This window comes from Melospiza georgiana, chromosome 2 (genome assembly GCF_028018845.1).
Source record: "Melospiza georgiana isolate bMelGeo1 chromosome 2, bMelGeo1.pri, whole genome shotgun sequence".
In the NCBI taxonomy this organism is placed as follows: domain Eukaryota; kingdom Metazoa; phylum Chordata; class Aves; order Passeriformes; family Passerellidae; genus Melospiza; species Melospiza georgiana.
Genome location: NC_080431.1, coordinates 114,557,131 through 114,844,865, shown reverse-complemented (window position 1 = coordinate 114,844,865; position 287,735 = coordinate 114,557,131). Strand labels below are relative to the sequence as shown.

The following is a 287,735-nucleotide window of genomic DNA, read 5'->3' as shown; positions in this document are numbered from 1 at the left end:
ACCTTGTCAGATAAAGTCAACTGTTCCAAAACAAACTTACACATAGTTATCAATATTTATAAAATATTTCTTCCAGTAGTTATGAAAAACAAACAAACTGAAAATGAAACCTCTTCAATCTTTTAAAGCAATCTCTTCCTGTGTTTTTCATAATCCCTTTCATAATGGCAGCAAGGCCTCCATTATGGAAATTTGTTTATTCCCTTCTGCTCCCTCCCAGCTCTGTGTTGTATGTATTTGTAGGCTGTGATTAGAGCTGAGCTTTCATTAAACTAAAGAAACCATTTCCTCCTTGGCTGCGTGTCCTGAGCCTTGGACCCTTCTCACAGCCCCTTGCACTGTGCCATTGTTCCATTTTGAATAAAACACCACCCAAAAACTTGGCAGCACTTCCCCAGAGACCCAACCAGTGCTGAGCATGACTGGAGGAGTCCAGGATGGTTTCTCATATCTGGCAGACTCTGCTGTTGTTTATGCAATCCAAAAGGTGATGACCTTTATTGCAATATTGTGACATTGTAGACCCATGTTAAGCTTGTTAATCACTGCAATCTCACAATTTCTTCATGCATAGTGAGCTGGAATTCCAAAGGGTAACAACACACATGTAGGAAGGCAGCAACCTGTGCAAACTGGCCCAGAAGGATGTTTGTCCTGTCTGCCCAGGAGCAAGGAGGGCAGGGAAAGATGTCCATCTTCCAGAACTGCTCTGGGCAACTCTCGTGTGTATTCTTGCCTCAGGTCTGCCACAGGGTGTGTTTGTGGTGCACTGCCAGGCTGAACAGAGAGTGAGGGAGATGTGAGAAACATTTAGGTGAGTTGCAGGAGAGCATAGGAGGAATATTTGTGGAAGATTGCCAGTTGTTGATAAACAGTGGTCTTTTGGACTATACTCTTCCTTGATCAAATTCTGATAAACTTCTCCTCAAATTTCATTATTTCCAACAAACGTCCTGCTTTGACCAAGGGGATCTGGTTTGAGAGGTCAGGTTTACCTTAAGGAAAATAAACTGTATAACCCTATGCCCAGTCCATGGAGAGGCCAGGAGCTTGAGGAAGTATCATCCAGGCAGTTTTACAGCAGCAGCTATTGTGGGAAGCTGAGAACAGCTGCTCATTGCTGACATTTTAATCTAACCTGCCCTGCCTTTTTCAAAAGAAAAATCTCTTAATGAATCTTTCTGTCATCCATTGAACAGTTATTTACTCCTTGAACAGTCTGAGTAATCCCCAAATTTGGAGGAGTACCTGGGAGCTATTTTTTTGAGAAGGATAGCACAGTAGGAAGCACAATCACTATGAAATTGGAGCTTATCTTCACTTTTTTCTGAGACACACAGTCCTTTTTATGAGGGAGAGGCCTGACTTCTTAAAGAATAAATATAGCAAAGGCTGTTAAAAATAAACCACTGCTCAGAAATTGTGTATTCACCTTTAGATTAGCAGCTTTCTGGAAGGGAAGGAGAATTGTTTTCTGGCCTTTGTTTTGCTTGTGGCAACTTTTTTAGGGTATAGAGATATAGAATCCCCCATACTTTGAAAAATGTTAGGGCTGGATACTGAGTCACACACATCCTGTGCATGCAGGTTCTACTCCTTAATCCTTAATTAAAAACCATCAAGAGAGGCTTCAAATATTCCTCTGGGGAAAGCATAAAATTTGCTAGGAACTGGATTTTGTTGGACATTTCAGAATATTAGGAAGAAAGTAGCAATCCTGCATAGAGCTGGTATCTTTGCTTACAAGGTCAAAGTGGTGCAATGAGCACTAATGCTGAGCAAAGGATGAAAACCAGAGAAAAGGGGGAAAAAATCTGTATTCCAGCAATTGTCCTCTAAGCTAGAGGAGCGGGAACGTACCTGATGCAGATAATTCATTCCTCTGGCCCTCCATGGAGATGCAGTGATCTCTGCAATTCAAAAAAATTATGTATTGAAGTGCTGAAGCAGCAGTTGTAAGGCCAGCCTAGAATAAGCTCTAAGTTTTTTAATGCAAGTGACAACTGAAGAGAGAACAGTATGTTCTGTCATTTTCCAACAGATTACTTATGATGAGGAAAATACTCTTTCACATTTTTAAGAAATAATCACACTATTTCAAGAGTCAATTCAAAGCTATCCATGAAGAAGAACAAGAGGCATCAGGTGCCATTTCTTGTTGTGAGCTGTGATTGGAGCTGTGATGGTCAATAATGACAAATGGCCAGAGGAAGATGAAATTCCCAAACACATTACCAAGACTCTCAGCAGAGTCTTGATGTATTGTAGCACTTTCCAGCCAACGCATACATCTTCTTTTACTCTTTGGCAGCTCTCTGAAGGGTTTTTTTTCTTTTGGGTCAATAACACAATTGCAGTCACTTCAGAACCCAGCTGCAAGGGTGGTGCTCTGTCAGGGCACCCACAGCTTGGGCCAGTGTGCCACCTCCAGGCACTGCTGCCTGTGGGGCTGTCACAGGTGGCATCGGTGGCTCCACAAGGCTTTCTGAACACTCAGGGAAGGGAAGCTGTCACACAGGTGGGAGTTTGTGCCAGTCTTGGCTTCCCAGTGGGATGTGGGCAACTGTGGGTGGGTCATGGCATGGCACAGGGGAGCATGGTTTGTCCACCCCACTCTACCACCATAACTCCTAAACCACATCACCCAGTGTCAGATCCAGATGTCTCTAAAACACCTGCAGGAATGGTAACTCCACCACTTCCCTGCGCAACCTATTCCAATGTTTGAGCACCCTAAAACTGTGAAAAAATCTGTCTCATCTCTGCCTCAGCTTAAGGCCACTTCTTCTAGTCCTCTCACTGTAGGCCTGGGGAGGAGACTGGCCCCCACCTGACTACAGTCTCTTTTCAGGTAGAAAATGGTCCTTTAATGTGTCCAGTTCTGGGCTCCTCAGGACAGGAGCTTCTGGAGCAGTTCCAGTAGAGGGCAATGAGGACGAGTGGGGGAGTGGAGCATCTCTCTTATGAGGAAAGGCTGAGGCCTGCTCAGGTTTGAGAAGAAACCACTGAGAGGGACTTCATTAATGGATATAAATATCTAAATGGGGGCTGTCAAAGCATGGACCAGGCTCTGCTTGGTGGTGCCCAGCAAGGGGACAGGAGGTGACGGGCAGAAACTAATGGTCAGAAGTTCCACCTGAGCATGAGGAAGAACTTCACTGGGCAGTGACTGGGCAGACAAAGTATGGAAGGCTATCATGTTCACTGGACATACTCCAGAGCCATACGGTAACAACCCTGTGCCAGTGCTCCGGGCTGGCCCTGCCTGAGCAGGAAGCCGGACCTGGTGACCCAGCGCGGTCCCTTCCAGCCTGCCCCATCCCGCGCCGCCCGCAGTGCCGGGGCGCGGCGCTCGCCGCTCCCGCCGTGTCCGAGCCCGGGGCGGATCGGGCCGGGCCCGGCGCTCGGTGCCGTTGGCTCGGCCGGGCGGGGCGGCCGCGGGGAGCGTGACCGCGTGACGCCGGTGGGTGTGCAGGGAGCCGTGTTCCCTCCACAGCCCCGGGCAGCGGGCGCGCCGGCAGGCGGCCATTGGGAGCCGGCCGGCGCCCGCCTCCGTGCGGCGGGGGGTGTGTGACAGGCGGGCAGGGCGAGCGCGTCACGCCGTCCGCGCTCCGCCCCCCGCTCCTGCTCCCGGCGCCGCCAGCTCGGCCCGGCGCGGGCAGGCGCGCGCGGCGCAGCCATGGAGCCGGAGTGCCGGGTGCTTTCCATCCAGAGCCACGTCGTCCGCGGCTACGTGGGCAACAAGGCAGCCACCTTCCCCCTGCAGGTGAGCGGGCGCGGACCTGCTCCTCCTCCTCTCCCTCGTCCTCTCCCTCCGCCGCTGTTCCCTGCGGGCGGGCGGTGTGACGGCAGCGCTGCCCGGCGAGCTCCGGTGCCCAAGCGGCTCCTGCCAAGCCGGGGTAAGGGAAGGGCACGGCGGGGAGATGCCCGCACGGGCACCCTCCTCGCCCGCTCCGCTGCCGGCGGCAGTGCCCGTCCCGGGGCTCCGCGCACCCCGCGGCCGCTGCGGCTGCGCCTCCCGCCGGCTCCGCGCCGCTCCCGTTAACGCAGCTCCTCCGGGGGCTGTGGCACGGCGGGCTGTGCCCGGGGAGGCGAGCCGGGGGTGCTGCCCATGGGTTTGCTCGCTGCCTGCGGGCTGAGGGAAGCTCCGCTGCCGCCAGCAGGGGCAGCCAGCCGGGGCTGCTGCTCTTAAGGCAGGGCGATCGCCGTGTCCCGTGTCGGGGACCCGGGGCAGCGGTGTCCTTGTGCTGGCACCCAGCTAAACCCCGCCGGCCCTCAGGGGCAGAGACTGGAAGATCCCCCAGCCCGGATGGTCTGGGGAGGGTGTAGTGGGGAGTAGGGGCCACTTAATGCGTGTGGCGGGCAGGGCCAGAGGAGCTGCCTGACATGGCCCAGGGCTGGAGGTGTAATTGGATCTTGGCCTTCGTGCCTGTCATGTGCTGCCTTCGGAGTTGTTTGCTTGGATCTCGCCGGTGCTGGGAAAACATCGGGCGGACCTTTGCACATCGCACTGTTGGCTCCTGTGGAGGGTCTGTGTCCTACAGGGTGGATTTGGGCCTGCCCATCGGGAGATCTTTGTGCCTTTAAACAGGAATGTCGGTGTGGAGCTCTCTAAGAGCCTCGTTACCAGTGCACACTGTGTGTGACATTGGTTATCTTGGTGTGTGCTTACAAATGGTGTAGCTCATTTGACTAGACAGGAGAGATGATGTACTCTGATAAATGATGCAAGTGAGATCAGGTCTGCAACAAGCCACTGGCACACCCCCAAAGCACCATCCAGTTATAATGTAACCAAGTCTCTTAAAAATTAATGTGTGGTGAAGGGTGATGTACGTATGTAATCCGAGTATTGTGGAAAAATACGAGTATGTAGAGCTCCAGGCCAAAAATGTGATCATGAACTGCAGGTCACCTGTCGTTCCTTTCCTAGCAAAATGATCTCGAAATTGTGCTTCTCCCTTCAATTTCTGTGTACCAGAAGAGAACACAGCAGTACTTATTCCAGAAACCTCCAGTCTCTTAAGCTGTTCTCTCTCTTCATTCTAATTCTCTGTCAAAGGTTTTCTCTACTTTTCTGTAGCTTAACCTTTCTGTGGCAAGTGAGCTGTGTAACTTGGCAAATGGGTTCCTGGAGAGTGTTTTTAGTTCCTTGGCTATGATGGCATAACATACTGCTGGATTTAAAAAACCCCTGTTGTTGGTGTAGCTGGGTTTTGTTCAGGAGGCTGTTGCACTCGCACTCTGTAGTATTTCTCAGTGAATAGTGTAACAAGAAGTTTCTGGAGTGGGAGGAAAAGAAATTTACTTGGGGAGCAGCCAAACTCCTGCCACTGCTGGCTGCACTTGCAAATCCTATGTAGGCAGCCCTTAGTGAAGTTGTGCTCGTTGGAAAGTTACCTAAAGCCTGGTTTTGCTAGAACATCAGATGGGGCAAGGTGCCCCAAAGTGTAACTTTGCTTTTCTTTATGAAGAGAATCACAAACCTGAGTTTTTCTCTTGTATTGTTTTTATATAGCCATGAAAATAACCTGTATCTGTTCTTGAGGATGGGTGCAAGTCTGGCATGCTTTTATTTCCTATTCTCTTTTTTTTACTTTAGTTTTCTGAACCAGTTAAGTGAGGCTCCCTTTGGAGCTCATCTGTATTGAGTTAGCAAGGCAGGGTGTATGTAGATATGTGTGCCTGTGTGCTTGTGAGGTTGAAATCCTGACACAACAGTTCAGGAATCCACATTTGGACAGCAGCATCCAAATAGAAAACCTGGCATGGTTTCACCTGCTCTTTGCAGGCTTATCCAAAAAACATCACTCATGTTTGCATGACCTGATCTTTGGTGGAAATCTGTGACATTACTATCAATAGCAATCTGCACAGAAGAGAATTTTTAAGGTCTTTTTTCAATCAGTTGGTTGCATTGTTTCAGGCTGCCACTAGAGTAAAAGCTTAAGTATTTAAAATGTAGGTAGGACTTGCTCTGTGGAGTGTGTTGTAAATGCTTTCTATAAGGCAAACACAGCAAAACAGAGTTAGACCATATATTAGAGCAGTTATAATAATGGGAATAATAGAGCTAAGTGAGAAATATTAGAACTTTTTACATCATTTCAGGTTAAAATAAATTTAAGTTATTAGACAGTCTAGATTAACATAGAGGAAATGTGCACCTGGATTTGCCAGAGAGTGAACTGCCCTCAGCTTTGAATTCTGCCTTGTCAAGGGTTTAAATAGTTTCTACTTGCATGATCTTACTATCTCTTTCAAATGTTCTGAAAGTAGTTCTGAATTATTGTTAGAATAGTCATAAGTTGTTCCATAGCTGTGTATTCTGAGCTTTCAGTATCAGGAAGTGATACTAAAAGCTCAGAATTGGTTCAAGATGGTTCAGGACTGTCCAGCATTTAAGACAGTAAGAGCAGTAGAGTGTACATTAACTTGGGGAGTTGCCACTGGGAGTCAGATAAGGTATTTCAAAACACAAAAAAAAGTTTCTAAATGTTTCCAATGTTTACCAAGATTTGTCATAGTTTTTCTTCTTATCACCATGGCATTCAGTTTCACTTTTATCGTATGCGGTTTTGTTTTCCTTAGAGACAACCTCTTAGCTGTTAATTTTGAATATAATTTTATCTTGCCCTTCCTGCCCCACCTTTTAGGTAGGCAGAATGTGGCAATAAGTAAGGGGAGCAGAACTACAAGTGGAGAGTTACAGTCCTCCTCAAACCACAGGGGATCCAGAAGGACAAGGTGATTTCTCATCCTGACCAACAGGAAAACTTTGGTTGGCAGAGGAATTTAGGATTCATGTACTGCACCCATCATAAAACCAGCTTTTGGGAATCAGTGTGTCAGTCTGTGTGCTCAGTTCTTGGGGCCTCCATGAGCTTCCAGGAAAGAATTTTGAAAGTGTAAGGAAGGGGCATGAGAAAATCCCAGCCAGTCTTACCTGGGCACTGGACATTTGGTTGCCACTGGAATAGTTCATACCCCTGTCTGCAAACCAGAAAATGTTGATGTCTGCTTATGTCTCAGTAGCAGTGATGGTTTGGGGTGGTTTTGTTTGTTTGTTTTGTCTGCCTAACACTCACAGAATTTGAGAAAATCATGCCTCTGTTTTGGGTATTTAATTCCTGGCTTCCTTTTCTATCTGCTTACCTTGAAGAGAGAGCTAAAAGTTGAAACAAGCCCCATTAATTGTTTGTATCTGGAGAATGAAATTGTCCATCCTAAACTGTAGAAACATAAACAGTTTCTGCAATACAGGATTAAATAGCCTTTTGAAATCTATTCAATTATTTTGTTTTCCTTTTAACTTTTTTCCTCCTGCTAAATGGAGATAGTTGTCCAGGTATTAAAAAGGACTGATGGTTCTCTGACCAGTTCTCAGTAATTCTCCTCTGTAAGTAAGTCTACATTTTTAGCTCCTTCTTAATTGTAGAAAAGATGGGAAAACAACTTTGGTCAGCACAGGTGGTAATTTCTTTGATATTTATGGATAGTCTTGAACTATCTTGTCCAGTATGTGCTGAGACCAAAACCAGTATCAGTAATCTTTGCTAACTATCTACATGGCAAAAAAGTTAAAGACTTTTTTTCTTTATTTTGTTAAAAAGTATAGTCAAATGACTTAAGGATTGTGTAGAAAGATAAGTGCCTCTCTTATTTAAGATGACTCACTTTCTTTTTCAAGCCCTGCTATTGTGTTAATAGTATGAGTCAGAAGAAGGATGAATCAATCAAAAGTCTTTACAGAGTAACAATAAGAAATGTTCTTGCTGGGTAGCCCTTATCTTTGTTACAGATCAAAGGCTGAAAAACCCAAACCTTAAACAAAAAATAAATACAAAGATGAAAGAATGAATCTGGTCTTTGTGATACCCAAAGATTGTCCTAAATTGCATATCTAAAACAACAATTATTGCTCTAGAACCATACTTCAAATGAAGCTTGTGGAAGCATGCTTCTTTTCTGCCTGACTTTGTTCTTTTAATAAAGGTAGATAAGGGGTGAATGAATTAAAAATAAAACAACCCAAGACATAAAAAAATTGACAACCTCTCTGGGAAGGCTTGTTCAAAACTATGTAAAGAGCATTTGCTTCTTATGTGGATGCCAGCACAAGTAGCTGCAAAATTCAGGTGAATACCTTGCACAAGGTGAGGCCCTGAAAAAGACTTGTAATCCAAAAAGTCCAGAGAAGGTGGCTTCCCCAACCTGGCAGTGTGGATTTCTGGGGAAAGACTTTGCCAGACCTTTCCAGAAGTGCTTTTCCACAGGAACCCAGCTCCAGATGCACTTGAGAGAACTTTGAACCTGTCAGAAGATTGTAGGAGATGGACTTTCCACCTGCATGGTAAACTGGGAGGGAAGGTGAGTGGGACAGGACTGGGAAGTGATAAAGTGTCACATTCATATTTTCTGAAAAATCCCTTCACCCGGGATTTTTCTCCTGGGAAGCTGAGAAGCCTCAGAGAAAAAGGAAAACAATAATTATCTGATTTGCTTCTCCTGTGTTTTGCTGCTTTGGAATGTGGTTGGACATTTTTTACCCACAGGTGATTGTTTCATTGGGTTTCTGTGAATTATTTTGACTTATTGGCCAATCAGGGTAAAGCTGTGTCAGGACTCTGGAGAGAGTCATGAGTTTTCATTATTATCTTTTTAGCCTTCTGTAAGTATCCTTTTTGTATTGTTTAGTATAGTTTAGTATAGTATTCTTCAATATAGTATAATAAAGTAATAAATTAGCCTTCTGAGAACATGGAGTCAGATTCATCATTCCTTCCTGCCATGGGGCCCCCTGCAAATACAATAGATAAGAAAGTAGATTATTACTCAAAAGATAACAACAAAAGCCAACAAGAAGGAGTGTCTGTGTCACTTTCAGCTCTTAACATTGCTTTGAGATAGACAAAACTGAGGCTGCTGGGGTCTCACTTTTACCTAACAATAGGAGTTTATGTTTGTGCACAGCTCTAAACAAAGAGACCTCAATTTTCTCTTTGAACTCCAAATGGAATCTTTTCAGCTACTAATGCAAAATAATCAGCTTGAAAAATTAGAGTAATTTCAACCTGCCCAAAAGAAGTGCAGCTGTGGCTGCAGATGTGCTGTGGACTCTGAAGGGCTGGGCAGAGCCTCTGATGAGCAGAGAGTGGGACTGGCTGAACCATCCTCATCCAGGGTCAGCTCTGTGTGGTTGTGGGGCTTCTGACTGTTCCTGCCAGCCACTGAGTGGTGGCAGCTTGTTAAATAAGCCTTTGTCATGAAAATACAGCCATGAAAATACAGACATGCTGAGGGATGTCCACACAGGCTGATTGTATAACCCAGCTGTAAAGCTGCAAACAGCATTTTAAGATATGCTTCAAGTTAATATGCAGTGTGTGTATGGGGCCAGTTGGCCAGTTACATTTTAAATTTTTCAAAAAGATGGTGGTAAATATCTACAGTGATTGATGATTCTGATAATTTGCTGGCTTTTTTCATAGTAAATTGTGGAAGTTTGAGCCATGCAGATGCATATGCTGGTGTTTGACACAATAGTTACACTGGAGTGTGTGTTGTGATGTGTAGCTAACCAACAGTTTCTGACAGAAATGTAAATCTTTTCATCTGTCTCAACACAGCAAAGGGAGAAGATGAAGGAGGATCCCATTTGGTGCCTACAAGTACATACAAATATTTGACTTGAGAGGAAGCAAAAATTCTTTACCCTGATTCACCCACTGTCTTTGGGGAAAAAATTGAGCTGTCAAGAAATTGCAAATCTTATTAAAAGACTGGAAAACCTTGCCTAGAGGTGGATTTGCACTGTTTGTGCGGGGAGTATAATGTACTCAGAGACTCAGTAGCTACTTGCTGAAGGCATTTTTATATTAGGAACAGCCTTATTTTCTGTCTTTAGGTCTTAGAGGTTTGTTTTTTTAAAATTTTTTGAGTATTTGATGTCTTATTTCTGCTCCAAATTAAATCGCCAGATGAGAGAATATTTTTTTGTGCATAAACAAACAGGGACAGATAACAGAGGGAGAGTGATCAGGTTTCTGGGGAAAGATAAAAAGTTTCAAGTTAAAGTTAATTTCATGTTAAAATGTATGGAAATGTGTTAAAAACAAAAGTATAGTTTGAAATAATAAGATGAATAATAATATATATATGCAAAAGGTACACTTGTTAAAACAGGAAATATATGCAAAAGGTACACTTGATAAAAACAGGAAATATATGCAAAAGGTACACTTGATAAAAACAGGAGACATACGAAGTTACTGACAGCTCTCTAAAATACTCTTTTAAGTAAATAGTTGTCTTTTACTGTTCACTTTTTCTATTTATATCCAAAAAATGATGGTCACTTTTCCTTGAAAAGCAAATTTAGTCATTTTAGATAAGGGATACAGCATTATCCATGGCTGACTGAGCACATACCAGGCAGGTATTTTTAGCTTTTTTAGGCTGAATGGATGCAATGGAAGTTCCACTTCAGTTGCTCGTGTTGGATGGAAAACAGGCTGGAGCTGGTGAGGCAAGGTTAATGTGAGGAGCTGGACATTAGTCTTGGGACATAAAATGTCCATTCTTCTGAAATTACTGTATGCACTAGAGTGTTCAGCTGCACAGTAATATGTACAGAGAAGAAAAAACATATATATATGATGAGCCTAATGTTTGAAAGATGCCAGGAAGGTCTGTGCTGATGGATAATATGAGCCCCAGGAGAAGCCAGACTGGTTCATCATCTTGTGGCTTGGCAGCAGTGGGGTGACTTATCATAGCTAAAAAAATATTGCTGTGCTGAACTACCTGAAATTTTTCAAGCCTTTGTTCAGGACTCGTATTTGTTCATGTTAATTCATCCGTGACACCTCCCAGCTCCATTCCCTTAGCATCTGGAGCAATTATCCACAGAGCAGGAGGGAGAACTGAGGTACCAAAACCTCTTCTGTGCTTCATTTAAAAACAAAACAAACTTCTCTTCACCCTCTGTCATCCTTTGTAAATTCTAAGCATATGGAGTAGTTTGGGCTGAGTAGAAGTCCTTGCATGGTGATTTAATTTTGCTGTCTTGGGAATGCAAATCACCTCTTCCCAGCTGCATGTGTGGGATTGAGGAGGTGCTGGAGCACACACTGGAAAATGGAAAGTCTCTCCCCTGTGGCAAAACAAACTGGAGGGTTGTTTTCTGATCTGTGGGTGCAGTCACTCCCAAAACCAGCAGTAAATGCTTTTTCTGACCTGCAGAACTCTCCCAGTCTGGCCACAGCTCTTGCCCTTCTCTCTGCTGTGGGGTCCACTCACGTTTTAGCTCTTAGAAGAGGATCTGTGTGGAAATCTCCAGCAGGGATGGCACAGCTATCAATGACATTTATAAACAGAAGGGAGGAATCCATGGCAGTCTGCAAGAACAGTGTTCATTGGAAACATCCAAAGTTGGTCTGTCCCATAATATCAGAATACAGCAACATTTTTTCTCTTACTTCATTTAGCAGATTGCTAGCCAATAAGGCCAAGAGTGTTATCTTTCATACTTCCCTTATTTTTAACACTAAGTAGCTTAGGTGTTTTTTTTCCTAAATTTTACCACGTTTCTTCATACATGGCAATTTTGTCTCCATCTTCTCTGAGGGGAAAGAAAAAGAAAATGAGTTACAGCAGAAAAAAAATGTCAAAATTTAGTACTATTTTGCAGAATTGTTCACTGGTGGTTATGGTCATGTATTTAGTAAAGTCTCGCCTAAATCTAGAAAAAAAAATATTTTACCAATCTGTGTACCTTACAAACCTATTTTATTACTTTTTTTTTGGATGGTGAGTACTACTGCTCATGGTTACACTGAAAGAAAAGTCTTTTTCCATCCATCTTCACTGTGGTTACTCTCATTTTTCTGGCAGGATACAGCCCCTGGGTGTATGTCACATGGGTGAGTATCACACTACCTGTGAGAAACCATCAACACAACTCTGAGCATTTAACAAAAATGAAAACATAAGTTTTTTTTTAAAAAACCCAGCTCACTGTAGTTAATGGAAGTAGCATTGTGCCTCTGCCTATTCATACAACAACCAAACAAACCCATGGCAAGCAGTGTTTAAATTTGAGAAGTTTTATATTGTCACCTGCCCTCTAGGGTACTGAAATCTGCTGGTTTCAGTAGAGGAGCCAGACTGAGAAATGCTGCCAGCTGCTCCTTCCACCTGCACTATTTTGTGTCCACTTCAGTGCTCCAAGGAAAGTCATTTTGTCAGGCCATGTGGTAAACTGCTCTGAGAAGCCACCCAGGTTATAAATGACTTGGCAAAAGTGGAAAAGGAGAAAGTGAGGGTTTATTTTGTGAGCCAGTTCCTAAACACAGCCCCACAGAAAAGCTCTTTTGGCACAGCTGAGGTGCCAGGGCAGGAGCAAGCCCCGGGCCCTGCACCTGCTGTCTGCTGAAGGAAACATTTTCTAGAATGCTCTTCTCTAAGACTTCTGCTTGTTTTGAAGGAAGTGGTGAGACACCCACTCTCTACCAGCTTCATTCTTCCTGTTTGTGGCCTTGACCTGATCTTCAGATAATGTGGCACCTCCTTCAGTGAGCTGTTTCCTGTTCTGTTTCTTCAAGTATCTCTTACCATGCAATTTAATGTCTAAACCTTTGGTAGGAGAGTGGGATCCATTCATAGTCTACCTAAGGAGTCCACATAAAGAATGTGCTGGATAAAACAAATCTCCCTTGTAGGATCACTCCACCTCAGATGTACAAAGTGTGCTTGCCCACCCCTTGCTAATGGACTGGTGGTTAGAGACCTGGCTAGCCAATATACGAAAAACAGGACTAAAAATAAAGTGAAAAATCAGAGGAAAAGAATGTGCTGTGGGATCCTCCTCCACCATTTCATTCACAGAACTAAAAGAGATAATTCCCACGCCTGTTGAACCTATTGCTGCTGTCTGTGTCTGCCTCTCCTTATCAGTGTTTGCAAACCTCCTCGTGTAGCACTGCAGGATTCCAGCTGGCAGGAGTTTGCAGTGACAGTATGGTGTTTTTGTCAAATTACATCCAAGTGTAGTAGGAAGCAGCATGAAGATGATGAATCTGAAATCTGCAGTGAACCTACTTCTCCATCTGAAATCAGCATCTGAAGTCATTGCTTGACAGTAAAGAATGGGTTTCTTGGGTGGAAGGCAGGCAGAGACCCCCCCCAGCACCACTTTGTTCTGCTATTTTTATGTTTGTCCTTTAGTGGGAAGAATGAAGGGGAAAACAGCAGCATAAACAAGTTGTTTTCTTGTCTTTCATTGGCCTTAACCTTTCTAAATGGGTGTCTTGCAGATCTATCACTTAATACCACTCCACATGGCAGCAATGGCCTCATGCCCATGGAAAGGTCAACAGAGCAGCTCTACCACAAATCTTTTGACCCTGCAGTCATCTCAATCCCAAACTAGAGCTGCTGTGATGCAGGGATAGTGCTGAGGAGAGTGTGTGTCTTGCAGGCACAAGAGGCTGTTTGTCTGAGTAGCCTATGGAAATGGTCATGATGTAGAACAAGGAATTTCTTAGTGCTGAATAAAATGGCTGAGGGGAATTTTGATAAAGGGATTTATTTTATCTGAGTATCTTGCATTGAACAGTTAGTAGTGCATGCTAATCAATCTGTCCAGGTGCAAAGAAAAATTAATGACATTGTGGTATTTGCTCTGAAGTGTTCCTGTGGCTCCAAGACTTCTTTGGAAACGCATCTTCAAGGCATTACTGGATAATCTTGAATTTGGCCTAATTGTCATTCAGATTGCACTTGCATTACAAGCCTTTTCAGAAAAATCAAGAAATTATTTGAGAACAGATTCACTGCAGTCTCAGGCTGTTCTAGTCTTTTCTGTTCAGTTGGTCATGATATTACAGCTAGATCAGCCCATCAGCAAATTCTCAGTGAGCACCAATTTTGCCAGAGTACTGTGACAAAAATTGTAGTCTGCTCTGGCAGAAGAGAGGATTTGTTTTCTGCTCCAGTCTTTACAATATCCTCAGTGCTGAAGTCAGCTTATAAATCCTGAAAATGGGTATGCAGTTGATCAAAGGTAAAAAAGGGGTGTCACTGCAGAAACAAGCCCTGTTCCAGTGCCCAGCCACTCTCTGGGAGAAGAACCTTTTCCTATATCCAACCTAAACCACAATTTCAGGCCATTCCCTTGGGTTCTGTCACTGTCCCCACAGAGCAGAGATCAGTGCCTGCCCCTCACTGAGGTTTCCCTTCAGTCTCCCCCAGGCTGAACAACCTCATTCCCTTCAGGTGCCCCTCACAAGGCTTCCCCTCCAGACCCTTCACCATCCTCATAGCCCTCCTTTGGATGCTCTCTAATAGCTTAATATCCTTCTTCCATTATGGTGCATTTTTCTCAAGGTCATCTGGTATATATTTTTACTGTCTGTTTTGTAATTGTCTATTTCTAACCTCAGAATTTGGTCTGTTCATAAATCACCAATAATATGTCCAGCATCCCTGTCCCCAGTTTATTTGCTCTAGTATTTTATACACAATATCCCAAATATCCTAATGATTTTTCTTTGCAATGCCTTGTCAAATACTGCACAAAAATACCACTATATTATAAGTACAGAATTCTCTTCAGATACTTGGTGTGCCTTATTAAAAGCTCAGAGAAAAAAGAGATTGGGTTAGTCAATAGCAGTTTCAGTTCAGTTTATCAGCCCACGCCAGCAATTATTCCTGTTCACTAATTGTCAGGACATGCCTTTTCTTTTTCCCAAGTTCCTATTTCTCAAACTGAATTAGGGTTTTTACTTTTCTGCAGCCAGTACAATGTATTTTTTTTTTGGTTCAGCAGCAAATGGAAGGAGATGCAATTAAGGGAAAGAGCTGGCACATAGCGAGAGGCACAAGCTGCAACTGGGAAATTTTTCTTTTTCTCCCACTCCAAATCAGTTTGATTACAGAAATTCAGCCTTTAAAAACATGTTTCTATGCCATCTCCAGAGGAATAGAGTGCAGCAATGGTGTTCACTGGAGCTGCAGTGATGGCTGTGTGGGATGAAGTTCCAAACTGTAGGATATTAATGCAAACAGCTTGTGATACAATGGATACATAGAGCAATTCATGGCCTGACACAGAGGCTTTCCTATTGCAAAGTATTGCCATTATTTGGCAAAAAACACCCCAAACCTCAATTCCCTTGTTTGACAGGGCAATAAACAGTGGTAATAAAGTTCATTCTGTTAATGCCTTCCAATTAATATTGGGTTTAATATATATAAAGAAGTTGGAAGGAATAGAATGGATTTGGTTTATGTGATACAGTATTTTTTTTTACACAAATTACTGGCTAATTCAGTTTGTGAACTGTACACATTCTCTACTAAAAATCAGCAATTTGGAGCCTTATCACAAGATTTCTTGAAAATTCCTAATAAATTGTGTCTAGTTAAGTCTTGGTAACCCCCATGGTTTATGTACATCTTTGTGCTATAAAAATTTGTCCTTTGACTGATGCCACAGTTGGGATAAACCCCACAGGCTGTTAATAAAACAATTGGGGTGGGGGCAAATATTTGTGTTTTGTGTATTTGTATATATTTGAGATGTGGGATTTGCCCTTAAATATTCCCTTGTTTTTTTAAATGCTGCTGTGTGCTTTAAATGATAAAAAATCAAACTACTTCCCAATGCTTGGAAGGTTTGGCTTTGAAGCTGAGGACATTTTTTTTTCTTTCTGTAGAGCTCCATGGCTTGTCATATGCAGCCATTAATTTTTGACAATTAGAGGCAACTTCACAGTGTGGTGATTAGAGGGCTGGATCATCTCTCTTACAAGGACAGGCTGAGGGAGCTGGGTGGTTTTGGTTCATCTGATAATGTGTGTTATACTTCCTCTTTTTTATACTTTTTTTAGTGTTTATCCTACTGTGGTCTAACTCATCAGTCTGTTACCGTTTGTTGGCACAAAGGGTGGGACATGCCTGGCTTGGATGTTTCATCATTTGAATATTAATTAGAAGAAGAATCCATAAAAGTTTTACTTGCAAAGTAAAAATTTTGCAAAGTTTTTTTTTTTTTCCCCATAAAAGTTTTACTTGCAAAGTAAAAAGTTTGCAAAGTTTTGCAAAGTTAACTTTGCAAAAATTTTGCTAATTTATTTTTTTTTCCCATAAAAGTTTTACTTGCAAAAAAAGTATCCTGCTGCAAAGCAGAGGAGTTGAGATGCAAAGAATTTAAGTGTTATAATTTAAGGAATTTTAGTGTTATAATTTAAGGAATTTAGGTGTTATAATACAAGGCTGCATATATTTTGGGGGCAACTGGGTGCATGAAAGTCAAATCTTCCTTTCAGCAGTGGAGTCTCAAAAGTTCTCTTCTCCTGATTAGCAGAACCTTGTTCCTTCTTACCTTTTAACCATTTTTCTGTGCCCTTTTCCTGTCAAACTGTGTTTCTCTTAGAGATAAACTCATCTTTTAGAGTTGGGAGATTTTAACCTGTGGCACATTTGTAGCTCAGGTAATAAAAAACCCAAGATGCCTTGTGTTCACAATAAAAGAATTTGCATGAATGACTGGCTGAGCTTGATTTACAACTTCAGCTACTGACACTTTCCTACATTTGTGGTTTTCAGACTGTTTTGTTTGGGGACTCGTATGAGAAAATTGGTTTGGGTGTGTTCTGGTATGGTAGAGCTAATGTTTTCTAAAATTAAGAACTTTGAAGGACCTGAAGATTTTGGGTGAAGGTCTTGCCTTCATTCCATGAAATGTAGATAGCAAACTGTGACCATGTATCAGGAACATAAATGCTGTGGAAGAAACGTGTGCAGGTCTACACAGGGTGGTTTTAAACAAACTTTGGCTTTTCTTACGCTGTTTTGTTTTTTTTTCCCTCTGCCTTTTCCTCATTCCAGATTTTTCCTCTAACTTGAGCTGCATTACTGCTTCATGGTTTTAATTTCAAACCTGAAAATGAAACACCACTGGAGGCACAAAGCAAGTGCCCTAAGAGGGCAATATATACCAGTCATGTTGCAGAGCAGAGAGGTGGTTTTAATTGAATTTCATTCTTGCAGAACTAGGTCATTGTTCTCTAAGGTTGTTTAAATTAAGTACAAACTAAAGCATTCTAGTTAAATTGGTCCACTGGTCATTTAACAGCAAAGGATGTATTATTTTTACTGTCAAAGCTGGCATAGTTAATAGTGTAAACTTAGAGTACCCCTGGGCTTTATCCTTAGAGCCAGAACTTTATGTTGGGGAGCTGGTGGTGGAATTTTGTGTGATTTTACACATGGAGCTCTACAGTGGATAAAACTGAGGTTTTTGTAGGTAATTGTGTCACTGATGGGGAGTGGTCCCTGGAAGGGACCTCAGGGGTCTCTGGCTCAAAGCTTGGGCAGGCCTAAGTTCAGCCCAGGCTGCTCAGGGGTTTATCCCCCTTGGGTCTTGGAAACCTCCAATGACAGCAACTCCCAGAGCATCTCAGCCCCCTCTAAGCTCCCTTTCTCTGAATATGTACATATAATCCATTGGAAATTGGGAATTTTTTTTTTTTTTTTTTTTTTGTTTTTTCTAATGTTTAGTACCCTGGAAACCACTAAAACTTATTTCAGTTCAGATGTTCCTGTAATTCAAGTGACAGTTTTTCTCACACACTTAAGAGATACAAGATATTTCTCTCTTAAAAAAAAATAATACTTTTTTCCTCCCCAAACTGCATATAAACAATGAAAAAAAGGAGAATTTCCTGATTATTACAAAGTGTGACATTGGAAATATGCCTTTTCCCCCTGCAGGAGCATAGTAAAGCTGCAAAACAAATTTAAACAGAAGCAGTTCAGTAACAGCTTTTCACATTTCTCAGAGTAAATAAAATTATTAAATGAGAAGTTATATTAATATTTACTCTGAGGCAGAGCTAATCTTTGAAGTTAACAGTTTTCTGACTCAAGTGGTGTTAATAATCAGATCCCAAATAGGATTAGGAGGTAGAAGTGAGTACCTTTATTTGTCTCCAGGCCGTTGGTACATAATGTAGATTACACAGATATAAACATAAAGGTTGGCAGTCATTAAAACTGAATTTCAGATGTTGCATTTGCTTCAAAATCTTCCTGCTCATTTCTCTGTTGTTACACTCACAATTTTCCATACTGTGAAATGGTTTTCTTCCTCTTTTTCAGCCTCCCTTTTGCATAACATCTGAAGCTCTCCTCTGGACTGTATGTTTGTAATACTTGATTTCTAACAGTCTTAGGCAATGGTTTGTCATGGTGATGAAGTAACACATTTTAGTGTTTATGTGGTTGGAATGTTTCCTGGAAGGAATGGGAAGAGAAACTGTAAATTTTAAACAAAGCTGAGATTAGGGCAGTGGCAGAGTCCAAAGGGTTGCATGATTAGAGTGAACCAAAGCTGAGATCCAGCTGTTTATGGAATTTACCCAATTCAAGACATTTTCTGTCTGTCTGGGCCTTTAGGTTGCTCCACTACTGAAACAACTGGTATCTCTTGGAAAATTTTAAACCTGAAGGAAACCCATTTCTTGGCTTTTTATTTTGAGCATAATGGCTGGATATAAGTTCAGACTACTTCTGTGCTTTTAGGAAAACTAGGCTGTCTATCCTATTTTCCAAAAGAGCCAACACCTTTAGAGGTTGTGCATGTATTTTGAAGTCTCTTCCTTTCTTGTGTGTTGATTTTCCCCTTGAATATTTGCTATTTTTATTTGGGTAGTTCTCTAGACCACAGCCCTGCCCTGGTCCCAGTTTCTCTTTGCAAGGCAGAGAGAGCACCTGGGGGAAGAACTGGATGAGGTTTTTTTCCTTCCCCTCAGTTACCTGTGATGAAGAACTCAGCTGAATTTGATGTCATGCATAATGTGCTTTGTGCTGATTGTTTCTTCTCATGGGTTCTGCTCTGCTGTGTGTACTTAGATTTAGTCTTGCAAATATTTTTCTGAAATGGGTCACTCAGATCTGCCAGCCAGACCTTCCAAGCACAGAACTCCTCCAGTTTTAATGTTTTGTGATTTAATTTTAGAAGTATAACACTCTGCCTCTTTTGTTTGTAGATATTTGAAAAATACATTGAATTTGCCCATTTTCCTTTAAGATTTCAATTGCAAATATCACTGTATGATGTGATCCAAGCAAGTATGGTTTGGGTCTTAGGAAGCACAACATTTGACACATGCTTAAACTGCAGGCTGAGAGATTTAGGATGGACTCATCCATCTTTTTTCCTTGGAAAAACACTTATCATCCTTACCCACACTGGCTCTGGGTTTGGATTTGCCCAAGGTTTCCTGTTCTGTGAACAAATGATACTTACACAGGGTGACAGCAGAGCGTGGAAATTCAGAATTGTCCTCTCCTGGAGAGCTTTGGGAGAGCAGATCATGCAGGTCAGGGCAAGTGTGTGATCAAATAGGATCACACTTGTTCTGCCACAGGCAAACTCCAAGTGGGGTGAGTCCTTCAGTTTATTTACACACAGGTACCAGGAACAGGTGTGTGTGTACACAAGCAAGAAATTTTATATATTGAGTTTAGTTCTGTTTTGAATTTTTACTTTCTGGTGGTTATCTGAAGAAAAGGTTGCTTCTTACTGGTTTATTACAGTATGAAAATTATTATATCCTACTGAGTATATATTTTCAGGTCATAGTTGCTACTTCTGTGTGCAAATATGATAGATTGACTCTTTTAAGTATGATTTGTCTCATTCAATTAATTTGCTCTGATCTCAGTTTTCAAGGGTCTGTACATACAAAAATAATGTATTTCTAATTAGTTAACTTTCACTTAATATTTATTTAACCTCTGGTTTGAGCAGAAATTTTTAATTAATTAAAAAAACTCTCAAAACCAGTGCTTTTAGTTAGGTTTGCACAAGGAATTAAAAGTGTGAGTATGTATTAAAAAGGATTAACAAGATATTTTTGGAACAAAATTCCCTTTGTAAGCAAGGAAAGTGTTCATCATTCAGAGCATCAGAAACTGTCTCTGATGTCCTTCAGGTGTGAAGGATGACAGTCACTAACACTGGTTTTTAATTATTCGTTGGAAACAACAAATAAAAGAAATTAAATAACAATTAAAAGGGAGGAAACAGCACTTCCTTATCCACTAGAAACTATCAAGTTGTTAAAATGAATTATGCAAACCAAAATAAAGACACAGTTTTTTCTCTATTCCTCGAAGAGGCGATTGCTGTGAAAAGCTGCTTTTATCACCTCAGTCCTGTTTTCAGGTTGTCTTCTCATGACTAAACTCTGCAGGACTTTTAAATGCAGTTTGCCTTGAAAACAAACAACTTGGCTTAAAATGGCTTCAGCATTCTTTTTGATTATTCTACTGCTAATGCTAAGCCTAGGCCTTAGCAAGCACCTTTATAAAAGGAAATGATTTGGAATAACTGTGAGTTATTTTAAGAGTTGAATCAGGATTCAGAATTAGATGTGTTAGATTTCAATCATACATGTCTATTAAAAACAAAACTTTGGAGGAAACTGGAAACTGTGACAGAGTGGACTAATACCAGTAAGTGACTTTCATTGGAGACTTTGAAAGGTTTTTTTTTAGCCTGTTTTGGACTGATGAGAAAAGGGAGAATATCAAGGTCCCTTGCAGAATTTGAGCTGTCTGTGGCTTTTCATCCACTCTCCAAAGCATTTTATTTAATGTTTTACCAAGTGTACAGCCACGCTAACCTGGCACCTGGCTATCTCCAAGAGACGTGGCCTCCTTGTACTTTTCCATCTTTTGGTTGAAGCAGATTAACTGGCCAAAACAAACCAAAAATCCCTAATCCTGTGGAAAACCTGGCTGGGAAATCAGATGATAACTGGTGCTGGGGAGGACACAAAAGAAGGGCTGCTCGTTTTGGTGGCCATCATCTGGGACATCTGAGTGTTGTAGAACTGCCCTGCCTGCAGCAGCTGTGCCTGCTCTCCATCCCTAAAGCACTGAGTGAAAACCTGATTAGTCAGTAAATCGCTGCAAGGGTGCTCTGTAGTCTTAGGGTTTAAGTAGTTGGAGAGATGTGATCTGAATACTGCAGAGAAAATGAATTAATTCACAGTTATTGCCAAGATACTTTAGGAAGTAACATCCTAGGTCTGTTCATTACAGGGAGGGGAGTTGATTATGGGATGATAATCTGGCTAGAGGCCATGTTTCCTTTTATTTGTTTGAAGAGCATGTGCAGACATCAAGGTTAAGGTCATAACAGTGTTGTCATGTTCCTGGGACTTTAAAATAAAATCCACCAAGGTTAAATAAGAACCTGGGGGAGCATAGATGCTGAGCTTAATTTGAACTTGGTCACGTTGAGGTAATCCACCATTCTGTGCACCACTAATCCAAAATTACTTTGCTTTCTGGTGAGGAAGGAACAGAAACCTTTATTAACTATTGAAATAAGAGATTTTTTTCTAAGAAGACCTGTGTGGATGTGAGCTGTGAGACAACAGAAGAGTAGAAAGGAACAACTTGTCACAGCACGGAGCTTCATCTTGTAGCCAGGTATTGGAATGAAGGTCTATCCCAGGGAAGGTACAGGCACAGGGAAAGCCTGATGTCTGGCACCAGGCACCCAAAAGGGTTTTAATCTGTGAGAAGGAGTTGCCTTCACGACAGAAAGGGGAGAGGAGTGAGTCTGCCTGGAAAACGTGACTGGAAAAGCTTTGTTTGCTCACTCCCCCCTCGCAGCAAATTGCCTGAAAGAGGATCATGCACAGTGGTGCATCATTGCTGTTATCTCCAGTGTGACTCACTGAGCCATACATAGCAGCACTTCTTTTGAGGAGATTTCTTACTCAGAGCAAGCTGGATGAGGAAACAAAGACTCGGCTGTCAGACTGTTAATGTGACTTTTGCATTAGAATTCCTTGCGTGACACATAAAAATGTCTAAAAATGGCTTGACTAGCAGTGCCTGTGTTAAACAGGTATTGTCAGGTTAAAAATCCTCATTAGTTTTCTACTAATTGGATGCTCTTATTTACATGTTATTTATATATTTTTGGGTGACAAGAATATCTGTTGATTGCACTAGGAAATTATTGGTTATTTCAGTATTTGGATTGCTGGTAATGCAATGTAGCAGGTGGCTTTCAGAGCATGCTTTAGGCTTTTTTTTATTCTGTGTTTGTTTCTCCCTTGTGTTGCCTAATCATACCACAAATTAATTCTCTGTGACTTCTTTCTATTCTCTTTTAGCTTTAAAGGAACTGGTTGTGACATCCAAGTATGGCTTGTAGTATTGATCCCTTTTAAGATCCCTCTCTCCTCCTTTTAGAAAAATTGGTTTTCTGGAATGCCAACAGCATCATCCCTCCATATTGTGCATTAATTTAGTACCTTGTACTTCTTTTCTTGCCAAGAAATATCAGCCAAGGCTTTCTTCAAGGTTTCAGTGCTTGCTGCTGGAGCAGCCTCTCTGGCCTTATCCCCAGATGAACTCCAGCCTGAGCATCCTGAGCTGTGTTTTTCTGGTGCTGCTGCCAGTGGCATTTTTGATCCCTGTTTGTTGCTGTAGTAGAGCAGTGTGCTCTTTGTTTATGTTGCATATTTGTTGACTCAGCTCCCAAGATTTTTAAGTATGCATGGGACAGCAAGGAGTTCTCTTTTTTTGTGATGTGGGTAATGTATTAACAAAGTTGTGTTGGTAAAAGAAATATTCCTGTGTTCTGTTACAGGTTTTGGGATTTGAAGTTGACACGGTGAACTCTGTCCAGTTTTCAAACCACACAGGTAAAATTTTACAGATTTACTCCAGTGTCCCTAAACTCACTCAGCATGGGGCTCACCTCATCCCACGGCAGTGGAGAGGACATTGGTCTTATGTAAAGATATAAACTCTTTGGGAGCCACAAACCAGTTAAAGAGGATATTGGTTTTGTGTTTTCACTCATATTTTCATGATAGAGGATGGAAATGTAATTTTCATGTTTTCATTCAAGTCTCTCAGAAGTCTCTCTGAATATGGGAGTAGGATGGATGTGGTAATGTCCATTTCTGCCCTTCAGAGTGTGAATTTCTTTTGTTAGGCAGTGATCTAATTAAGTCAGATAGTGAAATAATACAAATACAGGCATCTACACAGCCAGGCATGGGAACAAATGAGTCTTCAAAATGGTTTTCTATGAATTATGGCTCTATGAAAGTCACAGTCACATTATCAAATCAAACACAGAAAACACATTATCAGAAAAACACAGAGGTAGATGCAATGTTTCCTCACTGTGTGCCCATTCAGGTACTATCAAGTATCCCAAAATCTCATTTTGGTGGGAAGAAAGGCCTTAATACCTTTTGGTGTATTTTTAATTGAGCTCTAAGCCTGAATGCAATGCACTCACCTAATATGTTCAGACTTCCTAATACTCACAGTTGTAGAGGACTTGATTTTTTAAAAGAAACCTGAAATGTATGTTTATTTTAGCAATACCTTTCACCCATAAAGGAGCTCCAAGTGACTTGCTATTTTTGGATTACTGGAGACTCATGTCTTGGTGGTGGCAAGTTTGAGAGGAGAGCTACTCTAGATAGAGAAAATCTATAGGTGTCTTCAGAAAATAATATGGGAGCAAATTCTGGCTTTAACATCTTGGAAAAGAGCAGAAGTTTTTTCTGACAAAGAAAAAAGAAGGCAAAAGTTGAGGTACTTTTTTAGTATCTCTACAGGTGCAGCTCTGTTAATAAACTACTGATTTTGAAACAGAGATCAGACTGTCCATGCAGCTTTCAAAAGGTTCTAAGATGACTATCATGGAGGGAATTTAGTGCCACCTTGGGTAGAAAAAATTAATGTTTCAAAGCTGGCTTTAAAGCTACCTCTGCTTGTTGAGGAAGGGTAATAACAAAAAAAAAAAAAAAACAAAAAAACCAAAAAAGGTAATAATTAAACAAGGGAATGGGGCCTTTCCTGGCTTAGACAAAAATCTGCTTATTTTGCTTGTACCCTTTGGCACAGTACAAAGGTTCTCTTGTGTTTTTCAAATATACTTAGGTGTGACTTCTGTTTATTTAAAAAAATTATTTAGTTTTGAAGTTTGGGATTTTCTGTTAATTTCAATAGCTGGATAAAACTGTTGTAATCTTAAACAAAATTAAGCAATTTTTTCATGTCAGATTATTCAGTGCTTGAAATGCATGAGCACATGTTGTTTGTTGGCTTTCTGTTTCAAGATTAAATCAGCTTTATAGGGCACTGCAAGAGCTTAATAGAAGTTTTATAGACCATAAAGTGAATGTGTCTCAAGATGGGAAAATTACATTATCAGTAGGATGACCAGGTTCTTAAAACAAAAAAGAAGATTTTAAATTTGTTTTTAATGATATCACAGCCAAGGAGAGGTTTCCAGTGTTTCATTCAAGGTTTGGCAGACAGTGGAAGGAACATTAAATTTGTGGTTCCTCCTCCCACATGAAGACTGAAATGAGCATCCCAAACCCAAAACCCAAAAAATATCTCAAATATCACAAGTCTTTAAAATACTGGAACTACTCCTGATGTTTAGGAGTCTTTGTTTTGGTTTGGTTTGGTTTAGTTTTTTTTTCATTGTTTTGTTTTGGTTTTGTTTTGTGGGGGTTTTTTTGTTTTCTTTTTGTTTGGTTGTTGGGTTTTTTTTTTTGGAGGGGTGGTTCTGGTTTTTTGTTTGTTTGTTTTTTACTGAATCTGTTAAAAAGTCCCAAAGTTTGCCACACAACGTCATGGTTTTGGGAAGCAGAGCTTGTGTCTGGCACTGTCCTGCAATACACAGGCATTGTGTGCTGGATGAATGGGTGAAGGTAACTTGGTTTTCCTATAAAAATGAAATTGTACAAGAACCATTTCTGTCATCATCATCAAAGCTGGAGGACAAATTCCTCCTTCAAAATCTAGCTGTAAGCTTTAGTTTCTGGAAGAATGCCAGAGGAGCACAGGTGGAAGAATGTGTGGGGTTTGGACTAGTATCCTTTCTTTCCTTCTTCCCCTGCTTTAAAATTTGGAATTAGCAGCAAATAAAATGCAGAGGGAATTTATGACTAACAGCCTTTGGTGAATCATTATTGCTCTTTTTTTGCCCTGTCTACAAATTAGTAAGATACCACAGGCCTCTTTCTGCTGACTCCTGCTCAGAAATTGCAGCTTTCTTTAGTCTCTGATAATCCTGAAATTTGGAAAATGGGCTTTGAATCAGTGGCCCTGAGAGAAGAGTTTGTCATGTTGCTTCGTGAGGAACTGCAGTGATTAGGGTGACTCACACTTGAGTGGCATCATGCTGCACATACAAATAAAAGAAGCTGTCATGCAGCCTATTAAGATTGTTCTCTTTATGCTATATTAATAAACCCTTTGCAGAAGCATCACCTCATATGATGTGCAAAAATAAAAACCTGGATTTATTTTTAATTGTATAATTGATATTTTTTGGGGTATCTTTTTAATTCTTCAGTGATTTCCAGTTCTGTTTCTCATTGGTAGGTAAATTTTAAGCAATAATGTGCTTACTCTGCCATCCAAATCCTACCTTTGAAACATCTCTGGAACTAACAGCCTGGGGTTTTTTTTGTTACTTTTCCTTTTACTCTTGAGCACGTTTGACTTCCATTTAGTGGGTGTGCAGTAGGTGGCTGGGTTGGCTGGTAGGTCTAAGACATGAGAAATTACAATTATATCTTGATGTGATTGTGCACAGTCTGCCCACCCAGGTGATTCATTCACCCCTGTGTGTGCAGGGCAGAGAGAAAAGATCCCCACTTGTGCCTGACACTGATAACATTTTACTCCCACTCTGTGACCAGCTATAAAAAATCCACTGGGGAATTTGGTACCTCATTTCTGCTTTTGTTGAAGGCCTCCTGGTGGCTGCAGATGAGTCATGTGCTCAGAGCAGGTTGTCTGCTGGAGTGTGCAATGTGAATTTTGTGACACAGCTGGGCCCAGATTCCCTGTCCATCTTAAACACTACAACTTTCTTCCTTTTTCCCATGTGAAATTCTTTGTTACTGGAGTCACTTGGAATAGTTTTGCAGGGAGCACCACAGGAAGAACTCAAACCTCAGAACAGAATGTTCTGGGTTGAAAAACAAAGGAATCTTACATGCTTTGCTATACTAAAATGGTAGCTTGTTTTTCTCTTGCTGTGTTGGTCAGTTGGGTTTTTTTTTTTCCCTTCTGATATGCCTGGTAATTTAATTTTCTTTCTTCCTTGTTTTTGAAAGTAATTAAGATGATTATAAACACACTCCAAAGGGAAAAAAAAACAGAGGAAGGCAAGTATGTAAATTCATCTTGGGGGAAGTTTTAGCTGCCTCTCTTGGTGGTGGTTTTTGCTACTTTATTTATTTTTCATACCAATGTCCAATGAACCAGGACATTTCCTTGGAAACTGATGAATATGTTCATCATTATAGTGACATGAGGTATCTTACTTGTTTGTCATTGCCTTATCTGCTAAAAGCAAATAGATAGGATGTAATTGCAATAAAAGATAATAACCCAGGCAGAAGGGGTGTAAGGTTATTGAGGTGTTTATGTTCATTTGTGTGTTTAAAATTATTACAGACGTGGGAGACGAATGCAGTCTGAGCCAAGTGGGGTTTTGAAGAGCTGTGTCATGATCTGCAGTGTTCTCTCTGCTCTCTCAGACCAGCAATGAGGGGAATTGTTGGGTGGTTTTGTACCCAAAACAAGGAAGGCTCAGCTTTCTTCCTTTCTGCCTTTCCCCTTTCAAGATAGTCCCTCTTTCTGGGACCCCATCCTCCAGTTCATGAAAACCTTTTTGAACATGAGTAACTGGCTTTTTCTTCAGTCTTTCTGCTTTTTGGTGTTACATTCTGCCAGGAAAGTAGGATAAATGCAGGGACATGAGATTTGCCCCTTCTGTTTGTCACATTACATGAAATTACCCTGGGGAAAGGACGTAGGGGTGTTCTCATCTTGCTGCCAGTTTTGATTTAGTTTGGTGAACATAATTCAGTTCCTAGTGACATCACAGTTCTCTGCAGCTCCAGTGAAGTCATTCCCTTTTATTTTTAATGTCTCAATAGCTGGGGCTTCCCTGAGAGCTTCCCTAGGGCTTTGTTTTTAACTCTGGCTGTTGTGTAGTTAGACTTCAGGTTGTATTACACATTGCCAGATAATTAAAAAGATCCTCAAGTTACCTGTGGAAGTCATTGCTGCAGAGCTCAGACAATGTCCCTGCCCCATGTGGGTAACACCAACTCCAGAGATGAGCTGGGCTGCTGCCTGAATTTGAGTTTTTGTGTTTATTTCTCTCCCTCAGTGGAGGATCAGTGTAACATGAGCCTTGTGCACTGACCATTTAAGACAGCTTGACATGGGAAGGTGAACTTTTGGTTAAGTAGGGAATTTACAGGGTCTTTGTAGAAATGGCTCCTGAAAGTATCCAGGTTGCCTGGGCCATCTGTCATAGTTATTCTTATGGCCATGTGTAAGATAAATATCAGCATTTTTTGCCTTGATTCTGGGTGAAAAGTGCCCCCAGTTTCCTTGGTGGCCCAAATGGAAGAATTCTGTTGTTGTAAATGTGGGCAACCTGATGAGGGGAGAGAATGATGCATCTGACTCCATGTTCTCAGAAAGCTAATTTATTACTTTATTATACTATATTATATTAATACTATACTATACTAAAGAATACAGAAAAAATACTGAATGCTAAAAAGATAATAATGAAAACTCGTGACTCTTTTGAGAGTCCTGACACAGCTTGGCCCCAATTGGCCAAAGAGTCAAAACAACTCACACCAAAATCCAATCAGGCAATCACCTGTGGGTAAATAATCTCCAAACACATTCCACCTGAGCACAACACAGGAGAAGCAAATGAGATAAGAATTGTTTTCCTTTTTTTCTGAAGCCTCTTGCTGCCTTTCAGCTTCCCAGGAGAAAAAACCCTGGGCATGTTCAGAGAATGTGAATGCCACACTCTGTTGTGTCCCTTTACTGGATTTTCAGTGCTACAGAGGCTGGGGGAGAGGAGAGGACAGATTATTTCTGTGTGATGCTGCAGATGTGACACAACAAATACCTGCATTTGTGTTAAATAAACCAAACACTGGATTTACATGCGCTCAGGTGTTCTTCAGAACAGAAATCCCTTACTTTGTCCCTTTCTTCACAGGGACTTTGTGAGCAGCGTTTTCCTGGGTGGCTGATGTGAGTCAGGCCCCCAGCCAGCTGGCAGCGAGTTGTGTTTTAGAGGCTTGGCCTTTGTGAGCTGAGGAGAGCAAAATGATCCATCTGCTCACCATACCGTGGGCCTGTTTGCACTCACAAGAAGGAAATCTGAAAAATGTGCTTATCCCAGCCTCTAGACACCTTTTGGCAGTCACTCTAATAAGTCACTTTGGAGTGATAATCAAAGCCAACAGTTTTCATCACAGAATTTTTTAACCACAAGAGCAGAAGTGAAAACAAACAAAATACCATTGTCTTTACACAGGGGAGGTATGGGAGAGGATACCTCACTTAACCTTTCACTCTTCCTAATTCCAGTTAATAAAAAGATAAGCCTTTTGACAAAATATGAATTTTTGGAGATTGAAAGAGTTAAAATGTGGATGTCTCATCCAATATCCTAGGTAGCCCCATTCTTACATACAGAGGAGTAATTGGTGCACGTAGATGGGCAGGCTTTGCTGACAAGGTGCAAGGTGCATTTACATTTTTCAACAAATGTTTAGATTCTGTTAAGGGAGATACTTTTTATTTTCCTTTGAATTGGCTGCCATGCACCTTGGTCCACTGTTTGCTGAAATCAGCTGAGTTTATCCCAAGTAACTTCCACCTTCCATCTGCTTCTCTCAGCTGAGCATATTTGCTTGCAATTCTTAGAGATCATTCAAGGATATATGGAGTATATGGACATTATTTATCTGTTTGTAGTGCCTTTCTGCTACTCATTTCCTCCTCCAGGATCCTCAGCACTGAAGCTGTGCTATTTTTGGAAGAAAGTCTGTCAGGTGGCCCTGTACATTTAAAGACCACCCATGGCAGTGCTCTGCTGTGGTCACTCTGTGGCACACAGGTCCCAGTGGATGCTTTATCTGATGGGTGCAGGCCTCTGTCCAGACAGATCTATAAGTCTATTAAGATTGTCATCTAACTGTCAATATTTCCTTTTTTTTAATATATAGTATAAGATAACAAAAATAGATTATGCTGACACCCTCCTCCAGTGAAATCTAAAACATGTGTTTCTCCTCCTCCACACAGGAAAGGGATAACTTGCAGAAGCTCTATGGGAAACCTTGCAGGAGCTTGTGTGTGCTCAGCTTGATTTGCTGTTAAACAGACACTCTCAGACTGCAGTGTAGTCACTCCAGCTCCTTTGGGAGGCAGAGGTGCTAAAGAGAAGTTGAGCACACATCCTGTTCTGCTGACAGCAGCTTTCACTCAGCACCAGCATTTCACAGGAGGGGAGGTGAAAATCCTTCCTGTGCTGATACTGGATGTGGTCCCTCCATGTGTGTCATCTGTGTGATGTGAAGCAGAAGATCCATCTCTTGAGAGCTGCCCTGGTGTTTTCTTTGCAGGCTATGCCCACTGGAAGGGTCAGGTGCTGAATTCAGATGAGCTGCATGAACTCTACGAAGGGCTGAAGCTGAACAAGGTCAACCGCTACGATTATGTGCTCACAGGTAAGGAGAGCTGGTTCCCTGCAGCTCCCAGCAGGTGTAAACAGGGCTAAAGAAATTGAAAACACATATCCCTCCTTGTTGCAAGCCAAGCAATTAAAATTTCAGCTGTATATTATAATCTGAACTGGCTCAGTGCTGTTCACCTGGGAGGTTGTAACTGGGCAGGTAAATTGATCCCCTGGTATCATTTACAGACTTGTACAGGCCAGGCATGTACAGGCTCACTTCATATTTTGGGAGTGCCTCTTTTGGAACAAGGCATCAGGAATGTCAGAGTATTGTTTTTAAATTTATTAGGAAGACATGAGTTTAACCCTTTCTCCTAAGTCTGCAGTGCTAGCACTCTGTGGTACTGCAGTGTGATTTTATAAACATTTCTCTTGATTTTTTTTCTATCCTTGATTTTTTTTTTTATTTGATATTTAAGGCTTAGTGCTTTGGACAGTGAGCAAAGTATGAGTAGAATTGGGTCTTTGCTTTGACTGTCATATATCTTGATTTTTTGCTCTTGTTACTGTGTGACCGTGTTCACAGGGATCTTATGTTGAGGAAAGAGACGAGGATCTGACTCCATGTTTCAGAAGGCTGATTTATTATTTTATTATATATATTACATTAAAACTATACTAAAAGAATAGAAGAAAAGGTTTCATCAGAAGGCTAGCTAAGCTAAGAATAGAATCTGAAAGAACGATAACGAAGGTTTGTGGCTCGGGCCCTGTGTCCGAGCTAGATCACTGTTATTGGCCATTAATTAGAAACAACCAACATGAGACCAATCACAGATGCACCTGTTGCATTCCACAGCAGCAGATAATCAATGTTTACATTTTGTTTCTGAGGCCTCTCAGCTTCTCAGGAGGAAAAATCCTAAGGAAAGGATTTTTCATGAAAAGATGTCTGTGACAGTTACTGTGTAGGTCATCTGAGTGAATACAGTTCTGCAGTGTTTTCCTGTGCTTGCACAAAGTGTTTATAAATACAGGCAAGGATAACTTCTTGTAGAATACTTCATAGAAAGGAGAGATTCCACAAGAAGTTTTTAATAAAAATTTCTTCTCACCCAGTTCCTGCTTCTCAAAAGTAGGTTACTGATCAGATTTCACCTCAGTAAGAGCTGTGCATCTGGTTTGCATAGCAGTATCAATTTCTTACAGCAGTGAACAGGGACTTTTTAAAGGTAAGCAGAAATACATCACCAGATTTGATTGATTTCAGGGCTTCCACATGTAGGAAAACAGGGAAAACTGTAAATTTTAAGTGCATGGGTTACAACTCCAAATCAGTCATTCTGGGTGTGGCATGTCCAAAGAGTTACTGTCAGGGGTTTTTTGAGGAATATCTCCAAAATAAGGGAGACTGAATAGCAAATAGATTGAACTAAGGTTAAGAAATTAAATTTTGTATTAATGGGCTGTTTGCTATTGAGAAATAGATAAGCACCCTTTCTTTCCTGGAAGGAACTCACACAGAAAATATTTCCAGGAAAAGCACATTGTATTGTAGGAATTTTCAGGAGATGTAAGTGTGCAAAATATATAAATAATATTTGAGTATTCTTTTAGCAGAAATGTTCCTTTTTTATTTCACTTCCAACTCTTGGAAAAGACCTCTACTCCTTTCTTATCACTGGCAAAATGGATTTAAGAGATTAAAAATGGTAGAAGGAAAATAGAAATCTTCAGCAAAAAGGAATTTGGGAGAAAAAGGGATTCTTTATTAATAAAAGTCTTGTAAAATAGGATTTTTTGTGTGTTGTTCAAGTTTGTTTTAAAATCTCTTTTGCTGCAGCCATTTTCAGTATGAACAAAAAGAAAGCATAAGTAGAAAGAGCAGTAATTTCCGAACATCTAATAACACGTTTTGTGTTTTAGTCTTCAGCTGCACTGTGGCTGAAATTAAAACCCATTTTTTTTTCCATTCATGACCAAAAGTCAGATTTTTCTCTTCAAACAGACATTCACTATAGTGTACAACTACTTTGTATCTCAAACAAGCTGGATATGATTATTTAAACACTGAAATATGATTATTTAAACACTGAAAAGCAATTTATCAGCAGGTGGGGTTTGACTGTTAATTGTTTGATGATTATAGATATCTCAGCTGAGATTAAAATTATTATCTTTAGGCCAATTATACAAAGTAACACTCCATGGACTTTTTGTGACTGTTAGCTATTTGTAGATCTTCTTGTATTTGTTTCATTTACAGTAAGACACTCAAGGGAAGAGATAAATTTCAGTTCAGTGTAACTGTTTTAAACACCTCTGTCAGTGATGTACAGTATTATTTTCAGTATTATTATTTACTCAGTATTATTATTATTATTCAACTCAGTATTATTTTCCAGCCAGTCTGCCATGACAGGTCATTTTTAAAAATATCTTTGCTTGACTCTTTTGACTGATTGTCAGCATTTCATGGATAAAATCCAGAATTTTGGCAAAGAATCTTTTCCAATTCTCTGCAGCACCCAAGAATTGATCAATTTTTCAAGTTAAAAAAAAAATCTCCAAAATCTACTTTTTTAATGTAGTTTAAAATATTTTATTAGAATGGACATTTCCAAGGACATTGAAAGATGCTGCCCTGCTAAAAATAATAGTATTAAATCAGAGAATCACAAAATATGCTGAGCTGGAAGGGACCCACAAATATTGAGTCCAGCTTATGGCCCCTGCACAGCACTGTTACCAAGAAATGAAATACAATAAATTAAAATCAAATAGATAACTCATAAATGTTGTTAGTAAAGTTAATACATAAATATATCAATTAAGGAACATCTATAACATTTAAAAACTAGTGATTAAATAAGAATATTTTGGTGCTAGCATTGTGATTGTAGCCTTGAAATACAGTAAAACTTATTTCCAGCTTATTTCACTGCTAAGCCTGAAAAATAGGAACTTTATTGGTGTTTTGGAGATTGCTCTAAAATTATCAAGGTTAAATCTCTATTGCATTAATGTGTTGGACTCTATCAGCAGGAACACTATTAATAATAAAAATTTGCCTCAAGACAGAATATGAGAAAAGTATATGGAATTTTAAAAAATTTCTGGTTACTGCATGAAAAATAATACTGATCAAAATATTGGTTTTATTAAAAGGAATGTTGTTTCCTTCTAGCTTGACCTTTGTTCATATATGTTCAAGCATTGTGAAGTTATGTGAGCCTTTCCTGTACAACATTCTCAGTAAATAGATTTTTAAGGTTATACTTGTAGTTGTGCAAGCACTGTCTGAATTTGTATTCCAACCTTTTATTCCTGAGTCAACTACTGAAATAAATGCCTTTGTTCTAAAAATGCATTTATCCAAAGAATAGAAGTATGCAGCATTCCTATCCAAAACTAAAAACAGCAAAAGTGTTCAAGAAATTGGACTTCAAAAGTGTCTTTTCTTTTCTTTTCCTGAAAGGGTATACAAGAGACACATCATTTCTGGCAATGGTGGTGGATATTGTCCAGGAGTTGAAGCAACAGAATTCCAACCTCGTGTATGGTAAGGATGTGCATTATAATCCTTCCTACTCCCTCACTGAGTATGCTCATCATTTTCACATTTTAGGATGGGTGGAAACACTGTTCTGATGTTACACAACACTTCTGATCTGTCTGGAGCCAGCTGGGCCTCCCGTGATGTTTCATTTCAGCTTTAGGTGGTCAGGATGTTGGGTTTTATCTCTCTATTTGCTGCCTTTGAGTGTGGTTCTTGCATCATGCCATCCAAAGGAGAGTGTGCCTTGAGGACTGGTTGTCTGTATCCAGGAAAAAGTAAAATTCCCATCCAGCTGGTGCTGATACAGAGGCTGTTCAGAGTTCAGAACAGCCACAGTTCAGCACAGAACACAGTTCAGAGGCTGTGTGGGCTGGCAGATGAAGCCTCTCCTTGGTTCCCAAGTCAGCCAGAGCAGGACAGGCTCTCCCATGTCACCCTGCCATGGTTCCTTGTCACATCCCAGAAATGTCCTGATTTGCCTCATGAGTTTCATGATTTACCTTGAACTCCAGGGCTTTTTTAGCTCTGCTCCTTTTAATATTCCCTAGGACTGTCCAGGGAGCAGGAGGCTCCAGCAGCTGTTGTCACTAAAATGTCACATCAGGCTTCAACCTGGGAGAAAAGATTTCTTCCCTTCCCTTCCTTCCTTTCCTGAGTGTTTCAGGAATAACCAGCATAGGCTTGAATTTCAGCTGATAGGACAAAGTCAGTGAGGATTTAGTGGGATAAAAAGCTGGGAGTGATGGTTTGAGCTGTCATCTTCAGGCTCTGTAAACAGCATGGCCAGGAAACATCTAGAATGATTGGCAGGGTTTGCAGGGTGTTGTACTGAGCTGTGGTACCCGATTTAAAATTAACAAAGCATAGGTCTTAATTAGCAAAATATAGCAGAGAAATCTCGTCTGGGTTTTGTTGCTTTTTAGCCTTTATTTACACTATTGGATTGTCAAATTCTTCATAGCCTTGTGTGAAAGCTAAAGAGTCTTTTGGAATATGAACAGAAAGAGACATCTCACTGTGCAGAGCAGGAAGGAAGTGGTCAGGTGGTGAGAGCACAACAAGGCTTCTAAGATCCTGTATGCTTAATAAATAGATTCTAACATAAAGAAAATATTATTAAAATGTGAAACAAATTGCCCTCTTTTTACTCATAGAAACTTCCTGAAATACTGGCATTGATTTGATACCTTTGGATTTGTGCTTCTTTTTGAACTTGCTTAAAGATCTGTTAATACAATGAACAATGTTCCTTTTTGAAGCGCAGTGCCAGGCTGTTTCCATCCTCACTGAGGACTCTTGGAGTGTGTTGTTAGTACTGCTGGTGATCCAGAACCTGTGCCAAACATGTGTTAAATATCATTACACCAAGTACTTTGGCATGAATTCTTGTTTCATTATAATAGTTTCTTTATTTAATACACACAGAGCATTTTGGTGTGTACATTTGGAATATATTTTTTCACACTAAAGTAAAAACAGGACTCTTTCCAGAGGTGTTATCTTCTCCCATGTTTCTCCCCTTCATACTACCATTCCAGACAACTTTTTAAGACACATGACCTACTCTTTCAAAATAGGCAGCCACCAGATACAAATTTCAGTGTGCTACAAGAGCTGTGAGAGTGTGTAAGCTTTGAGGTGCTCAATGCTGTTTTGTAGCCATCACTGTTACCTAAAATTTCTCCCTCCCACCAGGGTCTTCATAACTGTACCCTATTTCTAAACCTAAATTTTTTTTTCCAGTGTGTGATCCAGTGATGGGTGACAAGTGGAATGGAGAAGGCTCTATGGTGAGTAGTACTCTTCTGCTTGGATTCTCTGTGTAGTGAATGTTTGTGATATAAAGATGTATAAAGATTTATTCTTTTTAAACAACAACAACAAAAAAAAGGTGCTTTGGATCCCAGCATCAAGTAAGTTAGTACTTAAATTTCTTGGTTTTGAATGAGATTGGTATCTGGAAAGAATGACAGCTGCCCAGCCCTGGGATTGTTTCTGGCTCTCTCCTGAGAAAACAGACCTTGTCCACAGGAAAATATCCCCCATCCCTGGAGTTCTCTCTGGAGTTCTCTCATCACCTCTCCAGAGCTGTGTTCTGGCTGGTAGCCTGGCTGCCATTGTCAGTCATCCTGGGAATGGACACAGCCCTGGAACCTAAATGAAGATTATTTATTTCATGTGGGATCTGACAGCTGTTGGGCTCTGAGCTGGGATCAGTGACAGAAAGATCCTGTGTGCCAGTACCAGGCTGCACACTGACAAAAAAAAACATTCATTTTTAATCAAAAATTTTTGAACAAAACAGTTTGGTTTGGAGGTAAGGACATGAGTGAGCTGGGACACTGTTTCCTAATGCTGCTGAGTTACCTTGGTGAGAGAGAACTTCAAAGTTCCTCACCCAGGCATCATTTCCTTTTAATGCTGCCAGTTTAGGTCCATCTGCTTAAAAATGGTGCTTCCCATCCCCTCCAGGGAAGAAAGGGCTGATGGTGACAGTGTCCCCAGCTGGAGGATGCTGTGCCACTGTAATTGCAGAGCTTGGAGCTGTCAGGTCCCTCGGTGGCAGCTGGAGTGGTGGGTGAGGGAAGGAGAGCTGCAGTCCCACATCTCAGACACTCTGAGAACTTCTGACATTCTTTTTTTTGGTCCCCAGTATGTGCCCAAGGATCTCCTGCCAGTCTACAGGGACAAAGTTGTACCTGTTGCAGACATAATCACTCCTAACCAGTTTGAAGCTGAGTAAGTGCTTATTTCCTTTTCTAGCCCAATAAACTTGTGGAAAAAAGCAGGGAACATTGATACCCCTTAATTTTATTTGTCTCAATATAGTGCCTTATGTATGTATGTGTTGGGTTTTGAGTTTTAGCTGTTAGCTTTAAGTGGTGTTTTTCAGATAACCTCAATTGCTGAATGTTGAAAACAATAAAAAACCCAGGAGTTATGTGAGGAAAAGATTATTCTTGTTTTCTTCAGTGTCTCATTTTCATGATTATTTCTTATTATCACCAGAGGCGTGTTTCTTGGACAGGTTAAAAAATACCTTCCCCATCCTTGCTCATTAGCATGAACATTTTAATTATGTGCCAGAATATCAGAACTGAAATAGTTTGGTTCCAATTCCCTCCCCCCCACAAAAAAAAATATATTCAGAATTACACCATGGCAGCATCTCAGGACAGCTAAGAATTTAAATGTCTCCTCGTGTCCTGTCTACACAGCTGTGACTCTTTGGTCAGGAGATAAACTCTGGTGGTGCAGCACAGGCTGTGCCCTAAAGGGGAGGTAGCAGCTACATGGCAGAGGGAGAGAAAACACGTGTGAGGGGATTTTTGTGATGCAGGGATCTCTGGAGGAGACAGGGTGGGACTGGTGTGAGTGCACTGTGTGTCTGTGCACGTACAACACTGAGGTCTGCTCCAGCAGACCGTGGAGCTACAGATGGGTTTGGCCTGTTTGGTGCAGTCCCAGCTCTCCTCCTCTGAAAGGGCAAACAAAAAATCACTGCCTGGAGAATTCCTGCCGTTTTAACATTTCTGCTTCATTTTCAGGTTGCTCACAGGCAGGAAGATTTACACAGAAAAAGATGCACTGGAGGTGAGTGGGCAAATGGTGGGTGGGGTGTGTGACATCTCTGCATTCCTGCCTGCAGTGCTGCACTTTGCCTTCAACCTTGGAGTCACTTTGGCCTCTGTCCTTGCCATGTGTTTATCATTAAAGCTTGTACACTTCAGGCACAAAATATTTCCTGCTTCAGTGTCAGAATTCCAAAGAAACTTCCCAAAGGAGCTCCAGAGAAAGGGATTACAGTGGTAGTGAGTACATCTCTCTGAACTTGCTTTCTGCAGTGAAGGAGGAGTGGCAGCAGCACACACAGCAAAAAAAAACCAAAAAAACCAAAAAAAACCCAAAAAAAAAAAAACTATAATAATATATAGTGTATGTAATATATATAATTATCTACAAGGATAGATAATATATATAATAATAATATATATTATAATAATTATATATTATTGTATCTAATTATATATATAATATATATATATTTTATATATATATATAAATATTATATATAATGATCCACTCTGTTGGTTATATCATATCATATCATATCATATCATATCATATCATATCATATCATATCATATATCATATAATATCATATCATATCATTATCCACAGAGTGCATTATTATATATAATAATCCACTCTGTGGGTATTACTTGGTTGAGGTGAAAACCCCAGGGGACCCCAGGCATTAGGAACCTGTTTGGGGCTCTGCAGCCCACATTCAGCAATGCTGGGTGTGATAACAGCTTTTCCTCACCCTCCCAGATAAATCCACAGCATTGACAGCTGCTGTCATTGCCATACAGAGCTGATAGATGGCTTGCAAATATATTGCATGGAGGTGTAATGATTTGCCCTTTCACACAAAGTGAAGAAAATAAAAACCTGTAGGGCTTGGTGGTGAAGGACAAAATAGAAATCCAGTTTTATTGATGTCTTGAGAAAGGCTGAGCTCTTTGTTTTGTTGGCCACTCAAGTGCTTTCATAATGGGCTGATGTAATTCCCTCCAGTTTGGTTTTGAACTTCAAAAGAACACAAAATCTCTAAACAGGCAGCAGCTGCAGTGGCACCCTGGAGAGTATCTGGGGATCTCTCAGCCCAAATGTTTGTTGTTTTTTTGCTGTAGCAACGTCAAACACCACAGGTTGGTCACCATCCCTTCACAGCAGGAAGCAGCTACAGAGATCTCATATCTGAATTTCCTCTGCCCCCATTTCTGCATTACCCCACTGTGCTGGGTGAGGATGATGAGCTGTGCTTCATGCCAGTAGCAGCAACCTCAACTCAGGTCTTTTCTCATCTCACCAGTGGAACCAGTCTTGAGAAGAACATAATTAGCTGGGCAGCCATTAGTTTTAAATTTGCATATTTCAGCTGCAAACCTGAGTTGCTTGTGCTAAACAGTTTTGCCAATTAGTCTTCTGACTGATTAATGCCATAGCTCTGATTTGTGATGGGCTTTAAAAAAAATCTCTCCCAAAGAGGTGGAATTATACTTAGAAATGGAAACATTTTTAAAGAAGTTGTTTGCAGGATATTATACTTTAATCTGTCTCTATTTCCAGCTGCATGTCATATATGGGTCTGAGTAATCATTCATGCTGGAATTTGTCCCTTTTAAAGGTGGCAGGAATTCTGGCATTGATTTCCATGATTTCATGCTTGCTTTCCTTTCCCTAACAAGACCTGTGATGGCAGTAGTGTCTTCTGACATAAAATTAAGCAAGATGTAATATTAATGTGGAAAGGACTAAGTCCTACAGCTAGAGACAGTGGAGATTAGGGTCCTGGTGAATTGTGACTGAGGAATGAAATTTAGTTTAATATTCCTGCACAGACTGATTGTGTCAGTGTGTGCTGGTGGATTTACTGCTTCTACAAAACCCCACTGATGTCTGTGCAAAGATGTCTGACAGCTGAAGAAACTTGGAGGCTTAGACAAGAAAAAAAAGCAATAAAGTATTAAAAAATAGCAGAAATAAATCCTTATCATCCAGCTGCTCATGAGTCATAGCTAGCCTGAGAGGGTTTGTAGTTAAACTCTTCTGGGAGAATTAATATTTTATCCATGTTTTATACTGAACTCATTATTGAAGTCATTCTTTTTTCTGTGAAATCAAAATCACTTCTGTCTGTAACAACCAATTGTGATGTCAGGAGTAGAGTATTAACGAGTTTAATGAGGAACAGACAGAGTGGAAATACATCTGCAAAGGTATATAATTTACAGCTGTAGTTTTGGGGTTGAAACAGAATGAGAAAAGAAGATTGAGATAGACACACTTCTGCCTCTGATTTAGGTTTTTTAATTTTTGGTAACTTTAAAACTAGTAGCTAATTAAGATTTCATTACCTGGTGTTGCTGGCTTTCTAGAAAATGCTTCAAGATGCCAGATGAGTTGCAAGTGTCTGTATATTTATTCTCTTATTCTTTTGATAGTATGTTCTGAAAACATGATGCAGGCAAAAATTCTGATCCCAGCTGAAACAGAGTATTTTTCCAGAGGAGCATCCAAAGATAACACAAACAGAAATGCTTGTATATTTTAACAAGTGTGTACATTTAAATGTGGCTGTTTTGATTCCCCTAGTTCAAAGTAATGCCCCTAATTCAAGTGGATTATTTGAATAGAGACTGGTGTTTTTTCTCTTTACAAAAGATGCCAAAATAAGGTGTTTGTTAAAAATCCTCAGTACTATGAATGAAAGTTTAATCCACACATACTGCAGTCACTGATTGCTGCCTTTTTGCACACGGACAGGTAATGGATATGCTCCATGCCATGGGACCAGAGACTGTGGTGATCACAAGCTCAGATCTACAGGCACCTCTGGGAAATGACTACCTGATTGCTCTGGGAAGCCACCAAAAAAGTAAGTGAAGAGCTCCTTCCTTACCTCTGCTCTCTTCTAACCTGTCTGTGCTTGAAGAAGAAATTCCATCAGGCCCATCTGCATGGAAGGAGCACAGATTCCTAAGTGAGCCCCTTGTCCTGCAGTAATAAATATCAGGAGTGGTGAGGCTAGGGCTGCTCCATGAGAAAGGACAGGAGCTGAGTGTGATCATAGTCCCTGGCAGGACTCTGTCCCCATCCATGGGACCTGAATAAGATCAGCAGGACAGGGGGGTGGTGGCAGACAGGTCCCAGTGACAGTCCAGAGTCAGGGAGGCAAGGCAGGTCTGAGATGAATCTGGAAAATTCAGTAAGTATCTCAGGGCAGCAGGGCTATAGACAGGAATATCTGCACCAGGCCTGAGCTCCATGCAGCTCCTGGGCAGAGGAGGAGGAGAATGTCCTAGGCAAGGTTTTTTGGGACTCTTACAGCCCCTGGTACTGACCCTGGTAGTAAGGATGTAAAACAGGAACTTGGCATATTTGAATGCTTTCCTGAAAAGTCACTTTCTCCTTCCTGTTAGCAGATTGTTCCTCCCTTGATAGGTTATAAAATACCCTCCTTGATAGGTTATAAAATACCTTCCTGCTTCTTCTCTGTGTCCCCTTTTGTGCTGTCACCAGGATTCAGTGTGTTCACACAATGTTTCCACCTGATGCTTACAGTTATGAAGGATGAAAAATGAAGGTGGTAACTCCCTCCTCCCTCTCAAATAAAGTATATACAGTATAGAAGTTGTAAATGCTGTCCCAAGCTGGCCAAATTTTGGAAGGCTTTTCCTTTTAAAAGATCTGGTACAAAGTTTACAATACTCCTTTATGTTCCAAACATTCAAATCTGATGACGATTTTAAAAAAAAAATCTTTTTAAATTCTAGTGATTGCTGTTGTATTAGTGGCTGGGTCTGTCACTTAATTGTGGATCTGTGTTGTAGCTAAAGCAGATGGTACCAGGATAACACAGAGAATTCGAGTGGAGTCTCCCAAAGTGGATGCTGTCTTTGTGGGAACAGGAGACCTGTTTGCTGCTATGCTTCTGGCATGGACACACAAGCACCCAAACAATTTGAAGGTGGGGAAGAAGTTACTCATCTCTCTGCAACTTTGGACCTTGTTTCTCTTGAGTTTTTTTAAAAAATTCTGATCTGTGACATTATTTAAATATTGTCTTCTGTTTTGTCTTTTTTTTTTTTCTCACCTCAGAGGAAAAGCCACAGAATTTCCCTTTGGCCAAAAGGGACACTAAACTGTCATATTTCAGTTAGATTGATTTTTTAATTTTTCCAAATAAAATGTTGTTCTTTTTAGAGAGACAGACTGCATCCATGTTTACAATTACATTTTTTATCCTCACTTCATAATAAGCAGTGAAAATAATTTCTCAAATCCATCTTTCTTTCCCTTAAGGACACAGAGTCCTTGATACAAGTATGATTTCTAATACCTGTTTAGGGAGAATTACGTAAAAAAAAAAAATTATCCCAAACTCTGCATTGCATAGTTGTCACTATGTTTGCTTTGTCAGTCATGTTTTCCTCCTAATAGCAGTGTTTCTGAACTAGTATTAGTTATTATTTAGTAATATTAATGTAGGTAGCTGAAGTTTTACTAAACACTGAATATGTTGTTGCAGGTGGCATGTGAAAAGACTGTGTCAGCCATGCAGCACGTTCTGCAAAGGACCATTAAGAGTGCAAAAGGTAAATTAAATTCATCCAGATTTCATTCCTGTGTTGTCTGGATTGGAATCAGAAGAAATATTCAAGGAGCTTTCTGGGTTTCCTGACTAAAGGCATCCCCTCACTGCAGAAGCAGGCAGAGATTTACAGAATGAGAGCTTGGTAGTTTTGTGTGCATGTTCCTGCTGTGTCCTCCAGGGCTATTTTTGACCAGAGCTGACTGCAGATGTCACTGTTTAGCTTGTGCTGGGTGGCAGTCGTGCTGACTGTGCCTGACTCAGCTCTGCAAACCTGGCACAACTCGAGATGTTTGCTGAGTTTGGTGTGCCAAAGAGCTCCTGCTTCAGTGTAGCTCACCCACTGTCCCTATGAGTGTGTGTTTAGCACTGAGAGGGGTTTATCAACTAATAATAGTTTCTTTGCTGTGTTGGCCCATGTAAGGAGTGATTTTTTTTCAGCTTCTCTCCCCTTGGAGTTCCCATCTTTCAATTCTTAAGGAAATCTGTGGGTTCTCTGAGCGTGTCTGTGTGACTTCCTAATTAACAGCAGAGCTGTGTTTCTTTCCTGGAGAGAGGTGTGGAACAGTGGTGATAAGAAATCACAGTGCTGACTTGGATTTTCCACATTGGAAGCTTTTAACATGGAGCAGTAAGGGAAAATGGGAAAGGGAGGCAGGTAGAGAAAATCGTGGGGTAACAGAACAATGTAACTTTGTAATGTAATACTGCTGTTTTTAATGACATTCTGATGTCATCTTTTTAGTGCAAGCTGGAGAAGGAAACAAACCAAACTCAGCCCAGCTGGAACTGAGAATGGTCCAAAGCAAAAAGGACATAGAAAACCCAGAGATCATAGTGAAAGCCACCGTGTTATAAAGGCTCCACGTCTCCAATAACGCACAATGTATCGATGTCCTCATTTCTTTCCTGTAAATTGTAATATTTGCCTTAGATCTGTGACAGAAACCTGACTTTCATGAAATAGTGCCCAGCATAGGCAGATATCCACTCTCAAACATATGTGCTGGCCTTGCTCAGTTTTAAATCCAGAACAGTTAGTGTGCATTGAAGCATATTCCCAGGTATCCCAATGTCTGTCAGATTCACTTAGTCTGTCTGATTACCCAGGGCAAAAGAGCAATGTTCCTGCCTTGCCAAAGACTGTAGATGTGAATTTGCTAATGGAATGCTTGACTGACTGGAAAATGTATTTCAAGATGGCATCTAGTGCCAATGGAGCTGGCTCCATGCTCCCTTTTCCTGGAGGTACCTGGTTACCTACCCTGGTATTCAGTATCTCAGCTGCTATGAAACTAAGCAGGGTTAAAGCTACACACACAGTTCTGCTCGTGTGTAGGAGGACTTTGAAGATGTTTGGCATGTTCAGTACTCTGAAGTGACCTTGAGGTGTCATTCATGTTGCTGATCTCTGCTCCTGTTTCTTGTCCATGAACAGCTGCACAGTTTCAGTTGTCACAGGTCCTGGCTGCTTATTTCTCATGTCCATGGGTGCCCACATGATTTTCCTCCAAAAGCTGCTCCAGAAGCATCTTCATCAACAAGATCATGCCTTGATTCAGTACCACTGGTTAGAAGGGTGGCCTCTGAGGCCAGGTTTGATTTTAACTAAGGGCAAAAGAGAAAGCAGCTCTTACCCTGGAGTTGGCTGCCTTGGTTTATTCATTGTGGGTGGATGTACTTAAAAACTACATGAGCACTTCCCTTAACATTAGTGAGCACTGCTGGCAGCCTCAGCAATGAAGCAATGTGGCAAAAGTAGTATTTTTGGTTTAGTAAATCTGGTCAGTTACAAGTGTTTACCAAATGCCGTGAAACAGAAAAATTAACTTGTTCATAAAGTCTCTGCAAGCAACACCAATTAGAGATTACAGAAATACATTATTATTTTTTATTAATAATGCACAATTCTGCTTGATAAGGCATCAGAATGGGATTTTAAATCATTTCAGTGTCCTGTGGATCATAGCCACATCCCAAAGCAGCAGGGCAGCTCTGCTGACAGGTATTGGACACTTGCACTTGTGTAGGATTTCTGTATGGGATCCATGTTCTTGCTTGTCCCAAGATAAAGTCTAGTGTGGTGTTAAATCCAGATCAAGCTGAGGAGCTTGTCTTGTCTCAGACTACATAAGGGGATGGAAATTGAATTTCTGATTGATTTCCTCTCCTGCATTTGGCATCGAAAGTGAAAAAAAAAAATTATGTTACTTGAGAATTTAAGGAAAAAAAATCAGCAGGAATTTATCTACAAAATGAGACTCTACTGCCAGTTTCTAGTAACCACTGTAATGAAATAACTTTCTAGCAATAACTTTGGTGTTGTGCACCGTTGCTGAAATCAGCAGTCAATAGCAGAGATATGAGCTCATGGCTGCTCCCCAACCTGTAAAAAGCTGTGACCTCCCTTGACAGTGTGTGCAAGTGTCTGATGGGAAGCAGTGGAGAGGGAATCAGGCTCTTCCCAGTGGTGCCCAAGGAAGTGATAAATAGACAGGAGCACAAACTGAAATACAGGAAAATCCATTTAAACATTAGGAAAATGTGAAGGTGGTCGAACACTGGCACAGGTTGCCCAGAGAGGTTGTGGAGTCTCTGTTCTTGGAGATGCTCAGATGCTGACTGAACTTGGCCCTGCTTGCTCAGAGGTTGGAGCAGATCTCCACAGGTCCCTTCCCATCTCAGCCATTCCATGATTCTCTGAGCACATTGAACAACCTTTCTTTGCAGCTCTACAGTTCTAAATTTTGTCCTCCCTGCAACACAAACTTCCAGATGGGCTAGAAAATATTCATAATAATATTTCCTCCCTTTTAAGGTAAGCTGCTGTTTGCTTGGGCAGCTGTGCCAGGAGTACAATTACCTTTTTTGAGATACTTGCTTTCAGCAAAGATTTTAAATACTGTAGCTGGTGATGTTTCAGCAGTTGAACATGAAAAGGATTTTAACTGTTTCTAACATTGATTAACCAAGTGCTGCATGCCATATTCCAAACATAACTGTGAGTTTATTAATCTTTTAAAATTTAATTTAAAATTTCATGTGGAAGTGTATAATCCCTGCTATCCTCTTAGGAAGGAGAGATCAACATCCTGAACTTCCTTGCCTGTACAGACAATGGTCAATGCCCTTTTAGTGAGGCAGCACAATTTTATTTTGCCATTAGAATAAATAGACTTCACAAAGGACTGAGAGCAAGGCAAGGGCTGTTTTCTCTGAAATAAAGAAGCTTGGAATTTGGGAAGCTTGGAGCTACCTTGCAAAGAAGATTTTAATTATAAACCACGATGAGCTGTGATCTTGACATGAGATACAAAGTGATATGTTTGTTGGAGCAGTTTACACCTGTCAGGTGTAATCTTTTCTCATTTCATAGAGAATGGATCTGTTCAGTAATTCACACCTTCCTCAGAATCTGTGACATACCCATGTTAAAAAAAAAAAAAAAGAATATTCATACTAATGTGCTCAATTTGCAGAAGTTCTGTTTCACAGTAGCTGGATCCTGTAGCAATGGGCTGCTGCTTCCTCTGCTTGAGTCCCTGAGGGTTGCTCATGTGATACCTGTTCTAAACTCCCACTGACCTGCTCTAAATTAGGTCAGGTTTATATCTTCAGTGAAGAATTGGGCTTAACATCTCTTGCCAGGAACAAACATCAGAAATGATCTGTAAATATATTCTGTAGCTAATGTTTTGTAGCCACAGCAGGCTAACAGGTAGTTTTGAATGTCAAGGTACACATTTTTATTTGTTTAGAGTTACACAAAGCTCATGTGCAGAACAAAATTCAAAGACTCAGCACAGTCCTGTGTAATATTCCATTCCCTCCTCTCCTGCATATTATACCTGTATCTTTCCCTGAGTTCCTGCTGTCTGTCTCATGGAGCTGTCTCAGTGCTAGACAGTGCCCACTGTTCATTTAGGGGCTTGAAGGAGACTGACCAGCATTGTCTGATTCACTTGCAAACCTCTAGTTAAAGATAAAAGGTTAATCTCAACTAGCCTAGGTCCTGATTGATGGCAGGAGAACAAGCACTTTAACCCAGAGAGGGAGTCTGTAATGATGGATAATCTTCCCTGGCCATCCTGGGAGCATGGAAGGTGTGACCCTGCTGGGCACTGGTGGCTTCAGTGCCACCTGTGTGAGCTCAGAGGCACAGGAGGCTTTTCCTGGCAGCACATGGAGCTGTGGGAGAGGAGAATGCTTTGTGTTTGTGTCCACTCAACTGCCCTCACATTCTTTCTCCCTTCTGGAGTGAATTTGTGTCAGGTCCCCTCTTCCTGGAGTGATTTGCAGTGCCTGTGGCCACTGCTCAAGTCCACCCACTCGTTTTTGGAGCCACCTGTGCAGGAGAGACCAAAAGTTGTTTACAAAACATGAACTCTGGGCCTGGATTAGTCTCTACATGCTGAGAATTGAGATGTGCATAATGACATTGTGCTAAAATCAGTGCTACTCACACTCAATAGAAACACTTCAGAAACCTGCAGTATGAATTGTTGATGTCTGTGGGCTGATTTTTATCTCAGATGGGGAGAAATCCATAATCCATGTGTTACACAAAAGAATTGGAGGACCAAGGTTTCCAGCTACTCATACTGCCTTTTGAGTATCTTAACTGTGTCTTGATTGGATGGTGTTAATTTGTTGTCTGAGACTGTTATGGTGATTGTATTGATTAATTTTATTTTAAAATATGTGGCAAGGAAGATTGTAATAAAAGCATCTACCTTTATTATACTGTGCACACACAAATTGTTTAGATCCTATTTTTAAATATGTTAATCATTTCAGAATTAAACAGCACAAGAATGGTTTGATAGTCTTGCTGAATAAAGTGGATGTAATTAAATGTTTCCTTAGTTATGTCCTAGGGTAGAGAAAGGGTAGTTAATGGAAGAGAGCACATTTGTGCCCTTTAATCATCTTACTGTAAGATGTGGATGTGGAAGTAACATCCTCATTGTCTTAATTTATTTTCCTAAGAGGTTTCATGGGAAGAAAATCTCTGGCATTCTGCAGCACTCCCTTGCATTCCTCTTACTTGTGTGTGTAGGACCTCGTTGTGTTGTGCTCTTTTTTCCTGCAGACAAGGTGAGAAGAGGGGCTTGGAGTAAGAACCATAACTCATTTTGAGATCTCGTCCTTGTGCAGCATTTAACTGCACTCCACTCACTGAATTTTCACCTTCACTGTGTAGAGTAGAGCACACAGGGCTGTAGAGTGGGAAACAAATGTTCCTCCTGTGGGAACAGGAGCTTCTGCCAGCACTCAGCAGTGTCCCTGCCAGCCTGGTGGTTTGCAGGAGGAGCAGAGCAGGGATCCAGGTTAAGGAGAGCAGGAGGTGCTGTGTCATTCCATTTGTGTCCTGCAGAGGTTTGGTTTCTATTTATACTGGAGAAAAAAAAAAACACCTCTTCCAAGTAAAGGTTCTTGTCCAGGTGAAGAATGCTTTTAAAAGCTGAGACATGTTACAAATTTTAGTCACTCTGGTACAAATTCTGGTCATTCTGGTACTAAAATATTTCTTCATAAAGAGAGACACATCCCTTTTACATCCCCTTGCTGCTTTACTGGCTTATTGGCTGTAGTCATTGTAAATGCCAGGATTAGATGCCCAGAGAGCTGTTCTTCCTGCAAGCACATGTTCTCCATGTTCCTGGTAAGTGAGAGCCTGCTGAGCAGCTCTGCAGCTTTCTGCACCACCTCCATGGGAGACATTTGTCAGCCATGGAAACTGAGCTTCAACATGTTCCATCACCGCCCAAAAATAGCTCTTTGAAAGAAGTGGAAACTCTTGAAGGTCCGTTATTGTCAATAAATGAGTTTATTACAAACCAGTGAGTTTGTCCATGCGTGCAGGAGCAGATTTCAGGTACATCCCCCAAGGTTCAGTCACCCAGTGCAGGAGTGTGCCCTGAGCAAGGGCTGCTGCTGTCAGGGCTCTGCTCAGGAGAGACCCAGCCAGCCCTCAGCATTCCCCAGAAGGGAGGAATGTGGTGTGGCATCCAACAGCCAGGGAAAGCTCCCATCTGCTTCACCAGGAACCCAGTGCCAGGTGACAGCCCCAGTGCCGCCAGTTTGGTGCTTTTGCTGCTTTTGAGGCAGGTGGGATGCTCCTAAATGTGCACCCATTCCTGATCAGTGCCTCCACAAATAATGGTAATAAATCCCAGTGAATAAGGCAGCACATTATTCAGAGAGAGAGAAAACCAGCAATATGAGAAGGCTGTGCCATATGTTACCACTGAAATCACACTTACCTATTGCCCTCGTGGTTGCATTGCTGTTTAGAAAAAAAAAAAAAATCTGTGTGTAGAAGAGTGTAATTTATGTACTCTGTGTGTGTGTGTGTGTATGTTGAAGCTTTATTTGCAATGTGGTAGGGGTGGGAAGCAGAATTTGGGGGGCTGGCTGAGTAGGCCTTCAGGATGTGAGCAGAAGGTCTTAAAGAATTATATTTTTATAGATTGTGCTGAAGCTTTGGGTCCCAGCCACACATAGCCTTTTCTTCCAGAGAAGTAAAATGGTTTGGAAAGAGAGTCAGGTGGCTGTAATATAGTAGGGATAGTACAACCCCACCAGCCCTGGACAAACTGAATAACTTAATAAAAGATGCCTTTTTAAGTCATATTTTTTTAGTGCTGAATTGTTAAACAAAGAAATATTTATGAGCAAACTTTCTATGTAATTAAAATTTGTGTGGTGCTTTGTACTGACTAGGTGGACCTGTTATCTGTTTACACATCTTAAATTATTGTCCTTGAGGTGTGTGTAGTAATTCAACAACTTCTGTGCCAGAAAAACAATGAATTTCTGTGTATTAGCAAATGATTTAATTTCTGATGAAACTGTAGGCTTTCTAGTGTTTGTGTATTTTTCTGGTTGGCCATTACAAGTTGTATCCTTCCTGCAGTAAGGCTTCTACCTTGTAGAGAGAGGCAATAGGGTGGTAGATAACCATTGTTCAAAAAGAAAACCCTAAATATTGCTACCTTATCCACTTTAAAATCGGGTAAGCTTTGTGACATAAGCCTGGAATTTTGCACTGGAAAGAAGTTTCAAGTACAACTAAGTTAGATTAAAAATTGGGGATGGGTTTGTTTATTTAATTAAATAAAACAGGGAGGTCTTAAAAGTGCTTAATAGCAACGTGGACAAGCCAAGAGATGGGAAAAAGATGGAGAAAAATTGTTTTTTCCATTGTATGGAGCTGACCAAGCTAATTCACAGCTTGTGCTAAACCTGTGCACAGACTGCTGAACAGACAAAGATTTTTTCCCTTGTAGTTTGTCAGCTGTAATAGCATGAAGAATTTCAGTTGTTTGTGCCGAATTCAAATTCATAAATACCTTTCAGGAGAGCTGAGTTGCTGATAAAATCCCATTCAGTCAAAAGGCAAAGCTGCTCACAGGGTTCAGACCAGAGCAGGGTGTTTTCATCTTGCTGAGCATAGTGAGTCTTTGTTTGTTATGGCTGGGAGACCAGGGCTAAAGCACAACAGTCCAGGTTCATTTTTTTGGTTGAACTTCAGGGTGTTTGTAAAAACCACAAGGGTCTGCATCATAAAGGAGTTTTTGGAGCATTGTCCTGTGATAAATGTCATTACCTACCAGAGCAGTTGGTGATTTGGAAAAACTGAGCATCACTTATGTCCCTTTTAATTTAACATGGCAGCAGCCTCACCACTCTCACCACTGCAAAAATAGAGGAGAATTTATCCTGAGTTGTTCTCCCGAGAGTTCCCAATTTCTGGATGTGTTAAAAAAGAAGCACTTCTGCTTTGCTAAGTTAGCAGTGGAAATGTCACTGGAATGAATAATTGATGCTGAGGAGGGAGGCAGTGGCAGGGAACAGCAGTGCTGGGGGTTTGTTGTGCCTGCCTTTCCTCCCCTGGGGATCTGTGGGTGCAGCATCCCCGTGGTGGTGGCACAGGGGCTGTTTTGCCTGCATCCTCCTCTGGGGGGATGTGGAGGAGTTGCTCTGAGCTGAGGGTGGTGTGGAGCTGCTGGGTTTGTGGGGCAGGGCTGTCCCAAGGCTGTGGTTCAGCACGGCTCTTGTGCACCCCAAAGCTCCTGGTGTGCAGCCCCCAGCTCTCTGGCCGTGGCGTAATTCCCTTAAATTTCTCCTGCAGGCCATGGAGAACCAAGAGACTGTGGCAGTGCATTATCCAGATGATTCAGGCTTGGCTTTTGTGCTTTTGGAAAGAAAGGTAGAGAATTATCAGCTGCTGTGGTAGATCTAACTTGTCCATCTCAGCTACACCACAAAACTGTGCCCAAGCCTTCCTCTCCCATCATCTCTGCTGTCTCTGATTTACCTGTCCCCATAACAAGGGACATGAAGGAGCTAAAATCAATGGGAATTCATGCAGTCAAAACTCCTGAAGTTTGAATCTTTAGTTCCCTTAATCCCTCCTGCTGGGAACAGATGAGTGCCCATGCTAGAGAGGGTCTGGGACAATGCAGCTGCTCTAAAGGAGGGAGACTGGAGTTGCCTCTCCCTGGCAGTGAGGTGCTGGCTGAGCACTAATTGCAGAGCTGCATGGTTAATGGTAAAGAAAAGAAATCTTTGTGAGCAAAGCACTTAAAGGAAGAGCTAGAGATGCAGTAATCAGAGTTTGGTGTTCTCAATCCATCCCATCTCCTGTGTAGCAAAAATATTATAGTACGGAAAAAATTGGTGTGGCTGTTCTTAATGATCTGTGTGGTGCTTGTGCCTATCAGAGCAGGAAATAGCACTGAATAAATCAGTGCTCTAAATAGGGAATGTAATGGGGAGATCCAGGTGGAGAAAATGTCCAGTTTGTTTTTATAGCACTTGCATGGTGTCAGAGTTGTCCAGGTCTGGCTCTTTTCCTTCCCACCCCCTTTAAGCAAGGAAAAAATTACATCAATAAATCTATAAATAAATAAGGACAGTTACCTGAGAATTTATGTGGCATTAGCATTAACTTTCATTGACAGATTGATAAGAATTTCCACCCCAGAGGTCTGTAGTTCACGGGGCCTTTCAGAGGTGTGATGGAGCCTGTCACAGCTGGCTTGGAGCACAGTCCTTGGGACACAGCTGTGACAGATGGCATTGGGATGCCACCTGCAGCCTCTCCTGCCCTGCATTTGGTACAGCACCTGTGTTCACATGCCTGACAGGTGCTGGGTGTGAATTCATGCCTTGGCAGGGAGGAAACTTGGCTTGCTGCTGGAGCTGCAGTGATGGGAGGAATCCCTGGAGAATTCAGCACCATCCAGTGATCCTGGATTTGCTGTCAGTGGTTGTTGGTGCAATGAGTCCCCTTTCAGTGATGTTTTCTTGCTGGGAGGTGAGGATTGGCAGCCCATATTCTGCTTTAACATGCTTTTATCTGGCTGAATGTGGAAAACTAAAGATTGTTAAAAATGGAGGGGAGGGGTAGCTATGAATTTGCCTAGGACTATGTGAGTAGAGAATATGAGATTTGTCTCTAATTCAGAAATAATTCAGTATTGACCAAATGAGTGCCATGTCTCCAATGGGCAGTAGCACTGGAAGAGGCCAATATTTAGGGTTTTTGCCCAAAGCACATTTAGCCCTGCTCTACTGTTTAGTGAAAACACCCAGTGCAGATGCCACCAGAGCCTCATCTCATGGAGTAACGCTGTAATAAAGAATGTGGTTTTCTTGTGCAAGTCTTGACCTCTTCTTATGAAAATAACACACAACTCAGTATTTTCATGGTGTATAAGTGAAATGTAACCTTTTTTTTCAATAAAATACATTTCCTTTCCTAAACATGGGTCTCTGGTTTTTTCCCTTGGTGATGTTTCTCTTTCAACTCTAATGGAGCTTTGGCTTTTTGTGCCTTCTGAAGCCTGACCTTGCATGATTTCTTTTTCCTCCTGAGCTCCATGAGGAGTTGCCTGTTCCTTCTGCTTGACTCAAACCACAGTGGAATAATCTGCTCCAGTGGTTCTAAAAGAGGTTCCTAAAGTCTGACCTACACTTGTGGGCTCCCTGAACCCTCAGAAGCAGATTCTGAGTGTACTCCATTAAAACACCTCTCTGCACAGCCTAAAATTTGCTCTCCTGCAGTCCAGGGTAGCAACTCTGCTGTCTTTTTTTCTCATTACACTGAATATTTTTCTCATTACACTCAACATTTTATACTCTGTCATTTCATGATTGCTGTGGCCATGGCAGCCACAAACTGCTATATCCCCCAAAAGTCCTGTGGTAGCCACAAAGAGCAAGCCTAGAAGGGCATCTTTGCCATTTGTCTCACTGAGTGTCTGTGATAAGAAGTTATCTCCCACAAAAGTCAGGAATTTCCAAGATCCGCTTATCTTGGGAGAATGACATTCCCAGGTGGTGTCTGGGAAATTGAAATCTTCCACAGGAATGAAGGTCCAGAAGCCTCTCCTAAGTGTCTATAGAACAGCTGATTGATGCTGGGCCATCAGTAATGAACACCCACTGCAAATTTCCTGTCTCTTTCATCCCCTCCAATCCCCCTGCAAGGCTCTGAACCACATCATCACAAACTGCAACCTCATCACGCCATCACAAACTGCACCCTCATCACGTCATCACAAACTGCAACCTCATCACGTCATCACAAACTGCAACCTCATCACGTCATCACAAACTGCACCCTCATCACATCATCACAAACTGCAACCTCATCACGTCATCACAAACTGCAGCCTCATCACGCCATCACAAACTGCAACCTCATCACGTCATCACAAACTGCACCCTCATCACGTCATCACAAACTGCACCCTCATCACGTCATCACAAACTGCAACCTCATCACGTCATCACAAACTGCAACCTCATCACGCCATCACAAACTGCACCCTCATCACGTCATCACAAACTGCAACCTCATCACGTCATCACAAACTGCAACCTCATCACTACCTGTCCCTGACACCTCTCCTGAGCCTGTACCCTCCATCCCTGCACTCCCAACATGTCTCTCCAAAACCAGATATCAGAGCTCTGGGAGCTGCCCAGTGCTTCCACTTCACCTGTTTGTTTCTCCTATTTCTCATACAAACATCAGCTGGGGAGGGGTTTGAAAATATTTGAATATTTTAGGGGAAAGTGCTGAAGCTGCTCCCTCCCTCAGCCCTGTGAGAATGAGCACTTCAGGCACTCAAAGAGCCACTTTTGTCAGAGGTGTTGGCAAGAAGCAAGTATTTATATATTAAATATTATTAAATATTTGATATGTTGGCAGGAAGCAAGTTTTAACGTGAATTTATGTGAGTGCAACTTTAATTATTAGAGTTCAGTGGCAAAGGTCACTCCATTACTTAGGCCATGGATGAAGCACACGTAAGAAAATCAGATTAGAGGCAATTTAGGATGATTTACACAGAGACCAGAGATGCAGAAGGGTAAGGGGGTGGAGGATATGGGTACAAAAAGATAAGGGTGCAGAGGGGGTTAGCAACTCTTAATCATCAACTAATTTAACACTTAAAAAGTGACTCAATAGGATTAGCTACAATTATAACAGTGACTAAATTATAGATGCATGATAACAATGAAATCACAATCAATTCACATGGGTGCACACAGGCAAAGAGATGCAAACATCAGGTTTTATATAGAGATTTGTACAGAGCTCCATCCATCCGTGTGGATGCTCTGGGCTCCATCCAGTCTGGAAGTGTCCAAGGCCAGGCTGGATGAGGCTCTGAGCAGCCTGGTCTGGTGAAAGATGTCCCTGTCCATGGCAGGGGGTTGGAACTGGGTGATATTTGAGATCCCTTCCAACCCAGACCATTCTGGGATTATATGCTATCTATCTATCTATCTATCTATCTATCTATCTATCTATCTATCTATCTATCTATCTATCTATCTATCTATCTAATCTCTCTATTTATCTACATACCCCAGGGGCTTTGTGAAAAAAAAAAAATTAGTGTCTCCTGAAAAAAAGGGGGTCACTGAGGCAGCCAGGTCTTTCCCTGGGTCAGCTGGGAGAGCTGAGGATCAGGAACTGGGTGAGAAACACTGCTCTTGCTGTCCCCTTGGGACAGGTTTGGATGCTGCTGTGGTGGTGCAGAGAACACCACAGAGAGCAGGGAGTACAAAATGTAAGGAGGAACAGACCCAGGAGGTGGGTGTGACTCGGGGGAGAATTTCTGGCTATAACTCAGCCCCTGAGCAGGGAGTTCACCTGCTACAGAAAGGCCCATTGTGCCTCTGAGCTCTGCATGCCCTGTTGGTGCCCCAGGAGTGCTGAAGGACGGAAGGGGCTGGGTGCTCCCATCCTTTCCCAGCCATGGACTGTGGCTGCCCAAATCCCAGCCCTCCCCATGCAGCAGGCTGCTTACCCCCTGCTGGACTTCTTTTCACCCCTGATTTCCTTTGATAAATAAGTTTAATTGCAAACACAACAGAAGATCATTACAGGCCACATAACCAGGAGGAATTTATTGAAATAACAAAAGCTACTACCACCTCCCCATCCCATTGCCCCCCCCAAAGACTAGCCTGAATAATAAGCATAAAGTATGAACAGAAGGGTAATACAGGAGGTTGGCAGCCTTTTGATTCGAGCTGAATTATGAGTCAGGTCCCACAAATGGCTTCAGGAGGGCTGGAAAGCCACAGCATTATTCATAATGCTCATTAGCTGCCTGCTAGGACAAAGGCAATTAAATCTGCTGTCAGCAATGCCTCAGCTGCAGGAAAACCAGGCAGGGATTTAACATCTCCCTTCAGTGGTACCAGCATCCAGCATTTCACACCTGGGTCCTGGCTGGTGCTGCAGCATCAACACATTCAGGTTCCTTCTTCATTCTGAGGTTTTTGGGCTGTGCTGGTGACCAACAAGGCTATTGGAGTGCAAAACCCAACTCCATTAATGCTAGCAAAGCTTGAGCTTTGTGTTTAATATTTAAATGACAGCTTGCTAAATCACTACTACAAAAAAACCCCAGGTGCCCTTATCAGTGAGAGCAAACACACCCAAATAATCCAAGGCACACTTATAGAGGCCATCTGTGTTATTCCCTAGATCTGAATAGTTCTTTAGTACTCTTGAGGCTTTTTTACTCCCTTGACACGATTCAGGTTCTTGCAGCAGACAGTGAAGCAGCACTGGCTGCAACAGAGGTGCCTTGGATGGGTCAGGGGGGCAGGGACAGGGACAGATGAAATTTTCAGGTGTGTGGTGAAATTTCCACCTGCTGCTGGTTAAATACACATGGTTCAAAGCAGCTCCTTCAGCTGCTAAGGAGACCCACAGTGAGCTGTTTCAGGGAGCTGATCCTGCTGGAAACCACAGCCAGCCAAAAATGGGATTGCTTTTCACCTGGATCAGTTTCCTGAGCCACCAGGCTGCCAGGAATAGAGCAGGGGCAAAGGGCTGGAAGGAGGGCACAGATATTTAAGAAATTTCTTGGGGCCTTGTAAAGAGAGTGAGATCCTCACTCCATACAGACAGATCAATGAGATACAGGAGTGGGTTGTCCCTGCCTTTCTCTCAGGACCAGGGACTTGGGGATTTTGGACGATTCTGGAGGAGGGAGGTGCCTTGTCCCCCAGCCCTGCCTTTGGGGAATATTCTGAGGGAGTCTGGTGGAGCTGATTTACCCCACCACACTCCGCAGGGATTGTTTTATTCCTGCAGAGAGGGGAAGGCATGAAGGAACAATGGTGAACAGCTGGGAAATGGGGCAGCTGCTGATTTATGAGATCTGCAGGAAATGTTTGACTTCACCTTTGCCATGCTGAGGGGCTCTGATGGTCAAACCTGGGCAAGGCACCTGGCAGGGGAATGGATTCCCTGTTCTGTCCCAGTGCTCCAGGGAGAGGGAGCTGCTCCCTCTCTGTTCCCCCTCCCCAGGACCCCAGGAACCCCCAAAAACCCAGGCTGCTCTTCCTCCTCTGAGGTGGGAGATGCTCCTCACTGCCTGAGATGGAGGGTTGTGGATAAACCCAAGAGGTGCCTACTTGGAAACCCAGAATTGTGGAAGGCGAATGGGAAAAACCTTTTGAAACAAGGGCACGGTGCACTGGAAATGAGCAGGAAAACATCCACAATGTTAATTGGACAAAAATATAAAAAGAAGAATATAAGGTAGTTTTAAATGGAAAGAAAAATCTGAATTTTGTTTCTGAATGTTAAAAATAAAATTCTCTTTATTGTGGTGTATTTAATGTAGACAATTTATTTTAAAATTTTATTATAAATTTAAAAATATTTATTTATATTATTTATTTACATTAATTATATATCACTAATAAAATAATGATTTATTAATAATTACTTATAATTATTTATATCATCATTTATAGTAATATTATCAATTATTATAATGCTTATAATTTCTTATTTGATATTAAAATTTATTATTTATAATATAATAATGGAATTTATTATTTAATATTAAAATATATTATTGATTTTAAAATAAAATTTATTTATTTTAAATGAATAAAATAAATTTTATTTATTATTTCTTTTTAGAAAAAAGCAGGGGAGTTATTGTTTTTTTCTGGTCTATCATGGTAGTGCTGCACTCCCTCCAGGCACCCCAGCTGGGCAACTCTTCCAAAGCAAAGCAGGACAGTGGAGTTTTTTCCCTCCTTGCTAAAAATGGTCATCCCCAGGCCAACCCCACCTAGCCCTTCTCCCTCACAAAGTCTCTCACAAACATTTGGACTGAAACTGGTGAATTTTCCCCTCAGAAGTGAATGACTCATCCCACTGTAACACAAAATTGCCTCAACTGAGTGATGAAATTGCCCCAGACTAAACAAAATTAATCTAAAAATGGCCAATTGTCACTATAATAAAGATCACAGAATAATGAGGTTGGAAGAGACCTCTAAAATCATCGAGTCCAACCTATGCCCTAACACCTCAACCAGATTACACCACCAAGTGCCATGCCCAGTATTTTTTTGAACACATCCAGAGGTAGTGATTCTACCACCTCCCTGGGAAGGGCATTCCAGCACTTTATTATTTTTTCAGTTAATTTTTTTTTTCCGAATATCCAACCTATACCTTCCCTGACATAGCTGGAGACTGTCCTCTAATGCAGAAACACAGGACAAATCAGAATAAAGCAAAAGGCTCCCTTGAGTCTCTATCAGATCTGACCTTGCTGGGCAAAGCCTGCACAAAGCTTCAGCCCCCACGGGAGACCCCAGCTCCTGCAGTGCCAGGCTGGGGATGCTCATCTCTCCCCAGGGTGTGGGCAGTCAAGAATTTCAGGCTGTGCTCCAGCAGTTCTTGGGGCTCATTCTAAAGTGCTGATTTTGAGGACACAGGACAGTCCTGGGTGCTGTCCTGGGCGCAGGAGCTGCAGTACACAATGAGAGCTCAGGGGAGGAAGAGAGGAGTTGGCTCTTGGAAAGCTCTTTTATCCTTTTTGCATCCCCAAGTGATGTAGTGAGAGTCCTATGTATTGGATAGGAGCTGCATGCTAGAAAACCAGCTAGAAGGTATGGACTTTAAGAATATCATAACAATGTATGGGACTCGAGAAATATGCAATACAATAAGATAACAATAATAATTGGTGACCCCGACGTGATAGAGACACGCAGCCTGAAGAGCTGTGATAGAAGATAGGACGGCTGAGAGCTGTGGCAGCCTGGGAGCTGGGACAGATATGTAGAAGAAAGAAGCAAGAGCTTTGAATCAAGAAGCTGTGTGTATTGTACATTGTAGTAAAACATGTATTGTAAAGGAAATGAATATATTGTATATCTATATTGTATTTGAATAGAAAAAAGGGGGGAAATGTAGTGAGAGTCCTATGTATTGGATAGGTGGGTCCTGTTGCTCTGGATGAGCTACAGCTGCGGGGTCCTTGGTTGGGCAGCAGCTGTAGCTCATGAAGGCAACTGGGATAAAAGGGGGTGGGTTGAGAGCCCAGGAGGAGCTGCATGCTAGAAAACCAGCTAGAAGGTATGGACTTTAAGAATATCATAACAATGTATGGGACTCAAGAAATATGCAATACAATACGATAACAACAATAAAGTGACATTTTAAATTAGCTGCTACACAGCCCGGGGGGCTTGCAAAAGGCCAAGGAAAGGCTGAGAGAAGATCTGCAAAGTGGCTCCCATTCTAAAATTAGGAGCATTGCATCCCTCAACCCAAGGCATTACCTCATGATCTCAGTGATTATAAATTTATTTTGGTCTTGATCTGTTATTAAATGACTAGGGGTTTTTTCATCATTTTTTCTGGAAGGCTCTTACCCCACCTCAGAAGGGAAGTCTTTCATAAGCCCTGGGGAGGGAAGGTGGAGCAGCCAAAAATCCTCCCAATTTACATCATCTTGCCAGTGCCTGTGTGAGCACTTGGGAGTTTCTCACAGATCCTTGTTGTTTTTCTCATCATGAAATCACCCAAACCTCAGGTTTGCTGAAACTAACCCTGATAAGCTTCAACAAACAAAGCCAGAGGGAGTTGAAGATTGGATATCAGGGTTCTTAAATTTATGGCCTTTCAAGAATGTAAGTAACCAGAGTAACCAGAAGATAGAGAGGAGATAAAGGCCTGGAAATGTAGAAACTCCCTGTTTCAGAGGAAGATGATGAAAGGATTAAAGAATGTGGGCCAGATTATCTTGAAGAGCAAGAGATCAGGACACTTCTTGGAGCTCTCCAACCCTCAGGGTTTCCATACTCTGAGGATGGCCATCAAAAGCTGACAAAGCCTGGGATGAAATTCCTCATTCCTCAAAGCTCCACCCTCACCCACTGAGAAATACCAAGACATTTGAAATATTTAACTGAATTCAAGGGGATTTTTAACAGGAATACCTTTATATAATCTATAATTATATAATTATATATATATATATATATAATTATATATCCATAAATATATACTTATATATATATATATACTTATATATATAAGTATATATATATACTTATATATATAATTATATATCCATAAATATATATAAGTATAAAAATATATATAAATATATTATATATAAATATATATAATTATATTATATTATTATACTTTATATAAAGGTATTCCTGTTAAAAATCCCCTTGAGTATAATATATATATATAATATATATATTATATATTATTATATATATATATACTCAAGGGGATTTTAAACAGGAATTATTATATATTAGAATATATAATAGAATTTATTATATATAATATTATATATAATATAATATATAATAAAATATATATTATACACATAATATTATATTATCTATTATGTATATAATATATAACATGATCCTTCATACATATATTACTCTTTATTTTTTTCTTTGTGTGTGTGGATGTCTTAATTGATTGAAATCCCTATAGCAAGTATAGTACAAGCATTGGGATCTCAGATCTATAATTAAATCACTGTTGTGACTGTATTAAATCCTATTGATTCACTCCATAAATGTTTAGTCAATGATTAAGTGCTGCTAAATAAAGTTTTTTAGATAAAACTATTGATGAAGTCTGAGACTAAGGTTGGACCTAGCTCACGTAAACTTTATCAGGGGTTTAGAGGGTAAAGGAGGTTCCTCTCTGATTAATAGGAGGGTTGCCTTTGACATTTTGCATCTCCAGACTCTGTGTAAATCATTCTAAGTCAATTTTAACTCAATTTTCCTTTGTGTGTTTCATCAGTGCAGTAATAGAGTGACCCTTGCCATCAGATTTTGTTCAAGTCCCACTTTTACAAATTTATATTGAACCTACTTCTGCCAAATACCTTTGATGGTGAAACTTTGAGCAACCTGAAACCGCAAATGCATAACAAGTCAGCAGAGTGGGCAGGATGGGAAGTGATATCCCTGATTCCTTACAAAAGCATGTAAGGAATCCAAGTCCTGAGCCCTCAGGAGAGTGCACTTGTGATGGCTGGAAAACTGTGCAAGAACACCTAAAGGTGGCCGGGGATCACATACAGGAGGAAAATGTAAAATGTTGGTAAAATGTTAGGCTGCCACCCAACAGCTGCTTGGCAGTTCTTGAAGAATGATAATAGAAGGGACCAGGACCTAAAGGAAGAAATAGAAGGCAGGAAAGCAGCTGAGTTATCACTGTCTTTGAAAACTGGGCAGGACAAAACTGGGAGAAAAGGACAAAAAAATGAAAAGTTGGAAGGAAAGTTTGAGATGATGAATATGCATGGTCCTGATCCCCAGACACTGCAGAGATTAGAGAAATAACACCCCCTGAAGAATAGATGGAAACATAGAGGGGCACCCTGACAATAACATGAATATGAAGCCAAACTCAGTATAAAACCAGGAGAAACTACAGGACTTTGGGGTGGAGAGGGAGAATCAGAGCCCAAACCCCACCCCATCCAATCTGATAACAAGCAGGGTGACATCCTGGGCTGGTGGAACAGATAAACTGGAGAGGGGAACACATTAAATCCTTGAGTGAGCTCCCACAGCTGGTGCAAAGGCTGCCTGAAGGCAGGCTGTGCATGATATTCCCTCCTGATATTCCCATTTCAGCAAATGTGGATCGTGACATGCTAGAGGCAATAATTAACAGCCCCTGCTGTGCTCAAACCTTAACTCAGGGGCCTGTGCTTGCTTCTTTCTCATCCTTTGTGGGATTATTTGGCAGCAAAAAAATTCCAATCCATTGTTCAGCACAGCCTTTCCCTCATTCCTGAAATTCCCTGGGTTTGTTACCTTCTCCAGTAACAGCCCCCAATGATATTATAACATCCCAGAGGCTCCCAAGAAAAGGAAAAAGGGAAAAGAATTGCAAGTCATGTTCCCTGAGCTTTGCTTTTATCTGTCAATAGAGAGCAGCATTAATGCAGTTCTTTGTCCTTGTAATGTTGATGTAGCCTGAATTTAAATCTGAATTTTTATATCCCTGCTCTCCCATGGCCACCCTCCAGCTTTACCAGGCAAGTGTGTGTATTTGGGGGCAGGGATGTAAAACCCTGATGCCAAGCAGGTGCCCTGATGTGTTCTGCAGCTTCTCCAGCCTCAGAGGGGTCCCTGACTTCTCTCTCTGTGCAATCACCTTTGCCTGCTGAGGATGCATTTGTTGTCAGGCACTGGTAATTCCTATGAGGAGCATTGAGATCTTGCTCTCCTTGAGTCACCACCACCCAATTTACTGTAATTCTTTAATACATTCCTGAAATTTCTTATTTGACATTCTCCACATACTCCTCTCTGTGTCCCAGCACTCATCACTTCTAATTCAGTGACATTTATTTGCCTTCCCTCCTTTCCCTGCTTTGGGGAAAACACAGTGAAAACAGTGAGAAGTAAAGGCTTTGTGAGATGCTATATTTTTTTTCCCCCATTGTCATTTTGAGTTAAAAAATAGCCCCAGGGCAAAGAAATGGCTATTTCTAATTTAGTGGTAATTTGCTAAGGAAAAAAAAATAGTAATTGGTGTTGTTAAATGTTAAATTTGTTATCTGTTTAATTACTGTTAGCTGGGTTTCTTGAGGACCTCATTATCTAAACATCTGGTTTTAGAGATGCAATTCTTAAGGTCTCAGATGCTTCCTGCAATTATCTAGCTATGACTGAAACTCATTAGCATATCCCAATAATCAGAGCAAGGCAAGTCAATTCCTTCTGTTCTGCAGAGCCTGAATGATTAATGTGTTATCTGGGTAAAGGACCACAGGGTGGGAGCACTCCCTGCCTGCCATGGGACACACATTGCTGTTGGCTCCTTCCCTAACACAATGCTGGGCTGCAGCTCAGGCAGGCTCCCAGCACCTATCCTGCAGTGTAAGATTAGCACTTTTATCAAATCTGCAAAAATCCAGGCATTTTAATCACCTTTCCCTCAGATCTCCAACGTGCCTGATGGGTGAGCTTCATTTCTGGAGTCTGCACCAACTCACCCCATCACTGCATGCCTGGAGAGGATGGGGCAGTGTTGGCTACACTGGGGAATGAAAGGTCACTTTTAGCTCCTGCTTCTCCATCATTTCACCTGGCTCTCTTGCAAGAAAAAGGCCCTTTGTCAGCCACTGAGACAGAGCAGAAATTCTCCAGAGTAGAAATCTATTTTGATTTAAGTGAAATGTACATCTTTTGAGTCTGGGGTTAGAAAATATAGCTATTTAACCTGACTGCAAAAGCCTAAATCAGAGAAACTGCTTCAGTGAAAGACAGAGATAAAGAAGAGAAAAACAGAAAGTGATAAAGAAAGACAAAGAGACTGCTGTGAGAGCAAGTCAACCTAACCTAAAAATTCTTTCTGATAAAGAAGAACTAGTGGCAAATGTTAGGTGAAATTCGTCAAAATGAATATGTATGAACCTATTGTGAAATTATATATATATGTATTTGAGAAGAAGATAAAAAAGAACCTAAAGTGTGATGGTAGTCACAGGGGTCTTTGGATAAGGGAACAGACAAGGATCTGACTCCATATTTCAGAAGGCTTGATTTATTATTTTATGGTATACATTACATTAAAACTGTACTAAAAAGAATAGAAGAAAAGGTTTCATCTCAGAAGGCTAGCTAAGCTAAGAATAGAAAAGAATGAAAACAAAGGTCTGTGGCTCAGATAGAGAGAGAGAGCCAGCTCTGCTGCAACTGGCCACTAATTCCAAACATCCACATGAGACCAATCCCAGATGCACCTGTTGCATTCCACAGCAGCAGATAATCAATGTTTACATTTTGTTTCTGAGGCCTCTCAGCTTCTCAGAAGGAAAAAATCCTAAAGAAAGGATTTTTCTTAAAATATGTCTGCAACACTTAAAGTTCCCAGAAGTATGCATGTCTTCTAAAAAGAGCAATCTCCACACGCATCCAATGCTGTAATAACCATCCCAGCTTTACAACTTCCACAAAGTTGTGGAGTTTTCAGTTATCTCTGCATACACCACATCCCTTGACACACTGGCCTTTCTCAGCCACATCCCCTGCAGGGTCAGGTTACCATTTCAAGGCTTTTCTTTTGCATTGCTGCGAGCCCAAACCAGCTCTGGGAGGCTCCTGGCACCCTGAGTGTTGCTGACAGGCTTTGAAGCAAGAAATCCTTGGTAGCCTGAGCAGCCACAGCCCAGCTGTCAGCGCTGGCTCACCTTCTGCTGGGGAGACTGTTTGTGTGCTGCTCTCCCTGCTTCATCTTCACAAGTGGAGCTGCTAATTACCTCCTGCCACTTGTTATCCTGAAATCCTGACACCTTCCTCACCTGTCTCTTGGAAGTATAGTTTTGGGGGGTATACTGAGAGACCATTTTGACATCCCAGGGACAATTTGACCCTAAATTAATTAAAAGTACTTTCAACTCTACCCCCATTTTAGCAGATTTCTGATGTACTTTAACGACCTACACCCTCTGATGGTAATTTCCCCTAAGATTTAATTTACTGGAGGAACTTCCTTCAGAATGTTAATATGGACAGAAGAGGAGAGAACAGCTTTTCATCTGTTCATTAGCAGCAGCAGTCAGTGTGGCAGGTAGCACAGGCCACTGCTCTGCCTCTTGATGCTTGTGCTCATTAACAGGGAGAGCTTGGACTTTTAGTATTCAGTGTTGTTATGAGCTGGATGGCTTCCTGACTTGGAATTCAAGCCCTGTTATCCAGGGTTAACTGGCCCAACTGGGTCTGGTCCTCTTGATGGGCTTAGTTAAGGGAAACATTGAGGATTCTAACCTCAACATTGTGCAGAACTGTTTTTAACTGTTTTTTGGAGGTAGGGATGTGTAAGTGTATGTATATTAAGATGTGAAAAGGGGTTGTGTCACAGACACATTTTATGAAAAATCCTTTCCTCAGGATTTTTCCTCCTGAGAAGCTGGGAGGCCTCAGCAACAAAATGCAAACATTGATTATCTGCTGCTGTGGAATGCAACAGGTGCATCTGTGATTGGCCCGTGTTGGATGTTTTTAATCAATGGCCAATCACAGTCAGCTGGCTTGGACAGAGAGCCAAGCCACAAACCTTTGTTATCATTCTTTCTTTTTCTATTCTTAGCTAGCCCTCTGATTAAATCCTTTCTTCTATTCTTTTAGTATAGTTTTAATATAATATATATAATAAAATAATAAATCAGCCTTCTGAAACATGGAGTCAGATCCTCATCTCTTCCCTCATCCTAAGACCCCTGTGAACACCGTCACAGGGTTGAACAAGCTTTAGTGACCCAAGGAACAGAATTCCTGAAAGGGCAGGAATGCCAGCCAGAGGATATTTAACAGGAAAATTTGATGATTTCTCCATCAAAGCAGAACTTTGTGTGGATTTGTTAACAAACTGGTATGAAAGTCATCTGATGCTGGTCTGCCTCTCTTCTCACACCTAGAATAGTATGAGAACCTCATTTGATCAAAAGGGACAGAAGATGGAAAAAACCTGGAGTGTTGGATATGCAGGAGCCTAACAGCAGTCTGCTTTCCTCAGTGATGAAAGCCCAAGCCCTTCCCAAGATATCAGGCAGAGGAATATGCAGAGGCAATGATACACCCACACCCAGGAGGGTTTCTTCAACCAGGATGGTGACTACCACTGATTCAGGGTTCAGCTGGGGGAAAGGCTGCTTTTTACCAAAAAATTATCTTTTCCAACCAAGGATTGCCTCCTCCCCTGCAAGTCTGCAGGAGGTTTTTTTTTTTTCAAGGTGCTCTAAACTCTTGCTGTGAGAGCACAGACCGGGCACCGAGTGCCTGAGGGGGAACAAAGGGAATCCAGTGTCACTGGAGATTTTCTTACCTTGTAAGAAATTAGCTGGACTTAAATACTCAATGAAGCTGCCATGAAATCTGAAGCATTTATCACAAGAGCTCATTTTTTTTTTTTTTTGTACCCCAGGCACTTTGAAATGAAAAGATTAAAGTAAAAGGTTTTGTTACATAAAATGAAGAGCGCTTTCATAACTGGGTTTGAGGTACAGCAGCTTTGGAAGATACATGGTGGATTTCTCTTTTCTTTTTGGCCTAGTAAGAACCCTTGATGACCCAGACTGGCTCCATGGAGAGGGGATGTCCCACCCTGCTCCTGCTGGCATCCCTGGGAGCAGCTGTCCCCACCACAGGGTGACCTGCAGCTCGTCTGCAAGCACAGACCAGCTGTGACTCCAGCTGATCCAAAACCATCCTTCTTTTTATATCCCCTGCTTCCACACTCTTGACAGAGGCCTGCCAGCCACCAGAGCTGTATTTACCTGCCAGAAACCCCCTGTCCCTGCCAAGCTGCCCACAATGAGCTTTGGAGGCTGAGCCTGCCAGCGGTGCCTTGGGCACAGCCGCAGAGGCGGCGCTGCAAAAACCTGGCAGCTTTTACACAGGACAGCCTGGGCAGCTTCCAAATGCCTCTTTCTGTGACGTCTAGTATGCTTAATAACAGGTCTTCTCATTAATTTTTTCCTGATTTTATTTTTTTTTCTTTATAAGCCCAGCCTGTGTGGTTTCTCTCAGAGCAAACCACAAAGATGCAGGAACCCACGGATGGCTGCTCACCAGGAAATGCAAAGGCTTGACCAAAACTGCTCCTGCCTGTCGCAGACATCTTTTATGAAAAATCCTTTCCTTAGGATTTTTCCTCCTGAGAAGCTAAGAGGCCTCAGGAACAAAATGTAAACAATGATTATCTGCTGCTGTGGAATGCAACAGGTGCATCTGTGATTGGTCTCATGTGGTTGCTTCTAATGAATGGCCAATCACAGTGAGCTGGCTCGGACAGAGAGTCCAAGACAGAGCCTTTGTTATCATTCTTTCCTATTCTATTCTTAGCTAGCCTTCTGATGAAATCCTTTCTTCTACTCTTTTAGTATAGTTTTAATGTAATATATATCATAAAATAATAAATCAGCATTCTGAAACATGGAGTCAGATCCTCATCTCTTCCCTCAACCTGAGACCCCTGTGAACACCATCACATCTGCCTCTGCCCTCATCCCCTCCCCATCCCACCCTTCTCCCCTTCTGTGCCCCCGTGGCTGCCAAAGCTGCAAAGCTCAAGGCTGTGCCCAGATATGCTCTGAATAACTCCCAAGGACTGGCATTTCCAGAAACTTCCCCAGGAGCCTCCACTCCATTTCACCTGGGTGTGATTAGCCAACATCTTTGTGTGTTCTGGAGTAAAAGAGGCAATTCCCTTCCCTCCCAGGCCAGACTTTGAACACCTGAGGGGTTTTACATCTCTACTTGCCCAGGCTAGACACCTAGGAGAGGTTTTGTCTCTCCTCATCAATCCCTGCCTACTCCTCTGACCTTTCTTTGCTTATTTCTGCATTTTCACACATTCTGCCTTCCCAATGGCGTGGTGCCTCTGGAGAAGGAGCTGTCACCATCAGGCCATTCACAGGGGACAGCTCCCTCCTCTTTTCCCAGGGAATGCCCCTGCAGAGCATCTCCAGGGGATGTCAATGAGCAGAGTTCATTGCAGTTCAAGCCCCAGCCTCAGACACAACGGGCTTTGTTCATCGCTTTGCCAGATGGCATTAACCTGATGCACTGGTATTCCTTCTTTTTTTCCTTTTGTTTTTAATTCCCCCCCCCCACCTTCTGGGTCCCTAAAAGCATCTGTCTTAAGACAGAGGTGCTTTTAGCTTGCTAAAGGCTGGCTGGATTTTTTTTTTTTCCTACCTGGAAATGAAATATTGGTGCTATTATAATCTGGTGTGGAAATCTGCCATTGGATTCAGTGGGGCCAGAATGTTGAGCTGTATTTTAATATGGTTGAGGTATTTTAATGTACAAAATGATTTTTCTTTTGGAGGAGAGCTAGCTAAGTAAAACAAAACAAATCATGTTCTTTACAAAGTGAACTGGTCTTGTGTGCATGTGTGGTGCATATTGGATGGAGAGCTCATCTTTCAAATGTAGAGTAACTACAAGCTGGTTTTATATATTTTATATACTATTCTTATAAATTCACCTTCAACTCTCCTGAGGGATAACCAGAACAAAAGGTAACTGTTATCTTAAGATTAAAAATGTGTATCTCAGGAGAGGTTTTTGCAATACATTTAAAAGAAGAAAAAAAAGAACGGCAAAACAAAATGTAAAATCTAATTATAATTTCAGAACTATTTCTTAATTTCTCATTCAATAGCAGCACTTTCTTGTTTTCTGAAGGAGAGGATTTGATCAGGAAACTCTGCATGAGTGTCTGTGGCCACAACTGCACAAAACTGACTTGTGTTAATGGATGCTTGTCTGAACAATGAAAGATGAAAACTGACTGATCAGGTACAGGAATCTTTGTATAATGAACTGAGAAAATTCTACCAATTACCAGAATGAGCTATTTTCTGATAATCCTTTCCATTACTAAAATATTTAGCAAGGTGAATGAAAGCCATTTGCATTTGAAGTGACTTCCAGAAAATTCCTGTGCTGCTGTTTGGAAAAAACCCATGAAAGTTCCCTAATTGCCAAAAGCAAACCCAGGGCTGAGTCCCTGGAGCAAACAGCCGGCTCCAGCAGCTATCAGCAAACAAAGCCTGAGAAAATAACCTGTTTGCCAGACTTTCTCTGAGATTCTTGTCTTTTATCTCAGGTAGGAAGTCAAGGAACACATGAGCAGAGGCAGTGAGTCGCCCTTATTGACACTGGTGGTTCTCATCCATCCTTTGGGGTACTCATTGGTCTTGCACTGAGGGAAGGGCTACACAAGCACTGCTCTACAATTTTCCAGAGCTATTCCTCTGACATCTTTCCCCAGCACTGAAATCAATGGAGTAGCTGCAGATAAATCTGCCTGAAGAAATTTAAAAGGCCGGGAGGAGGGCTGAACAACAGATTTGAATCAGCTATTTTTTGCCATTAAACCCCGAGGTGAAGGAAGCAATCATTTGGTATCCTGTGTTTGCTTGCTGTGCTCCTTGGTGGGCAGCATGCAGGAGGAACAAGGATGTTTTCTCATCAGCACAGAGCTCAGCAAGTGTTGAACCAAGCTTTTATTAAAATAGCTGCAGGTTATTTCCCACACAGATCCTTTCTCCAGGCTTGGACCTGTGACCATGTTCACAGGGGTCCGAGGATGAAGGAAGAGACGAGGATCTGACTCCATGTTTCAGAAGGCTTGAGTTATTATTTTATGATATATATTATATTAAAACTATACTAAGAGAATAGAAGAAAGGATTTCATCACAAGGTTAGCTAAGAATAGAAAAAGAAAGAATGATGACAAAGGCCTGTGGCTTGGACTTTCTGTCCGAGACAGCTGGGCTGTGGTTGGCCATTGATTATAAATAACCAACATGAGCCAATCACAGATGCACCTGTTGCATTCCACAGCAGCAGATAATCATTGTTTACATTTTGTTCCTGAGGCCTCCCAGCTTCTCAGGAGGAAAAATCCTAAGGAAAGGATTTTTCATAAAAGATGTCTGTGACATGGACCCACACTGGGTTTCTACAAACGGATGAATTATTCCCTCTGTGCCATGGGTGTGCACAGGGAGTCAGGTCATGCATGCCTTTTACTCAGGGAAGCAGGATTTGTCCTGTTCCCTGGGAAATGATGTCTTATGGTAAGAACAATGTTTTTCTTATGGCTGTGCTGGTTTGGGCCGGGGGAGGAGTTGATTTTCTCTGCAGTGGGGCTGTGTTTTGGGTTTGGGCAGGGTAGAGTTGATTTTCTCTGGTGTGGGGCTGTGTTTTGGGGTTGGGCTGGGGTAGGGTTGATTTTCTCTGGTGTGGGGCTGTGTTTTGGGGTTGGGCTGGGGTAGGGTTGATTTTCTCTGCAGTGGGGCTGTGTTTTGGGTTTGGGTTGGGTAGGGTTGATTTTCTCTGCAGTGGGGCTGTGTTTTGGGTTTGGGCTGGGGGCAGCAGTGACAGCACAGGGCTGTTTCAGCTCTTGCTGAGCAGCTCTCACACAGAGCCAAGGCCTTTTCTGCCCCTCAGCCCAGCAAGGAGAGGGGAGGGGACACAGCCACGTCCCCAGGGATGTCCCACACCATGTGGGGCCATGCTCAGCATGGAGAACTGGGGAGAAGGAGATGCTTGGAGTGGTTAATTTGCCTTCCCAATCACTGTTAGTTATCACTCCACTGTGATAGAGCCTTGAACTCCAGCCTGACATGGCAAGTGGGGAATTAATTTTGCGCTTTGCTTTGCCTTCCTGAGCAGCTTTTCTTGTTGGATGTCTTTATCTCAACCCAGCTCAACCCAGGAGTTTTTCCTCTGCTACCCTACTGGTGGATTGTTTTTTTTTTTTTTTGTTTGTTTGTTTTGTTTGGTTTTTTTTGCTAAATTCAGGATTAAATGTGCAAGAAGGTATTTCTTATTTTCTTATTATGTTTATTAGTTCTCCTCTATATTACAGTCTCACAAACTGTGAGTTCTACAGCACTTTGCTAACAAACTACAAAATGGAGATGTATTTCTCTCTCTACAAGGCCTTTTAAAGATAAGTGGTTTAACTAATAAATGACACTTAAATAATTTTTACTTTTAACTTAATAACAAACTACTCATGGCTCACAATGCAGACTTTTTAATCTAATTACACAATATTACTTAAACCCATGGGGAAGAGGGTGAAGAAGAAGAACTCGTTTCTGTCTTAAAACTTCTATTTTGCTTTATATATATTACTATATTCTAAAACTTTAAACTCTAAGTTTTCTACCACATTATTACACACTTCTATTCAAACTACACACTCATAATCCCAGTTCTATCATTCAATTTTGGAAGTTTTCTCCATGGCCTCAGGTCAAATGAAGTTTTCTCTTGAGGGTCAGTTCCTGTCAGCACAGAAAGTCTAAAATTCCCAGTAACCAGGGTTCCAACACATCTCATCCCAGGGGAATGAGCAGGTGGCTGTTTTGGGGCTGCAACAAACTCCACAATTCCTCCTCAATGTCACTTTTGTCCCTGGTAAGACACAAAGAAAACACCCTTGACACTAAATCCCAGCAGCAGGAGTGCCTGGCACTCACTGCTGCCCCTACAGTGTAGCTCACACTCTATTTTAAATTACTGAATACTGACTGCAACACTTGTAAATAGGGAGAAAAACATGAAAGTACCATCTTTTTTGTCCTTACAGTGCCTAGTGGTTTTTTGTCCTAATGGTACCCACCTTCAGGTCCTCTGTTTCCTATCCAAATTTTGAGGCATTTAAGCAGGGTTCCCACCATGACCAACCTGACACGTGTGTTCCTAAAGAGCAACCTCCTTGTCTGCATTTCCCTCTTCTCCCTCAGGGAGTGGAGACTGGTAAATTCAAAATCATTGTGTTTTCTTTCTTTTCCTTCTGCCCTCTTTTCTACCACCTGATGTAGCACAGGGGGCCTGGGGCAGGGACCAGCCAGAATTCAATCCCCATCCCCTGCTGTTAATACCTTTTGTCGTGGTTTGAACAGATAGGTGTTTTCTTAAGGAAGGCAGGAGTCTCCCCTGAAATGGAAAATGTAAACCCCTTCCCTCCAAATTATTATGCTTGTGAAATTAAAAGGCTCTAAGGCAAAGATGTGGGAGCAGGAATAACAGTTCTTTATTAGGGAAGAAAATAAAAATAAAATAAAAATCCAGTGATACAAACCAACACTGCCAGAGTCAGGCCATGCCCTGTCCCCTGTGTGCCAGGGCGGTGTCCCAGCCCCATCCCAGGGGGGCTCAGCCCTCCTGCAGTGCCAGCTGTGGCTCTGCTGCAGCAGAGATCCTGCACAAGGGGGGAGTTTTCCTCTGCAGTTCCAGGGCTGCTGCAGATGGGCCTGGGCTCCCTCTGGCCATGCAGGGCAGCAGAAAGCTGCTCCTCTGGCAATGCAGGGGGCAAAGGCTGCTGTGCTGTGCCAGGCTCAGATTGGATCCAGGCAGGAATGCTTGGCTCCTCCCCTGGGCGGAGCATCTCCCCATGGGATGCTGGGATTGGCTCAGCCCTGCAGGGACACTCAGTGGCCATGGACAGCAGAGATCTCCTGGAGGGAGGGTTGGCTGTGGGAGAGAGAAAGGAAACACTGCGCCAGGAACAGCAGAGAACTGCCCCAGCTCTGACAGATGGTGACAGAACACACACCCCCATTTCCAACCTGAGACACCTTGCCTTTGTGACAAGGCATTTGTAACAAGAGGGAAAGGAAAGGAATTTATCCTGTTGGTGAAAATAAGGGAACAAGAGAAATAAGGACAGCACAGGACTGGAGCTTTGACTGTCCTGGCTTCTGGGCATGTGGGAATGTTCTTTCAGAGGAAACCTGTTTCTGAAAGGGGGAAACTGTACAGGTGTGTGGGAGTAACTATCTCCAGAAGCCATATTCATTTCATCTAATAAACCTTTTCTTTTTCAGAAATTTTGGGAGGGAGGGGCAGGAGGAGGAGGTGTGTTCTGTGTGCTGATAGGATGGTTTTCAATATCTGCACTGTATGATTTTTCATAGGTGAGGACAGCATTATGGTCATGGCATGCAAGCCAGCCATCGAGAAAGATTCCTGCTGCAGATGTTGGATGGGTGTGTTTGCATTCCTTGCAGGATCACAATTCCTCCAGTCAGAGCTAGAGAATGTCAGTGACATATTGTTAAAAATCACTTGTGCTCTAGTAAAAAGTATTTTCTTGGCTCTTCATCCTTCTGGGACATTCTCCACCCTTCATTTTGTTTCTTATTTTTTCCCTAGCTTGATTAGTTTACCAATTTTCTGTTAAAAAAAAAAAGAGCAAAAGAAGTTGAAAGCAAAAGCTGTTAGCTTCAGTTAACTGGGCAATAAAATTGTTTCTCCCTACTCTTTAGCAAGGTTCAATACAATATTCAAAGAATTGAGTGAGGAGGGCATTGAGTAAGGTATGTGGAGGTGATGGGTAAATGTTTTCTCACTTCTTTTTCTTTTTAAGTACTAAAATGCTCCTGGAATACAAACATTCCAAAGGGATGTCTCAGGAAATGACCTTGGAAAATTTGAGATGGGCACAGGTACATTCAATAGTGAATGAAAATTCATAATCTTATTTGTGCTCTTTCTTGGGAATTGAGATGGGAAGGCATCTGTAGGAATGGCTGGGATACAGATAACACTGGTAACCAAATTTTGTTTAACCAAATTAATGCAGGCAGGGAATAAGAAGGCATTGGATTTCAAAATTTTATAGTTAAAATCATCACATCCTTGCATATGTTTTGTATCCCCTGAGTCACTCCAATTTTTCAAACACACTATTAAATTAAAAATCCTCCAAATCTGTGCAAAGTCTGCTTCAGTCTGGGGATAACATCCAGGACTATTTGGCTACAGGATTCTCCATCTGCAAAAAGAAGAAAAATGTTTTTCCAAAGTGAATAGCACACAAAATGCTGAATGAAGTGAGCATAAGAGGCTCTCTCAAATTAACAATTATTTGGTGAAAGGAGTCAGATTTTTCTGGGCTGCAGTGAGCTGGAATGCTAAAAAAGCCTGTTGCCAAATATTACATCTGGAGAACTGCTGCTGAGTATTTTGTGGTGATCTTTACTGAGGCTCCATGGCCAGATGCCTCCTGCTGTGAAGACTGGGATGCTGCCCCAAAAACTGACTATAAAAAGATGAATTCCAATGCTCACAGTCAGGTTTTGGGGTGCTCTGAGCACTGAAAGTAGGAGAAAAACAGCAGTTGTCCTCATAGTCAAGATACAGCTGTGTTTTATCCTCCAAGACGTGCTGGACATGGTACTGCTGAGCACCTGGTTTGCACAGGTCTGCACACTGGGGGTGTTTGTGTGCACTTTTCCTGTCACAGACACATTTTATGTAAAATCCTTTCCTTAGGATTTTTCCTCCTGAGAAGCTGAGAGGCCTCAAGAACAGAATGTAAACAATGGTTATCTGCTGCTGTGGAAAGCAAAAAGTAGATCTGTAATTAGTCTCATAGAGTTGTCTCTAATTAATGGCCAATCACAGTCAGCTGGCTCAGACTCTCTGAGACACAAGCTTTTGTTATTCATTCTTTCTTTTTCTATTCTTAGCTAGCCTTCAGATGAAATCTTTTCTTCTATTCTTTTAGCATAGTTTTAATATAATATATATCATAAAATAATAAATCAGCCTTCTGAAACATGGAGTCAGATCCTTGTCTCTTCCCTCATCCTCATACCCCTGTGAACAGTCACATTTTTCCACTCTAGAAAATATTAACATTGCAAAAAAAAAAAATAGTGAATATACCCTAAATCACAGAGCCTACAGCCAAGCTCATTGCCTTTGAGACAGAGATCAGTTCTATGGATGAAAAGTCAGCAGCAGCAAGTTGTGTTTCTCTTTGGGAAGTGTTACTGCCCCTCATCAGGATCTGCTGCTTTTCTCTGAGGAGCAAGATGATAAAATGAAGCTGTCCCCAGGCTTTTAGTCACAAAGCTCTTTCAGTTGTGTCTCAAAGCCTGGGATATGGATAAGAGAGAATTCCTGCCTTTCTCAGAGCTCTCCTTAGTTTTATTTTAACAATGAAGCTTCGAGCACTGCCCGAGCAGCTGCCCTGGCCCCATGCACCATCCCAGGGCTGTGCAAGGGAGTGAGGAGGGAAAAGGGGAGAAAAAGGAGATTTCTGGAGCAGCTGCCTTGGCCTGGCTCCCCATCAGCTGCTCCTGGCAGCCTTGAGATGGGCTCAGCCATGGAGAGCAAGAACTGGAGAGCAGAGTCTGAGCCAAAGCCAAGGGGACAGGTCTCACTGCAGGCTTGGGACAAAGCATCCTTTATCTCAGGAAAGCCTTGGGCTGAAAGATGCCCCCCACTAAGGGGGCAGGCAGAGCAAAGGCTGCAGGATTGTGTGTTCTGTGTTCTGGCCAGCTGCCCCTCTCAGCTCTGCTGAGACTCAGAGGCTGTGGCAGAGCTGCTCTAATTGGTGCACTCTGGAAAATGGAGAGGCTATAAATAGCCAGAGCTTGAAGTGGAGGGCATGTCAGAGTTGGGGTTTCTTTTTCAGTGCTACTTGTGATGCACAGAATACTAATTAGTCTGGGAAAACAATATTATTTGGTCGGAGAGTTCAATAATTGCAGTGCACTGCCTTACTTTCCTCTACCTCCATCTAAAAATCTCTTTCTCCCCCTTTTCCCTGATTTCCTAACTTGTTGGTGTGGATCAGCTGTCTGTTCCAGATGGAGGAAATATCTATTTTAATTGCCTCAGGTTTGTTTTCTGTGCCCCAAATGGGTCCCTCCCTTGCCTCTTCCTTTGTTGGTGACTCTCACTTGGGGTGATTTCAATGGTTTATGCTTCCCTCACAACCACAGGTGTGATGCAAAGCTGTGAGGCTTAAATATATTTTTACATTTTGGTGTGTATTTTTATTTAATCACGTATTTTTATTTAATTTTCTGATTTTATTTCCTCAAAGGGTTGTAACATTTTTTCCAGGCTTTTATCATTCATTTCAGTGAAGTGAAGGTTTGACTTCTCTCTTTCCCTTTTTGTTACTCACAGGATTTTTTTGTGTTCATGGTGCCTCCCAACTCTCATTGATGGGCTCTCAAAAGTACATGATAAAAGTCATGAGGTGCCTCAGACACATCCCTTGGTGGCCCCAGAACTGCTTTGTCTTCTCCTTCCTTTTCCTCTGCCAGCACATTCATCCTGCCACCCACCAATCCCAGTTAATCTTTTCACTCCTGTATCAGAGTAATACAGTGAAAGGGCAAGGAAAAATCAATGAGAAAGTCTTCACAAGCCATCAGTAAATCAGATGAGAGTCTCAGCAAGGCAGTGAGTAAAGCATTTAACAGACTGCAGGAGCTCTTTCTCCTGAATTAAAAACTAATGAGAAATAATAACTGGAAGACTCTAAATTATCTGTACTTACGTCTGGCCATAAAAATGAAGATGTGAAAGAGTCTCTTTACAAGGCACTTGGGAGGATGATGGCTTGGGGAGGGAAATTAAAAATCTTCCTACAATTAAACAACTCCTCAGCACCAGAGCTGATCCAAGCCCCTCTCTGGGGCTGAAATTTCACCAGAGGAGAGAGGTGGTGAAATTTCAGGCTCTAAAGTCTGGAGCAAGCCCTGCTTGTTGTGGTCTCCAGGAGGTCCCTCAGCAGATTTGTTCAGTGCTGGCAATGTCCCTCCACACCCAAAGCCATGGCTGGGCTGTGGTCAGACACATCCATGAGAGCTCTGAACTGGAATCCTCCCAAAGAGTGGATTTTCCTCATGGAGCTATTTCTGTTTTAGGATGGGTGGGATGAGACAAGGTCAGATCCTTTATTTCTCCCCCTTCTTCCCTCTTTCTCCCCTGTGTTTTTTTACTCTATAAAAGTCAGTAATTTCAGAGCTGTGGAGGTCACACAAGGGTCTGGACCTGAAGGAGAAATCATTTCATTACTGGAGTGTGGCTATGATATTTTCTGAAAAATCTTTTCTTTAAGATTTTTTCTCCTGAGAAGCTGAGAAGCCTCAGGAACAAAATGTAAACAATGATTATCTGCTGCTGTGGAATGCAACAAGTAGATCTGTAATTAGTCTCATGTGGTTGCTTCTAATGAATGGCCAATCACAGTCAGCTGGCACAGACTCTTGATCTGAGACAAGCCTTTGTTATCATTCTTTTTTTTTTCTATTCTTAGCTAGCCTTCTGATGAAATCCTTTCTTTTATTCTTTTAGTATAGTTTTAATATAATATATATCATAAAATAATAAATCAGTCTTCTGAAACATGGAGTCAGATCCTCATCTCTTCCCTCATCCTCAGACCCCTGTGAACACGGTCACATTGGAGGGTGAAAAAAAGTGTTAAGGTGCAAGTTCAGCTCCTCTGTGTCCATAAAAAAACTGCTTTATTGCCAACTTCTGAGATTTTAAATGAAATTTTATGAGTCATGATACTTGCTGGTAGACATTACCTAATCTCAGTAGTTTATAAACTCACATCCCTTCATGTGTTTTTTTCCCCCATTACTCTACTCACAGTAAGGAACCATGCCCAGAAAACACACACAAATGTGTTCTGCAAAGTCTCTTTAGCCAAAAATGGACTGGACAATGAGCAGATAACTGGACTTCAGGGATGATTTTCAGATTGTTGAAGACTGCAATGCAAGTTGTTTTCCATTACCATCTGTATGGCAGATTACCTTTGTCAAGTGGGCAGTTTACTTTATCTCTCTCTCTGAGTGACCACATTCACTCCTCCCTCGGGAGGGGACATTGCTGATAACAGCTATTGAATGTCACTGCATGGCTGATAAGAACTACAGCATCCCATTGGGAGATGTGAGCCCAGAGGGAGGAGCCAAGCATTCCTACCCGGATATAATCCAGAGGTTTTGAGACACCAGCACGGCTTCTCCACTGGATTCCCCACAGGAACAGCAGCTGCCTCTTCTCCCACTGGATCCTCAGAGGAAGAATACATCCTTCTCTACAGGATCCCCTTGCTCCAACAGAGCCACCCCTGACACTGCAGGAGGGCTGAGCCACAATTCCAATGGGACTGCCACCAACACCCTGACCCACAGGGTGTCAGGCTGGGTTCTGACTCTGTCAGTGTTGTTCTAGTGTACTGCATTGTTTTTTTATCCTTTTGGGTTTTTTTCCATTCCCTATTAAAGAACTGTTATTTTCCTGCTCCCATATTTTTGCCTGAGAGCCCCTTAATTTAAAATTTATAGCAATTTGGAGGGGTGGGGAGGGTTTACATTCTCCATTTCAGGGGAGGCTCCTGCCTTCCTTAGCAGACTCCTTAGCAAGACACAGATGTATTTGGTGGCCTCCTCTCATCCTGTGTGTGACCATGGGGCACGTTGTGCTCTCAGCTGGGTGAGCTGTGACCACAGCAGGGCCAGCTCTGAGCTGCTGCTGCTCCTCCTGAGCACAACAACCACATCATTCGTGTGGTTCAACCACCCTGAGCTCTTGCTGAGTTTCTCAGGGCCCTCTGCATCCCAGGCTGAGCTTGGTCAAGGCCAGCTGAGGAGCTGCATGATTTACAGGGCGTTACGTGCTGCAGTGTGCTGACCCGTAAAAAACGCCTCAATTCTTCACAGTTTGCAAACTTGGCTGGGGGAGGAGAAGGGGGAGGCTGTCATTATGATCTGGTGTTTATTCAGCCCCCATTGTGGTGGGCTCTGGGTCAGGGGGAGGGTCACTGCTGTGGTGGTGACGGGAAGGTGAATAATTGGTGGGGATGGCATGAGCAGGCTGACACGCGGGCAGGAGGCGACAGATGGTGCACAAAGCAAGTTCCTGCTGCTGGAGAGAGAGTAATCTGTTAGAATCTGTGGGGTTTGCTGTCTAAGGGTAAATAATGTGTTTTTACCTTGGGGCAATGAGATCTGGCAGGATTGCAAGTGCTGTGTGACCATGTCTCTGGTGTTAAGAGGGGTTCCTTGGCCGTTTAATCCTTTTTATTTTTCAGTGACCCAACTCCAAAGAGGTTTTCTGACTGAGCAAGCACTCTGACTCCTGTTTAGCATGATGACCTGTCAAACCATCAGCTCTGCAGCTCTGCTCATGTCCCTGTCGTGCATCTGCCAGCTTTCCAAGGCTCTGTTGCTGGGAGCACAGACCTCAGGGGTGCAGCTCTACTTTGTGAGCAGGTTTTCATCAGCAGCCCATTTTAGGGATAAATCATGAGCTGCATCCTTGCTTTGCTTGGTTTGCTTCTTGACATGACTGATTTTGATTAGTTCTGTGCTACTTAATTAATAAGTAACTTAATTAATAATTAACTTAATTAATAAGTAACAGCACAAAAGTGTAACAGCTCACAGTGCAGGAGCCAGGCACTGGCAGAATGCTCACCAGCTTTTTTTAGATAGTCATGACCAAACATCCTGTAACTCTCTTGATCTTTCCTGACCATATACAATGCTCATTAACATCCTTATTTGCAAAAAAAAAAAAAAAAAAAAAAAAAAAAACCTAAAAAACCAGAAAACCAGCAGCAACTGAAAAAGATGGGGCTGAAGCTGATTAATTTAATGAGGGCCACAGCAAGGAGGAATTGCGAATTTAAAAAACCCAAATATTGATTATCAAAGCCAAGTACAAATAAATGCCAGCTTTTCTATAAAGCTGGGAGTACAAAATTTAAATGGCTAGAGGCTCAAAATTAAAAAGGATGGACTTTTAAATTAAGTTATTGATGCAATGGACATACCAGAAACTTAGAAAACAAGCTGAGCCATGGGCTAGCAGAGTTGTAGCCTGAAACTGATAAAGAAATTGCAGATTATGTTGTGCTACTCTGTGTTTAAAAAAGGCTTGGCGTCAAACCAGGTAAATAAGTCATCTGTGGCACACAGGTAACGAAGGATCCCTGTGGTCTGAAGTTCTGTGCCTAAGAGGGAGGACAGAGGGATCTCTCAGCCCCCTGCCCAGGCTGGTGACCTTGGCTGAGAAATGGCAAGGGCAATGAGAAAGGGGGAAATGGCAGAAAACAAAGGAGATTGGAGGTCTCAGCGGTGCCCTGCAGAGTCGGTGAAGGTTATGAGAAAGGATGAGGCAGAGATTATATTGGCAGATGCCATAAGAAAAGTGCTTTTTGCAGCACCTGAACAGGGAACACAGCTGAGATGAAGCAGAGCCTGGTTCTGAATGAGCCATGAGCAGAGAATTGCTGTGGGCAAGTGTCAGCCAAACATCTGAGCAGGGTGACCACAGCGCACTCAAAATGCAGGACGCCCATAGGAAACAAAAAAATCCCACAAAGACCCCAGTGCAGAGCTTCAGAAATGACAAAAATGTGGAAATAAGAAAACATTTTAAGAGATCAACAGCACAGTTAAAAAAAGGTAAATTGCATGCAGGTGCCATAGACACACTTACTGATATTGGGAGTTCAGAGTAGGGATGTACTTTGTGTTCAAAAAATACTTTCAAAGTTAGAAGCAAAGTGAAAGAAACCACAGGAAAAGAGTTACTTTACAAAATAGAGGGGAAGGTACAAATGACTAAAATAGAAGAGAATACACGTTCTGAGAAAGGAAATAAAAGCATAAAAAAGGAATGGGGAATGAAAAGGTTCTTGCTAGCAGCACATTAAATGCATTTAAGTAATAATAAGAAAATTTTCAAACATGTCAGAAACAGAAGGTCACAGTCAGAAACTCAGTATAGCTGGTGAATGATCAAAGTGTGAAAGGAAGGCAGAGCAATAGCAGGAATGCCAAATGGGTTATTTGTCCTGGTGTTTGTTCCCATTTAGGAGGTCAGTGGAGTTGCCACACTGAAAACTTTAATTGGGCAAGTCTGATGAAAGGTCTCAAACTGAAATGACATTAAAAGCCTTTTTAAAACAAACCTCTAAAACAGATAACAACAGATCAACAGGACCAGATGGCACTCATGCAGGAGCTTCAGAGCAGCTCTGATATGAAATTGCCAAACTATTAACTGTGGTGAATAACCTACTGCTGAAATTGGCTTTGCTTAAATTAGCCTCAAGGTCAGAGGAAGGGGGACACGTGATGCCCACTCCTGAAAAGGTCTCTGGAAGAACCCAAACAACTTCATAGACATAACCTTGATTTTCATTTTAGAGAAGAATTTTTTTTTTAATTTGTGAGAAGAATTATGAAAATGAAAATTAGTGGGCATATGGAGAAATACAAAATAATGGAGAAGAGTCAGCACAGCTTGGAAACCACAGCTCATAAATCTGTTGTTAAGGGAGTTTTTGAAAATCAGCATGCACGGAGATGAGGTTGATGCAGTAAACTTTGTGTACTTGGACACCTCAAAGCTTCTGGTGAAGTCCCTTCCTTAAATAAACTTAATAAAGTTTTCATTAGGGTGAAGGTTGTCTTGTGGACTAGCAACCAGTTAAAAGACAAGAAACTGAGGGCAGGAACTGGACAATGTCACCACTCAGGGTCACTCAGGGATGTGTGGTGGCCACATGGCAGCTCCATGCACTCAGAAGTGACCTGAAAAAATATTGGAGGTGACAAAACTTGCCCAAAACTTTCAGTGACTTGGAGTAACCAAAAGGAAGACTAATTGTAAAGAGTTACAGAAAGATTTCAGGGTGCTGAATAGCTTGAGAACAGAATAAAGGATGGCAGTGTGATCAAGTGAAGAGGAGTAGACTTAATTTAGTGCACGTAACTCTATGTGCACAGTGGTGGGCCCTGAAGAATTGCCACTGAAGGAAACCATCTTGGTGCTCAAGAAAGTCTCAGCTAACCCCACAGCAGCTGTCAAAAAGGTAAATGGATAATTAAAAAGCAGCAGGAAAGAAATGAGGGAGTGAAGTGGGATGTTTTGCCATTCTGCAGACCCACAATGTGCCATCACTGAAAGGTTCACGTTGGGCTGCTCATGGCTCTGCAGGAAAGATGTCAGGAGAGCCAGAAAAATCAGAGAAAAAAGGGGCAGAGCTGGGGGGAGCTTTGAAGCAATTGCTGTATGAATAGAAATGAAAGAGCCAGAGTTCAGTGTGACAGAGCCAGCTGGAGAGAGGAGGTGTCACACACAGGGGACGTGGAATCAAACACAGAGATGTGATAAGGAGCCATCCCCTGCCCTGCCTGCTCCTGGCAGCTGAGTCACTCAGAGCTGCTGCCCCTTCCCAGGGCTGTGGGGGCTCTGTCAGCCCTGTGCCCTGAGCAAGGGGAGCAGCCACTCCTGTCCCTGCACTCAGAGCATCCCACCCTCACACATTTACACCATCTTTCCCAGCAGCACTCAAAGGTCACTTATTTTTCTCCCTCTCTTCTCTTTTTGTTTCCTCTTCTTGCAATTCAGTGGTGCTTTAACTGGGGCTGTTGAGTTGTGAGCAGCACTGTGACCACCACTGTGACCGTGTTCACAGGGGTACTTGGATGAGGGAAGAATTGAGGATCTGGCTCCATGTTTCAGAAGGCTGATTTATTATTTTATGATATATGTGAAATTAAAACTATACTGAAAGAATAGAAGAAAGGATTTCATCAGAAGGCTAGCTAAGAATAGAATAGGAAAGAATGATTACAAAGGTTTGTGGCTTGGACTCTCTGTCTGAGCCAGCTGACTGTGATTGGCCATTAATTAAAAACAACCGCATGAGACCAATCACAGATGCACCTGTTGCATTCCACAGCAGCAGATAATCAATGTTTACATTTTGTTCCTGAGGCCTCCCAGCTTCTCAGGAGGAAAAATCCTAAGGAAAGGATTTTCATAAAAGATGTCTGCGACATCTCTGCAAGAGTCCAAAGACTTTGCAGAATTGTTTTCCCATTGCTTCACATTTTACTTTATTTTTTTCAGCAGTTTGAGACAGCTCTGGAGGATAAATAGCTGTCAGAACAGGGGTCACCACCATTCCCTGAGAGCATTTACAGCATGAGGCTTGATGGTTTGCACTCACGTTGGCAAATGTGATAACACAGCTTTTTTCCTTCCCAGAGGGGAGGAAAGCAGTGCCTGAGTTTTGCTTTCACTGGATCAGGCTGATCCTGCTGGGTCTCAGGGCTCCTGCCTGGTGTTCCTCTCACTGGTGTCACCCAGCTCAGCAGGATCTAGAAATGTTTCTGCTGTTCCATAATATGCAGCAATACCATACATGATTTGCCTCTGCTCTGTTTTTTGGGGTTTTTTAAAATCTAAATGATAGGACTAGTCCCTCTGCCCCATGCAAAAAAATGCTCATTTTCTAGGCTTTAATTAATTCCTGATGCATTTTAAAGACAAAATTATCTGTAATGGAGAAAACACTCAGAGGTTATGTAATGAGTCTCTCCTAATTTTCCTTTACCTGAAAAAAAAAAATGAAACCCTTATCTTCTCTACAGAGAATATAATTTTGCAAAATAGAGTGACTTTTCTGAGGTGCCAGTTTAACTGATCACAGAGGAAATCCAGCTGGTAGAAGGGGAAGTTTTCTGTAATGGTGATGAGAGCTGGAGCAGCCCAGGACTCATTTTCTTCAGAGAATTGTGTGTGGCTTGCACAGATTCATTCTGAGAAATATTGTGATGGTCTCAATGTTCAAACTGTGAAATGGCCAAATTGTGTAAATCAGTGGTTTCAGACCAGGTCACTGGTGGGTGATAAAAGGTTCTGAGATTGAATGGGTTTGGTTTACTTAAAGTAGAGTAAAGCATGCACACAACAATGTCTTTTAGTAAATGGAAAAAAACAGTGGGGAAAAGAGAAATAGGCACATTTTAGTTTTGCTAGAAATGAAACATCCTGTCCAGGTGCTTGTTTGGTTTTTTGTTGTTTGGTTGGGTTTTTTCTTCCCAGAAAGTGAAGAAGACTCTTAATTAAAAAATATTGAGCAACACCTGTGTGAGTCTCCAGTGAGAGAAAACTGATTTGGTTTGCAAATTAATGTGGAATATTCTGTTGCTCTGTGCAGCACATGGAGAGGAGGGAGGCAGAGCATGTTTGTGTTTGGGTTTTTCATGTCACTGACCCTCTGCCATACAGATTTTCCTGCAGACCACCTGTGATATCTGCAATAGCAAAGCCACCAACACTGCTTGGCAGTTAAAAAAAAAAAAAAAAAAAAAAAAAAAAAAAAAAAAAAAGAAGAAACAAAAATCAACCCCTCAGACACAGAAGATGTCTCTTATTGTATCAGCAAGCCCACATTGTGTCTCTGATATTTTGAACAAGCAACTTCCACTTGTGTGGGTTTGCTAACACATGGTGTAAAACAGTTGCAAGAAAGAAAATATCTGCTATTATTCCAGAAATGTGAGTGCTGAAAGGATGATTCTCTCTTTTGTGGTTCAGAGGAGTTTTCACCTTCTAAAAATTGTTGGAGAAGCACAAAGATTTTTTTTTCCCCTTGCATACAATGTGAATATTATGTGGGGGGAAAAGATCTCAGTTTAACCAGAAGCATAAGAGCTACCAGAGATGATTGCCTGGTCCAGAGTGATAATATGGATGATGAGGACTCAGTAACTTTGTTGTGCAGCTGAACTATTCCATAACTTACACAGGTTCAGATAAAAGGAGGTAGAAGTGCCTTCAGTTTGCTGAGGCATTATTGGCCAAGTTGAGCCCTGGCTATACCCTGGTTTAATAATATTTATCAACCTTTTTTTCTGAAGTGATGTATTATCACACATACATAGAAATATTTGAATGAAATACAGAAGTTGCCATTTTTTCAGGAATGTCTATCATTGCTGTGATAGAAATCCTCCTCTTCTTCTGAGCAGAGACAGGAATTTTCAAGGCCAGAACTTGTTCCTACAAAGCCCCTGGCAAGTAAAGCCATAAACCGTTTCTTGCTGACTACTGTGAACCAGAAATTTGCACTTACACAACCTTTCCCTCAACCAGGCTGCTCACATTTCTGCAAGCTCATGCTGCTTGCAGACCAAACAGCAGCTGAATTATTTGTCTCATCTTACCAAAGGGGTGGCAGATGAGTGGTAAAATCACAAAGCAAATCTGGGAAAATCTACACAATCACAAAGCAAATCTGGGGAAAAGGTGGGATCAAATCAGGAGGCTTTTCCCCCTGCTCCCAGTATTTTAATTTTAATTTTAATTTTAATTTTAATTTTAATTTTAATTTTAATTTTAATTTTAATTTTAATGAAGCTGGAGTGCAGATGTAGAGCTTAACATCCCCCAGCAGGCACACAAGGATTTGAACAGGTGATTTTTTGCCTGGACTTGGGCTCATCTCCTCACTGTTGTACTCATCTGGGCAGCAAGAGGAACCCTCAGCTTAAGTTTACAGGTAGGGCAGGAAACTGCAAGGTCCCAAATTAGTCATGAAAGTCTTCAAGAAGACAGGGAGGGATGGGGAGATGCCATAGCTCCAGCAAAAGCAGGAGAAAGATGGTAAATTCTGGATCATCCAAGGGGCAGGAGGGAAGAGAAAGAAAACCATGAAGAACCCACTCTGGTGAGCAGCAGGGCACAGCACAGTGGATTTTTACTTTAGTTTTGAGCTCTGGTAAATACCTTTGCCCTGCTCCAGCTGTGCCATGGCTCTACTTTAACTCCTTCATTGTAAAAACCCTTTCATGCCTTGCATTAAGATATGGAGGGATGCCCAGCAAGGTGGAAGTTGTGTCTCCAAAGGCTCTGAATTTCCTCTTCCTGAAGAACAGAGAAAAACCACTGAATTTATGATTACACTGTGCCCATTAAGTGGAGAAAAATGACTGATAACCAAATAAATGGGATTCATGTCTTATAGGAACGGAATATTGGAAATTACATTGAGCATTAGTAACAGATCAAAACAGAGAAGGCACTGAACGTAAGAAGGGACTCTGCAGTTTTGAAGGCAATAAGAGAAGCTTTCAGAGGGGTTTGACAAGTCACAGCCTGATGCTTCAGTCATCCTGATGGAATTCTGGCTTCTTGCTGCTCCATTTTTTGCTGCTGTCACCAGATGAAGGCAGGAATGGGAAATGCTTAGGAGCAAAGGATCAGTCAGGAGAAAAAGGATCAGTTACCCCATTTCTGTGACACTTCCCCAGCACAAGGGTCTGTCTGTAGCTGGGATCAGAGGGGAGAAGCAGAAACAAGGAACACAGCTCACCCATTCCAGTAAAGCAGCAGGAGGAGGAGGAAAAGAGGACTTGGAAGATGAGGGACATGCATTTGGAAAACCACCAACTGCTAAACCTTTTCCACCTGCTCAGTTACTTCAGATAAAGATAAGCGCTAATGAAAAAAATGAGCTGGTAAGTGCAATCCTTTCAGGAGCACATAAAACTATGAGTGAGGGGGCTGAGCTGTGAGCAGATGAGTTCTCATAGCTATGAACCTTTTATTTGTCTCCACACTTTCAGGTGCAGGAAACCAGAGCAACAGAGCCCAGAGTGATGTCTGAGAGAAATGAGAGACACAGGCAGCTCCTCTTCATTGATGATGGCCAGTTGGGTCTGAATGGGCCTTTAATACCTTTTAGCAGCCAGAAATTATGGCCAGCAAATTTTTGCCTCAGAATTTTGCTCATTTCATCCTTCATGACTGTTAGCAAAACCTGCTGTGCTTTGTCTGTGCTTCCCTCTTTTGGGACTCTTAGAGGTATCTGTAATCTTGTTGCCCTCCTCCTGTGGGATCTTCTGTTGAGGAACCATCCCAGCTGTGCCTTTATCTGAGCACAGACCTCTGCTCTTGGCATAAACATCTTCATTAATGTATCACAGCTATCTGGCTGACCTTGGGTACTGGCAGAGCCTGCTCTTTTAACCCTTGTTTTGCTGGGATTTTTTTCCTGGTGATTTCAGAAACACATGTCCATTCATGTTTGATTCCAACCAGACTTATTCCTGTTACCAATCTCCACGTAGGAACAACTTCTCCTTGGTGGCAGACATGCTGTTTACACTTGGTTTCCCTACCACTTCCCAGCAGATATTTTAAGATGTCCCTGGGCTTCTTGTATTTTGTGTGGAGTTTTTGGGTTTGGGTTTTATGTTGGTTCATTGGTTGAATTTTTCCCCTGGTCAAGGATTATCACCTCAGTTTTGAGCAGTGATTGCAGTGGCCCCTACCCTAAATTCAGGGCCTGTCAGACAAATTACTTCCTAGAAGTGGTGCTGCTTTAAGCATTACTGCCATGAGCTCTGATGCTCCCATGCCTACCCCCATTTTGCCTTTTTTTCCCCTGCAGTCAGATCAGCTTCCAGTTTCTGTCTCTCACGAGGCTGTGAGGACACTTGAGTCAGCCCTGCCTGAGGGGCTGCTACAAAAGGACAGACATCACACCCAGGGCAGCTTGTGCAGCCACGGCCTCAGAGGTCTGCCAGGTTTTTGGTGTGGTTATTGGAGCTTTATAGCAAAGAGGAGAACAAGAGAGGCAAAAAATATCCAGAGAGATTGGCTGCATGATGTCCCACAGCCCTGGGCCTTGGTGCTGCCCAGCTGTACCACCATGACAGCAAAACCCTGCTGCTTTCTCCACAGGTCTCCCAAAAACCATGAGGTCACACTTGTCTGCCAGTTTCCCCCTCAAAACCGAACAGTTTTGCCCAAATTTGAGAGGTGAGTTGAAGACATAGAGGTGTGACAGTGTTCACAGGGGTCTGAAGATGAGTGAAGAGACAAGGATCTGACTCCATGTTTCAGAAGGCTTGATTCATTATTTTATGATATGAATTATATTAAAACTATACTAAAAGAATAGAAGAAAGGATTTCATCAGAAGGTTAGCTAAGAATAGAATAGCAAAGAATGATAACAAAAGTTTGTGGCTCAGACTCTCTGTCCGAGCCAGCTGGGCTGTGATTGGCCATTAATTAGAAACATCCAACACAGCCCAATCACAGATGCACCTGTTGCATTCCACAGCAGCAGATAATCAATGTTTACATTTTGTTCCTGAGGCCTCCCAGCTTCTCAGGAGGAAAAATCCTAAGGAAAGGATTTTTTATAAAAGATGTCTGTGACATAGAGGTAGTGAAATTCCCATGTGTCTTTCCCAGGGAAAGACTGCAGCCTGTGCTGGCAGCCCCGGGGTCTGTTTGACATTGGGAGGGTCAGTCTGTGGTCAGATGTCCCAAAAATCAGCACAGCTGTGGCCACAACAGAAACTGCCCCTGATTTGGTACATGGGAGGAGGTTGGAGGCAGGATGAGCACATCCCTGGGATGCTGTGATGAGGAGATTGTGAGGGATGCTGGAGAAATCAGAGAAAATGTATTCACCTTTTCAGGAGATAAAGGAAGGTAGAAGGGGATGCTGTGTGAAGAGTAGAGAGAAAAGATGTATGATTCAAGGCCATAGAAAACTGACCTTCCCCAGCTCAGCTTCTCTCAGAGCAGGGTTTATTTTCCTTTTTCAGCTGCAGCCACACAGCCTGTGCCTCACTGAGGATGGTGACTCAGAAACACATTAAAATGGAAGTGTTTGGTCTCTAACATCACCAAGGTTTGCCCTCATGTGTGGAGCACCTTATCCTCAGTGGCCACACCAGGTGCCAATATTCAACTCTGAGCACTGATTGGTTTGACCACAAACTCCCAAAAAACTCACTTCCTTTTCAAACTAGGACACTCCACCCTTCACCTCTGAGAACACACATTTCTGAAATTATTATCTAAGTTACCTTAAACATACTTCTATTCAACACAATAACTCACTAAACTTCTATCTCTAGATTTTCACTATCAATCTACTTTAACTTAATACATGCTTTGCTCTTATTCTTCATTGATCTATCTCACAGTATTATTTTATCACTTGCCTAAAATTCACTTTCCGGTCAGGGAACCAAAAATGTCATGGTTTGATGCTGATGCAATGCCAATGCTCTCATGAAAATATATTCTTCTTAATGTCTGCTGTGAGATGTGACTAGAAATAGAGCAAAGCAGGCTCTAACTCAGGAATACAGGGAAAAGACTTTATTAACTTACAATATGTAAAAGAAACACACACAGAGAACTCAAAATGAAAACATTCTAAAAACATTCTTCCTCCCCCCACCAAATTTCTAGCACAACACAGTGAGACAAAACTTTGGATTCTCAATTGAGTCACTACTCTTCAGATAACCAACTCTCAGTTCGTCACCACTTATCAGATAATTCTCAGTTCATTAGAGAAGCTTGTCCTGCTTGCAGTAGGATGGCAGGTTTGGAGCTAGAAACAAGTTCCTGCATTCTCAACTTTCTGAGGACACTTTTCTACCTTAGGAAAAAGAGACTGACTTGTCAGGGCTTGTCAGGACAGGTTGGGTATAGAACTACCACTAACACACCTTCACAAGAAGGGAGTGATGAGATTGTGGTGTCTGTTGAAGTGCACAAATTATCTTAAGGGGAGCAGCCTTGGAGCCTTCCAAGAAAGCTGGAGAGGGATTTTCACAAGGGCATGGAGTAATAGGACAAAGTGGGGATGACCTTAAGATGAAAGAGGGAAGTTTAGATCAGGTATTAGGAAGAAATTCTTTGCTGTGAGGGTGGTGAGGCCCTGGCACAGAGTGCCCAGAGAGGGTCTGGACAGGTCATTTTTGCAAAGATTGTGAGTGTCACTGTGGGTTGTCACCCAGCCTCCACTCAAACATTTCCACTGTTGATAGTTGTTTTCTTCAATGATTCACTATTAGCAGCATAAATTAGCGCTGCAGTTTGGAGATGAGTGACCTGCTGAGAGTTAGAGTCAAATTTTCTGCAGTTTAAAGTTACTTGCTGCCAACAGGATGCACAGAGAGACATTTTACAAATATATAGAGCATGATACATTGCCTGTACAGATTAACTGGTCTCCAGGTATCAAAAATATTTACATTTCTTATTGGCACTCTTGTGTTTTTACGACATCCTGCTCAATCTTTATAGCCTCACAGCAATTACTGTCACTGCTGTAGAGTTGAGGCTAATGAAATTCTTGTGGTGGCCTTCAACACATAAAACTCACCACAAAATTAAGCTGGACATTTATGGATTTATGCCATCAGGGCTGTAAATAAGCAGAAATTGGAATGTGTGTGTGTATTTTGCCCAAATAGGTGAGTTAACTCATTAGAAAAAAAGGGGAAAAAAAGCAGTTAACCACTCAAAGAAATTAATGCAAAATTATTTCAATGCAAAACAGGCAAAGTGTAGAAATATAATCTTAGTAATTATACCTGCAGTCCTTGCAGTTCAGGATGGGTTTCTAGTTTGTTACTCAAATTTGGGAGTATCTGCCACCAGAAAGTCACCATCAGAGGTGAGCAAAATACCAGCATATATCATCCTGATATCCATAATTTTGCAGTTTGATAACTTTGGTGCCCTCTGGAGTCCTCTGATTCCAGCAGTCCTTCAGTATCCCGGGCACGAGGATGTGTTACACCCTGTTGGAGTTTTCTGTTTCTAGTCCCAGTGCAAGATCTTCTTTTTGGATTAACAAAGTCCTGCATGGTTTTTACTCTCAATCTATTACAAAACCTCATTGTCAACACAGCAGTGTGACAGGAGGGGGAGGCTCATTTCCTGGGCATCAGAGATAAGACACCAGATGCACTTGTGGGAAGAGTCCAATGTTTTTAGAAGCAGGTCCATCTGCAGCCTAAACAAAACTGAGACTTGTGACCTTCAGGCATAAAACCAAAAGTCAAGCCAAGGTTTGTTTGGGTTTGGGTTGAGTAGTATCTCTGGAAAAGAGGAGACACCCACAATATCCAACCATTGGATTGCTTTCCCTTCACTCAGTCCCACAGAGGCAGTGGAGAATCATTATTGACTTCTGTAAAGGCTATGGTTGTACCTGGAAAATTTACCCAAATTATGAGGTCTCTGCAGTAGATAGTAATACTAAATAAAAATAAATGCCCTCTGCCCTTTTTAGCTTTTGTATTTCAAAGCTACTTTGCAAAGGAGGAAAATAATTTGCAGCTATAGCAAAACTAAAGAAAAAAAATCCCTCAACAGTGAAATTGTTCAGATATAATTTTCCTTTCCTCTTGTGACTGCATTTGAAAAGCAAAGCAGGGAAATTCTCTGAAGAGCCTTGAATAAAAGCCAGTTTTAAAGCAGAATCCTCCATATGGATCTACTGAGTTGTAGGCAGTGAAACCCATATTACCCTCAGCAGAAATGTCAGAGTAACCCCTTCAGAGCTATTTAGCCCTCCCAATTCCTCCATCTGCCAAGACTATGAGTGAGCCATAACCTTATGCCAGGCATGTTAAACTCTAATGTGTGACTCTGCAACACAACAACAGGCTTACATGAATATTATGAAATTATTATTTACATGGCAGTAATTCCCAGGTACTCCAGTCGAGAGCAGAGCCCCCATAGTGCTGCTCAATTGTAGACTGAAGTTCAATTGAGGCCCTGGAGAGCAGCTTTCTAAAGCTAAAAAGGGAGTCCCTGCTGCTGTACAGAAGGAAGTTTAATTGCCTTCTGCTTGGGTGTGCTGCATTGTCCCTGCTGAGGGCACAGCCCAGAGGAGCAGGGGTGAATCCAAGGGCTTGGGCTGCTTCTGGCCACCAGCCACGTGCATTTCCCCATCCTTTTTAACATTCCACAGCAATCTCATCTCACATCACCCCCATTCCTCTGTGTCCTCCCTCCTGGGGGTTCGGGTTGACTTTTAAAGGTCCCTTCCCACCCAAGCTGCTCTGTGATCCTGCAGCTGCCCCTCGTGGGTTCAAGGGCTGCCCTCTCTTTAGCCACCAGCTCCCAAATGCAGGATCTCCCACCAAGGCCTCCTCCAAACAGGTCTCTGTGCCTTGCCCACAGTGGGAACCCTCTCCAGCCAATCCCTTTCCCACCAGAGCTCCTTCCAGTGGGATTTTCTGCCAGCTGGGGCAGAGGTTCCCAAATCCCTGAGAAAGAATGGCTCATACCTGTGGAAACCCAGGGCACTGGGAATATTTCTCTGTCTGCTCTGGGATGCCCTGACACCCAGGGCAGCACTGACTCTGACCCTCATCCATGGAGAAAGTTTCCCAGACTTCAAGATAGACTGGAATCCACAAAAGTGTGAAATATATTACAGAGAGCAGTGTAGGTGTTATCACTTGGTGAGAAATTGAGGTTTTGGGGTTTTTAGTGTGTTGTGGATGGAAGCAAGATGGAGGGCACAGGGTGTTGTCCTGGGTTTCTTCTTCATGCTGCTTCTTCCTTCTTCTCCATGGGTATGGGTGGCATTTTGTAATTGGGCAGAAAAGTCCCCATTGCAGCTCTTTGGGATCAGTTATTGGGGTAAAAGGGAAAATAATCCAGGTGTCAATTCTTCATTGGATAGTTCAGTCTTAAAAGACCTTGTACCAAGAAGTTGTTGGCCATTTTGTGCCTTCTAATGAAAAGCTGCAGAACTCACAGCAGTGAGACTGTTTTACTGATAAGAAACAATAAAAACTTGAGTCTGAACAAGAATTACTGTCTCAAGTGCCTTCAATCCAAACAAAAAAACCCAATGACTAATACTCCTACACATACCCTAACAGCAGCATGCTCTAGAGACATCCCAGAGACAGGGATGGTGCCTGGGGCAGGATTTGGGGCAGTGAGCAGGGAGGAACTTGCCCTCATCAGCAGGGATTGCTGCAAATCACCTGTTAATTGTGCTGAATGAAAAGCAAATACCATGAAGGTGTTGCCCAACAGGCTCTCATCCTGGGAATCTCAGCATTTTTAATTGAGACAGAAAAAGGGGAGTTTGACTTCACTTTCCCCCAACCCCTCACATTCCAGAGAGCTGAGATGACGAGCAGTGACCCCACTGTTTAAAGGACAACTTAAAGCTCCAGGGTTCAGCAGTCAAGAGCTGCTTAGAAGCACCGCAGAGCTTGGTTTTCATTCATGTGAGCTTTGCAAATGGAGCTGGTAGAGATGTCTTATTCCCTCCTCTCTCCTTGGTTGTTGATGTATAATGCTGTGAGCTGACTGGTTTGATGCAATTCTGGGAGATGAGGAGAAAAGATATGTTAGAAAATATCCCAAAATATACAGCAGAGTGTACTAGGGTAGAAAATGAGCTGCAGCCTGATACAATGTTCCTTCTCAAAATCTGACTGTGATCACATTTTTGTCTGAATTTGTGAAAAGTGCATAATTTTTGTCTTCCTAGGTGACACAGCAGCAGTTTCACTACTGTCTCAGCAACGCTGCAAAATCCTAGCTATGCTTTTGGCGCTGCTGCTGCTGCTTGCTGTGGCTCACACAAGAGCTCTTCCACCACTGTTCTTCACAATCAAAGTCAAAAATAATTCTCTCTAAAGAGAAAAAGATGTCACATAGGAAGAGATTTAATTAAGCAATGGGGATTTATTTTGTTTTGTTTCATCTTTTTTTTTTTCCTTTTTTTTTTTTTTTTTTTTTTTTTTTTACTGTAGAGATTTGCTTGGAGAAACATCTTTTGTACACAATTTTCCTGGGGGCAAATTACTGCATCTAATTTGATTTTAAACCTTGCTCCACAATCAATAACACCTCAAATCTCATGAAAAGTGACTTTAACTTGAGATTTCAGATCAGTTTGCCTAATATTCAGATGTGAAATCCTTCTCCCCCTCAGAAAACCCCAAATAAAAGCAGTTTGCTTTTGATCTAAACCATGTTAAGAAAAAGGTTATTTATGTTTGTTAGAAGTGACCAAACTCTGCTGCTGTTCTGAAAAGCTGCAAAAATAAGGTGTGGAAATAACCCAAGGAATTCTCTCTGTGTCTTGGTAGTCTACTTTTATATGTGGACATATAATTCATATTATCCCAATGATAATATGAATTATCATTGTCACTCATATTTGCCAAACCCTTGGGCTCCAGACTCTGGAGCAAAGTTCTTCTATCCTGCCTTGGGTAGAGAGGGAGAATAGGAGCAGAAATGATCTTTTATTGGATCTCTGTCCTGATTTTTTTAATAATTGAGGCAGATCCCAGAGAGGTTCCCACTGTGAGTGGGCAGTGCCATTGCTCCATCTCAGTGTGACTGCATCGTCCACAGGAGTCCAAAGTTGTGTTGACTTATACCAGGACTGGATTAAATTCCTTCCTCTGAAACTTCTCTTTTTCTAAACCACCAGATGTGGAGCTTTTAGAATTCTCTTCACTCTTTGTCCAATTTCATCAGAATTCTCGTAGCACTCACATTATGGTCTGTTTAGCCCAGACTGTCAATTCATGACTGGTGGAAATCTGGAAGCAATTCTTGCTTCGTGTAAAGTGCCAGGCTTAAATCCAAGATTTGATGGATGTGACAGTTAATTTCAACTGCAGATATTTCCCTTTGTCATGTGAATCATTTCAGTTTCTTTCTGTTTAGATGTACTTGAGAAAAATCTCTCCAGAACATTGCCATTTTACTGGTGCTGCTCTGCAGAGCTCTGGGTCTTTTTCTCACACACATTTGTGATTTCAAAGTGAGGATTCCATGAGGATGCCATGGTAAGGGACTAACAATGTTTCAACAAGCAGTTCCCACCCAAATTGACTCCTTTAACTTTGTGATACACCCTGCTAAGCACCTTGAAAAGATGAGTTTGCACAAAAGAGAGATTTGAAGATCATAAATAACATGGAGTTTTGATTGCGTAGGGTAATCATCTCTACAACACAATCCATCTTCCAAAAAATCTTGTTAAAACCACTTATTTTGGGGGAATACCCACTTAAAAAACCCCAACAAAGCAACAAAGAAACATACCTTTGTGGTTTTAAAGTTTATCAGAAGTAGGAAATCCACTATTCCATTGCTACAGCTTCCTGATGGATTCAAGAAATGGGAATTCAGCATTAGCACAGCTTGATAATAGTTACCCATCCTCACATTTCAGACTTTGCATGTCATTTTTAGTTTGAGTTTGTAGCTTCATCTAGACAATTGAACTTTTTTATTTGGAAGGTGGAGGAGCCTTCTCTAATCACATTTCTGCTCCCCTGTAGGTAGATATTTACAGCCTATCATACAATTATCACTCTCCTTATTAAGCTAAACAGGCTGAGTTACTTAAGAAATCCCAAATCTCATTTATTACCCCAGTCATCAAGAGCTGATTTATAGAAAATGAGACATTCTTCCTGTCATGTCCTTGGTGCCTTGATTAAATTTCTCTTCAGACATGAATTTATGCTAGCCCAGTGCCTGTTTGCCATTAGCTGGTACCATGTTGCCCTCCTGAACAATTCAGTCAGGTTTATTTCCTGTGGGGACAGATTTTCCTTCAGCTGCAGTGAAACCTCTCTGCACAGGTTTCTGTCTGCATGCAAGTTGGAGCACCAACACTGAATTCTTCACTTGCTGGGTGTGCATGGCTTCCAGAGCTTGTGGCTGTCTGCACTCCCGCTCCTGATTCAGAAATTATTTGTAATATATAAAATATAATATATATTATAAAATATAATATATATAATATATTATAATACATCATATAATATATATTATAAGATATATATTATTTATAATAATAATAATAATTATATATCTTATATACTTACTATTATTATAATTATTGTAATCTATATTATATTATATTATATTATATTATATTATATTATATTACATTACATTATATTATATGTATTATATATTTGTATTACATATTACATATAATATTATATATTATATATTATATATTATATATTATATATTATATATTATATATTATATATTATATATTATATATTATATATTATATATTATATATTATATATTATATATTATATATTATATATTATATATTATATATTATATATTATATATTATATATTACAATGGATATAATTTTATTATTTTCATGAAATTATTCTTGTTATTTTTATTAAATTATTTTTATTCAGTGCCTCTAAACTGGTCAAAAGCAATTTTTGTAAATGCCACGTGAGACTGCTGTTGGTGTGCACCAGTGCAGATTGGGAGGCTGTATGGAACATTTACCCCATGAGGCTCAGCCCCAGGAGAGGGAGAGCAGGACTTCTGTGGTCCCTGTGTTTGTCTTGGGAAGGAAATTGGTTTCCTTTTTCACAGAGTGAGCTTTGCAACACCAATCACCTCTCTTGGGTGCTCAGATTGCTGTTTTGAAAGGAGTTGTGACTGCCTCAAGGTTTCCCTTGAGCAATCAACAGTTTTATCCCATTCCACCCTCCCTCTTTTTGATCAAATGTATCATCAGTTTTTATTTCCTTCCTAATAATGACTTCTGTGCAGAATTCCCCAGCATGTGGGCCTCTGGTCCCCCCCACCACACAAAACACCACCTTGTCCCCTTGGCTGCCAAGGCCACCTCCCTGCCCTCCTCTCTTTGTGATTCATTCCTCTGCACCTTGAATTTGGGAGGGCATTGGTGCTTAGAAAGGATCCTCTGCCCTTCCATGTAATGGAGATTTTATCTTGATTTTAACTAGTGGGTGAATTTAGGGAAATGGCAACAAAACTGCAATATAATGTGTAGACTTACTGTATGAAATTGTAAATATGTTAATATTTATTGTAAAATTGTAAATATTTTTTGCATATTTTCTGATATGTGATAGGATATAACCCTACCATGCAAAGTGCTTAATGCAGGCAAAATGGAGGAGAAAGAAAGGGGGAAGGGGGAAAATTTTCTGTGGAGAGTTGTCCTGGAGAGCTACTTGAGCTGCCTCCTGCACAGCCTGTGCTGTGTCATGGCAAGGCAGAGATTGGAGCTGCCACTGCCCGACACAGCTGCACAAACACAGCCAAATCAGAGCCCTGATTGCATCAGTCTCACTTAATTCCATTTCTTGATTTAGGGGAAGAGGAAGCAGCATGAACATGACATTCCCTTCCTCTCTCTGACAAGGCAATTACACTGAACTAAGCTTTCCTAAGACCTGTCTTAATCATTTTCTGGCTGTATTGCTGGGGTTTAGTTGTTTTGTTTTGGTTTTTTTCCCTGGACAGTAGCTGCCCTCAAACCCTTCACTTAATAAATTCAGACTCCTTTGAACAGCAGATTTTGCAACAGCAGCTGTAAAATTTAATGCTGCAAAGGCAATAGTTAAGTGTGTCTATCTGTTATGATCATAAATACTTATGATCTTGAGACAGTGAGGATAAAAAACCTTTCATTCAAGATTGCAGGAATTTTTCTCTTAGCTTGGTGACAGATAAAGGAAAAAAAAAAAGCATAACTTAATGGAAAGTTAGAAGCATAACTTAAGGAAAAGCATAACATAAAAGCGTAACTTAAGGAAAACTCCTCTGTTCTGGGTGATCTGATGGTGATGGCCAGAAGCTCCTGACACAGGTGCAGCACTTGATCGTCCAACATTGCTGCTGAACCTTTGAAAACCTATTAAAAACCCAAACCCAAGGCACCATGCTGCACCTCCTAATCACAGTCAATGCCAAGGAGCAAGTTGGAGTAAAAAACAGCTAAAGGAAGGTAAAGGAAGGTTAAAAACCCACCCTTCCATGCAGACATCCATGGTTAGAGTGTCTGTATCGCCCCTTCCCAATAAACAAGGGCTGTCTGTATGGGCTGGAGACAGGGCCCAGGCTGTGGGGCACTGCTGGGTGGCCAATCCAGCTGCCAGCAGCTGGAGATGAAGGGCAGGGTGGGTTCAGCACACTGAACATCCTTGAGTGGATGCCTTGGGAAGGCTGACCCAGAGCAGAGACTGGACAGAGATAAAGAATAAAGCAGGGATTTATTAAAAGGCCTCCATGGATCCACCTTGGACAGCACAACCCAAAATGGCCACAAAATGCACAACTGGTCATGGGATCTCTCACTTTTATAAGTTCTGCTCCATTTGCATATTGTCCCATTCCAGCTTTAGCCCATGCAGTCCCATCCTGCTTGTTTTTCTCTCTTCATTCCACTGTTGTTTATGTTCTTGGGCCTGAGATTTGGATCAGTTGTCCTTGGTTCCCAGCTAAAAAAGGAATTGTTTTGTCTCCCTGCTCTGTGCACAGAGCTCACCATCCCCTGATATGAAGCCCAGACCCACACACTAAAGCTGCACAGAATCTGAAACATATAAAAGCTAAACCTGAGGCATCACAGGGAATTTTAGGATTGCCTTTCCATTCAACCAGTGAGGCTGCCCCACCAGGGAGATGTGGGAGGATTTACTCAGAAGTCACTCAAAAGGCACAGGAGGCATTTTTTCAGGCACAGACGCCTCACTGTGCTTTACAATCAAATAATTAACACCCACCAAAACCTAGAAAGATTGTTTACCTTCCTCCAACCAGGTTCAGAGGTAGGTAAATAAACATTGAGATGCTGGTGTGCATCAGTCACTGATTTAAAGACTGCCACCACAGCAGAACCCTGGAGTCCTGAGCAATTAAAACCAAGGAAAAATTACAGAAAGCAGAGTAGATTTATTTTTAAAGTCTCCAAGGAGCAACAGAAAACATTCCTTTTGTTAAATATGTCTTAAATTTCAAGCAAGGCAAATAAGCCATACTTACAACAGCCTACCTTGGGATCTTTTTGCCTTCTTCTTTCTCCCTCTTGGCATAATTTGAGCTGATTTCATGCTTTCTAATGAGCTGTCTCCCAGTTGGAAATGGCAACTTTTATGGTTTTTTCCCAAAACCCCATGTTCAGACCGTCTTATGAAACACTCTAATCATCAGTACTTGTTCTGTAAGCTGTGGTGGATGGGATATATTGTAAGGAAGCAATATCTTGTTGATTGGAAGAAAAGAAAAATCAAGATATTAATTTCTGCTCTCTTCCTTTCTCATACTTTCAGTTAGTCCTGTGACTGGAAAGCTGGTCTGCACACCCAGGCAATAAATGCATGCTGATCTATGACATAAGGATTTGTTGTTGTTGTTGTTTCAGGTTCCAAACCAGAAGGAATTGCTTCTCCTTTGTGTTTTGTTGTCACTTAAATACATATTTTTTCTCTCTTGAACAGTAACTGGGCAGCTGAGAGTCAGGCAAAATGCACCTGCATATTTTCAGGGCTCTGTGTGTGTCTGTATCCTATCTTTACATTTCAACAGCAAGAGTTTTAAAAGCTCTGCTGTGGGGAATATTCCCTTTTCAAGTTCTGTGTGAGGAAAAAAAAAAGCCTTTCTTATAGGCAAAAGCTTTTCATGGATTGGGAATTGTAGTACCCGAGAATTCTAATTTTGAATCCATAATCACTTCCATCATCAGTTAAGTGGTTGGATATTCACTGATTTATACACTCAATCTTAAGCTTTTTAGTTTTTTTGGCCCTTCATCCTTTTGCTATTTTCATTTGGAGAAGTTGGTTATTATTGCATTAAAGCCATTAAAACAGGTTGCTTTGCAATCATATATAATTTTAGACAGTCAGACATTTTTCTTGTAAACAAGGTCTGTGTTTGTACTTACTAAATTAATTACCTGCTCTAACATACATTTATCCAAATGCTTAATTTTTGCATTCCTAATGTGCTGAGTGATATAATGACAGTAAAAAAAAGAAATTGATTTTGATATGAATTCATGCCAAGCACTTTTGATAAAGAATGAAACTGAAAAATATGTGGGAAGTCAATATTTCACATCTGTGATTTATTTGCCTAGAACCTTCTCTGGTACCTGTCTGCATTTAAATTATTAGACAAACAAATGATTACTCACTCTCTTCCTCTAACTTAAAAGCTTCAGAAAGTATTTTTCAGATATTCTGATTGCTCAAGTAATTGAACTTCTTAATATTGTTGGAATTTTCCGAGACTTTATTCAGCTACTGGGTAAGAAAATCTTTCAACTGCACTTATTATAGAACTGAACAGCTGCTGATTGAAATATTTTCCAGATTTTAATATTTTCTAGATTTTAATATTTTCCACTTTTTTTACCTGTTTCATGTTGTGATGACATGGAATTCTGTTGAGATGACAATACAACTGCAGTAAAGCCAGAGCACACTGCTTCTTTCACTCTTTAAAGGTCACGCAGCCAAGCGAGACAAGTTTGGAAATATCAGCTCTTGTATCACTGAAGGCAGCAAATTCTAGAGATGCTTTTTGGAGACATCTATATTTTTAGGCTTGTTTTAGATATAACCACCTTCTCATTGTAGCAGTCTATCAGTCAGTAATTAATGTATTTATGGCAACCTCCTCCCATCAGTGGCAAACGTATTTGGTGCAAAAATACTTGAGCTTCACACAATTACAGTTAGAAGATAAAGTTGCAATACAAGTACCAATATTAATTGCTTAAATGCACCACAAACAAATGGAATATTACTCTTGATGAATGACTACACTGCAAGACACTACTATGGCACAAGATGTAGAATTCCAGCAATGTTGATGATTTTCTTCTCCAAGCTTTATTTCAAAATAAACAGTGCGCACACTCACAGCTGTCTCCAGATTCTCACTTCCAAGCACCCATTCCAGGCACATGGTGACTGCTGTGGGGCAGGAGGTGTCAGGAGTTAATTCCTGTCCCCTGGCTCTCCCTGCACCCACATTTGGCACAGGAAAGAATCTTTCAGTGCCCAGAGTCACTGCACTTTGCACTGGGATGTGGGAATGCCACAGTTCCCATTGGGAACTGTCCTGATATCCAAACCTGCAAGAGCCTGTCAGCAGCAGGGCTCCTGAGGATCTGCTGACTGCAGAAACACCTACGAACTGTCTCTCATCCCAAAAGCCACTCATCAGGGTACTTGTATTATTGTTGTTATTATTATTGTTGTCAGGGAGTCTTGCCCAAGACTGTGTTTCAGAAAAACAAGAAGAAAGCAGCAGCAGTTTCCCAACATTCCAGTGCAGCACAGCACTGCTGGATCCAAGTCTTCTGTGCCTTTAGTGAGGCTTGATTTGGTCCCTAATCCTGGAGAATGTATGAAGCAGCACATCTGTGTGTCTCCTGTGCTGATTTCACGAGCTCAGTTTCCTCTCAGTGGTTTCTGGTGAGGTTCCATGTCTGGGACAGCGGTCTTTGCCATGCAGCTTCTCACTATGTCACAGACATGTTTTATGAAAAATCCTTTCCTTAGGATTTTTCCTCCTGAGAAGCTGAGAGGCCTCAGGAACAAAATGTAAACAATGATTATCTGCTGCTGTGGAATGCAACAGGTGCATCTGTGATTGGTCTCATGTGGTTGTTTCTAATTAATGGCCAATCACAGTCAGCTGGCTCAGACTCTCTGTCCCAGACACAAACCTTTGTTATCATTCTTTCTTTTTCTCTTCTCAGTTAGCCTTCTGATGAAATCCTTTCTTCTATTCTTTTAGTTTAGTTTTAACATAATATATATCATAAAATAATAAATCAGCCTTCTGAAACATGGAGTCAGATCCTCGTCTCTTCCCTCAACCTAAGACCCCTGTGAATACCACCACATCACCAGAATCTTCTCCATTCTCAAGGGATAATTTGATGAATCCTGGATTGTAAATAGGGCTATTCAACAAAGGTCTTTGTTCTCAGACCATGTGTCTTGCAGGAGAGGAATTTCCTTTCCTTCTTGCAGTGCCTCTGTTGGTATCTCCTGGCAGACATCAAATGCCATGTGAAATCCACCACTTCCCTTCTGGAGTGCTAATGCGCTTCTGGAAGGTCTGCACAAATCCACTCATGCTTTTGATTTGATTCAGTTTGTGCTGCACAGAGATTTCCTGGGATGGTTTCAGCTGGCCTGCTGTTCTCTCCTGCCTGTCCTTTCCCCCACAGTGATTCACAGGGTGTTACTAGAGGAGTCAGCTCTTTGCCATGATGCTGCTCTGCTCAAAATCTACTGCCTTTGTGTTGCTTTGTGTTTGCTTGCTTTGAGCTCTGAAATGTCAGCTATGTTTTTACCAACAGATTTATCCATAGCAATCATTTTCCAAACAAGGTACCTGAAAGTAATTTTTTTTTCCTGTCTTAACAAGGATGTTTGGTAGTTCCTCAAATTCATTATCTCATTTAAAATTGTAAGTTTCTTCCATAAATCCTCTAAATACTGACTTATATATATATGATTTCACAGAGGCATAAGTCTCATTGTGAAGTCAGTCACAGTTCTTGCACTTGGATTAATGGATATCCTATTTCTGACCAGAAAATGTTTGCATTAAGGGGCATATTCTAATCCAGACTCCAGACTTACAGTCTCACTCTTAGTTTGCTATCACAACCTCTTCATTCTCAGTGTATACATGGGAGAAAGTACAATCACAGCAGGCTTTTACAGCCCTAATCTTTCACAGGAAACTTGGGAAGCACCAATTGTTCATTCCCCTTCCAGCAGATTCCTTTACTTGGGCATTTAATCACTGTGCATTACATTTACCAGCACTTGAATAATCCCTGGCTCTTTCAAATATGGTTGCTGTGGGGTTTTTGGTTTGTTTTTAGTTTTATTCCATTTGAGAGGACACTGTCTGCTCCATGTGACGATGCACTTGGATGTGCCTCGGACTCCCTATCAGTAATTGCTGCTTTTCTGTGTGACACAAATACATCCAAACATTTCTTCCCAACTGTAGATTGCTGAAGCACTGCTGATGACACCAAATCTGCCATTCCCAGCTCTGGCAAGTCCAGGCTGCAACATGATGGTGGAACTGGCATTTCTCCAAACCTGCATTTTGTGAATGTAGATATTGAAGCAGCAACACATCAGCCACGGGATTTCTAAGGCTGTGTGAATTACAAATGCCTTACATGCTCTTGAAGGGAGAGATGTCCACTGGCTCCTTTCTCTTCTCCTCTTAGCCTCAGAAATGTGACAATGACACTGAAATCTGCAATAAGATATGTAGAAAAATACACCATTCTACAAAACAGAGCACGAGTAACAGATGTACAGACCAAACAGACAGCGTGACATTCAATTTTCATTTCATTGTGTGGGGAAAATTAGTCATGCATAGACATTAACATGTAGAGAAAGCCATACAAATAAGCCTGACTAAGAGAAATGTTGCTACAACCTGGTTTTGTGGACACTTGTGGTAACTAGTTGTAATAATTTAATGTAATAACTAATAAGCCCTCACCTGAGCTTGGGGGCTTATACCTGTACCTACAACATGAACTGATGGCAGAAATAGGAGCTGGCTTTCCTCTTGGGTGTTTTGTCACAATGCCAGTCTGACTCCAGAAGCATCATCAAACCACACCTGAGAAAACAAGGAGTCAGGCCCATAAATCAGGGATTGTAAACAATGATGGCAGATAATATTAGACAATCATCTCTGGCCTCATTCATTCATTAATAAATCAGCAGAGATTTATGGTGCAGACTGCAGCACCACTAAATCTTTGCCCTTTTAAAACCATGTTTATTGAGTTTTAGGCTGGCAAAGCAATCGATTACTCCAGAAAAGCATTTTGAAGTAAATCAAAACCATGATGGGAAAGCACATCCCCTTCCATGTAACAGCAGCTTACTGAACTGCAAATGCTTCCAAAAACTGGAAAAAAAGCAACGTCTTTCTCACAGGGGTAAGCAATCAATATATATTATTATATAATATAATATATATCTATTTCATCTATATTAGGGATCTGGCATGATGCAGTCTTTTATCTTTTTGTGGTTTACATGTTTGTACATAACAGGGCAGCCTGCCAGCAGCTCTGGCCAAAAGAGAGGAGACAGCTTAGCTGTGAGTGAGGAGGATTTTATTGGAGCAGTGCATGGAATAGGTGAGCTGGTTTGTCAGCACTCAGCTGTAAATCTGGAGGCTCTGCAATGCTGACCAGCACCACAAACACAGCAAAGCCAGCAGGGTGGGAGTGCCTGTAGAGAGCAAGGTGCTGTGGCTGGCAGAGAACCCCCCCTGACGCATTCCCAAAGCTGAGGGACCTAATTTGCACTCACATTCTGGCCCAGGTCCACCATTCTGGCAGTGAGAAGGGAAATCAATTGACTAAGCTTCCAGAATGACTTTAGAGACTCAGTGTCAAATCAATTTCCTGTGTCTGGGGTAAACACCAGGAAATTCAGAATTAAGAATCCCCAGCGAACTTTCCTCTGTTTCCACATGTGTTTAGTGGGGTTTTCATTACCTCATCCTACTTCTCTGTATAGATGTTTTCTATAGATGAACTCTTTTTTTACTCTGTGATCTGAGGACTGTGCACAGCTCAGAAGGTGGGTGATGGAAAAGGGCACTAAAACTCAGGATCAAACCTACATGCATGCAAGCAAGAAAACCAGTTCATTAAAGGAAACCACGTAAAGAGTCACTCAAGGCTGACCCCAAGGCTTTCTGTTGGTAAATGAAAACCTTCATGGGCGCATTTCAAGACTCCTTCATTTGATCTGGTTATGGAGCTCCTGGATCAGATAAATGAGCGCTGGGCTGAGTGATCTCCAGGGTCCCTTCCAGACCCAGGCTTCTGCAGCCACACAACCCAGCATGTGCTGGATTCATTTCCCCCAAAGTGCAGCTGTTGTCACTCCCTGGGCTGGAGTGTTATCAGTGGGAAACAGGCCTGGCTGGGACACTGAGCCCTGCTCAGGCTCCTGAGGCTGAAAATAAACTGCTGAGAGAGGGGTTGAATAAATACAGCTAAGAGGGGTTAAACCAAAATAGTGTTTTTCCAGTATTTCCTCAGATTCAGTTATGTATAGGATTGTGATTCTGCTTCCTTTGTACAGAAAAGCTCCTACTACCATTAATGAGTACTTTTTTTTCCTTAAAAAGCTGTACAAAATACAGCCCCTAGACTACAGGCCAAACTGTGCAATTTCAGTATAAATCAAGAGTGCTCCAAGTGCTGTGTGAGAAGAACAGAACTAAAATTCACCTCAGGGCATCCAAAGACAGCAAATGAAATTTTGAGAGAAAGTGTAGGGATTGTAGTTACAGCAAAATGTGTATTGTGTGTTTGTATTGTGCAAGGTTTTGTTCTTCCCTGAGCAGCATGACCTATTTCCCAGCATCATGTGATTTTTGTATTGGAAGACTCTTCTGTAAAGAAGTAGAATTAATTTTCCAGTGGAAAAGAGACAATACTGATTTTCCTTAGTTCTGCCCAATGAAACAGTTTAACATTACATTAATTTTTATTTAACTTTCTAAACTTCATCACCCTTTAAAAAGATGCAGACAAGTAAAGCACATGCACGTACTTATCTGTTGCTGGCAATATATATTTTCATTAAGATTTCATTCAAAGAAATGTACAAGGCATCAGGAAAATCCAAATTAAACCACACTAGGATTTAATAAGATTTCAAGTCCATTTCCAACCACAACAGCAGCTAAGCACTTAGGCTTTAAAGTGCACAAAAGGAATTTAAGCTGCCTTCCACACCTCCCACCTCACGGAGGGGCCTCAGTTTCCTGCTTAAATTCTGCTTAGTTGCCTGAAGTTTTCTAAACTCTGCACATGGAGATGAAAATCTAGGGATGTCACCTCTGGCTAAAATCATCTGGCATTCCTAAAACAGGAATTCCTGTGTTCCAGTCTCATAAGCAACTCTATCAGACTTTCTGAGTTCATTCCCAATTGAGCTAACACCAAATCTGAGAGGACAGAGGGAGAGAAAAAAAAACAAGCATATATATAACAGAGACATCTGGAAGGGAGCTGTTTATACAAACTCAACAGCTTTTGAAAAGCTGGGCCCTTGAAGTGTGCACAGGCACTCCAAATCAGCAGTCCCTTCTGAAATGCCCTCTATATCTGTATTTTTAGCTTGCAGCTTCTTTATTTCTAGTCATTCCTTCTACCATACTGGAAGCCTTTGTAATTATGGTGAGAGGATTTTTTTAATGCTTGTGTAACTCAAAAATGGCCAAATGAAACCTGACTACACTTTTCCAAAGGGGGGAAAAAAAAAAGTTTTATGCATTAAGAATTTCAGCTCTAACAGCAGTGAGTTTTCAAGCAACTGGTAGAGAGCTGTGCTCATCTACAGGTTTCTGTTCATTTGTGATTAACAACAGCACAAGCCTGCCAGGAACACAGCAAAACATGAGATTTTGCAGCAATGAGTAGAAAACAATGCTGAACATTTGGCAAGCTATTCAGCTAGGTTGGATTTAAAGCATTAACCACTTCAGGAGATGAATTCTGGCTTTCTCCATCTTTTGTATCATGTGCACATTCATGCATTGTGTCAGCACGTGCTTTTTCTTGAGACCTCCAAGTAATTAGAGCTTAAACTTAGGACAGGATGTGTCAACACTGGAAAATGAGGGTTGTTGCTGTTGTGCTTCACACACGTGGCCAAAGCTGTGCATCTGTGCTTGTGGGCACCCCTGAATTTTTAAGAATAGATGAGCCCCAGTCCAGTGTCAGCTTTAAGTCTCCCTAAACCCTCAGCAGCTTGTGCAGGACCTGCTGTACCAATATTCAAATAGTTGCTCGGATTCTGCTCACTCCAGGTGGGAACTGGGGCTTCTCTGCACTTGACTGGAAATGAGGAGCTGCCTTTGCCACCAGGGTGTTGAACATGCCTTAGACACAGCTCAGGACTGAAAAGTAATATGAAAACCTTCTCCAGTGATTTCTATCCAGTGGTTTGAGAAGCCAGAATGAGATCTGGGGAGGGAGGGAGGGAGGGGCTCTAGCAGGTGAAATGGGTGCTAAGAGAGGTGGAGAGAAAATCTGCTTCTGATGATATTCACACTTTCAGAAAAACTGACAGGTGGAGATCAGTGCAGGAGACTTTCTTTCCAGAATACCCTGCAGACTTGTTGGGGTTCTCTGAAATAGCTGCTTCACTCATGCTCTTAACACATCAAAGCAGTTAAAATCTACTTAAGGGGATTTTGCTCAATTGAAAAGGTTGGTAGTGCTTTATTTGAAATCTTGCTTCATGCACACAGCAAACTCCTCTGTGGAAGAGTTTATTTTAATCCTGGAGATGATAATGGATGAATATCAGGACAGCTGCTCTCAGTTTCACCCCAGAGGTAATGGCCAGAACTTCAGAGAGCTCTCTTAAGTGCTGAGAAAGAGAAGATGCCATTTGCCAGGAGACGTCAGAACACAGCAGAGCAGGAATATGAGCAACTCATTTCTTGGCAAACTTTGTAAGTGCTACCTTTGGGCATTTTTAAAAAGCTGTTAAAGCTCTTTCTGTGTTCACCATTTTTATTTCTAAACTTTAAAAGTACTTCCTTTTTTTTTTTTTTTATCCTTTTTATGCTAAAATATCCTGTGAATGCATCATCCTTTCAGGTTTTAGTTTTGATCATTTGATTTTTATGGGCACAACACTCTCACTGGACACAATAAGCACTGCAAAGTAGGACTGCCGGTATGTAATAATATTGGGAATTTTTACCTTGCTGTAGTTAAAATTTGAGTAGACCAGAAACAGGTCAGGCAAGCTTAATTGTCATCGTGTTGGTGATACAATCTGAGTATTTTATACAATTTTTCTGACTGAAGAATTACATCATGCTCCCTTTCTGCACTCAAACTGCCACGAGCTACTTCTATGAGATCATTTCTCTGAATGAGCTACTTCTTATCTGGAAAAGGATTTGTGAGGTACACTAAAATTCACACAGAGGAAAAAAAAAAGTGAAGCTCCACTCTATGAGCATGCTTCTCCAAACACAAAAGTTGCAGAAAAAAATGGAGCTGAAAAAAATCTTTGTGGAGAATGAAGACAAAGAGGACGCTCAGCACTTCAGAGAGGAATTGTCTCCATTCCATGGCAGGACTGAGATGCACCTGTGATGTTCTCCAGGAAGCCAGGGAGGCTGCTGGAACTCATGGCAGCCTCCTGCAAAGCCACATCAGCACAGGAGATCAGCCAGAGGGGCTGTGGTTGGCCGGGGCAGCGTGGGCTGAGCAGCGTTACATGAGAACGAGCGGAGCTGCCAGGAGGAGGGAAGGACACAGAGGGAAGGAAAAGCAGCACCCGCCTGACCCCAGGGCAGGAATCTCTGCCTCCTACTGCAGCTGGGAACCGGCGGAGAGTTCTGGGATGGCAGTAAGGGCACAGCAATAAAGGGATTTAATGGCACTTCAGGTAAACACAGAACATAAATATTTAGATATTCCTTGTGTGTACTTTTCTAAAGTAGGTCGAGTTATGATGTTCTGAATGTCATATATCACAGGCAAAAGAGGGAGAACATTTGGAACCTAAACCACAGTTAAGTGCACTCTTTTTTTAAATATAGGTCTGCCATAGCTGCTGAGGGTAACATTTGCTTTATTGTGAAGATTCAGAGAACACTGTGACACTCTTTTCATGTTACTGCCTAATGTTAATCTCCTCAAAATTTGTATTCTGGAAGTATCTTTCTTCAAGATCTCATGTGTTTATTACCTCTGAAAAAGCTTTAAGAGCTGCAAGCACTCACCATCTTGGAGATTGTACCTAATTATTTAATGGAATCAGTAAGGTGTTTGAAGGGTAACACTAGAAACTGGTATTTAAATATGTTGCTCTGATTCAACTGTCTTTTTTCTTTTCTTCTCTTTTGTTCCTTTCTTATTTTCTTTTCCTCCCCCCCTTTGTTTTTTTTTAAGGAAAGGTTTTGGCTTCCAAGCTTTGACACTTGCCATGCTGCATCCAAGAAAGCAGAGAAAGACCTCTCTATCTCAACTCATTATTGCCCATAAAAACCTATTCATGCTGAAATTCTCTAGCCAGGACAGAACCTACTCGTAATCCCGTCACACCCTGAGGAAAGCAAGCATGAGTCCAAACAAAACCATCATCTTTTAACACTTACTCTGCAAAACGGAACGAACCTGTACAGCCTTTGATGTGTTCCGACCTGCTCCTTTATGTTTATGTGTAGGAACAAAAAGACACCGTCAGTCTGTTGGTGTCACATTTGCACCAATCAAACAGCCCAGGTGAGATCCCGCTCCTTCCATGGAGCGCTTCCAGCACGCAGGGCACGGATTTACACCGCGTGGAGCATCCGCAACCGAGCCCGCATCCCTCCATCCTTCCGCCCCGGGACTGTGCCATTTATTGACACCGCTCCGTGCCCGTTCCCTGCCTCACCGAGACTTTCCGTCACGATCCCCCATTGCTCCATCCCCGCCTTTCCCCACACACATCCCCCGCGCTCCGGAGCTTCGCCCACCGCAGCCGGGTTCCGCCCGCTCCCTCCCATCCCCGCGGGGCGGCTGCGGCGGGGCCGGGCCCTCGGGCACCTCCCTCCCTCCCTCCTCCGTGCCCGCATCCCTCCCTCCCTCCCTCCGTGCGTGCCGCGGGATGCGCTGCCGGCCGGCCGGGCGGGCGCACACGGCGGGACCAGAGCCATGTCTCCGGTGAGCGGCACGGGCGGGCGGTGGGGCTCGGGGGAGCCGCTGCTCTCCCGTCCCCGGGGCTGGGTGATCCCCCCGGGGCTGGGTGCTCTCTCCGGGGCTGGGTGATCTCCCCGGGGCTGGGTGCTCTCCCCGGGGCTGGGTGCTCTCCCCACGGCAGAGCGGGGCGATGGGCGCGCTGCGGGCTCGGGGGGCGGCTCCTCCGCATAGCATCGCGTCCCGCCGCGTTGCGGGCAGCGCCGAGCCCCGGCCGGGCGCTGCGGGGCGGAGCCGCGCCGGGCGGGAGGAGCGGCGGCCGCGGCGGCTGCTGCCGCCCCCGCTATCTGACCCGACCTTCCCCCTCTCCTCCTCCTCCTCCTCCTCCTCCGCCCCCCGGCTCTCCTGCCCCCAGCGGCCCGGGAGGAACTGAACCATCGCCGCACAGGAAGTAGCGGCTGCGGGGAGCGGCGGCGGCAGCAGCGACAGCCGGGGCTGCCGCACTCAATGAGCGACGCTCCCGCAGCCGCCCGCCCCGCTCGCCCCTTCCCCGCCTCCCGAGGGCAGCGGCGCCCAGCCAGCCCGCCGCCGCCGGGGGTTGGAGGCTGAAGCGGGCAGAGGCAGCTCCGGCTCTTCCCGAGGAAGAGGAGGAGGAGGAGGAGGAGGCGGCGGCGGGGACTGCAGGTTGGTGCCGCTCCGCCGGCGAGGCGCGGGTAGCGGGATGCGGGGGGAGCGAGGCGGGCGCGGAGCCTGGGGCAGCATCCCCGCACGCCGGGGCTCGGCCGGGAGCCCCTTCGGAAAGGCCCCGGCGCGCCGCCCCCGCTGCGGCGGCTCGGGAGGAGCCGAGCGGGCCCGGCCCGGCTCGGTCCGGCGGTGCCGGTGCCGCCGGCGGGGGCTGCGCTTTGTGCGCCGGCGGGCGGCACCCGGGGCCGTGCGGGGAAGGGCACAATGGTCCCGGCTGGAACGCATCCTGCCCATCCCGGGGAGATGGACGCCGTCCCGGGAGGCGCAGGCTGGCCGGGAGCAGGGCGGCTGGGATCCCCGCCGAGTGCGAGGGATGGATGGATGGATGGATGGATGGATGGATGGATGGATGGATGGATGGATGGATGGATGGAGCAAAAAGTGGGGGAGCGGTTGAAAACAAAAAGAAAGAAAGAAAGAAGGGAAGCCCGTTTCGGAAGAGCCGGGCTGTGCCTGGGTGCACGGCTTGCGGGTGCAAAATGGAGAAGAGCAAACCCTATTGATCTGAGAGAGGCAACCAAATGGGATGCTGTTGTGCCTGGATTCTGTTCAGAGGATGCTGATGGATAAATTAAGGTGTTAGCCTAACGTGTAGGCATCTAAATAAATAAGCACGCTCATTATCCCCTTAGAGCTTTTATACACTGTATACTTAGTGCTTTTATACACTTTTATACTTATATATGCTTTTATACTTAGGGCTTTCAACATTATATTGTGTTGAGACGGTTACCTGCTTAACGCCACACTTGTATGTTCTTCCCCTCCAACATTTTTTCCTCTTTTAGTCTTCATATTTCCTCATTGATCGGGCAGAGAGCCTGTGTGGTATGAGAAAAGAAAGTGTCAGTGTTTCCAAGAATCTTGCTGCTTATTCAAAGCAGCATAATATAATCTCATTAGCTCATCGTGTTATCTCACTCGTTAATTTCAAGGCCAAAATAAACTTGATGGCCTTTCCCCCTGTCCTGCTCGGAGGGAAACAGGCTGGAGTCCAGGATGGCATGTTTGCTGTCAGGGAATTGCTGATGTGCCAAGCGTGTTTGGGAGCAGAGTGGTGAAGCTCTCCTCTTGACTTGGCACTGCTTCTCTTGTGATGACGCTCTGCACTTGAGACTCTGCTGGAACCACAGGTCATTTAGGTGAAGTTCAGCAGAATCTCAGATGTATGTGGGGTTTTTTTTTCCAAGTTTGATTCTACAAGCAGTAGAACTTGTATGTATAGTTTCCATTAATTTTCTTGTAAGACTGCAGCTGTGTAGGAGATGGAGAAGTTATATGGAGTTTTAGTTGAGCACTGGGCTGTTACAGGACTGCTTGTGCTGCAAACAGTTCTGACCCTTGGATTTCAAATGTAAATGTTCTAGTATTTCCTGTAACTTTCACAGGAGCCTTGGCTTTTGGTTCCCTTCTGTGTACCCCAGTCTTCTTTCCCTTTCACATCTATTGTTACTGAGACTATGCTCATTACTTTCAGTATGGTTTTCAGCCTTTTCTAAGAGCAGCTTTATGTACTCTTAAGAAAGTCTCATTATCTCTTCCTTGCCTGATTCCCACCTTCACCTCTCCACCCTTATACACACAGTTAATTGGAGAAAGCAGGACAGAGAGCAGTTGGTCTCCAAATATAGCTGGAATTCAACAAGCACAGGAAAAACACCTGACCAGATTGTCCCCGCTGAGCATGATAAAAATGGCAGGACCACTTATCAAAACTTTGTAGTGCAGTTTAACAATGCATTGCAGATAGCTCTGCTGAGAGTGCTCGAGTTGTGCCTGACAAGGGCTGAAATCAGAATGGGCTTTAGTTGAGGTAATGTTAGACAGAAAAAAAGAATGAGATTTCCTCTTCCCCTTGTGGTTTATCTCTGAAGAGGTGCATTGAGAAACTGGACAAAATTCCACTTACAATTACAGGGAGCTCTGCTAGCACAAAGTGTATGTTCTTTTCCCAGCCAGAGCTAGAGCTTTCTGCTTTGTGTTAATCTTCTTACAAACTGAAATTATTGCATAGTCTTGTGTGCTGGCTTCATTTTTTTTTTCCCTTCTGCCTCTCCTAGCAGAAAGATGCATTGTTTTCAAATCCTAAATGGTGTTTTGTTTACTCACAAAACTGTTGCAGAATAATTGGATTTGATGCTTACATTTTGTGGGGAACCAGTGTGAATAAAGTATTGCTGTTAACTGTAATGAGTTCACCTGTTCTAAATTTATGATAGCCATAAATTTTGGGATGCTGCTTCTACACTGCAAATTAAAAAAAAAAAAGGTTGTGTTCAGTCTTGCTGCTTTGGCTTATGAGAACATAATTCTTAGTAAGAATGGCCAGGGTGCTGATGAAGAAACTTAATTATCATTTGCAGTGGTTAAAAATGTCCTGTTCTTTCACTGGGTTTTTTAGTGTTCATGGTTGGTTAGTGCATGTGTAGCTTGGTTATAGTTGATTCCTGAACAAAGACCAGGTGTCTTGGCAATTGGTACCCAGAGGTCTGGGAGATAAAGAACAAAAGAAATGACAAAACCCAAAGAGAACCTAGGACTTGATTGTTTCTCAGACTGTTCTACCCTCTGGTGCAGAGACATCAGTAATAACTACTCTCTGTCTACACTTGCATTCCACATTAGGGCCAGGGAGCTTTTGCTTGTGGGCAGCTCTTAACAAGTAATTGATAACATTTTTTTATTACCAAAATGAAAAGGAAGGGAATAGCGAGATATTTCAAGGCGTTATCCAAATTTCTTCTCTACCCGTGATATTAACCAAGATAAAATAAGAAAAAGGAGCACTAATCCCCAGGCCTGTGCTGCATGCTTGATGAAGATACTCTTAAATGTGTTGCATGAAAATCAGTTTGCCATCTGATGCAGGATCCTGGTAGGACTCCAGGCGTGAGTCAGCACCTAAGTTAGGGACTGATTGTCACTAGGACAGGCACCTGTGGGAAAAATCAAGATAATCTAGGAAGTGTTTAATTTGCTGGTGTACCAAACTTGGTTTATTAATTGCAGAGGTCCAAATTTCAAATGGTTGCAAAGGAAGTGAACCCTTGCTTATGTATTTTTTTGATGCCTCCAAAGTCAGTTTATATTTATGATTTATCTGTAGCACTTCCTTGTGCCTGTGAGTCTGGACACATATAGGAGTATGCAAGACATGAGAGGGATGAGAAGATGAGCATTTAGACGTGTGACACGCAAGTCATAGCAAAGATGAAAGAAATATTTGTCTTTTTTGTAAAGACCAATCTACAAGTGCTGCCTTTGGACCCAGTCCTTTGCAGCAGTTCTGCCTTCTGCTGTGCATGTATTTGCAGCTGTCTGACCAGCATAACTGTGCTGGATAGGACATTTGTCTTGGGAAGCAGGAGACTTGGGTTTTGTTCTTGTTACAAGGTCTTGTTCTTATTCAGTGTTACAAGAAAGAACTGAGAGCCTATGGGGCTGTTTTTTGCAGGTAAGCCCAAGTAAACCCCAAATAGTTTTAGGAGTTCAGTGCATTGACCAAAGAAGTGCTGGGTGGCAATTATGATGAAGCTTTCCTGGCCTTTTCCCTGGAAGATATTGAAGTAATTCCCAGTTTAGGACACCTGAGGATACTGATGGACAGAGGAGACAATCAGAGTGACCTTTCTGTTTTGTGATGGGGTCAGTGTTGTCTTGCACGTTGAACTTTCCAAAGTTGATCTTTACGAGACAATCCCAGGGAAAGCAGGACTTGGTAGTACATCTCCTTGCTGTTGGTAAAACAGCCCAGTTGCTCCTGTTGCTTTTTTCTGTCTCTTTTTTTTTTTTTAATTTAATTTTTTTTCTTTACCCCCAACCCTTTGTGGCTGTTCTGAGGCATGTTACTTTAGGGACAAGCATGTAATTTTTGGGCTTGTTCCTCCCCTGGGAATTGGGGAACTTGGGACCTAGGCTGTGTGAGGCTTTCTACTGCAATGCTGCATTTTCTGTGCGCCCATGGGTGTCAGTTCCTCTGTAGAGAGCCAGCGTGAAATCAAGATTTCTGTTCCCTCTTGGATGGGGAATGAAAGCTGGTGGGCTGACTAGCCTTAATACTGTCATTTCTCTTGCATTAGTATCAATAATGTGGTGTTTGCTTTCCAAACAAAAAGATGTGGTTTGTGTCCCAAAGAGTTGTAAGACCATTTGAAGCCTGGTGTAGTGGAAATCTGAAGTTTTCCCTGCCAAAACGGGCTGTGCCCTGGGTTGCAACCTTGTTGTTGCCTAATTGTGTGATAACTGCTGGAGTTTCAGACTGCTCAGGGAAGAAGAAAAAAAAAAAAAAAAAAAGAAAAAAGCTTATCCTTGAAGTAGATGTTGATTTCCCTGCATTTTATGAGAAGGAAAAGGTGTATAGCTTGCTTATACATTTGGACTGAAATGATCAAAGTTTTCCATACCAATGAGGTGGATCCAAGTGTGTTGCAGAATGTTTAGAATCCAACAGCTCCTGTGCATTCAGGGAAAAAAAAAAAGAAAAAAAACCTATTTAAACTGCTACAATGTTCTGTATCAATGCTAAGAGCTACTTAATGGTCAGGGGTAAGCCGTGTGGACACATTGGACTCTGTGTAGCAACTCTTCTCCATGCCGACTTTCTCATTTGCTGTAAATGAAATGAGTTTTCAGTGGCATTTTTAGTTCTTTTTCTTCTCCTCTTGTTGTTCTTGTGTGTTAGCATTGCTTAGGTAATTATAGTGTGCTCACTAGAAGCCCTGACAGCCTAAACTGAGTTCTTTGTAAAAAACGCGGCGTTTCCCTTAATTAACAGAGACTAGAAACAGCACCTGAATCTATTAATTAAATAGTCAAAGTTGATCTCTATTTAGGATATATTAACAAGCAAAACAAAATACATTTCTGACTAAAATGTTGCCCAGAGTAATTGAGCTACTGTGAGGTGCTTTTTTTCTTTTGGTGAAGAAAAATAATCTGTTGGTGCTGCAACTGTCGCACATGCACAGTCATGCAAAATTCATGTGAGATAGTTCCCAGTTCTATGCTACTGAGAACAATAGCCACTATTTCTTCTTCAAAGCTCTTCAGAGATGTTAAATAATCCTTGTGACAACCCTATGAAGTGAGTATTGTAGTAATTCTGTATGGATGGCAAAACAATTAATGGGCATTGTCTCCAGCTGCACTCAGATAGTGGAATTTGCAGCATGCCCTGCTGCTGGAACTCCTGGCTGTGGGAGCAAAGGGTGGGTGAGCCCATCCTGCTGCCTCTTCTTCTGCCTGTATCTGTGCTGATGGAAACACTCTGCAGATGCTGGGGTCATCAGCATGAAGGTGTGTAGGTCAGGGTGGAGCGTGCATGTCCTGATAAAGGATGGATTGAGCTCATTCTGAATTATTCTGACCGTGTCACTGGCATCAGTTCTTGGGGCAGAGGCGTGTGGAGCTGTTGGCTGTGCTGTGATCTGGGATGTCCATCTGGATGTGAGAGTTGGGTTGCTCAGACTGGCTCCAGGGCACCAGTTCCTTCATTTATGGGATGAGATTCTGGCCAGAACTTCCCACTGGGCCTTGCCGGCCTGGGCTTGCTCAGTGTGGCTTGAGGGTGGTCTCCTGATTTCCTCTGATCTGAAAAGGGTGCGGATCCCACTGTTCCCTCTGCTGCATGAGCACCAGCTGTGTCTGCCAGCTGGAGGAGGTCTGGATGACCAGTGTGAAAAATGTGTATTTTATGATTGGCTTTTCGCAAATATTAAAATGAATATTATGTGTGTTATGTTAGAAAGTTATGCTGTATTAATTTTCTTAAGTAGTGTGTTAAATATAGTTTATTTATAGTTTCTATAGAGTTTATTATAGTTAATATAGTTTTAACCTTATGTTATAAGAAACTATGCAATGTAAGATACCTTTTTTAAAGAAAGGACTCACAGCAGATAGCAGCCACAGGACACCTGAATCTTTCAGAGAAAGAGAATTTATTGCTTCATTATCAGAGGAAACGAACTTCTTCCCGCCTCACTCAGCCCTGAAGACACTGTCAGGATTCAGAGGAAGAAGCTGACACTGACCAGACAGAATCCTGTGTTTGAATGGAATTTATGCATCATGTATGAGGTGTATGAATATGCAACAGGCTATTGCTTTTAAGGCTTAATCCTCTGTTAACGTGGGTCCTTTTTTGGGCTTATTTTGCCCAGAAAGAGGCACCCGGACATCCATAACTCTTTGTTTCTGTTGTCTCATATTGTCCTAATCCAAATTGTCCAAATTATTATTACTCTAATTATATTCCTATTTTTAAAACCATTTTAAAATTAAACTTTTAAAATTTTAAAAACGAGTAATTGGCGTTTTTCACATCAGGACATCAGTTCCTGTTGGGTCAGCCCAGTGTCACAGCTTTCCTGGGCAGCCTGGCTGTGGCTGCTGACATCCTTGTGTCTCCTCTTCTCCTCCACCAGCTCTGCCTGCTGCCCTTCCAGGAGTTTTAAATGCCACAGCAGATGGCTTGGGGAGGCAGTGTCTGTAATTACTGCTGCAAGATTCCCCAAGCTTGACTCTGCACAAAGAACGCTTTTTTCCCCCCTGGAGATTCAAAGTTGTCGGTGCTTCAAATGCAGATTTGGTCTTTTCAGGGGAACACGATGGAGGAAATGTGTGATTTACAGTGCTGGTTCAAAAGCAGCCTGTCTTTCCTCTTGACATAATTCATATCATGCTTTAGTGTTAGCAGTTTTCAGTTTTCTCTTGCTAGGTCAGCTCTCATGTTCCTGGTAGTGATATGGCTGCACTGCTTATGGACCCAAGTTTTGATAACAGCTGACATATTGCTAAATAACACAACCATAATCACTTTATTTGGTAGTAGGTAACCCTCCAGCAGGTTTCAGTGTGGATGTTGTTCTCCCATCTGAGCAGGGATGTGCAGCTCCAGGTTTGACACATTTGTAATGCCTAGTGCAAGGGCTCATCTCCCAGCTGTGATTGACTGACCCAAGGTTATGCTGCACAGAGTCGTCTTTTCTGTGCGTTCCTTGCTCCAAATACCTTTCTGAATACCTTGATCTCCTTTCCAGTGTGTCTGAGCTGAATTTTCTCCTCTTGCATCCCTCTGATGCTGATGGCCCTTGGGTTGTTAACTGTGTAGCTAGTCAGGTTTGAATTATAAGAGGCCTGAAGCAAAAGGGAAAGAAAGATTTTCATTTCCTGAGGTCAGTGAGGAGGCTGTGACCCAAATCACCCCCTGAGCAATGTTTTTCCTTCTGGTGGTCACAGCAGAGGTGGTGCCTCTGGTTCCCCAGACAGCTTCCTGTGTTTACTCATAGTACAGAGGGCTGGAGCCCCTCTTTTTGTAGGGAGCACAGGAGTCTCCTCTCTATTTGAGTTTGGTTTTTTTTAAACTTGCTTTGTTTGTAAAATACATTTACCTAAATGTATAAGTAGCAATGGGACTTTGGGCCAGATTGCAGATTGTTACTGATCTCAGTTTTCAGTGAAAGATCATCACTGGGATCATGGGGTTGAGGGGCCTTTTGTGTTTTGAGGTTTTTATCTTGGCCACCCCATGGCAAGGGGACAGGGCCATGCCTTTTTGCAGTCTCTGCTCACAACTAACTCTTCTGGAACTTGTAAATGGTTTTCACATTGAATTTGCCTCTGGTATTGCTCTTACTTGTGGAGAGGACAACTACTTGCAAACAGATGTATATCATGTTTACCTAGCACTGTAGCAAGGATGTTGTTTATATAATCTTTTAGGAATTGAGATGGCTTAATCTGAAATAGTATGTACTTTAAAACTCAGTTTGGTTTTTATTGTCTCAAGTTGAGTTGTTTCTGTCAGTGGAAGCTGAACTGGCTGGCCCAACACTCCAGCTGCATTTTCCCCAGCGTCTTCTGTGTTGGTACAAGACCCATTGCTGCCAAACACTGCTGATTCCTTTTAAGCTTTCCTGCCCAAATATTCATTAGAAAGCACTCAGTGAGCCCTCTGCCTGCTCTGCAAGGATGAGTTTGCATTCACTGCCCAACATCAGTGGTGCCTTAAGCTGAGCTTAGAGGCAGCAGCAGTGAGGTGCCTTGGCTGCAGATCCCTGGATGCTGGGCAGCAGCAGGGTCACAGTGTGCTTGCCCTGGTGCTCTGCTCTGCCCTGGCCATCAGGGGCTGGCTGCTGCCGGGGATGTGTCCTGAGGTGGGCTGGACCTTGGCTCTGACCTGCTACAGACATGCTTGTTTGCTCATCCCTCAGAAAAGGCATTCAGCCTCACCTTTAAAAACTGGGTAAAAATGGCATTGCTTCGGCTTGTCTGCTGCAGCTGCAGCTGCGAATTGAGGACCATAACTTATGGTAAAGGTTTGTGGAGCATGGAGTCTAAGAATGAAGACAAGTCCATTAAAAATGTATGTTTATGGTGTTAGATGTGTACTGCTGCTGGCAAGCTCTCCTGGGTGCAGCTCTGCCTATACCAAAACCCTCTTGATGGTGCTTCTGTTTTTTTTTTTTTAACTTTGAAGCTTTTGCCAACAATCCAATAAGGACAAATTTCATTTTTGTCTGTGTGCTATATTTTTTTTCTGGGGTATTCCAGTGCACTGCTGCAGTGGTGTGTTGGCTTTTCAGGAGTAATACCATGCTGGAGAGCAAGAGCTGACCCAAGTGGTGGTGATGAGTCCAGGGGCACTCACAGCATCACCTCAGTTACACTTCACAGTAAAAACCAGGTAGACACTGTTCATCTTTGAGGTAACAGGATTGCAGTATGCAACCCACTATGAGCCTTACTTCATTTAGGTAATGAGCATTTACCTCTCTCTTCTGCAAAAGCAAGTGGTATAATCCTTTCTTACCTTTCTTTTGTCTTGCCCCTGTTTGTATTTCACATTTTTTTAATGTCCTAAACCTTAAACAAGTGACCACGTTCACAGGGGTCTCAGGTTGAGGGAAGAGATGAGGATCTGACTCCATCTTTCAGAAGGCTGATTTATTATTTTATGGTATATATTACATTAAAACGATACTAAAAGAATAGAAGAAAGGATTTCCTCAGAAGGCTAGCTAAGAATAGAAAAAGAAGGAATGATAACAAAAGCTTGTGGTTTGGGCTCTCTGTCCAAGCCATCTGGACTGTGATTGGCCATTAATTAGAAACAACCACATGAGCCCAATCACAGATGCACCTGTTGCATTCCACAGCAGCAGATAACCATTGTTTACATTTTATTCTTGAGGCCTCTCAGCTTCTCAGGAGGAAAAATCCTAAGGAAAGGATTTTTCATAAAAGATGTCTGCGACATAAACTCTTTTTTTTTTTTTTTTGTGGTGATCTCAATGTTTGTTGGTAGATCTTATCTGGAGGTTGAACCTTTGCTTTTCCTTCAAGGCACTGAAGGGTGCAAAGGCTGTACTTTACATCCATCTACACTAACTGTTCCAGTTCTAAACCTGTCCTGATGTCTCCCAAAGGAAGCTATGAACTGCTGGGAAGGGTTATCTGTGGGTAACTTGGCTTGCTGGGCCTGAGAGAGGAGGAGGATGTGGTTTTGTACGAGGGAAGCCAGCAGAAGCCTTACTGCACTTGGCATTGCATGTGAAACTAGCACCGCTTGCTCTTCACACCATTGCTGCTGTGAAGGAAGGCACATCCTTTGAGAACATGATTGGGTTCAGAATGGCAGTGAAGACTTCCTTCTCAGTGAAACAACATCCAAAAGAATGTGGTTTCACATTGGTTTAACGGGCATTTCCTCTGTTGATTTATTTTAATAAAATTTTGCCTAGATGGCTTTTTTAATTGAATGTTTAAGCAAGCTGAAAGCAGGCATTTTACTGTCTCTCTTTAATTTGTGCTGATACATGGTTTAGCATAATTATTTTTTAATGCCCTTTTTTAAAGTGTAGTGCCCTCATTCTCCTGACCCTCTTCATTCAAGAAGAAGTGGATTTAATTTGGAGAGAAATGTCTGTGGTATGGCTGCCCTGTGGCAGGGAGGTATGTGGGAGGGGTGGGCTTGGTAAAAAAAAACAAAAAAACTGGCTTTTAATGAGATGGGTTCAGGCCAAAAAGCATTAAGAATGATCTGAGGCATACTGTGGTGTTTGTAAGCTGCCCTTCTGAACCTCATGAATTTAGTTCTAAATGTGAACCTTGCAGCATTGCACACATGCCTTGGTTTTACTGGGTGACCTGAAATAACCAACTTAGAGTTTTTCTCCTTTTTTTCCCCCTCCCATTCCTCTCACAGGCCTGTCCTTTCTTGTTGGCCAGCATTAACTGTCCTGGATCCCTAAAGAGGAGACAGAGCCATGTTCCTCTCCTTTGAGGTTTCTGCCTGATCCAGTGTGTGGAGTGCTGGAGCTCTCCAGGGCAGGAGGATTTTGTCACTGAGCAGATAAAATTGGCTCCCTCCTGCCTCTGGTTGGCTCCTTGCTCTTCCCCAGTGCAGCAGGAATATCAACACTGGAAGGAAAAGGTTGGCACCATCATTTATAGTGGTATTGCTATTTAGTCTGGAATGTAGGAGTCTGCTGGTACTCCTGAACCCTCTCTTTGAATGAAGTTAATCATAACAGCCTCAATTTTTGGTGATACCATTGCCTACATTCATTTGTGCCTCTGTATTTACTCTGGAGGCTTTTTTAAAACACTGTTCATTGATACAGCAAGGTTGGCAAAACTTCTGAAGGGGAAGAAAGCTCTACGCTGTCTTGTGTTCCTACCAAATACCTGTTTTGATAATAACCAAAAATGTAGAGCTTCCACTTAGCAGTTTGAAGCTTGAATGTGGGTAAAGATGCCCAAGAACCCCAAACCCTTCCTTCCCCTCTGACTCCAAACGAAAAAAACCAAGCACCCCATATGAGGGTACACACACACACACACACACACTTGAAAAATGGTTCTCCTTGGCATGAGCTGGACTGTGGCATGCAGCTGAAGGCACTTTTTCCTATGGACCAAGCTGCAAGAAAAACTGAGTGGGAAAAGAAAATCACAGAGATGTCTAGGAAACATCAATAAAGGGGATTAAGATGGTTATTCATAGAGAACACCTGAGAGCCTGCTGCAGGAGCAGAAGGAAGTGAACTGCTGTCTGTGCCTGCTGTAGAGAGGACAAGTTAGGGATTTAAGATGCAGAATGGAGAGCTGCAAAACTTTGGAGGAAGCTTTCTGTTGCCAAGCAGGAGTTGTAAAATTGATGTTGCCGGAAGGAACTCAAAAAGAAAAGATCCTGGGGAAGATGCTGGGGAAGAGTTGGGGTTTGGTGTTTCTGGGTACTGGAGTGCCTGGTCCCTCATGGGAAATGAGATGTGGCAAGGGGCAGGGGAAATCCAAAGAATGTGAGCTCTGGCCTTCCCTGCTCTTCCCTTATGTTGCTGTGCAAAAAGTAAAATAAGGCTGGGAGGGAGTGGGGGGCAAGGAACTAGTAGTCATGATGAAGAGAAGTGAAAGGTGATGGAGAAGCTTTGCTGGCAAAGGTTGGGGACAGCTGGGTTAGGTGACTTATGGAAATCTCCTTTAGCTGCACACTCTGAAATTTTATATTGGGAGAGACTTGTGTTCCAACCCTGCTCCACTCTGGGAGCCTCACGTGCTGTGAATTCCAGCACAGGGCAGCACTGATCTGACTGCCAGATCCAATGACCCTGGGAAGGGTATTGGTATTTTTAATTTGCTTTCAAGTGCTCCTTTCAGATAGGGGCTGGTTCTTATCTTCCTCTCTGAGAAGGTGAAGCAGTTCACTTGCAATCCATGGAGAACGCAGAGCAAAGCCTTGAAGGTGGTGACCTTAGAGATTAGCCTCAAAACAGATGCACCAGGAAGATCATGGTGCCTTCAGCTTGCTGATTTTTTCAGCCTTTGGGCTCTCAGTGAGTTTCTGTGGCTCAGTGAATTCCTGATGACCAGCCAAAGGAGAGTTGTAACTACCAGGAATGCATGGAGGGCACTGAACAAAAGCTGAAAGGCTGGGGAAGCGCCTGCAGAATTTAAATGCAGGTGCTGGTTCTCTCTACAGCACAGTCCTGCTTGCCTTTTTGGTATTGCAGCCATTGCACAAAGCTGATGGGTGCTGGAGGAGTTTTGCAGAGCCACAAGCACTGAATTAAAATCTGAGTCGAGTTCCTGGCTCCGTGCACCAGCGAACGCTTCGCTAGCAAGCATCTGAGATGAAGTACCAGAAAATTTATGGACTGTGATGGTCTGTCACTCTGTGTGAGCAGAAATGAAATACCATCCAGCTTCCTGAATTGATTTCTTTGGTGTGTGGTGAGCCTAAAATTATTTGGCAGGACATATGGTCTCAGTGTGTTGGTAAAACACGGGCGAACTGGGAGGCTCTGTGCAAGGAAGTGCAAGTGGAGCATCTTGTCCTTGGAGTTCTCTTCCCAGCAATGACCTGTCACAGCCATCTTTTATGAAAAATCCTTTCCTTTGGATTTTTCCTCCTGAGAAGCTGAGAGGCCTCAGGAACAAAATGTAAACAATGATTATCTGCTGCTGTGGAATGCAACAGGTGCATCTGTGATTGGTCTCATGTGGTTGTTTCTAATTAATGGCCAATCACAGTGAGCTAGCTTGGACAGAGAGCCCAAACCAGAAACCTTTGTTATCATTCCTTCTTTTTCTTAGCTGGCCTTCTGAGGAAATCCTTTCTTATATATATATATATATATATATATATATATATATATATATATATATATATATATATATATATATATATATATATATATATATATATATATATATATAATCTATTAAATATGTAAATAATAATATATAATAAATATATAAATAGTATCTATAAATAATTAATCCGCCTTCTGAAACATGGAGTCAGATCCTCGTCTCTTCCCTCATCCTAAAACCCCTGGAAACACCGTCACAATGACCAGCATGTCACCTTGGCAGTGCTGAGCCCTCATCACCTGTGAATTAATAAAGCATCAAAAATGTGTGTATTTCTAATGTAATTCTAATGTAAATGAGGCACAACTTGGCTCCTGAGCACAAGGAAATTCAGTTTTCCTGTTGCTGACTATGGGGCCTGTGCCTACAGAGAGCAGGAAGAACTGAGATAAACTGAGCCTACATTTAACAACTCAGTAGCTGTTGGGGGAATCTGTAATTTGCTGGTTTTCAAAACACCAGATGCTCTTCTGAGAGGGGAGCTCTCCTGTGTTTCTACCCTAATTCCAGGTCAACATTAAGATGGGGTTCTGTCCACTGGAAGCATTTTGGATGTTATTGTGAGGTAAATGGACCCTCCACTTTGGAAGTCTGTCTTTTGCAGATAATGTAGTGTTTGGAGTTCACAAATCTGGTGGAATTACACCTATGAGAGAGGGTATGAGCAGCAGAAAGCCAGTTACCTGCACTCCACAGGTTTGCTCTGGATAGCCAGTGACTCCTCATTAGCTGTGTGCTTCTAAACCTGCAAATAGTTGTTACAGAAATTAAAATCCCCACTACACCGGTACAGGTCCTCTCTGCAGGGGTGTCTGGCTGGTAACAATAATATTTAACAAGTTCCAACAGCATCAAGAAGATACAATCTGATTACAAAGTGGGTTTTTTCCCTGCACTGAGCTTTTTTGCTTGAGATTTTAACTTGCATGTCTTCTAGAGAGGGGTAGATCTTCTCAGACAGGTGAAATTGTGCATCTCCAGCTTATCTTGGTATAATTTTCCCTTGTTCACCTCCTCCTCCTTCTCTTCCTTGCTTCATCCCACTTATTGTGGGTTTTGTCAGGGCCCTTTTTTAGGCACTTAGAGTCAGTTGCCAAATTACAGTAACAAGCAGGTAAGTTTAATGCTGCACAGCATGACAGATGCAGTATTTGTCCTAGCAATGCTTCCTCTTTGTGGGCTTCGTTTTTGTCCTTCCAGTATACTCAGATCAGGTTTTCTTTCCTGTACCTCTGGTAATTTTTTGGTAAAAGTTGTGTATGGAGGAAAGAAGAGGAGCATGAAATGGCCTTTATTCCTGGTTTTTCTTGGGTTTTACATTTATGTTGCCATGGGGTGGGGGCTGCTGTTCTCTGCCAAGTCCATCTACATTCAGGGCAGCCTGAATGTAGCAGGTCCACATTTGGGCAGCCACTGCTGTGTTTCCAGCTGTGAACTAAAGGGTAGTCTGGGTTGGAGGAGAGGAATGTGCCAGGGAGATGCTGTGGGGCCTGTGCAGCATCATCTGTTCAACCTGCTGCTTTCTGGGACTCCTGTTGCCTGTCTTGTCCTAAAATCCTGTGGCACATGTCTCCTGGCCTTGCCTCCTCGGGATCTGTCGCATCTTGAATGTGCTGTTTGTCAAATTCTTTATTTTCTCCCCTAGGAACTCATGGAGTTCTTTCTGCTGCTTCTTCCCCCTGTGTCCTACCAGGGCTCTTGGTACTGCTTTGTCAGAAGCCAAGAAGCTTTTACAGCCATTTAAGAGCTGCTGCCTATTTTTTAGGATGCATTATCTCTTCCTTTTTTTTTGGGAGTCCTAGTTTTCTGCCTCGGGTCTGGATGCAGTCCTAATTTATGTAGAAATCCTATCTTGAAATTTGTTCAGTTGTTAACTTATCACAGGCAGCTTTGCAGTTCCTGTGATGGAAGTGAGAGTTTCTGCATGTGGAGGGGGCTGTGCTAACCACTAAAGATTTTGGTTATGTTGGCCAGTTCCTGACTGCTTCTTTTTTAGTTCTTTAATGAGAGGTTATTTTAGGAGGAAGAATGTAATCGGGTCAAAAATCAAATTTCAGTCAGGGCTGATTCATTTTGTATGGGGCATGTTTTGGTTGCTGGGCACTGCTCACAATAGAAATCAGAAGAATTGGAGTGTTCAAACTAATTTTTACTTGGTCTTTCCCATTGGCAGGGATGGCTTTCCTGACATGGCTTCATTTAGACTTCAGAACACTAATTTCTGGTTTGTATTAAATGTACTTTTGACTAACAGAAATGTGTTGGGGAAACTAATAAAGCCCAAAGGGCAACAAAACCATTTCCTCTTGGCATAGTGTTTTTTCTGTAGATCAGACATGGACATGTTTTGTTTTGACCTGTTTCATTGCTAGCATGAACTTGAAATTTCAAGATCTTGCCACTGAGCAGAGTAAACTTATAAAGCATTCAAGTGAATTAAGGCAGAGTGTTTGGAGTTACAAGATGTCACCTTTGTTCACCATGTCATGGTGGTTCCCATTAGCCATCATTGTTGCCTTGGAGAGCAGGATGCCTCTGTGAGGTTAGAAAACACTTTCCAAAAGCATGAAGTGTGCATATCAGGTAGTTAATATCTGTAATGTCTGATATCTGAAACCTGCAGGGGATTTGAGTTTATAATGTATGCTTTTTCATATTGGAGCTTGATTGGTTTTTTTTTAAAGAGAAACTGCCATGATCTCTCACAAAGTAATAGAGGGAAATAGTGTTATAAATCCTTGATGTGTTGTGAAAGCCTAGACCTTTCCTGTTGCTACCTTCTATTTTCCTCCTGTGCAGATCAGGTTTTTATTATGTGCTCTTTCTCTCATGGTCACTACTCTTAAAAGTTTATTCAGACAGACTGATACCAGGCAAAATATTAAAAATATTTACACTGAGACAGCAGCTTTTTTCCTGCACACTGAAATCATGTGTCCATTCACCAAATGAACTGTCTGGAAAGGAACAGGATGGAGGGCCCAGGCTGGTTTAATCTGTTATCTCTGCTTTAATTAATGTTGTAGAGGCTTGTGGCACAGCTTGTCTAGCTGAGCATCTCCCTTTAGGTAGTTTGGGGTATTTCTCCTGGCCTGGAGCCACCTCTCTCAAAGGGCACTGGTTTCCCAATGGTCTAGTGTGGCATCTGCCAGTCCTGCGTGGATGTTGTGGGTGTGTGTTGGAAACATCTAAAAACGTCTCTTGGTGCTATGTTTAGAAACCCAGATCTCTTCCATAAATGTTGGTTAGAGGTTCAAGGAGTAACTTTTCTCTGCCCTTTAACCTGGAATCCTTTTCCTCCAACCTCAGCCATCTTTTCATCTCCCTGCCTCCCTGTGTGTGTTCAAAGCTAAATGCTTTAAGTTCCAATATGCAAATACACCCATAGGTCAGAGCATGGATTCAGTTTGAGATTATTTGACTATCTTGAAGATGTGATTTCATGGCTGTAAGACTCTAAAACCACTCTGAAATTAAAGTCTTTGAGTAATCTATAATAAAGGAACATTGCAAAATGCAGGTGCATAGCAGTAAGATTGCTCTGCCTTGAAAGATAGATACTTATGGAACTGCAAGCACTGTAAGCCTTAGTATTTTCATTATTGTTGTGATCAAGTTTTTTATTATGTATTAAACAGTTTATAGGCAGCTGAGCAATGCCTATAAAGTGCTGGTTACTGTTTCTGACTTACTGTTTCTTCCCCTCTTTCTGGCCCCTAGTGTTATCCCCATTTCAGTGAAATATAATTTCTCTGCTATGATCAAGGCAGAAGGAATAAGGTAGTGATTGGTATGGTGAGATTTTTTTTCTCTCCCTACTTTTCCATTGTCTTTTAACACAGTACTTCCAAACTAAACACTGTGTGACAGCTTTGTGGTAGCTCTGATGGTCTGAAGAAACAAAATAAAACAACTCCACTGATTAACAGCTTCAGAAAAATATTTGCCCTGTGAAGAGAGAAGTCATTCCCTAGCAAAAATTACTTGCACCTCTGTGCTTTCCAATCTGCTGTTATCCAGAGGATATCATTGATAAATATTTTAATCCTTTTGATTTTAAGATTCCTACGTGTCCTGAATGAAGTTGCTTTTTTATTTTTAATTTTATCACCATTCCTAAAGAGTGGTTTGGACTTACAAAAGGGGCAAACTGTTGCGAACTGCCTTAGAGCAAAAAATGTGACAACCATCCTGAGCTGTGGAAAGCAAGATGAGTGTCTATAGTGGGAGAAATTGGGGTAAGGTTCCAGGAGTCTCTGAATGTTGTTGTTCTTGTTGTCTGAACACCTTTCAGATATTAAGGTGCTGCAGGTTACTTGGTCGCTAAGACTCTGGTTTTGTTATGGCTCCTCTTATATAGGTCTATATGGATTCAGTTGTTCTGTATTTTGAGTATTTCCTATTTTTGAATACCCTGCTGGGAGGCAAGGCATAGAGTGGAAGGGGAGAAGTTGCAAGGTGGGCAGTTTACATATATATTCCTTTTCTTTCAGTTTTTTTCTATGTCCAAGAGAAAGACAGGAGCAGAGTTGGCTGGTTTTAAGAATCAATTGCTAAGCAGAGCTTTAAACCTAGAAATTAGTAACTAGAAATGTTCCCTGCAGATCAGTAAATCATGCCCACCTCTCTAGTGACCAGCATTTAAAATGATGCTTCATCCAGGTTATTGCACTGCTGAAAGTAAACATTTCTTCCTTTGAAGTGCATCAAATGCTCACTGCAGTAGTGGTTAATCTGCCTGATTTCAGAAGGCATTTTGCTTATTTTTACCTAATTTTCTTTGTCTAAAATTCAGCCACTACTTTGAATATGGCTCAAAATATATTCTGTTTGCCAGTATGTACATTGAAAAAGAGTCTCACAACAGTGTGTTGTAGAATTGTAATGGGTAAGTAATACTGTAGTTGGTGCTCTCTAAATATTTCAAATGATGTCTGAGGGTTGTAATGAAATGCTGCTCTGTGGTGTGACAAATCACTGGCAGCAGGGCTGGTAGAGCTTGCAGGGGGTGGATTTAGCTTGGGAAGGAGGTGACAGCTGAGCCTGCAGTGCTGTGGTCAGGGCTGGGCAGTGGGGCAGGACACGGGGTTGAAAAGCCAATTCTGGCCCTTGGCAAAATGCACTCCTGAGGAAACATAACCCTTCCTTGTGACCATAAAAAAAAAACCTGTCAGAGGTCCAGAGGGCAGCTGTGTGTTTGCTTTACCTGTGCCCTTTGGCCTGGCTGTGTGCCTTTTCCAAGGGGTATTTATATTTTAAGCAACATGAGATTGCAGCTGGGCCCGTGAAGGACGTGAGGGGTGGTTTACACGTGCTCAGAACTCACTGGCTGTTCCTCCCTGAGCCATCCCAGCAGTGCCTCCCTCATCCCCTGCCCTGCAGCTGGACACATCTGGAGGCAGCAGGGTGTGCAGGCAGCCATACCTTGTGCTGGGGATACTGTGGGGCAATCCCTTGGTGAGAGATCCCTGGATTCAGGAGAGGGCATGAAGGTGGAGCTGGCCATCCCTCTGGGGCACTGAGGTGTTGGTGGGGCCAGGGAAGCTGCTCCTCTGGCTGTGCCTGAGTTCCTGCTGTGGTTCCTCTCTCCTGGAGCAGCTTTCCCTGCATTAGGTAAGCCAGGGCTGGTTCCTGTGGGTCTCTCCCACAGCAGCACTGTGGTGGGAAGAATGGGCTAACCTCATTTCTCAGCTTGCTGGAAGTGGTTTGGGATTTGATATTTCAAGGTGATGATTGGGCTGGAGGGCAAAGGGAAGTTGGGAACTCGTTAAAGAAAAGGTGCAATCACAGAATCATAGAATGTCCAGGGGCTGGAAGGGATCTTGAAGATGGTCTTGTTCCAGGTTGCTCCAAGCCCCATCCCACCTGGCTTTGAACACTTCCAGGGCATCCACAACCCCCCTGCTCCAGTGTCTGACCACCCTCACAGTAATGAATTTCTGCCTCATATCTGACCTAAATTTCTCCTCTTTCAGTTTGTACTGGTTACTCCTTGTCCTGTCACTGCAATTCCCCTACATGTCACCTCTGGAGTGTGTATGAGATCTTAATCTATTTACCACTGAATGTGCTGTACTTGGGATGCTCTGTCAGCATGGAATTCTACTTTCCATGTGCCAGTAAATATTTTAACCTTTAGTTATTAATGCTGTTTTATGGATTCCATATTCCTGAAACAGCAATTACTTTTTAAATTTCTCATCCACTTAGGAAACGTTGTCTTTATTCATGTATTTCTCTGAAGATAATAAGGAGACCTCTTTTGCTTCCTCTATGGAAATAAATGAATGTGATGGATGCAGAGAAGCATCTCAGTTCTTTTTAATTTCTTTGTGTAGGAAGTGGCTCTACTGTTCCATTTTAGAGTCTTCTGGCACCTGAAAAATGAGAATCAGGGAAAGGTTAACCCTGTGCTTAGGCTGACAAGGAGGTGTGAAAAGAGGCTACTGATATGTAGATGCAGTTGAGTCTTTTGGTGGAGCTTGAAGGCAGTCAGTCTTACTGCAGGACCCAGATCTGTCAAATTTGAATGACAAGGCAAAAATCTGATTTTTTATGATTTGACTGTTCATTTATCTTTTTTTTTTTTTCCATTTCCTTTCTTTGTGTTTAGAAATTTTATACAGAGAAAGGGGAAAAAATCAACTTGCTTATTTGGGTAGTGTCAGTTTCCTATGGTCAAATGTTGTGATTTCTTTTTTTTCCCCTTTGATTTTAAAACTTTAAAATCCATGCTGTGAAATGAATCTGGAAAGCAGCAGGTGGATTAAAAAGGAGTACACTTCAACACAAATAATGGAGCTCCCAGGAGCAGAGAGACTGGAAGCACAGGGAGAGAGGCACAGGCAAGAAGGAATAAATCTCTTTGACTGTGCTGCCGAATGCTCAGAAGTCTTTCTGCATGTGGTGTGAGTAAATTGCCAGCTGTCTCTAGTGCTCAGGAATAATTATTCCCTTCTCCTTGAGTCATTCTGGAGTAATTCAAGTCTATCTGTACATGAGCAGAGCTTTTTTGTGCTTCTTCTGATGCCTCCAGAGTGAGCAGTGCTTGGCACCACTCTGTGCAGTGTGAGGCTCTCTGAGCTGATCCAGGGCAGCATTGCACCAGCTGCAAAGAGACTCTGTAGGATTGATAGAAGGAAAACATGGTTTTGTTTTATATCTCTGCTTATTGCAGGGGGTTTTGTCTCTTGTTTTGGTGGGTTTTTTTTTGAGGGGGGGGGGGTTTGTTTGTTTGTTTGTTTTTTGTGGGTTTTTGTTTGTTTTTTTATTATTATTTTTTGGTTTTGTTTTCCTCAGTGGGTGAAACATATACATGGAAGCAAAAGAGGATGTAGTAAAGCTGCCTGCTTTTACTTCCCTAAGACTTTGAGCAGACTTATTTTCCCTAAGTTAGTTTTTGCCTATTTTTTTTTTGTGTGCATATGATGCTGTGTGCATTTTCTGCCTAAGACAGAGTATATTGATATTGTATATTAATATTAAATATCACTTTCTTACCTGAAAACAAGAAATGGTACATATACATATTATGGATGAATCTTAATTTATTCATGGAACTAAAGAAAGCAAACTGTATCTGAAATCTACCATATTCAGATTGCACTTGACATGAATGGTGTCCTGCAGAGCTGAGTTAGAGAACAAGAAGCAGGGGCTTAAAAGGTATCAGAGTATTTATAGTCAATTAGTTTATACCAGCTGCTGTAAGCTTTTATGCAGTGTTTATCCACTTGGAAGTTTCTGGTTGTGTGTTTTGCTGGGCGTGATTTTTAGAGCAAAGATAGAAATAAACTTGGATCTGGTGAGGGAATTGATCCCTCTGTCCAGCCCCCTTTGGAAGCTGCCATCCCGAGCCTGGCAGAGGTGAGAGGAGCCTGCTGTGCTGCCCTAAATAAACTTTCTTGCTGTGTTCAGGGAGGCTGATTGGTTTCATTGATAGAGCTGTAAACGAGACAAACCAGCCTGCTTTGAAGCCTCTGTGCCTAATGAATCAGCCAGGATGTTTTGATCTGTCCTGTGCAGTTTTCCACCTGAGCAAATGTTGACTATAAAGACCTGAACCTACACCACTACGTGGCAAACCCTTTAAATTTGGTTGTTGCCACTGGATCCTGTGGCTGTTGCTTAAAGAAGGCAGCAGAAAGAGCCTGGCAGGGCAGTCCCTTGCTTTTGTGTCCCTGCTCCTGGTGTCCCCTTTCTCTCTGCATAGATCACAATGCCTGCACACATCTGATCCCCCCCAGAGCTGCTGTCCAGGTAAAGTTTCGCTGCTTTCCCTTGTCGTGGAGCTTAAAAAAAGTAAATGAACGACAGCTGTGTTGATCAGGGCAGCATGGAGAGGAATAAAGTGAGTTTAAAGAGCATCTGCTCCCATATTTTGCTTGGAACAGGGGATTTGTCACCCAGAAGAGTCAGGGTGAATATGTAGCATTTTTCTGGCTTATTGCCATGTGGGATTGTGAACTGACAGCTCAGCTCAATGCTGGTCACTGTGTTGCATGGCCAGCTGCACCCAGGCTCCCTGTCTCTGGTACAGGAAATTTTGTGCTTGGCAAAGCCATCCTTGAAATACTCAGTGATCTGAGAGAAAAAGCAAATAAAGTTGTCATTTTTTTTCCTCACGGCCCCTGCTTGCCCTGCTCCAGCCCCAGAACTGTTTCCTGCACAGAATTGTTTTCTCTTTTTCCATTTATTTTCTTCCACACGTCTTCTACTAAAAGAAATCCACTTACTGCATATGTACTTTTACTTTATCTTTTTAGACTGCTTTTACTCTTTCTTCCTCATTATCAATATGGTTTCTTTGTTTCCTTCTGTATCTTTTTCTGTACTTTCTCTTACTTTCTTTTCCTTCCCCTTTTTCATTCCCTGATCCCTTTGCAGAGCCACCCCTTGGCTTCTCAAGTCACAAGCCAAAATTAGAGGGTGTAGGAATTATCCCAGGTATGAACCCATGTCTCATAAATCTGTGTGCAAACTGTAATTTCTCTCCAAGGAAAGCTTCCAAACTTAATTAAAAAAAAATATTGGTACATAGACTATCCTGGCCCTCGGGAATTTGTTCCAGGGGATGCTGGTCTTTGCTGAAGTATGTGGCTTGTGACTTTGTTTTTTAGTTTCATCCAGTATCTTTGTTCACTCACATTGCTTCTCCTGCCTCTCTGATGGAGTTTTCTTTATCTGCTCTTCCTTCCCTTGCTCAAGAACTGCCCCAAAACCTCATGTGCATGTTTTCCTCTTTGTCATTTCTTCAGGACCTATTTTTTATGCCTTTTGGGTAGAGATACTGACTGGTTTAAAAGCCATTGAGTGAATACTGGAAGACTGTTAGATGGTTCTACTCTTCAGGCTGACTTTAGAGGAAGCAGTCTCAAGTCCTGAGTCTCACCAGGCTCAGGAATTTGCTGTGTATGCAGAGCCCTCCCTGAGTTTTCAGTGGCTCAGCATTTGGAATTTTAAAAAAATCTGCTGCTTTGCTTTTCCAGGTTCCTGTCAAGGCTTTTTTGGGGGAAAAGTGGAAAAAAAACTCATGAAAAAACCAGCAGGACTCCTTCACTGGGCTCTGTATTTTTACAGTCCTGATAGGCAGTGTCACAGTTGTATTTGTATTACAACAGTAAGGCCCTGTTTGCTTTAAGCCCTGTGTTTTGCAGAACTGGAAATAAGTCCTTGAGGCTGTTGGTTTTTCAGTTCATGAAGGTGGTGCTGGAAGATACTTGAGGAGAACAAGTGGTTTTTTTACCACCCTTCAGTCTGACAGTCAGACCAAGGCTTTTCTGTGGAAAACTGGAGCTTGCCTTGGAAAGGTCAAGTATGTGTTCAAGTAGCAGTGTGCAGGAACAGAAAACCCTTTCAGAGCAGGTGTCCAGAGATGCAACAGAAGTTATCTGCTGGTCTCTTATTATACCTGTCACCAGAGAAATCTGGTGAACGAGTCTCCAGTTTCCAGCAGGAGAAATAAGTTACAGTGAACAATAAGAGGCCCATGGGGAGTGCCCAAGGCATCGTCTTTCACACAGACTGAAAGCTCTTTTCTTCTGTGCAGGAAAAGAACAAATAAGGAAAACGTTAGTCTGCTACTGATGGGACACATGTGAAGCATTAGGAAAAATTAAAAGGTCGAGTTACTTTCAGTTCTCTGAAGTTAGATCCTTAATCTCTGTGCTGACAGAATTGAGAGAAGGTTTTTTTTTACTTCCAAGAAAAAGGAGAGGACCAGTCAGTCTGGCACAGGAATATAAACCCACTTCTGTTCCTCAGAGTATAAAAATTGCTTGGTGGAACAGATTGAGTTGTGTGAAGATCCCTTGGAGCACATGTACATTTGCAGTTGTAATTTTTTGTTACATGCTTCATAGAATCATCAAGAGCATCATGGAATGGGAGGGATTGGAAGGGACCTTGAAGATCATCTTATTCCTACACCCCTGCCATGAGCAAGGACACCTTTCACTAGACCAGGTTGCTCAGGGCCCCATCCAGCCTGGCCTTGAACACTTCCAGGGATGGTTTCTGCCTTCACATGGAGAGGAGGAAATTGAGCTGCTGATTCTGCATCCCTCATTGTAGAAGCCTCTCCTGGAGGTGTTTTTGCCTATGGAAGTGAGCATGTATAGGGTATAGAGGACCTACCCAGTGCTTCATACTCTTGTTTTATTCTGAGGATTTTTAAGAGTTTAATAAAATAATTTTAAAGAAAAGACTTGAAGTTCATTTTGCATTTAAACTTATGAAAGATCAATGAGTGAAGTTAACAGGACAGACTTAAGGCCAGTGGACCCCAAGGTGCTGTAAAAACTATCCTCAATTTTGTACAGGTTTCAAGAAATACAGATGTGTGCATGTGACAAGCTTATCACTGTTGGGTGCACACAACTGCAGTCCTTTCAAGGCTAGAACCATGGATATGTGTTTCCCTTGATAATTGCCATGTGTTACAGGATATTTTCTGTCTTGTTATTACTTGCATGTGCAGTACCAAGAGCGCTGGGTTTTGCTGTGCCAGCACTTTGGAGTTGGAACGCCTGTGAATTTCCTAAGGGAATGTGCTTGTTCCTTTCATGCTGGAGGATGTGCTCGGCTGGGGATGAGGATTTTGGCCAAGAACACTGCATCAAAATGTTCCCCACATAATGGGCTGCTTCTGCATCCAATTCAGCAGCTGTTTCCTTGTATTGCTGCCTTCTGCAGTGCTGTCCTCTGCCAATTCTCCCTTTTCTCCCTAAGGAGAATGCACACTGGAGAGCTGATTCATCAGCCCAGTGAAGAGCTGTGCTCAATCAAATTAGTCCTTTCCCCAGGCTTCAGAGTGTTGTCCAGACATGAACAGGAATGGATGGCACTAGGTGTGAGTGTACAGCTCTGGTGAGGATTTATCCTGTGTGTTTCTGAGGCTCCTGTTATCCCATTTGGAAGTAGAGCTGTTTCTGTCCCCTTCTGCTTAGTCCGTTCCCTACCCTGACCTTTTTTATTCTTTTCATCCCTCTCCCCCCAGTTTGGTTGTTCTCTGTTGTCCAACCCCTCTAAGAGAAGTGAACTGCCTGATAAAGAGATGTATTCCTTTTGTTCTGCAGCTGGTTCTTCTCTAATTGGAGAACCAACACTGAGGATTTACATCGAGGTGCTGATAATGTGAGTGCATGAGAGATCTGCTTTCTCTCAGATTTCAGTGGCTCAGTGCTTATTGCTGGAGAAGAGACCAGCATCTATAAAATATAGAGCAGGAGCAGAGAAAGCAAAGAAACAGAACAAGAAATTACTGAAAAATTCTTTCAGTCTCTAATATATTCATAAAGATTTGGGATTTCCTACACACACCTGAGTTAAAATATTGCTCCTTATGTTGCTCATGTCAGGATGAGCCTGGATGTAAGGAAACCTTGCTTCTCTCCTTTGATATCTCCTTTCTGTAGGTTCTGGGTACTCATCCAGAATAGTGGAGACAGGGAGGGTCAGGGTAGGAGACCTCTTCAGAGCATGTCTGAAGCAGTGGGTGTTGGTGATGCTTCATGGCAAGCTGTGGAAAGGAAATATTTGTTAAGCAGTGGTTCAATGAAGCACTTGGTGGTGTTACTTGCTGCAGTGCTCTGGGACACAAGAAGACAAATCTGTTTAAAAAAAAAAGTAAAAATATTATTGTAAGGACTGGCCCCTTGTTATCCACCCTGCTTAGACCCTATTAGGGTACCCCCTGACTTGTTTTTGACCAAATTTGGCCTTCTGGCCTTTCTTGTAGCAGCACTGGTCAAGTTAAGAGTAGAAGCAGTGGCTGCACTGCCTGGCAGGGTGCGTGCCAGAGTGGGGTCCTGCCCTTGCCTTGGGCTCCTCTTGTGCCTTGTGAATCAGCTCAGAGCCCACTGAAGAAGAAAAAGGGCTCTGCAGCAATTCAACAATGTGCCCTGAGCCCCTGGGATTCATGTCCTGAGAGGCTGGCTAATGCCAGCTCTGGGTGTGATAACTTCTGGGTGTTTGAGTGTCGTGCTTGGAGAAGGAAGGGGGGAAAACACACCCCTGTGAAATGTTCAGACTCAGGATATTGCTCAAACTGGATATCAAAGGGCTTTGTGGTGTGCTTTGCTGTCTTTATCAGTAGCTCAAACAGACATGCTAATCCCTGTTTTTTCTAGTAGCTGTGGGGATTATAACCACAGTGAGAAAGGTACATATTGTAAGGAAGATTGAAAAAAAATTTGAAAATTTACCTGTCCAGCTGAAGCAAAAAAAAAGGGTTTATAAATCACTTCTCCTACAGGGGTTGGACAACAGAGAACAGCCAAACTGGGGGGACAGGGATGAAAAGAATAAAAAAGGTCAGGGTAGGGAACAGACTAAGCAGATCTGCAGCTGCCTGCAAAAGGGGACAGAAACAGTTCTACTTCCAAATGGGATAACAGGACCCTGAGAAACACACAGGATAAATTTTATAAATATTTTTTATAAATATTTATAAATTTTATGTATGTCTTTATAAAGACGTACAAACCCCCAAGCAACAGAACTGTACTGTACTATGGCACATAATTCTCATAATGATTTTTAGCAGAAGTCCTCTCTTCCCCTCAATGCCAATGCTGGGATTTTGGAGCTGTTCCCTGTGGATTTTTCTCCGCACAGGAGAGGATCCCTTTGCTGGGGGAGCTGAGTATCTGTATCTGCTTTAATCCCATGTGCAGTATGAGCAGGTCAGGAGAGCAGATTTCAGTTTTACTTGCTTTATCTTCGTGTTCTTTACATTTGAGGTGTCCTACTCCCTCACTGCCCATCCTTCCTGTGCCGGTGCTGCAGAGCTCTCTGGAGGAAACCTGTCCCCTGGATCTCTGCTCCAGGAAGTGTCAAATTATCCTCTTCCCTGTTTCACAGGCATGAAGCTACAGTGTCATTTCCCTGACAGTGGTGGCTGTGTAGGCTTCTTGTGGGAACAAACTTTATTTCTCCTCCTGCTCCCTTGAGTGACCTATGGAACCTGCTGCCCTAATTCTCACTTGATTATTGAGATCAGCTCTCCAGAAGCTCACCAATAGACCAAGGTCTCACCTTTCTCCACACGCTGTTGTTTGCAGAAGACAGAAAAGGAGCTTTCTCTCAAGTTTTGCGGCTGCTTTTTTTCTTGCCCAGTGACAAAGCTTGATCCAGCTGGATGCCGTTCCTCTCAATGTGTGAAGTGATAAGGAGTAGGCACAGAGTTTTGCTAAGAGAAGAGGCACAGCCAAAGCCTTCTTCCACCCTGTGGTGTCCTTGAATGGATTTTAGCACCTCAGGCCTTGCTGCCCCCTGTAAAGTCTCATGAACCTCAGTCCCTAGAAGCTGTAAGCTGATGTGGGGTAGGTGTAGTTATGGTCAAGGTTTCCATGGATGTCTTCCAGACCTTTTACCACCATGTAGGAGGAGTTTTCAACAAGGTAACCCGGGCCTTTGCCTTCTGTAGACCCCAGGCAGGGTGAGCAGTATTGATTCCAGCCTGGGGCCTTGACCAGGGCTGCTGTCACATAAACAGTGGGGACAGTTCTTTGCTAGTCCTGCTGACTGCAGGCCATGGAAAAATGGTATTTCCAGCCCATGGAAAGGTATTTCCAGGCCAGGACCTCATGTCTTGCCTGATGGAGGTGGCACCTTCTGCCTGGTTCGGCCTGCACAAAAGGCTGGATGCAAATATCTACAAGGCCCTGGGAGTCACAGGTGGCTGCTGTGGACACTGAGGTGGTCATTTCAGCCTCACACATCTGCCCCAAAATGTTGGAATCCCCAGCATGGGTCTTGATCTAAGACTGTCACAAAGGAAAACCATTGTGATCAGTGTCTTGGAATGGATGTAGTGGAACAGGGGAACAAAACTTTGTGCCATGACTTAGTGTGTGAGCACTGATGAATAAAAAACAAGAGATGGGTCCTGAATCTACTTTACCTGCCCTCCCCAGGTTTCCATTCCTGTGCATGCACATGTGTGTGCACACTCACCTTTTGTCCCTTTTGATTATCCTATACAGCATTTTTACTGGGCTTCCAACCCTTTGGATCTTCCTGATTTCCAGGTTTGTGCCTCCTGTCTCCATCCTTGAGGAGCCCTCAAGGGGAGTGGGCTTCAGGGCATTGAGGCACTGCACTTGGAGTGGTGTCTCTGCTTTGCTGGGCTGGGGAAGGGAAGGCAAATTTAGCACAACCTCCTTTAGCTATTGCCATCTCAAGGGAAGGAGCTGCTGAGGGAAGGCAGTGGTGCCTAGAGTTTTTAGGACTAGGATAACCATAATATATATTACATATATAAAAAATATATAATAAGATATATGTATATGATATATATGAAATATATATCATATATATAACAGATATGGATCATATATCATATCAATAACAGGATAGCCATTATATATATATATGTGTGTGTTTGTGTGTATATATATATATATATAATGGTAATATAATATAATATAATATAATATAATATAATATAATATAATATAATATAATATAATATAATATAATATAATATAATATAATATAATATAATATAATATAATATAATATATCAATCTATCATATCATATCATATCAATATACCACCCAGGTGTCCCCTATCCAAGTGTGCCTATGGGGGATTTAGGCCAGGCTTATTTGGAAGGCAGTATAAGCCAACAGACCATGCTTCTGTGCTCATCTTTGTCTTGGGAAAGGACATTTTGAAGCAGAATGATAACAAATAAAGCTGAAAATACTGGTGGTGTTCAGCGATGATGAGGAGGATGACAGAAGGCAGGGCAAATATTGAGGAAAGAGCAGTGGCACATGAGGCTGTAGAGGCCTCAGCAGAAGGCAAAGCTGATCACAAAGGATTGAGAGCTGCAGAAATGGTGGTTAACATCAAATATAAAAGTGCAAAGGGAGCTGCTTAGCCCTCTGTTTAGCTACTGCTTTTGATGCTGGCTGTGTCTGGGATTTGGATTTGTTCTTGCTGGACTTCCCTTGTTGCTTTTTCCACCTTCTCATAGCAGGGGCAGGTGCCAGAGGTCATGTTGCAGTCTTAATTCCTCTGAAAGAAGTTATTTTTGTCCCTTGTGTGCTCGTGGCTGGTCCTGGGAGTGACCCCATCAGTTTTTTGTGTCCTTGGGAGCTTTGTGGTTTGTGGCCTGTGTTGAGGAACCAGCTCAGAGGGGAGGGTGTCTGCTCAGAGGAGCACATCAGGGAGCTGAGAAGGATGTGTGAACTGTAATTACAAATGGATTATACCTGGCTGTGTGTTGGCTTTTCAGTGCACAGGCTGTATGCGGTCAGTTTGACACCCAAATACTAAAAAAATCCACAGAACAGCCAAGTTTGGGCATTAAGTAATGGAGGAAAAGTGAAGATTGCCAAGAGGCAAAGCCCGTTTCATTCACAGTGCAGGTTTCTGAACAAACTTCTCTTGACGTGCTTTTTCTGGAATTTAATCCATTTTGAAAAATGGATTATTTAATTCACAAAAGATAGACAAACTGCCTCAGAATTTTCATGTGAACTAAATAGCTTTTAATCTAGGAACTAAGAATAAATCAGATGTGCTCCTTCTGCCACAGATGAACTTTCTTTAAGCAAAACTAACTTCTTTTTGCTTAGTGTATGTTGTGTAGTATTTGTTTTTAATAATCAGTTGTTGTGTATGTAGTGTAGTATTTGTTTTTAATAATCAGAGAGGATAAAAAAACATCTGATTTCTCACAAAGATTTTGCATGCTTCTTCTTTCTTGCTTTGGGGTACTTTATAGTGATGGTACTTTATAGTGATAAAGAAACTTTTTTTTTTGTTAGTAAAGGAGGAGCATCAGTGAGAGAATTGCCTTTTTTGGTGAATTTTATGTTGCTATGACAAGAGCATCCTTGAATTCAAACTAGATATTTTCTTGTCTTCAGTTTTCTGCAGAAGGCTAAAATGAAATCACAGCTGCACAGGAAACATTTTAATCAGCAGGGAAAATATTTCACAACAAGATAGAGTTAGGTGGGTTTGCTCAGTTAAAAGGTTTCAGAGCAGCTTGTTTTTAAATTAACCTGGAGTCATTCTGGCTTCCATAGTGCAACAGTTACTTAGTGCAAGGTCTTTGTAGACAAATATACAAAGGTCAGTGTGAGATTGAGGTAATTAGGGCATGTATGTTTTTAACTTCCAAAGTGGATTATTTTTTGAAGATTTACCTTGTGGAAAATCTGTGACTTGGGTGATTTGTACTACATGAAGGTAGCAATAACCTGCCACTGATCAAACCTATTTATCTGATATTTATTTGTGTGCTGAGCATGGTTTCATATTCTGGAGTTCCTCAATCATCTGTGGTTACCCTGGGGTCAGAGAGCTGTCAGTGTGTAGGTAATGTCAGTTGGTAAAATACTTGAAGGGCACAGCTGAGTGATGGGACATGTCTGTCTTATAGGTAGGGAATACCTGGAAGGAAAACAGATTTCTTCAAGGTCAGAGGAGAGAGAGGTTCCAAGTTAACACTCAGAGGTATGTATTGTCTTTATCCCATCCCAACTCCTGCTGTTGCAATGGATGTGTTGAGAGATCTAGCATAATGCAAAATTCTAAAATAGCTGTGGCTAGATAATAGCTATCTTTTCAGAGCAGCAAATTTAAATTCTGTTAGCTTCAAAATGCAAGTTTTCTTCCCAGTTTTGCTAATGTGAGTCCCTGTCTTAAACTATTTTCTTCTTACTGCAACTAGCAGAAGCTTCCTTGACACAGTTCTGCTTTTCCTGATCATTTGACATCTCTTCCCACACAAATAAGCCACACCGCACCTTTGATTAACTGTATCTTGTCCTTGAAAATAAATCTTCAAATAATTTGCATAAGATCAGAGGCACAAGGTTATTGGGGTAAATATGTTGGAGGTAGAGGGCCAGGAGTCTTCAGGGAAAGAAGGTAAAAGCTAGAAGGGAAGAGGATAAGGAAGAAATTAAGTAGTCTTTTATAGTTTGAGTATTTGTATGGCCTGAGCTGCTGCTGTTCCTGCTAACTTAAGGGTTTGTTGAAGTTTGGTGTGTCCTGGAGTTTGGGGTTGTGGTTTGTGTTGTTTCTAACAGGTGACTCACAAGGTGTCTTGAGGGTTTTTTTCAGGGGGTTAGACAATTAAAAATACTTTAAAATGGCAGTTTTAAAACTTGAGTCTGAAGAGAGCATCTAATCAGAATGACAGATTATACTGAGGAGTTTGCTTTCTGTGTGGATGAGTTGGTTTGGTTTTTGGGTTTGGGTTGTTTTAAGCACTTCTTTGGAACTGAGGAAGGATTGTTCTGTGTTCTGTGTGCACCCTTAATCTTGTGTGGCTGAATGCGTGGTGTGATGCACTTGTTGCAGTGCTCAGTAGCCAGGAGTAATAAAGCAGGCTTCCCAGGAGGGTGTATTTTATGGCAATGCTTCATCAGAGATTGTGCTTCTTTTAGAAAGACATAAAGGAATAAATATAGAACAACTCAGATGCTAAAAATAACCCCTTGCATTGACGTCTACTTTTTAAATTTTTTTTTTCCTTTACAAGAGACCTTTTGGATATTTAGCAAGATGCATCATATCTGCTGAGAATCCTTTTGGCTCTGGTGATGTCTTGAGGGACAGACAAGTCAGCTGATCTTAGAAAATAGCTTATCTTGGTTTGATTGAGGAGTGCAGTGTGGGAATAGAGCAGATGCTGAGGAAGAGACTTGATGTGGGTAATGGAATGAGAAGTTGGTTTAATTACTGCAGCTGTAGGAGCTGGGCATTTATGATCTCAAAGATTAGAAGACTGCTCAGTGCTTGTGTTTATGGGGAAAAAAAAAGGATATTAAATACTCCAGTCAAACCCTGAGATATGTAATGGATCTCACTGGAAAGATGGTCCCTTGATAGGAAAACTGCTTTCCCTGAATGGCTTCAGCTACAGCCTGGGATATAGTAATTCTGGCATCCTTTTAACTGTGAGATGAGGGAATGAATAATCTTCCACAAGGTTTCTAATCCTAGAAGCTGAGATTTTCGTAGTAGGAGGATGACTTGAAGTGGATTTTTAAGTCATTCTCAATTTGCAGATGAACTGCAGTGGACATGAGTCCTTGCACCTACCTGGCCACTTGATTCTGTTCCAAATAGGGAACTTTGTGATCTGTAGTGTGAGAGTGAGCTGGTGAATCAGTTAACACTTGTAAATCAGTTTAAGATTAGATTATTACTTCAGTGCCCTTTGAAATGTAGGAATTCAGTGCCAGGCTCCTTTATTTGCAATCTGTGCAGACATTTCAGTATCCACAAACCCTGAGATCAGCCCAGGCTCCCCCCACACCCTGGTGCTGTCAGGGGTGGGTGCTGTGCTGCAGGGGAGATGAGGGCTTAGGCCTTTTGGGCACCTCACAGCTTGTGCAGCATCACACAGATGCTGGTTTATGATGCTTGTAGCAGCCCATTCCTGCAGCCCATTCCAGGGCCACAATCTGCTCATCCAAACCCTTCCTGCATGGCTGAACTGGGGGGTCCCAGCTCCCACGTCCCTCTGCCTGCACAGAGGCGTTGCTGTGGCTGCTTCTCCCTTTGAACTTGAGATCAGGGCAGATGTAAAGTGCACTTTAGACATAAAAATAGCCAGCACCTGCTTCAGTCAGGCTGGCTGGGACCTGTGCCAGCCCTGGCTGGCCAGGCAGAGGGGTCTGGTGAGGATTTCTCTGCCTCTCACAGGTGGAGCTGCATGGCCAGACCCTTGGCAGAGCTGCTCCCTGGGCTCTGCAAGATTAATAAAACACCCATGCTGTGTCACCCTTTGATCACAAGTATTTTTGTCTCCTCAGCTTTATGCTGTTCTGTTTGACTTGGTTTCTTCCCCTCCCTTCCCTGCTTTTAACCAAATTTACTCTCTCGTTGTGTTTGACCAAGGAAGGGCAGTGTAAAGAGAATGCTTCCTCCTAGGAATTAATTACTTTGTTATTTTAGATTGCAAGCCTCATCAGGCTTCTGGAAATCTATTATTTATGTGTATTTCTGGATAATTAAAAATGCTATTTAGATGGTATTAAAAAACTTTCCTTGTGTAAACAAGGGGAAAAAAGATGGTTCAAAACTCCAGTGTACAAGATGAGCTAGGCCTTCTCAACCTCCACTGTTAGCTCTACTGAAGATTGTATTTTGAATTTTTTATCATTATTTTATTGTTAGACACTGGTCCCTGGTATGAGTATGAATATCTACAGTATGAGTATGCAGATGTATAATTTTTCTGAGAGCCTGAAGAGGTGATGCATTCAAAATTATCATCTCATTCCCTATGAAATTACTTCACTCATAACAAAGAATAATAATTATTTTTCTCAGGATACAGGTGCATTAAACTGTGTTTTCCTTGTTTTGTCCTGGAATGAGATATGATAGAAAATGCAGCTTGTTTCACTGTTGTCTCTTCAGATCTTACCTGCAGCAGTTCAGAATGTTAAAGGTTTCTTTAAAATTCTTTAAATTTTAAACCTTTAAAATTCCTTTTTACCTTCTTAGTGCAGAATACTAAGGACAGGGAGCAACCTTCATTAGTTCAAGTGCTTTATAATAGATTTTATATCTAAAGTGCACTTCATTAAAGTTCTTACCTAGATTGCCATTCTAGAGCATTTTAATTCCACTCCAACTTGAATTAGGAATAGTGAATAAACAAATATTGGTAGTTAGTTCAGTCTAACTAGGGGAGTAAAGCAACTCCTGAGGAGGAGGAGAAGGATCCCTGAGCTTCACACAGATTTGTGCCCAGTGAGTGTCCCCTGGATGATGTCCAGGGTGACTGACACGTTACCTACAGATTTTCGTTTTGGAACCTTGCAGATTCAAAGCTGGTAAAGGAAAAAGAGATTTCTGCCAAAGATTCCCTGCAGTTCTCAAATCCCATGAGGCAGCTCCTTCCTGTCACCTTTGCCTGGGAGTTCCTAAGGAAATGATTAATTTGGAGTAACTGCAAAGTCGGCTTGTGGAAGATCAGACCATAAAAGTTAATGATCAATTGCTTCTTGTTACTGGATAATTATGAAGAATTGTATTTAGGATTTTTTTCCCCTGACTGAGGTCCACTTAAAGACCTACAGCTCTAAAATCGACCTATAAATCTATTGCACACCAAAGAAAACATCACAGCATTAGGAGAAAAGCTGATTCACCACCTGGGGCAGTCCAGGGACCCTCAGCCCCAGGGTTGGAGACAGGGCACAAAATGAAGGTGGCAGAGACCACTGCAGTGAAAGGGATGTGCTGCTCAGCCAGAGGAAATGATGAGGAAGGATGGAAGCCAGAGAGGAAGGATGTTTGCAACTGATTTTTTTTTGTTTGTTTGTTATTTAAGGAAAAGTGAAAGAGGAGGAGAAATTAGCAAATTAAGCTTGTCCCTTACTCTGCAGATCACTCCCGTGTCTGTGTCCCACACTCAGATCTCTCTCAGTATTTCAATTCTGATTACACCACCTCTCCTTGTTTCTGTGGAAGGCTGTGCTTTGCATAGCTCTGTGTTCTGCTATTGCCATAAACATTTTCTATAATAGGCTTATTCTAGGCAAAAGAGTATTCCAGTGTTTAAAAGAAAAAAGCAAATCTTAGGATTACTCTGAAAGTGACAGACTTACATTATATATTGCAATAAGGGAAAAAAAGTGTACAATTAGTGGTCATTTAAAACAATAGTTTAGATCTTTTCTCAGAGCCTGCTTCTTCCCAGAAGTCAATTTAGGCAACACTTATGGATGAGCTTGCATCAACATTCAAGACTTATTCACTATTTAAATTGCATTAATAAACCCATGTAAACCCCCAAGCATTCCCAAACACAAGGAAATGCAGAAACCTTGGCTAAGCCTGCTCAAATTCCCCTCTTACACTTACTCTCTTATGCTGTTTGTCATGGAGGCCTTTAATCAGGGAAAAACCTCAGAGCTGACCAGGCTGCAAGAAATTGCAAGGCTGTAAGAATTTACTCAGGGACTAAACCTGTCTGGGCTGAAACTGGGATTAATTTCCTGGGACAGGGCACACTTCACTTGGCTCAAAGACGTTCTGCCCTGGTTGCTTAGGGCAGCTGTGTGTTTCCCAGCTTCATTTGCACATGGCCATGGTTTCCTGTCCTGTATTTGAGATTCTGTCCCATTTGAAGCTCAGAGGGAGATGAAGTTTTCTAGTGCTATACTGAGTTAACCTGCCCAGGATTTGCCCTGATTTTGGGCTCTAGCAATAGGAGAATTACAGCCTCTTTCACCAAGAATAATTCAACCTCTCCAAGCTGGACCAGAATTGCATTAAACCTGCTGCAGTGACCTCAGGCATCACCTCCTCCAGGTGTTGCCAACCATTGCAGAGAGGACCATGTGCAGCTGCCTCACCCCTGCAGGTCACAGCTGGAAAATTACAGAGCAGTTTGCCTGTAAAAAACGAGTGATGGTAAGAACCCTCCTTCATCAGGGGGTTAAAGTGGCACTGTGCTGTGCATTGGAGCAGCTGAGGTGGGTGCTGTGGAGCAGAGATCCCTGGCAGAGGGCTGGGATGGACAAGAGAGGGCAGTAATGTTTTAGGCTGCCACAGCTGAACCTGCTCCAGGATGTTTATCCATCAGAGCCCTGGCTCCACGTGGGTAGGGACAGAGTTGGATGGAACTGTGGCTGCTGGAGCTCAGGTTCTCCTGATGAGTGAACACAGAACTTTGTGGAATTATGAGGTCACAGATATATTCACCCATTTCATTCTTGCTTGTCTTGTCTTTGGGAGAAGCTCAAAACTGAAGGGTTTTGTTGAAAGTTGCAATGGAAAATGAATAGCTTTGTTTGCTGAAGAAGTCTAATTTCCATCTTGGAAAGGAGAGAATTTGTCTGTCATTGGTCCATCCAGGTCAGCAGTCTGGCTTATAATGGATTTCCCTGCTGAAGGATTTGCAGTCAACATAGTGGCTTGTATTTGCTCGTTCACTTCTGTGTCATTCAGGATTCCAGTTCTCTTTTCTCTCTATTTACACCACCTCTGACAGCTGTGGCAAGAAGGTTCACAGGTCAGTTTTGGATTATGAGGGGGGAAACCACTTCTGATTGTTTGTTGTACACCCATCATAACTTTCTGACATCCTCTCTGGTTTTCCTGCTGTGAGTGATGACTTATTTTTCTGAAAGTACCTTCAAGTCAATAATTTATAGTTATCTTTGGGGCAGTGGTTTGTTTTTAGAGGCTCTCTTTCTGACAGGTGATGGTCATAGTTGTAGGATGGCAGCAGGAAGGAATTTCTGGAAGTCATTCTGTCAGTGATGGATGATTCCATAAGACACTGAAAGAGGGGCATGCCATGAAATCAGCTTTGCTATCTAGGGAGAAATTCAGCTTGTGATTAAAAATACATTATCATTTCTCCCCCTTTTCCCCCTGACATTAGTCCATCAATATCAGGTTATTATATAGAAGATGACCTTTGGAGAGGGAACCAAGCTGTGGAACCAGGGATTTAAAGATATTAATGCTTCCTATAGTGAGGAAGAAAGCTGACCAGAAAATAGTTTCAGTAGTTTTAATAAATTATTTAAGAATAAGGAAAGAAGGGGTGGAGGAAATAAAAGGGAATGAAATGTTCTCCTTGTGAGATGATGCTGAAGATGGAGTTGTGAATGGCCACTTTAGAGTCTTGTAGGCCTTGGTTGTTGGAGCACTGAGAATATTTTCAAAGCTGTGGTATCACAAAGTAGCTAATGGAAACATGGGTTTGAAGGTTATATTGAATTCAGTACAAGGTACTGTGCAAGAAAGAAACTGTGTGTTTAAGTGCATGCACATTTATATTTAATTGCAGGACTTTTGAAATGGAAAAATACTTGTGAGTGTATGCTTGAATGTGACTCTCATCCTCAATGTACTGCCTAAATCTGTTCCATTTTAGAAGACATCAGAAAAGCAATTTGATACAGCTTGCAGTGTCCAGTACATGATGTTTTTTATATATATATATCTCAATACATTTTTTGTCCAAGTGAGAGAGGTGAGGATCTCAAGTGGGAAGAGCTTCTCTCTCGTTGTTTGGGGCTCAGGTACCTCTTTGCCAGCAGCAGTACAATAAACAGTGCCAGATCAAAGCCTGCTTTCAGATCCTGTTCTCTTGCATAACACTGCTGTGCTTCAGTCTTGAAGCAGAAATTATTCTCTTACCAGTTGCACTTGTTAATTCTGGGAACTTTGACCTCGGTTTTATCAGTTTAACTAAAATGTCTGCATGAGAGCTGCTGTACACAGGCAGTGAAAAAGGCAAAGATCCTTTTGATAGCCCATGGAGGAAGTTTTCAAGAATTGCTTCAGGACCGGAGAATGTTCCAAGGAGCAGCTCAACTTGTGTTGCATTGGTTTTAGGGATCCCTTTGTTGTGGGATAATGGGAGGCAGGATGAGATTCTGCTCCTGACTTGCTGAGCTTTTTTAATGAACATTTTTTATTGCCATAGTTGCATGTGTGGATTTTAATGAAAACAAAATGGCTAGTGTTGTTATTTTAAATGTAACAGTATTTGTTTTATAGGTATGCAGAAATGTTATGGTAATTTTTTATACGTTACTTCCCCCCAGCCCTGTAATTCACAGTAACACCTTCCCCACCAGCACTGACAGCTGAACCATCTGATTTTGGTGATATTTTCATAGACCCTTTGATTATTTAGATGGAGCAACTACAGAACCCGTCAGAGCTAAAGAAAGCTGGTAATTTGTCATAATAGGGCTTCCTCAAGCATGTAGGTTTATTGTCCCCAAAAGCTTCTCCCAGAGATTTGCTGTTCTCAGGGGTTCAAGCCTGAACTTACTCTTGACCAGCTGTTTGCTCTGATTTCAGCAGCCTTTTTTGCCTGAAGTGGTTTATTTTCCTTCCTAGTGGTTGTCTTTACTGTCTTATGAGGAGCAATTGTATCCCAAATTCTGTGACTCCATTCTTCATGGCCATGGTGCCTGTGGTGTTAACACCTCAATGCACTTCATGTTCAGATTGCTTCCCAGCTGCCAAAATTAGTCTTTTTTTTTTGTATGCAAGCCATTAATCAGTTAAAAATGAACCAGAAGATTGATTGTCAGGGTTTGTCTTTTCATCAGTTACTCACAAGAAGCCTTTTCACAGAAGATTTTTCTTTCTGTGCTGTCAGGCACATCTCTTTTGGGCAGAATCTTTACTGCTGTCACAATTCCTCTGTCTCCAGGTTTACACTTTTAATGTGATACCACATGGAAAAGTGTGTTTGTTGAATATCCAGATAGCTGAGACTTACTTGTATTTATTTTAAACACATTCCCAATAACCAACCTGTCTTCTTATGATCTCCTTGTAGCTTCATGTTCTGGTTCTTCTTTGTCAGCCTTTGCTGAAATCTCACGTGCTGTTGATGAGTTCTGTAGCCTTTCTTACATGTGGCAAGTTTGTGAAAGTACTGGCACTAAAATCTTGAAATAAATCTGCATCTTCTGCATTTTTAGAGATTTAAGTATAGTTGACTTAATTGAGTGAGCAGTTGCATGAGTTGGTTTTGTTGGAGGATTTAGAAAGCAAAAAGTTGCAAAAAGCACTGTGTGTTTTTCAAATATTTGCCTGGTCGTGTTTTCCTTCTCTTGAGTGGCAGTGGTGGGAGGTGATGCCCTTCCAAAAGCCAGAAAATGTGTTTTGACATAAAACTGGCCTTGGACAATGTCCCAGCCTGCGTGGATGGCACTGACTGTGTGCAGAACAAAAGCTGAGCTGGGTGGGTGGGAGTGTGCAGGGTAGCTGGTGTTTCCTGGCACAGTTTGATTCCTAGAGCACAGTTTTATTTGAAATAGGATGGAATGGAGCAGTTTTCCACTGGCATCATGTCCAGGGTCAGCATGAACGTGCCTGCCTGGTCCCTATTGCTGTTCCTCTGCTAACACTGTCACAGAATTCTTTAAGTGTCTGAGTGTTCCATCACTGCTTACATCCTCTGGCAGGTCCTGCTGGGTGTCCTAATCAAACATTTATATTTGCAGACTCTGCATCCTGGTTAAAATAAGTTATAAACGAAGTGATCCATGTGAGAGGAGCGCTCTTTGTTCCAACAACTTGCTAGAGGAGTGGTGGGTTATAGAAATGCTTTGTGTTGGCTTTTGTGATACATTAACTTGCTGGGCACACGTTTAGAGAACCTTTTTTCTTTTTTTTTAAAGGAAAAACTGGTTTGCAGTCTGGTAAATCTGAGTGTCTTCAGGGCTTTTCTCATTTTTGAAGTTTGGGTTGTAGATTTCTGCATGAAACTTTCATGGTGTGAGGCTTGTGAAATTAGATAACATGCTTTAAACAAGCCACCTCTGGGTAAAGTACATCTCTAATTACTGAGACTAAATTATGTGGAAAGTGAGCTTGTGTCTGAAGTAAATCTCCAGTTCAGTAATCTAAAATTAAATAATGATTAGCTTAATTGCTTGAGGATCATAAAAAACACTCTTAATAAAATATAGGGATTAATTGTGTGTTCTCAGAGCAGATAATTGCTTCTGCTTCATTTTCAGTAACTTCTCTCAAGACAGGGTTTGGAGGTAAGAGAAATAAAATAACCTTTTGTTATGCTGATTAGTAAAGCCAGGAAAAGTAGGCTAGTTCTTATGTATGCAAGCCCTTGCTCCTGTCTGAACAGAAGCTGCAATTTCACTATTAGCGGCAAATTTAGAACACTTGCTTTTAATTTCATAGGTGTGTGCCAGTTAGTCCCTCTGAAAGCAATAGTAGTTGGTACCTGTGGAGCTGAGTGTAGTAATATATATGTGAAGAAAGATCAAGTAGGGTTTTTTCCTTCAGAGAAAGGAAAAAGACTCATAATTTTACTAAGAACTGTTTGGGTTATTCATTACCTGGGTTGTCAGCTGCTTGTTTGCATTGCATTTTGCTTCTAAACAAAATACTTTTTACCTTCATTCACTGGAGAATGTCTTTTTTGCTTATAGGCAAATGAGAAAGCAAATCTCTTGAGACATAAGCAGTGGTACTTCCCTGGAGGGAGGAGATGGGGATTCTCCTGTTGCTCTGAGTGTTGCCAGGTGCCAGAAGTGGTCCCCAGTGGTGGTGGTAAGAAAGAAATCTTCCCCCACGTTTCTGTATTTGTGCTTTGTCTGTAGCAATGTGCTTTTGGGAGGGGGAAAAAACTGGGTGTGCAAATCCTGTTCTTTTCATGGAGCTGCATGAACTGCTGGGAAAGGTGTCAGATGTCTCCCACTCTGGAGAATTTTAGTTTAGGAATGAAATCAGCGCTTGAGATTGTTGCTGCTGCTGTCTCATGTGTGTTGTATTATTGCAACAGAGATTTAACCATGAATAAACCTACCAGGGACTACAGAAATACTTATCTGTCTCCTCCTTCCTTAAATGTAGAAGGGGAATTATGTCCCTACAGTGCTTGAAGGGCCTCCTTGATGGGGTTCATAGAAATCTCATCAATGCTGGCTGGGGTCATCCTAGGCTGCCTTGAATCTGAACATCTTGAAATTTTATCCAATAACTGGCTATGAAAATGTTAAGTATCTCAGCAAGCTTCCTACTTTTTGTCTTTTTTTGCAGTCTGTCCTACAAACAGTGACAGGGAAAGTGGAAAGCTGCTGAGACCCTGCTGATACAGCAGCAGAGCAGTTTTTTTTCAGGACAAAATCTTAAAACCTGTGGTTACTGTCAGATGTTGACATTTTAATGGTGATCTCTGATACCCTGTCCCTTTAGGGGCTATTAGTAGATTTTTTTGGTAAGCAAATAATTTAATCTTGGTGGTTTTGCAAAGACTTAAATTATTGCTTTGGTGTTTTATCACCTTTCAAGGTCTATTGTAGGCTGAGTAGTCTCCCTAAAAATGGTAATTTCTGTGAGATATTTCTCAGAGCTGTTTTGCACATTCTGGAACAGCCACAATCTGTGTTCAGGGCATGCTCTGACCCTGTGCAAAGTTACATCCCTTTAAGATGTACATTTTCCTGCTGTAGAGGGAGTGAAAGCATTGATCCCAGCTCATTAGGTGGGCAAACAGACACTTCCTGCAAGCCCAAAATATCCTTGGGTCAAAAATTTTACCCCCAAAATTAGCTATAACAGCTGAACCAGTCTGGGTGCCTGCAGCTTTGGTGTGTGGAGGGACACCCAAGAGTTGATTTATTAAAGCAGCCTTGTCCCAGCGTCATGGTGACCAGCTGCTTTCAAAACTGGTTGTGTAAAATGTTTTTGCCTGTTCTTGTTGACAATGGTGTAGGGGCAATGCCCCAGAAACACAAGAAAGCCCTTTTTTTAACTGGTTGCTGTTTTGTAGGATAGTTTTCAGCTTACATGGCTGCAATCTTTGCTTTTCTTCTTTGTGTGTAAGGCTTGAAAAGGCCATTGATGAGTTACTGAGAAGCTAAAACATGCTGGGGTTTGGGGGGGGTGGCAAGATGTTGGATTGTGACATCTCTAGAAATCTCAAGCTGTGCTTCTGTTCAGAGAGGAGAAAATCTGAGTTTCTCATACTCAGGCCTGCAGGAGGCCAGGCCTGTTATCTGTGTGGTGCTGCCTGGGTGTCTTGTCTTGGGTCACTAGAACCTGAAACGAGGAATAATCTGGAAATTAAATGTTCTGAGTGAAGTGAATGGCCATGCTGGAAACTGCATGGGTTGAATAATAATGAATAATTCCTTGAATAATTCCTTCAGCCTTCACCTTCTTGATTGTCACCCAGATGATGAGAGGGCTGGAACACCTCCACTGTGAGGAAAGTTGAGAGAATTGGGGTTGTTCAATCTGGAAAAGAGAAGGTGATTTTATTGTGGCTTTCCAGTGCCTAAAGAGAGCTGGAAAGAGAAAGAAAGATGGAGAGAGACTCTTTACAAGGGTCTGGAGTGACAGGACAAGAGAGAATGGCTTCAAACTGAGAGGGAGCAGGGTTAGATCAGATATTGGGAAGAAATTCTTCCCTGTGAGGGTGGTGAGGCCCTGGCACAGGTTGCCCAGAGAATTTGTGAATGTTCCATCCCTGGAAGTGTTCAAGGCCAGGTTGGATGGGGCTCTCAGCAAGCTGGGATAGAGGCAGGAGTCCCTGCCCATGGTAGGGGGGTTAGAACTGGATGATCTTTAAGGTCACATCCACCCCAAACCATCCCGTGATTCTGTGATCTGTCACCTGCTGCTGTTGTCCTTACTGTGTGTCTTACTGGGGTGGGATTTATCTCTCTGACTTGTCAAGTTTATAATTTGTAGAAATTTCTGGAAAAGTCAATTTTCATAAAAACTTATTTGGGACCACAAAGAGGAAAACAAAGTAATCTTTGGATTCATCAGGCTAGACCTGAGAGCAGCTGACAAAAGCAGTCATGGCAGTCACAGTTTCAAGAGTTTCTACAGTTCAAGCAAGGTGAAATGTAAATTATATGGGAAGACCAGTTACAGTCCCTGTTTTCATATTTAATTTACCAGTGTGGAGGCTGTGGTGAGGTTTCAATCCTGTAAGACAGGCCTCTCCCCTGGCAGAGTGATGCTCTGAGAAGCTGCTCCCAGAGGTGTGATCCCTGCTGTTAGTCTGGTTTTTAGGCAGAGTCAGTTTTGTACAACTTGCAGAAATAATGTTCTCTCCTATCTGTTTCTAATAAAATGGCACTGAGTTGTTGCACCTTTAATTTGGAGGAAGGGAGCATGACAGTGTTTTTTTTTTTTTTTCTGTGGCACTCACTTTTACTCTTCAAAAACTGCACCACATTAAGCTTTGAGCCTCTTTCTTAAGGAAAACCAGCCTTGCTGAACAATTCTGGATATGTTTATGGCTGGAACCCAGCACTGTTCAGCCCTGCCAGGGTGGTCACTGCTCTGGGCCAGCACAGGATCCATTCCAGCTGGGGGTATCTGCTGGTGGAGCTCAAGGACCGAACTTGATCTCCTGGGGATGTTTATTTTGAGAAGAAAAAAGTAATCCAAACTGAAAGTGCTTTCTTAGAAGCCATAATGGCATTTACTCTTTCATAATTGTTTTGAAAATGTCAAAGTTGCTGTGGGAGCAGTTGTTTTCACATGTGGATGTTGTGAAGGCCACACATTCAGCACTTTTGGCAATACTTTCCAAAGCAGCAGAAAGCACAGATTTAAATACAAATACTGTCACAGGATGTGCTTCAGGACAATATTACTGTGCCTCAGCAGCAAGGCCACTTTTGATTCAAGGCTTCATTTGCCCAATCTCTGCACCTGTGTCTCCCTTTGGAAAGAGCCTCCCTTTTCTCCTTGGTTGTGGTGTTCAAGTTTTGTTGTAGTTGAGATGGAGACAATACAAAGCAACACACTCCATTTTCAGAAGGCTTCAAACAGTTTTTATTATGGCATGCATGCTTTTTATACATTCTTACAAAACTATAAGTTTACACTTTACTCCTTGGTCATGAGAGACAAACAAAGTGCTCATTGGAATAGGCAGTTGCAGGTTTCTCTTATTTATCCTTCTTGGTTTCTATATCAATGACCTTGGTAGAAAATTCTTTCAGGGGTAAACTTGAATCCTGTTATCAAACTTCTCTCTGGCTCACAGAGGTAGCTGTAAAACCTCTTCCACAAAGTTTAATGGGATTAGTGATGCCCAAGAGTCAGTCAGCCGGAGACTGAGGAGTTAAAGATTGCACAACCAAATTGTGAGTGCAAAGGGCTGATAAGGGACACCCTCCAAAAGCTGAACAGGGCTCCTCCTGAGGGATGCATGGAAAGGACAGAGGGAGGAGGCTCAGGGCAGTGTGAGCTGGTGATGGGGCTGCTGGGCCCTTGAGGCACTGCAGGACCTGGGGCATTTTGCAGGTCCCTTCTTTGCCATGGCTTTGTGAGCTTTAAACTTGTTCACTCCAAAGTCATCTGGATACTTTGGATCCATGTTGCAAGATGGGAACAAAATGCCTAAGCATCACCTTGTGCAGTTCCTTTTCCTGTGCTGAAGATGAAATAATGCCTCTCATTACTGTCCTGTGTGCCCTGGGTTAACTATTCCCTAATGTCTGCTGAAATTATCTGCTTTATAAAATACAAAACACCTCAAAACACAACCCAAACCTAAAAAAACCTCTCAAACCCAACAGCTTAGCTTAAGATATATCTTGTTGGTAGAGATGTGGGATGAGTAATAACTGTAGAGGCAGTTATACAAGCAAACCTTGAGGACATGCTGACCTTAAGCTTGAGTTTAGAGTGAGCCTGTAGTAGTGCCTGGGAGGAGAGAATTATGAGCACTCAGTCAAACCAGGCATAGAAAAAAACTCCCAGTTGCCTGGAAGTAATGAACTTACTGACAGTAAAATACTTCTGATTAAGGCAGTGACGTTTCAATTATTCCAGTTATTTAGAAATCTGGTTTATTACAGTTAAGGTAAAAAGAATTTAAATAGAACTAATAAAAAGTAGTTTGTGTTTAATGGGCTTAAAAGTGAACAAAATCTGCAGATTCAAGAAGTAATTATACATTGCTGAGTAAATAGCATGAAGTTTTTTATTCTAGGTCTTGATTGGGGAAATATTGATTCTTTCAGATTGGTTCTGGTAAATAGATCAGGCTGCCAGTTTGTTTATTTTAAATGAAGCTAGTCTGGTTTGATAGACTCATTGTCTATAAATGTGTCCTGTGTTAACACATTGCATTGAACTGCAGGCAGTTTGTAATACCCTTGAATATCTGATTTTTTGGGCATATAATTGCACATGAGCTGAGGGTTATTCTGGCAGATAAAAATGAATCATAAGAGCATAAATGCTGCTTCTCAAACTGCTACTCAGCCTGACTGAGGAGCTTTTGAAGAGCAGTGCCAAGCTAGAAATGGTGACATCCATAATTCCAGTTTGGCACGTAGGGTCTTTTGAATATGAAGCTTTGGTACAGTGAACTCCTCTCTTTACTAATTAGCTTCTAATTTTTCAAGTGATGGGGAGCAGTTTTTGACTTGGCAGTCAAACTGCTCAGAAATGCTGTGAGCTCCAAGAGAAGTGGAGATGCTCACTTTTATACCAGTAATTTCACATTCTGCATTTCTTCCAGGACTTAATAACTGTTCCAGCAGGAAACAATTTCTGCTTTGGTGTGTTTTTGTGTCTCTGACAGAAGTGGAAGGAATACACAGGAATGCATGGAGATGCAGAAATTTCCACTCAGGCAGCTGCCCACCCTTGCTGGGGTTGTGATCACTGAGAGATCTCCTGTGGTCAGATCAGTGTCAGTACTTGAGGCACCTGTAGGACTGAAAAAGGACTGACAGAGGCAGAATATTTGAATGTCCTTTTGTCTGGGTCTGTTAAACATGAGACCATGATAAAGAGAGCATCTGTGGAAACTCCCAGAGTTTCACTATAGGCTGTGTTGCTGTCTGAGCGTTGCTGGTGGAAGGCAAGTGTGGATTTTTAGTGGGCCAATCATTCCTGGGATTCCTGCAGCCCTCAGTGAAAGGGTATTTAGGTTATGTCTCTCTCAAATATTGCATTAAAAGGCCACTGTTCAGAAGAAGCTGAACAAGGGTCACTGAATTGTGACAGGGCTGACCAGTCCTGGATTTGTGATCTTTGTTGGCAGCATATTTCAAACTTTGGTGTGTTACCAAAGAAGGGTCCCCTGCTCTGCAGAATCCAGATGGCCTAAATTAACTATATGTGCTGCTAGAGGCCTATTTAGCAATAGAATGCCAAAGCCACCCAGGAGATGGGAGATATTAAGAAAAGGTGAGAGCTGTAGATGTTTCTTTTCAGGTTTTTGCCTGACATGGATTTTAAAGACAGATGGGATGTTTACAGAGTGGCTGCTGTTCAGTTTCCCAGCTGAATGGCCAGCAAAAGCCTGAATTTACACAATGTGCAGCCTTCCCACTTACAAGTTATTTGTTTTGAATTGTGGGCTCCTGCATTTGTAAAGAATTCTGGTTATAATTTATAAAGATTTCACCACGAGCAAAATGCACATGCAGCTCAGCTTTGTATTCAAAACATGGTCTTCAAATTCACATAGGAGAAAGATTTTTTTTTTTTCTTTTATGGTGGCTTGTTTGGGGGTTTGAGGGTTTTTCATTGTTGGGTGAAGAGGTCAGTGTAAAGGTTGTGTGGTGAGTGGCTGCTGCCAGTATTGGTACAGAGACCAGGACAGGCTGGTGTGATCTTGACAGAAAACACAGAACAATAAACCTTTGTTCAGCATATATTTGTTTTTGCTATCAGTCTGCTTGATAAGTCTGGTCTATCTTTTTAGGAAAATACCTGCTTTTGTGTATATGCAAAAACAGGTCTGACCACAGGGGTAATTATGGATTCAGGCTGATAACAGCCTTGTGCAATATTTGTCAGTGAAATAATCCAAAAGAAGAACAGATGTGTTATTCAGGAATGAACACACTGCTGTTGGCAGTCAGGTGACACCCAAGAGAGGAGAAGTTGGATCCCATAGGAGGAAGGGGATGATGTGGGTCCCTGCCCTCTGTACAGCTCTTAATTTCTTGATTTTTCCTCGTTTGGGCTGTGATAGCAGATACACATCTCTGTATGAGCCGTGTGAATGCACTGAGCAGGATCCAGCTCCCCATCCTCTGTGATTCAGGCTGCCACTTCAGCTCACTGAACTTTCTGAGAAGCTGTTTGCTGTGTACCTGCTGCATTTTCAGGTCATATTTTTCACCTATTATTTGTTCTTGACTGCAGAGCAGTGGGTTTTATCTGAAGCTGCCTTGGTGACAGTCACTCAGCAGAACCCTACTTTGGTGTTGGTTTTTTTGCTTCTTTGTCTCCCCTGTGATGAAGATCTGAAACATCTGGATTTGGAAGAATGATGACTTTTGTCTTCCCTCACTCTTCGCATGGCCTCTGTCTCCTTCCAGGCTTAAACCATGGAAAATTTCATGGTGAGAATAAAAGAAAAAGTACAGACATTTTATGTACATAAAAATGTATAGACAAGGTGTCTTTGTCCATGTGACAAACGTCAGCCTGGTGACAGGAGCCTGGTTGGTCTTTATCACTTGTCTCAGATCTGTCAGGAAGATTGGGCACTGTAAAGTCAAAATTGCATGGCATATATTCTGTTTCTCAGTTCTAGAGCTGCCTTTCTTCATTGCTGGTAAACTGTGAGCAGTTCCTGGTTTGGAGGTGCATTTGTAGGTGACATCATGCAAATGCTTTTCTGGGGATTTTTTAGATTTGGTGTAGCAGGGCACTGGCAGGAGAAAACTTTCCTTCTGTCTCTCTTTGGTCTTGCAGCTGTGATTCCCACAGCATGTGGATAGCTCAGGTGTCACCTGAGGCCTTTGCTTTGCCCTGTCCCTCTAACTTATTTATTAATCATAAAAATAATAAATAATCCTATTTAATCTTTTCCATCCTGGCAGTACAGTTCGTGGTAGCAAACTCTGGAGCAGAGACATAAATGAACAAAGGGGATGTGCTGAGCCTTGCTCTGTCTCCAAGCTGGCTCTCAGGATGTGTGGCTTTTCCTCTGGATTCACTGGTTCAGGAGATGGTGGCTTTGCTTTTGAGCACACTGGGTCAGGAGGTGGTGGCTTTTTGTCTGGGCACAGTGGTTCAGGAGGTGGTAGCTTTGCCTCTGGAGACATGGATTCAGGAGGTTGTGGCTTTTCCCCTGGACACATGGATTCAGGACATGGTGGCTTTGCTTTTGAGCACACTGGGTCAGGAGGTAATGGCTTTGCCTGTGGGCACAGTGGTTCGGGAGGTGGTGGCTTTTTGTCTGGGCACATGGATTTAGGAGGTGATGGCTTTGCCTGTGGGCACACTGGCTCAGGAGGTGGTGGCTGTGTCTCTGGACACATGGATTCAGGAGGTGGTGGCTTTTTGTTTGGGCACATGGATTCAAGAGGTGGTGGCTTTGCTTTTGAGCACACTGGGTCAGGAGGTGGTGGCTTTTCCTCGGGACACATGGATTCAGGAGGTAGTGGCTTTGTCTCTAGAAACCCTGGGTCAGGAGGTGGTGGCTTTGTCTCTGGGCACACTGCTTCAGGAGATGTGGGCTTTTCTTCTGGATACACAGATTCAGGAGGTGGTGGCTTTACCTCTGGGCATTCAAGAGGTGGTGGCTTTGTCTTTGGGCACATGGATTCAGGAGGTGGTGGCTTTTTCTCTGGACATCCTGGTTCAGGAGGTGGTGGCTTTGCCTCTGGATTCACTGGTTCAGGAGGTGGTGGCTTTGCCTGTGGGCACAGTTGTTCAGGAGGTGGTAGCTTTGTCTTTGGGCACATGGATTCAGGAGGTGGTGGCTTTTCCTCTGGACTCACTGATACAGGAGATCGTGGCTTTGCCTCTGCCAGGACATGGTGGCTTTGTCTCTGGACACACTGGGTCAGGAGGCGGTGGCTTTGCTTTTGAGCACACTGGTTAAGGAGGTGGTGGCTTTGTCTCTGGACACATGGATTCAGGAGGTGGTGTCTTTGTCTCTGGACACATGGATTCAGGAGGTGGTGGCTTTTCCTCTGGACTGACTGATATAGGAGATCGTGGCTTTGCCTCTGCCAGGACATGGTGGCTTTGTCTCTGGACACATGGATTTAGGAGGTGGTGGCTTTGTCTCTGGACACATGGATTCAGGAGGTGGTAGCTTTGCTTTTGAGCACACTGGGTCAGGAGGTGGTGGCTTTTCCCCTGGACTCACTGTTTCAGGCTTTGCCACCAGACAGCCCCAGGAGCTTTCCTGCCCCAGCCTGTTCACTTTCATCAGGGATCCTGCATTACTGTGGATCAGAGAGCAAACCACACTGCTCCTCTTCTGCATCAGGCAGTGTTTAATACCTGAAATTTAAAGCAGCTCAGCACTTCTTGGAAGACAGAGTTTCCATTTCTTCCCAATTAGTGCTCAGCACTTCAAAGGGGAGCTTTGAACCTGGGCAGGGGCTTGCAGGCATGAATATTGTGCTTGCTGATTTTCTGTGTAGCAGCAGTCTGAGGCTTCTCCTTGCTCAGCCACAGCACATTTGCATGCAGACAGATGTCTCCTGGCTGGCTCTCTCTCTGTCATGTGTTTGAGGCTTATTTTTTTTTTCCCTGCATAGCTTTTCATCCAGAAAGCAAAGTATTTCATTTTCCCTGTGACATCTCACAGGTGAGACTCTTTTGTTTATCCTTTATTTTGCATCCCTGTTTTAACAAGTGATGGGCCCCTGCCACAGAGCATTTTCCAGATTCACCCAATCTGTCTAGCAGGTGGCTCCCTAGGTTTCACAGCTTGGTGTGTAAATGCATTTAACACTCCTGAAGTTTCTTTTGTAGTTTATTTTTATCTGAATACAAAGGATGAATTCCCAATTGTCTTGAAAATTCAACCACTTGGAGTGAAGAGGAGCATTTTATGTAGTCTTAGAGATGAGTAGACATTACTGAGGTTTTTTCTTAATAATCAGAGACTAAGATTGGCAGCATTTTGTAATTACATAACATTGATCTATTTTATACATTGCAAGAGGCCTATTACTCAAATAATTTTGTACTAATAGGGCTTCTGTTAGATAACTCCTTTTCTGTTTGTTATGTAAGGGCTGGTATTATAGAATTGCTGTTTGAATACCAGCACTATAATTTTAGAATAGCTTTTATCATAGAAATACCAAGTAAGCCTTGTTCCAAATATAGGCAATTATTCCAATATCGTAATTATTTTTTTTTCCCAAATGAGGCCTCTTGTTAATTGCTACTTTGGGTTCTGTTTTCATTATAAAATCACGATGCTGTCCTGTGCCCAGTCATAATCCATTTTGTGCATTTTCTCTAATGAATGTTGTGCATTGGAAAAGTATTGATCAGCAGTCCTGGAGACTGGTGATTGAATTTCACCTATGAAAACATTGCAAGTGCCAATTTGGTGACTCTGCACATCTGAAACCCTCCTGTCATCTTTGAACTGTGTGTGTGTTTGTCTATTGGGCTTTGGGGTTTATTTTGATGTTTTTTGATATTCCCTGATTTCTGCAATTGAGAGCAGAAGCAGTGTGACCAATCTCAAAATGGGATTGGGGGACACAATCAGTAAAAATTCCTTTGGAGCCCACAGAAACTGGTTATTCCTAAGCACGGAATTTAGTTGCAAGCTATTTCCTTCATTGACAAAGATGTAGATGGTAGTAAGACTTTTACCTTGGAGTTGCTTGAGAAATGGGGTTGAGCTGTAAGTGAGGTTGCAAAAGTCCAGACCTGGATTTTGTGCAGGATGTAAGAGGACAGGAGAACCTATTGACTTGGTGCATGGATAGACCTGAAATTTTCCCTTATTTTATGAATGCTGTGGTGCTTCTATCCTGGTTTTCCACTGGATCCTTACTCACCACACTTTCTGAAGAATGTTGTATTTAATTGGTGTGTGCTTTAAAATCAGAGGCAGCTTTTATGTTCTTATTCTACTCAGCTCTGCTAAATCAGATAAAAGTTCCTATTTGTCTGTAACTTTAACATTCACAGCCTTCTTTCTTTTTTTTCCTTTTTTGGCCAAATAATTCCAAGCATCGTCTGTTCTTTGAATGTAAAAATGTTCTTATTTGTTTCATCTTAAGTGATTTTCTGCTCCCTCTTTCAGCTTTATTGAAATCTTCCAATGTGACTCTACCTCCAGGGCAGCCAGGGTTTTAAGAGGGTCTTACACCATGACTTTGCTCTCTTTAGTGCTGTTGCTAAAGTTTCATCAAAAAATGGGTGTGTCAGGGACCTGTGGCTACCACTTAGATTTTATTTTTGGTATCTAAGCTAGATTTTGTGTGGAATTTGTTTCTTTAGAGGTCTAACTTTGAGTTATCCTGCATCTTCATAGAGGGCTGTGTTGATAAATGGGAATCACTCTTCAGTCCAGCCGTTGTGTCCTGGTCTCTCTTTACCTGGACTGTCCACATTATGCTGCAGAGCATCAGGATGGGGCTGATGCCTTGTGAAGGCTGCCCTAGAGCAGGGACTGGATGGAGCTGAAGAATAAAGTAGGGATTTATTAAGAGGCTCAATAGATCCATCTTGGGCAGCACAACCCAAAATGGCCACAAAATGGATGACCGGTCACAGAGTCTCTCACTTTTTAAAGTTCTGCTCCATTTGCATATTGGAGCTAATTTTCTATTTATAGCTTTAGGTTATGAAGTCCCATCTTTCTTGTTTTCTCTCTTTGGTCCACCTTGTTTATGCTCTTGGGCCTGAGATTTGGATCATTTGTCCTTGGTCCCCAGCTAAAACAGGAATTGTTTTGTCTCCCTGCCCTGTGAAGAGAGCTCACCACCCCCTAATATGAAGCCTAGATTTACAGGCTAAAGCAGAACAGAATCTGAAGAATATAAAAGCTAAACCTGAGGCATCAGGGCCCTGAGCTTTACCACCCCACCAGCACTGTGCCCCTGCACAGGGTGCAGCTGCTGCCACTTCATTTCTCCCCTCTCCAGGCTCCAGTATCTGCTCTTTGTTAACCAAACCCCTGGACTGTGCCTGCTCAGGCTTTCCTAAAGCCCTGATTGTGGAGCAGGGAGAAGAGAGAGGAAACACCATTATCATCTGTTGGGTCCTGTGATGGGAGGTTCCTTTGTGCTGAAATCTAGATTTTGTTAAAATCCTTTGTCAGGTCCTGCAGACACAGAAAGTGTTGAGTGGCCGTGCTGAGCACACGCCCGACCACGCGAGCGAATCCGGTCCATTGTAGCCTGGTAATTTCCTGTAAGGAGCTTACTGGATTAGAGCAAAGGCTTGGTTTGCCAGCATCACCACCTGACTGTCATATTTCTTGAGCAGTATTACCTGTTTTAAATATTAGTCCTCTTCTGCCCCCTTCATGCCTTCATTCTTGAGGTAAGAGGGGCTTTTTTAGCTCAGTGGCTTACAAAGCCATGTAGCAGAGAGGACAGCCAGGTGATTTTTCGGGCTGCTGAGCAGGCAGTTTTAGTAGCTGAAGCACTTCCAGATTTACCTCGATGTGCTTTTGTCACCATAATCCCTCCTCCATGTCAAGACTGATTCACTTTCCTAGCCAAGACTCACATCGTGCGTTTTTGCCGTTCCATTTCTTCTCCTCTTTGTTTTCTTTTTGTCTGTTTATTTGTTTGTCTGTTTATTAATCAATAACAAACTGGGAAGATGTTGGTAAACCAGTCAAGTATATGCTTGTTAGCTGGAGTCTGCGCTACCCTGATTGTCCTGGCTTTAGCCTATTACTTGTATTGGTAAGTTGGATTTCTGTACTGCAGCTGTGCTGGTGGTGGCTTGTCCTTTGAACTGCTTCCTTGGGGTGAGCTGGAGAATGGTGGTAATTTTTGAAGGGCTCTGGAAGGTTGGTGTGTACTTAGCAATGTGTGGCTGGAGTAGATACCTTCCCTGATTTGCCCTCGTGTTACCTATTATGGGACTCGGTTTTGTTGCCTTCTGAGTTTTTGTGTTTTTATTCAGCTGAGAGCATAGTGGCTAAGGATGCCACTTGGGCAAGGTGGTGACTGTGTGTTTCCATTTTTTCTGCAAGCCTTTATAGAGCTCTTTCACTCTTATTTTGTGCTCTCAGTGTTCTCACAGCTGTCTCTCAGCACGTAACACGGAAATTAGGCTGACAGGCTCACCGTGTATTAGTGTGTTTGTATTAGGGACACAAATGTCTTCAGCATGGAAAAGGGATGTTTCAGGCAGGTGAAAATGAAGATTCTAGCCCTTGGAGGTGGTGGCTGGGAGCAGCAGAGCCAGGAGCCTGGCTGTTTTGACTGGGTTTGGGAAGGGTGGGAGCAGGGCAGGGCTGCCCTACATTTCTGGGCTGGCCTTGTTTCTCTGTGTCGCCACATATGTCCAAGATGTTCAGCCAAAAGAAGTCTTGAGACTTTTTAGAGCCTTGTCTGGAGCAAACAATGACTTTTAGAAACCCAATCTGTTGACTGGCTTTAGTGAAAAAATACACATCAACTGTAAAAGGAAAAGCTTGCTGGAGTTGGAATTAATATGGCTGTGCCTGGAGAACTTTCCAAGGAGTGTAACATTGCTGGGAACAAGTTTCCAGCATGACACATGAGTTTGTTTGTTTGTTTAATAAAGTGTTTAAAAAACAAAAGGAATGAAAATTTATGTAGGATCATCTTGGTTTTTCTTTGCCAAGTTTTTCCTTCAGGCAGTTATGCCTGTACTGCTTACAAGCCTACAATCCTCTGTGTGTGTGTGTATGCACACAATTGTATTATTAATGAGTTTATTTACATTTCAGCTTTACAGTGATTCTCTGCAGATATGTAAACTCTCAGCTATACAGTGTGGCAGCTCAAATTAAAATGTGTGTGATTACTAGTCCCTGTAATCCTCAAAATGTGCAACAAAACAGACAGAAAAATGTGTAAATGACTTTACAGTTTTAATGTTAAAATCAGGAAATCTAGAGCTTAAGGACGTCTATAGCTGTCCTGCTAAATGTTATTTTTAACAAAAGAAAGTTCATGTGGTAAGTACATACATGAACCCAGTGTAGTTTTTAATTAATTCTTCATGTCTTAGCTCAATATTGGGGTGTGATGTGTGCATCTGACAGTTAGATTTTGTACTGATGCAAATATAAATTTGTGTGCATTATGCATACAGAATAACATGCACACATCTCTTAGAATTCATTCTTTCCCCTTATTTTGCTCCCTCTTAAAATTCTTGACTTGAATCCAGGTCAAATCTGGTTTGCAGGAGAGATTACAATTCTGCACACAGCAGGAATTAGCTGGTATTAGGTCAGATCCTCTTCTTCGACAACCTCAAGGTTCAGGAGAAAATTAATTACATCACCTGCTTGTTTGTGAGAAGAGAGCTCATTCAAACCTCTTGATTAGATGTAGATGAGATTTAATGCAAGTACCTTACAGCACATTTTTGCCTTTGTTGGTTTGGGTATTTTTAACTCTTTAGTTTGTTGTTGCTTGAAGAAAGCTGACTTTGATAAATATTTTAGTTCATTAATTTTTAATGTAAGTCTGCCCTGTAGGAAGTAGCTAGAAAGACTAATTATTTCCTTTTTCTTCTTAAATATGTTAGTTTGGCTGCTGCAATTCCCTGAGAATATCCTCAGATGGAACTGGGGTGATTAAGATCAGAGATCACCAGTTCAGCAGGGAATCAACCTTGCATATTGAGAGATTAACTCGGGGTTGTTTGTTTCTTTTTTTTTTTTCTGTAATTCCATCTGATTTTTTGCCTCTCCTGGGTTGGAGCACCCTTATTAACTTGCTGGACCAGATGCATTTTGGTCACTCTCTGGGCTAAATTCAATTTGTCCTCTCTAAAGAATTCATCTAAGAAGTGAATATTCTTTGTTCCACTGGAACTTGCGGCACCCTCCAGGCTGGGGCTCCCTTGCTGCATTTCTCATGCAATCCCACCCCAAGCCTTGGAAATCAGCATGTCTCTTCTACTTCCCCCCAGGAAAAATACCAGAAAGATGAAGATGAATATGCATTTCTTGGATATGTGGAGGCTGGTGCTCAGGCAGTGGTGAAAGGGTGAGGGACCAGCAGAGTCTCAAAGTTACAGGCAGCTGTTTAGGGAAAAATCCAGAAAGTTCCCCCATTACCCAGCCACATGCAGACTCCTTCTGGTACCAGGTGTGACTCCTCTAAGGATGCACTCAGCAATCCAGTAGTGCAGAACCAAAGTAGACAGAAATTATAACAGCATTAGACATCACATTTCCTTCTTTGCTCAGTCATTGCCTCTTCAGAGTTTGTTTGGTTAAATTCTCTCCCCCACATGAGCCCCTAAAAGAATTGTCCTTTTTCACCAAGTGAGAAATCTCTTAGCCCATAAATAATGGATTATCACTCTGTGTAGGCTGGTCATCACTTATATATAGATAAACTCATAAGAATCATTTGTACTTTTTTAGGGGTGTGTTTTAACTGACCATTTCCAAGCTAAAATATTTGAAAAAAATGCTTTTCCTCTCTTTCTCCTGCTGCCAAATCTGCCTTCTATTTCAGCTTCTGGCCACCAAAGAAACCTGGAATATTAACATGTATTTAGTGTGATTCATTGGTGTACTTTGTGTTAGAAGTGAAGGTAATTTGATACAGTGATTTTACCTCATACTTTGAGCCACCTTGTTGCTTGAGTGAGGTGCCCAAAAGCCTGGACTTGCCATGAATGCTTTGATTTTATTAAGAGCAAAATAATTCAGATCACAACATTTTGGCTACTGGTGTATTTTGTACTGCAATAGATTAATATTTTTGAGAGGGAACGCCTATGCTAGACTTCTGGTTTTAATGAACTACATAATTTCACTGCCCCATGGTTTTTTGGTTGGTTTTTGGTTTTTTGTGGGATTTTTTGTTTGTTTGTTTGGTGGGTTTTTTTGTTGTTGTTCTTGGGTTTTTTGGGTTTTTTTGCTTATTGACTGAAATGGTGCTTTGCTCTCACTGTTTCTGCTGTTTGAAGCAGTAGTTTAGCACATGATGTCTGTCTTCACTTGGATTTTATTAGCAATTCCCATAATGGTGTTTTTGGACTGAATGTATTATCTGTTATTTCAGCCACAATAACCTGGAGGTTCCTAATTTCCATGAGCTGATGCACAGACACTGGGGCCAGGTTGTTTCCATGGGAAGCCCCTGGCCATGGGAATGGTTTGGAGCTCTGGGAAGTGCAGTGTAAACACTAAACTGGTGAAATGTGAGCACTGAGCCCCATTCCTGTCACGTTAGGGCTGGGTTTGTGATATCTGTCATCTGTGGATAATGTGCCCGTAATCTAGCAGCCCGTGCTTGAAATATAGCAGTGTTTGTGTAAAAGCCACTTTGTGCTTTATTTAGGCAGCTTAGAGTGAAGCACTGAGCTGATAGGTGTCCTACATTGACTGAGGAGTTGTGTCTGAGATAAATGCCTGGAGATTAGAGCAGCCTCTGCCTTCCTAGCAGCCCATAGCACCAAACCACGCACTTTGAGGAGTGTAGAGTATTCCTCTAAATCAGGAGTTTGCAGAGAAGTTGGAGCTCTCTGTTCTCAATGTGGATTTCAGGGAGGTTGTGTCTGTGCTGTGGCTGCTGCTTGTGGAAAATATGGAAACCTCAACTGTCTAAAAGCTCAATACCCAAAGAATTCTGTGGCCATGCCCACGTGCCTAAAGCATGAATTTATCTGGGCTAACATAGCATTGCTGTGTCTTTAAATATAATCAGCTGAAGAGGTTGAGCTTGGCAGGCTTTTCAGCCTGCTTCGCTGTGGAAATAAAACTTAGTGTTGTCCTGTTCAAATACATTTATCTCTCTCTTCAGTGATATGTTTTGAACTCACGGAGGAATTTCCAGACACACTTGGCTGGAAATTCTATGAGAATGTCTCCAAAATAACTGGAATACTACAAGTTTCGTGGAAGTAGCCTGGGAGAGGAGAAAGGAGCTGCTAAGAGCCTGTTATGACAAAGTTGGATGTTCTTTGCTACCCATGTCTCTACATGGATGTGAGCACTGCCAGCACTAAAATCCAAGTTCATAAGGAGCCAGGCTTTTGGAACAACATGCTAAATTCCATTCTCTGGCAGGCAGCTCTCTAAGCCACTTAAGCTCCTCTCTGCAAGCAGAGCAATTGTTATCCAGGAACTAAACAGAGATTCCTATATATGGGTCTGAGCTGGAGGTTAGATAAAACATGAGATAGTAAAGGCTGGAGGAGAGGCTGGAAGAGCAGCTGGTGACACTGCACAGGCTGCTTTTTCCTTTTGAACACAAACCAGGCTGACCTCAGGGACTTGGCTGATCCTGCTCCATGCAGTGGTTGCTCTGGTCCAGAGAGGCAGCAGCTCCCTTTCCACTGAGGATGTGCAGCAGCACAGCTCCCCAGGCACTTGGTCCCCCATGGCTGATTTGTTTGCCCTTTGAAAACAAATGACATCAGACTGTGATGTGAGAGAGATGTGATTTAGTGCTGTGAAATCTGGAAGACACCCTGAGAGAAACCCATCATTTCAATGCTGGCAAAGGGATTGAGAGGAGCAAAATAAATGTAAGTAATACTTAAACTTAGATCTGTCTTAAGAAGGATGAATGTGTTTCAAATCACATCTTGGATTTAGCTGGTAGAGTTAAAAATGAATCTGTGGCTGAGTTACCTGGTAGGGTGTGTCTGTACTGCAGTTGGGATGTGATTAGTTTTAGAGGGGTGAAATGCTTGTAATAGTAGCCATGACAACTAGAGCTCATTGCAGGCTGCAAAAACCACCTGGGAAGTGGAGTGAAACTCAGGCAGTTTGTACTTAATTATTATTGCTCCGTGTGCAATGCCTGCCCTCCTGTACAGCCCACTGATCACATTTCAAGGAGAGGTCTCAGGATGGCTTCACATGGTAAAATGAGAGATCTCAGCATCTTTTTCTTAATGGAGATTGTCATTGTGGGCTTGTCATTAAAAAAACAAAAAAGGCAATCATAGAATATAGTTGGGTGGATGTGATTTGAGTATGAGACAGCTTTCAGCCAAGCTGATTTCAGAAATAGGTTGGTTTGCTCAAGGTTTTGTCCAGTTGGGTTTTGAAAATGCCCAAGGATGGCATTTCCTCAGCCTCTTTGCACTCACTTGTTGCAGTGCTGAACCCACTGTTCTGTGTTGTTAACACAGCTGGCAGTAATAGAAATTGGTGTCATCTTTTAAACAGAATCTTATTAGTCTGTGTGCAAAAGGGAATGATGAGTCACTTTTTCCAGAGGTGGCTGCTTGGGACAGGCCATTTGAAAATGCAAACATCTGAAGTTTGCTAGACTTTGAAACTGAAGTAAACCTGGGAGAAGCCTGTGGGTTTTTCTTTTTTTTGATGGCCCTTTTTTGCCTGGAGAGATTCAAACCAATGCAGGTGTCCCTGGTTTGGCCTCATCTTTGTAAAGTTCTGATTTCTCATCCTGCAGAAGGAATGTGCCAGGAAAACAGATGCTGTCAGCAGCTGGAGTCACTCCCCCTCTCCTGTTTGTCCTATAGTTTGAAATATATATTCACCTGTAATTGTTTGAAGGTGCTTTCCCTCAGATCCCTGTCATACATGTGTTCTCTTTGCTTTTGCACAGCCTAGTACATTTATAAAACCAGAAGGTGAAAGAAAAACTTTGATGTGTGTAGCAAAGATCATAAAGTGCTCATAGGAGCTGTCATCCAGGGAAGGATTGGGGAGACCAACTGTGTACATGGGAGCAGGTAGGATGACAAAAATAGGTACATTAACACAGAGGAGAGGGGGAAACTTGGCAGAGGAAACTAACTAGAAATGATGGTATGAAATGTCAGGAAAAATATAAATATAAATTAAAATAGTAATTAAATTATAAATTAAAATGTAATAGCCTTGTTCAAAACTTCTTTCGAAAAGAAAACAGAAAACATGACCGGGCAAGTGGCCTATAATATCAGAAAAAATAATGGGTACTTGAGTTCTTGTGAAATTACTGTAGAAATTAAACTTGCAAACCATGAAGATACTGTTTTGTATCTTGAGTGCAGAAATAGCATCAAATGCACTTCACTAAATAAACCATCTTTCTACTTGGTGCACATATTGCCATGGTGAGGGGAGAATTAAAACCAAATTGTTTGTTCTCAAGAGATCAATAATAGAAGCTACAGTTCTGAAAATAGATGTTTACGTGGAGAAGGAGATGAAGCAAGGATATTTTAGGTTTACTACCCTCTTGATATGTCTGGGGAGTTTTTGGATTAGCTGCTGATTGCTCTGCTTGTCCAGTGGCTGCAGGTTTGGTGGAAGGAAGCTGATGTGAGAGCTGCACCAGGATGATGTGTGTGGGGATGGATGCAGCTTCCTCCTGTGCTCAGTGGATTGGGAGACAAACAGCCCAGTTCAGAGGGGTTTTTCTGGCAGTCAGTAAGCTCATCTTGTCTGACTAAATCCAAGTGTTACAGTGGTTGTGGTTATTAATATAATACCATTTCTCTGTGCCATGGTAGTAGTTAGCATCAGATTGATGGTGTCAGGACACCAGATTGTCGTTTTACTCTGTGCATTCAGCAAGTAGGGGAAAAAATAAAGTCAGGAGAGTTTCTTCTGAGGTATAAATAACTCCTGTAGTTGCATGTAGTGAGGGGAGGGAAATAGCATGCTGAATATTCTGGCATGGAGGGAAATAACATGCTGAATATTCTGGCATGGAGGTGGAGAGTGAGGGATGGAAGATTGGCTCACGTTGTGGATTCAGGGGGAGCATGGTCTGCACTCCTCCTCAGTTTCTCTTAAACCATGTTCATTTATCTCCCCCTTTCTCTTCACCTGAGCAATTGTGAATCAGGTTTGGGCTCCACAGGGGTGTGGGGAAGCTGCTGTTTTGCAGGAGGTTTGGCTGTCCCTGTCCACTCCCTGGGTTTAATTTACTGCTGATATTGGTAGTGGCAGTCCCAGTTTTCTGTTCAGCAATTGTGTGTGAGGTTCACTTTGGAAATTGTTCCTTTATCCAGGGGGTGACACCTGGAGCTGTGCACTCTGCTCTTTGGGGGAAACCATACACCCACCTGGAAACAGGCAGCATTTTCTAAAAAAAACTGCCTTTCTATAAAATATTTAACTTCTTTAAAGCCATCATACTGGCTTTGTGGTGTTACAAAGTTTATTGGGGCAAGCTGGAAAAAAAAAAAGCAGCATAATTTACTGTGTCTAATTAATTTATTACGTTCCAGTTCATCTAGTTGCTCCACAGCTCTGCTCTGGCCACTTGCTGTCAGTGAAACTCTTGTTTTCAACAAGGGTGGAGAAACTGAAATTTTTTGCAACCTGGGAGTTGGGCAAAGCAGAGCAGGTGACTCAGGAAAGGGCACTTCACCAAATCTACTGTTAAATTGAAAATCCCTGCATAGAAATACAGAAATGCTGAAGTTAGAAATGTAAAGTTTTTCTCTGAAAAACTTTATTTTTTTCTCTGAAAAACTATTTCAGCCTGGTTTGTTTGGTTTGGTTTGAATTTGTCTTTTTTTGACAAAGAAAACTTTTTATCTGATTAAACTTCAGAATTTGGGACCTAATGAGAGGTTTAATTACCAGATACAAGGCAGATGTTAATCTCAGATTAGAAATCAGGAGCCAAGAGGATGACATATTACCTAAGCATGTTATTCTTGAACTATTTCTTAGTAGTTTCCCCACAGTGTTCAATTAATGCTTTAAATGTGTCATTATCAGAGTCTAGACATAAATCTGACTAAATCCTGTTTTATGGTGCCAGTTGTAATTGTGGTAGCTTCAGGTTTTTGTATTCATAAAAATGCATTTTCACCCATGCAGTCAAACTATCAGTCTTAATAACTTCAGAAAGAATGAAGGGCTTTGGAAAGATATTGAATTACTGTGAAAATCCACTCTGGGTAGTGTTCTTCTCACTAAAGTGCAGCCAGAATGTAAGGGAGGAAACAAGACCTAAGTGCCAAGGAAAGTCTGGCTGCTTTAAAATTCAGAGACCTCATTTTCTCCCACCTGCTTTTTATTCAGAGATTGCAAGAGACTTTTTCTTTTTTTTTTCAATTCCCAGTTGGGTTTTCAACTTTGAATGAACTAGTTGAAATGAAGAAAATACTCACTACACCTGCTAGCTCTATCAAAACCAGAAGTAATTAAGGCAAAAAGTCTTTCTTTGCAGGAGAAATGGAAAATGCTTACATTTGAAGGGGAAAATGTCAGTATCAGCATTTGCTCCATGGGAAAGTCTGAAAATAATAGAGCTGCTGGATGCAGAATGTGATTTCCTGGTGGTTAAATCTTGACATGATTTCCAGTCAGGGGGTGCAAAAGCCCTGAGTTCTTCAAAATAAAAAAGTACCCATTTTTCATCTGTATGAGAAGAACTTGCAGAGGTAACTTACAGCTCCAACTACTTCTGTGAAATAACATGTTTGTAAGTTTTGGTCTCAGCCCTCTTTTATAATTTTAAGCAGATAGAGTTTGTTTTGCTTTTTTTAGTGTCTGGTGTGTTGTGTTGTTTTGTTTTTTTAATCAAAGTGAAATCCTGGGTTGTATTTTTGACTCACAATGTACTTTATTGCTGGTTTTGCCCACCTTCATGTCAAGTGAAGGGAGAGGTTGTGTCTCCTCCTGGCCTGTCACAGCCATGGGAATTGTGTCAGCACCCAGCCTGGTCAGGGTTTCACAATACTCAAGGTGTTTGTGCAGAAATAACAGTGACCTGCATGGGGAACAAGGGTGAGAAACCAAATATGTGTCACATTTGCAGCATTTGAGAAGTTAAGCTCAGGGCAGGAGTTTGTTCCAGTTGAGAACTGGGAAGAATTGGTTCCTTTTGTCTGTCCTTTTTGCAGGAGTATGTCTAAAATGTTCATCTGAACTTTCTTACTGTACTGGTTGATCTTAACAGGAGAAATTCAACTGGCAGCAATCACTTTTGTGGGGAGGGAAGGGATTTGATGCTCTTGCCACATTGCCTGTAAAAAAGAAACATTAATGCTTCTGTCCAAATGCAAATTTTATCCCAGATTTGTGGGATGGCTGATGTAGTGTAGCACTTAGAAAGGTGCTCAGGGTGCAGCAGGATGGAATAAATGATGAGCTGATTTGAGAAGAGCATTGATTATGGCCAGCCATAATTGTGGCATTGCTTTTCAATCATGAGATCCATGCTCTCCTGGTTTCCACTTCCCAGCCTTTCTCTGATTACAATGCTGATTTTCTAAAGGTAATTTCTTACCAGATACCAGCATAACTACTGACTTAAAATGAAGTTCCTTCAGGCCTACAATTCCTATCATGGAAACTGCTGGACCTCAGCATGTTTTTGTATCTATGTGTCTATATTGATTTATGAGCAAAGTGATTTTCAAATTCAGGGATTTCTGCCCAAACAGTGAGACCTGCCTTTGGCTGAGGAGCGTTGTTTGGTGTGCCAGTGCTTCCTACTGAATCTATGAGATCTCCAGAGAATCCACACTGTGAGCACTACTCATGTCTGAAATTGGTCATCCCCTCCATCCTGCTCCTTCCAGGGATAATAAACATTGCTTCCTGCTCCCTCACCCTCAGCTCCAGAAACCTCAAAGCCACATCAGTGTGGGGCCGAACACAAACTGCTCAGTCTTGGCTTGGCTGCAGGGAGCAACACGAGCACAAGTGGACAACCAGCAGGTCCCTCTGGGGATGTGTTTTACATCTGCAACATCCTAAAGTTCTGTGTTGTCACTAAGGAAAGGAATTCCCATGCCTTGAGTACAGCTTTGGGAGTGGGAAGCATGCAAAACTCTGTGGTTATTGGAGGTTTGTTGGCTTATTTTTCACGATGAGCATTCAAAACTGCTTGGATCTCTTGTGGTGCTGCTGGTGATTTTGTTCGCTGCAAGTGCCGCATGAAATGATGTGTGGGCTGTGCAGGGAGCTCCAGCTGGCTCCTGGCTGTCCCAGTAATCCCTCCCTTGGTGTACAGGGTTAAAGGGGTGCACTGTGTTTGCCAAAGGTGCTCTGCTTGCCTCCTCAGCCAGGATTTTCAGCTGGAATGCTGAGTACAGTTCTTGTGCCCCACCACAGGGAGGGTGTGGAACTGTTGGGTGAGTTCAGAGGAGGCCACAAAGTTCATAGGAGGACTGGAGCACCTTCTCTGTGGAGACAGGATGAGAGATTTGGGGAAAGAGAAGAGGAGAAGAGAAGGAGAAGAGCAAGAGAAGAGAAGAGCAAGAGAAAAGAAAGAGAAGAGGAGAAGAAGAGAAGAGAAAGAGAAGAGGAGAAGGCGAAGAGGTTGTGTGAACATTTCAGAACAGCTTCCAGGATCTGAAGAGGCCTGCATGAAGGCAGAGAGGAACTGGAGTGACAGAACATGGGGAATGACTTCAAACTGGAAGAGAGTAGGGTTAGGTTAGATGTTGGGAAGAAATTCTTCTCTGTGAGGGTGGTGAGGCCCTGGCACAGGTTGCCCAGAGCAGCTGTGGCTGCCCCATCCTAGGGGATGTACAAGGCCAGGTTGGATGGGGCTTTGAGCAACCTGGGGTAGTGGCAGGTGTCCCTGCCCATGGCAGGGGGTTGAATGAGATGAGCTTCAAAGTGCCCTCCAACCCAAACCATCCTTTGATTCTGTGATGTCCTTTCTTATTTATCTCTGGTGAGTGAACCTGTCTGGGGAAAGGAAGGGAGTGTTCAACAGCAGGAGCATCCCAGTGCTGCCATAATCTGCCCAGTTTTACCTCAGGCAGGACACCCTGGCATTGCACCTGGGGTGAGATTCCAAGGAGCAGTTACCAGGACTCAAAATATTTGCCTGTCCTTTAAAGAAGTGCAGTGGACCGGCTGGAGTGTGCTGAGTTCTCCCAGAGCTTCTCCCAGCCTGCTTTTGCTCTCAAAGCAAGCTGGAAACGTGACAGTTTTTCAGAATTTGGGGTTGACACACAACCTGAGCACCTGGTGGGCAGGCAGTGCCTGCAGCTCTGGTAGTGATGGGATGGGCTCAAGTGGCACCAAGCAGTGGACTGGGAAGGTGTTGGTGTGTGTAGAGTATGACACAAGGGAAAGAATAGGGAATTAAGGAGCTGGCAAGGATCTGCTAGGAGCTAGCAAGGATCATCCTGCTTCTCCATTGAGGGAGTTTACCCAGAGTGGCAAAGTGGGGAGAGCTGCTGCAAACACCAAGCAAACAAGGCCAGGGAGAAGTTTGAAAGTTCCCAAGAGGAGGAACAAGGCTGGCAGAAGGTGTTTGACAGCCAATCCTGAGTGAGTCACGCTAAGCTGTCTGTCTGGAGCCAGGAGGAATTTGCAAAGCTGAATAATTGTTCCTATTTATTTCTTAAAATATACAGAATATGACAGCGTTCTAGCTCGTGCGTTTCAGTGTAAATGTCTTGCAGTGGGCTGGTATTTTCCCTTGGTTTTAATCCTTTTTTCTTAGAAATTACAGCCTTGCTTATCTTCTGCTGCTCCATCCTGCTGTGTCTTGCTGTGCTGGTGGGAGCATGGATCCCCCTGCCTTGGCTCATGTCTCTGTGCTTTCCACTAAAGATGAAACCAGGAGTAATCTGTGTCTACCTGATTCTGGTTTTCAAAATCAGGCTAATTATGTGGTTGTAGAACAACTTACATTGTAGAACAATGTACGTTACAGGGTGTTTATTTTTCCTCCTGATGGCAAGCAGGTAAAAGAAAACTTGAGCTCAAATGGGTAAACCTTGGTGATCAGTAATATTTGGGACAAGGTTTATAAGGCTGAGTTCTGCAAGAGCTCTCAAAAGTATCTGTAAATATGCATATACCCACAAGACCCATCTGAACCTTGTGAGAAACGAGCCAAATGTGCCAAATTCACAATTATTATCTAATTGAAATTTAACAGCAATTAAGGTTTTGTAGTTATAGTTTGAAGAAAAAATTAATTTTGCATTGCTCGTACTGAAACAAAAGTGTGAGACTGCAGACTGAGGGATGACAAATGTGTGTATCCAGGGGAGAGGCAGCACACAAACACCTACCAGCAGTTGTAAGTGACATACTCTAATAAAAACTATTGTAAGTTTATTAAAATATAAGACAGTGATTGTCTTCCTGGAGTAAAAACAAATTGAAGTTGTGGGGTGCCTTACCTGGAGAGCTCCATGCAGAGCCCTGTGATGTCCTGTGAGTATGGGAGGCAGTTTTGTGGGAAAAGCGATGTCAGCCTGCTCTGGTGAGACTCAGCCATGGCATCAGAGTTGTCTGAGCTGGTTTTACTCAGGGAACTCGTGACAGAATCTCTCTGCTTTCCCTGTTATGAACAGAAAAGCCCTATGAAAATACCATTATTTTCTTTGTCAATGAAGTGGTGCTCGCAGTGAGAGAAATCCTGCAAGGAGTTTTGCTTCCTTGTGGGGGTTGTCATGCAGCCAGCAGATTTCTAAGCAAGCCAGGGTTCATTTTGGTTATCCAATCCATTTGTTCAAACAGAGGTAATGTTAACTGAAGGGTGTATGCTGAGAAGAAATTGAATTTGTGCAAACTTGCTCTCTCTTTCTTGTGCCAAGTGTGATACAAGGAAATGGTTGAAATTAAATTTTGAAAACAGCCATTTTAATATTGGTGGTGTTTTCAGCTGTAATATTGTAGCAGAAGTTAGAGAAAATATAATTTCATCCCTAGTGGTGGCATAAGCAGAGTGCTTTCTGCAGATGTTGAGGAGGCTCAGTCATGTCAGTAACATTGCATTTAGGGCAGGGAAGGGGGAATTCTGCCCCTTAGGTGCAGTGGTCTGTAGTATTGAGAGCTGGCATTTTTCCCTTCTGGTTGCACTGAGTTGTTTCAATACTTTTCTTTGCTTTGTTATTATATTCTGTGGTCTTCTCACTACAAAATGCAAGTTAAACAACTGGTTATCTTGGTAGTTTTTCTTAGAGCAACCTGTGTCTTGAAGATAAGAAGGAAATGTAAAAGCTTCTCATTAAGTCTGATTCTATATGTCTGTGAAATGATCATGAATGCCAGAGCCATAAGCACAGCCTTCCCTTCCCTTCCCTTCCCTTCCCTTCCCTTCCCTTCCCTTCCCTTCCCTTCCCTTCCCTTCCCTTCCCTTCCCTTCCCTTCCCTTCCCTTCCCTTCCCTTCCCTTCCCTTCCCTTCCCTTCCCTTCCCTTCCCTTCCCTTCCCTTCCCTTCCCTTCCCTTCCCTTCCCTTCCCTTCCCTTCCCTTCCCTTCCCTTCCCTTCCCTTCCCTTCCCTTCCCTTCCCTTCCCTTCCCTTCCCTTCCCTTCCCTTCCCTTCCCTTCCCTTCCCTTCCCTTCCCTTCCCTTCCCTTCCCTTCCCTTCCCTTCCCTTCCCTTCCTCTCTCTCTTTGCTTTTCTTTCTCTCTTTCTTTCTTTCTCTCTCTCTCTTCCTTCCTTCTCTCCCCAAAGTGTTGGCATCTCATCAGGATGATGAGTCAAACCAAAGGCTTTTTATTTGATGGAAATATTCTTATCAAAAATATGTACAGATACTGAGCCAAACCTATTGACATGAGTGGAAGTTTCTGTGGCTTGAATGCCTTCAGATCAAGCCCAAAGTAAGGAGTATATTCCAGACAGATAATGGTGATAATCTTCCACTCTTGACCTTTTCTGGAAATTGGCTGTGGTGCTGTTTCAAGGCCAAGATGGACAACATTTCAGGGAATGAGTTTTCATCTGATTTCAGGATGGTACCATTTTTACTTTTTGAGATCTTATTCCTAGTTCTTACAACTGAAAACCAAACTTACATCTCTGTGACCTCAGTTTAGCTTAAGCTTTTTTTCCATGCCCTTCAATTTGAAAAATTCATGACAAGCAGGATTTTTAATGAACTCTGAATCAGCCTTGCACCTCAGTGAGGCACGTTCAGGGAAATTAGACTCATTGTGTGAGAAACTAAGATAATCTTTCTGTCATGCTTAGGTTTAAAAGGCTGGCTCTGTAGTAGACAGTTTGTAATGCTGTGTGGGATGCAATTGAGTAGCTGTCTATTTTTACAGCTTATCTGGAGAATCCCTGGTACAGACTGTTCAAATGGGTACCAAAACTGTTGTTATACCTTATTTGCTTATTTGCTTATTCTCTCTGACTCAGTGCTGTTTGTCTAAGCTCTGTTTTCCAGCCCACTTAGACACCTGTGGTGTTAAAATAAATGAGGCCTGAGTGGAGATTGCTTTTAGTGGTGCCATGGCAGAGTCTGGGGGACTCTGAGCAGAGCAGGAGTCCTGGGATGCTTTTGGGTGAATACTCAATCCCTGGGTTTTAGTAAATCCCTGGGTAAATACTCTTTCCATGGGTTTTGTGTGGCTTCTGCATCACGGGGGTCAGGCTCCCAAATTCCTCATCCCAGAAGGAGATGTGGTCTAGTGCAGGAAGAGGCTCCATCAATGACCTCTTGTCTTCCTGAATATTTTCCTATTTGCTATGAATATTTCATTTAGCTTTTAAAAGCTGGGTAGCCACTGCACTTCTGTCTCTCAGCTAGAAGAGTATTGTGTATTCTGCAAGGAAAAATTATTTCTTTGTGGTAACTGATTACTTCTAAGCATTAATCATAAGATTAATGCTTATGATTAATCAGCATATGTTTTTGTGTGGAATGTCCCAGAAATGTCCAGGGAAATAACCTGCTACCCCAATGTGGTAATGTGGTATTTCTGAAGGATTCTGAAATAACCAGATTGTGATATTTACTTTTATTTATCTGACGAAGAAGTATAGGCAGGCCATTGGAAGCTGTCCCTTATATCTCTGCCCTGACTCCTGGATTTTCTGATCTCAGGAGGGGTGAGGGAACAGACACTTAGACTGGTGATTTTCATGCTTTTTAAGGAGAAGTAGCCTCCGTTGGGTCATCAGAAAGGTGGGAAGGGTAGAAAGCATACTCAGAAAAAGGCATTTTCTTGAGCTCCTGGTTTCTGCTCCTTTTATCTGTCCCCATAATCAGGAAGCAGCTCATGCAACAGGTAGATCTCACTTTGAATAAAAAAGAGATTTTATTTTCTTTGTGTGTTTTTGATGAGCAGTGTTTGTAGAATTCTGAAAAATGGTCAGGAAACTCTTGATGGGCAACAAAATGCCTTTTTTGTACTGCTTCTGACTTGCAACATCATTAACCCTTCCTCACAGAGAGGGTTTGCCAAGTTTATACAGACATCAAAGAGGCTTAGAAAGCTTTATCTGAAAAATATAAGATTTAAAAATGTGGCAGTAAAAGGTGAAATTCAGTGATCTAAAAGTTTCACTCATTTCTCAAATAGCAAAAGTAGGTAAAATACCAGATTTCAGGGTGGGGACAAGATATTCAGGGAAAAAGATATCTGTAATTGGTATCATGGGTAGAGGTAAATATGGCACAGCAGAGATGGCAAAAGCATGATCAGAAAAACTTCAGGCAAAGGTCTGGAGATGTAAATACAGCCTGCCACAGTTTTTGTTGTTGTCGAGCACATTAATTCTCACTGGGCTAGAATATTAGGATTGGTGGATCAGTTTCTAATTTCATGCAAACATCATGAACTTCAGAGGGATTGCACATGCATGACAGCAAGAAATTAATTAAATTCTGGCATTCAAACTGAATATATTGTCTTCCAGAATGATTAGTGGCTTAATTTTTAATTTTGAGTTCATAAATAGCTACGTGTCATGAAATGCTGTAATGTGCATGTTGGGCATTTGACTGATTTCTTAATGAATGCAGTCACACTTCTCTGTCATTCTCCCTTCTAATGGCTTTGAACTTGGTGGCAAATTCCAGTCACATATGGCAGAAGTCAAAGTCTCCAGGAAGTTTAATCATTAGGACTTCCATGAATGTGGACAGCTGGGTGAAGGAGAGCAGTAATATTCTGACTTCTGCTGAGGGGCACGTTGTATCTTTTGGTAACCAGAGAATCCATGTGAACGTGGGGCTTTGAGGACAAATCTGTCCTTGAGTCCAGGACAGAGCCAGTGGCCAAGGCTGAGCCCATCATGTCAGGACCCAGGACATCCCTCTGGCTGTGCTGAGCAGCCAAGACCCCTGCCAGGGGGCTCAGGGACCCTGGCACAGAGCCCAAAACACCTGTGGGTTTGATTATGACCCATGGAGCAAGTTATCAACCTTAGATGAAGATCTACAAGCCATGAAAAATTAAGTAGAATAATAGTGAAGTTATCACGGGGTGGAAAAGTAGATTTTAGAGTTTCTGGTATGGGGGTTCAGGAGGCAAGATGGAGGGAACTGGGTGTGTCCAGCCTTTCTCCTTCTTCTTCTTGGCCTCCATCTTCTGCTGTGATGTTGGCACTTTCAGATTGGTTTTGAGTAGAAGCTCACTGTCTAACATAGGTGTTAGGTATTGGGAAGTAATTGTAAATATTGTATACATAGTTTTTATTATAAAGACATAACACTGCCCCAGGGCAGGCAGAGTGTACAGACCTCAGCAGGGCAGGAGAAAATTTTTTATAGATAAGGAACAATAAACAACCTTGAGGCTGAGAAATGAAGAGCCCTGACTCCTTCTTTAAGTGCCAGGCTGGGAAAAGAGACTTTCTAACACATCTCGGGGTCACTCTGATAAGCGAGAGATCCCAACACATCAGAGATTGTGGTACCACCTCTGGGGTAGTGCACTGAAGAAGGAAGGTGGGAAAGAATTCCACAGCAGAAATGGTGGCCAGAGAGAGGAGTATGAATATGTGGGAGAAGCCCAGGAAGTTCCAAGGTCAGTGCAGAAGGAGGGGCAAGAGGTTCTCCAGGCACTGGAGTAGAGATTCCCCTGCAGACCCTGTCAAAGCAGCCCATGGAGATTCATGGGGATGCAGAGATCCACCTGCAGCCCCTGGAGGAGCCCATGAGAGCCTGAAGAAAGCTGTGGCCCCGTGGGAAGCCCAGGCTGGAGCAGGTTTGCTGGCAGGACTCGTGGCCCTGCAAGGGACCCACTCTGGAGCAGCCTGTTCCTGAAGGATTTCACCCCATGGAGCAGCTGGTGAAGAACTCATGTTGGAGAAGTTCATGGAGGACTGTCTCCTGTGGGAGGGACTGCCCTCTGGAACAGGGGAAGTGTGTGAGAAGTTCTCTCTCTGAGGAAGAAGGGGCAGAGATGAGTAATGAACTGACCACAGCCCCATTCCCTGTCCCCATGCACTGCTGGGTCAGAGGAAACACAGAAAATCAGGAAGTTGAGCCCAGCAAAAAAGGGAGCGGTCAGGAGAAAGTGTTTTAAGATCTGGTTTTGTTCCTCGTTACCACACTATGCTTTGGTTGGTAATAAATTGAGCTGATTTCCCCACAGTGAGTCTGTTCTACCCATGACAGTAACTGGTGAGTGATCTCTCCTGTCCTTACCTTCACCCACAAGCCTTTGGTTGTGTTTTCCCTGTCCAGGTGAGGAGGGGAGTGATAGAGCAGCCTTGGTGGGCACCAGTCCTCCAGCCAGGGTCAGCTCACCACAGCAAGAACATTTTTCTCCTTGCTCTTTTCTTGAGAGGCACAGAAATAAGGGAGAGAGCCCTGAAGGATGCAAAGCATTTAAGAACTTTTTCATCAGAGCAGATAGATCAAGACCAGGTTGGACTGGGCTCTGGGCAGCCTGGTCTAGTGTGAGGTGTCCCTGCCTATGGTGTGGGGGCTGGAATTTGGTGATATTTAATGTTTCTTCCACCCAATCCATTCTCTAATTCTGTGAAAGCAGGGAGAGTACTAAAGTTCCCCGCTGTTCTTAGTGTTCAAGCTGTGCTGCAGGAAATGAAGTTTTTGTGGTGAAAGGTCAATGCTGGGAAGTGACAGTGTTTAAGGAAAACAAGGACAAAAATAAGATTTGACTAGCAGGTCTTTAAAAAAGCAGATGATATGGATATGTTTAAAAAAAAAATAAAATAGTGCTGAGACTTTGCTGTCTTAGGCTGAGGCAGCTGTTTATTTCCTAGATACTTCACTAAGCTGATCTTAATAAAATGTCAAATGCAGAAGTGGTGTTTTTCCTTGTTTCAGCAAATTCTGATTTCCCCAACCTCCCCTGACCCTGGGATACAACAAAACAGCTGCTGACCACCTTTTGCCTCTTGTCCTGTCCCTAAATTGCCTGGCTGTCCTACATGGGCAGGGATGCAGAAAACGAAATAATTCCTAGATTAAGGTTAACCTCTAATGATCTTAAAAGTCAAATATAGTTAGGTGAGGGATTGTCAAAACAGAGACTGGCAGGTTCTGTATCCAGCAGCTAAACTGGAAGGATCAGACAACAACAACAGGACCAGGGAAGTGGTCTCAAGGTGTGCCAGGAAGGCTCAGATTGGACATCAGGAGGAATTTCTTTATGGAAGGTGTTGTTAAGCATTGAAAATGCCTGGGGGAATGGTGGAGTTGCCATTCCTGGCAGTGTTCAAGGAGTGACTAGATGTGAGTTTTGGGGCTGTGGTTTAGTTGATGAGGTAAGGGTTGGTCAGAGATGGGACTCAGTGATCCTGAAGGGCTTTTCCAACCCTAATGATTCTATGGTGCCCAGCATGTGGGGCAGGATGCTGGTGCAAGAGTGATAAATCCTGTTTTCCATGCCCAGCAAAGCTGGAGAAACCATCTTGCTGCTGTGTAAGGAGGGATGTGTCCTTTGGAGTCTGTAAAACAGCAATGTCCTTAATGTTAGAGACAAACACCAGCCCCAGATTCTGCTCAAAGCCAAGAGGCTGTGGAAGTGGAGCCAAACCATTTGATTTGAGGATAGATAATACCTGACATTGCTGTTTCTCCTTGTGACATCTGTGTGTGCTTTGTGCCCCTGTCTGAGAGGGGCCAGGCTGTGCAGAAAAAGGCTGCAAGTGCTGCTCTAATGACTGTCACAGATAAAATCATGTTGGAAGAGCTTCCAGGATCCTCAACTCCAGCCTTTGAATGGTTTGACACTGGACACAGTCATCAGCAAAACTGCTTGCACATGGCTCTGCAGAGGAACTCAAGAAATAGCTTGCAGGGGTGGAGGGAATTGTTCTTTTCTTGTTTGTTTGAATTGGCTTTTGAGATAGACCAGATGAAGAGAATGACTCTTGGAAGTGAAGAACTTGGTGTTTAATGTATGGCAGTGTTTTTTAGAGTGTGCCAGTGGAAAAGACAAACAAGCCCAGTGCTAGGGAGTCACTGGATGCCACAGCTGCCTCCCACATGGCAATGTGTGAACACTGCTGTGGTGTTCTGGCTGTGTGAGACAACTGCAGCTTTTTGGGGAGGGAAGAGCAAGGAGGGCTCCACTTGTTCCTTTTCAAACAGAAGTTTCTGCTTCCCAACAGCTGTTCTTAAAGTAATTTATTAGTGGAAGAAATGTTTCTTTCATCCTTACAGGAAAACACTGGGAGAATTTAGATTATTTATCATGAGCTCCAATACTATTCCTCTTGCTTTGCTTTGCTTTCTGTGGTAGGCACAATACTGGCTGTGTTCAACCAGGCTTTTTTTTTTTTGCCTCTCTTATGTGCCTCTGAAGTGGGTAGGTTACTAATGATGCAAATGGATGTTAATTGTGCAAAAACTAGACACTCTGAGCCTTGAAAGGCTGTACCTGATTGGCAGGAGAGAGGATAGAAAACAAGCTTTCACAATTAAATTGCTGTGGAGTTTTATAAACAGCAGCACACCGTAAGCAGGTGGTGAGTGAAAATTATTTGATTCCTCACAGCTGGCAGGGACTTTATTTTCAGAAATAAATTTTCAGATGGGGTCCACATCACCTTGGGATGCCTGGTTTCTCAGAAGTATTTGTTACCATCTACTGCTTGATCTGGTCATTTGCCACACTTGCAAAAGCTGAGTTTGAAAACCATCAGCAAGCTGTGGCTGCGGCAAAAAATCAGGGTCAAGCTTTTATTTTTTGGGTGAGACCTCGAGGCTGTGGCTTCCAGTACCCAACAGGGCAAACAGGCCAGTGCTGGATGATGTGGGGTTTGCAATAAGCTCAGTTTGGTGGCTTGGTAAATAGAGTTTGCTGGGTTAACTTTGTGCTGGCAGGATTTGTAGTGGATCAGGCTTGTCTAAGCTCCTGTGGCATTCTGCTGGTTCAGCCCTTGCCAGTCTTTCTGCACCTGGTATAAATATGGCACAGCCTCAGAGTTAAGGGCTAATTTGGTGGTATCAAATTCTGCACCAATGCCCATTCCAAATCAAGTTTGTGCTGCTACATAGCCTAAGGCTTTTTTATCATTTTACACTTTCCCCCCACACTAACTGGTATATTTGATCACAGAAATGTGGCTTGATAAGGTGAGAAGTTATTAAACCTGCTCCAGCATGTGTTTTGAATGTGGAAATACCTGATTTCCATTTCCTTGCCTTAGTGTTGGCCAGACTGAAGGTGTGTGTGACCAGTCCTGCTCTTTGCAGGGTGAGGCTCCTGTTCAGGACAGCATCCCTAAAGATATCCTGACCACTGCTCACTGAGAGTGCAGGTCTCTGTATTCCTCCCAGCATTAACTCCCAATTATGTGGTATTTGTTTGAAGAGAGGTGTGATATTAGTCTTTTCAACAAACAGTAATCTTCCTGGTGGGCTGTAAATTGTAAATAATGATTCCTTCCTATTTTGGGCAGGGATTTGCACCATCACCTGTTTATTGTGTGAAGACCTGCATGAGGCAGGCGTGGAGAGTGTAGTGTTTATTGGGTTGGGTTCCTCTTGATGAATGAGCCTGGACTATTTCAGGGCTTTTGCTTTGTCCTTCCTCAGAGCTTGTAAATCCACTCCCTTTGACTGTTTTGTTGTTTGGTTTTTTTTCCTGTTTCAGGACAGTTATTCTGAGTGACGGCCCTTGCACACGCTTCTGAGTGGTTATCATGGGCTTCATTGCCTTCCTGAAGACCCAGTTCATAGTTCACCTCCTCATTGGGTTCGTCTTTGTTGTCAGTGGACTGATCATTAACTTCATCCAACTATGCACGCTGCTCCTCTGGCCCATCAACAAGCAGCTCTATCGCCGAGTAAACTGTCGCCTTGCCTATTCCCTATGGAGCCGTGAGTATGATGGGATGGGCTGGGATGGAATGGGATGGGTGAGGCTGGGGAGGGGCTTTTCTTGGTTTTGCTTTTGTTAACTGTCCTGGTTTAGGGCAAATTTGGGAGAAAACCTCCAAATGGGCCCCTTCAGAAAGAAAATCCACACAGCTCCTCACTCCAACCAGTTCGGGAAGGATTCCTCGGAGAGAAGTGGAAAGAACCTGTTTATTTAACAAGCACAGCACCCCCTGCACACAAAATGAACAGTACAGGATGACACCACTCTGTCACTGCTCTGACAAAGATGACAAATTCAGAAAGTCTCTCTTGGGGGTGGTCACTCTGTTCTCAGTCCCTCTGGCGCTGGGGCAGCTGCTGCCCAGAGTAGGCCCCGCTGGGCCACAGGGTGCAAACTCTCGGTGTTCCCAGGGCCCAGCCCGGAGCAGGCTCGAGTAGGTCCAAAAAAGGGAAAGGAAAAACAGTTCAGGAAGAAATTTGGACTGTTTAGCTAAACTAAGCAGAATATAAAATCAAAAAGCAAAGCAGGAGCAAGAGCAAAGCAAAAAGCAAAAGCAGCACCAGGTACTGCCCTGTCTGTATCCCACCAGCTGTGGGTGAGCAGGCTGAGAGCAAAACCAAAACAAAAGTTTCACTCTTCAGAGCCAGTCTTGAATGCACAGAACATGATATCCAGCATAAACAGAGCACATGAACGGGGATACAAGCATCATAACATCACCCTAGGACATTAACCAAAGGAAATACATATATGCATATCAGGACGACCTCCAGCCGGGGAATAAAGTGTTGTCACCATGATATTTTCTGAAAAATCTCTTCATCAGGATTTCTTCTCCAGGGAAGCTTCAGCTTCTCCATGTTTTGCTGCTCTGGAGATTGTTTATCCAAACATGTGAATTGTTTTTACTTAATGACCACTTACCATCAGCTGTGTTGGACTCTGAGGAGTCAGTCATGAGTTTTTATTATCCATCCTTGTTAAGCCTTCTTGATGTATCCTTTCTCTTTCTATAGTATAGTTTTAGTATAGCACTTTTAATAAAATATAATATCATAAAATAATAAATCATCCTTCTGAGAACAAGGAATCAAATTCTCATCTTTCACCTTGTCCTGGGGACCCTCACAAACACCACAAAGGTGCAATGACTCCATGATTCAGAAGACTGAACAAATGCTTTATTAAGTTATATTATATTATATTATATTATATTATATTATATTATATTATATTATATTATATTATATTATATTATATTATATCATAACTATACAGAAGAAAAACCTGTGACCCTTTACAGACAGTCAAGACACAGCTTTGACCTGATTGGTCAATCAATCCAAAACAGCCATCACCAGTGTCCAGCCATCACCAGTGTCCAATTAACAAATCCATTTTGGGTAAACAGTCTCCATAGCACATTCCACATGTGCCAAACAACAGATGCAGCAAGTAGAGATCAGAATTGTTTTTCTTCTTCTCTGAGCTTTCTCACTGCCTTCCCCAGGAAAAATTCTGGGGAAATTGTGCCTGCTGCTCTCTGTAAAGAGAACTAGAGAACTGCAGCCACACATGCACATGTATCTGTTTGCACACAGAGATGAGAGAAATGGTAAGTTAGATGTAGATTCTTTCGAAGCAGTTCAAACAGTTTGGGGTTTTTTTTCCCCTGTAATACTGGGAAATCACACAGAAGTCAAGGGTCTAAAGTGTGTTGTCACTCTGTCATTCAAAAACGTGGTAAGTAAAGCTCCTCTGCACCTCCAACCTTATCTGGACTGATAGGAGTTGTTACTCGTGTCCCAATGCCATCTTCATCCAGTGTCAGCACCTGTGCTGAGGGATCATTGTGAGCCTGGCTCAGGTACTGAGCATGTGAGCAGTATGGATCTTGTAGGAGCCCAGGTTTGTTGTGGGGGCTGCAGAGGGAGAGGTCTACCCTAAAATATCTCCTGCAGATGTGTCTGCAGCTGAACTGTGTGACAAACTTCAGAATCCACTTACACCCTTCAGTGCCCATCTCTGAGGCCAGGGTCTCCTCTTGTGAACATTCTTTCAGTGGTTCTTCTTCTGCCCATGGGTCAGCTCTGTACTGAGCACAGCTTCTTTGTTCTCCTCTGTCAGACCTTTGCAAAACTTCCTCCCCGTGGATGCCTTCTCCTCACAGAGCTGGATTTCTGAAAATGTTTAGAGTGTTGAGAAGACTCCTTAGCCCAAATGTCACCTCCTGTTTCAGCAGTGAATCATCTAATTGGTTTCCATTCTCCATCCCTTCCCAGTGTGCATGGCCACTTACCTTAGTGCTCAGCTCAGCATCCAACTCCCACTTTGGGTAAATGAGTCACCAGAATGAGCACTGAAATTACAGTTCAGCAGTCCACTGACAGGCACCCACATTTTGTAAATCATCCATGTGAAGTATCACAAACAAAACCCCTCTGAGGTGTCTGGTTCAGTCTCTTTTTAAGCTTGTTGTCCCTGTCTTTATTGTGCTTTTTGTCCTGCCTACTGAGAAGTACAGGAGAGAGGAAATTAAATAGACTAGCAGGCAAATTGTTGGGAAAAAAGTATTGCAGTAGAAGAGCTTACCAAAAACTTCAAAATTAGTTTGGTTGGATAAGAGTGGGGACATATAGGAGTTTTTTTCATTTGCTTGTAAGAATTTCTTTCTGCTTTTAAAAATCTAGAATCTGATCTCATGCTGAAAACTATTGCTGCATTAATAGTTGGGCTTTTCTGAGGATATTAGCTGCTTGCTCCTGTAAGGCTTTAGGCTCAGCCCTTAGTTAGCATTGTGCATGAAAAAAAATCACACTTTAGATGCTGCTTACATCCTCTAAACACTGGAAATAACTCACATCATTGTACAAAGAGGTTTGGAGAAACTGAGTAGATAATTGGTTGTACATAGGATAACCCCTGGTGTGTACCCTGTTATAAATTAACATCTTGGGAAATTAAACAATGAAAATCAATGTAAATGTTATGTGGGATTGCAGAGAGCTGATGGCCTTAATGGAAGAGCTGCAGAATATGCTCTTCAATTGTGATTTATAGCAATTTAGGTAAGCTGTGTAAATGCAGTAGCTCCAGTGTTGCCATTCATAATGAAATATATTTCAGTATGGGGAAGCCTTTTGGGAAGGAACCTGTAGGTTGGTGTTCTGCTCTTGATGCTACATTTTACTCATTTTCTCCAAGCTGTTTGTGGTCTTAGGCTGAGGGTCTGTAAGAGAAGCTGCTCTGCCCAGAGGATCAGTGCAGGGATGGATACCCAGGTGATACACAGGCTCTGTACTGAAAACCAGGCTCTGTTCTTACTGTATCTCCTCTCAAATACCTAAAGCCCAGCTTCCAAAGGGGAGGAGGAGAGACTCTATCCAATGTTCCTGACAGACATTTGGGGAAGGAAGCCTCTCAGGCTCTGGCCCCAACATAAACCCATAAATTCATGCCAGGTAGTCTGTACTTGCAGCTCTCCCACGTCAGCTCCTTGCAGATGAATCACACCCTTGGAGAGTGCAGCGTGTTTGGGTTAGTCCTGTTGCAAAAATAACCTCTCAAATATTGGTACTTCCAGCTGAGGAATGTGCTGTGGCCCTTCTTTGCTTTGTTTCTGGGGGGCTTGTGATGCTGTAAATGCTTTGGTGTGTGGGACCCCCAGCTGCAAGGGGTGGTTGATGCCAGGGGTTGCTTATTCCCTACAGGAACTGTCCTGGGCAGTGCAAGTGTTGCCATTCCTTCATTCAGAGGGATTTCTTGTGTAGCATTGATAGGATCAGTGCCACGCAAAGGAGCTGTAACCCACACACTGAAAAAAGGAAATGAGCCCACTCCTGGTTATAATTACATCATTTGTCAGCACACTTGTAAAGGACAATCTGTCTCCTCGTGTTAATCCTTTGGCTCATCAGCCCTTCTCTCTCAGTATGAACTCTGGCAAATCCTCCAATGTTTTAGGGAAAAAGGTTCTGCAGAAAGTCACATCCACACTGGCCTCTGCAGATTTATTTTTTTTCCCCTGATTTTGAAGAAGAAACACACCCAGGTGATTATAATTTTTATAAGAAAATGTAGCAGGTACTGGAGATGTTCCTCCTTGGTACACAGTCAGCACTGGAAAGGGAAAATTGCTCAGAGTACCACGATGTGTTTGGTACCACTGCTCCATTCTCCTGGCCCCCTGCTTGGAAGGTGATCTGAGGACATTCTTGCTGTCCTCTTTCTCCTTTACCTGCGTCAGGATAGCCAGAGAAAGGAAGGTGAGTGAGCACAAAGCATGCAAAGCTGGGAAGCAGTGATAGAAACCTGTACCTGGTGTGAAGGAACAAGACAATTCTGTCTTTCCTCTGCCATATTTCCAGCTGACTGGGGTTAAGCTCTCTTGGCCAGCAAGGTGCATAACTTTGTCATTCCTCCAAATGAGCAAGTGCTGAAAGTGATACAGGGGAATAACCTGGTGGGTGAGTGAGTGATCATGAGTGAAAAACACAGTGCTAGGTGAGCTCTCTAGACTCAGCAGACCAGGACTGGTTTTCCCTATTATTCACCCAAATCCTGTGTTTGCCTTCTCTCTGGAGTGGTGCAAGATTGGATCCCAAACTCCTGGTCAGTGGTATGGATAGATGACCTTGTCTGATCCCACTGATCAGAAACCCTTGTTTGGGAAGGTGCTGCCCTGTTTGGCAGAACCAGAAACTCCCAATGGGAAGCGGAAAAACCTCCTGGCAGAACCTGATAGAGGGAACAGAGGGGGAACCTGCCGGTGTAGTCATGTGGGAGGGGTTGGACTCTTTTTAACTGCTATATTTGTGCAATCACATTTTTATTTCAACCACATCTCATTGAAATAAAAAAAAAAAAAACCAATGACTACAGTTTGCAGGGAAGCAAATCTTCCTACTGGGAGGATGAACTATTCTCATACTTTTTATAGTTGTCCCATGATGCAAGCAATGCCTTCCATCTGCCTCCATGTACTGAAATGAGGGAAATAAGCTAACCATAGCAACTACAGTCAGTGCATGCTGAATTTAAGTGGAAGGGGGTTTTATGATGAAAAAGGGGAGGTGGAAAATAAAAAAAGGGTAACAAATGTTCAGGGTGGAATAAGAGTTGCTGTGATACTTTAAAGTTGGAGTAAATGGAAGGAAAAGGACTCATTCTTTTGCAGTAAAAGAAAGACAAAATTTACCATTTCTGTCTTTACCCAGGTATTTTGATAAATTAGCTCAATTTTCTCCTGTTTTTAACTCTGTGTTGATGATCATAATGCAGAACAATTAGAGCCCTGTGTTTTAATATTAAAATCTATCACAGAAGATCTATGTCACTGCATCCCTTTAAAAGACCTTTATTGGTCTGTTTACCTCCGTAAGGCTTGTTTCATGTGGAGTAAAAACATTAGGCTGCATCTATGCATAATTTCTATTCCACCTGGGAGGAACTGTGCTCATTTAGTGGAGCAATCAACAGCTCCACTGTCTGTTTTCAGGCATAAAAGTCTTTGGGCTTTTTTTTTTTCCAGTGGTCATCAAATTTTGCAATGGTAATGCAATGCCCAGAGTTGTCACTGTTAAAAACTTGCTGAATTATCCATAATGCATATGTCTGGTGCCTTAAATACTGCTTAGGGATGGTATTATGGTGTGGTCTGTACCAAGCTTTTGTTTCATCTCTGCTGGGTGGCTTTGGAAGGTGATGGTGTTGGGATTGAGGAGAGGCTGGGCAGTGAATGGGGCTGAGGAGGAAACTCTAAATGCTTTCTGTAAGGGATACCCCTAACTCCTCTCTCCATCTCCATCATGTTTGCTAGAGTTGGTCATGCTGCTGGAATGGTGGTCAGGCACAGAGTGCACCCTGTTCTCAGACGAGGCCACGGTGAAAACCTTTGGGAAGGAACATGTCATCATCATCCTGAACCACAACTTTGAGATTGACTTCCTGTGCGGCTGGACGATGACGGAGCGCTTTGGAGTGCTGGGGGTATGTGGGCCATGAGCTTCCCCTTCCTCTGCAGGGTGGCAGGTCTGCTTTGTCAGCACCCAGGACATCCCTCTGGCTGTGCTGAGCAGCCAAGACCCCAGCCAGGGGGCTCAGGGACCCTGGCACAGAGCCCAAAACACCTGTGGATTTGATTATGACCCATGGAGCAAATTACCAACTTTATATGAAGACCAGCAAGCCACAACAGTTTAGGTAGAATAATAGTGAAGTTATCATGGGGTTAAAAAGTAGATTTTGGGGTTTCTGGATGGGGGTTCAGGGGCCAAGATGGAGGGATCTGGGCATGTCCAGTCTTTCTCCTTCTTCTTCTGAGCCTCCATCTTCTGCTGTGATGTTGGCACTTACAGATTGGTTTAGAGTAGAAGCTCACTGTCTAACATAGGTGATAGGTATTGGAAAGTAATTGTAAACATTGTACACGTAGTTTTTATTATAAAGACATAACACTGCCCAGGGGGCAGGCAGAGTGCCTGGACTGTCTTGCTGAGCTGACCTCAGCAGGACAGGAGAAAGAATTTTACAGATAAGATGCAACAAACAACTTTGAGACTGAGAAATGAAGAGCTCTGACTCCTTCTTCAAGCGCCAGGCTGGGAAAAGAGACTTTCCAACTTTTCTCAGGGTCACTCTGACGACCTAGAGACCCCGACACTGCTTAAAACCCACCTATAAACAGTTTCTTTGCATTTAAGTTCCCAGATCCAACTCCATCATCTTAGCTTTAATGTGTTTGACCTCGTTGCATGAATCAGCAAATGACATTTTTGGATTATCACTTTTGTTTTCTCTCCAAGAGTTCCAAAGTTCTTGCAAAGAGAGAGCTGCTCTATGTGCCCCTAATCGGCTGGACGTGGTACTTCCTTGAGATTGTTTTCTGCAAAAGGAAATGGGAAGAGGACAGAGATACAGTCATTGAGGGATTGAAACGTTTGTCTGATTATCCTGAATATATGTGGGTAAGTGCTGAGTCCCTCCTCTGGTACTGGCTGCTGGAAGTGAAGCAGTGAAACAGTGACAGACTGGTGCCTGTGGCTTTGTGTGTCAGGAGAAGGTGACTTGCAAGAGCTGTCATGGAAAAGCCATGCTCTGTTTCAGGAGGTCTTTTGGGATATGCTGGTAGAAAAGTGCTGTGTGCCTGTTGGTAGGGGAAACCATTTGGGAAACAGTTCAGAAGCTTAAGAATAATTTATACATCAGGCTTGTGTGATACTAATGATTCTGCCCAAACTTATTTTTGCCTATTTAAAAAAAAGCCTTACATTTGATTGCTACATCTGTGTAACATTTTCTCAGGTAGACTGAAAAGACACATCAACAAAAAAAATGTTTTTTGGAGAAGTGAGTGAATTTCACTGCACAGGCCATAGATTTTGATGCAAAGTTCCTGTTAGTGTGTTCGTTGAACTGTGAAATTGCAGGTTTCCCAAAAAGTCTCTGTGAGAACATATGGCAAGCTTATGTTATGTTATCTGCTTCTGCAGTTACATTTTTTCCTTTTTATTTTGACATTATTTAAAATCAAAGGTAAAACATCTCTGTTTCATTGTGTGCAATGCTGTTAAACTTCACTGCAGCAGCACAGTGCTGTAATCAGCCCATTAACCTTCTTAGAGCTTTGAATACAAAGGTTTTGATAAATTCTCAGTTTTGCTTTTATAGCAGCACATGTAATGTACAATTATTTGGGCTATAAAACATTAAGAGGCCTTTTATGCATTTTAAGTGAATTTTCAGTATTATCCAGTACAGCTTGTTAAAATGAATAGTGAAACATTAAGACCTAACTAGAACATTGTGAATGCATTGTAATTTTCTATCATTACAAAGACAGAAAAAAGTAAGAATCTGGAGAATGTATTTTAAGCTACTTAATTGCTTGAATATATAGATATGAATTATATTGAATGTATCTTTCTGATGAATGTGAGGAAGAAAAGCAAAAACAGAATAAACCCTACCAATTAGAAAATCTCAAGACTGAACTTGAGCTTCAAATCTATACATTTTAATGATTCTACAACTGAGAACCAAGGACGAGTCTCTAGGGAAAACAACTAGAAAATATAAGTGCAAAATGTAGTTAGCATTGATTATTTAAATCAAGACTTCCTGCTTGGTAATTGAAATCATGATTAAAATTGACTTGAGTGGATCAATTTCCTAATTTCTGTGCATTCTAAATGCCACAATTAGGGCTGTCTTTTTGTCACCTTAAATTTGGTGCAAGTGTTGTTACCTGTAAAGGTAATGGTAAATGAGCTGGGAGTTGGTGCTTATGCCTCATACTTGGTGAAGAGATGACACAACAGAAGTGTGTGCACATGTATGTTTATCTTGGACAGATTTTCAGCATACTGCTGGATTTCTTTTGATATCTCAAGATATCCTTAGGGATTTTTTGCTTTTGTCTTGCACAGTTTCTGCTGTACTGTGAAGGAACTCGTTTCACAGAGACCAAGCACCGCATCAGTATGGAAGTAGCTGAATCCAAGGGGTTGCCTAAACTGAAATACCACCTGTTGCCCAGAACCAAAGGTTTCACCACTGCTGTCCAGTGTCTCAGGGGAACAGGTACTGCCAAGTTTTGCAGCACTTGTAATGTGTTATTTAGCACCAGCATAGTCTGCTCTGTTGTTCGTTACAATTAGTGAGCTGGCAGTAATGAGGATCCAGCATGTCAGCTGGTAATTTGTAAATTGCCACAGAACTGTCAGATAACCAGTCTTAAGAAATACTAAAAACCTTTTAATGTTGCTTAGTTCATCAAGTCATCTGGTGTTTTACAGAGCTGGGAGTGTCAGGGGGCTGGTGCAGATAAATGTGATGTGTAAACACAGAACTCTGACACATCATTAATGCAAGGCTTGCACAAGGCTCTGTGCTGTTTCAAGCAAGGATGTCAGAAGGTGCTTGCTAGAATTGCTGCTGTAACAGCTCTGTTTTATCTTTTTTTCCCAACAGTTTCAGCAGTGTATGATGTAACACTAAATTTCAGAGGAAACAAGAACCCGTCTTTATTAGGAATTCTTTATGGAAAGAAATATGAAGCAGATATGTGTGTAAGGTGAGCATTTACTGATGGAGGTGAGCCCTAAGATGCATAATTTAGCATGTTGAAGTGTATTCAGATTTTACAGGGTAATTTCCTTTCCTGTATCCACTTCTTGTCCTTCAGCGGTCCCTTGCAGTAAACAGTCTAAAGCTCCTTTACATACCAGTTTCTCTCCCTCACTCACAAGGTTGGATCAGCAGATTAAAAATGTAAAAATGCTGAAATTCAGACATCCTGTGAATGAGGTGGGACATTGCTCACATTCCTCACTGTTCCTTTGCCTCAAAGAGTAGCTGTTAACACCTAACCCCATGCAGCACACACACATTTGCATGCACACACACCTCTTCTCTTTCTTGCTTTCTCCTTGCTGCCTTCTGCTTCAAAGGCTTCCTTGTGATCATAAAAACTACCAATCCTGTTGAATGTCTTCTCTTCCCTTTTATGTTTGTACCTGAGACATGACCTGGTTATTCTTTCCACAGTTCTTTAGACAGTTTGCTTCTGCTTCTCTGTGGGATTCACCCACCCTTTGGAAAACATTGCTGTACTCTGGTGATGAGGCTGATGCTTGGTTTTGAAAAGTTAAAAAAAAGGGGAAAAGGCTTTTTATTTTTTCTCCTTTCTCCTCTGGCTTTGGGTCTGTGTGTTGCTGCAGCATCCACAACATTTTATTCTCCCAGCTGAAAAGATGACTGTGGAGCTGTCCATGGAGAGGTGGAGTTGCTCATTTGCAAGGGGTTTCATTTTCACTATTTACACTTGCCAAGCATATTCCTGATGAGGAAAGTGAGCAGACAATTTGCCAGCCAGCAAAACAGCTGGTCAGGCAACTCCACCTGTAATTCCACACTGATGGCAAGTGCATGTAGGATATCTAGCTGGATCTGAGGTGCACATGCATGGATGCACATCTGTATAATTATTAATTATACACTGAACTGTGGCAGCCTTCAGTTAAATATCCTTTTTTGCTAATGGAGGTGCAATTTTCTTTCATTTCTTGGAGGGGTAATGGGAGAAAAGAAGAGAAATGTAGTTTTTAATAGAGTTAGAAGATATTTGGGTTTGTAAAAGTCTGCTGCCAGGTAAAATTACTAATTGTACTCTACAAATGGGTGTGCTTAGATAATTAGGTTAAAAATATGTTTGTGGATGGAATGAATATTCTCCAAGTGCTTTTCTACACTTTTTTCCTGTTTTGGGGAAGAAGCTATGAGAGTAAGGAGACTTTTTACAGACGTTTTGCTGAAAATGGAGCATGTCCTTGTTGTGCCAACAGACTTAGTGTAGCTCAGAGAAGGGAAGCACATAAGCTCTTGTTCTTGGTACGTGCAGACGTAGTTACCTGAGCCCAGGTAAGCAGCTTAGCTCTGCAGGGGATCCAGGCTTTATCCCGACTGCCTCCAGAGGAAATAATCAGGAAATCATCAAATGTGGTTGCTGTGAGTCCCCTCTAGTGGTGACAGCAGCACCACGGCGACTTCACCAGAAAGCTTCCAGCAAATGACTTTTCACTGAGCTTTTATTGAGCATTATTTATATGAATTGAGCAGCTTCTCTTGTTAGGGCTCATGTAAGTAAATCTGCCAGATCTGGTGTTGCTTATGGGATGCAGAAATCATTAGAAATGTGTTAGATCAAATTCACAGAATCACAGAGGGGCTTGGCTTGGAAGGGTCTAGAAAACAGAAGAAACAGGGGAATGGTTGGCTCTTCACCACTACAGAGAGGCTCTGACAAGGCACTGTTCTCAGTGAGGTCAGGTCAGGGCTGGCAGAATTGTCACACACCCTCAGAACTGTGGGCCTCAGTCTGTGGGGCTGCAGAGACAAAGAGGGACAAGTGCAGTCACTGCAAGTGTTTGCCTTAGAGATGGTAAAAAGTGAACGTTCAGTTGCCTCTCCCATCGCTTCCAAAATTTGGTTTTCACTACCAAAATGCAACCAACAATTACCCTTGGGTTTTCCACTTGCTTGTCTTTTCCCAGCTCTGAGTGCCTCAGTCTGAGCTCACTGGAAATCAGCCAGGGGTGGATCTGGTGAAGGAGGAACAGTGTTTGAATGGGAAATTATGACTTTACTGATGTGCTCTGACACTGACAGGAGCTTGTACAGTTTCTTTTGTCTAAAATAGCACCCAATTCCCAACCCAAAACCTCAGATTTTAAGTCCCAGTTCTCTGTGTTTAAGACCTCTGCCATCAGTGTCATTATTGGCAAAGATTTCTGCCCTTTAGTGAATGGAAGATCTTCCCTAGGAGAGGCATAAAACCAAATACCTGAATTTTCCCTTAATTCTTTTTTTTTCTTCTTTCCATTTTTTAATCTTTCTACTAAACTAGGAGATTTCCTCTGGAAGATATCCCTCAAGATGAAAAGGAAGCTGCAAACTGGCTTCATAAGCTTTACCAGGAAAAGGTAAATAGCTTTACATTCTTTTCTGCCTTGTGGGATTGCACAGGGGAGTGTATTAAGGCAGTAAGTAATACACACTCCTGCACTGCCTGGAGAGGATATTATGTATAACTAGGCAGCCATCCCTCAAAGTGCTGGAAGGGGCAGGACCAAGGAGCCCCTTGGCAGCAGAGGGCTGGGTGGTGAGGTCTCAAATTGCCAGGAAGCACAATAGAATTCAGAGATATGCCTGAGCTGTGAAAGACTAATAGAAATCCAGTGTCTTTTTACATTTTTCAGCACTTGGATCTCTGTCATGCATTTCTAAAAGCTCCATTTTCCCTGTGGGTGTTTTTAGGCACTTGAGAAGAGTGATAACTGTCTGTCAGGGACAGCAGGTCCCAGCTTTCAGCTGCAATTGTTCTTTGCTTTCATTTTTCCTCCACTGTCACTTTCCTTCTGCCTCCTGCTAATACTTCTGCAGCGGTGTGTGACATGGCACAGACAGTCCCTGGGAGCTGCTGCCAGGGACTGATAAAACACGTGCCCAGCATGCCTTCAGATGGCTCAGAGCTCTTCCTTGTGTCACTTCTTTTTCTAACCTTAGATGGTTAGAAAAATCCATTTTTCTCTTCCACTTTAACACTTCTCAACCAGATTTAACACTTCTGTGGGGAATAGGAGAGAGCTGTAATTGTTGTCCAGCCCTAAGTGGTGGATTATTGAACTGGAAAAGTGTATCTTGATTTGCTGATCTTTGTGGGAAGACAGCAGAGCACAGAAAGTTTAAGTATCCTGGGCTTTCCCCAGCTATGATGACCTGTGCTGCAGCATTGCCAGGCTTATGCTCAGCCTCTAGGTAGGCAGCAAATTGTTCTGAGTTTCATTTTATTTATTTCAACTAATTTGTTTGAGTATCCGAACTCTGATTCAGTTAAGAAGAGAGGTTATCTTACAAAGAGCAGTAGCTCATCATCTTTTCCCCCCACCTCCCCTTAGCAGGTCTGTAGAACCAAAGAGTCCTTGAGGTTGAGAAAGGCTTCTAAGAACAGAGTCCAGCTGTCAACCCAACACCATGTTCACCACTAAACCATGTCCTCAAGGGCCAAATCCATAAAATCCATAGGGTTTTTTTGAACACTTCTAGGGATGATGACTCCACCAGTTCCCTGCACAGTCTTACTGCTTTACAACCCTTTCCATGAGAGTTTTTTTTTTCCTAATGTCCAATCTAACCCTCCCCTGGTGCAATGTGGCACCATTTCCTCTCATCCCTCCTGATGCTGGCTGTGCCTCTGTTCAACTTTGTTGTGAGGTGTTGACAGGGAGGTATTGCTTATGGACATAGTATTATACATATTGATCTTAGTCTTAGCAATACTTTGTAACTGGAATCCTCTCATTCCATTTATTGCAGTGATTTTGTAACTGGAATCCTCTTCCTGCACAGAGGATGTGTCCTCCAAAGGCTGGTTTTGGCAAGGAATGCCTTGCACTTCTCAGCCTTTTGTAAGGGAAAATAAAAAAAAAAAAAAAAGAAAGAAATAAAAACAAGAAATAGCTGAACTTGAGCCATCCTTGGTAATGGCATGGAAACCTTAAAGAGCAGTTTTACAGACTTGAGGGAAGGTGGTGAGCACCTTGTTCCTTTGAGTGATGTGTTCCAGGATTTTTGCACCTCTGCAGCTCAGCTTGGGCTGCAGGGGCTCTGTTGCAGGGCTGGGATTGGGGCTGGTGCTGTCTCTGCTCTCAGCTCATTCCTTGCCCTCCCTTCCTGGCTCTCCATACAGAATTTTTCTGCTTTGCTGAATCATGCTGACCTTTCTGGAAGAAAAAACAGGAAGGAAAAGCACCCAGCTAAGAGGGTTGGTAGTGTCTGGTCTCTGGCCTGAAGCTGCCCTAAATTCTTAAGCAATTTACAGGCAAGATGAAGGTATTTGGTAGTGCAGAGGATGACAAGGTTTCAGTTTTTGATGATGCCAAAATTGCCTTCAAAAGGCTTAAAGGTCACTTGGATGGTCAACATAAATGCCCAAATAAGTGACAGCAGATGGAATTGGATGCTGTGCACTCTGGATGAGTTTGTAGCACAGATGCTGTCCTGGATGTTGTCCTGGAGCTGCTAATCTTGGGCTGCTTGGTGCAAACATTAAGAACTCATTTTCTTTTCTCTTTCCCCCAGGATGCTTTGCAAGAGATGTATAATCAGGAAGGTATATTTCCTGGCAAGCAGTTTAAACCTCCTAGGAGACCATGGACTCTCCTAAACTTTCTTTTTTGGGCCACAGTTCTCCTCTCTCCTCTCTTCACATTTGGCTTTGGAGTTTTTGCAAGTGGATCGCCTCTCCTTATCCTTGCATTCCTGGGACTTGTAGGAGCAGGTAATAAAAGCAGAGAAGATGCTAAGCCCAGTGTGACATAGAACAGGATCATTTACCTCTAATAAGTTCTGTGTATTAATTAATGAGAATGGGGCTTGCAGGAAAATATTTGGAGCTCACTCATTAGTCTTTCTGTTTCAAAAGCTTTAATCTGGCCAAATTTGCCTGCATATATTAAGCAAAAACTGTAGTGGTAGTGAGTCGTGTAGCCCATTATTATGGTGCCTGAGGAAAAAAATATTTCACTGGACAACTTGTCTGTGAATTAAAAAAAAAAAACAACAAACAAAAAACAAAAAACAAAACCACCAGCACAAACAAAAAATACATAAATACCACCAAATTTCCACCCCCCAGCCCCACAACAAAAGAACCCTAGCAATAAAAGAAGGGGGAGAGGGAGGGGATGTGCTTCAATGTTCATGCTACATGTCCTGTTAACCAAGAGAAGCAGTAATTATATTTTTAAATCTGGATTGTCCCTCTCTTTGAGTGTCATTTGACCTGTGATCCTGTGCAGCCTCATACAGCACAGTGTGGTCACTGCTGACCTGGGGATTGGGTTCTGCTCGTGTGCTTACATGTAACTTCCTGGGTGCTTGGACTGCTTTTAATGTGCCTCTCATTTCTCTGTTATATTTTAAAGCTTCCTTTGGAGTTCGTAGACTGATAGGAGTAACTGAAATAGAAAAAGGCTCCAGCTATGGCAACCAGGAATTCAAGAAAAAGGAATAACTGACGGCTGCAGATCAGCACATATAACCAGACTATGGTATCCGATTAACTTCAGTTAAAAAACAACAACAAACACTTAGAAACTATCTTTTTCTTAATAACTGATGACTAATATTAATGAATAAAACTTGAGCCAAGAATGAAGAAGTTGGAGGCATCGACTGAAGAGAATGCACCAACCTTCTGCCTGTTCAAGGATTACTGTAGTCAAGCTGTGGGAGAAAATCTGGGGTGGGGTGGAAGAAGAAACTGATTTTTCTTGCTTTGTTGGGGGACTTGGGGTGGGGGAGAAAAGAGGGCATTGGCCATGGCCACGTGTATCTTCAGATGACTGAAAACTGGTTTCTGTCAAGAGCACTACACTCACTTTTACAACAGGAGCCATTGAATGTTTCCTCTTGCTAAAGCCAACGTAACATTTATTGATTTCCAACTTCTCTTACTAATGAGCCAGGAAAAAACACCCTCCTTAAATGAATTGACAGGTGTTCATTGGGTTATAGTCTTTTTGGCTGTGTTGTCATGGCTACAGATGAAATCCTGTTTGTATGTTACACTGACACTTTTTATTTTCAGGCAACATCTTAAGACTTCTGTAACGCAGGAGAAGGGATAGTGGAGTTTGGAAGCTGTGTGTTATCCATCAGCACATCCCATAGAACAGATCCAATAGGATAACACTCCCATCCTATCTCCTGCTAACTGCTCAAGGCTGTTTAATCTCTAAATATTACTTTAGTCCTGAGTGCTGTTTGCCCCATTCCACATCAAACATGTTCCATAATTTTGAATCTGTTTGGGCTCGTTTGGTTTTTGTTTTTTTTTAATTAGTGGTTGGCCATGGGATTTAGAGTTGTATAAAGAAGGAAAATTTTCAATTATCTTTTTATTTCTGTTTGCATCTCTCATTACCAAAGTCCAGTTCAGCCAACCTCTCTCAGTAAACTGGGAGGCAGCACTAGAAATCAGCACAATAGTTTTCAAAATGTCTTCTTTCGTAAAAAATGTGAAAAGGAAAGGTCTGTAGCAGTCAAATTTTGAATGCTGGTATCTCTTGAACTTCTGATGAGAGTTTCAGCATGGATTGAGATGGGGCCAGGACTTTACCCTGTGTGTGTCAGGATAGGGTGTGCTGCTCTTCTGACTTGATCATGCTTTAGATGTTTATGTGAAGTTTTTTGCAAGGTGAGCTGTGCTGTTAAAGCATTAGAAAGAGTATAAGGTCTCTTCAGGGATTTTAATTATCTTTAGTTTTGCTTGTTGACATTTTGGTCTTTTTCACTGAAAATTAGAGCTCAGAATCATGTCTGTACCTGTCTCCCTTTTTTCCTTCCTTCCTTTCCTTGTTTTACAAACGCACATTTGGAGGTTTCTGTAGGTTGCTGCTGTATGCATAGCTGGGGAATTATTTGCAAACAGATGGTAACTATACCTGTATGTTCAAGTCTGAAGGTCACAATCTGCATTTGGCTGCTCACAGAAGTGGGTGAAATGAGTTGCAGATCTACAGCTGAGGGCAGAAGCTAACCCTCAGGGTCTGTATCTTTAACCCAGCTGCCACTAGAATATTTATCTCACTTTTGTAAAGAGCAGACTTTATCAAAGCACTGGTTGTTGTTTTCATCTGTGCTCCAGTAACTAAGATAAGAGAGTAATAATTTACCTTCTTTCCAAATTTGCTCTTAACTGTTGGAATGTAACCTCTTCTCCCACAGGTTTTTCTGTTTTCAAACACTGGAAGAGCAATTTTGTAACTTAGAAAAATATTTTACTTGGGGTCATTAATCACTTGTTCTGTCATGCACTTGATTTTTATTTGTGGTCTTTTCAACAAGAGCATTTGAAGGCTGACCTGAGTTCTGTCTGTCTCCTGTTAGATTCCACCTCTCTGAATCCTTGTACCCAGACCCCCAACGTTAGTGTGTCATTGTCCCCTCAATAAATCTTCCCTAAGAGAGGGGCTGCAAAACTGTTGCAAATGTTAGTGGGATTTGAAATATGCTTTGGGAACTGAGGAGAGCAGAGCCTAGCCATAACTCTGTTTTCCTTGCTGGATGTTTTTGTAATTTGTCTTCAAGTACAGTCAGACATCCAAATGCTGACAAAGTTAACTCTGGCTTTTCCCTGTTTTTAACCAGAGGACTGAGAACAGTGGGGGGTTCTTTTTTTTTTTCTTCTTTTTTTTTTCACTAATTCAGTAATGGGTATAGTTCTTGCTTCCTAGAAAGATGTTACAAATGCTGTATACTTGCTTCCTGAAGATGATATTGAGTATATATAAATTGTACTGGCTTAGCAGAAGAGGCTTGCTAAGCAGGCTGACCATTGACTATGTTTTATACTTACATTTTGAGCAGTATATTAATGGGCATGACAAGAATTTCACAAAATAAATCCCTTCTTAATGCTGAGAAGAGGGGAGCTGCTTAGAGGAGAAAGGAATTAATAGCCTTTCTCTTTACAGGATCCTTTTCTCCTCTTAGTGCATGTAACTCCCTATTGAGGATCATGGGATTAGTGCATGTACATCAAGGGGAGAATAATCAACATTTCATATTTTCTTATCATAACTTATTGGTCATGCTTTCTTTTTGAAAATATAATAAATACATCATCAGATACTTAAATTTTGCTCTTCTAAACAGACATATCAGTAACACTTGAAAAACTGAAACTACAGCAGTGCACAAAACAGTACAAAACCAACACGAATCTCTTCATTTTGAATTTTCTCTCTCAAATAGGGGTTTTTATACTCGCGCGCGCACACGTACACAGAGTATGTATCAATTAAAATGACTGGAAATAGCTGAAGTTAATGTCACTAATGAAGATTAGCAGGTGGATTGGATTGGAAAAGTGAGCATAGATTTTATATCTTATTTTCTTCTGGTTTAATAGAGCATAGCTTGTATATTTGACTACCAAGCCCTTTAAGAGCAATAATAAACAAAAATATATCATGTTTTTCGTCTTTTGCTTTTCAACCATGCTAGGTTTAATAAACTTACAGCTGTGGGAGTGTTTTTTCTCTCCACCTTTCAGAATTTTCATTTATTGCTTCTTTGTTTGGAGTAAATAGAGTTTTGCAGTATGGACTTGCAAGCTGACTGCCATGGAGTTCAGCATTGACTCCGAAGAGGAATGGTTCTCAGACTAACGTGGACAGATGATAGACGTGTGCTCTTGGCCTTGGCAGCACTTGTCATTGTCACCAACAGCGATGGTGCTGCTCTCCAAGTGGGATTTGCAGTTCCAAAGGAGCATCACGTTGACCTACAGCTGAGAACCTGGTGAGAGAGCTTGGGGACTGCTGGCATCTCTGAGTTAGGAAGGCACAAAGAGCTGATGCTGAAGAAGGATGTGGTATCCAGAGGCCTTGGCTTGGTAGGATTACAGTTCTCTCTTGCTCATTGTGGGCTGAATGTGCTCTTGCAATTGACTTTGCATCACTGAGCAAAATATCTGTCTCTGGCACAAAGAGCATGGGCAATGTTCCTTTGTTCTGCTTTAACTTATCTTGAAGGGCTCTACACTTAATTGCTGACCAATGAATCTGACTGCTGCCTGTGTCCTAATTGCCTGGTATTCACAGGAAAAGTGGGTGTGACTGCTCACTTCCACGTGGTACCTCTTGTCTCCATCACTGATGTCTGTATATTTGCTCACCTGTATCCTCTGCAGATGGTTTGGTTACAACCTCTTAGCAGGAACTCGGAGCTCTCCAGTTCAGCCAGTCCTACAGCAGCTGTCTCACATGGCTGGGGTTTTCTCTTCCTGAATTTTGGCACTGGTTGACAGGTCTAGGTCTGAAGTGACAGGGTGGTGTTTGTGTAACATGATAATGCAGCTTGGCTGCTTCAAAGCAAAACTTTTAGCAGGGAAGAGAAGAGGCCTCCCTCACACAGGCGTCTCTCGTGAAAGGGAGCTGGGACAAGGTTTTTACTAAGAGCTGGAATAATGGCAAAGGTTTTTACTAAGAGCTGGAATAATGGCAAAGTCACTGCCCATGGGATATTTGCTGAAAGTACTGCTTCTGTCTTGGGACTACCCCAAAACCTGGTTCTGCATCATGTACCTTTTGAAGAAATGTGGGATTGGAGATTGTTAATAATGCTGACTTGATGCTACACAGAATGTTTCAGATTGAAGACACAATCTGATGTATTTTGGCATCTTGGAGAAGTATTTGCTAAGAATCTAAAGCCAGACTGGGGCAGACTTCACCCAAGTGTTTCGTGCAGATGCTGGAGGCCAACACAGATCAAATTGAGGAATCCATTCCTTGATCTCCTTTGAAGATGGGATACAGCAGGATAGCTCACAGCATCTGCTGGATGCCATGTGCTTCTGTCCCTGGTGTGAAGGTTCTGATTCCCAGCAGATGATTGCTGCAAGTTCTGCTGTGTGCCTGCACAAAGAAGCTCATCCCTGTGATGGGAATGCTGAATTTGTACTCCCACCCAGTGTGTCACAGCCACTTGTTCCCATATTCCTGAACCTTCTGATCATAACAGGCAGCTCCAGGGCTGCTGGTGCTGAGTGAAGCTGGGATTTGAAGCAGGTGACAGCCCTGCTGGGAGCTGTGAGGGAGGAGAACACAGCTGGGAGGAGCAGGACACTGACAGGTCCGGCCAAATTCTTGCTCTGAGAAAACTGAGTGATCACCAGGAGCTTTGCAAAGCAGAGACAACTATGTGAGAGGCAAGCTTTGACTAATGTGGATGTGAGACCTCTGTGTAACAACTTACAGAATAACCCTTGCCATGTTCACGTGATTTGGGGCAGAATTCCTCCTGAGGGCTTGTTTCAGATGGGGACTCTCGTTCTGCCCTGTTTATCTTTAAGGCTGGTTTATCTGATTGTCTCTGTAGCAAGATGCTTGCAGGCTGTTGGTTGTGTGTTATTTACCTGCTGTGGTTTGGAGTGAGAACATTCTAGAAATCAGCGTTACAGGGTCTGTGCCACGTGTGTTAGCCACCAGGAAAAGTCATGAAAATATTTCATACTTCAGAATTGGGAAGACATGGGATTGGCATCTAAGACAAATGTGTTTTTCTGATCCTTGGCCTCTCTAGGCTTTTAGAAAGCTGTCTGTGTTTCTTAAAATGTTATACCTGTAGTTACCTGCCACTGTTCAGTTTTTGAAACTGTAAAGAAAGATTATTTGTGCACTTTCACTATTGAGAGCACTTGAGTGCAGATAGTCTATTTCTATAAACCACTAGCAGAAGCAGCATTTTATCTTTTTAGGAGAAAAGTGAATTTTAAAATTAGACACTTCAGCAGCAATCAGAATATAATAGTACTTTTAAAATTTAAATTAGAAGTATTCCTCAATGTGGGAGATACCACTACCAATTTTCAGTCTTACACAACTTTTTTCATTTTGGCCAGCATGCATTCTTAAGGAAAACACGCCGAGTTACAAATTACTAAAATACAATTTACGAAGGAAGGAAGAGTAGGTAGCAGAGCCTAATCAGGAATTAACTTTCACACCCCAAGGCATGAGCGGGTTCTGTGTACCTCCTTTATTCCGTGCATGTGCATCTGTGCAGAGAGCCGAGCTGTGTCCCCTCGTGTCCCTTTGCTTCAGCTGTGTCCGAGCTGTCCCTTGTGACATCTGAATGCTGAACTCGCCTGAACGGCGCCTCGCTCACTCCTCAGATCACCAGCAAGTACTGTAGCTTTAATCCAAACCTTCTCTCCGAGGAAAATCACCCTCCTGGAGCTGATTGATGTGTTGCAAACCTGTCATTTCCTGGAGGGAAGAGTAAGTCACCAGATGATCATTATTAGCCAAATCTAACGAGTAATAAAACTGTATACAGGGTATGCATTTACTGTGCATGTGTATATATTTTTGTACATTTTTACAGTTGTTTCCTACACTTGATTTTATGATGTTCAGAAGAAGTGTGTCTGAATCTGGTGAAAAACAAGAAGCTATTAAAACCCAACCCTGTCACCTACTGTAGTTTTTACAGAGAACCGTGCCCAAACAAACACGCAGATTTACAGTGCTATGCAAATTTTACTTTGTAAGTTGTCTCTTAAATTTTGCTTAAGTAGTTTACGCTGTTTTTACTGGGCTTTCAGAAAAAAGATGAACGCAAAAGCCTCGTCTTGTAAAATAAAATAGCTTTGGCTGTGTGAAAGTACTGTATATTAGAATCTCATTCATGCTTTCAGTTTATTTAACTGTATGTGATTTTGTACATACTATGATGGAATAGAGGGGGTTTAATTGTGCTTGAATGAAGTGGTGACTGCCCAGCATCTGGCTTTTTTCCAAGTGTTTAGTGATCAGCCCATAATGTCACTGAGAGATCTGCATCCTTTTCCTACTCACCACTCTGGTTTTTGTAACTAAACATGTACTAAGGGCTATTTTCTTTTTGCTTTGGTTGGTTTAATTTCCATTTATGCTTTTTGGTCTCAGTCCTGCAAACTGACCCATGTGAGTGCCACATGTCTGCAGCAATTACCTGGATGGATCATTTGTGGGGATGGGAGGCAACAAGATTAACCCTGTGGGCATTCCCTGCACAAAGCCAGTCCTTGAGAACTGCAGAGGGATGGTGCACTACTGAGGTACTTATAGCAGCAATGTATAAAATTTTGTATGGCTCCTCCAAAAGATCAGAATAAGGAAGGAGGCATCTTCCTTTCCTGAAGAATCCTCCAAAGTAACCCCAAAGCTGTATAATCTGAGACTGCAGCAAGGTACACAGAGATGCTGTAGATTAAACCAATTTTTCAAATCTGACATCTTTAAAGTTTTTATTTTTCACTAGAAGATAAAGCACTTCCTCCTGTGTACACAACATCATACACTGTACCATGCTTTGTCCCCTGGACCATCAGCTCTTCTTTAGCCTATGTGATCCTTTAGCAAATGACATTTGTGTCAATATCACATTCCTGGGTCATCTTTTGGCTACCCTGAAAGCAATGGATCCTTGGTTTCTCCTGTAGGTTTTCTCTTCCCTGATCTGTTCCCCTTTGAACAGTCTAGGTTGGGCTGAGCTGCCTTAAAATGACAGATGAGTGGTGTCATGTGTCACTGTGTGGGAGGACCTATTTTTTGTGGAGAGGATGGGCTTCCATTCTAAGAGTATGCAAGCAGAAACTTTCCTTGTCTTCCTTTTGAGTTCTCATAGATACAGCTTTTCTTTCCTCAGTGCCTCTGTTGGATCTCCTTGCATCCATAATTCATTTTTAGAGGGAGATGATTTTGATCTGGAACCAACTGGTGTCAGACATCACAACCACACCTGTGAGAAGCAGTCAGCAGTGGGGTTTATGGGCAAGGGGAGGTCAGTGGGGCAGTGTGGCACTGCAGTGTTTGACAGCTAGCACTGTGTAAGGGAGCTGTGGAAATGGAAGGACACGTTTGCTCTGTGGATGAAGGCATGGGGAATGCTGTTGGGTGGTTTGTTTCTGTGCTAAGCAGTCCCACAGCACAGTGACCTTCAGGCTGTGGGAGCTTCTTACACACCCTCTCTTTAAGTTGCAAACACTCTTGGAGGCTGCTTGTGGTGGAGGCATTTTCTGCATGTACTTTCGTCTCACTAATTCCACTCTTTTTCTTCCAACACTGCATTAATATATTTGGGAAAAGAGCCTGGAATTCCATAGAAGCCATGCTGTGTTCTCAACACCAGATACAATCAGCTGCTGCACTGGGAGCAAGTTCAGAGTTCAGATGTGCCACCCTCCTGAGTGCTATGTTGGGCAGAGGGCTTCTGGGGTGAGGAACAGGCTGATGCACTTTCTACAACTTCTAAAACCGGAATCCATTCCTGAGAGGCTTGACAGAATGCCTCTGTGAAACAAAACTTTGTGTAACAGGATTTTGTAGGTAGATAAATGTTAATAGCTGTGGTGTGGGTTAATGAAATGCTCTCCTGGATTTCATCACATCCTATATTGTATATCAGAGTCCAGTGCTCTCTGCCCAGCTTCTTTTAGCCATCCCACACATGGAGGGGATAATATTTAATTCCCCCTTCTCCATGTGTGACTTGGGGAAGTATTTAGACCACCAGTTGATCCACTGAGCTGTTGGCAGCTGTTGATCTGAATCAGAGTCCACCCCTGATCCCTGTTGTGCAGAGCTGAAGTCAGCTTGCAGTGCCACAGCTATGTCACTGCAAGATGACTTCAGCTCTGCACAGCAGGGACCAGGGTCCCTTGCTGTGTCACGCCCCACAGAAGGGACCTTGGCAGCCCTGAGAGGTGGGGCTGGTGGGAACTTCATGAAGTTCAACAAACTGAAGTACAAAGTCCCGCACCTGCATTGGGGCAGTCCCAGACACATCTACGGGTTGGGTGGGGAAAGAATTGAGAGCAGCCCTGCAGAGAAAGAACTGGGGGTGAAAGCTGAGGAAAAACTCAACAGGAACTGGCAGTGAGCACCCACAGCCCAGAAACCAACCCTGTCCTGGCTTCCATCAAAAGGAACTTGGGCAGCAGGTCCAAGGAGGAGATTCTCCACCTCTACTCTACTCTGGTGAGACCCCACCTGCAGTGCTGCGTCCAGGTCCAGTGTCCCCAAGATAAGAAGGATATGGAATTGTTGGAACAAGTCCAGAGGAGGCCACAACATTGATAAGAGGACTGGAGCGCCTCACCTTTGAAAACAGGCTGGGAAAGCTGTGGCTGTTCAGCATGGGGAAGAGAAGGTTGTGTGGAGACCTCAGAGCACCTTGCAGAGTCTGAAGGGGCTGCAGGGAAGCTGGAGAAGGACTCTTTGTCTGGAACTGTGGTGACAGGACAAGGAGTGATGGGTACAAACCAAAAGAGGAGAAATTTAAGTTAGCAGTAGAAAGAAATTCTTTACTGTGAGGGAGGCCTTGGCACAGGTTGTCCAGGAAGGTTGTGGATGCCCCATCCCTGGCAGTGCTCCAAGCAAGGTTGGATGAGGCCTTGAACAATCTGGTCCAGTGGGACATTCATCATCAGAACCAGATGATCTTTAAGGTCCATTCCAACCTCTTAAAATTCTATGATTCCATTATTCATCCCCCACATGTATCGTCCTTACTGATCTCCACTGAGACTTCTCTCCTGCCAGGGGTTACATAAATACCATATATGATAGCAACACATATGAGATCTGTGCACATGTAGAAGTCCCCTATACTGCCAACATCATCACATCCTGCTGTGATTAAGGTTTGTGCCATGACGAGGCTGCTGGGGCTGGAGCTGGAGTTGTGACACCTGAGCTGGAGTAGGCATTTCTGCTCTCCACTGGAAAGACAAAGCACATTGCTTCCCAAGGCATTTAAGAAAGCAGAGCGCCAAAAGCAGGTGTCCCTGTGCCACCTGTGGTCACTGTGCAGACATGGCACATGACTGATGGCACACAGAGAGCTCACTCTGAGGACAGGCTCTTTTATTCTGCTGTGGCTTGTGGCATGAAAATGAACTGCCTTTGTTTTTCATCTTGCCGATGTTGGGCAACATTTGCAAAAGCCAAATTCAACGCTAGCCTAGTTTGACATCTCTTTTTCACTTTTCCAATGAAATTACATGTATTTAAGTGCTAGGGGTTGCTCCATTTATAAGGAAAATCGGTAGAAGAAAGAAACGAATCAGCTTAGGAACATCTACAAATCTCCTCCCACCTTTGCCACAATGAAACGTGAATTCCACAAGTATTTTCAGGAAAATGCAAATTCCTGTTTGCTTCCTATCGGGTCAGAGCTCCTTGTCAAAGGTAGGAGATTGCTGCCCTTTGTCTCTGTGCAGCAAAGCTGCTTTGTAGGTGATAAATGTAGGGTCCACTCTACCACAGAGCTGAGCTGATCCCCTGAAGCTCCCTGGGAGAAAATCCTTCTCACTGAGGTTACTCCTCTCTTCACACAACTGCTGCAAGTGTTGTGTTTCACCAAACAGGGCTGACTTCTTTTAGGCCCTTCTTTCTCCCAGCTGTGAAAGGCTTTACTTTAAGCAATTGCACAAAACTGAAGTATAGGGAAAATACAATTGATACTGAATGGGCAGACAAAACTCTTTCCTGTTTTGCTGCTTACTTCTCATGTTTCACCTAGCACATAATAATGTAATTCCCATCATTTACAAAGTTTTAGGGCAAAATTCTGATTTTTAAAAAAGTGTAATTGTTTTCTGTTATTTAAAAAATTGAATGTTTTCAATACAGAGCATTACAGTGGCATAATCTGTCAGAAGGATGCACTACTTGCTGTCAGCAGGTAGGTTCAGAGCAAGACTAACTGAACACAATAAGAGTTTACCTGGCAAATCACACGTTTCTTTTCTGATTAATTTAAGGATGGAGAAGACCTCAAACTGTTAAGAAATGCTTTTATGAAAAGGCTTTTGAATATTCTTCTGCTGTGAGATGTGGACAAGACACAGCCCTGTGCTGCGGACTGGAACTCTGTATTTTTGGGGAGGGAAACTTGCTCACACCAGGGTTAGTTCCCTGCTAGATGGGAACAAAGAAACCACATCCCCCAGCACCCCTGACCCAGAACTCCAGTAAGATTAGAAAGGCAGGCAAGGGAAATGTGCAAATTTGTTATTTCCTGAGAGTGTGCACTCTTTTGCTGGCAGTCATGCAGGAAGGCAGCTGGGCTATCTAAATTAAGTAGCGCACATAATGGAACATAAATTATTGCTGTTAACTCCAAAGCCATAACGTGGTTAGGGAGAACAAATTGCACAGAAGCAATCTGGGGGGGGGGTTTGCTTACTCTCAAAGGGATCTCAGTGGAGTAACCTCTGGAGCTAATGTTAGGTCTGGGAATTTTACAGGCACTAATAGGATTTAGGCACATGACTTCCTTTTCAGTCTGATGGGAGTCAGTGTTTAATTCCCCTGGGCTCCTCACAGATTTCAGCACAGGTTCAGAAGCATCACCCAAACAATCAGTACACCCAGATTTTCCCTTCTGTCTTCCCCAGACCAGGAGATTTGCTATTCCACCCATCAGAAGGGTAAAGGGCCTTGTACTTGATTTGCAACCTGTGACAAAACAGTCCTCACTCCTACTCAAGATACAAAACAAAACATCATAATAATACAGCTCCTTTACAAAAATGAAATATCAGAGTTTTGTTGTTCCACTTGCAAGAGGAAACCTCATTTCTCAGCAGCTCACTGAGGAGGGTTCGAGCTTAGTTTTACTCAGCTTCAGTTTGGTGTTCACAGTGAGGCTCTCAGTACCTTTGTGTCCTCAAGCACAGCTGAAAAGGACTAACAAGGTGTTAAGAGCAGTGGAGGTTTGTTTGCAGTGCTGCTACAGGATCTGGATCTGAGCAGCATCATCTGTTTGAAATATTTGCTGTATTATTTGGGGGTGGGGGTGGGGGGGGTCAGAGCAAGAATTAATGAGAGATTTCATTGTCCTTTCTCGCCTATCAATGATATATTTTGTTTTACAGCTGTCTCAGTAGCTTTATTCCTAAGGGCACCAGGGTCTAATAGGATCAAAGCCTGGAATAGAAACCTGTAGTGGAAATATCCTTTGTGGCCTGGATGTCTTTATGATCTCAAAACTTATGCGACTGCTGAGTCTCTGGTTGTTTAACTCTCCTCTTTCTCCATGAAATCACACATACCCTGTCAATTTAACCCTCTGAGAGGGTCCTGGTGTCATGGCAGTACACAAAAATAAAAATAAGCATTCTGAAGGGGAGGATTCTCATCAGAATATTTATTTCTATGCTTATTATGAATGGCTTTCTGGGCCTCTTCTTCAGACTTCATTATTCTTGTAGTACTTCAATTTTGCCACCCAGGGAGGACCTACCTAAGATAAGCTTGCAAGGGAATCTAATTTCTAATTAATAATGCATTTTAATTTAACAACTAATAATTCTAATTTGGAATTGAGCTTTCCCTTGATGAATGTAGAGAAGAGTATTTAAATAATGGTGTAATTCACTCTAAGATTCCCTCCTTCCTTATTCCCATCAGTTTTACATTATCCTGTGGACGTGTGAGCTCTTCCTCAGGGGTGTGATGGGCAGAGGTTAAACAATCATCCTTAGATGGTCCTTAGAATAGATCCTTATTGTCTAGAAAATTAAATTAGCAATTTTATGGTCTCATTCTTACCGACCTCAGTACTCTTCAGAAGCTACTCCTAAGAAGGACAATAAATGAAATAACAACCCAGAACTACTATGATAGGTTTGCACAAGAGCATAAATAGTAATGGTGTATTTTAATAATGCTTCCTGTGTTTTTTAAAGTGACCACACATCTATGTTTTTAATTGTGTAGTAAGTAAAAATGAATAGAAATTAATATATCCTGGAGAAAAGAGTTGTCAGTCCCCAGCTGAGAATCCAGGTGCAGACTGCAGAGTACAGCTGATAAAATAACAGTGAATTACCTTGTGAGCTGGGAGCTCTCTGGCTGTGCACAGATTAAAGACACTGTGCTCTCTCCATGCCCAGTTTCCTGTGTCTGGTGGTGAAATCACCTTGCTGGTGGCGGTACCAAAACTCCTGCAAGTGAGTTGAACATGGAAACATCCCATGGGGGTGTCCCTTTACCTCCCCCTGTTAGCCTTCAGAAACACATAACCACAAAAATGATTATGTTGGTGCTTTTTAGTAAGAGCTCTGGGAATCAGGGGTATTTTCCACCCAAATCTGACTCTGACCATATATATGAGATGATCACATTTTTACATTCTATCACTATATAACTTTCATGTTAATTATTAAACTTATATTGTTCTATTGTATACATAGATTTCAACCAAGCACAGCCCCCCTTAAATTTCCAACATAGTTTCTCATGATTCTTCTTATGATTATATAATAATTATATTTAATTACTAAACAACCATTACATCTAAAAATTAGATCATTTAGCATACTGCTTACACAGGTGCAGTGATCTGAGAAAACACAAAGCCTAACATTTCAGAGTCTATTTTAACATTTTCCCAGGGCCTCACTATCACCCCTTTTCCAAAAAACAGCCAGTGTTCAGTTGTTATCTTAGGTATCAAGAGTTCTATTATCATTATAGTGCAAGGACTCCATATCACCAGAGTTTCCACCAGAGTTTCATACCACCTCAGTGTTTCTCATAGTCAGCTCCTCTAGGCACTGACTGTTCCTGGTCCTTGCAGCAGCCATCTGACTCCAGTTCCCACCAATCCACTCTTTTATACCACTGTTCTTATTGGCCACAGGTGTGGCCTGTTAAGGTCAGGCCTGCTCCTAATCTTTAGTAATTGGTTCAGCTGCAACTCCTTAATGGGGTAAAATTACTTTCTATACTACCTTCACTTTCTTATATTGTATCCCCTTACATTCAAATGTGTACCTTCCTGTGCTTTTAACTCCTCTCAGGATAGGGTAACTTTCCAGACAAACAACCTTTTTCTTCTAAGGTCTCCAGTGGAAGTTCGGAATTATGTTGGGGTGTGACTGTCCTGGGACTCTACCTTGGGCTCTCTGCCACTCATACTCGTGGCATAAATGAGAATGAAACTCCTGACACAAAGCTCTCTCATGAGTGAGGAGAATTATTTCCATTTTCACAGTTTGAGCTGATGTTCTCATGACAGCTACCACAGCTCCATGCTCAGCAGGGCTGGATTTCAGGGCAAAGGTGGGTGCTCAGGGAGAAGAGGCAGGTGATACAGAGAAATAGCATCCATTTCTCTAAAAGCCAGGGAGAGTGCTGGATGCTCTCAGTTTGAATCTTGCTGTTCAAGACCTGCTAATTAGCCCTGTGCCTCCCTGCTGGCAGATTAAATGTTTCTGTTTTGCAGCTTGGGTCTATCCTGAAAATAGTCCAGAGCTGCAGGAACTCCTGGGGCTTGAGGGCCTTCTCTGCCTGCCGGCACCTGACCTTGTTTCTGCCCATATTGGTTGAAAAGTTGTTTGGATTTCAGGGAGCTGTGAAAGGCTCCAAGATCACTGCACTATTTCTAGTTAGTTACTAAGCATGTTTGAGTGGCTTGGGAAATGGATCTAAATGACATGTTGGGGGAGATGAAAAGGAGGCAAGGGCAGTGGTAGCTCAGCTGCAGATTGAATTCCTCTGGTGTTCAGAATTAGCTTGGAGTAAGGGCTGTCACATCTGCTTTTTCCTCCTCTTTCTCTTATGTGATTCATGTGGTACAGGGGGAGCAAGAGCAGTTGCTGACACCATTAAACACATAACATTAACATCCTGGTAATGATGTTTATACTTTCCTACTCAAAATTTCACTCTTTGAACTTGTTTCTCTTTACTGAGGTGGGTTGGTGTGCTTGTAACACACTCAGCACTTCATCTGAGTCCAAATGCCTTTCTCATGTCTGCAAGGTAGAGCTGCTCTGATAACTCAAATGTGCTGCCTTTCTGTGGCATCCTCCCTGGATGAGTAGGATTTTAGAGAACTATTCAAAGCAAACTGTTTGGAGGAGGAGGAGGAAAGTCTGTCTCAAGGGATGCTAGAAGAGAGGCACTGCCAGGAAAGGAGGTTTCTTGGAGTCCCAGAAGGCACAGACTGATGTTGAAAAGATTGTGAAGATTATGTTGGACAAATATCAAGGTACTGATTCTCCCTTCCAAGCCAGCATCTCTTCCTCCTCCTCCTTGCTCCAGCTGCTCTGCCCTGGCTTGCTGGCCAGTACTTCTGTAGACTCCTTTCTTAAGTATTTTCAGCATTTCTATGATTTCTCTCTTTTTCTTTTACCTTCTGAAGGCTGTTCGCTTTTCCTGACCCCTCTTGAAGGCCTCTGATTGCACATTTCAATTTTGAAATGGTTTTTCCCTCTGGTTTGTCTGTGGTCATTTACAGGTTTCAGAACAGGGACACACAACAGCTTTTCCACAGTTACTGTCACCTTCTCTGCATTCCCATATTTTCCTGACTCTGGTGATTGGCAAGAGTTCACAATACACAGCAGATTCTGCTGCAGAAATCTATGGATGGAATGAAAATATTGTTGAATAGAGCTTGGAAATAGGTTTCCCCATGCTGGTTTTGTTGCTATTAAATACATTTCTGTCAATGATTCATTCCCAACAATATTAAACAAAAAGCCAGAATTCTGATTATTATATACCACAAATTATTTGTGTCTGACATACTAATTCAAAAAGGTGGCTTTTAAAGTACTCATTTTTGAAAAAGGAATTTATAATATTACAAAGTTATTTTCCAAATATGAAACTCTTGTCATTTTTTTTTTCTGTTTCTGCAGGTGGCTGTGATTTCATGAAATGAGTTAATTAAAAAGAGAATTCCCTCAGTTAAACTTTCTGTGCTTTTTGTTGATAGTTTTCTGACTGCTGCCAAAAGTCAAAGTGAAAACATAAAACTATGCATTTGCTTCTCTCCTGACTCCTTGAATAATTCTTCCTTTGGGGTGAAATTTCCTTCACTATTTCTGTAAAACTTAGTTACAGTTATCATGTTGATTTCATTTTAATCCCAAACACTGTTTAGAGTGATGGTCATCTCAGTGGAAAACCATGGACTTCCATATCCATTTCTCCCTAAATATTAATTACCAAAAATATAAAAGGAAAATGTTTGCTTTCCCTACATGCAAAGATTTATCCTTTAACCTGGAAAAATTTGTTTGAAGTTTCCCCAGAGATGAAAGTTGATGCTCCACCTGAAAAGAGAGGCTTTCTCTAGAAATTCCTTCAGTTTTTCATTCCAAACCTTGCTACTGTTGAACATTCAAATATTCATCTTTCCCATAAAGTTTCCCATCTGTAATCATTTTCAGGTCAGACAGAACTTAAAACTTTGGTAAAAGGCACATGTATAAGTTCTCTGCTACCATTCCACCCAGGACTGTCCATCTACAGGCTCAGTTTTAAGCAGTGGTGAAAATAAGTCAAAGTCTGGATATTATTTCATGAATATCTCTGGAATAATCCTACTCTCAGTCATCACAGGGAAACCAACACAATCTGTTAAATGAGATTATTGTAAAAACAAGCAGACCTGGATACTCTTCTCCTCCAGCAAGTAAGTTGGGATGGGCAAGAGATTGTGAGGGGACTTTGCTGGGCCAGCTGACCCCAGCTGGCCAAAGGGCTTTTCCTAACATACAATACAGTGCCAAAAGGTCAGGGTCACCAGTAAAAACTGGGACAGAGGAAGGGAAACTTCTGCCTTCCAAGGTGGCTCCTGCCTGGAGAATGGCTGCTCTGCGTGTGGGAGGTGGTGAGTGATTTCCTTTGCTTCATCTCTGTCTCCTTCCTTCACCTAAAACTGTTTTTATCTCAAACCATGTGCTTTCCCATTCCTGCTTTTCCTTTCTTCCCCAGTCCTGCTGGGGATGGGAGAGTGTTTGTGAGGCTGCTGGCCAGGTTCAACCCACTACATCCAGCAGAAATATTAGAGTGTGGTCAGACATGGAGAATATAAAGATAAAATTTTTCATGGCAAATCTTTATTTGGATTTTATACGAATGAGAGGATACAAGAAATTCATGACTGCTATTACTAGCAAATCCTGGGATCTACCATGCTACCCCTGGGCCCTGGTTATCTTACAGACAGTCAGGTAACACTGGAGAGGGGGAATCAAATTGTCCTGTAGACACTGCTGGTTTTGTCTTCATCCTGACTGAAACCTGGCATAAGAATTTTCCTTTCCTTCTATCAAACCCTCACCTGCTGGTGATCATTTCCTTTCATCAACACCATTCTTTCTGTTTATCTTTTCTCTCTCTGCCTCTCCAAAATAGGATGGTTGTCATAACTTTCAAACTCAGCAGGAACATTTTCAAATGTGGATTTTCCCCTGTAATGGACATTGCATCAAAACATAAGGCAATTAGGGATACAATTAAAGTGCTTTCCTTTCATTTTCCTGCTGCTTAAATATTTGAAAGAAATTCACCAAGAGTTGTCCCAGTAGAGACCTGAAGACTGACATCATATTTTAGGATTTAATGTTATAACAAAGAGCCAGGATTTAATTAACCTTCTTGCTCTTTGGGAGACCTGAGACACGAGATCCAGTTCCTCTGAAAACCACTGCAGCTTCTCTTGCAGTTACTGAGCTCATTAATCTCTGTGATATGGTTCTTAAGGGTACAGCTATGTTCCATTTTGATCAGGTGCCAAATATTTTACAGTGCAATTCCTTGTCCTGCCTTGCAAAGCACATCATTTAAACAAACCAGTAACAGAAGAGGAGCAAGGGAAAAAAGAAAGAAGTGGAAATTCAGGAGCAGAAAAGGTGACTTCCTCTGTTTACCTGACACCTGTGCCCCTGGGTTTGTGCATATAAAATATGATTGAACAGGACAATGAGAAATTTAACTCTTGGTTTACATTAACCACCACACAATACACACAAACAGCACTTCTGAAACCAGTTTCTTCCTCTGAAATAATTCCCACCTTTCAAGTCAGACTTCATTCCTCGAGAAGGGAAGTTCCCAAAAGCCACAGAGACTGCCCATGAAGTTAGCCTAACCCAAATCCAGCCATGGGACTGCCTGTGGCAGTGGCTATTGGGTGTATAAATCTCTAAGTCATCAATAAGAAGGAACATCACAGAAGAACAATTGTGCAAAACTTTGATGGGAGAAAATTTTGAATTCTGTAAAAATGCTATTGCAGAGAGAAGCTGTGAACAGAGGGAGAAGTGATGAGGCTGCACAACCAGAGTGCACAAAGTGAAAGTTGGAAGAAGAGACACAGCTCCTGCTAATGAAACAGTTAATGAAGTGCAGTTAAACCAGTGAGTGTGATGTACAGAGTCTGGCTGTAGAAATATCATGAGTTTATGTGCCTTGTTTTGGGAGAGAGTCTGTTTTTCTGAGGTTGTTTTTCCTGCTAGAGCCCTGTTCCTGTAAACACCCCAGAGTGTTGATGATGTGTGCTATGGCCCTGCTCCATCAGCACACCTCTGCTCTGTGCAGAGGCCAGGCTGTGGAGTAGGGATGACAAGAAAGGCTGCTGTGCCCTTCTCTCCACACTGACCTGAAATCTCAGGAAAATGAGATGCACAGACTTGGAAACCAGGAAACTCTTCATGGTTTAGTAATATACGGGCAGTTTTTCCATCCAGTCATACAAATGCCTCCTAGATTAATCTGCTCCTTTACACTGTGCCTCAAAGTCAAGATCCATCCCAGAGGTGACCTACTTGGGCACTAAGCCTGTGGCTGGAATAGAAATGATAATGCTGATACATAAAAGCACTTGTACAGGCTCTGCCTGGCCATCAACTACCCAAACTCAGCTCCTCCTCTCTTACTGACTCCTCAAAGTACAGGCACAATTTTGCTCTGCTAATGTGACAACAGAAAAGTTTTAGGCACCTGATACCCAGCAATGTGAAATGGTGAAGAGGATTTGCTTGGCTAAAGAGACTGATTGGTAGGAAAGAATTAAATTTTATCTTGCCACGCATGAGAGGTTGAAAAATGGGAGTGAACTGTAGCACCACAGTGGCCTGGTGTCTGTAATGATTGTGTTTTGTGGATACAAAACTCATATTCACTTAAGACGTGTAATGATTTCTAGTAGAGGCAGAGAGTATTTTAGCTGGTGTAAAGGTAAAAGGAAAACAAAATTCTAGTTACCCTTCAAGTGGGGTCCCTTTTCCTCTTTTCCCCAGAAGGAAAATTCCATCCATTCATTTCAAAATGCTAGGTAGAACCAGGAAATTGTTGAAGTCCCAATTTCCAAATCCTTGATTTTTTTTTGTCTGTGTAGTTTGCTATAAAAGATCTACTTTTCCCATCAGAGACCAGTCAATTTCACTTCCCTGTCAAACTGACTTTCAAGTATTTTTGGCAATTAAACACCTGAGACACAATGAAAAGTTGTTTTCCTGAGTCTTTTTACCTATATTAATGAGCCTATCTTGTTTTCTGGGAGGGAGAAGATGATTTAGGAATAAACCACAAATGGAGATGTATTTGCTTCTCTTGCTATCAAAAACAGCAAGCAGGGCTAGGACAGGGCTTTTCTTTTTGTTGGTTTGTTTATTTTTGATAGAAACAGCTATACTGCAACATAAAATCTAGAGAAGAAATTTAATTATTAATCAATTTCTATAGAGAATAAAATGTTAATTCCAACAAACTATTGGCCTTAGCTGTAATCTCTGAGAAAATGGGATAAATACATTTGACTTGGGCTCACCTGTTTCCCTATCTGTGCTGTTCAGGACCATTTGACAGATGCACAAAATGACTTTGTGTATCTGAGTTACTTAGGAGCTTACTGGGAGGAATTTCTAATTTTTTATAAATGCATAAAGACTGTTTTTTTCTTTTCTGTTTCAGTGAATAATTTTTGCAACACACTTATCACTTACACTGTAAAATAGTGTTTAATAAAATTGTACCATGATATGTCTCAACTCTCACAGCATTAAAAATTGTTTGTGTCCAGCTGTTCACCTAAACCTGAAAATCAGATGAAAACATTTAATTGTTCTATATAAAATATTATTAAAGTTTCACTGTGCTAAGAAACAAGTTACAACCAAGGTGAAAGCAAATTTCTGTGGAAATATTCAAACAGGAAACAACCAATAATCCCCCAGTAAAATAACTGGGAGTATTCAGCAGTATTAAGGGATGAAATATGTTACAAGGATGCTGTAATTTTTTTGAATCAACATTGTAAGGCCAGAAAACAGGGTTAAGGTTTTACTGAAAGAAAATTCTAAACAAATTGACTCCTATAAATATTTGTACACCCAAACCACCTGAGCACAATGTCACCGTGAAATAAAGAATTATAATTAATTCACAGATTACTTATAGTATTACCTGAGGTTACATTTAGCTTTACACATGTATGCAGTGTTTTCCATTTTTATCCCTTATGGTAGGCTACTTTCAATATGTTCTTCTAGATCTTACTCACTTTTATTGGAGACAGTAAGTGCAAACCCTCTAAGTTTAGGATTCTTTATTCTGAAGAAACTGCAGATGACCCAGGTGAACAGCAGGTTTATTTAAAAGAAAGGAATAGCATCTCAGTCTAAAGTAAAACAAGAGTCAATTTTATGGCTCTAATACCACTAATTAGACCCAACAGAAGTGCAATGGGGTGTTATTATCTCTATGCATTTAAAACTTTACATTATAAACCATTAAACTTCAAGGGCCATATTCACTTATATATTTGAAGTCAGTGGAAAATATGATCCCTAATGCATTTACTCCCACTGAACTAGCCAGGAACAGCCATGGGAATGACACATCAGGCAGCTGCCCACGAAGTCCACCAAAGCCTCATAGAAGTCCTGCAACAAATTTAAATAAAATTCATTTTAACAAAGAGCATCTCTTTTATGAGGAGAACCTGTGGGAGCAGGACCTGTTTAGTCTGGAGAAGGCTGAGATCTCATCCATACATATAAATATCTCCCAGGAGGTTGCCAAGAGGATGGTGCCGGACTCCTCAGTGGTGTCCAGCGGCAGGACAAGGAGTAATAAGGCATAAAAAAACTAAAAACAAGGGCATAAACTAAAACACGAGAAGTTTCACCCCTACACAAGGAGGAACTTCTTTCCTTGGAGGTGGCAGAGCTGTGGAACAGCTGCCAGGGAGGGTGTGGAGTCTCCCTGTGTGGAGACATTGCAGACCCATCTGGACACGTTCCTGTGTCACCTGCTCTGGGTGACCTTGCCTGGGCAGAAGGATGGACTGAGTGAAATCACTGGGCGATCTCCGGAGGTCCCTGAGCGATCTCCATCGGTCACTCCAACCCCGACCCTTCCGTGACTCCCGCCGGCTGTCACCGTTTAGGGCGGCCCGGGGGCTCTGCCCCTCAGGCGCCTCGGGCCGTCCCTCAGGGGCAGGAGGATGGACTGAGCGATCTTGGGAGCTCCCTGAGCGATCTCGGGAGGTCCCTGAGCGATCTCCAGCGGTCACTCCAACCCCGACCATTCCCTGACTCTCGCCGGCAGTCTCCGCTCAGGGGCTCTGCCCCTCAGGGGCAGCCCCGCCCCGGCTCCCCGCAGCTGCCGGGGGCCGCAGGCCGGGACCCCGCTCACTGTCCCCGGGCCGCGCTTCCCTCCATTCCCCGCCGCATTCCCCCTTTTCCGGGTTCCCCGGCGGCGGCGGCGCTCCCCGGAAGCGGTAATGCCTGCCCGGTGATCCAGGAAGCGGATGAGCCTCTCCCGCCCGCCTTCCCCTCCGGAGCGGCGCTGCGGGGACGCGGGGAAGGGGGTGGGGGGAGGCGGGGGGGGGGGGCGGCGCCACCCCCGCTCCGGCCCGGCCTGTCCGTCCCGTGCCAGCCCCCCGGCCGTGCTTCCATGGCGCCGGGCGGGCGGGGGAGCCGGGGCTGACGACCCCGCCCGCTCATGGACCCCGCCGAGGAGGAGGAGGGCAGGGAGAAGCCCCCCGTGATCTACACCATGGAGAACAAGCCCATCGTGACCTGTGAGTGTCCCCGCTGGCGGGGCTGGCGGTCCGGCCGGTGCTCCCGGCGGGCCCGGGGGGTGGCAGGAGCCGGTGCCTGGGTCTGGGGGGCTCCCGCAGCTCCGGGTGGGGACGGGGCGCCTGCAGAAGGGATCTGATGGCGGGGTTTGCCTCTTCATTGCTTCCCCCCCCTTTCTGATGGCAGCGGGCAAACTTGGGGTTGTTTCTGTAGTAAATAACAAGGCGAATGTGGTACTCAGAGGTGTTTAGGGGAAGAGGGTGAAATGTGAGAATAAATGGTGAACCCCAAACTTCCTGGCAGCGAGCTTTGTGTGGCTTTGCTGGTGCTACGAGAAGTTGCGAGGAGGCATCCTCTGCGGCGAGCCCACTGATGCCTGCCCGCTGACATTACACTTCAATCTTAAACTGCTCTGGTTCCATCCCTGAGAGGGCTTAGTTAACCAGAAGGGGATCCCTGCTTCCAGCTGTGAATTAGTTCTTCCAGGTGTCAGAGACAGGCAGGTGGTCCTGATGTAAAACGTGATCCCTGCTGCTCTTACAGGTATAGAGGGGTGCACTCAAAGTTCACTTAAAACAAGCACGTGGGCTGGGCTGGGCCTTAGGAAGCTTTTCTTTAACTGGAGAGGGGTCAAGCACTGGAAGAGGCTCCTTAAAGAGGTGTCTCCAGAATTCCAGAATTCCAGAATCACGTCTCAGTCTGTCCCAAGTCTGTCAGTGCCTGAGAGATATTTGGACAGTGCTCTTAACATGCTGTACCTTTTGGTCAGCCCTGAAGTGGTCATATAGTTGGACCAGATGATCCTGGCAGGTTCCTTCCAACTGGAATACTCTTTTTTATTCTAACCACGTCCATAATGTTAATAAAAAGGTAAAGGGAATGGGATCACCATAGAGAATTCTGTTTTTTCTTTTTTAACAAAAGGTAGCCAGCGGCTGGTCTTAGTCAGAAGTATCTCTACTGATGATGTAACAAAATACATATTTGCACTTTATCACTAGAACGCTGGGAATGCTTTATGTGCCTGTGAAATAGAAACTTGTTTCACAGTTCTGTGTTGTCTTATAATGGAGCAAGCATTTATTGGTTTAGACCTTAGACCTTACTTAGAAAAAGTATCCAACTGTAACCTTGCAGCTGTAAAATTGTGGAACTCTGTGTGTATATATTTTGTCCAGACTATTTTATAAATGTACTTTTATTTTTTCTGTCTTAAACTTTTTTCCTTTTTTTGAATGCAGTTCACAAGCTGAAGTGAACAGGATCTGTACTGAATCTTCTCTACTCACCTATTTCAAGAACTTTGAAATCCATTTCACTTTAGATTTAAATTCAGAAAAAATGTGCATATGAGAAACATCTGGAGGATGTAGTTTGCTGGTGTTTATGCTACTGTTCAGGCAGTGGGGGCTTGCTTTTTAGATTTTCTGGCTTTATGTGTATTCAGCATTGGAGAGTCTCCATGTGTTGGGCAGGGGGACTTGGTGGTGCAGGTCAGTCTTCCCTGTTCTTGTATGATTTAAGCACCATTTTAGTCTGTTGAAGTACACAAAGTTTTACCTCAGGGTAAAACCTCGGGTTTTTTTGTTAGTGGGTGCTGAAAAGAACTCTGGTCTCTTTTGTACAAGGGAATTTTCAAACTTCCAAACACGAAATTTAACCAGATTTCAATCAAGCCCAGCTGTCTGATATTGCAAACAGTATTAATTTTGTGTGGTGAGTGAGTATACATTATGGTTGTAAAATGTTTTGTTCTTATCCCCATCCAGTAATGGTAGCAGCAGACTTACAAATGAGATAGGAGGTGAGCATTTTGTGTCACTTGTGTGCCTCACTCCTGGACTGAGGAAATCATTTCTATTGCCCTGGACAAGCACAACAGGAGTATCTTTACTGGTATGGACTGGAGGGGCTTGGTCTGAGACAGCCTAATTCAGGAGTTCAGGTTAATTCAGCAAAATTGCTCAGAGATTACCTCTGGTGAATGTGGTAAGGGTGACTTGCTACATTTTACACCAAAACTTTTGATTTCGATGGCGAATGCATTTTACTGTAACTGCATTTTACTAATGCTTTAGTTTCTCTTCTTCTCTGTTCAGAGGAGAGGAGTGCTTGGAGACTCTAATATTTCAAATAAGTGCATTCACCAATAATGACTGACTTGAAGGGAAGCTCCTCTAAGAATTTTATTGCTAAAGATTTACAGAGAGGTGAGGCTTGGCCTTCCAGGGAAAGGATTGACTAGGTGTGGGTTTGTTACAAAACACATTAAAAGCCATGATATTAGAAACTGCTCAACAAACACAGTTTATCTTTGTCTCTGGTTCCACTTTCAGGCAGTTGGAGTTTTACTGGGATCAGTGTCCCACCCAGTGTGTTTTTATTGTGTCCCACCCAGGAGGGGCACGTGGGGGAAAGACAGAGGATGGCTGGGTTCTGATTTGTGAAGTAAGAGGTTAAATGAGGGTGCTTTTCAGAACAGAAGTATTTCCTTTTGCTACAAGATTCGGATTAATCTCTGCCAGGTAAACTTTTGCATCATGAAATGACTCCTGTTAACTCTTAGGGTTTGATCCTTATAAGAGAGAACTGAAGAGGGAGTTTTGTTCCTAGTGCAACTTCTTTTCAACACTGTGCATACCAGAGTTGGTTTGTAAACTAATGTTTTTACCTGCTTGAAATAAATTTGACAGTGCTCTGAAAGGAATGCTTCTTTGGTAAAGAATGCTTTCAAATCTCTGAGTTAGTCTGTATTCTAACAGTAGTTATTTGCTATATTGGCACAACCCTGCATTCAGCACTCTGTCTACAGGCTTTGGCCTATGGGAAAAAGTGGCAGGTTCCACTGTCCTGGACATCTGATGCCAGTTGCAAATTCAGTTTTTGTCAGCATTTCTTTCATGTTAGTGCTGTAATTTGATTATTTTGCCCTCAGAAGCTGTTTGTAAGTGAATTAGCCTTGTTTTTATTGTGTTTGCATCACTGGAAACACCTGTACTTTTAACAGAGAGTTTTTAGGTTCATAGAGTTTGACAATGCATGACCAGCTTCTGGAGACCCTTTCTCTAGGCATGCAGACAACCAACCTTATTTTCCAAGTGTAGGAAAAGTAGTGTATTCACAGAAAGCTGCTGTTCCTTTATGTGTTTTCCCTTTTCTCAGTATGGCAGCACCCCTGAGTGTTAAATCACTCTTGTCAGGTAGGACTGAGTGCCATGATGACTCAATTCCAAATTAATTTGAGCCATATTTTTTACACTGTCAGTCTTACTAGATTGCAAAGCCCCTGGGGAGTTTCTGTGTCCAGCTGTGGTTCTGCTCTCTCTGGCAGGTTACTTTGTAAACTCTCAACTCATTTGTAGCAGTTTATCTGCATTGCTGCCAGACCTGGGAAGCTTACAAAGTGTTTTGAGTCATTTTACAGCTTTCTCACTGCTGTAGAACGATTATTTTTAGCATCATTAATTTTTTTTTGGTTTTTTTTTTGCAGAGGCAAGTTGAGTGTTTGCATCAAACATCTTGAACTTGAGTAGTGTCTGTAAAATGTTGACTTTACAAAATTCTAAGCCAGTGCAGCTTGCTTTCCTAGGAAACCCAAACAATGTTGTTTCCTTCTCAGGAATCCTATTTGAAACTTTGAGAAAGTCTTTGGAGCTTCAATATAATGTTGTTGCACATATATATCAGCCAAAGAACTCATCCTTAGGTAGCTGATTTGCACTTAAATTATTAGCTCTATCCATATGAAGAGGAGGCTGGAGACTTAAGGCAATTCTGCAAAATGAAGTAATTGTTAAGCTTTTCAGAGCTTTCCTAACAAGCTGTTCTTTTGTAATTATCTTCATGCAGTTGTGGAATATTCCATTATCAGCTCATAGTATCTGTTTATATTGTCTTCTTTCTGTTTATATTGTGTTTGCATGTTTGCTCTCACTGTCAATAACCTGTTTTGGCACGATGGACTTTATATATAATCTTTGGAGAGAATGCTGTGCATCATTTTTATCTGGTCCATATTCAAAATGTGCTGTGACACAGCAAGAGAAAAACCATCAGCAAATGCTTTGTAGGCCCAAGAAGAGAAAATGTTTGCAATTCTCTACAGCAGCAACAGAAAGATCAATAAAAGTAAGGGGTGGGGAGGGAAAAGGAAGAATTTTGCATCTTTTTGTGGTGAAAATAAATACTTGCAGTTAAGAATATTGTTCTGGGACTAGAGGAGCTTGATTCAAAAGTTCTTCTGTTACTCGTGAAAAATGTAATAAAAAAAAGTGCCAGCAAGAAACGAGCCCAAGTGATTAAAGTGATTTGCTGCTAGTGAGACCATTTAACAACTATATCCTATAAATTCATTTCCCCTGTTCTCAACCAGAACTCCTGCCTGCATTGTAAGTCATCACTGTTGTGTAGCTGATACATTATTCTGTGCTTAAATATTTGATTAGATTTGTCATGAGAAGAAGTGGCATATACTTGTTAGTTTTAACCTGTTTTACAGATTCAGAAATGCAGAAGTGGAGTTTTGCTAAAAGGATTTTCTTCTAGTGAATCAGCTACAGTTTTTATATGGCAATTTAGCTGTATTGTGTTTTAGTTTTTAGACCTCTTTTGAGTATGAATTTGAGTTAAGAGAGAGGAGGACCTTTAAAAGATGTAAATATAAAAACCTCACCAAAACTTAAGGTAGATCCACTTCTTACAGGCTAATGATTTAAGATTCATAGTAGAACTTTTTACTAGTGGAAAAGTAAGTGGGGTCAGAAAGGTGAGCAGTGAGTGATACTTGGAGATAAAACCCAAACAAAACTACACCAAAGTGTAGTCTTGGCTCTGTTTTCTTTTCAAGGTATTCAAAGCCTTTTATCTCAGTTGACTGGGCTTGTCATTGGTATCAAAGGAAAATATTTGTCTTCTTTAGTCATCTGACCTCAGGAGTTTAAAACAAAAACTGCCTGTGTAGTTAGTGGGTTAGGATGATTTCCTCTAGAGGAAAAAAAAATCACTGTGGTATATTTAGATACTGTAGTGAAAGAACCTCTTAGCATCTAAGAAGTTTGGAAAGTGTTAGGAAAAAATATATTATTGGGGATTTTGGTGGTTTTAAGCAGGCATGAACCTAATAAATGTCAATATTTTATGGTTCTTTGGTATTAGCTGCTGCAAAGAGTGTGTGTCCCCCTTGATTAGGTGGTCATTCTGGTTTTCACTGTTCCTGTACAAATTTAGAGTGGAACAAGTGTCCTAGATAGGAAAGAGGAAAGGGAGGAAGGCTGTACTGATTTGACCTACCAAAATGTCAGGAAGAAAGACAAGGAGGAAAGAATCACAGAATTGTTTGGATTGGAAAAGGCTTTAAAGGTTGTCCTGTTCCAAACCCCTGCCATGAGCAGGGACACCTTCCACTGTCCCAGGTGCTCCAAGCCCCATCCAGCCTGACCTTGGACACTTCCCAGGGATCCAGGGGCAGGGCAGCTTCTCTGGGCACCCTGTGCCAGGGCCTGCCCACCCTCACATGGCAGAGTTTCATCCTGATGTCTGAATCTTTCCTCTTTCAGCTTAAAGCCACTGCCCCTTGTCGTGTCACTGCAGGCCCTTGTACAGAGTCCCTCTGCAGCTCTCTTGGAGGCCCTTCAGGCACTGGAAGGGGCTCTAAGGTCTCTTCTCCAGCCTGAACAAGCCCCTCTCTCAGCCCCTCTCCATAGCAGAGATGTACCAGCACTCTGAGCATCTTTGTGTCCCTCCTCTGGTCCCACTCCAGCTGGTTTGTGTCTCTCTCATGTTGGGGACCCCAGGGCTGGGGGCAGCTCTGCAGGTGTGGCTCACCTGAGTGGGGCAGGATCCCCTCTCCCCTGCTGCCCACGGTGCTTTGGAGGCAGCCCAGCACACTTCGGGCTTTCTGGGCTGTCAGTGCACATGGCCTGGCCATGCTGAGCTCCTCCTGAACCAACACCCCCAATTCCTTCTCCTCAGGGCTGCTCTGGATCCATTCTCCACCCACAGCAGTGAAGTGTTTAGATAAGTGCCAAAGGCCCTGCCCTTTGAACTTTGTCAGAAAGGAAACAGGTGCTTTACATTTCTGCTTTCAATTGTTGTGTGTCACCACTTCATGTGCAGGAGCACCCTGTACTTGGGGTGGTATCACTGACAGAGTCTCTGTGTTCTTTCTGTGTTTGTGGGGTGTCTGTTGACATCCAGCTGGGGAGCAGATTAATTCAGACACACATGGTTTAAAAGCTGAGGTAGGTGTTCCAGGAGGTTCTCAGACTCTAATCTTACTCCCTAGTTATCATCTCTATGGGATATTTGGTCTTATTTGCCTGTAGGTTCTGAAAGATGAAACCCCTTCTCTAGAAGGCTTCTTGATTTTAATTATGATAGGATTCCACAATTACTTTTCCTTCCCATATATGCACATCCTTCCTTTTCCCTTTCAGTTGTGTCTGATAATCATTTACACTCTGGCCCCATTACTGACAACCATAGAATGGTCTTAGTGTTGAGACCAATCCACTGAAATGAATTTGCTGTGATACAGTTGAGTCATCATCATCTTTTTTTATTTTTCTTTATCTTTTTCCAGAGCACCTCAAACAAAACAATCCTCTCACCAGCTCGCAAAAAAATGACAAAAAGTCCTACAACAAAATCTTTGAAGTAATTCTCAGACTCCTTGGGATTTGCTCTAAGTTTGAATTCCAGGGTTACCTGGGGAATGTTTAACTCTAAATTCATATAATTCAGTCAGATACAAGCAAAAATTCCTGTAGTGGTGTTGTTTTTATTTTCTTCTTTATTTTCCAATTTTTTTTAATATTTTGGAAAGTAGATCATAGATGCTGAGGCATCAGAGGCATGTATGTAGAGAGAAGAGAATGAGAATTTTGCCATGCTTGAGGTCTCTTGAGCTGTAGGAATCCTGCTCAGCACCACTCCAGAAATAGTGATCTTTTGGGACTTTCTGTTCTGGTATTTGTGCAGGTTGTGCTATTCTCTCCCTCCCTGCAGCCCAGTAGCACCAGTTCACAATTTATTGTGCATCTGACAGCCCTAACAATTCCTTGCTGCACTTATGGTATCAGTGCTGGTCCTGTGTTAGTGCTGTGCTGGTGTTGCCTGCTGATAACTTCATTTTGGTGTTCTTGGCTTGATCAGCTCAAACATGCTGGTTACAGTAGATACAGGGTCCAGTTGAGCAGAACATGAAATGTTGCAGCCCTTTGGGTGCTGGAAATTCGTAGTAGCAGCTTTGGTCTGTGTTCAAAGACAGCCAGTGTATTTCACATTGAAGGTCTGTTCTCACTTTTCTTCTAATCCTAGACGGCTTTGTTGCCTTGATCATAAACCACATTCTTCTGTGCATTTGATATACCCTCAAAACCAATGCAGGAGGAAAAGCTGACTGGTTTTAAAATGAATATACCTGTTTTAAGCTGATAATGTGATGTGTCTGTCTGAATAGCAGGGTGCTTGCACATTATCCTTTAGTTCCTCTGTATTCAGTAGCAGTCCTTTTTACTTAAGGTGTTGAATTTTGGAATATTTTTTGTGGCATACATTGAATTTTTAGGTGCAGCGTAGAAAAATTACTTTGTTATACTCCAGAGATAAAATATGTGTCTTGTTCTTTCCAGCAGATTTGGAGCTCTCAGACTCTCATTTTGATGTGGTCATGGTGCTGCTGCTCAGTCACTAAGCCATGTTTCACTCTCTGTGGGCAGTAATGAGTTGCAAATCAATAGACTGTTCTCAGCTTGGCTCACAGAGGTGTAGCTGGGTATAAAACAGCATTAACACTATCACTAACACTTGTTTCAGTATTCATTCAGGGCATTTGTTTGTGGTCTTAAATAGCATGTGGTATGGTACACTTAATTCAGATGGCATGAAGGTGAAGGATTGAGCATAAGGTACTTTTCTCGAGAAGCAGGGCTAAAGTACTGATTGTTTTTGTTCTGTTGTTTTAGCTATTTTATGGAATTGCTTTGTTGAATAATATGCTAATGTGGTCAGGCATGAGAAGAGCTGGTTTTGCTTGTTCTTGCACTTAATCAGCCTTTTAAACTTGAATTTTTTAATATACTTCCTTGTGTGGTGGTAGAATTGTGCTAGTGCTGGTAATCAAAGTACTATATGTAAGAATAATAATATATATGAGAAAACTGGGGAAAGGAGGGTGGACTAGAAAAGGATTTCTAAGATGAACTAAAGAATGCCAAAGGAAGGTGGAGGCAATGCCTGGCTTTGTGCCTGGATGTGAGATTGGGGAGTTGAAGGGAGAAAAAGGGATGTCAGGTACTTCTGCAGCTTCCAGTTCCACAGGAAGGTGAGAGGATCTTCCTGTTCTGGTGTGCAGAAAGATTGTGAAAAGGAAAACCACCAGGCAATAGCAGAATTGCCTATAAGGCTGTAAAAATCTTAATTAATGTCTTGTCCTTGTCATACCCTCCCTGAACCTAAGAGAATTTAAGAATTCTTGTTGAAAGGTTACTGGTAATACTTTTTTTTTCATGTGTTAAACACTGTATTTTGTTCTGACTTGTGTCTAAGTAGCTCCTGTTGTATTTAATGGAGCTGTCTGGGACCTGCACTGTGTTAACAGACCTTGTGTTTCTGCAGAACAGCTTGGTAGTCAGGGAGGTGTTTTGTAGTAACAACAGTCCCAGAAAATGAGGAGAGAGGAACCATATCCAGTAAAACACAGAACATGTGCTAAACCACGTTTTCTCAGCGTAGGCCCAGCTACAGAATGATGGGAACCACTCTCCACCCAGTCTTCTGGTTTGAGAAGCTTAAATTCTGGAATATTTTAAAATATATATTTTTTTTTTAAACCAGTGACTCCAACTAAGGAGCTGTTTGTTTTGTTTTTGGAGTTGGACCAGCTTTATGATACTCTCTTTGGTATATGGGTTATGTAGCTCTGTGGAAAATCACAATAAGAAGTTTTTAACAGTGTCTGCTTAGAAGTGTTCTATTAGGTCTTAAGAGTGACTTAAAAAACTCTAGTTCAGTGCTGGACTTCAGTTTCCACACAGCAGACAAAATTAAATGTTCTTAATAACAGCAGACCATAAGAAGAATAACATATTAATATAGATTCTATAATTTGTACATGCTAATATATTAATGGTTTTCATTTTCAGGTGCTGGAGATCAGAATTTATTTAGTTCCTTGTATCCTACACTTTCTCAGCAGCTTCCTAGAGAACCCATGGAATGGAGGAGGTAAACTTACATTTTATTCAGTGATTCTGTTTCAGTGTCTGGTTTTGACCTGGGTAAATGTGTATTTGTTGTGTTCTGAGGAGCTCTTACCATAAATTGAGTTGAACAGAGCAACTGACTTGAAGAAATTGGAGAAATTAGATAATCAAAGTGAATGTTGTGCACTTCAGGATGATCTTTTCAACCCTTCAACTTTGCCTAAAGAAAAATGATAGTAATGCTGTGTTTCTCTTCCTGATTTTGTGGTTTGTGGGTTTGTCTTGGTGTGCTTTGATGTGCTTGGGCTGCTGTGTTCTGTGTGTGGTATGCTTTCTCCTCAATGAGAATATAGGTAGAACTCACATGGAATTAGATGTATTTCCCTTCAGAAATACATTTAATATATTTGACTGTTTTGTGATTGGAAAAAAAAAAGAGGGAATTCTCTTATTTGGTATTTTCTACTCTTCCTAGAGATACAGAAAATCTTTTACTGAAAGAAAACTGCAGGGCTTTTAGCTGCTGTTCTTCAAAAAGGAGCTTTTACCTCATTTCATGCAACACCAAATTTTAGTTGACTTTATACCAACTGCAGTGAGTGTAGTTTGTGGGTTTCCAGTGCTAGAGTATTTGAGTTTATTTCTCTTCCCCACAACACATGTTCATTTTTCTATTCTGTCCACTAATTTCAGTTTTTCAACCCTGCAGGTCTTACGGCCGTGCTCCCAAGATGATTCACCTGGAATCCAACTTTGTTCAGTTCAAAGAGGAGCTACTACCCAAAGAGGGGAATAAAGCCCTTTTGACTTTTCCCTTCCTTCATATTTATTGGACAGAATGTTGTGTAAGTACTCAGAAAAACTCAAATTTAAAAATGAAATTGTTCACATAAGCATGAAAAGCAAATGAAAATAATAGCACAAGCAGAAAGTGAAAACAATTCTGGGTTGCATAAGGATGCATACCTGATATATTGCTGGAAACAAAACTTAGCTTGAGCCCTTCTTGCCATAAGCAGTATCTGTTTGTAATGTTACTTGACACTAAGAGGACAGGCATTTGAATAACCTGTTTTCAGTACTTTGTCACAAAACCCCAGGATCTTACAGTGACACTGCAGTGCCACTGTGCACTTTCTTCGTAACCCAGAAATGTGGCCAGGGTAGTTCAGTTATGATCTGTTGGTGTACTGAAATCTAAATATACAATTTTTTTCTTTAGTTTCATCTTCTGTGTCTGTTAGGTACTGGTGGATGTCAGCAATTTAACTGGGCAAGATTTGGAATGTCTTAATCCTGTTTATGTCCAGTTCACTGCCTTTTGGTTTGCCTCTGTTGTAAATTAATTATCCACTTGAAGGACACAGGTGACATCTGATCTATGACCAGTCAAAAAGAATCCAGAACAGTGTTAAGAATTATCTGTATTTATCTGTGTGGTACCAACCCAGAAGCAAAATAAGCTTTTAAACAGGTTGAGATTTGAGCAGTGCAGAAGGGGGAAATATCACACTTCTGTTACTAAGTGAGAATAAAACAGTTCAGCTTTGTAATTTCAAACATGTTTTTGTTGTAAAGCTCCAGAAGGTGTAAAATAAAGAGCTTCAATGATGTTTAAAAATCTTAATTTCAGTCATCTAAAGAATGATAATGTACCAACTACTATATTTGCTATTAACTGAAATACTGGAAATGAATTAAATTAAAAGACTAGAATTTTACTATGCTTTACCTCATTTGATTTTTTCAGTAAGTGAACTTACTGTCAATAATTCCATTTGAGATGTCTTTCTGTTTGCCTTCTTTTGGAACAAAACTTGCCTTTTGAAATTGTGCAGAATGTCTGTTTGATTTGGTGATTCACCACTTCTCATCCCAGGACACGGAAGTGTACAAAACCACAGTCAAGGATGACATCACCAAGTGGCAGAACGTTCTCAAGGCTCACAGCTCAGTGGACTGGCTGATTGTGGTGGTTGAGAGTGATGCCAAGAAAAAGAACAAAACCAATATCCTTCCCCGAACCTCCATAGTCGATAAAATAAGGAATGACTTCTGTAACAAGCAAAGTGACAGGTGAGCATTCTTGGCCTTGCAAACATTTTCATCTTTTGACCAGTGTGCTGATTTATAAACTCAGCTCAATATACAAGACATTTCTTGCTCATTTAAAGACTTCCCTTGATGTCCAGCATTCACACTGGTGGCTCTGTAAGATTTGTGCTTTGAAGGAGGCTGGCACAAAGAATAAAGGGAGAAATTTTATTTTCAGTTTTCCTGGGTTTGTGGCAGCTTTGAAATGTGTGTCAAAGAGATTTCAAGTATCTCCTCCTGGCTTAGAGAGGTTTAAGCAGAACAGTGTGATGTTAATCAGCTTTTAGACCTTCAGGGTTTTTTGTTTGCTTAGGTGCTTGCAAATCTTACCAGAGTTGCAGGTGGTGGGAATGAGGTGAGTAGGGAATATGATAGGGCTGATTTTTTGCCATTCTACTTTCTACTGTTCACTTAATCACCTTTCCACTCTGAGATAATTGACATAAGGCCAGTTTCTTCAGATGTTTTTATTCTAAGGAAATAGTAATGAATGTATGAAACTGTTCTTGCTTTCATTAAAGCCAACAAAATAGGATTTTCTAACCAGAAATAGTGTTTTACTTGGATGAGAGATTTTCCTATCTTTTGTTAATAAATTGTGATAGAAAAACTGAGGAAGGAAGATGCTCTGAAAAAGTCGATTTATTTGTAAATTAATGGGATCTGTTTATTTTCTGAGAAAAACAGAGGAAGTTTTAGCACATAGGATTGAGATATTTCAAGAATCTATTATGGATGATTATTTCAAATGAGTTAAGAAAGGCTGACTATATGTGAACTGATAGATCCTGATTTGTATTTTGTAGACTCTTTACCAGGAATAGCTATATTTGCTGTTCTGCTGATTTGTATTGCTAGGCAGACTTTTCTTTTCTAGGTTAGCTACAGCATTACTTATATTTAAGTAGTTAGAATAATGTATCCATTATTTGCTTCAAAAAAAAAAAAAAAAGCTTTAGAGTGCTTATTCTGGGTAAAACATTTAACTCTTCTCATAAACTATATCACATGACAAAGTTTTTTAAAAGCTACCAAGCTCCAACCAGAAAAAAAAAAACAACCCAAAACCCCAACATAGCTGCCTCCAAACAAACAAACATAACCCTTATCTTGTTTTTTTCCCCCTCTGATTAAGGTGAATGGAAAACTAAATATTGTTCATTCTGAATTTGTCAGGAATGCACAGTATTCAGCTGGGCATTTATATGTGAATGATGTGATTTCCTCCTCAAATAGAATTTTATCAATCTCTTTACAGATGTGTGGTACTTTCTGACCCTTTGAAAGACTCTTCCCGTTCTCAGGAATCTTGGAATGCCTTCCTGACCAAACTCAGGACATTGCTTCTCATGTCCTTTACCAAAAACTTAGGCAAGTTTGAAGATGACATGAGAACTCTGAGAGAGAAAAGGACTGAGCCAGGGTGGAGCTTCTGCGAGTATTTCATGGTGCAGGTAAGAGTCTCTTGATTTTGAAGAAAATACTTGAGTCCTAGTTTTAAAAATGGTGCTTTTTTTGTGGTTGGATTTCTGGTCCTTTTAATGTTCTGATCATTCTTTGAGGGCTGTGGCAGGAATTATGGAGACTGGTTTAAAAGCAGCATTTTTGGATCCTGTTTGCTGCAGGTTTGGGTTACCTTTCAATACAGTTAATGCAGTAATACAGTTTCCTGCTGTTAGAAAAGCAGAATCTGTATAGGCTTGTCAAAATTTTATAAAGCTCAATTGAAGCAAACAAATTGCATCTAGAAAGTGTTTTAGTAGTTGATCTTGAATTTGGGGTAAATGTCCCATTACTGTGCATACACACTCAAACTCACAATTGGTGTTTAATATGAATGCTGCTGTTTACTTTGTTCAGATTGTTATAAGTATTTATAGAGGTGATGTTTAGAAAAGTGTTCATTTTGAAGTAATCCATATAGAGAGTGCCATGAATTCTATTTTTTATGTAGTTATAAATGCAATTTTGTTTTAGCTGGTTTAGAGAAAAGTAAGAACCTCTTGTTTGATAAAATTCAGTATCTTGATTCCTTTGGAATTTTCTGGTCCAGTACAATGCTGATCTCTACTCCACTGCATCCTCCTGTCTCCTTTGACTGCATGTGCTATCTTTTGCATGGGATATATCTTATTTTGAGGCCTTTTCTATTTAGCAGTTTGCCTTTGTGTACAAAAAACCCTTTTATGATGCACTGCAGTTGATGCCTTCATGGTGTAAACTGAGAGGAAATCATCAGCACTATTATGGGAGATGAGTCTTCAGCATTTATTAATTTATTTATTTAAATGCAAACTTTTTATAGATCTATGAGCAATACCTTGTAGTGAATCAGGATCTGGATACACATCAGAATTTACTGGCGGAGCTGTAGGATTTAATTTTCTTTTGTGGACCTCCCTGTGTTGGGAAGAAATCTGCTCCAATGGCAAGTTTTTCTTATATATATGAAATAAAAATTAGAAAAAGTAGTTCCTGGAGCTCTGTGGATGGATGAGGACTGAGGACAGGCTGTAATACCAGACATGAATAATGTCACTAACATGTTCCCTGTATTTCTTGTGTGCCAAAAGGAAGAGCTGGCCTTTGTCTTTGAGATGCTGCAGCAGTTTGAGGATGCCCTGGTGCAGTATGATGAGCTGGATGCCTTGTTCTCTCAGTATGTTGTCAACTTTGGGGCAGGTGGTAAGTGTCTGAAACTGTGAAATAAATGTTGAGTGCCTGACTTCCTTCACTGTGCTGAGCAGCCCTGTGCTTTGGGCAGTCCCAGGGAGGCTGCAGCAGGGAGTTTGTGCTTTTGTTTTATGCTGTGTGCAAACACAAGTGTCCATCAGTTACAGTCTTAACAAAATATTCTTTCTTGTCTTGTGAGGCTGAGAAGCAATTTTTAATGAAAACCTGTGTTTTGCTCTAATGGGATGATTGTTACAACCAGAGCCCTGAACTATGAAATGACACAAGCATTGATCTGGCTGAGATACAGCTGCTGTTTTTACAGCTCACTGCTAGGTTTTTCAGTAAAGAGCTTCCTGGAAAAGTGCATTCAGCATTGCCTCAAATTACACAAGATGTTTGGTAATCACTGCAAAACTTAATAGAAATAGGTGCTTAATCTGCACTACAGAAGATTTAACTTCATTTTTGAGAAAAATTACTGTGCAAGAAGTATCAAATAGCTTTAAACTGTTTTAATGAGCTAAAGCACATGCTGTTATATAACAGCTTTAATCAGATATGTTTTATGAATCTGGTGAAAATATAGTGCAGGAGTAATTGCAGTGAAATAGATTTGTGCTGACTGATCCCAATGCAATACCTAGAAGTGGGGGCACATCCATCCATGATGGCTGAGTAAGAAATATTTTAGCAAATAAATCTTGTTTGTTTTGAACTTCAGGTAGGCTTAATTGCTAAGAAATAAATTAGAAACTGGTTGCCACTATTCTGATAACAAACATACTATGAAGACAAAATACCTATGGGAAATGAATGTGAAATTCAGTTATCTTACCTTGCTGTGGAAGTTGTGGTGGGTTTTTGGTTTGCTTTTTAAAGCTAAGACAATAAGTCATTTATCTACGTTATAAACTTGGGAAGGACTAAGGCAGCTCACAGCCTCTGGAGGGAGGATGAAGAGGCTTTCCTAGAAAGCAGTGCTTGATTCTTGGATATTAACTTTGTTTACTTAGATGGTGCAAACTGGCTGACGTTTTTTTGCCAGCCAGTGAGGAGCTGGAATGGTTTAATTCTGAGGAAGCCAATAGACATGGAGAAGAGAGAGCTGATCCAGAACCAGGAGGCCACGCTGCTGGACCTGCGCAGTTACCTGTTCTCTCGGCAGTGCACCTTGTTAATCTTCCTGCAGAGGCCATGGGAGGTGTCCCAGAGAGCACTGGAGCTTCTTCACAACTGTGTGCAGGAGCTCAAGCTGCTGGAAGTGAGTCAGTGTCATCTGTTCCATTATGTGAATTATTTCAACCACTGATGATCTGTGGCATTCTCTGAAAAAATCCCTTCACCCAGGATTTTTCTCCTGGGAAGCTGAGAAGCCTCAGAGAAAAGGAAAACAATTCTTATCTTATTTGCTTCTCCTGTGTTTTGCTCATGTGGAATGTGTTTGGAGATTGTTTACCCACAGGTGATTGTTTCATTGGATTCTGTGTGAGTTGTTCTGACTCTTTGGCCAACTAGGGCCAAGCTGTGTTGGGACTCTGGAAAGAGTCAGGAGTTTTCATTATTATCTTTTTAGCTTTCTGTGAGTATCCTTTCTGTATTCTTTAGTATAGTTAGTATAGTATTCTTTGATATAATATAGTATCATAAAGTAATAAATTAGCCTTCTGAGTGCATGGAGTCAGATTCATCATTCCTGCCTTTGTCAGGGCAGTTCCCAGCAAATACAATCATCACCTAATGAGATCTCTCAAGTTTAGCTGTTGGTGACCTGCATTCAGTAAGGGCTGGCTGGGAGTTATCAAAATGATGCTGTAAGAACAGTTGTGCTGCAGCTGATTGTGTCATCATGAGGAGGTCTTTGGGAAGAAATTTGGAGACATCACATGTGGGAACCAAATCTGTTTAGTTAAAGTGTTTTAGTCTTCACCTGGAAAGTTTTTCTCTAAACTGGTAGTTATTTGCCTGCTTCTTTCATGGATTTATTACTGATCTGTTGAACTATAACTCTATAATTTAAATCTATAGCAGTGTTGTATTGAAGGAAATAAGGCAGAGTGGTTATTATGCTGTTATGCAGGCTAATACTCTGTAACAAAAAGAGATTATTTCTGAATGTCACTTTGTGGCTTACCCATGTCCTTATCCCATGGGTGCCCTGTTAGTTTTATCTGTGCCACTATAACAGCAGCTGCTAACTTTTGCCTGTCTGACATCGTGGTAGTAAGTTCCATCTGTTCATCTGCATTTAAAAACTGCAAATCTGCTTCAAATGCTTTGCTGACACCTTCATGTTTTCTCAAACTAATGTGAAATTCCCACAGATAGTATTATTTGTGTGTATTTTGTAGTTTTTTTTTTAACTTCCAAAATGTAGCCTTCTAGATCTCTGAAGGCACTTCCTACAGTTCCCCTTTTGCTGCACCCCAGGTCTGTGCTGTGCCCTCAATGTTTGGAGTTTTCCTCTGCACTGTCTCTTATTTCTGCTGTTCCAGTCTTGCTGTGGTGATCCCAACTGAATGCAGTGTTCTGGCTGTGAGACAGTGACACTTTAATGTGCACAGCTTGTGCTTATCCCTGTTGTGATCCTTTTTCTTAATGCAGGCAAACCTCTTAATGTGGCTTGACACCACTGAACACACAGCAGAAATCTAAACTGCTCTCTTCTTAGGATCTTTGTATTTCTGAAAATTCTTTAAGAATTCAGATATTTATTATTTCTTCAAGTTCATTGTGCTCATACTTTGGACTTTCCTATCCCATTAGTCACTTAGTTTATTATGGGTTTTAGGACTTTTATAGTCTTTCTAAAAGGAACATTTTTGCAGGGGTTATGAACAGGATTTTGAAACACCATTATTGTGTCTGTATTCCATGTCTTCAGTTATGCTCATCTTTATCTTAATTCTTGAAAATATTTTAGTATCAGACTCTCTTGTCTTTCTCTATCTTTCTCTTTTTGTGTTCCTTTGTTTGTTTTCATCTCCATTTTTTAATTAATTGTCCATGGCAGATGTCTTGTCCTTCAATGAATAAGCTTATTTTTGTGAAGGAATCTTAGAGACTAATTTGTTTTCTCCAGGTTTTAACACTTCTTTACACTTTTCATTTCAGTCTCAGTTAGAACTGATGTCTCCTTAGGAAAGTAGTAGTCTATTTCTAGAAATTTTTCCTAACTGTATTTTCCTTAAGCTGAGTGTTCAGACTTCTGGAATTTTTCCAAGACCTATTAGTCTTCCTTTCCTTCTCTTTCATCTTGATGAATGTATCAGATCTAGTTAATATGTTTCATGAACTAATATGTATAAATTATTCAGGAGGCAGCAAGAGTTGGGCTGTTCTTTGTGTATTCTGAGAATAAACTCTTCTAAGAGGTTTTGCTGTGTTGTATCAAGAAAAGTACTTCAGCTGAAGTATTTTCTCATCTGATGATGGTTTATTTCCCAGTTAATTTTATCTCTTCACCTCCAGGTCTCAGTTCCTCCTGGAGCTTTGGATTGCTGGGTGTTTTTGAGTTGCTTGGAAGTCTTACAGAGAATAGAAGGCTGCTGTGATAGGGCTCAAATAGATGCAAATGTTTCCCACACAGTTGGCCTGTGGAGCTATGCCACGGAGAAGGTGAGTGAATGATGTGTTGGGGTAGTGGTATTACAATGTTGAAATAGAATATTTGTTTCCCTGGAGCAGATTTTGTCCTTTTGATTGTGAAATTCAGTACTGGGCTCTATACCTGAGTCTAGTCTAGATGAGACATCCATGTTTCAAATTCCACTTAGTCTGTTCCTATGAAGGAGATGATGTTTGAGTTTGCTGCTGCTTTCCACTGCTGAAAAACATTTTAGAAAGAAGATAAACTCCAGAAACTATTGAAATAGTCTACTGTGGTATCTGTGGATGTTTTTGAAGACCAACATCTTTTGAAGACTCATCCTTTTGTTTGCATAGCCTGTAGAATATTTGCTCTTTATTTTAATTATAGTTTGCTCATGTTTCAGTAGACTTAATAATCCTCTAATTGAGCCCTTGAGGTCCTTGTTTTATTACAAAAGCAGGGAAATGAAATTTCACCTTGAAGAGTTATTGCTAAAAAAAAATGAGGGGGGTGGAGATCAGAATAAAAGAAGCAAAAAATGTTTAAAATGGCAATTGGTGCATCAGATTCTTCCCATACTCCTTACAGTTTCTAGGGAAGATAAAGACCAACATGAGCTGGAAATGTTCTTTTCTTCCATCATTTTTCTAACACAAAGGGTAAAGGGAAGAATTTTAGGATAATGAATAGCAGTAAGGTGGAACTGACCGAATGAAGAAATTTAGCAACTAGTGACAAAATTAAGTGGAGTTTAAAATAAATAAAAAAAAAAAAAAAAAAAAAAAAAAAAGAAAGAAAAAGGATAATGTCCACCCATTTTTATGTGACAAGCTGAGACCTTTATTCCTTTGCAGGCTTACCTCTGTAGTTGATGGAGTTTTCTTAAGTAAATTAACCAAATGGCCAATAGATAAGAGCTTCTTTAAGACAATATTGTGGGTGTTGAGCCACCAGCTGCTGTCTAGAAGGGGGTTTATGGTAGTTAACTCTGTTAACACTTAGCTGTGCTAATCTCTTTTTCAGGAAGGTTTTCATCCAAATATAATACTTCAGGTGGATTTGCAAAATGCCTGATCACTGTACTGCAGACTTGCCTGCTTTTCTTGATGATGCAGTTTTCAAAAATACAGACACAGCTATTGGAAATAATCTTTGGTCATAACTGCTGAACATCTCAAGCTTTGTTTGTGTTTGTGTTGAAAACCAGAAGGATTTATTCAGATTAGGTGTTGTGCATGTAGGGATCTGTGTGTGTAGGCACATGTTCCAATATTTGAGTCAGTAACCTTTTTGCAATTTAATTCCTTAATAAGTTACTTTGAGAATAAGAGTTAATTTTGAGATCCTATAAGGAGCATAATATGAAAGCAATGAAAATGGAACAATGCAATAGAACAAGAGGAGTTTGATATTGATTTTACAGCCTATTGAAAGCAAGCATCTGCCTTCTCTTACAGTTAAAATCTCTGGGTTACCTGTGTGGACTTGTGTCAGAGAAGGGGCCCAATTCAGAAGACCTTAACAGGACTGTGGATCTGTTGGCAGGGCTGGGAGCAGAACGCCCTGAAACAGGTACTGCCAGGAGTCTGGAATTCCTTCCACAGCTGCCCTTTCCTGGAATGCATAGCATAGAAATACCTTAGTAATTCAAATTTTTAAGTATCCCTACAAATACAAACACACACACATAGATAGAACTTTATCTCTTGCAAGTTCTTTTAATGCCTGTTTAGTATTTCAAACCACCACTGCATCTCCTTAGTGTTGCAAGTTTAAGTTTTTCCATCAATGCTCCACTTATCAGCATTTAGGTGATTGGGCTTGAACAGCACTGGATTTGAGTTAAGGTCTTAATGCTTTCAGACAAATATTTAAAATAAAATTTTTGAAAAAAGAAATGGAGCATCCTTGATTGTGTGCAGATAGCTAACCTGCACCTGGAGCTGCAAGGTGATATTAGTTTTTAGTTTTCTCTCCACTTCCTACTGGAGAAAAAGCAGGGAAGGGATGTGGGGGATGCTGCTCTCAGAGTGTGTTTGTAAGTAACACCTCTTGTCCTGCTTTTTTTCCAAAGCCAATGCATCACAGAGCCCTTACAAGAAACTCAAAGAGGCCTTATCATCTGTAGAAGCTTTTGAAAAACACTACTTAGTAAGTATGAGTCTTGGTTATTTATATTAGTTTTGTGTGTGTTTGCACTGTAGATTAAATAGGGCCAGAGTTTTCAAACCTGAGAAGATACATTTAAAACATAAATTTGTATTTCCATGTTTTGGTATCAAAGGTTGTTTCTTGCACACTGAACACAAGGTTGATTTGTTTAACAGCTGGGACCCTGTTGGAACCCTAAGTTTCAAATATTTGCATTAACTTTAATATTTACAGTTATGAGCTGGAGGTTATTATCTGTGGGTATGTATACTTAGATATTAAAAAAGCCAATGTCATGGCTGTCATGTTCTGTTATCCCAAACTCAGAATTAACTGACTCTTTCCCAGAAAAATATTGATGTATGAATTCAGCTTCCTTTTAAATGGTTTGGGCTTGCATTTTGCAATGAGTATTTACATGATTAAAGTTATACTGTTGACTTTTTTTTAAAAAATATATAAACTGTGGGACGTCTCTGATAATAGGCTTGTACTTGGCATAGATTGATGCACAATGAGGATTTTAATATCTTTATTTTCTGACATCTCCCCATCTGAGGAGCCATTGTAATGATTTTTTTTTTTTTATTTTGCTGGTTTTGTTTTTCAAACAGAAGATTGTTAAATAAAACAAAAAACTCCTGATTGTCACAAGAATATGTTTGATTTTTTGAGGGCTTGGTTTCACAGTTTTTGTTGGTTTGTTTTTGTTTTTTTTTTTTAGGTTCCAACCAGTTTTGCTTGGGTTTTTTTTTCCTTAAATAATTTCCCTTTAAAATTTCTCATATTTGCATATGGCCAATAAGGTTTTCTGGAGAAAGCTTGGAGGAACACTTTTGGAACACTTTTTTTGAAACATGGAAACTATGTGATACTCAATTTTACAAAGTTTTATCAAAAGAAAAAAATCTCAAAACATTTTGTCTGAAGATATTTGGTTTCACTTTTATTCTTCATTTATTTATGGGACTAGTTGTGTGGCTGGATCACAATTAAAATCTTGAGAGTTGCCAGCTTCTCTTACCTATTCACTTCCAGCTTGCACCTGAAGATCTCTGCTAAGCTCAGCAGTAACTTCCTAAATTTAAGAATTTAGTGTTTGCCAGAGGAATTGCCATTTCTCTTTGTATTTATGACTGCACTTTTATGCAATGGAAATTCAGATATCAGATACACTCTAAAAGCTGGTTTTCTGTGTTGTTGTCATGTAAATATGTACATTTTATGTGTAACTATATTTAATCTTGTCCTGTATTCAGTGGACAAGAATTAGTTAAAACTTACTGACACACCTAAGATAATTTATTTGCGTTTTTCTAAAAAAAATCTTTTCAGTTTGAAGCCATTCCCCTTTATCTTGTCATGATGGGATGTGTTTTTTATATTTTTACATATCTGGCCAGAGTTTATTATGGACTTTTGAAAGAATTTGGATGTTTGAACACAGTGTGTGTGTTGTAACTGCTAATTTTGTGGTAAAGGTTTGCTGCTGTTATTGAAGCTTAGGGCAAGGGGAGGAAGGTGACACTTGGAAACTGTGGCTGCATTGGAGATTAAAGCCTAAAGATGAGGGATAAACTTCAATTTGGGAAGGCAAACAAAATTCCTTTAAGGCAATCTTGTGAAAATAATTATTCTGACTATAAGTTAGCATTCAGATATGGGATATGACCAGCTGCAGGGGCAGTGAAGGTGACCTGTTACGAACTGCTGTGTGTTTTGTGCTCAGGGCAAATGTGACTCATTCTGGGCATTTTGTTGCAGTAACTTAGTCTCTGGCTATGAGTTTGTGTGAAACAATCATACAGCTGCCAAAAATACATAAAGCTCATAATGGTTTCTTTTCTTTTCTACAGGATCTGTCCCATGCCACCATTGAAATGTACACAAATATTGGAAGAATTCGCTCAGCTAAGCTTGTGGGAAAGGACTTGGCAGAGTTTTATATGTAAATGTCTCTTTAAAATGTCCTAAATGTATTGCCTTTGAAAAGGTTGAATATTATCCCTGAGGAAGATGTGCTATAATTCAGCAGGAATTTTTAAAAGCATTTTTAAATGTAAACAAACCCTATTTCAGGAAAAAAACCACAAACTAGCAATCTCTTTTATCAAACCTTAATTCTCGCCTCATGATTTTGTACTTTTAACTGTTCTGTGTTCTGTGGCTTGATCCTTTCTTCTTCTGGGGAGAAAAGGCTGGGAAAGATAACTGTAAACTTTGAAACAAGTCAGAGGCCTCTTTCGTAAGCAGGCTGTAGTAAATGCAGTTGTTACCTTAACTAAATATTAAACTGCATCTATCTAAAAAAAACAGGAAACATGTCTTTGGAGAGTAATCCATTCATATTTAAAGTTATCATTGCAAAATGATTGGTTTTTTTTTCCTCCTGTGAAACAGTGATTTGATTCCTGATTTCCAAATTTTTTTATTGTTTTTATCCCTGCTTTTGAAATCCACTGAGAAGACCTCCTGCATTTTTCAATGACATTTTTTTCTTATTATTTAGTAGAATTTGGGAGTCATAAGTGGGGTTTTTTTTGAAAATACGTTGGGGCATGCCTCCCACTGATATTCACTTAAGCAGTCTGATCTCCACATTGCAGCAGTTTCTCCCAAATCAACTTAAATTTTTATCAGAGGAAGTAACGTTAGGTTTAAAGACTGCCATGGAACTGCTGTGTGGTGATAAAATTTTCATTGTAGTATTCTTCTGCTTTAAAATTTTTGAGGAAGCAAATTTGTAGTTAACTGTCAGAAGCTTTGGGTGGCTTTTGTTTCATTTGTGGGAGGTTCCTTCACCTCATTTGCCCTGACTTGGGATAGATCTGCATATGGAATAATGACATTAATTGCATTTCTACTTGCTGAAGTGAATTGCAATAAGGAAGGCCCATATGTTGATCTGTTACCAGAAAATTCAAGATCATGATGGTTCACTGCACTTTGTCCTGCATTTACTTGCAGTGTTCCTCCCCCATCAGCACTTTGAGAAAAGATGCAGAGAGTTTTCCTGGCTGCAAAGGTTCTTACATTGCTCTGTGCTCATTTTCTCATTTTCCAAGGAGGAAGAAAGGTCCCCAGAAGGCAGAGGTGTATCTTCAAGGAGCACTGAAAACCTACCTTGCTGAGGGCTGGGCTCTGCTGGTCACACACACGAGGAAGCAGCTGGCTGAGTGTCAGAAGCAGCTTGGCCAGATAGAAAAGTATCCTCTAAGGCAGAGCCAGAACAGTGAAGACAGGAAAAATGATGCTTGGGATTATTTTTCTGACATATCTCTAACTTTTATTTAACAGTAAAGACTGCCAGACATTCTGAGTCTGAGCTGAGACACCTGAGTTATTGGATACCATAGAGTGTATTTTGGGGGTTGTTTTGTTGTGCTGATTTTTTATTGGATTGTGTTCTTTTAGAACAGGATACATTATACATGTCAGCCTCCCGTGCAAATTTATTATTAGATAAAACAATGAAAACTTTTCTAGATTTGAGCTGCAATATTTTCAAAATATTCTCACGTCACTTTTAAGCACTCCTAAATTTTTCTGCTTCAGTGCAAATGCTCATAAGGAATCTGAGCCAGTAATATTGCATTCTTAGCTAAATAGTCAAGTGATCATTTATATCACCAGCATTTAAAATTTTAAAGAATGTCTTGTGACTTAGTTATGGTAAGTGGTGCTGTAACAGCTGGCAGATTCTCAGCCAGGTAAATTGGAATAAAATAGAATACTCAATATTATTTAGTGCTAAATGTTGGCCAGTGGGATACAAGACACTGTGTCTTTAACTTGCACAGTGCATGGATTATTGTCCAATAATGAATTTTCTATGCTCATGAATCTTTTTCGATGAGGCAAGATTGCCCTGGTTAATTATGGATCAAATTTTAATAGGTCTGCTACAGAAGTTCTGAGATTCTGCAGTACTCTCAGATGATGGTAAATCTTCCATTTTTTCTTTTCTAGTGGAAAAGTGCAGAGATGATAGCAGCAGGTCTTGTCTCTAAAGCTCAGAAAAGCAGTCCTTGAATGTCTTGTTTTCAAATTTGTCATTGTTGTGGGTTTCTATCTCCTGTTTCCTTAACTTCAGTAGTTATCTCCAAACAAGCAGCCTTTTAGCTGGTGATAATCACTTAACAGAAGAGGAACGCAAACGATTTTGCCAAGAAATACTTGATTTTACCAATCAGCAAGCAGAGAACCAAGGTGAGTCTGGGTCTTGAAACTTCATCTGCTCCAGTCTGGTTGTTCCCTAAAGGTAGATGGGGAGGTGTTTTCTCATTGGGTTTGTTATTTTGTGTATAATTTCTGAACTTGTGTTTTCCAAAACATTTATAAATGTACTCTAATAAGAATAGTCAAAGATGAATGGGTAATTAACGTTTTCATCCTGAATACTGCAAAGTCTTTGTTTTCCTTCAGTTATGTTTCTCTGCTTTAGCAGCCCATAATTTACTGTGTGTTGAGTTTTCTCAATTCCTAACCTTTGTCTCTCAGTGCTGGCATCCAAGTGATGGTACATCCTGGATTTTGATGTTAGATCTGTGCCCATCCACTTGCAGTTTATTATTTTGTCCATCCTGTTTCCTCTCTTTATTCTTCATGCTGCTTCAGTAATATCTTCTTATCAGATATTAATCATAATTCAAATTGATATGGAATACTTCCTGTAGATCTGAACACTACTTATTTTATATGCAGAAATATTTTATATGAAGAAATATGCAGAATTTTTTTCTTAATGATTTGATGTACCATAAGTAATATGTTACTTTAGACTTGATTCTTAATTAATTTTAGGTGCTGCCTTAGGGTTGTTTTTTGGAATGTAGGAAAGAGAATGAAACCCCCTTGCACAGCAGAGCTGCTGGCTCAAGGCACCAGCCTGATTATTAGTTTCTTAAACTTGTACAAGCTCTGGGAAGCCTGATTATTAGTTTCTTAAACTTGTGCAAGCTCTGGTCACTTAATGCTACTGTGTTCTGTATTAGTGAAATGTCAACTTCTGCTAGGACAATCTTTCTTAATTCAGTTGTTTTTAATAGCCTGGAAATGGAAATTGTAGTCTAAGTAAAACAAATCTCAGTGTCTCTTAACTCTCATGCAAGATAAAAAATTGAAAAGCAGTGATTTGCTGAGACATAATTGTTGTTGAAAAGTTGTTGATCCATTCAATTCTAGGGATTAAATTTTTAAGAGAAAAATTTTGCTCGTCTCCAGCAACGCTGGAGAATAATTAAATCCCTGCTTTTGTCTTTGCAGGTCAAAAGGTTATATTGCCTATGCACTCCTTTGCCCAGCTGAAAACTCTGCATTTTGACCCTCCAAATGCTGTTGTGCACGTGGGTGGAAAGCTGTCCATCGAGTTGACTTTGCTGAGCCAAATGCCCATCCCTGTGCAGGTGGACCAGGTCGCCATCCACGTTCACTTCAGCATCGAGAAGAACAGCTACAGGAAAACAGCCGAGTGGCTCACCAAGCACAAAACTTCCAACGGTGTCATCAGCTTCCCTAGTGAAATTACAGGCTTGCCTTTGTCCAGGAACAGCCTGCCAGCCCTGGAGCTGGCTGAAATGTACGAGAGGAGCCCCTCAGATAACTCGTTGAACACGGCAGGAATCATCTGCAAGAACGCGCACATGCTGCTGCGGCGCCAGGAGAGCAGCAGCTCCCTGGACGTGCCCTCAGGGCTCACTTTGGAGGATGGGGCTCACGTCCTGAAGTGCAACAACTTGACTCTGGAACCAGGGGACAATAAAATAACCTTCAATATTCAGGTATGTTTTTGTAGCTGGCTGGTTGTAGCACTCGTGATACAGAAACTGGAAATGCTGGCTGAGGAAGAGCTTGTGCTGGGGATGGGGAGTGGTGCCTGTTATTGTACATACAGGTATTGCTTCCTGTCACTCTTGGATCATCCATTCCCCTTGCAGCTTTCTGTTCTCCACCATCATTTCCCTTGAAAGGATGCTGTTGTGTTTATGCTAAAACATACAGATGACTCTTCTACTTGAAATCATTTGAGTCAACCTTCCTAAACCTATTTTAAACATCTTGACTATTGCTGCCAAAAATTGAGCTGATAAATTCATATACAATATTATGTACTGCTCATGAAGTCTGCCTGTGCTGTTGAGGTTATTCAGAATAACATCTAAAAGCTTTGATGTGAATTCTTTTTCCAGCCATTCAGTAAGTGATTGTGTGGTTAAATTTGGTTGACAGCCTTTTCTCCTCTACAGAGGGTGGTAGAATAATTTTTTCACTTGGGGGATGTAGTGAACCTACCTGCAAGAAGTTGAGATCACCTACAAGTATTTGAATTTAAAAGATTTAGAATTTAAATTGTCCCTGTTAGTCATCATCTAAGATTACTAACTTATTAGTTACTAGTTATCATCTGTGGAGTAGCAGTGCAGTCATTTGAACTGCCTACTGACCTAATTTCTGAGCTTTCTCATCCTTTCAGAGGATTGGGACAGGTTAATGGGATTTGGACCAGAGGCCTTGGTGGCTGGAGATGCCATATTCTGTAAAAATTATTCACATGTTTGTAAAAGTGGATTTCAGATGAAGAGAGCTGTTAGGGACTGCACTGACCTGGCATTTCGGGTTAGTGGGATCAGGAAGCAATTTGGAATACTAGGAGAAGAGATGGATGAAAAGCTAGATAGAGATCTGCTTTGAATTTGTCTGGTTCTGCTGTGAATCTGGTGGCCACTGGAGGATGGACAGCATTACTTTTATAAATTTGCTATTTTCCCAACCTTCCTTGCAAGAAAAGAACTTTGCATGGGAAGACTGCTCAGTGTGAATCCCACAATATAATTATTTAAGGCATGATTTACCTGTCCTTAAAGGGAAAATCTGAGCACATTATAATTTTAACAGTGTATTATTAGATAAAACAATGAAAGCTTCTCTAGATTTGAGCTGCAGTATTTACAAAATATTTGCTAAAAATTCATTATCATTGTAGTAACACAATGTGTCACTTCTATTGGATTACACAGCTGGCCAGGGGATAGAAACTGCTGACAATTTGTTTTCTGGATTTTTTTAAAGTAATGCTTAATTGCACCACTTCTGCAGGAAGACTAATGACTGTGCTTCTGTGACCCAGAGGGAGTTTGATCATTTCTCTAGACCTTACACTGATGATTAACATTATCTATGCTGACAGCAATCTTCCAAATTTTTCCAAGCCTTAAAAGAGATCAGAAAGCTTTGTCTAAATTCTTTAGACCAATATTCCCATCCCATGCTAAGATTTAAAGTATGTTTATATTATGTATTACTTTACTCATGTTTTTCTGGTTTTTTAGGGCTAAAATGTAGTGACTTTAATGTCAGAATGCATAATACTGAATTTCAGTTTGGATTTGCCATGCAAATAACTGCATGAGATTTGGCTGTTGAGTTGGTACAGCTTTTCTCCATAACTTGTAGACTTATTTAATTCTACCCAGCATTGTTATTTATGTATTACACTTGGAAAGTGGCACATGAAAAAAAGAAACATTTCCCATTCCCTAAGAGCAAATAGAATCAAGAATAAATATACTATAAGGTGTTGCAGATTTGCTTTTGTTTTTAATCTTATTGAGAAACATCCAGAATCCCATTACTCAGGGTATGGGAAGAGTTGGAAATTAAATATGTATGTGTTACTTTGTTGTAAATGTTGACTCCGGGTGTGTGGTGGGGAGTGTGTGAAATCAATAGCAGTGAATGCTGTGCCTTAGATAAATCCTGTGGGATTTTATAATTGTTTTTATGAATTAGCCAAATAAGCACAGGTGTTTTTTAGGTACTTAAAAATGTTTTTTAATGTATGTTGCACTTTGGGGGGGAACCAACCAACAAACAAGGCAAAACACACCCCAAAGTAACAAATTGACAAAAAACTATTACATTAGTTATCCTGATTATTAGTGCTGGTTAATTATGATGTTTTCTCTTGAATCAGACAGCACTCTAGAGCTTCTGTCTTAGTGGGGCAAAAGGTGCTCCTTTGTGTAAATCTTGTCATTTACTCAGAAAACTGAGCTTTCTGAAATCTGCAGTTTTAACTTACAAACCCAAAGTACCTGATAAAAATGAGATGGAAACATGCTGCTCTTTAGCAGAGGGCTTGTTCCAGGAGTATTTTCTTAAAATTAAGAAAAAAAATTGAAATGTTTTTCTTCCAAGGCCAAAGAACCTGGGACATACACGCTCAGGCAGCTGTGCACTTCAGTGGGGAAGGTGCAGTTTGTCCTTCTTCACATCTACCCCATCGTGCAGTACGATGTGTACTCCCAGGAGCCCCAGCTCAAAGTGGAGCCCATGACTGGTAGGTGCAGTGGATGTGCTGAAACTGCTTTGATTCCTCTTGTGCTCCTGTGGGACTAGAGAAAGTGTTTCATGGCTTCAGTATTACTCAGTTTGCCTTACTCTGCCTTGTGAGTCTGAAATCCAACCTTGCTTTTCAAGTTACCCATCATCATGTCCTGCCAGTGATGGCCCATTTTGGACAGCTGATTCCAGTGTTTGGCTCTGGACACAGAGTGTCACTTTTGAACCCTGATTCAAGCATGCATTGTCACTGAAATATCAGGTGTGATTTGAGCTGCCACACTGACCAGAAATGAATATTTACATTTGTGATTGACTGAGCTACTTATTGGTTGTGATCACCGGATCAGTTAGGCTGGAAAAGACCTCTGGGATTGAGTCCAGCCTATGGCCAAACACCACCTTGTCACCCAGACCATGGCTCTGAGTGCCACATCCAGTCTTCCCTTTAAACAGCTCCAGGGACAGTGACCACCTCCCTGGGCAGCCTGTTCCAAGGTGTATTCTCCCTTTCTGTGAAGAAATTCCTCCAAACTTAATGCTAGAGTCCCTTTGATATTTACAAGAAATAAGTAAGAAATGGGATTCTCTACTAGAGAGGATATAAACTTATTAAAAATGAACACTGAGTGCATCCATTGGTTTCAGAGACAGCTGAACACTAGTTGTTGCAGTGTTTATTAAAGTTAATAGTGATTTGTTTTCAACCTACTGAGAGTGGCAGCTGAGGAGTTAATACAAATTTTGTGCTGTCATTCCAGGTTGCAGTGTGTGGCTAAGGAAAGACAGGCATATTGGGCATAAATCAAATTAAGGACTCCTATGAAACTGATAGCTGTGATTCTGTGTGCAGACTGGCATTCCTGTTGTGCTGATCATGTAAATACAACACGTGGGTGTGACTGGAATCACAGGTGTGAAAATACACAGCTGTCTGCAACCTGGAGAACTTTAAAAGCTTAGTAAATTCTTTGGGGTTATTGTATTTCACTGAAATCTGTCTAGAGAGCTCATCCAAGCCATCCAAGAGGCAGTGGGTTTGGGCTCTCAGGTTGAAATGTGGTTTTCCCACAAGTTGTATCTGAGCTGGGTTTAATGTGTCCCATAACAGCAAAACCCCACACTTGTAAGTTACCCCAGTGTGTGACCAACTGTGTGCTAACAGGGCTTAGAGCATTGTAACCACGTGCTGGAATGTGTTAACAATTGCTGCTCTGTCCTGCAGAGAGCCTTTTGGCTGGCATTCCCCAGAAGGTGAAGTTCACAGTGACCACTGGTCACTACAGCATGAAGAGCGGGGACACTCTGCAGCTGAGCAACGCCGATGCCATGCCCATCCTGTACCACCCCGAGAGCAAGGCTGTCATCTACTCCAACACCAGGGGTAAGCAGGAACTGGAAACAATCCTCTTTAAAAGGCTCAGAAGTTCAGGCATCCTGAAGTGTTGTGGTGTGCTGTAATGTCCCATTTTGGACTTCCAGGTCATTTCCCCAGGTGTGCCTATGCCTCTCTCCCTTCTCCCTTGCCCCCATGCTGAGTGAGTCCTGTCAATCAGGCTGAACATCCCAGCAAGGCGTCGTGTGGTTGGTCAAGTTCAAAGGATGCCCCTATGCCCAGGGGTCATTGGCCTGTCTGGGTGTCATCTTCCCCTGAGACCCTGCCCCTCTCACCTGGTTGGTGGCTCACCTGTACCTCCCCTGCCCCTGTCCCTGAGCTTAAAAAGGTGATCAGACTATGCGGTCAAATTCTGTGGGAGCAGTTGCTCACGTTCAGACCTCTGTAACCATGGAATAAACCTCTGGACATTAAACCCTCCAGCAGAATCCTCTCCTTTTTCTCTTCACCATCGCCTGAAGCTCTCCTCCTGAGGTAAACGGGGTTCCTAACAAGCCTGGACTTGTTCAGTGCCCAGCTGCAACCACCAGCAAGCCGAGGTATCTCTGCGGTGACACACCGCAGTTGCTGCCTTTGGCCCAGCAGCGAGGGTCAGACTGGCCCAGGCACAATCTAACTGGTAATACTGGGAGCCTTATTCCAATACTGAAGCTTAATACTTACAGTATTAAGAACACTGACACGGCTTGTCAATAGTCATTATTAAGAACAATTTTAGGGATTTACAACTGAGTACTTCAGTCTCAAATTTTCACCCTCAAAGTAGTAGTATGAGTTTTGAGAAACACAACTGGACAATTTTAGTTCCATTGATGAAATCCAGACAGCATGTGAAACTGCTTGTGTGTCCAAGGTTGCTTGAAGTGGAATGATGAGGCTTAACAAGGTGCTTTCATGTCACAGACGTCTTTTGTGTAAAATCCTTTCTTTAGGATTTTTCCCCTTTCTGAGAAGCTGTGGCTTCAGCAACAAAATGTAAACAATGGTTATCTGCTGCTGTGGAATGCAACAGGTGCACCTGTGATTGGTCTTCTGTAGATGTTTGGATTTACTGACCACTCACGGCAGAGCTTTTCTTGCTTTCTGCCTAGACACAAAACTTTGTTATTGATTCCTTTTCTATTCTTAGAGTAGTTAGCTTCTGAGAACTTTCTCTCTATTTCTTTTTAGTATAGTTATAATGTAATATGTATCATAAAATAATAAATTAAGCCTTCTGAACACGAAGTCAACATTCTTGTCTCTCTCTTCACCCTGAAAAACCCTTGCAAGCCCTGTAACACTTTCACTTTGTAGAAACTTGGTAAGTGTCTTAGGATGGGCTAAAGTAGCTCTTTGCTGGTTTGAAGTTTGTTGTTAAATTGCCCTCTCAGTTCTTTCCTGAACATTAGGAGCCTTTTATTACATGGAATGTGGTGGTTAACTTCCTGCAGTTAAAGAAGGATAGAGCATTACTCCTGCAAAGTTAAATATTTAACATGTGCAGATTATAGCTGGTTTGAAGAGGATACTGTGGAGTTTTTTAACATGGTTTCTCATTGCTGTTTTTGCAAATATTGCTGAGAAGTGGTTATGGCACCACATATTTTTCTATTATTTTCCTTTTTTCCCATTCTACACATCTATAGAAAAGATCTCAGAGTCATCATTAAGGATTCAGTCTTCTGAGAAGATCACAAGCATCAGCTTGCCAGTGGCCCCTGCTTACCATGTGATTGAATTTGAGCTAGAAGTCATGTATTTGCCATCAGCCACACAATCTGCTGTGGAGAAGGAAAATACTACAAATAAAGAAAATCACAGAAAAAACAAAGAGAAGCAGAAACAGGACAACTGCATGGCTACTGTTGATCAAAAAGTAAGATGTAGTTTAACTTTTTTATTATGAAATGTATTTGATTGCAGAGGTAAACACTTCATAAAATAGAAGTTGTGAGGGGGAACTCGTTTGGAACTTATTTTCCTTTAAAAGACATATACACAAAAATCAAACAATGTTAAGATGTAAAGAAATTGTAAATATAAACAGAAATCCACACTGTTGTTAATAAATTGTCAACTTGGCTAGTAATCTAACTTTTAGAGTTTTAACAAAGTTTATAAAGCATGGAGGGTACCTGTGTCTTTGCAAAAGGAAGCATGGTGGTCTTTTAATTCCAGCTTCTGATTCATGGGAAAGATGAAGTCATGTGTGCTGCTTCAAATTAAAACAAATATACATTAAATGCATTTTTAAAAATATTTTGAGCTTGTAGTTAATATATTAAATTATTACAAAGACATTTAAATAATAGATCTTACAGCAGTTTATTTCATACTGACCTTACTAGGATAAAGTTGTCAGAGATGCCATTGGTGTCCTTTTTTTTCTTCTATTCCTCTTCACTTTTTTTATAGTCTTTAGAACTGGATATGTCAGTTCCTAGAGGAAAAGCTGCTTTGAGATTTCATATCCCACTCACAGGCAAACAAAAATCTGTTCTTTTTTCAGATTAGATTTTACATACTGATTTTTTAAAAAATGCTTATTTCTTCCCCTCCTGGATGCATTAGATATAGACACTTGATGAGAAAAGTTTCACTTAGAAGTAGAAGAAAAGCAAAATCATTGTGCCAAAGACAATTGCAAATAAGAACTGTGTTCCCTCTTTTCCTGTAGGTGACCATTGATTGTCCTTGGTCAATTTACTCCACTATTATTGCATTAACATTCTGCATACCCTTCAATGCCAAGCATTCCTTGCTGTCAGCTGGCAAACGGTAATGTACTCATTATTTATTTATTGTTTCTTTCTTCTTACAAAGTATGGAGCTGTGTGAGGTTTCATAACTCATATTTATAGCAGTTTTTTTAAAAAATATATAAGTTGGGCTTTCACTATCTTCCCTGTGGAAGCTTGTGCATTTCCTTTCGTGTTCTTTCATGACAATAAAACAAATTTGTGGTTTTGGAAATAGGACCACAGGATGAGCCCAGTTATCCTGTTTGTGTGTAGCTTGGTTTTGTTTATTGTGAAAGAGGATGTTTTGCAGCCTTGTTTTATGGACATGGACTTTTCCAATGTAACTCCTCAGTTTTTATTGAAAAAACTGTGTTGTATATTTCAGGAAATATGTGCAAGTCTGCGTACAGAATTTGTCAGAACTCTGTTTCCAGCTTTCAGACTACAGCCTAAAAAATTCTGCTGAGTGTACAGATTTGCAGCTGGTACCTCTCAACCCTGCATCTCAACAGGTAAAATTCACTTGCTGGTTTATTCAATTTATTCATCATATGGTTGCAGTTTGTCATTGGGTTTTAGGAAAAAAAATCAGCTAGAGACAGTTTTCCAATTAAATACAGCTGTAAACCAGTTCAGTTGCAGAACAGTTTCTTACCACAGAATTATAGAATGGTTTGGGTTGGAAGTGGATTTGAAGATGAGCAAGTTTCAATCCCCTGCCCTAGGCAGGGACACATTCCACTAGACCAGGATGCTCAGAGCCCCATCCAACCTGGCCTTGAGCACTTCCAGGGATGGGGTATCCACAAGTTCCCTGGGCAACCTTGAAGTTTCTTTCAGCCTTGTCTGAACATATTAAATTGTTCAGTCTTGGTGCCTAGAAAAAGTGTGTAAGAACATATTAATAAATCAATTAAATTTGACTTTTGATTAAAATATTTCAAAATATGAAATTGAACTTCACTGAATGTGAAGTGTTTCCTCTTGAAACATTTGATTCTGACAGTGAAATGGGTGCTTCCTTTTAAAAATATGTGCATTGTGAAAAAGATTCACTGTTAGTAATTTTGTTCCATATTTCCCTAATGATTTATTGAGTTTGTTTCTGTAAACTGTACCAATGCCAGAACAGACAAACATATTCATGTGTGCAATTTCCTCTCCTTTCTCAGAGGAAGGAAGCAGCTAACACTCTAAACATTCTCTTTCAGGTGGTGTACAGTAAGCAATCAATATTCTTTGTATGGGAATTGAAGTGGACAAAAGAGCTTCCTCTCTCCTTGCAGTGCCTGTTTTCAGTCAGCTTTTGTCCAGCTACCTCTGAAGAACAGTCTCTTATCTTGAAGCCGTTCACTTACGAATTCCAAGTGGAAAATTTTTTTGTAAGTACTCCCCTAAGTTATAGGGTAGCATATCTGAACTGAGTATGGTTTCCTAAGAAGTGAAAAGGAAAAATCAAGAAATATATTAGAAGAAATTGGTTTATATCATGAGGTTGATACCTACTTAGAATCATTGGAAAGTCAGTTTCTGAGTGACAGAGCTGTGATACGGTGAAATCACATCCTTGCCACAGATATGTGGTAGAGCTGTAACACTTGTGCTTAAATGTGTTCCATTTTTTACTGTTCTCACCTTCCTGGGTTGGTGCCATGGAGATGTCTGCAGCTTACTGAGCTGCTTTTTCCCTGCTGGCTTAAGATTGTGCTCTCCGAAGCAAATTGCAATTTCCAAAATATCTTTGCTATTGAAAGCATCTGAGTAGTTTTTTACAGTGCTTGAGATGAGCTCCTCTAATGAAATATTTAGGGTTTTCTAGGCCATTATCTGAAATATTCTTCTTCCCCTTTATGGACAAACATTTTATTCCTTTGATCAGCCAGGAAGCTCATAGGCTAGGTAGAATTCCTTTAATAGGAAGTTTTATTAACATTATTTAATCTCATTTCCAAACTCAGTGTTCCCCTTTGTGATGCTTGGGTAAAAAGCAGCATCATGAGAAGACTCTTGTTTTTTAAATCCTTCTGTCTGTTTTCATTGTTTCTACCTGCTTGTTGCAAACTGGCATTGAGCAACATTTCAGGTGTTTGTTTGCCTAGTGCCATGGAACAAGCATCTTTCTGGAGTTTTTAAAGACAACTTCCTGTGTGAAACAGTGGGGGTTTTCTGGTAGAAATTTAATTTTGTAGGAATTAAGAATCAGTTCTTTAATGTGGGCACTGTTATTCCAGGGACTATGACAGGAGGAGGGATGAAGTAGTTCTGTATTACTCAGAATCTGAGTGATGTGTCTGTAAAGGGAGGAACTAAGAAACTGATAAAATTTGTTTAAATAGTAAGATTGGTGTCCATTTAGGAGCATTGAAAGGCTGTGTTAAAGTACAGAAGTGAAGGAAAAAATGATATTTTCACTGCTGGTATCAAAAATAGGTTGAATCAAGTTTGATTTGTTCTACTGGAAGATGTCCCTGCCCATGGCAGATGGGTTGGACCCAGATGATCTTTAAGGTCCCTACTACTGCACAGCATTCCAGGATTCCATGTTCTATGATTTTATCAAACTGAGCAAGACAATGAAGTGAACATTACTTATAAGTGATTCTTGCATTAAGAAGATTTAACAGGATGTGTCTGTTATGTGTAAAGTTGGTACTGTACCCATTGTCCAGTTCAATTTAAACACAAATAAAAGCCCTTTTTCCGTGATAACAGCACTGTTTTCTTCCTGACAGACATTGTACCATGTGAAAACTGAAATCTTCCCACCCCTGGATGCAGAGTACTGTAAAACAGGCTCACTCTGCTCCTTAGAGGTGTCCATCACCCGGCTTGTTGAGCTCTCTGAGGTTGACAGAGATGAAGCATTAACAGAATCAGATGGATATTGCACAACAAAACTTATGTATGAAGGTAAGACTATTTTTCTTAAGCATTTTAATAAATTTCCCCCTAATTTTTTCTTGACAGTGGCATTTGCCAGACTTGCTGTGGCATAAATTCCTTTATTGTGGATACAGCTGCTTAGTAAAGCAGTTTTCATTTTGCAAGACTGGGAATATTTTATTTTGCCCTCATTAATCTGCCTTCCAGTGGAGTAGAAATGTTCTTCAGACTGGATGGATACATGCTTGAGGCCCAACCATGGTCCTCTCTGTGTAGGGCTGTTTTCTTACACATAAAAGCTGGTGGGCTTTTAGATGTTGCTAAAATGCAGATTTTCAAAGTGCTCTAAAACTATCCTGGGGCTTCTCCATTTTCACAGAAGAACTTTATAGTGTTTTCTCTTTATTCTTGCAGTTGTTGACAACAGCAGTAACTGGGCAGTCTGTGGAAAAAGCTCTGGAGTGATTTCTATGCCTGTAGCACCTCGAGCAACTCACAAAGTGCACATGGAAGTGATGCCACTGTTTGCTGGGCATCTGCCTTTCCCTGATGTCAGATTGTTTAAATACCTCCCTCACCATTCTGCTCACTCCATGCAGCTTGATGCTGGTAAGGCCATTTTGACCACGTGGCTACTTACAGAAATCACTCTGCTTTTCCTGTGTTCTTGTGTAAAGAGAAAAGGAAAACAAGAAATATACTGACAATATATGGACCAGATACTCACAGGTGTCTTTGCTACCTTCACACAGTCCTAAATTGAAACTTGCTCTAATGGGAACTTTGGATTTGGGTTGCCACCTAAATCTCTGAGGACTAAAAATAAATGCATTGTTCTCTTATGTTTCCTTTATAGATTAGTATGCAAATCAGTTGTCACTGGATTTATAATCAAGTGAAAACTATTTCATAACCCTCTAATCCTGCAGTTACATTTTCTCTAAATTGTGTGTGTCTTCATTAGCTTTGAGATTTTTTCCCTGTTTTCAAGGGATTGAATGTGAAATAAAAGAACTGCTGAAAATGTGAGCCATTCAGTTAGATGCAGAGTTGAAATTACCACAGCCATGTAGAGTATTTATCTGTACTGAGTGAAAATTCACTCATAGAAGCAACATAACTTTTTGTCAATGGAGCAGTCAGTGTGCATCCTTCTAGCTTGTGGGAGGTCATGCCATTGAAATCTTGAATATTGAAATTCTAAACCAGTATAATTCACTCTGTTACATCTGGAGCTGGCCAAAAGTGTGCACAGACTGTTACCTCAGCAGAGATGATCAATAACTCTGAACATGTGTTAAGCTGACTGTCAGAGCTCTGAAATGACCTTTTAGACTTAATTGGTAGAATAAAACCCTATTTTTCCTTTTGTTTTCAAACAGATAGCTGGATTGAAAACGATAACCTGTCTGTGGACAAGAATGTGGACGAGCAGGCTGACAGCAGCAGCATCAGGAGCAGGGGCAGCCTGCACTCCACAGCCAGCGGGGAGCACAAGGGGCTGCCCATGCCCCGGCTCCAGCCCTTCTCCCCGGGCCAGGTCTTCAACAGCAGCACAGGGATGCAAATCCTGGTCATTCCCAGCAAGGACGACCACGTTCTGGAGGTGAACGTCACGTGACAGCTCGGAGTGACACCAGGAACCCCTTAGGAACTGGATCTGAAAGCACTTTATGGGATAATGACCTGCTCAGTCCTCGTTGCAACATTCACTCCAGGCGTGTACTGGCCGTGGAAGCAGCAGACAATTGTATCAATTTCAATGTACAGTGAGCCTTGTGTCAGCTAGTTTATATTGCCACTTTAGTATGTTTCGTGTCAGCTGTTGGGTTTTCTTCCTGCAGTCACATCCCTGCATCACAACAACCAACACAGGGCAACAAAAAGCAAAAAAAATCCAAATCTTTGGACCACTTCTTTATTTTTGTTGGGCAGCTGAGAGATTTGTTTCATGCTTCCTACGTATTTTAGAATGTAGAGTTGGATGATGTAATTATCCAAATCTTGAATTTTTATGTAATAATTTACAGGCTTTTCCACACATGTGCCAGAAACATAACAGAGCATACAACAACACATTCACTGGTGTAACAGTTGCTTTTCTGGTTTGCTTTTATTTTGTTTGTTTGATCATTGTTAATTCCTGCCATTGCAATTTTATATTAAACTTCCATCATTTGCATACTTAGATGCATGGAAGAGCTACTGCTATAAACAATCTTAACTGAACAAAATTCCTTAATTTTCTGAGGCTTTCTCCTTCACAGAGTAGACACTGTGATGTCACATATATGATTTTTTTTTTTGGGTGGGCTTTGGGTTATCCTCTTGCATATTTCTTACCAAAGAAAGATATTGATAGGATTTAATAATAAATTATTTGGCTTATTGAGTTCCCAGATTAATTTCTTTTATTACCATTTCCAAGTGGCTTGGTTTGCTGCCCCAATTTTGAAGTTGGGGCAAAAATTTCACTATGATGTGATACTTGAACAGTCAACCTTTCATCATAAAGGCTTAGTGTAATTATTACTGATTAGAGGCCAGACTTGTGCATTCATGATGAAAGAAGGAGGTTGGTTTGATACAGGAAAGCTTGCAGATGTAGAATAATCGTGAAGCAAAGTTAAAACATGTAACTTAAAGAATTTCATTATTTATATCTGAAATGTAAATACAAAAAATGTAAAAAAAAAAAAAGTGTAATTTTTGTGAATGTTGCAAATTCACCTGTGACTGGAAAAATTACAACTTCTTCTGATGTCCTGCTTCTGATATTGAAACTTGTGCATTTAATGTGAGAATGACCTTTTCTACTTGCAGATCTATAATGGTGCGTTGTCAACAGACTCCACAGAGGAAACAGTCCCATGGCAAACACTTGTCAGCAAAACTGAAGTGAGGAGCTGCTCATTAGACAGACTCATTATTTTCTTTTCTTCTGCTAAATTACAAAGGGGAAATAAAAAACAAACCCTCTTTGCAAAAAGAATCACAAATAAGTTGAAAAATGAATAGGCACCCTGCACTGGTGTAAACATTTTACTTTAATTTTATTTTTTATTTAAAAATTCTAATTAGATGTATAAAGTAGACCTGCTAGCTGAAAATGTTCTTATTATGCATCTTCTTTCTGTGAAGGAATGCCCTTTCTCTGTGGAAATCATACCATTTTATTCTGGATAAAACCCAAAGCATCATTTAGTGTGAATGACTGCTGGGATTCTCTGACTGGAAAAGGTAACAAGTTAGTGACTTTGACACTGCAGGTATTATTAATTCCATTTTCATGGTTTGCTATTAAATCATTTTTCACATTGTTCTGTAATATACTGTTAGATCAAACACATTGTACTAAGATTGTTTAATGAAATTGTAAGCGTTACAGTTCTAAATATACATGTTTTAAAAAGAAATCACTTTCTCTGCTCTGTGAGTTCTGTTTGGTCTGGAGGAGTGATTGCTTCATCTGTTTTAACCAAAACTGCTTTTGTCTGAAAAAATCAGATTTATTACCTGGTGTGCAATTGCACAATCGAGAGAGACATTGAGTATTTATTTATTTCAGAGTTGCACAAACCTGGAGCCTCCACAGTATTCCACAAATCCAGCACACCCCTCCAGACTTTTCCTGCTGTTATTTATACACTGAAATTCAGTGTTGGCAACCTCCAAGGTACAGCCCCTCTATTATGAGTGGTTAATAATTTTCACACAAATTGTGTAATCCCAGCTGATTTCTGTGCATCCTCCAGGGAAGGGTCTTCACCTGGGCAGGGTCTTTTTGCTCTGTAGGTCTGACTTTTAGAATAATAATAATAATAATAAGTTGTTTACATTATTATTATTTTTATTATTATTATATCACTTACAGTCTTTTGCCAAGTTAGCAACATATACATAAGACATACATTCATATTTTGATTTACTGCATCCTTAAACCTCATTAGTTATAATGAGCTCATTAGCTCATTAGGATATCCATAACTAAGGGACACTGCTCTCTGTACCAGCAATTAATTCTCCTTCCTTGCTGATTAGGCTTGGAAGTATACAAAGATCAACCATCAAAGAACATCCTGACTTAAGGTAATTTTGACATATTTCACATTTTGCTAAACTAACACCTGTGAGTGATCCAAGGACCCAGCTGAAGGAGCACAGACAGTAAGGGTTAAATGGATTGCTAAGCCTCAAACACCAGTAACCATTCAAATGGGAAATACCAAGGCAGGGCAGCATTTTTCTGGTGCCAGTTTTGCTGTTCAGGTCCACGGTGGCCACACAAGCCCCAATGTGGGTGCAGAAGTGGGGTCAAGGAGCAGGCAAGACCAAGAGAGGGGGACTGAGACCACCAGGGACCCCAAAGCAGCCCCTGACACCTTCTGGAGCTCTCCCTCAGCAGGTGCTGCGTGCCCCAGTCTTGTGTCAGACATAAAGAATTCCCTTTCTGGGGAGGAATCTGATGTTCCAGTGCTAAAATCTGACTGTACATAACCCGAGGAACTTTGTGTTCTGTGGGCCCCCATCCCAAAGGTTCAAGACTGTGACCATCTCTCTGACCAAGGGATATCAAAATTCCAACCCCCAAGTCTCATCACTGGATCCATGGGTGGTGTTGTTTCCACTTTCTACTCTTACCACATTCTCTTCTTTCTTTCTTTCTTTCTTTCTTTTCTTTCTTTCTTTCTTTCTTTCTTTTCTTTCTTCTTTCTTTCTTTCTTTCTTTCTTTCTTTCTTTCTTTCTCTCTTTCTCTCTTCTCTCTTTCTCTCTTTCTCTCTTTCTCTCTTTCTCTCTTTTCTCTCTTTCTCTTCTCTCTTCTCTCTTTCTCTCTCTCTTTCTCTCTCTCTCTCTTTCTCTCTTTCTCTCTTTCTCTCTTCTTCTCTTTCTCTCTCTTTTCTTTCTCTCTTTCTTTCTTCTCTCTCTTTCTTTCTCTCTTTCTTTCTTTCTTTCTCTCTTTCTTTCTTTCTTTCTCTCTTTCTCTCTTTTACAGTTTTATTGAAAATAATCAAACTGGCCACCAACATCCTCTCCAATGCAACAAAACTGCTTTAAAATAAACCTCTCACATCTATGCACTGGGCATTCAGCGTTGTTCCACTCTAATTACAGAATCTCAGAATAGTCAGGGTTGGAGTGACCTCTGGAGATCACCCAGTCCAACCCCTTGCCAAGGCAGGGTCACCCGGAGCGGTGACACAGGGCACAACCAGATGGGTCTGCAATGTCTCCAGAGAGGGAACTCTGTGTCCTCCCTGGGCAGCTGTTCCCGAGCTCCGCCACCATAAATATAAATAATATAAATATAAATAATATAAATTCTTCCTCATGTTGAGTTGAAACTCCTTGTGTTTTATTTTACAGCCAGTGCTCCTTATTCTGATGCTGGCCACCACTGAAAAGAGCCTGGCAACATCCTCTGACACCCCCTTGGGTATACTGATATGGATTGATAAGCTCTCTCAGCCCTCTCTTCTCCAGAATAAACAGGCCCAGCTCTCACAGCCACTCCAAGGCATTTGTACTAAAAAGTATAAATACTGTGATATATTTACTAAAGAGAACCAGAGCTCCCCTAGCTCATAGCGGGTGCTGGGGAGGGCCGGGAGCGGCTGAGGGGGGCGGCGAGCCCGTGGGTGGGGAAGGGCGGAGCGATGCCACGGCCCGGGAGCAGCAGCCCACAGTATAATATATTCCCCACAGTATAATACCGCCCGTGTCTGTCCGTCCCTTTCTCTTTCTCCTCCCTTTCTCCTCCTTTTCTCCTCCCTCTCTCCTCCCAGTCCCTCCCTCTCTGCTCCCTTCCTTCCCTTCCCCTCGTTCCCGCCCCCGGGTGCCGCAGTTCCGCGGCCGCGCTCCCCACGTGTGGCCGCCATGCGCTTCGCGTACCGGGTGAGCGCGGGCCGGGGGGCAGCCCCCGATCCCCAGCACCGTCTCCCCATCACCTTCCCGCGATCCCCATCTCCGCAGCCCCTCTAACGCTGCCCTTTCCTGCCCCCGCAGTTCTCCGGCCTGCTGGGCACCGTGTACCGCCGCGGCAACCTCAGCTTCACCCGCGATGGCAACTCCCTGCTCAGCCCCGTGGGCAACAGGATCTCCCTGTTCGACCTCAAGAAGTGAGAGCGGCGAGGGCCGGGGAGGGCACACAGGGCGGGGGTTTCGGGGGGAATAAAGCTCTGAGGGTGTTTTGGAGCCCGATCCGTGGGGCTGTCCAGGATGCTCGGCCTGCTAAAGTATTCTGGAAAGGGTCTGCTTTAGCATTAAAAGGTAGAAGGCTGCCAATGGAATACCTGTCACAGTGTTGGGCGGGTACACCCGTGTGGAGAATAGCAGAGGAATTATGTAAAGGTGTATTTCAGAGAGAAAAAGAAAAGGGAAGAAATAGATTTGTGTTTGATTTAGTTGTATGGTTTCTTTGTGTGCTTCTGTCTTGTATATATAACAAAAATTAGAGCATCAGCAGCCTTTCGTGTGTGCCAGGGTTGTGATCGATGCTCCCTGTGCCTGTGTTCCAGTCAGGAACCTGGAATTATAAATCTGTTATGCAGAATTACAGACCATCCTGGAGCCTGGAATTATAAATCTGTTATGCAGAATTACAGACCATCCTGGAGCCTGGAATTACAATTCTGTTATGCAGAATTACAGACCATCCTGGGCTGGAAGGATCATCAAGTCCAGCTCCTGGCCGTGCACAGAACAACCCACCTACTTGGTGTTCATGAGATTGTGACAGCTGAACAAAGTTGTCAGGGTTTTACATTAAATTTTGTCTATGGGCTTACCAAAGGTATCAAACCATATTTCACTGACAGTGATGTTCTTCCTGCATTCCTGTCCCCATTTTACTGTTGTGTGTTTTTGTTGCAGTAACAAGTGTGAGACGTTGCCCTTGGCTACACGGCTCAATATTGTGTGTGTGGGGCTCTCTCCAGATGGAAGCCTTGCCATTCTAGTTGATGAAGGTACTTGCACAAAGAGACATCTGTTTTGTAAAAGAATTCAGTAAAAATGCAGCCTTGAGAGGAGGAAATCTGTATTGTTAGGTGTTCAACCTTAACACAAAATTAGAAGTGGTCTGCTTTAGAAATTGCATTATAATTTTTGGGTAAGGTATCTTTATTTACAGAACTTTTTTACAGACTTTGTATAGTGTCTCATAATTTGGACTGTATTATTTTAATTTTAATAATATTAACCACACTGTCTTGAAAAGCTTTCCCCCCCTCCTCTTTAAGAAAATAATGTTTTCTATGGTTATGATTTCTTTGGGAGCTCAGTTATTCTCATGATCCTTTCTTTCTGCCCTTACAGAGGGAGCTGCCTTGCTTGTGAGTTTGATTGGGAAATGTGTGATACATCAGTTTTATTTTCACAAGCCAGTTCACAGTGTCAGCTTTTCCCCTGATGGCAAGTAAGTGAAGAGTGCATGCTTTAGAACAAAACAGCAGGAATTGCCCCATAAACTAGTTGTGATTATGAAGACATCCTGACCAGTCTGGGAATGTTTCCTGTTCATGAGTGAGAGGAGATTTTGAGCTGATCAGGGTCACTTTGTAAAATTGAGAGGGGAAGACAAGAAGGAAAGCAAAGCCTAGGAAATAGAATATCCTGGTTTGAGTGTTTGAGCTTTTCCTTCTGTTTTGGGGCTTTGAGAATAAGAATTTCATTATTCAACTGCAGTGATTTTTGCTGAAGGTTTTCTCTTTTATAATGCTTGTGTTGGGGGATACTATCAATGTGCAGCTACTTTGGTTTTCCTTCAAAAGCAATCAATTTTTATTGTTTCAGTAGTGCAGGAGCCTCTTTATTATTGTATTGCTTCATTGTATTGCAGTCTATACTGAACAGTTCTTTGCTTTATCAGCTTTGTGTGCAATGATGTCTTTTTTCCCTCCCTTGCCAGGAAATTTGTGGTTACAAAAGACAATCTTGCTTACCTGTACCATGCTCCTGGGAAGAAAAGAGAATTTAATGCATTTGTTCTGGACAAAACCTACTATGGCCCATATGATGAAACAACTTGTATTGACTGGACTGATGATTCCAAGTGAGTTGATAAACTGAAGTTGTTTACCTGCACATTTTGATATTTCAATACACAATGCATTTTCTTTGAATTATTGTACTAGCTTTAAAAATTCTGTCTTTAATCAAAAAATACAATTAGGCAGACCAGAAAGTATAAAAAATGGGAATCAACAGTGGATTCTTATTTGAAAATGCATAGTAATTCATAAAAGGAACAGATCTTAGGAATGTGAGCAGGGTTGACCTTTTGAATGTGTTTTAGCCCCTTCTATCTCTGCTACAGTCACCAAGCACAATTTACCACACTTGTTTGTAAAATTAAAGTGGTGACTGGTGGATTTGAGCTCAGAACATTCCCCACCCAGGGAAGAGTTTTGCAGCCCAGTGTTCTGATTTTCTTTTCTATTTTTCTGTTGCAGGTGCTTTGCAGTGGGGAGCAAGGACATGTCTACATGGGTGTTTGGAGCAGAACGATGGGCAAACCTGATCTACTACTCCCTTGGAGGCCATAAGGATGTCATTGTTGCCTGCTTTTTTGAAGAGAACAGCCTGGATGTATGTATAATCACACAACACACCTGAATTTACAATAGTGGAAACAGAACCTTATCTATAGGTGACTGTTTTGACAATATCTCAGAATTTAGAAAATACAGGAAGTGTATTTTGATTGCTCTGCCATAATTATGTGTTTAAATTTGTTTACCCAAACCATTATAGATTTAAATGTGAAAAAATGATTTAGTTTAGCTGTGATGCTGACTGGTTATCAAGTTGCCTTTGGTCCTTGCAAAATTTTTCTGGGGGCAGGCAAATAATTCACCAGTTCTCAGGACAAGTAAAACTCCCAGTTCAAAGCACCTTGGAGTCTATCCTGAGAATAGAATGCACACTTGCTAACCCTTCTGCAAGTCCATATTCATATTTTTGCAGAGCACAGAGCATGGATATTGGACAATAATAATTTGTGTGTTTGTATTTCAGCTGTACACAATTAGCCAGGATGCAGCTCTGTGTGTGTGGCAGTGTGACACTGAGCTGGATGGTTTGAAGCCCATGCCCCCTAAAGATGCAGCAAAGGAAAAGAAGGCAGCAGAAGATGATGAAGAGCTGCTTGAAGAGCCCAAGGGTGAAGAAATTCATGGGAAAGCTGATCCAAGTGAAGAAGAGACTAGAAATAAAGTTAAATATTCACGTGTTGCCAAGTAAGTGGTTTTCAGTTATCAAAAATCAAAGTTGTAATGGGGATTTATTTTACTGGGCAGGCTTTTTTTTTTCATCTGTTGTAATTATTCAAGGCAGTATAAAACTGTCCAGGATTTAGAAATTTACTGCACATCCCATTTTAAGTAGTTCTGGTAGAACTCCTGTCTATCTTACCTTGATTATATGATGGGCACTACCTTTTACCTTGAGAATAACAAGTGTAATTTTAACAATATAAGAAATACTGACTCATGGTGTCCTGATGTTTGGAACTCAGAAATTGTAAATGGGATCTTTACTACAGTACCCTCTCTGAGTCTTGAGGCTTTGGTTTCTTGCCAGAAGGGGTTGGTTGTCTTCAGGAGATGACATAAAGGTGGCTCATCAGCCTCTTTGGTGAGCTGCTTGGAGATGCAGCTCTGACAACACCCTGTTCTTCAACATTCACCTTTTCTCTTGTTTCTTGGGTGCCAGGTATTTTTTCAATAAAGAGGGAGATTTTAATAACCTGACAGCTGCAGCCTATCACAAGAAAACACATCTTTTAGTCACTGGCTTTGCCTCTGGAGTCTTTCACCTCCATGAACTTCCAGATTTCAATCTGATCCACTCCTTGAGGTGAGCCATGGGGTTGTCACTGTATTGGTTTGGTTTTTGTGGGGGAAGGGAATAGGTTTTTTTGCAGGGGTTTCATGTTTGTTTGATTGAGAACACATCATGTTAAACAGTGAAGGATGAATAAAAAAAGAGCACAAAAACCATAAAACATGACTGTCTGTTTAATACTGCAATTTCTGGAAAGGCAGAACCATAAATTTATGTAATAAATACCATATAATTCCACTCCTTATTCTGGAAAAGTTAGATCTGAATAAGGAAACTTACTCAGGAGTTCCTGGTTGTTGGCTAGACTTCTTTAATTCTGTCCGTTTTAATATTTTCAGTTTCTTTGTAAAAAATATTAGCTGGAAAGTTCTGCATATGGAAAATTATCTGTAAATTGTGTATAAGTTGAGAAATCAAATCAGATTCTTTTCCATAACTGTAAACAATTCCATGTACACAAAAGCCCCTATTTTATTTTCTTAAACTTGGGGAGTTTTACTCTGTTGGCAAGTACATTTTTGGGATGCAGATACTCTGTCTTCATTCTGAATAAGAAATGTTTGATGGTTTGGAGTGGAACAAAGGAATGAACTTATGGTTTTTGATGTTACAGTGGTACAGAAGTTCAGTAAAACAACCAAACAACTTGCTTGAACAGTGTTAATAAATATTAGACATGAAGTTTTATCACATAAGTTTGTTTATTGGTTAATTCTCTTTACTTCAGTATTTCAGACCAAAGGATAGCTTCTATTTCTATCAACTGCACTGGTGACTGGATTGCCTTTGGATGTTCAGGTTTGTCAGGCTTTTTTTGGTCTGTGTTCATGGGAAAAATAGGGAATGTGGTGGACATGAGACCCGAATTCCTCTTGCTAGTTTTGACTCCAAATGTGAAATAATTGATGATCTCATATCTGTGCTGTCTAGGTTTAGTAAAACAAATATCACTAATGAGTCTCTCACAGAATTCTGATGATTCAGGAAGGTATTTTACTGATACAGGAAAAAACACTTCCTATATTTTATATAGGAAGACTTTTAATAGAGTTAGGGAGAGCCCAGATCCCTTGTAGTAATTTCTGCCTTTGCCACATGTTGCCCATGGCATTTTACAAACCTGCCTGGATGTTCCAGCATTCCCACTCTGTCCCTAACGGTTTGCTTGAAACCCAAAATTTTATTTTTATATGCAGCCCTGCTGTTCTTTCCAGCTCATTTATCAACTGGTTGATAGCATTGCTGTTGTACTATTGAAAACATTATTCCATGTAACAGCTCATGGAGGAAATTTTGGGGGAAATTGCCTTGAAGTTATAAAAGGAAAAAGCTCATATTAGTACTGAAAGATGCAGAATTCAACCTGTCTGCATTAATCTTTGGTTTGTTTTTGATTGGTTTTTTTTTGACATTGCTTGCCCCTGTGTGTTTTGTGGCCTGCATTTGCAGGGTCACTGTGTTGGTGGCTGTGGTTAATCCTGCTGTGCTTACAGGTCTGGGGCAGCTCCTGGTGTGGGAGTGGCAGAGTGAGTCCTACGTGCTGAAGCAGCAGGGCCATTTCAACAGCATGGTTTCCTTGGCATATTCTCCAGATGGACAGTACATAGTAACTGGAGGGGAGGATGGCAAAGTGAGTGAGGCAATATTGCTGGAATGTGAGCTTTTAATAATGTACTAAGCAGCTTGACTTTCCATCTTATGTAGAAAGCTCTGTTACTGTAATTGGTACATATTTTTCTTACTATAAAGTCATATTTTTTTTTTTTCTTCTCTTTCCCTAAATGTTTTGATTTTTCTCTCTAGAGTACATATATTTTGCTTTGTTACTAACTGTGACTGCAACTTGCATCACTTATGCTTTCTAGCAGGTGATTTTTTAATTATTACAGGTCCAGACACCATAAATGCACAAGTAACTAATTCACCAATGTTAATTTATTTATGGTCCCATGATATCTTGGGATGAATGAACTTCAGCCACCCAACTTCTTGCCCTTTTAATAATTGTTTTTTGATATGAAATGGATTTCAAATTATTTATGCAAGTGCAATTTTTTTTTGTTTAAATATGCCATTTCAGAAGCTTGTTATTTAAAAGAAAAATTAACTTCTCATGGATGACTTGCATTGAAATGATAGGCTGTGTGTACAGGTGCTTTTATTTTAAAAGGTGTTTTGCCACAATGTCTTGGCACATAAATGGGACAACAGTAGTAGCTGATTTCCTGTCAAAACTTTTAAATGGCAGAAAAAGATCTGCCCCACATTCTGCCATTCAGGATGAAAATTGGCCAAAACTGGGAAGTCTCAAACTGCAGAAGGCTAAATGCATAAATTTTTTGTTCAGGAATAAAAACCAAAACAACTGGAATATCATCTCAAATGTAACTTCTGTAATGGCTTTAGAGTTGGTTTTGAATTTGACACCTATCTTATTTGACAGTATAAGCTTGGAAGCTCAAGATGCTCGCCAAGTGTTACTTGCCTTTATTAACTTTGTTTCAACTGTGTTTGTGTCTGTCTCCACTTAGATTTTTATGTTGCAAAAGAGGTTTAATGATAAGCTGTGGCCTCTTGACTGCTGTTAGTGAAGGTCTTTCATGCTGTTGCAGAGTTCTATAATTAGATTTTCTTTACTCTGCTGCTGCCTTACCCTTATTTTCTCTCTTTACTGATGATGGCGATTCTAAGAAGCCTTTTCTTGTCTGTCCTGCAGGTGAAAGTGTGGAACACTTCAAGCAGCTTTTGTTTTGTCACCTTTACAGAACACAACAGTGGTGTAACTGCTGTAACTTTCACTTCCACTGGTTATGTTGTCCTGAGTGCTTCCCTGGATGGAACAGTGCGTGCCTTTGATCTGCACAGGTAACTCTGCATGAAAGCTTTTGTGTCTCATTTAGTCCTCAGCTTCCACACTCCCCTCAAAATACAGCAAATTGCTGATTGCTTGTTTGAAGTCTCATAAGGGTGAGCAGCACTGCTTTACTGGTTTTTGGTTCTGCCTTTGATTTAAATTTAGATAGTTATTAGGAATGCTCTTACTCCATCCAGTTTCTTTGAAGAAAATTGTGGAAGAACTTTCCTCAAAGAAGCTGGAAATCTAGGAAAATAATTGTCTGGCTTTACTCAAATGGGGAGAAGGCACTTTCCATAGTATAATACAGCTGTGCACAGAACTGGGTGTGTAAACAAGCCCATGTTTCTAAAAAATTGACACATGCTATTTAATAGAAGAAAGCTCCTCTGAGTATTTCTGTCTCCTACTTCTGCAGAGTTTTTCATTTTGAATCTTGTAATCATGTTGAGGCATCACATATAATTTTATAAAAACAATATTTTTTCTGTACATAGCTTAGAAGTCTTTACAAAACAAATGAACTCCTTTTGTAAATAAACTTGTTAAACACACATTTAAATAAATCTACATAAAATGTTCTCATAATTTCTTTTCACTTTTTTAACAGGTATCGGAATTTCCGAACCTTTACCTCTCCACGGCCAAGTCAGTTCTCCTGTTTAGCTGTGGACTCCAGTGGTGAGATTGTGGCAGCTGGTTCCCAGGATTCCTTTGAAATATTCATCTGGTCAATGCAGAGTGGGAGGCTGCTGGATGTAAGTCCCAGAGTGGTGGGAGGGCTTGAATTTAACCCTGTGTGGATATGGTGATATCCAGCAACTTTGGGATTAGTCAGGGGGGTTTCAATACAACATGAAGTGTTTTGTTATATTTATGTTCAAAAGCTGGAGCTACACTATGTTGCTCTCAGCATTTTAAAAATTTTATTTATTGCATGGAGCTCACCCTGAATTTATGTGGGAAATAGTTGTTAAAATTTTTGAGTAATGAGCTCTTTCTAGTGATGAACTAACAACACCAGTGTTGCTGAACTAACACGTGGGCATGAAAGTCTTTCCCTCCTTGTTCAGAGATGTTCTTTTCCACATATTTTCTGCAGGCAATGAAGAAATTGTAGTTGCTGTATTGAGACTGATACAGATTTCATGAAGGGTTTTGGTGGAGCAGAGCCAGGGGCATGATTTTTCAATTATTTTTCAATTTTTAAGCATTCCTGTACATCTTGTACAAGTTGAGGAGCTCAGTGATTCACGTATTTAATTTGGCACAGCCATGGAATACAGATCACTTCAGTAACTCAGGATGTACTTGATTTGATCTCCAGAGTTTTGAGCTTAGTTTCTTTCCTTGATATTTTGTTTGAGGAGTAGGAACGCCATGAAATGAAAGTCTCTGTTACTCTTATTCTCAGTTTTTTATTTTTATTTTTATTCTGAAGTGTTATCACCTGCAAGAGTTATTCTCAGAATAATAATATTCTCAGAATAAAGAATTTTCAGAGCAATGACTTGGTTTTTCACAATTGGTCTGATTTGAAAGGAGGGAGGAAATTGGCACACTGCATCCCTAAAGTGTGTGCATAGGAGTGGTTGTAGATGCCTATATCGTGGTAGCACTTCAGGGAATTTTTTTATAACTTGTAGAAATAAAAAGTTGAGAATCACTGGTGTGTATCATGCCCTGTGTCCAAAAGTGATCTCAAATGTGTGTGGACAAGTCAGGCATGGTTTATTGGCTGTATCTGGAGTTTACTGAATGCAGACTACACAGATTTCAGTTTCTTTCACCTAATTCCAGGTTATTTTTTTCTTCTCTTTTTAGGTCTTAGCAGGTCATGAGGGTCCCATCAGCAGCTTGTCCTTTAATCCAATGAAGTGTGTTCTAGCCAGTGCCTCTTGGGATAAGACTGTAAAATTATGGGATATGTTGGACAGCTGGAGAACTAAGGAGACATTCATAATAAACTCAGATGGTAATTTTTGTTTCTTTTCTCATCTTTTATCAAATATAAAAGCACTATGTAAAATATGTAACAACACAACGTGTCAAATACAGAGAGACTCATTCATGGAAATGGAAATCAAAGGTTCAGAGACTTCACTCCTGTTGCAATAAATGCTTTAATTCTAGCTCAGCTTTATAATTAACTAAACATTTGTATGTTGTCTACGGGGAAAAAATACAGTCATACTTTTTACTCTTAAACTTTTTCTTATAGCTGAGATAAGATCCTAGAGGTATTAGGGTTTTTTCTTAGAAAAGCATCTGAGTGCATTTTTAACTGTTAATTAATTCTTTGCAGTTCTTGTTGTTGCCTTCCGCCCCGATGGCAAGGAGCTGGCGGTTGCCGCTTTGAACGGCCAGATAACATTTTGGGACCATGACAATGCAGTGCAGACTGGCTCCATTGAGGGCAGGCACGACCTGCAGATGGGGAGGAAGGAGCTGGATAAAATCACTGCCAAGCAGGCAGCCAAGGGCAAGTACGTGCAGGGGGCTGCAGTGACAAGGAGGTGCCATGCTGGGTCACTTTGGAGTTGTTTTTCCATTTGTTTTCTACATGGAGATTGCAGAGTGCATCTGTTGTTCAGATATTCCTCATTCTGAATGGTAAAAGCCTGCCTGACATGTGGATGCCTCCCTTTTGTAGCTGGCTGTGTTCTCTCACTGCTCAGCATCATTCTGAGCACGTGTTCTTTCTCACCTGTTAGGAACTTGGGTTGCCAACATAATATTAAGCTTCTCAGGCCAAGGTGTTAATTTGCTATGGGTGAGGTTTTTTAGTTGATATCTTTCTTCAGAAATACTAGTGTACAACCATTAGGATGTAGAAACTATTACATTTTTTAAAGAAGGTAGTTAAAGTATGGGGTTATTTACCTGTTGCTATGCATGTGAAGTAATGTTTAAATGCAAGTTGAATTTGTGTGCTGTCAAAAGTATCTTAGAGAAATGTTTTATTCTTCTCTTCCCCCCCTTTTTTTTCTATATTGCTTCCACTCAAAAAAAAAAAATAAAAAAAAGAAAAATAGCCTTTTGGAAAAAAGTTTTAGAAAAAAGCAGTATTTTTTGCTGGTGAGGTCTCAACCATGCTTTTCAAACATGCCATGGCATTGGTTTTTCTGTAGCTCTTCTGACTGTTTTTAGTGTCATGCATGATGTAGTTGAGAGCCCCTTGACTGAGCTGTGACTCAGATTCAGAAGTACGGCAGTATTTCATAAAGATGTTTTAAATTGTCTGTGATTCATAGTAAAGCACCAAATGCTTTGTAGTAAATGTGTGTGTGAAGTACATACCATGTGAATGAAGGTCTCCACTTTTACCATGGAATGGTTATTTTCTGAGTCTTCACGCTGTACTCATATCTTTTAGCTCAGATGTGGCAGTGAAATTAAACTGCTTTCTCTTTTTCTTTACCAGATCTTTTACAACTCTGTGCTATTCAGCAGATGGTCAGTCTATTCTGGCAGGTGGATTGTCAAAATTTGTCTGTATATATAATGTCAAGGAACAGATTCTTATGAAAAAATTCGAAATTTCATGCAACCATTCTTTAGATGCAATGGAGGTATGTGAGCACAGGAGTCTTTTTTAAATTTCCTCACCCCCACAAGACTTTGTTTTGATATAGCATCTCATTAAGAGTGATTCATGAATGTTTCTTAAAGAATGGGCTTATTTTTGTGCAGGAGAAGGGGAAGGAAATATTCCTCTTGGAACAGAATGAATTCCTGAAACTCTTTCCAGATTTGTAGTGTGCTTGTGTTGAATGGGCAGAACTCTCAAGCATACTAAGTTAGTTGGCACTAGACTGAAAGTGGAAGTGAAAATTTAAATTACCAACCTTTTGTACGAAGCTAACTCCCCAGGTGTCAGTTTGTGTTAGCAAAAAAATGAAGGATTTTTTTTTGTGGACACAGAACAACATCACTGACCTTTATAAACTCTGTTTCTGAATATTGCCAAATGCCAAATTAAATTCCTTCAGAAGTAAAGTGAATTATGAAAAACATCAGAAGGGGAAAAAATTCCAGTAACCCTTTTCACCATCCCCTCAGCAGGAAGGATGATTGTTCATGTCAGGCTGTATCTGACTGTGGTTCCAAGTATTCTTTGTCAGCAGTGGTCTGTGAGCTGGTGTAGCTCAACATCTGCCTTCAAAGAAAGTGAACAAGCTGAAACAGAATTCTGGTGGGGATGGGTATTTCGAAATGGGGACCAGGGAGATCCCTAAAATCTCATTGGCAGTGTTCTGGCCACACAGCCCTTGCATTAGCACAGTGGAACCTGCAGGACAGAAAGAGCAGGGCTGCAGCTGAGGAAGCAAACAGTGCATCTCTGGAGCAGAACAAAGTTACAATAATGTGAAAGCCAGTCTAAACTGAGCTCTGCTGTTTGAGAAGAGATTCAGTGCAGTGAATGGAACTTGCATGTCATTCCAGGAGTACTTAGATCGGAGAAAAATGACAGAATTTGGCAGCATGGCTCTGATTGATGAAGGCGGTGGAGGTGACGAAGGTGTTGCTATCCCTCTTCCTGGAGTAAAAAGAGGTATGGCTTTGCTCTCTTTGTTTCTGCTTTTATGTGCACTGGAACCTTTGACACAGGTGAGAAGGGTTTGACTTGTTTAGCTCAGTTTTAACATCAGGATTACAAAATTTGGTCCCACCAATTAAGCTGTAGGATCTCTTGGACATGAACTGTGCCTCCCTTACCCAGCCTTGAATTCTGCCAGGTTTTACCATGCTGCGCATTATTTAATGGTAACATCATAATCAGAGTTGATAACTAGACTGTGAACTTGTGATAAATCTGTTAAATCACTCCAAATTTCTCTTTTAGGTGACATGAGCTATCGACACTTTAAACCAGAAATAAGGGTGACTTGTGTGCGATTCTGTCCTACAGGTTAGTACCAACAGTTAATTTAGGATTTTTTTTTTTAATTCCATATAAAATATGTGAAAGAATAGAGTACTGGAGGATTATCATTACTCTTCTGTTCCCATGCTGGAACACCTCTCTTTGTTGTTTATTATTATTATTTCTCTTCTAGGACGAAGCTGGGCAGCCACCACCACAGAAGGTCTCCTGCTCTATTCACTGGACTCTGGGCTCATTTTTGATCCTTTTGAGCTGGATATTGATGTCACACCCAGCAATATCCGCAAAACACTGAGTCAGAAGGAATACACCGTGGCTATTGTCATGGCCTTCAAGCTGAATGAAAAGAAATTAATTCAGGAGGTGATAGAGGCTGTCCCTAGCAGTGAAGGTGAGTGGATCTGCCATGACTCAGGGCTGAGCTAGCTGTAAACAGACATGTGTTAACCAAGTTGAGGTGTAAAGGCAGACTTTTCAGTGTTAATTTATGTTTTAATTTTACCCATCTACTTCATGCTTATTTTGTGACTTCTCAGCATGGAATTTGATCAGGCCTAGAGGTGCAGGGGAAGTTTTTGAATGTCATTTCTTGGAAGCAGCTGGTGTTATGAGGGGCACATCAAGCACTTGTGGCACCACATCAGGAGTACTGTGCCTGGTTCTGGGACTGACAGCACAAGGGAAGACGTTGATACTCCAGAACATCTGGTGGAGAGCTTGGAAAATGATTGGAAGGCCAGAGTACAGCTGAGGAGAGGCTGTTTTAATCCACTGTTAACAGGATGATTGTGTGCCTGTTTCTTAAGCAAAATCTGTTTTTGAGAACGGATTATATATAATGAGGTCATTTAGTTATAGATGAGATTATTTTGGATGCTTCTAAATAGTGTTTCTTTGTGATCTGCTGTTGCTAACAGCATTCAGACATTTTCTGTGTGGGCAGGTGACTTTGCTGTCTTTTCAAGTATCACTGCCTCTGATTGTTGTGCATAACTGGTTCCACTGACTACAGCAATTTGGATGAGGTCAGGAGCAGCAACCATAAAGTCTGTTACTTTAGAAAAGAGGAGAAAAGGGTGAAATTAAAATTCTGAAAGAGAGTTGCTGAGGAGAGTGCTTGCTAGGAGGAAGAACTTGGAGAAGGGGGAGTTAATTTCTTGCTTTTAAACACAGTAGTTTTTGGAAGGTTCAAAGGAGGAACATTAGTCCCCTGAGAGACTGTGGTACTGTACCCTGAAATACAGCACTAAATACCCACCACTTGCCAAAGTGCTGCTTTCTTCTCCCTCCTATGCTTTCCTGTGGTCTCCTTCATGATATTCCAAATAGTAACTCAACTCTATTGGATGTTTATGGGGTTTTATTTTCCTTTTTGCACAGTTGATGTTGTCTGCTCATCACTGCCAGACCTGTATGTGGAGAAGTTCCTGGAGTTCCTGGCCTCTGCTTTTGAGACCTCTTGTCACTTGGAGTTCTATCTTATTTGGGCTCATAAGTTGCTTATGCTGCATGGACAGAAGCTGAAAACAAGGTGAGATCCTGTGAAAGTCATAATGGTGACAAGGATATTAAAATTAAAAACCTGTGAGTTTAAGGCTTTTACCTAACATTTACTGATACTCCAGATAATGCATGCACTACAATTAGAACACTTCAGTTTTACACGTTCTGTGCTAATGATAGAAGTTACAGTTTGGACTTGATCTTAAAGGTCTAAAAAGATTTTAAAAAGTGTGTGTGACAGAATTGGAATATGTTACTGGATTTGTGAAGGTACATTGCAAAAGCATTTTTCAAATACAACAGGTAAAACTGCTTGAATTGCTGAGACAATAACTGCACAATTATTTCAAGAGTGATAGCAAGATTTGGCAGTTGTGTTTTTAAACATTTATGCATCTTAAATGTAACTGAAAGGTGATGTGAAGATACTGATTGCATTTTTACAGACCCAGCTTGTTATTATAGCTGGTAGTACTCTGCCTTCCTACAGAGTACTGCAGAACTACATGGGCCTGGTCAGTGAATTCTTTTCAGCCCATCCCTAGTATGGAAGTTTTAGATTTCTAGGAACAAAACCAGGCAAATTTACAAAGTTAAAATGGGCTAAATGAAAGGTAATCTGAGAAGGAGTCCTTCAATTTAAAAAATCAGTGCATTGTGTAAATCTTCCCTTGCTTCAACATGGGTAATAATGTTTTAGTTACTGAAATGACTGGAACAAAATGTCTCCTTTTGTTCCTGCTGAAGTTGAAGAGGACAATTTAAAACAAACTACCCGTTGTTCAGAAAGTCTTGTATCTGAAAGGAACTGTCATTGCTGCAGCAAGCAGAATTAGCTCTTCAGGATGCACTTGGGCATTAGAAAAAATATTTCTCACAATATATTACTTGTATTGAGCGTAATCATTGTGGGCAGAGACCTTTGTTTCTTTAGGATTATCTTTAAAAGCTGGCATTGAAGTTGTGTGCTTGTTAGAATCTTGAGAGTATAGAAATGTTCTAGATTTCCATGTGTACACATGAACTGCACTGCAAATTGCCTGTTTTCTCCATCCAAGGTCAGTGAAGCTGCTCCCTGTGATCCAGTTCCTCCAGAAGAGCATCCAGCGTCACTTTGAAGATGTTTCAAAACTGTAAGTATTGTTACACCTGAAAGTCCAAATCAAACACCTGGAATTATTTGGGGGATGACAGTGTGCTGTTAAAGCTTTTGAAACAGCCTTCTTTTAGAGTTGTTTTTATTTTAGGAGGAAAAACAACATTCTCCTGTTTATTTTTACAGCTGTGAGTGGAACATTTACAACATCAAATACGCCCTGGCCATTTCCCAGCAGCGGGGCATGAAACGTGCAGCAGAGGAGACACCAGGAGATGAAGAAGAGTTGGATTCTGACAGTGATTATCTCATGCAAGAAGCTCATTAGGATAATTTGAGTTCCTGATTACTCCTTGTGAGAGGGAGAAAACCTCAGACTGTATTTTATGCAGTGGTATTCACTGAGAATGAGTGGCCCTCATAGTGGCAGCAATTCCTAACAGTGTGATGGAGTTCCATGTGATGGAGTTTCCATGATGGGAATGTGGGATATGCCATGGATGGCACTTGGCCTCTTTCCTCTACCATTTGGCTGTAAACTTGACAGCTTTGATTTCTTGATTAACTGATTTCTTTTTTTTAAATAATTCTGATTTCAAGTAAGAAAACAAAAAAGTGTTCTTAGGGAAGTTAGAAGTACAACTGGAAGAAGTTTATTCTTCATTAAAAATACCTTGCACATTAAGTATTGTGAATTTTATAGTGCAAGCTTATCCTAGACTGACTCTGAATTTTAAAAAGGATTAAAAAATTCTTGATTGAAAATGTACTGGTCTCAACTTGTTTTAAATGTTGTTTTACTTGGATTTTTTATGTGCATATTTGTGGAATACTGTTTTCTTAGTTCTGTAACCTCCAAGCCTGATGAGATTTCAGTAATGAGGAGAAATGAGGACCTGTAGCAGCAGCTATTGGAGAAAATTTATGGGGCTTTACAGCTTGTGTTGAGGTTTGCTTGACAGCCTTGAGATACTGTAGTGAAAATTTGTTTGGACATTACCAACTGAATAATGTAACTTAAACTGTAAGAGAATGTGTTACAAATGTCATGGCTTGCTGGATTTTCTTTTAAGTTTTTCTTTTTTTGATGAAAGCTCTTTTGTGTCTTTTTTAAAAATGTTGTTTATTAACACATTAAAACCTGAAACTTTTGATTCCCTCTGTTTTTGTGAATTGATGGGAGAACTGGCTTATAAGAGTGGGTACCTGAATACAAAGAATTAGGTTTGTCCTTGTAGTACTTTGAAGCCACATGCTGAAAGCGCTTTGTTAATGAAGATACTACAAATATTACCAATGATCCAGAATTTATTTTCTTAGCGTATTCTGCTCTCCTGGATTTGTTTTATGGGGCTTTAAATACAAAAGGTAACTGCAATGAGGTCTCCCCTCAGTCTCTTCCAGGCTGAACAGGCTCTCCACATGCCTTCTCCTCAACACCTTCACCATCTTCACTGCCCTCCTCTGGACACTCTCTGATAGTTTAATACCTTTCTACTCAGCCTTTCATTCCCCATTCAGTCTGTATCTCCAGGATTGTCCCATCCCAGGTGCAGAATCCAGCACTTTTCCAATGTTCAACCTCATAGAGATGGTGATTGCCCATCTCTCTGATTTAGCAAGGTCTCTCTGCAGGCCCTCCGTGCCCTCCAAGGACCCAACAACTCCTCCCAACTTTGCACCGTTTGCCAACTTGTTTATTTGTCCCCTGTAACTTCCTCACCGTTATCTTTTCACCCTCAGTCCCCTTCCCACCCCTGCCATTCCCGATAAATGAGGGCCGGGAAGGGAGCAGGCGGCTCCCGGCCCTGAGGCGGCCCCTCCCCGCCGCCAGGGGGCGCCGCCGCCGGTGCCGCCAAGGGCGCAGCGGCCTCCGGGCGCGTCTATCCCGGTTGCCGTGGGCCTCGCTCGCTCCCCTTCCCGGCTCCTCCGCTCCCGTTCCCCGGCTCCTCCGCCGCCGCTGCCCCTGCCCTCAGCCATGCTGAGCTCCCGAGGCCCGGCCCTGTGCACGGCGCTGCAGCGAGCAGTGCCCGGCGGCCTCGCTTCCTTCCACTCCTCCGCTCGGCGCTGCCGCCCCGCCCGCGTCGCTGTGGTGAGTAATGGAGGAGCGCGGGGGCCGGGGCAGCGCTGAGGAGAAGCGTTTGTCTGTCTGTCTGTCTGTCTGTCTGTCTGTTGTTTGTTTGTTTTTCCACTGTCTGGCTCTCCACAGCCACCCTGGGCCCTGCAGCCGGGGTCGCTCCGGCAGTGGGGCCGGTGCAGCGGAGGGCTCGGCGGGGCGGCGGCCTGGGAAAGCCTCGCCTGGTGGCTGCGACCGCTGGAAATCCTGGAGAGACGCTGAATTTGAGAAGAAAAGGCTGCTTGCAGTTCAGAAACTTGGAGGCAACCAGACCAGGAGTGGGAAACATGTAAAAATTGGCGTGTGTATAGTTGTTGGCCTGGAGCTGATTTAGGAAGAACCACAGAATGCCAGGATGGGTCAGGCTGGAAGGGAGCACGGTGGCCACCAGGGCCAGCCCAGAGCACTGGCGCAGGGTTGTATCCAGACAGTTTTGGAATATGTTCAGTGAGGGACACTCCATAGCCTTCTTGTTGTGAAAAATGCCAATCACTTCTTTTTAAAATTTTAAAAAGTTTAATTGTAATAAAATGGTTATAAAAATAGTAATATAATTACAGTCATAAAAATGTGGACAATTAGGATTTCGAACAATACGAGACAATAAAAACAAAGAGTTATGAACAGTCCAGGTACCTTTTTCTGGGCAAAATAAGCCTGAAAAAGGATACATGTTAACAGAGGATTAACCCTTAAAAAACAGCCTGTTGCACCGGTTGCATATTCATACACCTCACACATGATGCATAAATTCCATTCAAACACAGGATTCTGTCTGGTCAGTGTCAGCTTCTTCCTCTGAATCCGAGCGGCATCTCAGGGCTGAGCGAGGCAGGAAGAAGTTTCGTTTCTCCTGATAATGGAGCAATAAATTCTTTTTCTCTGAAAGATTTGGGTGTCCTATGGCTGCTATCTCACTGCAAGTCCTTTCTTTAAAAAAAGTATCTTACGTGGCATAGTTTCTATTTTAACCTTATGTTATAACCTAAAACCATATTTAACACGCTACTTAAGAAAATTAATACAGCATAACTTTCTAACATAGCACACATAATATTCATTTTAATATTTGCGAAAAGCCAATCATAAACGACACATTTTTCACACTTGTCCCCGTGCTCAGTCACTGCACAGGAAAGAAATTCTTCCTCATGTTCAGGTGGAACTTTGCATTACTTTATGCCCATTCCTCTTGTCCCATTGCTGGGCGCCTCCAAGCAGTGCCTGACCCATCCTCTGACACCCCCATTTAGATATTTGTACACATTAATGAAGTCTCATCATCTCTTCTTGAAGCTGAACAGCTCCCTCAGCCTTTCCTTGCAAGAGAGATCCCTCACTCATCCTCACTGCCCTCCACTGAACCCACTCCAGGAGCTCCATGAATCCTTTGTACTGAGGAACCCAGGAGGATTTTACTTGAAATAGTTTATAATGTTACTGGGTGAGGTGCTGGCAGTGAATGTATTTAAACTGGGTTATGCTTTTTGGCAGGAAGGGGGTAAAACATTGCAAACCCAGAAGAAAGCAAGGAGGAGGCTACAGATTGCTCAGGAAAAGTCCAGGCTGTAGATGGTGTCACAAATGGATACACAGTTTTGGAGCTCAGTGGACAGTCTTTGAAGCTTGAGCTTTGCATAGTCTAGACAGCATTAAACATAACAGAATAAGAAGGCACTGCCTGCATGAAGAAATCTGTTTTGGGGCAGAACTGGTTTGGGAAAGGGCAGAATGGTGGTCCAAATGGCTAAAAAATAACCCAACAGCAATGCTGTCATTTTAGCAAGTCACAGCTTTTTAATTAGACCTGGGAAAACAAATGTGATTTTTGACATTAGTGATGTAAAATTTTTGACTGTGGTAAAAACCAGATCTATTATCAAGCAGGTACTGAAATAACAGAAGAGTTTATATTTAGAAGAGTTTACAATAATAATGTTACAGTATTTTGGTTTCACTGAGTTTCAAAAACATTTTAGGAGTGTTGCTCACAGAGCATCACCCTAGCACAGTTGCTTGTCTCTTTATTCAGTCTAAATTAAATGAAAGATGAGAAAAAAAGTTACAAAGCAAAAGGCAACTCTTAAATATCAGAACAGGATTTACGTGGACAGAAGAACAGTCAGGTATCTTGCTCATTTGGTGAAGTGATGGTGATATTTGGTGAGAACAGACACCTGGGTATTGTGACCAGAAAGTCCCTTCAAGTCTAACGCTACTAGATAAGACTTTTTCAGTTGAGAGTTTCCTTTCGGTTGTGAGTTTCTGTTCATGTGTCTGTGTTTAAAAACTCTCAAGCGTCAAAAAAAAAAAAAAAAAAAAAAAAAAAACAACAACCCTGAAGGAAAACCAGGAAGGAAGAGGTTTAAAAAAAAATTAATAAAAAGAGAAAGGAAAATTGACTTCCTAACAGGATTTTTTCCTTTCAGAACAAAGAGCCAAACAAAAAGCTCCAAAAGAGTTCACCTATATACTTTCAGGATTTAGATAAACCTTTGGATTTTTTTGGTTTTGTTTCATTCTTTCAATGGCTTTTGGGGAAAAAAAAAAAAGAAGTTTTTTATCCTTCTACTTTGTTAGATTCTCCACCTACACAAGGGTAGCTCACTGCTTTGTGCTTTTTATTATCTGGTGTGTATAAACAAATTAAAAGTATTATTTCCACATAGTTAAAGACAAGTATGGCTAATATGGCATAACTGTATTACTGCATTAAAAGTGATTTAGCTGTTGATCTCTGATGCAGATGCTCAGGTAAAAGACAGCAGCAGGCAAAGTAGTTTATTTTAGGTGCCCCCTCAGAGTGCATTTCTGTCCCTCTTCTGGTGGATGTGCACCTGGATGAGGAAGTGTTTCACATGGATGTGGACACTACATAAGAAAGATAAATGACACTCAGAAAGAACAACCCACTGTGTGCCCAATAAAAACATTCCTAAGGGCAACATACCAGTTTATTAAATGTGGTATAAATGTATCAGCCAGGAAATAAAGGGTGGTTATTTCTGAGCCCTGTGATGGGTTGCTATAAATAGGAAATGCCATTTCTGCAGTCTGCCAGGTGGTGACACCAGTGCTAATAGCGTGGTGTTCACTGGCATTGTAAAAGCTTGCTTTTAAATTGTTGTTAACTATTTTTTAAAATCTTGTGAAAGATCCTGTGGGGAGCTTTGTGTCACCTGTTAATGTCTCACTAATTTCTGTGCTGTTTCTCACAATACTCTGTTGATTTCTCACTAAATACTCTGTTAATTTCTCGCTGCAGGTCCTGTCTGGCTGTGGTGTCTATGATGGCACAGAAATCCACGAGGCATCAGCGTAAGTCCCATTTTGGGAGTTTGGGCTCCACAAAAGTCTCCATTACATTGCAGCAGTTTGTTTAATTTAGCTTTGCTGTCTCTGGCTGTCAGAATTACCCTGAGAGATGAATGATGAAGCTTTCTCACGTTTTTGTCACAGCCTAATTGTGAGCTCAGGCTGCTTTCTTGTAGAACTCAGTGATTGTCCAAAGATGCAGCACCGTGCATGTGATGCCAGAACAACGAGTCTGAGAGAGACTCTCTTCAGAAACAGGAATTCAGAGTTTCAGATTCAATCTCAAGAGGGTCAAATACAGACTTAATTTTAGAACAACTTGAGTTTCTGTTCCTAGGGCTAAATCTAACAGCAGAATTGTTAATGCTTAAATGGAATTAACTCTTACTGTGAATTAATAAGAGATGTGTCACCTAGACCTAGATTAAATGTTAGTGGCTATGTTAATTGTGAGATTCTTCCATAACACCTGGGGATTTGGAGAAAGGAAGCTTTTGTTGTTCTTGGTTGCCTGCTTTGGTAGGATGTGTATTTTTTCTCATAATTTCAAATTCAAATTCCACCACCAGTTGGTGGAATATTTGTAGCAGGTTTAGGGGTCAGATAAAGCCTTTCCCTTGAAGTTTTCTGCCTGTTGTATCTCCATGTTTGCAGTATCCTGGTTCACCTGAGCCGTGGGGGAGCTGAGGTTCAGATGTATGCTCCAGATGTCCCTCAGATGCATGTCATTGACCACAGCAAAGGGCAGCCAGCTGAAGCTGAGTCAAGGTAGGTCTGGGATGTGTTAGGCTTTCTTCAGATGCAGCAGCCTGTAGTGGCTCTTGTAGCACTTGGCTGAATGCCTTCAGTAGCTTTGTGCCAGCTGTGGTGGTTTTCTTGGAGAGGAGGTGTTACATGAGTGTTCTGGACCTGATCACATACAGTCTGTCAGTGCCTGTGTTTCCCAGCAGTAGCATTTCAGAACCTTCAATAGCTTCAGTTACCAAATACCCAAAGCAGTTCTTGCTTCCTCCCTTCCTCACCCTCCTCTTCCTCTGCAAAACTTTATTTACTCTGTTCTGTGTGCAAATGCTGAATTAATCACATTGTTTTATTTCTGGTTCTTCAAGGAATGTTTTAGTGGAATCTGCCAGAATTGCTCGTGGTAAAATCACAAGCCTGGCTAAGCTCACTACAGCAGACCACGATGCTGTGATATTCCCTGGTGGATTTGGAGCTGCCAAAAACTTGTGAGTGCCAGCTAAACATCAGATTCCTCAACTAAATATTCATAATTAACTATGCATAATCAGCCTGGCAAAGAGAGGGCTTTGGGGTTGTCCAATTGCAGCCTTTCAGTACCTGAAGAAAACGTGCAGAAAAGATGGAAAGAGATTTTTTACAAGGGTCTGGTGTGATGGTACAAGGGGCAATTGCTTCAAACTGAAAGAGAGTAGGTTTAGATGAGACACTAAGCAGCAGCTGCTTGCTGTGAGGATGGTGAGGCACTGGAACAGGTTGTCCAGAGAAACTGTGGATGTCCCATGCCTGGCAATGTTCAAAGCCAGGTTGGATGGAGCTCAGAGCAACCTGGCCTAGAGGGACTTGTCCCTGATTATGGCAGAGGGGTTGGAATGAGATGATCTTTAAGGTCCCTTCCAGCACAAACCATTCTCTCATTCTGTGAACTAAGATTCACACAATAAAATCCATAAATGGCCTTATTTACTACATATGTAACTCCTAATTAATAAGGATAACTCCTCTCAAAGTCTTCTCATTGCCTTGTTTTAAATTCTCTGAGCAATGGTGATGAGAACGGAAGAGTTCAGATAATGCATAAGAAGTTCTTTTTCCTCCCCCTAGTGATGTCTCTTTTTGCATCTGAGGGAAGTGAAGGTACAACTTTAATGGTTTCAGGTGCTTGTAGTGTTATTATTCTGTTTCTTCCTCTCTGCCTACCAAAAAATCCCCTCTTGCATTATAATTATAAAACAACAGCAGACTCAGAAAAAAAAAGGAAACAAAAAGTGTTAGCCATGTGTAATACTGCTTATCTTGATCTTGTGATGCGTTTTTGTTGGCTTGGAGAAATGTGAATGTTACTTCCCTTTTCTTCTTACATATTTTTCTTCTTTGAAAAGATTGCTGTACAACTTCTTAGTAATCCTAGAAAGCTGATTTGATGATTCTCATTTTAAGATATTTTTATTAAGTAAGGGGCTTTCTGGCAGACCAAAACCTTAGAAAAAAGCCATTTTGGTTGAAGCATTAATGGTCATCTAGGGAGTGTTTTTAACCAGTTTTTTAGTAGCTGTTAAATTAGGTATGACCCTTTGGAGCCAGTTTCACAGCAGACAGGCAAATACCTCTGTTTGTAGGTTTAAACTGAGCTTTGTGTAAGTTTCTTGTTGTGACAGATCTACCTTTGCTGTTGATGGGAAGGATTGCAAGGTGAACAGAGAAGTTGAGCGAGTCCTGAAAGACTTCCACAAGGCAGGCAAACCTATTGGGTATGTATGTGAGTTGGATGGCATTTGTTTCAAAGTGTGAGCATGGAGACAGCCTGTGTCTTGTTGAAATGTGCAGCTGTTGTTTTTAGAATTGGAAGAAGGATCTTCTGTTTTGTATCATTTGCAGCCTATTTTTTATATTTGTTTTTCAAGATTTGTGTATGTTGGTGTTTGTCAAAGGAGAAGCTGGGGAAATGCTGAAAGGAAGTTGCCTTGTGATGTTTCTCAGATTTTCAAAGCTGTGTCCATTTGAATCATGTCAGTTGTGGGCAAGTTCTGGGCTAGTGGTGTTGTAGAATTGCTCTCACAGTTCCTTCTGTTGCAGCCTGTGCTGCATTTCCCCAGTGCTGGCAGCAAAGGTGCTCTCTGGTGCTGAGGTAACTGTGGGCCACGAAGAAGAGGAAGGGGGCAAGTGGCCTTATGCTGGGACTGCAGGAGCCATCAAAGAGCTGGGAGCAAAGCACTGTGTGAAAGAAGTAACCATATCCTTTCCTGGTAACTTCCATGTTGGGAGACAGCTCAGAAATGTGGCTTTAAAGGAGTGAACACATGTAAAATCTGTGCTTTTCCACATAGATTTTGATGGGAATGTGCAGTGGGTAGCAGATAGCAGTGGTGCAGTGCAGGATTAGAAGCTCTTCTGTACACAGCTGTGTAACTGCTGCTGTGTAACTATACACTGGGAGTCAGAAGCTGTTCTCAGTCAGCTCCCTTAGGCACACAGTAATACACCAAGTGCTGAATGAATTTGCACATAAAACTGGTGTGGGTTACAGCTGGTCACTTCTCTTTGAGATTTTTATTTTCCTGAAGTTTAATGCTGCAGACTCTACTTAGAGACATTTGACTACCATCAGTGAATTTTGTAGGTTTTCTTGTGTTTCTGGGTGTTTCCACAGGTTTCTCATGCAGCATTTGTTTTTCTGGCAAAAAATACCTTGTCATAGCTTGGATTATACAGGTTGCAGCTGTTTTTACAGCTGGATTGTATACCAGATTTGGAGGAAGTTTTATAGGATAGTGGAACTGTGAAGTTTTCATTTTGCAGGCAGCATCTGCAAGTGCTGTGTTTTCCTTGACTCCTGTTTACGAAGCTCACGTGGATGCAAAAAATAAGGTGGTGACCACGCCAGCATTTATGTGTGAAACAGCATTACACCATATCTTTGATGGCATTGGGGCAATGGTGAAGAATGTGCTAAAGTTAACTGGCAAATAAAAGCAGAAATGTTTAAATTTAGGATGTGGTATCAAACATATGGACCAATGGAGACCTTTGCACCTGCTTGTCCTGCTCACGCTGTAGTGAATGCTGATACAAAGCTGACTGATTCCCAGCTGCAGGATTTTCCATGCCTTTTTGAAAGAGGGGCAATGCAGAGCACAAGGAGCCTGGCCTGAGACACAGAGGATTTTCTTGAGTTTTCCATCTGGAGAGAGCTGACTGCATGTGTTCTGAAACAAAAGTCTTCCCAACGCACCAATGTCAAACCAGTTCTAAGGGGGGAAAAAGAGACTTGAGGCCCTTTTAGAAGCTGAGGGCAGATGTATTGTAGGGATTTGGCACATGGCAGCATATCTAGTGGATGAAGAATGGGAGTAGAGGAATGAATGCATGGTTCAAGGTGTCTAAGGTCAGGCCTTTGTCTGGGAAGTAAAAGCCAGGGTCATCTTTTGAGGGAAAAGACATCTTCCACATCTAATTTAACTCAGTATTAATGAAAAGATTTTGTTTAAATTTCAAAGAATCCCACTTTCACAAAGTCATTCTGAACACCAATCAGCAGCAGGACACAACTGCCACAACAGCAGCACTTTGAAAAACTCATCCATTGGCCCATTATAGTTTTAAAAGGTCTTGAAATGAAGAAGAAAATAAGAAAATAATATCCGCTGACGTGACGCACAACTCTAAGGACAACACCCCGGTTAAAGCAGTTGTATGACAAGTAGTGAATGGAAAAAACAATCTCAAAATATCCTAACTTCCTCTGCTTTAGGGCAATAAAACTTCTCCAAAGAAGTATTATTGAATGTCTGGAATAATGATGTATAAATAAATTAATTTCTGCCTTTATCTTGTCCTTGTCCTTTCACTTTTGTTTGGGAGCTGCCTTTGATAACTTTCACTGGTCGGGACATTTTAGCAGTTCTGCTTTTCAGTTCACAACTTTTGTATATTTTTTCCATATAGAATACAGCAGAATCTTTTCCACCTCTTCCAAGTTTTTTATTACCTTTCTATTGAGCAGGACACAGCATTTCTCACATTCAGACAAACAAAAAAGCAAAATGACATCCCTTACCCTGGATTACAGTTTCTCTTCCATGACAGACTTGCTGAAATGAACCCATATTTTCAAGGGAGAATTGTATGTTTCATAAATGAATCTACGAGACTTAGACTGAGTTGGTCTATGGCAAATGCCATTTATGGCTGAACACTTGCCAGGGGTGTGGGGTGACATTTTTTTATTGGGGTGAGTGAAGAGAAACCTTGAGTGTTAGTGTTGGGCATGCTCAACTTGCTCATTCAGGGTTCAGGAAATAAGCATTTTTGCTTCTGAGTCCTCCTAATGATTAATTTTTTGTCACTAAAAGAAAAAAAAATCACATCTGGACTTAGAAGATTTGGATTTGTACTTCAGTGCTGGCACTGTTTTCTTGGGGATTTCAGAGATTGCCTGAGCAGATCACCAATTCCAGTGAGGTTACAAAGGAATCATACCCAGACACCAAGTCATTGTGGACGTAGATATGGTTCATAAAGTGGATTTTGGACATTTCTCTGAAATCTTTTTTGCTTAGCATCAGATTCTTCATTAAATTTTCAGTATCAAGTTGGTAAGAAACAGAATTTTTAATTCAGTGCAAAAACACCCCTTCATGAGCTTTGCTTGTACAAAGTGGATATTTTTAGGATCAATTTTAGTGGATATTTTAGGATCAATATGGAGAAGCTTAGCAGAGGACAGGAGGTCATTGCTCATATAAAATGCAATAACATTTTAAAGTGCATGTGTTTCCCACATCTGCAGGAGGTTTAAAAGAAACTTGATAACAGAATAAATATCACACAGCAGAAATGGTATTGAAATCCCCAGGGTGGAAGGAAGAGCAGCTGTTGTGCCTGTGTTAACATCACCTCCTGCTGCAAGAACTCAGCTCTGGGTTCAACCTTCCCATGAACTCCCCACCACAGCAGGGCTGAGGGCTGCTGGAATTTAGGGTTTCTCATATCCACAGTTCCTGGTAAGTGAAGCTGTGGTGGCACAAAGCTTCCTTAGATGCCGAATCTTCAGACTAAGTGCCCTGAGAAAAAGATGATCTTTTGGAGAAATTGCTGTTGCTATCAGTGAGCAGCTGTGGGAAGTTGGTGGTTGGATCACCCAGCTGGTGCCTCTTTACAGTTCTCAACTCTCTTTACCCTTTTAAAATTTCTCTCAATTCAGAGACAATGGGGTTTTTTTAAGGGAGAAAGAATCATGCACCAGAATTGCCTTTCATTTTTAAATTTTTCTCTAATTTCCCAGTAATGTGCTGACCAGAAACCTCTGATACACAAAGTTTTCAAGGATTTGGCGGTGTGGGTTTTTTTGGTTGTATTTTTTTGTTAAGTGTTTTTTGTTTCGGTTTTCATTTTTGTTATCAGAAGAAAGTTGTTTAACTTGGGTGGAAGATGTAGGATTGTCATCTTGGCCTTGAGCCTGTGTAAATTTGGAGGGAAATTCCATGTGCATTTAGAGATTATTATTACAGATTTGTCTGCAAAGCTGGGATTTTCCTTTCCTTCAGTAGGGTTGATTGGAGCTGGTGAGGGGTTTGCTGCTTTCAGCCAAGTGGACAGGAGTTTATGATTAACATGTTTTGCTAAATGCTACCAGAAATAAGAAGTGAAAGAGGCTTCTTGAAGCCTCCACCAGGAGTCATGCAATACCTGGCTTATGGATTCCTGACATTTCTTATCTTTGGGAAGCATTTCAGAGCTTTGTGCTGCTGAAAGGGAGTTGTTGTAATCGTGTTCCTGCTCTGGTTGCTTTTCTAGTGCTTGCAGGATTAACTCGCAGGGGTGGGAGGAGCTGCTGCCTCTCAGCTGTGATTCTGTCTGTCCCCTTTTGCCTCATTGAGGGTTACACACAAACCCTGTTTTGTGAAAGGTTTCTCTGCTGGTGGTTGCAGAGTTCACAGATTTGGCAGCAGTGCTTTTCTCTTCTGAAAGCAGAAATGAGAGTCGGGGTTTGAGAAGCCCGTTTTGTTTTTTACCCTTTGGTTTGTGGCTGCAAGAGACACTTTTTTTGGGGAATAAAAAACCAGCAGAGGGCACTTGGTGAACAACGTTCTGTGCAGGGTTCCACTAACCCAGGCACGATATTCCAGCTGTGTGATATATGGAACGTGGGACAGTTCTGTAGCGCAGGTTTTTGGACATTTTGGATCCATATGGAGAATAAAACAAATATTTCTTCCTTCCAGCTTCACAATAATAGCTAGGACATCCAGTTCCATCACAATGGATGCATTTGTCCTGCTGTGTTAAGATTAATTTCTTCAGCACAGTTATTTATTCCCCTGAAAATATAGTAGGAAAACGTCAGTTAAGCTCTAGCCCCTTCCTGTGATATATCTATCTTGGGAAAAAAATGAAGAAAAGTGTAGTATGAAGTCATAAAGGCACACAGTGAGGTTTGGAGTTTTTTTTATAGGGATGGGTCTTTCCTTTCCTTTCCTTTCCTTTCCTTTCCTTTCCTTTCCTTTCCTTTCCTTTCCTTTCCTTTCCTTTCCTTTCCTTTCCTTTCCTTTCCTTTCCTTTCCTTTCCTTTCCTTTCCTTTCCTTTCCTTTCCTTTCCTTTCCCTTTCCCTTTCCCTTTCCCTTTCCCTTTCCCTTTCCCTTTCCCTTTCCCTTTCCCTTTCCCTTTCCCTTTCCCTTTCCCTTTCCCTTTCCCTTTCCCTTTCCCTTTCCCTTTCCCTTTCCCTTTCCCTTTCCCTTTCCCTTTCCCTTTCCCTCTCCCTTTCCCTCTCCCTTTCCCTTTCCCTTTCTTTCCCTTTCCCTTTTTTATTTAAACACTAGTGGTGTTATGGCCAACATTACTGAAAATGAAGGTTTGTCAGGAAGGACTTTTTATCAGGCCTAGAGATATCCCTGGAAGATAATACACTGTTTTTTGAAGTGTCTGTGGCTTTGCAAGCTAGCAGTACTTTATATGTGTGAATAGGCACTTACTTATAATTTTTTTCTGAAAGGGAACTTAGATAATCCTCCATTTGCAAATAATTAAGAGTTGCCTTCATTCCAGGGCTTGAGACTTTTGTTTGACTGGATTTTTTCTTCCTATGGCTTCAAATGCCTGAGGGGAAGCTTGCTTATTGAATGGGTGAGCCTTAGCCCTCAGGAGAATTAAGGAGCTGATATTTGGTTATTTTCTCCAGGGTGATTCCAGTGGTGGCCAACATCTCTGCAGAAAGAGAGAGAGGGGAAGGGAAGGGGCTAAACTGGAGCTATCCCAAAAGCTGAAACAGAAATTGCAGTGAGGATTGCAGCAGTGATGGCCACGCGATTTCCTGATGCATATTTTAAAATACTCACCTTCCTTGCTTGTTTTCAGTATTTTTTAGTACTCTGCTCAACTTCTGGGTGTCAGGCTATGGAATGACTGCCCTCAGGCTTAGCTGAATTAATGGTGAAAATTCCAGTCTAGTGGATGGAGTCCCTGCCCATGGCAGGGGGTTGGAATTTGAAGATCTCAGGTCCCTCCAACTCAAAACATTATAAGATTTTATGATTCTGTATCAAATGTGTCTCCCTATTAATTTCTTGCTGATCTTCTTTATGGTCCATTTGTCCCACATCACATGAAAGTAAAGGGAGCTGATAGAGGAAAACATTAACCTGTTAATCTGGCCTTGCTGTAAACTTAGAAAAACACGATCAATCTAACTCCTGGTTGTCTCTTAGCAGTGTCACTGCCAAATATTGAAAAAAAAAATTATTTGGCTTTTACAGCCATTCTTTGGCAATAATAATGTCCAAAGACCTCTTAAAAATGCAATTTAACTGCAATGTAACATATTACCAGCCATATGCTCCTGCCATATGGAATATGTAGGTGTGGGCCACCAAGGTACTGCAAGTGACAGAAGTGGAGATTACTCCTTAAATGTGTGAATTGTTTTTGTGCTCCTTAGTTTTCAAAGTGATCCCTCTCATTTCCAATGAAGGTCTGGAAGACACAAGCACTGTGTGCTCCTCACATTCTGCACGGTGAGGGAACTTTCAGGACAGACACCTCCTGTGTCATCACCCAGACAGGGGAGGACAACTCGAGGTCAGCTGGTCACTCAAACCTTCACTCGCAGGAAATTGGAATGGTGGTTGTAGATAAGCACTGGAATGGCATGAGGTACAGCTCTGGGAAAATATAATAAACAGGGACAATTAAACATCCCAAGTGCTGCTGCAAATATGAGTCACAAGAAAGGAGAGTTGTAAACAACATTTAGAGGTCACCCAGGCTCTTCTGTAGTCACACAGCTCACACTTGTCAGGGGAGGTGCTCACACAGCACAAAGCAGCACACAGCAATAATTAAATTTAAAAACAGATGGATGATACAACAAAGAAATAAATGTTATTTTCCCAACAATAGCACAATATGTGGACTCAAGTGTAAAAAGTTTATGCCACATGAAGCATTTAAAAAACAGGAAGGCATCAGAGTTTTATTCATATCACGGCTTTACAAATCAGTTTTAATGGGCTTGATTTACCGGTGATAATCTATTAACACCAATTACTTTCAGTAAATTTTCACAGCAGCCATAAAAATTGAGTTCTACAATTTTTTTGGAGTAAGGCTGGTAGAAATTAAATAGTATATAATACAGCTCATACGTTTATACTGGGCTTATTACTAACACCTTTTAGTTCCATATGCATTACACTGGATGTGTCTGTGTTCTTGTGCTGTTTTTACAAGGGTTTTATTTTCAAAATACACTCTGAGAATGAATACATTAGTCCATTTACATGATTGGACTATTAATATTTTTTCAGTTAATGACCAAGAATTTATGATGCTGATAGAATAAATACCCAATACTTTGTAAAGCAGTAGCTGGGAAGTTTCTCCTGCTTTTGGCATAAAACAAACCTGAAATAAAGTGAGGAATCTTGACTCAGGTTTCTGATCTGTCAACAATGTCAGCTGGAAAAAATTGCACTGTTTCAGCTTTCTCCCCCTAAACCAGGGATGACTCTTTTCCATCACTGCACAGGTGTTGGGGAGCTCCCTAAATTTATAGAAATGCTTTGAGCTGCCTGCATCAAAAGGGCTTTGTATGGCTGGTCACTGGGAAAATGAGATTTCTGCATTAATGTCTTCTGTGCTTAAAGCAATTGGGAACTTTGCCTCCTTTCTGTGCCATAAAGGCATTCCTCTAAAAGACTGGTTTGGGGCTGAAATTGCAAGGTTTCTTTAGCCATGCAAGTGCTACTGAAATGGATTTTCTTGTGTTTAAGTTTTCTTCTCCTTTGTTGGAGGGTACTGTGAAAAAAAAGGCAGCAGAAGTCCTCTCTTTATTCCAGCAATAAAGGTGCATCTGGGCTGGAGCACAAGAAAGACCCTGTGCTACTACTCTGGATTCCTTAAATGCAATTTTAAGACTATTTGCATATTTGCTTTTGCAATTTACAGGACCTATTTACATAACAGCTTACATTACAAAACCTATTAATATTACATCTTCAGTGATCTATCAGTACCTGATAGGTTCTTGCAGCTCAGTTCTTGCTGCTGCCCTTGCACCACTCATGCCCTGGCTTGGTCTCTCTTTCTCATCTCAGGCCAAGAAGCCCACAGTTTTGGCAGGCAATTTTGGCAGCTAAAAAAGATTGCCATCAGTAAGTGTAATAATTTGCAAAATTCCATGAATCTCCTTCTCCTTTCCCCCCTCACATTAATTTGTTTGCTCCAGATCCTCATTCTTAAAATTCTTGGTATTAAGGAAACAGGAACTGCTTGGCCTGGGTTCTTATGCCATATCCTGAGTGCATCATCTATGATGATACATTTCTGATAGTACTTTCTTCTCAAAGGGTGAGGTAGAAAAAGAACTTAGAAAAAAGAAGAGAAAAAGTAATTAAAAACTAGGTGTGGAGTTGTTCAGGTTGGGTTTTTTTGTTTGTTTGTTGTTTGCTGTTTCAACTTTCTTTTGTGACTCTTGTCAAATACTCAAGAAGCATGGAAACACCACTTTAATTCCATGTAAAAGTGGAGAAAAATGCTGTTCTTAGTATAGGCTAAACCAGCATTCACACAGTGCCTGTTGATCTAGAAGGGATGAAAGGCAGAGCTGTGTGACTGATGTGGGGAGGGGAAAGGGAGGAATTGGGGTAAAAGGGAGAGATTTTAGATGTCTTATGTACAGTGTAACTGGAAGGCACTTGGGATGAGATATAAACCCAAAATCTGGCCATAGTTTAGAAGAGAAAGGCTAAGAGAAAAGGTTTAAGGAAAAGTCTAAAGGGAAAAGAGGGAAGGATATTGTTAAAGGAAGAAGACGCCCAAGTTCCACCAACATCTCCAAAAAAAAAAATCCATCTGCATTGGCTAAAAGATGTGACCTTGTCTTTTTTGATGTGGCCATGAGTGCTATGATTAAGGAATTTTATAATTCCAGTCTGGGTTGTTGCTACATACAGCACTATGTGGGAATGCAATTAGCACAGCTAGAGCAAATTATTCCAGGATGGGCTGTTTCGACATCCCTTTGCCTTGTGACACCCTTTGCAAAGAGGAAAGTTTGCTTCTA

At 41.7% G+C, this 287,735-nt stretch overlaps 5 protein-coding genes across 8 annotated transcripts; all 5 read left to right on the top strand.

Moving 5' to 3' along the window:
• Positions 1-3,625: 3,625 nt before the first annotated feature.
• On the top strand, positions 3,626-46,165 carry PDXK (pyridoxal kinase). The gene is made up of 11 exons (XM_058019250.1): positions 3,626-3,766; positions 22,688-22,742; positions 29,538-29,642; positions 33,069-33,152; positions 34,893-34,939; positions 35,803-35,888; positions 36,698-36,743; positions 39,483-39,594; positions 40,550-40,686; positions 41,248-41,314; positions 42,056-46,165. The coding sequence occupies exons 1-11, from the start codon at positions 3,680-3,682 to the stop codon at positions 42,166-42,168; spliced, it is 939 nt and encodes a 312-aa protein (XP_057875233.1). The 5' UTR covers positions 3,626-3,679; the 3' UTR covers positions 42,169-46,165.
• Positions 46,166-106,561: 60,396 nt separating this feature from the next.
• Positions 106,562-197,355, top strand: AGPAT3 (1-acylglycerol-3-phosphate O-acyltransferase 3). 4 transcript variants are annotated; one of them, XM_058045030.1, is made up of 10 exons: positions 106,562-106,646; positions 146,439-146,559; positions 179,593-179,819; positions 185,639-185,808; positions 186,624-186,785; positions 188,247-188,400; positions 188,791-188,893; positions 191,225-191,300; positions 193,459-193,657; positions 194,304-197,355. In XM_058045030.1, exons 3-10 carry the CDS (start codon positions 179,642-179,644, stop codon positions 194,390-194,392), a joined length of 1,131 nt encoding a protein of 376 aa, XP_057901013.1. In that variant the 5' UTR covers positions 106,562-106,646; positions 146,439-146,559; positions 179,593-179,641; the 3' UTR covers positions 194,393-197,355. The 4 variants fall into 4 exon arrangements, with proteins under 4 accessions (XP_057901013.1, XP_057901015.1, XP_057901012.1 ...); XM_058045029.1 differs by lacking the exon at positions 106,562-106,646 and adding an exon at positions 107,140-107,303; XM_058045032.1 differs by lacking the exon at positions 146,439-146,559 and having other exon boundaries at positions 106,579-106,646.
• An 18,230-nt stretch (positions 197,356-215,585) lies between these two features.
• Positions 215,586-254,235, top strand: TRAPPC10 (trafficking protein particle complex subunit 10). The gene is made up of 23 exons (XM_058018531.1): positions 215,586-215,766; positions 224,908-224,989; positions 225,677-225,812; positions 226,847-227,043; positions 228,320-228,515; positions 229,635-229,746; positions 230,751-230,998; positions 233,206-233,352; positions 234,784-234,898; positions 235,401-235,477; positions 237,334-237,425; positions 238,543-238,683; positions 239,574-239,686; positions 240,743-241,257; positions 243,674-243,815; positions 245,043-245,201; positions 246,842-247,071; positions 247,873-247,973; positions 248,322-248,448; positions 249,148-249,318; positions 250,669-250,846; positions 251,234-251,428; positions 252,202-254,235. The coding sequence occupies exons 1-23, from the start codon at positions 215,688-215,690 to the stop codon at positions 252,438-252,440; spliced, it is 3,792 nt and encodes a 1,263-aa protein (XP_057874514.1). The 5' UTR covers positions 215,586-215,687; the 3' UTR covers positions 252,441-254,235.
• Positions 254,236-256,636: 2,401 nt separating this feature from the next.
• Positions 256,637-272,158, top strand: PWP2 (PWP2 small subunit processome component). Its single transcript, XM_058018708.1, has 21 exons — positions 256,637-256,712; positions 256,824-256,936; positions 257,691-257,785; positions 258,135-258,234; positions 258,727-258,870; positions 259,271-259,406; positions 259,836-260,056; positions 260,532-260,675; positions 261,391-261,461; positions 262,157-262,293; positions 263,380-263,528; positions 264,128-264,275; positions 265,342-265,492; positions 265,823-266,003; positions 266,942-267,089; positions 267,964-268,072; positions 268,364-268,429; positions 268,578-268,796; positions 269,786-269,936; positions 270,967-271,041; positions 271,191-272,158. Exons 1-21 carry the CDS (start codon positions 256,695-256,697, stop codon positions 271,330-271,332), a joined length of 2,718 nt encoding a protein of 905 aa, XP_057874691.1. The 5' UTR covers positions 256,637-256,694; the 3' UTR covers positions 271,333-272,158.
• A 696-nt stretch (positions 272,159-272,854) lies between these two features.
• GATD3 (glutamine amidotransferase class 1 domain containing 3) lies at positions 272,855-281,008 on the top strand. Its single transcript, XM_058019054.1, has 7 exons — positions 272,855-273,096; positions 276,386-276,438; positions 277,090-277,203; positions 277,545-277,664; positions 278,835-278,927; positions 279,253-279,409; positions 280,018-281,008. The coding sequence occupies exons 1-7, from the start codon at positions 272,983-272,985 to the stop codon at positions 280,144-280,146; spliced, it is 780 nt and encodes a 259-aa protein (XP_057875037.1). The 5' UTR covers positions 272,855-272,982; the 3' UTR covers positions 280,147-281,008.
• Positions 281,009-287,735: the final 6,727 nt, after the last annotated feature.

Bases quoted from the DNA above. Each gene is read 5' to 3' on its own strand.
- PDXK (XM_058019250.1), top strand. From the start codon at position 3,680: ATGGAGCCGGAGTGCCGGGTGCTTTCCATCCAGAGCCACGTCGTCCGC. The intron at 34,940-35,802 runs GTGAGTAGTACT...TTTGGTCCCCAG, and splicing joins GGAATGGAGAAGGCTCTATG to TATGTGCCCAAGGATCTCCT. The intron at 39,595-40,549 runs GTAAGTGAAGAG...TCTGTGTTGTAG, and splicing joins TCTGGGAAGCCACCAAAAAA to CTAAAGCAGATGGTACCAGG.
- PWP2 (XM_058018708.1), top strand. The intron at 260,057-260,531 runs GTAAGTGGTTTT...CTTGGGTGCCAG, and splicing joins AAATATTCACGTGTTGCCAA to GTATTTTTTCAATAAAGAGG. The intron at 269,937-270,966 runs GTGAGATCCTGT...TCTCCATCCAAG, and splicing joins GGACAGAAGCTGAAAACAAG to GTCAGTGAAGCTGCTCCCTG.
- TRAPPC10 (XM_058018531.1), top strand. From the start codon at position 215,688: ATGGACCCCGCCGAGGAGGAGGAGGGCAGGGAGAAGCCCCCCGTGATC. The intron at 229,747-230,750 runs GTAAGTGTCTGA...TTGTTTACTTAG, and splicing joins TGTCAACTTTGGGGCAGGTG to ATGGTGCAAACTGGCTGACG. The intron at 243,816-245,042 runs GTAGGTGCAGTG...TCTGTCCTGCAG, and splicing joins CAAAGTGGAGCCCATGACTG to AGAGCCTTTTGGCTGGCATT.
- GATD3 (XM_058019054.1), top strand. From the start codon at position 272,983: ATGCTGAGCTCCCGAGGCCCGGCCCTGTGCACGGCGCTGCAGCGAGCA. The intron at 277,204-277,544 runs GTAGGTCTGGGA...TGGTTCTTCAAG, and splicing joins CCAGCTGAAGCTGAGTCAAG to GAATGTTTTAGTGGAATCTG. The intron at 277,665-278,834 runs GTGAGTGCCAGC...TTGTTGTGACAG, and splicing joins TTTGGAGCTGCCAAAAACTT to ATCTACCTTTGCTGTTGATG.
- AGPAT3 (XM_058045030.1), top strand. From the start codon at position 179,642: ATGGGCTTCATTGCCTTCCTGAAGACCCAGTTCATAGTTCACCTCCTC. The intron at 188,401-188,790 runs GTACTGCCAAGT...TTTTCCCAACAG, and splicing joins CCAGTGTCTCAGGGGAACAG to TTTCAGCAGTGTATGATGTA. The intron at 188,894-191,224 runs GTGAGCATTTAC...CTACTAAACTAG, and splicing joins GAAGCAGATATGTGTGTAAG to GAGATTTCCTCTGGAAGATA.